The sequence below is a fragment of the Pectinophora gossypiella genome, chromosome 22 (assembly GCF_024362695.1).
Source record: "Pectinophora gossypiella chromosome 22, ilPecGoss1.1, whole genome shotgun sequence".
Lineage (NCBI taxonomy): Eukaryota > Metazoa > Arthropoda > Insecta > Lepidoptera > Gelechiidae > Pectinophora > Pectinophora gossypiella.
Window position 1 is genome coordinate 7,650,393 of NC_065425.1, and position 288,358 is coordinate 7,938,750.

General features: G+C 38.1%; 17 protein-coding genes and 1 non-coding gene across 20 annotated transcripts in view; 6 read left to right on the forward strand and 12 right to left on the reverse strand.

Annotated features, from left to right (window-relative positions):
* Window positions 1-19,292: 19,292 nt before the first annotated feature.
* On the reverse strand, window positions 19,293-21,686 carry LOC126377122 (insulin-like growth factor-binding protein complex acid labile subunit). The gene is made up of 2 exons (XM_050024797.1): window positions 21,614-21,686; window positions 19,293-20,582 (listed from the first exon to the last, which is right to left on the reverse strand). Exon 2 carries the CDS (start codon window positions 20,580-20,582, stop codon window positions 19,335-19,337), a length of 1,248 nt encoding a protein of 415 aa, XP_049880754.1. The 5' UTR covers window positions 21,614-21,686; the 3' UTR covers window positions 19,293-19,334.
* Window positions 21,687-33,219: 11,533 nt separating this feature from the next.
* Window positions 33,220-35,161, reverse strand: LOC126377192 (uncharacterized). The gene has a single exon (XM_050024887.1). It carries the CDS (start codon window positions 34,981-34,983, stop codon window positions 34,189-34,191), a length of 795 nt encoding a protein of 264 aa, XP_049880844.1. The 5' UTR covers window positions 34,984-35,161; the 3' UTR covers window positions 33,220-34,188.
* A 5,819-nt stretch (window positions 35,162-40,980) lies between these two features.
* Window positions 40,981-42,327, forward strand: LOC126377196 (uncharacterized). Its single transcript, XM_050024892.1, has 3 exons — window positions 40,981-41,196; window positions 41,327-41,737; window positions 41,984-42,327. Exons 1-3 carry the CDS (start codon window positions 40,981-40,983, stop codon window positions 42,116-42,118), a joined length of 762 nt encoding a protein of 253 aa, XP_049880849.1. The 3' UTR covers window positions 42,119-42,327.
* A 5,706-nt stretch (window positions 42,328-48,033) lies between these two features.
* On the forward strand, window positions 48,034-49,738 carry LOC126377173 (uncharacterized). Its single transcript, XM_050024865.1, has 3 exons — window positions 48,034-48,480; window positions 48,751-48,939; window positions 49,225-49,738. Exons 1-3 carry the CDS (start codon window positions 48,081-48,083, stop codon window positions 49,524-49,526), a joined length of 891 nt encoding a protein of 296 aa, XP_049880822.1. The 5' UTR covers window positions 48,034-48,080; the 3' UTR covers window positions 49,527-49,738.
* Window positions 49,739-50,220: 482 nt separating this feature from the next.
* On the reverse strand, window positions 50,221-58,894 carry LOC126376961 (equilibrative nucleoside transporter 3-like). The gene is made up of 8 exons (XM_050024514.1): window positions 58,879-58,894; window positions 57,051-57,288; window positions 55,297-55,442; window positions 53,512-53,744; window positions 52,585-52,762; window positions 52,152-52,264; window positions 51,810-52,012; window positions 50,221-50,350 (listed from the first exon to the last, which is right to left on the reverse strand). Exons 1-8 carry the CDS (start codon window positions 58,892-58,894, stop codon window positions 50,221-50,223), a joined length of 1,257 nt encoding a protein of 418 aa, XP_049880471.1.
* An 11,453-nt stretch (window positions 58,895-70,347) lies between these two features.
* LOC126377095 (equilibrative nucleoside transporter 1) lies at window positions 70,348-120,196 on the reverse strand. Its single transcript, XM_050024752.1, has 10 exons — window positions 120,037-120,196; window positions 113,604-113,758; window positions 84,456-84,563; window positions 79,558-79,795; window positions 78,813-78,958; window positions 78,347-78,579; window positions 77,792-77,981; window positions 75,809-75,921; window positions 74,945-75,147; window positions 70,348-74,786 (listed from the first exon to the last, which is right to left on the reverse strand). Exons 2-10 carry the CDS (start codon window positions 113,689-113,691, stop codon window positions 74,651-74,653), a joined length of 1,455 nt encoding a protein of 484 aa, XP_049880709.1. The 5' UTR covers window positions 113,692-113,758; window positions 120,037-120,196; the 3' UTR covers window positions 70,348-74,650.
* A 278-nt stretch (window positions 120,197-120,474) lies between these two features.
* Window positions 120,475-122,235, forward strand: LOC126377239 (uncharacterized). The gene is made up of 2 exons (XM_050024949.1): window positions 120,475-120,879; window positions 121,040-122,235. Exons 1-2 carry the CDS (start codon window positions 120,627-120,629, stop codon window positions 121,231-121,233), a joined length of 447 nt encoding a protein of 148 aa, XP_049880906.1. The 5' UTR covers window positions 120,475-120,626; the 3' UTR covers window positions 121,234-122,235.
* On the reverse strand, window positions 121,759-123,465 carry LOC126377142 (gastrula zinc finger protein XlCGF17.1-like). The gene has a single exon (XM_050024821.1). The coding sequence runs from the start codon at window positions 123,339-123,341 to the stop codon at window positions 122,265-122,267; it is 1,077 nt and encodes a 358-aa protein (XP_049880778.1). The 5' UTR covers window positions 123,342-123,465; the 3' UTR covers window positions 121,759-122,264.
* Window positions 123,466-123,630: 165 nt separating this feature from the next.
* On the forward strand, window positions 123,631-126,151 carry LOC126376962 (uncharacterized). Its single transcript, XM_050024515.1, has 7 exons — window positions 123,631-124,231; window positions 124,315-124,391; window positions 124,515-124,642; window positions 124,796-124,897; window positions 124,990-125,091; window positions 125,276-125,365; window positions 125,881-126,151. Exons 1-7 carry the CDS (start codon window positions 124,052-124,054, stop codon window positions 126,132-126,134), a joined length of 933 nt encoding a protein of 310 aa, XP_049880472.1. The 5' UTR covers window positions 123,631-124,051; the 3' UTR covers window positions 126,135-126,151.
* A 94-nt stretch (window positions 126,152-126,245) lies between these two features.
* LOC126377143 (putative nuclease HARBI1) lies at window positions 126,246-127,823 on the reverse strand. Its single transcript, XM_050024822.1, has 2 exons — window positions 127,275-127,823; window positions 126,246-127,192 (listed from the first exon to the last, which is right to left on the reverse strand). Exons 1-2 carry the CDS (start codon window positions 127,560-127,562, stop codon window positions 126,428-126,430), a joined length of 1,053 nt encoding a protein of 350 aa, XP_049880779.1. The 5' UTR covers window positions 127,563-127,823; the 3' UTR covers window positions 126,246-126,427.
* Window positions 127,824-128,165: 342 nt separating this feature from the next.
* LOC126377146 (zinc finger protein 728-like) lies at window positions 128,166-129,514 on the reverse strand. The gene has a single exon (XM_050024830.1). The coding sequence runs from the start codon at window positions 129,452-129,454 to the stop codon at window positions 128,429-128,431; it is 1,026 nt and encodes a 341-aa protein (XP_049880787.1). The 5' UTR covers window positions 129,455-129,514; the 3' UTR covers window positions 128,166-128,428.
* Window positions 129,515-130,148: 634 nt separating this feature from the next.
* LOC126377038 (PR domain zinc finger protein 5-like) lies at window positions 130,149-132,593 on the reverse strand. The gene has a single exon (XM_050024658.1). The coding sequence runs from the start codon at window positions 132,419-132,421 to the stop codon at window positions 130,397-130,399; it is 2,025 nt and encodes a 674-aa protein (XP_049880615.1). The 5' UTR covers window positions 132,422-132,593; the 3' UTR covers window positions 130,149-130,396.
* Window positions 132,594-133,434: 841 nt separating this feature from the next.
* Window positions 133,435-135,473, reverse strand: LOC126377089 (zinc finger protein 567-like). The gene has a single exon (XM_050024746.1). It carries the CDS (start codon window positions 135,295-135,297, stop codon window positions 133,816-133,818), a length of 1,482 nt encoding a protein of 493 aa, XP_049880703.1. The 5' UTR covers window positions 135,298-135,473; the 3' UTR covers window positions 133,435-133,815.
* An 8,816-nt stretch (window positions 135,474-144,289) lies between these two features.
* Window positions 144,290-166,207, reverse strand: LOC126376996 (phosphatidylinositide phosphatase SAC2). 2 transcript variants are annotated; one of them, XM_050024569.1, is made up of 18 exons: window positions 166,001-166,207; window positions 165,427-165,812; window positions 164,909-165,190; window positions 162,614-162,795; window positions 161,972-162,083; window positions 159,563-159,635; window positions 157,872-158,064; window positions 156,311-156,476; window positions 154,919-155,080; window positions 154,439-154,509; window positions 152,062-152,188; window positions 151,151-151,278; window positions 150,531-150,699; window positions 148,957-149,119; window positions 148,729-148,835; window positions 147,687-147,810; window positions 145,298-146,088; window positions 144,290-144,708 (listed from the first exon to the last, which is right to left on the reverse strand). In XM_050024569.1, the coding sequence occupies exons 1-18, from the start codon at window positions 166,095-166,097 to the stop codon at window positions 144,607-144,609; spliced, it is 3,435 nt and encodes a 1,144-aa protein (XP_049880526.1). In that variant the 5' UTR covers window positions 166,098-166,207; the 3' UTR covers window positions 144,290-144,606. The 2 variants fall into 2 exon arrangements, with proteins under 2 accessions (XP_049880526.1, XP_049880524.1); XM_050024567.1 differs by having other exon boundaries at window positions 152,038-152,188.
* A 427-nt stretch (window positions 166,208-166,634) lies between these two features.
* Window positions 166,635-186,701, forward strand: LOC126377073 (zinc finger protein 599-like). 2 transcript variants are annotated; one of them, XM_050024715.1, is made up of 12 exons: window positions 166,635-166,831; window positions 167,003-167,177; window positions 167,404-167,598; window positions 167,677-167,814; window positions 168,994-169,058; window positions 175,161-175,345; window positions 175,847-175,942; window positions 179,198-179,332; window positions 182,466-182,576; window positions 183,336-183,541; window positions 184,468-184,565; window positions 185,115-186,701. In XM_050024715.1, the coding sequence occupies exons 1-12, from the start codon at window positions 166,712-166,714 to the stop codon at window positions 185,157-185,159; spliced, it is 1,569 nt and encodes a 522-aa protein (XP_049880672.1). In that variant the 5' UTR covers window positions 166,635-166,711; the 3' UTR covers window positions 185,160-186,701. The 2 variants fall into 2 exon arrangements, with proteins under 2 accessions (XP_049880672.1, XP_049880671.1); XM_050024714.1 differs by lacking the exon at window positions 179,198-179,332 and adding an exon at window positions 181,229-181,363.
* Window positions 186,702-192,843: 6,142 nt separating this feature from the next.
* On the reverse strand, window positions 192,844-195,139 carry LOC126376963 (uncharacterized). Its single transcript, XM_050024516.1, has 4 exons — window positions 194,999-195,139; window positions 194,585-194,770; window positions 193,920-194,129; window positions 192,844-193,083 (listed from the first exon to the last, which is right to left on the reverse strand). Exons 1-4 carry the CDS (start codon window positions 195,137-195,139, stop codon window positions 192,844-192,846), a joined length of 777 nt encoding a protein of 258 aa, XP_049880473.1.
* Window positions 195,140-248,054: 52,915 nt separating this feature from the next.
* On the forward strand, window positions 248,055-248,172 carry LOC126377297 (U5 spliceosomal RNA). Its single transcript, XR_007567839.1, has one exon. It is a non-coding gene; the product is annotated as a U5 spliceosomal RNA (small nuclear RNA).
* A 36,711-nt stretch (window positions 248,173-284,883) lies between these two features.
* Window positions 284,884-288,358, reverse strand: part of LOC126377177 (homeobox protein slou) — a 24,995-nt gene continuing 21,520 nt past the window's right edge. Inside the window, exons 2-4 of the mRNA XM_050024870.1 lie at window positions 286,038-286,186; window positions 285,385-285,558; window positions 284,884-285,132 (exon numbers count right to left, since the gene is read on the reverse strand). Of these exons, the coding sequence (XP_049880827.1) occupies window positions 284,884-285,132; window positions 285,385-285,558; window positions 286,038-286,186 (572 nt within the window). The remainder of the gene's footprint in view (window positions 285,133-285,384; window positions 285,559-286,037; window positions 286,187-288,358) is intronic.

Genomic DNA, 288,358 nt, shown 5'->3' on the forward strand with positions numbered 1-288,358 from the left:
ATTAACCGGGCACAAATCCTGAAAATTACATGATATTAATTATCTAACAAAACATGAATTCAAATACCGAAAGTTGAGATCAATGGTTTCAAATCCGAGCTGGGATTCGAACCAGGAATACTATATAAGAAGTCATGCGTTCTTCAAACATGACTATCACGGATTTGTTGTAGATGATTGTATCTTTAAACTATACTAGTTAATACGGCTTCAAATTTGTTTGTTTTAGTACCTAACGTTTATTCGTTAACCCGCTCAGCAACCAGTTAATAAAATAAATAAACTGGTAACCCTTTGTCTACATAAACTTTGCAATACGTACAGTAATCAAACAAAAATCGTTTAGGGTATTTAGTTTCTGATGATGATGTATTAAAGATATACTCACGTATCATAAGTTTTTGTCATAGAATAAGGAATAATACTACGTACAGAACGGCAACTCTCCGCTCTCCACCAACGGCTGAGCTAGGTTTACCTCAACCCCCTCGGTCTTATTTATTTATTTATTTATTTATTTATTAGGTTTGCCAACAGACAAAAACTTTAGACTTCAATCGTATCGACGTCAGACGTCACAAACATAGATGCGCGTGTACGATAACGTCAATGTGCAGTGTCTGTGTAAAACTAGGTGTATTAAATGAAGTGTCCGGGTGTGTTTTTGTTTAGATTGGTTACTAACATTAAAAAAGAAACACGATTTTTACTAATGTCATGATTCAAATCATGATTTTTAATACTGAAGAATTTTCTTAGTCGAAGCCTGTTCTCCAGGGTCGATGGCACCCTTCCCGAAGTTTTACTTGGATAATCATTAACCCTATGTCTACAAGGGATCAGCCCAAAATAAACTGGACAAGTCCTAAAAAGTACATAAGTAACAAAAGTAATACAAGTAAAGACACCTACGATTTCAGCCGTCCAAAAACACCCCAGATGTAGTAAAAACTAGAAGCGTTAATGGATTGTTTCCTACAAGCGGCATCAGGTGGCCGGCACCTGTGGGGCGGGTCTGTTTTGACAGGTGGGCGGTGGAGAGCCGGCCCGCTGACCACTCGCTTCTTGCAAATATAGATCCTTGGTCTTGGCCACGGATAAATATAAGCAGGGTTGTAGGTTCGTAAATATTGTTCGGGATTTTTTATCGCGTATTTTTCGTGGCTTACGGAATTCATTGCTGCCCTGAGAATGAGGAATAAAAAAAATAATAAAAAAATCAAACCGACTTCAAAATCTGTCTAATAAAAAAGTAAAAAATAAACATGGCAGACGTAACGTTTGGCAGAAGCCCACATACACAAATATTGTGCAATTCCAACAACATTACATACATACCTATATGAGCCAAATTGATAAGGTCCTTCTTTTTGAAGTCAGTTTAAAATAAGTATATTATATAATGCGTTTAACTGTTTACCGTTTTGGATCCTATGTGTCGACTAAGGAATGCCATCTGCGGCAAAAAATAGATCATGTGTGTATGATCAAGAATTGGAAAACAACATCTGAAATCATTGGTTGGGGCCGAGCGGATTCGAACCTACGACCTCACAGTCTGCGTCAAGCGCTCTTACAATTGGACTAACCTTGCAGAAGTGTCATTCTTACATAATCCAGTTTTTTTCGACGTGAATTATTATACATGCGTCTCAGAGTGTGCACGCACTCGGAGTGTGATCCGTTCTTTAGAAGTTGCTTCACTGTTTATATATCAAAGCAGTGGTTTGGTCAAATGTATAGTAATTATTACCCACTGCTGAATGCTAAATTAGTGCTAAACTGCATCTAGACTTCAGGGCTCATATTTAGCTCATTTAGCAATTACTAATTATGCCAGAGGATGCTGTGCTGCATCTTTAAAATTTTTCGTTCGTTTTAATTGACGTGAAATATGACTTATTCGAGGAGCTCGGTGGCGCAGCGGTAAACGCGCTTGGTCTGCGATTGTTGAAGTTAAGCATTCGCAAAGGCCGGTCATAGGATGGGTGACCACAAAAAAAAGTTTTCATCTTGAGCTCCTCCGTGCTTCGGAAGGCACGTTAAGCCGTTGGTCCCGGCTGCATTAGCAGTCGTTAATAACCATCAATCCGCACTGGGCCCGCGTGATGGTTTAAGGCTCGATCTCCCTATCCATCCATAGGGAAGGCCCGTGCTCCAGCAGTGGGGACGTTAATGGGCTGATGATGATGATGACTTATTTTGCCGTATAGAATCCGTCACAGCGCAGTAGGGCTAACATGCGCAATGTGATAAAACTTTGTCACGGTCATTTTACGGGTACGTAGTTCATCTTGCAATGGATTTAACTCTGACTACCCCAATTGGGTTCCGGGTTCGATTCCCGATGGGGACATTGTCGAAATCACTTTGTGAGACTGTCCTTTGTTTGGTAAGGACTTTTCAGGCTTGAATCACCTGATTGTCCGAAAAAGTAACATGATTCCGTGCTTCGGAGGGCACGTTAAGCCGTTGGTCAAGGCTATTAAAACACCGTAAAAACACCTCCACCTACCCGCATTGGAGCAGCGTGGTGGAGTATGCTCCATACCCCCTCCGATTGATTGAGGGGAGGCCTGTGCACAACACTGGGACGTATATAGGCTGTTTATGTATGTATGTACCCCAATTTGGGTGTAGTCGTTAGTTTATGTTATGTTGTTGTTGTTGTTCTACACTGGCCTGCAAAAAAAGTATCTACACCTTCATAATTATAATAACTTTTTAAGTACACAAGATAAACTTTCGAAATAAAAAGAACTCGAAATCTGATAAAGGCTTATAAAATTGTCTTTAAAACTTTTGTTTTGTATATTTTTTTAAACTTTTTAATCTTTGCTTACCCCGGTTGGAAATAGGCGTGAGTTTATGTACTTTTGTGTTTTTTAGAGTGTTAAGCAATTGCTAGTTAAGCGTGATCCACAATAGACCACATCGTCACTTACCACCAGGTGAGATTGTGGAAAAAATCCGAGCATATATTATTTAAAAAAAGCTGATAAAGTTGCCTTTATATTTTTTTTATTTGAAATCTGTAACTTTTTATTTTCTAAAATATATATTTTTAAAACTGTAGCATTGAGTTCTGCAGGCCAGTGTAGTCCTTTTGAAAATAATACGTTTCCCGTTCTTATAAACACAAGACTTTTACTTTCAGCGGCGACACATAGGTATAACCACTACAACATAGTGAGTGGATTGTACCCAGATACCGGAGCAGGCATTCCACCGCTCGCTTCTTCGTCCCAAATTCCTTCAAAATGTGGAAGGTTCTCATCAATATCCTCGCAAAAACTGACACAAAAAGAGTTCCACCTGATTTTTATTTGATGGAATCCGTCCACATAAGTATGAGGACAGAGAGGGACTTGGAAGCTTTATGGACTAATACTATCCCTATTAACGGCCTCCGTAGTCCAGTGGTTGAGCGTTGGGCTCACGATCCGAAGGTCCTGGGTTCGATGCCCCATTGGGAACATATCACCAAAATCACTTTGTAATCCCTAGTTTGGTTAGGACATTACAGGCTGATCACCTGATTGTCCGAAAGTAAGACGATCTGTGCTTCGGAAGGCATGTTAAGCCGTTAGTCCCGGTTACTACTTACTGATGTATGTACGTTGTCGTTACATGAGTCGTGTCAGGGGTCTTTGGCGGCTCAGGCCCTGACATCGTTGTTGATAAGGTTGGTAATCAACCCCACAAGCCAGACGATAGAAGAAGAAGAATGCCCCTATTGTAGTTGTAGGGTGGTGGAGTAAAATTAAAATGACTTGTTATGTTCAACGTTTTCTAATATATTAATTTAAAAAAATACAGAGCAAATCCTCGCTTCAATGCCTCGTAAAGTTTGCGGACGAGTGAAATGCAAAGTTGAAGTATGAACTATTTGATTATACTTGAATGACGCGCGTTTCGCGCTCACTGGGCCCTGGGAAGAAACAAGTTGTTCTTCTGTTCCGTAGAAGATTCTCACCTGGTTCAATATTGAAGACAACTGACCTGTGAGTGCCCCTAGATCGGTCCCTGCCTGCGGACTCGCGACCAGCCGTCAAAGGGCCGCGTCGGCAAAAATGTGCATAATTGGCAACGATCGAGAAAAAACCCTTCAAAAACCGACCTCTAAACGCTACGAAAAAGTGCACTAATACAGGATGGAACCGGTATCCACTCGGATTAACCAGATTAATCTGGTAATTAATTATGAACTTATAGAAAATAATAACATAACATAGCATCAACCCGAGGAAAAATTAAAAAAATATCGTTAAAATTACCTACAATTTAAAATATACCTACCTATAAAATACATGGTCTATCTGAAGAAATTAATTAATAAAATAAAACTGTATCAATGTTTAAATAATTAGTTTTAACTAGAATAAAATAACGAAACTGTCTTTATATTATAAGCTGTTAAATAAAGAAGTCACTACCACAGATCATATTCACTACGGAGTTATAGGATCTCTTTGTTAAACATATAAAACTCCTTAAAAAAATAAAAAAGATTAAATTAAACAAATGACACCTGGGATGTTTTAATTAGAGATAAAATACCGATAAGTCAGGTAAGTTGAAACATCTCTTTCTCCCGCCACATCAACTGTTTCATACACGCGCGCCAATTCTAAGGACATTCCAAACCTTTTTAAGGACATTCCAAATTTAGCCAATTTACGTCCCTCTAGGTCTTTCTCTGCCTACCCTACCAACAACCTTCGCCTTATATCGCTTTCGTAATCATATTATCCTTCATCTGCGCTACGTATCACAACCAACTAAACATTCCCTTCTCAATCTTAGTCAATCTTCTTCTATCGTGTGGGTTGTGAGGTGAATTACCAACCTCATCAACCCTGTTGTCAGCATTACTATTGAGCCGCCAAAGGCCCCTGACATGGCTCATGTAACGACTAACTAACTTACTTCAGTAAGTAGTAACCGGGACCAACGGCTTAACGTGCCTTCCGAAGCACGGATCATCTTACTTTCGGACAATCAGGTGATCAGCCTGTAATGTCCTAGCCAAACCAGAGATCACAAAGTGATTTTTGTGATATGTCCTCTCCGGGATTCGAACCGGGGACCTCCGGATCGTGAACCCAACGCTCAACCACTGAACCACGGAGGTCGTTGGTCAATAATTTATCCACCTTAAAGCAAACAATATGAAAAACTCTCCACTAACCTCCCATAGTAAGCAATTCCATTGTAGACAACAATCACCCGTTTATCGTTTATGAACGCTTCATTTGATCACATTACACATGTAAATGCACTCATTGTCAGGTAAATAGAGCTGCAACTTGCTGTTCAATGCACTTCCTATTCGCTGCATACCTAAATAATGATATTAATGATAGTTTGTTTACTCGATGAGGAGTTCGGTAGCGCAGTGGTAAACGCGCTCGGTCTGCGATTGTTGAAGTTAAGCAACTTTCGCAAAGGCCGGTCATAGGATGGGTGACCACAAAAAAGAAGTTTTCAGCTCGAGCTCCTCCGTGCTTCAGAAGGCACGTTAAGCCGTTGGTCCCGGCTGCATTAGCAGTCGTTAATAATCATCAATCCGCACTGGGCCCGCGTGATGGTTTCAGACCCGATCTCCCTATCCACCCATAGGGAAGGCTCGTGCCCCAGCAGTGGGGACGTTAATGGGCTGATGATGTGATGTGTGTTTACTCGATATTTCATTTATGACTTGATTAAAAACAGAAGAGGACATCAAGGACAGAAGAGGCACGATGAATGGACACTTTAATAAGACACGATGAATTTATTTATTTAGGGAAGATAGAGTGAAAGAAAGGAAAGGGAAGACCAAGAAGATTTTTTACTTACATGGATCAAATTAAAAGGAAGACGATCGTCGTGTCTTGTAAGAAAGTAAAAGAATTGGCTAGGCCACTGGAACACGGTGGCTGTGTATTAGTAAGAAGTAAGTAAGTGTAATTTGATAAAAGAGAAACATTTGATATTTATTTTTTTATTTTATTTTGTCACAAACATTAGAAGAACTAAAAAAACGTAAAATAATTCGGTCGATCACTGAAACACGGTGGCTGTGTATTGGTTGGTGAGAATGAAGTGAAATTTAATAAAAGAGAAACATTTGATATTTATTTTTTTATTTTATTTTGCCACGAAAACATTTGAAGATCGAACAAGACGTCAAAGAATTGGCTCGACCACTAGAACACGGTGGTTGTGTATTCGTAGTAAATGGAATTTAATTAAAGATAATCATTTCATACTTATTTATTAGTATTTCTATTTTCACGAATTTATTTAGAGCTCTTATTAAAAACTTAATTATCTATTTACCCCTTAATTTAAAAAAGCAAACCACCTAATAATCAGCCTGTATACCGGTGCATTTCTATAAGGGATTGATTTATTCAAATCAAAATCCTTTTGATTGTAGCGAAGGCCGAGGGCGATCGAATTATTTGTTTTTGAATGGCAATTATATTTTATTTTATAGCAAGCACTCGCAAGCATCGGTTCCCGGAAATCCGTCTGGCGCCATTTTACCTTAATTTCGTACATAAATTCATCTTCTAATGATAAAAATGCAGGACGATCTTGAAACTAATCTTTCGGCCGAGAATTATTTTGGAAACACGACGATTTAGTTACATTTTAAGGGACCTTTGCAAAAAATTGCACTAAGCACCATCGGAAGAACGCATAAAAAAGTAAATTCAGAACTACTCTTAAGACATGGCTTGCATAAAAATGTTTTTATGACGTCAAAGAATTTTTTAAATTAAAACTAATAGTTAATTCATAGACCTACTTATCCATTGTTCTTTAATAGTTTATGTTTCTTTTATTGTTTTTCTCTCTCTTAATATGTTATTTCACTACCTGTGTGAAATGTGTATATGCCTGCAAAGGCAAAATTTTGTGAGACGTCATTTGCCACTATAACTGCAACTATTATTTACAACTGTACCTTTTATACACAACACAAATCTTTATCTTTATCTTTTTATAAACATAATGGTGCTAATTTCTGTAATACCATCTAATTTTATTTTAAGTTATATCTGTCATTTTCTTATCCGCCGAAAAGGAAAGGGACGGGTAATCGACAAGCATAAAAATTTTTGGAACACACGTCAATTTTAAGCACAAATCTAAAACAAGCCTATAAAATTTTTGCATTGGCTAATAACCCGACAGAATTAAGTTGACTGCACACGTCAAAAGGTTACTAGCGAGATACTAAGAGATTTCCTTCACCGCTGAGCACGTGATAATAATTTATGATCTAAACATGAATTCGAAAACAAATTCGACAATCACTGGTTTAGGCCTGTGCTGGATTCGAACCTGCGACCTCAGAGTGAGAGACAAGCGTTCTACCAACTGGGCTACCACGACTCTCAGTTGTTAATGTGAGTTCATGTGTGTAGGTATTTCCTTCTGCCATTGTACGAACTTAAATACCATAAGTCGCGACCCACGACATTTGTACCAATGACCAAGACCATTTAATATAATTCCCAAAACAGCACAGCCTACCACGGCTCTCCAATACTAAACCATTATGTTGCATATTCACTCACAGTTAACAAGTTAATAATCGTCTATAGCAATCGCGATGCAAAAATGTTGTATGCTAATAGCATGATTAGATTAATATAGGTATCTCGGTAATTCAGCCCACGACCACACCGACTCACACGGAATACACACTTTACTAATTAGATTACTGGAAATCTAAAACAATTCTTTAAATTGCCAATTTTTTTATTAAAGTTGCCAAACTCAAGAATATGAATGTAAAAGTAGACGTAAGTATACATACATACATAAACTCACACTTATATCCAAGCAGAGACTGTGGAATTCCATTTGCTTAGATCCTGACACACTTCTCTTGCTTCCTCCACATTCATCAATCGTTTCATACACGCACGCCGCGCCGGTTCAGAGTACCTAGATCGTACTGAGCCTTTTCTAAAGACATCTCCAATTTGGTCAATGTACGTCCTTCTAAATCTTCCTCTGCCAGCTGTAACACCCTTTGCTTTATATACGGCTTTCGTAATCCTATTATCGTTCATCCGCTTTACCTATCCAAACCAACTTAACAGTTCCTTCAAATACGTTTTTATTTAGGAGGCAGTCGTAGATAGAAAATAGTTCCTATTAAACTTCAAATATTTTCAAAAACTTCACTAAGTATTAAATATTATAAGTGCAACTTATCATATAACCAGCCGCTATTTGTTATGGCTAAAGCTGTATTATTTAGCGTCTTAATTAGTTAGATTAACACTTATACTAAAAACGTATCTATTAAGCGTTTTATAGATCAACAATTAAGCATAAAATAAACAGCTGCATTCAAAAAAGCCGCAAAGACGAGCCACTAAAAATCGCACTGGCATAAAAAAATGTCATCTGCATATGGCATCTGGGTGTCATAAAAACATTGCCTATGCTAATGCAAAAAACCTGTCAAGCGCAAGTCGGTTTCGCAGGTAAGGTTCTGTAGGTAGGTAGATAAAATAAAATGTATGTGTACCAACGAGGCCGCGTAGATAGCAGCTACGTAAATGAAAGAAAGTTTGTAATGACCTCATTCAAAATAGTTCGATTAGAATGACAGCGTGGCAGAAACACTACCTCTGACTTACCCAGTTGGTATAGTCGTGAGCTTACGTTTATGTTGTGTTATGCATGACTGACTGATTTTTGTGTTGAAAATGACATGAAGAAATGTAGTGTTCCGATGGCTGTCATTATTATCAGACTATTAATTATGAGGTATCAGAAAGTAGAATATTCTAAAGTCCTACCTTCCAGCATATAGACAATCCTTGTGTCCAGCGCTCGTAGCCGACATGGCCCGGACACGAGCTCCATTACGAACGTGAATGTTCCAAAGTTCCAACAATTATCACTATGCCACTTTTGTTCATTACATAAGTATGATAATCTATTATTTTATCACTCGCGCCATGTTCTCTTTACGTATTTTCACAAACACGAATTTTTCCGGGCAGTCCGTCGTGCCTCCAGAAAACCGGTGAAGGTACTCGACACCACCTAAGAGGCGCCACTGTCGCAGCAGCAAACTAATCTTGGCTTCTGATTGGACGGAACGTATGAGTACGTTGACAATCACGCTGCTATTGGTCGAGATTCCAACAATAAGACTAACTTAAACCGTTGCGTATAAACCCTAGGTACTAGAAAAAACAGCGCGAAAATGTAAAAATCATAATTAAAGCATATAATAACGGGTTCTTACCGCGTTTAAATGGCCCGTAAGAACCCGTTATTATGTGCTTTAATTATGATAATAACCGCGTAAACTTAAAACAAAATGTAAAAATCATATTATTCTATGTTGGCAATGTTATCAATTCTGGCGAATATTAACTTAATCTTTTTTTAGACTCACAGCTCTTAAACTAGTGCTGTCCATGACGTACTTTAAGTGCAAGACAGAGATAGGGCTACTTTTCTCCTGTCAAATTAAATTTAATTAAATTCTTGGTTTTTAAAATTAAGTGGGTGGTTGCCAAAATCGGCACCAAAGTAAATGTTAATTTCTGTTTGTTTTTTTAATAAGACTTTAGAAAATTGTATAAATAATGCGATTACCGAACGATTACTTTTTGTAGCTATTCTAAACCGTGACCCTTTCCCTGGGTTGAGGGGAGCCTAATGTTTACGATAAAAATTGGCAACTGTTTCTGAACAATGAGTAGAGTAATTATTTTTTACATGAAATTAATAGTCTGCTACTTTTTATTTAATGACATTCCTTTAATTTTTCTTTTTATTTTTTTCCCCACTCGAAAGTTAATGTTAATTTTCTTTCTAAAAATACATAAAATAAATAAAATTATCAAAGGTCGACTTGAATGAAATAAAAAAATATAGATAGGTAAACCACATATTGATGTATATGTACGATTGTACACGGCATAATACCCAATCTACGGATCTCTAAAAAGACTTGCTAAAAAGCTTGTCTTCTAAAAAATGATTGAATAAAAACTATGAGTTTTTTAAGTATAGAATTTTGATCATATCGACGGCATATGCCGACTTCCTCTGTTTGAGAGTAACAGACTATCAACATTTTGGCTATCGGCGTGGTGTTTGAATAGGTTGTCGTATTTACTGTTGTTTATAATACCACATTTGCGGAATGATTTTTTTTATTTTATATTTTTTGTATCTTTTCCTTGTAAGTATTTAGATTTGTCAAAGGAGATCGCAGCTTCAGCTTATTGATTGTAAATTATTAATAACTACTTCGATGCGACTAAATTATACCTAAACTTAAGTACTATTTTTAACGTTAATAAAAATAAAAACAAAATAATAAAAAAATAAAGAAAAAAACAAAAAAAATAGGTATATAAATTAGGTTTGCCTCAGATAACACTGGCAGTAACTTCTTGACCGGACAAATGGAGAGCGCTGAGGACTCTCATGCAGTAAAAAAAAATTAACACCACAGGCCTGAGGGTGCCCAGTTGGACGCGAACCTCGCTCAGGGCGTCGTCTGAGAGGATTATATTGGTACTACTATAAGGCGCCTTCATCGACATATCGAGGACTGCTGCTTTCTGATCACTTGTGTGGCTCTGTCAACCTACCCCCGTAGCATGCTGTACAGATATCTATAGTTGCGATAAATTAACCGATAATAATTGTATGAAAGCGTCCTACCAAAAATGATGAATCTATATGGGCGTTAGGCTGATATATCACCATACGGTTCATCATTATCCATCTTACGGCTATGTATCAAAAGTGGCTGCAAATAGTCTTCTGATTATTTGTGACTCTGCCACCCCCTCGGGGAACATGGGCGTGAGTTTATGTATGTAATTGTATGAACCGCTATACATTTGCCATGTTACGGCTGTAGGATGTGCCTGAAGGAATACGTAATATACGATCCCGACGACCTGATAACTCTAGCCATAGACACAAAATATCAACTCGCGACAACAAACACTTCAGAACCTCGATACCGACCCCGCCAGCGTGGGCGACGATTCCCTCATTCAGCGCTTATCGCTTTCGACCTACTAGGGTCGATTAATTCTTTCAAATATTATCCTCTCGGACGACGCCCTGATCCGAAGTTCGCGCCCAACTGGGCACCCTCAGGCCTGTTGTCTTTACTAAGATGTTGTTTTTTTATATAATAACTAATTAAATACATACATATATAGAGCGGACTAAAGATAATAGGATTACGAAAGCAGTATATAAAGCGAAGGTTGGTGGTAGAGCTGGCAGAGGAAGACCTAGAAGGACGTACATTGACCAAATTGGAGATGTCCTTAGAAAAGGTTCAGTAAGATCTACTCTGAACCGGCGTGCGTGTATGAAACGATTGATGAATGTGGAGGAAGCAAGAGAAGTGTGTCAGGATCGAAGCAAATGGAATTTCATAGTCTTTGGGAAATAGGCGTGAGTTTATGTATGTATGTAATTACAAACAAAGTCTCACCTTTACTTTTACATGACTCTTGATAGACCAGCTGAAACCTCGCATCATGTGGACCGCATCTGGTCCACCATTGCAATTCATCACGTCCCGCACATGCCAAACATTAATTTCACTAAATTTCACCCATACACAAAAGAAATAAATAATAAAAAAACTTATCAAATGGCACTGGTGTTTCCATAAAAAACGAGAGTTAAAAAAAAACAGGCTGTATGATGTGAGAGCACGAGCCATGTTTTTTTTTTAAATTTCTTTGTGGCAGAAGAGCATGTTGCATCGGAACAATTGCTTGATCAAATTAAGAAAAAAGTATTGGTCCTTGCTGATGTGAGGTTAGTATGGACATATCTATCTGTATTTTATTGTATACTTTATGTAGGAGCTAGGCATTGATGCAATTTCTTGCCATAGTAGATTTATAATTTTTCTGTATTATTTTATTTATTAGTTTTGGAACATTAACTTATATGTACTTAAATATCGAACAGTGCAAGACTTTATTAAATAAATAATTATATAAACTTAAGAGTGATAACAAGATATGGTTGGGTGATGAACTTTTTATGTAATATAATATTTAAGATCTTTTATACCATTCTAGAGCGAATAAATTTATTTCATTTCATTTCAGGGGGCATAGAGCATACTCCACCATGCTGCTCCACTGTGGGCAAGTGGAGTTTGGGCTAGTAGCCCGGGACCAACGGCTTAGCGTGCCTTCCGAAGCACGGAATCATCTTTAAAAAATATAATCATCTATTTATTTAGTATTAAGATTTATTAAATAAATAATAATGACATTTATTTAAATCTGTACAACAGCTAATTTCATAATAGGACCTTTGTATTGACACTTTTATATTTTAAATTTTATAAATTTTGCATGATTTATGTAATCTAAATGCACGGTAAACTATATTTTTTTGTAACATCTGTCACACTGCATTTATGGCAAATAAAGAATCTTATCTTAAAAAATAATAAAAAATCGCTGTACCTACTTGCAAAGGATAAACAAAACAACAATAAAAATAAAACAGTTCAAACCATGTCCTCGTTATGACACGAATGGCTTACCGCGGAAGTGGCCGCAGTACGCCTCTTCCTGTCTTTTTGCCTCCTTGCCAAATTGCGTTTTTTACGCGTTTTTTCTCCGCTAAAGCAGTTTTTTAGCCGCAACGACGTATGGCTCGTGCTATACAGCTGCCGTAGCTTGTGCTTTCCATTTCCACGCGATTTCGCGGCGCGTTTTGTTTTCTTACTTGAGTTTTTTTAGGCTAATTCGTAGATAAGATACGGTAGGCATTGACGGGATGTTTTACACGTTATAATGCCACACACTCACCCACACACATCACATTTACCCACACGTTAAACTCTTTTATTTGAAATATGCATGCATCTCAACTTTAATAAGTATTAAATTTTACTTTTGAATAGTTTTATGTCGAGCTTGAAAATCTTGTTGCTATTAAAATCTTGTGTAAAGCATAGAGGGAAGTTGCAAATCATTCCCAACACCATGTACTTTTGTTAAAAATATTTTTATTTTATTTCATCATCATCATTATCCCGTTTTTCACAGGGTCCGCTTACCTAACCTGACAATTTGACAGGTCCGGTTTTTTACAGAAGCGACTGCCTGTCTGACCTTCCATTCCGCGAAGGGAAAACCAGCCCAATACAGGTTAGGTCACACTTCGAAAAATGTATTTCTCAGCCATGTGGGTTTCCTCACGATGTTTTTCTTCACCGCTGAGCATGTGATAATCATTTTTATAATACAAACATGAATTCGAAAACGTTTTTTTATGGCTGTTACTGTCGATTTTTATAGCCGTATTCAACTTGGCTAATCCCTCAGAAAAATACTAACGGCATTTAGCAACATTACTTTTTCTAGACAAGCAAGTGGTAACTAGGGTACTCAGCTACTCAAAGTTGAAAGCCAAAAACGACTAATGCTTAAAAAGGATCTAGATATCTTGATTTTACAAAAGAGAAATAACATAATAACATAAGCTCACGACCATATCCCAATTGGGATAGCCAGAGGTACGTTCATCTCAAGATGAACTAAGTACCCACATCTCACCGAGCTTTCTGTTAGAGCAACGTGATAGGTGCGCAGCGATTATAGACGGCGGTCTATAATGGTCGAGCCAACTGTGTTAGTGTAAACTGCACTTAAGATAAATTAATAACTCGTTAGATAAAAGAGTAATACATAAAAACAAAATCTTCATTCCGCATTCGTTCACATGTATCTATAATTTATGATCCGCGTATAATTTCTAAACGATAACAAACGGGGAACAAAGATGTGCGTAGGCGCACGCGGGGAGGGTGAGGGGAGGGGGGTTGATTGGTAAAAAACAGTGCGATCTCGTGCCAGATAATTAAGGTACGGAATCATTTTATTGTGAAAAGGTTTCGCTTTACCTGAGCTATCAAAATTCTGCCGTGCTACAGGTGGAGCGGAAATCATCAAAATAGTTTCGTGTCTATATTTTATTATACGTGATTCTCCTGTAATTAATTTTCTTTTTTTTTTTACTGTACTTACTCATTATTTATCTTACATATACGTGTTAGGATATTTATTTGAACTCGTATATGAATTTGGGGTATTTTTTCCCTTAAAATACATGTGAGAAACAGTTAGGTCTTTTTGAAATAACTTCATTTTTGTTCAAATTAACAACGACACACGTGTACGCTTCGATTCCCGATAAGGTCAATTACCTATATTTATTTAATTATGACTCTCACTCGTTAATTTATCACAACTGGGGCCTTACCCAATAGAAAAAATGTTTCGAAGTCTCTAAACAGACTCCAGTCACAAGTCGGCCGGAGCAAAGAAAACCTGTCCAGGTGGGGTTTTATGGATGAGGCGGACCTTCAGTGTGAGTGTAGAGCAGCTCCGCAGACCATATCCTACCTAATCGCATGCACACTGTGCCCTGAAACCTGCAAACGAGAGAACTTGATGACGATGACGAGGACGTACTATTGCCGTGGCCTTCCTATATTATATTGGGCTGATAAATTAGAAGACCCAATACAAGCTAGGGTCCTTAGCCAAGTTGCACCGATTTTGGCAATTGACAGTGATAAAAATATATGGGTTATGACTGTCAATCCCATATATTTTTATCACTGTCACTTACAGTTTGTCCGGGAGGTCCCGGGTTCAAATCCCGGTGGGGACATATCACGAAAACCACTTTGTGATCCCTAGTTTGGTTAGAACATTACAGACTGATCACCTGATTGTCCGAAAGTAAGGTGATCCGTGCTTCGGAAGGCACGTTAAGCCGTTGGTCCCGGTTACTACTTACTGATGTAAGTAAGTAATAGTTACATGAGCCATGTTAGAGGCCTTAGGCGGCTCAATAGTAACCCTGACACTAGGGTTGACGAGGTTGGTACTCCACCGCACGAAAAGAGTATTAATTATTCTTAGAGTTGAGACTTCCTACTTCCGAAATCAAAATGCATATTGCATGTTTTCGATTGGATGCTTAAGATTTATTATAGATAAGTTATTAAGATATAGGTAATTGATTGTAGATGAACCAAAAACATTCTGTTCCAAGTTTTGGCTTTTATTTTAGACACATTTTGTAAGATTTTTTAGAACATTACAGACTGATCACCTGATTGTCCGAAAGTAAGGTGATCCGTGCTTCGGAAGGCACGTTAAGCCATTGGTACCGGTTACTTTTTACTGATGTAAGTGAGTAATCGTTACATGAGCCATGTCAGGGGCCTTTGGCGGCTTAATCATAGCCCTGATATCAGGGATGATGAGGCTGGTATTCCACCTCACAACCCACACGATAAGAAGAAGACCAAAATCGTTGCAACTTGACCAAGGCCCCTGGCCTGTAGGTGCCCAGCTGATGACTATTACAGTTATGAGCAATATAATGTACCCACTTTAGGACTCTGTCGCACTAACATATTTGACATTTAGTGAGACTTACAGTTCAATTTGTCAAAAAAGTTAATGTGACATGGTACCAAAGTGTATACATATTAATGCTCGTGACCGTACATACCTAATAAAAAATCACACTGTATTATAAAGTTCCTATCCACGGCAAGTTGCGTCGTGTGCCGAACCAACTGGATACAGGATTGGCCAAAAAACGCGCCCTTTTTTACCGCGCCAAAGAAATTTAGAAAAAAGCGCATTTCGCAGATGTTGGTTTTATAAACCTGCACGTGGTTTCTATGGTTTTTTATTTCTTTTTTTACTAAGGTCCCTTATGAAATTGTCTAAAATATTAGAAACAAGCTTAATTAGAAATAAATTGCGGTCAAAATTGCGAATAAGGAGCATCTGTCTATGGTAATTTACTAGTTAAAATGTGTTTCACTCGATGGAGATATTAAAATAGTAGATTAAGGGTAATATTAGTGTCGATTAATTTACTAAATGGACCATTGTGGTTTTATAGATGACGTTGTACAGCTTCAACGTGATAATTAAGTATCTATTTTCTTATTACTCGGGTATATAAATAAAAAAAAATGTAAGGGCAGAAGCATCATCATCAGCCGTACGACGCCCACTGCTGGGCATAGGCCTCCCCCAATGATCTCCACGACGATCGGTCCTGCGCTGCTCGCATCCAGCGAGGGCAGAAGCATATATAAAAATAATTGTTGTTTCATATTTGGATCACATTATGCATAAAATGGAGGAGTTCGGTAGCGCAGTGGTAAACGCGCTCGGTCTGCGATTGTTGAAGTTAAGCAACTTTCGCAAAGGTCGGTCATAGGATGGATGACCACAAAAAAAAATTTTCATCTCGAGCTCCTCCGTACTTCGGAAGGCACGTTAAGCCGTTGGTCCCGGCTGCATTAGCAGTCGTTAATAACCATCAATCCGCACTGGGCCCGCGTGATGGTTTAAGGCCCGTTGTCCCTTTCCATCTATAGGGAAGGCCCGTGTCCCAGCAGTGGGGACGTTAATGGGCTGATGATGATGACGTATAAAATGATGTTGCTAAGTACCTATAATGGGTGGAAGATGTAATTGTGCCTGGGTGTAATAGAAAGGGTCATCATTTATCCCCAAAACAAAGATAAAAGATACATATGTCTGTTATCCATGAAAAAGAAAAAGGTTAAACGAAGAAAAATATGTACAGCGCCATCTACACTTCTCATCAAAAAAATCGAAACACCTTGCAAGTTTACGTTTTGTCAGGATTATCAGAAAAATGTGTACATTTAGGAATAAATGTTAAATGTCGTTTAATAGTGAGTAATATGAGCTTATCAAATCTTAATGTTAATGTTCTAAATTTAAATGAATTTTTCATAGGTTTCGTATTTTGTTAAATGAGTCATTTTTATTCCGTATGGAGTATAAAGGAAATGGATAAAACAACACACGTAAATGAAAAAAAAAAGCTAAAAAACGTTTATTTAATAACTTGTATTCCCTCCCCGAGCTCTAATTACTGCTTCCATACGGTTCTTCATCGATCGGATGAGAGTCACGATCACATGCTGTGGTATATTGTCCCGTTCCTCTTGGATTGCATCTTGCAGCTGGCTAAGTGTTTCTGGGGCAGGATCTCTTGCTCGAATTCGTCTCTTTAATTCATCCCACAGATGTTCAATGGGATTCATGTCCGGGCTTCTTGCTGGCTATTCCATAATAGAGATATCGACTTCGTTAAGATAATCTCGTACGACGCCCGCGGTGTGAGCCCTAGCATTGTCGTGCATGAATATGAAGCCGTTGCCAATAAAATGTGCATAGGGCATCACATGAGGCTCGAGACACTCTTCGACGTACCGATGACAGTTTAGTGCAGGCAGACGTGGCCCAGACACGAAAGCAAGCTCTGTCTTACCGTCGGCGCTGATTCCTCCCCAAACCGTCCACGAACCGCCACCATAGCTGACCTTTTCTTCAATGCAGCATTGTGCATAGCGTTCTCCGTCTCTTCTGTAGACCTTGTTCCTTCCGTCGTTACCATACAGCATAATTTTACACTCATCAGAAAAGAGAACTTTGCTCCACTGTAGGTATGACCAATTTAGGTGCTCACGTGCAAAGTTAAGGCGCGCTCTTCGATGGTCTGCAGTTAATTTCGGCCCATTTGCTGGCTTATGCGGTACCAGTCCACGATCCTTCAACCTTCTTCTAATTGTAGAGTCACTTACAGCCACCCTTCGTACAACACGAAGCCGCTGCTGCAGTTGAAAAGCGTTAAGGCGTCGATTTCTTAAAGAAGTTGTTACAATAAATCGATCATCTCGCTCAGAAGTGAGAGAGAGAGAGAGAGAGAGAAAACGTTTATTCAAACAAACAGCACACAAAACAAAGTGACCCGATTCCTGCCAGATCCTGAACGGCGCGTGAACAAACCAGTCTCCCGATAACGTTTATAGACTCTATGAACAGATGACAGGCTTAGATGCAGTCTTGCAGCTACAACACGCTGACTAAGGCCAGAATCCAGCAATGCCACAACTTGGGCGGCTTCTGTGGGCGAAGTATCCATACGTTTTAGAAAAAAAACCTTTTTTCAGACGTCCCAAAGTCACAGTATTGAAATAAAAAACAAAAAGTTTAAGGATAGGCGCCAATTTTTAGTTTTTAAACGCTAAATGTACTCCAACCCTAAACACACATTTGTCTCAAAACAGTGATTCATTTCGTTTATAAGATAAACAAATGAAATTCTAATTTTGAATTTAGAATTTTCGCTTATTACTGTAATGGCCAAACTGCCAGCTATACATTTATGTATTTTTTTTCATCGTATGAATTCTTTTTTGTGTTAAATTCGGACAGAAACAATGAAAACGGAAGTGTTTCGATTTTTTTGATGAGAAGTGTATATAGTTTTTGAGGAACGTAGCCTGGAAAGTCCATCATTTAGAAAGAAAGAAAGAAACAAAGAAACGTTTATTATAAAGGTATTTACATAGTGTAAATGGTAAAAACATAAACTCAGGATATGTATAGATGAATAAAATAAGCACAATAAGCGGCCTTATTACTAAACAGCAATTTCTGCCAGGCAACCATAGTGTGAAAGAAGTTTATGCATCGGAGTGCGGAATGGTGAAATACAAAAAATAATAACCCCTCTCATGTGTCTCTCCTATTATATAACATAACATACATAACATAAACCATAAACTTCCTATATTCGTCAAAATGCTAGGCACAGGTTAATGGCAAATAGGCTCACCCCCTATTAAGTAGGACTTTTATTTAAATTTAAAAATTAATGTAAGAAATGTTTAAATATATGTGATGTGGTTGTACTTTATAAATAAATAAATAAGAAATGTTTTTTTTAAATAAAACGGCCGTCTTTTTCTATCTCCTGTCTTTTTTTATTAAAAACGTTCTTAGTAAAATAATTTATTTAATTAACTTATACGCTATGTAGTCTAAATAGTGCCATCTAGCGCACGAGGGCTGAACTTACTGCTCTGAAGATCGATTAAACGACGACAGTGTTCCGCTATCATTTATCGAACTTAGTTCATAAACTTTACACTAGAGGGCGTTGAAAAAATGAGTATCATTATCAAATGCCTTTTCGGGCACAAGTAGTTACAGTATACATACATTATTATAAGATTATAGCCTGTTTCACTAATTACTGATAAAATTCAGAGATTTTTTTTTAACAGATGATAAATACTACTATCAGACACTTAGCCGCCAGGTAGGGAATAGACACAATCTCACTGTTTTTAACCGACTTCAAAAAAGGAGGAGGTTCTCAATTCGGCTTAAACTATAGGCTTTCAGACTTAGCCACTGAAACAGGCTTTTATTAAAAATTAATTAACTTCTGTTATTATAGTACATATTTACGAACAGTCTATTGATATCCGGTTGTCTTTTGCACCGGAACTCCTTAGTAGTGACACACTCCTTATACTTGCCGTTGTATCTGTGACTGCTGTACTCAATCCTCATCGCTTTGGCTTCCTTCAGAATGTCTCTTAGACATGCGCACTGCCACGGGTTCCTATCAAAATTGAACCTATTCAACCCTGAATTTGATAGCTCCAAGATAAAGTTAACCGACAGGTAAGTAAACCTATTATTGCTAAGGTCCAAAGTCTTCAAAGCTGTTCCTCTGAAAGCCTTTACAGGTACGAATTCGATCTGGTTTTGTGACAAGTCCACCTCAGTTAATTTACGCAAGTCCTCGAATAGGGTGTCTGGTATTGACCTCAAGTTATTGCCTGATAAAACCACAGTCGTCAGCTTCGTTAGCGATCTAAAAACGTCTTTGTGAAGAAGTTCTATGGAATTTCCAGCGAAATTCAAAATTTCCAAGTTTATAAGGGCCTTGAACGTTGCCTGGTCTTCGATTTTCGAAATGTGATTATTTATAAGCATCAAATGTTTCATGGCTCGCAGGTTCGATGTGGTGGCAAACTTGGGTACTTCGTACAGGGAACATCCAGACAGATTTAGGAATCTCAGAATCCGGAAAGCGTGAAGAAGGTTATCAGCTGCCTCTGACATGTCACTTCCAGAAAAATCCATAAACGTTATAGCTGTGCTTCCGTCGAATATAAAAGGGTTTATATCTCTCCCTAAAAACGCATTACTGGATAGATCCAAATGTCCTAATCTGGTTAAGGCGTCGAATAACCCAAGTTGTATATCTACAAGTTTGTTTCCTTTCAAATCGAGCAGTTCTAACTTCTGTTTCTGATCGAATATACCCATAGGGAGTTCTGTAAGTAAATTGAATGCTAGGTTTAGATGTGTCACTTCAGGCGCGCCATCCAGGACGCCGAGCTTCAAATTTCTGAGTTTGTTGTTGGATAGATCCAAGTTTTTCAAGTGGAATAAGCCGTTGAAGGATTCCAGCTCGATTTTCGTGATCCTGCAGCTTTTTAGTATGACGGTTGTGGTCATATTATTGTCAGAAACGACTCCTCTCTTCAGGATGTTGTCCTGACCGCCGGCTGAACATGTTGTGGTGGCTGTCTCCTCCTCAAACTCGCATACTGGGAGGGCATCCACTCCTAGAATGATTGCTGTAACAACCGCTACTTGCCAGATGCGCTCCATCTGAAAATGACAGGACGTTTTTTAAATTTGAATGTGCCAAATATCGTGCTGAAGTGAAATACAATGTGTATTAATGATGTCACAGGCTATGCAGTCGCACGACATAATTTGTATGGATTTATCTTGAAGCGTGATAGTCGCGCGACAGCAGCGCCGCATCATCATCATCAGCCCATTAACGTCCCCACTGCTGGGGCACGGGCCTTCCCTATGGATGGATAGGGAGATCGGGCCTTAAACCATCACGCGGGCCCAGTGCGGATTGATGGTTATTAACGACTGCTAATGCAGCCGGGACCAACGGCTTAACGTGCCTTCCGAAGCACGGAGGAGCTCGAGATGAAAACTTTTTTTTTGTGGTCACCCATCCTATGACCGGCCTTTGCGAAAGTTGCTTTACTTCAACAATCGCAGGCCGAGCGCGTTAACCGCTGCGCCACCGAGCTCCTCATACCGCCGCATACAGCGCCGCATACACGCGACTAATTTAAAGGTGTTCTAACTGCTGTGTATATGCGATGTTGCCTGGAAGAAATTGTTGCATGAGCAATAAGGCCGCCAGTTGTGCATTTCGTATATTATTATTTATAATCAATAAAGCATATATTTATCTAATCTTTATCTGTAAGTATTTTGAATATACGACGAGTCATTAATACTACAAAATTACTATTTTTAAATGGCATGCCTGGTACAGTGGTTCTTTTCAATTTAATTTAATTTTAATAAATCAAATATATATTCAGTAGGGTCTGTAATGTCTACTATATTACTACTATTTCTGAATAAAACATAAAATAAAGAGTGAAAACAGAAAAGTAAAATTTAACAAAAATAAAATAATTAAACAAAACTATTAATAAAACAAATTATTTGCGGCGCATTGATTGGCATCTCCCCATTTGTCCGGACAAATAGTTAATGTCTATTTGCGGCAAATCTACAATAAGTCACGTCAAAAAAAAAGAAGGCGCTTTGTTTGTACCAGAATGTAGATGTGGATTATTATAATTATACTAAGCTATAAATACCTTGTGTAAATACCATGTATGTGATTCCTCTGAGTGTATTTTCTTCTTCTGTTTTAATGCGACGATTGGGTGTCGAGTCAAACATCAAACCATGTAGATACCTACTTAGATAACTACTTTAGGATTTGATGAATGTAAATTTAAAAAACAATACGATTATCAGAATGCGAAGATTTTCGGAATTATATCAACCTCTTATCACTAAACGGATCTGAATTATTGACGTTACAAAATTCATTTTTATAATTTGGAAACATGGCAACCTAACCTGTTTTGTTTGAGGAAATAATTTTCAAATACCTTTAAAGGATGAATTTATATATGGGTTACTAAGTCATTCACATTGTTCACTGGCAGAAAGATCTTTGAAGAAATAACATCATATACATCTAATATACATCAACACACGCCCATAACCCCTAATAACCGCCTCCGTGGTCCAGTGGTTGAGCGTTATGCTCATGATCCGGAGGTCTCGGGTTCGAATGCCGATGGGGAAATATCACAAAAAAATACTTTATGATCCCTAGTTTGGTTAGGAAATTACAGGCTGCTCACCTGATTGTCCGAAAGTAAGATGATCCGTGCTTCGGAAGGCACATTACGCCGTTCGTCCCATTTACTACTTACTGATGTAGGTAAGTAGTCGTTACACGAGTCATGTCAGGGGCCTTTGGCGGCTCAATAGTAACCCTGATGTGGTTGATGACCCACACGATAGAAGAAGTAACCCCTAATGGGGTGGGCAGAGCCACAAGTAATGAGAAGACGACTTGCAGCCAACATTGTTACGGAGTCCTAAGATGGATATGATAAACCATATCATTGCCACTGCAAGGGATCAGCCTATCGTCCATTAAAACAGTTCATCGTGCTAGAAAGGACACAATCCCCCCTGTCGGGTTTTACGACATGCCCGCAAAGACGAGCAACTGATCGTTTTATATATGTTTCTTTCTTTGTTTCTTTAATATTCCGAACACAATCCTGCTTGACAACCAGCAGTGATTATGCTATAATGTGCAAAACGGTAAAGTCATCATTAACACACTTTGGTAAGTCCTTGAACAACTTACATGCAGTATTATCAAAATATTTACCGAAGTGCAGAGTTACTGACCGGAGAAGATTTTCTCCGAATATTTTTTTCTCCTTATAGGGAAAACCGCGCAAGCGCAAGTGTTTTTTGCTAATAAAACCGCGCAATAGACGCACTAGTTTGATAAAACATAAGCTCACGACTATATCCTTATTGGGTAGACAGAGGTACTTCCATCACAAGATGAACTAAGTACCCACGTCTCACCGAGCTTTCTAGTCTCATTGTCACGCATGCAATAAACATACAAATATTACGGAGCGGTTGAGATGTAATAAGTGTTCAAAGTATTATCATTACGCATGTTTGAATATGACCAGGGAGTATTTCAATACTGAGAGACATAATCTGGATCGCAACTGGAACTGTCCCGACTGTACAATCCATATACGAAAACCAAGAAATGATGACACGCCGATTAGACAGCCTAACTCAGTACCATCAGTGCGTGAATCACCGGCGTTTCTAAGTGGCTACATAAACAATACGACAGTCACCATAACACCCTCTGGAAGCGATTTAGCTGTTGACTCTGCTTCTTGCCTAAATAGCTCTTGCTCTTTTAAGAATGTGACCATACGGGAAAGGTCTAGGACGCATCGACTGGATTTGTCTTTATCTCCAGAGCCTCAGTTCGGCGTGAACGCTTCAAAGAATACACTTCAAACCGACGAAGAGTGTACAAAAAATACCAATACGTGCGCCGGAGTCACCTCTATAAGCACCGGAGCCGCCTCTGTACACGCCGGAGTATCAGAAATCCTGAGTGAACTCACATCCTTTCGCAATCAGGTCATGAATATACTAGCCAGAAAAGAAGACCAACTGAATAGCCTCGAGAGCACAATAAAAACGTTGAGAAGTGAAGTATTGGCTATGCATGCTAAGTACGACCTACTTGCGAAAGGCCTTAAGAGCATTGACTCTAAGTCTAGCATAAATGATAGAAAATCTGAGCCCAAATCCTTCGTTACTTTACCACCTATAGTCTCCGAAAAAACGGACGAACGTACCTCCATTACAACTAAAGTTTTGTCAAACCAGCAGCCCACCTGCGCAGGTATTACCAAGGCGTCCGGTACGACCCCGCCGTTAAGCAAGGGGACAGGGAATAGAAATATTGGCCGTATCGAGCGAACTGAAACCTGTAACACTTCAAGTGACATCAGAAGCGCAAATTCACACAGACATGTCACAGTTACGAAGCAGACAGGAGCCAACCAACTTGCTGCCCCCACAACACCGTATGTCCCAAGCCCAACCTCACCTGCTACGACGGTGACCTTGACAACCAATCAATCCACTAGCGAACATATAACATCTGCGAAACGTCAACGGCAGTCAAGGCGCTCTGTAGTTATCAGAGCTACTGGTGAACCAGATTCCAACCTGCTGACTATGGAGCCTGTCAAATATATTCACGCATGGAACTTCCACCCATCTATGAATGAAGATAATATTCTTTCTTACATGAAGAAGAAGGCCCCCGACGCAGATTACACCGTAAGGAGGCCGGATCCAGTTCACGTTGCTCACAATTGCTTTATCTTATGCGTACCTATATGTAAATTTGAATATTTCCTATCGCCCACCAATTGGCCCAAAAATGTCACCATCCAGGAGTGGTATACATTCAAGCGGAAGCCCATCAATAATGGAAATAAAAAATTTTTTCGCAAGCAGAAAGAAGAAGCCAGCAGCGACAAAAACGGTCTGCATATACCACCAGAATGTCAGAGGCATTAAAGGAAAACTACCAATAATCAAGTATGGTATTGCAGCCCTGCCGCACCAGCTAATTGCCTTAACCGAAACTAAACTAAACGACTCAGTTTATGACACCGAGCTCATACCACCAGGTTTATCCGTCATCCGAAGCGAGCGTCGCGATCGTGGTGGTGGAGGCGTGCTAATTGCTGCGAAGCACGCATTCACACTCCGCCCTGTTAACTGCGGTATTGACTCCGATGAATTTCTTTGCGCTTATGTGACCAACGGTACTCTATCTTTGCTGTTTTGCGTGGTATATATCGCGCCTTCAGCCCCTGAAAGGAGCTATTATTCACTTTTCGATTGTATCGAAAATCTAACAAATTCTTCCAATACACCTATTATGATCGTGGGAGACTTCAATCTGTATTCCACCACTGTCCGTGTGCGTCGCGATTTTGAGGCATTTTTGTTTGCCTGTGATCTAACACAAAATAATACTATTAAAAACAGAAAGGATCGCTTGCTGGATTTGGTTCTGACCAGTCCTGAATTGTCGCAAATCGAGATCACGAAGATCCAAAGTGGGCTTGTTTCGAGCGAAGTTCACCACGAACCCTTGGAGATCACCGTTTGTCTCCAGACCTCTCGGGGCGAGTTCCGCTCTAATAATAGTCTAGGTAAGCCTTTTCATAACTATCGCAAGGCCAACTTCCCCCTTCTTTACAGCAAACTTTTGCACACTGACTGGTCACCGTTATACACCGTCACTGACCCTGAGGTAGCTGCAGATCTTCTTTATAATATTGTGAACAAAGCTATCGGAGAGACTGTCCCGCTAAAAACTAAAACCGGGGACAGTGCCCGGTACCCACCTTCGTTCACTCCTGAAATAATCAATCTCAACGAGCTTAAAAACTGGTATCATAAGCTGTTCAAAGAACGGGATTGCCAGCTCTCTTATGCCTTGTTTTCATACTACAGAAAACAAGTTTCGCATAAGATTGAAGATGAATATCGGAGGCATCTTAATAGAATTCAGACCCATATTATTGCTGATCCTGCAAGATTCTGGTCGTTTGTGAGGGGAAACAGGCGGTCTGCTGCTCCGGCCACTTTCGGTGATATGAGCGTACCAGAGATCGCAGAAGCCTTCGCTGAATTTTTCAAAAGTGTGTTTCTACCATCCTCCCCTTGTCTTAGCGTACCCGATGCATGTCTGGCTGCAGCCCGTCATCCTCATCCAAACCAGAACCATATTACTATGAATCGGATCAGCGAGGACGATGTGCGTCGCGCCATCAAAAAACTCAAGCCAAAACTTACTAAGGGCCCCGATGCAGTGCCACAACTTATAGTTAGAGACTGTTGCGAGATTTTTATCAGACCCTTGCAGCACATCTTTAATATCGCACTCAAGGAAGGTGTATTTCCTGCCAAATGGAAATCCTCCAAAGTCGTCCCTATACACAAGACTGGCTCGAAGTCTGATATAAAGAACTACCGGCCTATTGCTGTTTTGCCGGTATTCGGGAAAGTGTTCGAGACGGCTTTGTATAACGGTATCTACCACCAGCTTGGAGGATGGTTCTGCCCGGAGCAGCACGGTTTCTTGCCCAAGCGCTCCACCTCTTCTAATCTTGTCTGTGTTACCACGCTAGTGTCACACCATCTTGACCATGCCGGCCAGGTCGATATAGCCTACTTCGACTATAAAAAGGCTTTTGACCGAGTCAACAACGACACCTTGTTGGAGAAGTTGGCTGTCGCCGGATTCTCTACGGACCTATTGTATTTCTTTTCAAATTATCTCTCGGGCCGAATGCAATCTGTACTATATGATAACTACAACTCAGCACCCTATCCAGTGACTTCCGGCATTGGTCAGGGTAGTTCGCTTGGTCCGCTACTGTTTCTGATTCTCATCAATGACCTTCCCTCCTCTGTTCAACACGCAACATGTCTAATGTATGCGGACGACATAAAATTGGCTTTGCCCATTGAAGGCGCCTCTAGCGCTGCTCTCCTACAATCAGATATTGACGGCGTCGTGGAGTGGAGCAACCGCAACAACCTCGAACTTAATCTCGCTAAATGCGCTCTGATGACTTTCACTCGAAAACGCTGTCCTGTACATGCCCAATATAAAATTGGCAGCGAGGTATTGGGGAGAGTGAACCTAATGCGGGATCTGGGAACTTCGTTCGATCCAGAGTTAACATTCGCTCCACACGTTGATGAACTCTGTAAAGCGGCTAGAAGAAGTCTGGGCTTTATTATGCGGCAATGCAAGCATTTTACTAAGCGGCAAGCGATCTGCGCATTATATAACGCCTATGTGCGCAGCAAACTTGAGACGAACTGCATTGTATGGAATCCGCAATATGCTGATCGCGCCCTGACTGTGGAGCGAATACAAAAATCGTTTTTGCGTTTTCTGTATAAGAAAATGTATCACTATTACCCGCACCTATTTCCTACCTCGTTCATACTCGGCATGGTGGAGTACAAATCCCTAGCAGTAAGACGTGATCTCTTTCTATTGAAATTCTTTTTTCAACTTCTACGGGGTGTAATATGTCTTCCCAGTCAACTAAAACTGTTTGGTATTAGTGTTCCTACCATTTCTCATCAACGACTGCGGCCCCGTAAAAATCCACTGTTTGTTCTGCCTAGAACGCGAACAGAGGCGCAGGGACATTCACCACTATACCGAGCGGTCACCCTCTTGAACATTCTCGGTCTGGACCACTCAGTGGACGTGTTCTTTGACACAGAGTCGCATTTCCTGGCAGTTGCTAGCCGTTACTTGGAGTCTAAGGCGCTCCCTAGTTCTGCTCCTGTTTAAGGGCGCATAACATCTTTTGACCATTATATAAATTAGCATATTTTTAAATTAAGCATCTTAATGAAGTTGAAATTGTTTGCATGTTTGGTATATACTGTAAGTGTAAGCATTGACTGATAAATAAATAAATAAATAAATAAAAATAAATAAATCCAGATAAATATGGTCCTAATTTTTACCCGGATTAAACGAAATCTACATAAAATAACAAAAATAACCGAGCAAAAAACCTACCAGAATTTGATATAAAATACAATGGAAGCGTCTACATACGTCTACGGACATAATGGCCCCGATTCCTGCAGACACCGCCTAATTTTATTTTAAGTTATATCCGTCATTTTCATATCCGTCGAAAAGAAAAGGGACGGATGATTCACAGCTCTTAATTTTAGGAAGAATGAGTAAATGAATGAATAACCCGGGCGAATCAAAAGGTACGTCGCTGGTATGCAATCCGTTTGACGTGCTGTCTACTTAACTGTGTCGGTAATTGTCGGACGTAAAATTTTTAGACGGTTGGTTTAGATTTGTGCTTAAAATTGACGTGTGTTCCATAAATTTTATGCTTGTCGATTACCCGTCCCTTTCCTTTTCGGCGGATAAGAAAATGACAGATATAACTTAAAATAAAATTAGATGGTATTTACAGGAATTAGCACCATTAGTCCTGTTATAGTATACAATTATTGTCACCTGACCAAGCATTTGTTTCTACGTTACTTATTGTATATTTCCCGCAAATGGCATGAACATAACATAACATAAACGAACACTTTATTGCACACACAGGAAATACAAAATACAAAACAAAAGAGAAATAGAAAAGTCCAATAGGCGGCCTTATTGCTAAGTAGCAATCTCCAGGCAGCCTTTGAGTATAGGAGATATTTAACATTATGTAATATAGCGGTATAGTGCAGTATAGGAATGCACTAATGACCGGGCAAAACCGACCAAATAGTTATAATGCCATTTGAGGCAAACAAAAAAATACATCTTGTCATCGTAATCACAATACTTAATATTAAAATTGAAATAAACAATACATACCTTAGTTTTGCAAACAATTTATCATCGAAGCGTCCGAATAAAATCCACAAACACGTTTTCCTCCAAAAGTACCCTTTATACAATCAACATAAAATCACTATTAAAAAAGGACAATATTCGGCGAATTTATTTAAAAATTTGCACAAAACATCTTAACAGAAAACACGTCTGGTTTCTCGCGTATATGGTAGTAAAGGCAAAGATGTTCTTATGGTCAGCAAACCTACCCAACTGGTCGCTGATACCTTACTAAGATACTATAAGGAAACTCCGTCAATATATTTTTCATCTAAATATACATAATAATACGATTTAAGAACTATAAAAGTTGTCTGTGCCAAAATGTTGGCAGGTATTACTTGTGGAAATCGAATATTTCATGTTTGCAAAATAATAACGCTTAACGCAAATTAATTGCCTAAAACTTGTTTAGAACGACGCATATGTGCATTTTTGGTGCATTCATTTATTGTGATTTTATATGTATGTTGGGTTGAAAATATCCATAAATACACTTCTCATCAAAAAAATCGAAACACTTCCGTTTTCATTGTTTCTGTCCGAATTTAACACAAAAAAGAATTCATACGATGAAAAAAAATACATAAATGTATAGCTGGCAGTTTGGCCATTACAGTAATAAGCGAAAATTCTAAATTCAAAATTAGAATTTCATTTGTTTATCTTATAAACGAAATGAATCACTGTTTTGAGACAAATGTGTGTTTAGGGTTGGAGTACATTTAGCGTTTAAAAACTAAAAATTGGCGCCTATCCTTAAACTTTTTGTTTTTTATTTCAATACTGTGACTTTGGGACGTCTGAAAAAAGGTTTTTTTTCTAAAACGTATGGATACTTCGCCCACAGAAGCCGCCCAAATTGTGGCATTGCTGGATTCTGGCCTTAGTCAGCGTGTTGTGGCTGCAAGACTGCATCTAAGCCTGTCATCTGTTCATAGAGTCTATAAACGTTATCGGGAGACTGGTTTGTTCACGCGCCGTTCAGGATCTGGCAGGAATCGGGTCACTTCTGAGCGAGATGATCGATTTATTGTAACAACTTCTTTAATAAATCGACGCCTTAACGCTTTTCAACTGCAGCAGCGGCTTCGTGTTGTACGAAGGGTGGCTGTAAGTGACTCTACAATTAGAAGAAGGTTGAAGGATCGTGGACTGGTACCGCATAAGCCAGCAAATGGGCCGAAATTAACTGCAGACCATCGAAGAGCGCGCCTTAACTTTGCAACACCTAAATTGGTCATACCTACAGTGGAGCAAAGTTCTCTTTTCTGATGAGTGTAAAATTATGCTGTATGGTAACGACGGAAGGAACAAGGTCTACAGAAGAGACGGAGAACGCTATGCACAATGCTGCATTGAAGAAAAGGTCAGCTATGGTGGCGGTTCGTGGACGGTTTGGGGAGGAATCAGCGCCGACGGTAAGACAGAGCTTGCTTTCGTGTCTGGGCCACGTCTGCCTGCACTAAACTGTCATCGGTACGTCGAAGAGTGTCTCGAGCCTCATGTGATGCCCTATGCACATTTTATTGGCAACGGCTTCATATTCATGCACGACAATGCTAGGGCTCACACCGCGGGCGTCGTACGAGATTATCTTAACGAAGTCGATATCTCTATTATGGAATGGCCAGCAAGAAGCCCGGACATGAATCCCATTGAACATCTGTGGGATGAATTAAAGAGACGAATTCGAGCAAGAGATCCTGCCCCAGAAACACTTAGCCAGCTGCAAGATGCAATCCAAGAGGAATGGGACAATATACCACAGCATGTGATCGTGACTCTCATCCGATCGATGAAGAACCGTATGGAAGCAGTAATTAGAGCTCGGGGAGGGAATACAAGTTATTAAATAAACGTTTTTTAGCTTTTTTTTTTCATTTACGTGTGTTGTTTTATCCATTTCCTTTATACTCCATACGGAATAAAAATGACTCATTTAACAAAATACGAAACCTATGAAAAATTCATTTAAATTTAGAACATTAACATTAAGATTTGATAAGCTCATATTACTCACTATTAAACGACATTTAACATTTATTCCTAAATGTACACATTTTTCTGATAATCCTGACAAAACGTAAACTTGCAAGGTGTTTCGATTTTTTTGATGAGAAGTGTATATATTTAAATGACTTTTATTGGATTTGTGACTAACCCGAATGATGATATTATAAACTAACTCAAATGTAGGCCGCAGCACTGTTGAGTGTTTAATAAGGATGAATTTACGGAAAAAAAGCAATCAGTTGGAAAAAGGCGGTTTTTATTAAAAATAAGTTCGTCTCCTCATTAGGTTTCAAAATAAATTATGAAATATTAATTATTAAATTACTACAAGTTTAAAATAAGTACCATTTTTTTTTTCTATTTAATTTATTTATTAACTTTAATTAAGGAAAACGCAAAAATATGTTCGGTATTTGCTCCCGGTTTTCTATGATGTCACGGCGTACGTTTTCATAGAAATTCCATAGTAAGTACTTAAGTAATTTATTGTTTGGTCGTTTAGTATCGAAGGACGTAATATACGATTCCGACGACCCGATTACTCTATCCATAGAGGCAGCCAATCAGCTCACGACACCAAACACTTCAGGACCCCGATACCGACCCCGCCGGCGTGGTCGATGATTTCCCTCAATCAACGCTTATCGCTATCGAAAAAAAATAAGTCGTTTAGTAAAAAGTAAAATAAAAAAAATGTTTATTTGCTTTAAAGGTATCTTTTGCTTTAAAAGTTTTTTTTTTTTTTGAATACATAGAAACTACATAATAAAGGGAAACTTGTGTTCATAATAACATAACATAAGCTTACGACTAAATCCCAATTGGGGTAGTCACAGGTACACCCATCGCAAGGTGAACTAAGTAGTACAGTCATGAGCAATGTCATGTACCCACTTTAGAACCCTGTCGCATTATTATATTTGACATTTAATGAGACTTACGGTTTAATTTGTCAAAAAAGCTAATGTGACATGGTTTCAAAGTGTATACCATATTAGTACTCGTGACCGTACCCACACCTGACCGAGCTATTTCTTTTTCGTTTTTCTTGAACTTGTTCAATAGGTTAGGGATTATTTGTGTGTATAAGTAGAATTAGCGAAGAGTGTCGCGAGCAATTGCTTGTTAAATTATAACAGGAAAACAGACCAAGTTGGTACTTGTTGTAAATTCTTATCTGCGACGAATAGGTTCTAATTATTTGATAAACAAAAACAAATCAATCTTTGACATTTGTCTTTTGACTTTAGCTACTATAAACATTATACTGATCAGCACTAAACCGTTTCTAATTCTACAAACGTATTATTTATTATCCGTCAAATTAGTAAAGTCAATAAATTGGAACCTACTAACTTACTTGCAATATAAATAAATACTTCTCTTTGAGGTGTATTTCTCATCACACAACATAAACAGCCTACATACGTCCCACTGCTGGGCACAGGCCTCCTCTCAATCAACCGGAGGGGATATGGAGCATACTCCACCACGCTGCTCCACTGCGGATTGGTAAAGGTGTTTTTACGGCTAATAGCCGGGACCAACAGCTTGACGTGCCCTCCGAAGCACGGAATCATCTTACTTTGTCAAACAATCGGGTGATTCAAGCCTGAAAAGTCCTTACCAAACAATGGACAGTCTCACAAAGTGATTTCGACCATGTCCCCATCGGGAATCAAACCCGGACCTCCAGATCGTGAGCCTGACGCTCTAACCACTAGACCACGGAGGCTGTTAATTTTTCATCACATCACATCACTAATTTAAGAGACACGCTCAACATTACTCATTTAAAATCACATTCCCGATAAATGCGTTCCAGAGGTATGTGACCTAACCTGTATTGGACTGGTTTTCCCTTCGGGTTGGAAGGTCAGACAGGCAGTCGCTTCTTTAAAAAACCAGACCTGTCAAATCTTCAGGTTAGGTAAGCGAACCCTATGAAAACGGGATAACGCTAGGGAGATAATAAATCAAGTTTTTTAAGCACTATCCTGTCTTTGGAAAGTCGGAGAGAACATCATGATCAAGTGTTTCTATATAAAATATTAAAAATACAATTGATTTTCCAAAATTACAACTGATTTAAATTACTTTAAAACAATATTTACATGTATTCATTTTAAGTAGAAGCAATTCGCTACCTCTCTAGCTAAGTTAATGACCCATTAATGAATCATTAATTATTAACTTGATATCGCTCATAAACATTAACGGGTTTATGAGCCCTAAATTGACATATTATCATTTTTTACTTACATAATATATACATACATAAACTCACGCCTATTTCCCATGAGGGTAAGCAGAGACTGTGGAAATTCATTTGCTTCGATCCTGACACTCTTGCTTCCTTCTTTTGTTTTCGAGCTTTTTATTTTTTTACTTAACTTGTTGTAATTTTACTTCGAATAGTAGTTTTGCCTCCACCATCCCAATCGATCCCCTTCTGGTTGTTTAAGGGGTGAGCAGAGCCGAGCAACCACCATGCTGGTACATATCCGGTTAGTGGAACTGTTTGGGCGAATTAGCCCTAAAACTGCCCATTTGGCGAATTTTTAAAACAAGTAAAGAACATAATGAAAACCCAAATATACCATAAACACGACTATATCCCAACTGGGGTAGTCAGGGGTACATCTATCGCAAGATGAACTAAGTACTCACATACCGAGCTTTCTGTTAGACCGACGTGATAGGTGGTGAGCCGTATCAACGTCTATAATGGTCGAGCCAACTGTGTTAGTGAAAACTGTACTTAAGATAAAGTATAATAAAAAAAAACACAAAAGTAATCATTAAAACGTTACAATCTATTTATCTACCTTTGATTTGACTACTTACTAATGAAATTCCCTTACACCCACTTGCACCCACATTATAGTAACTTGTGCCTTGTTAAGTTCGTTTAACAAATTCTAAAACCTTGTGACTGATATTGGTCAATAGAGCAAGGTCTATTATTTATTATCTTCAAGCTATACTCCTACCGGGGTAGACCAAGAGATGGTGAACTCTACTTTTAAGATTGAAACTTTAGTATTATATTGTTTAATACTTAAGTATTTATTACACTTCATTTCAAGCACAAATCATTTACATTAATTTAAATAAGTTCCCACTAATAACTACTAAAAATAACATAACAAAGCATCACGCCTACATACCCGAAGGGGTAGGCCGACTTGTATGGTATTCACTACACACAATGCCCACGCACTCAATGCCCGTTATGTTTAAGTCGTATTTAATTGGACTAATCTTGGAAACCATAATAATCAAAATAAATATAAATAAAAAAGTAAATAAGGTGCGAAATAAGAATGAATTTATGTAGGTATGTCTTAGCGACTCAAAATAATAAGAAAAATATCTTAAGATGGAAGAGTCAAAAAACCTAAATCATTCTTCTTTTTAGGTTGTGAGGTGGATTACCAACCCCATCGACCCTGTTGTCAGGGTTACTATTGAGCCGCCAAAGGCCCCTGAGTTTTTTTTTTTTTGACGTGACTTATTGTAGATTTGCCGCAGATGGCATTAACTACTTGGCCGGAAGGCCCCTAAGAAAACCTAAATCACAATCATTAAAACACTGTTTTACACTTGTGTAAACATACAGCTGCAAACACTCAGACTAAAAACCTAATAATGATCATGGATACTAAAATGTAAGCAGTAAGTGAATGAATGATTTCCGACAATCATTAACATTATAAACATTGACAATCACAATTATTTCATAATACAATTATGTTCCCACAAATCATCTTCGTAGCGATATAGCTTAATAAAAAATTAACATAACACCATATTATTATAATAACATAGTCAATTGCTGACATCACTACGTTTATCCTCTTGTGTACCTGCGCTTACGTCATCTTCGACAACATCGTCTTGCGTATCATTTGAAGTATTAAAATCCACTGAACTGTCTGCACTATCTTTAGCAGTTAAATCATTTTCTTCAGAAACATTCCTTGTAATGTCAAGTTCGCTTTTCAACCTCTGTATCGCTTGCACCACTTCATTTTGGAAATTCATATTCAACTTGTACAGTTGTTCAGAATGCTCCCTTTCCCTTCGTGATTCGTTCCTCAAATGTGTATCTTTAAACTTTTCAAATTCAGTCATTATCCGAACTTTGGACTCATAAACATGTTGCACCATAGACACTAGAGTGAAAAGCTTTTCTATTACCTTTTCCTTAACTTCTTTGGAAATGTTCGGGTCCGATTCTAAGTCAGATTTTGCGTCGAGAGCCAAATCGTTTGCTGATGATGGAAAACCGAGCAAAGATTTCGATCCATTCGCGCCGTTGCTACCTCTAGGTGGCGTTGGACTTTTAGATTCAGTCGGTTTATTCTTATTTGCATTATTCTTCACTGTAAACGCACCATGACTCACGACTTCGGTAAACACTCCCGAACTTGGTTTATTCGCCTGGTACTCCGCTGTCTTCTTGTTCACCTTCTGCATCAGCTCACTTTGCTTCTCCTTCTGCTTTTCGTAATGTGTCTTCTCTAACTTCTCTTCGTGGACTACTTTTACTTCTTGCTGGTTCTGCGCTTTGAACGGGCTGCCGGCGCGGTTGGAGAAATTGGTCACTGTCAATTTCGACATGTCTGATTCCCTTCTCCTTATTTGGTTAAGACGATTATGGTATGGAAATTGAAAAATTATGTCACTGAACTAAATTTAGCGGGTACTGTCCACTCGGTCCGATGACGGTGTTAGAACTAAGTTGGTTGATGAAGTATTGAATGCCACCGAACCAAGTGTGGGCTCGAACCTTACTTTTGGCTCGGAGCTTCCTAGGCGTGGCAATGAATTTATTATGAGAACAGAGCGTAGGTTTGTGCAGTTTGCATTGAGCTTGTTGACTTTGGCATACCAAGTTATTTGATCAACTGGATTTTAATGATTACTGATTAGATAGCAAAGTGACGTAAGATTTTTCTGCAAGCGTTTCGTCGAATCATACTTTGGCAATTACTCAACACATATTTTTGATTCTACAATATTTTATTCTGCTTATGATGATGAACATATTGATCTCAGAATGTTAGGAACTTAGGATGCAGATTTAAGGGTGTTGGGACCCTCTATAATTACTTCACCATTTGGTGATCGAAATATTTTTTTTTGTCATAGATAAACTAAGCTAAATGAGCTTTACACCTTTTTGCCACTACCTACTTGAAGGTCTAGAGAACCTACAAGCAATAAAAAATATAAACCCTTCCTATTTTCTTCAGGTTTACTCTGGGTCCGAAGCTATTGACAACTTCCTATTTAAATGTTCTTATTAATAGAAACTACATATAAAAAAAGTTTTGTAAAATATTATTTACGCTTATTTGTAACATAAAATACAGAAATTTTGTAAATACTTTTGTATTGGAATGTGTATTTAAATAATAATTTAAAGAAAATACATTATAAAATGAAGCCTGAGAAATAATGATAAATGAGAAAAGGACTAATTTATTAAATTCAAAATTCAAAAATATTTATGTTTTTAAATTGGCTTACAAATTTAGCGCTTTTTGAACGTCAAAAATTAAATTACATATTATGTAACTAGCTGTAAATCTACTATCATATCGAAATCTGTAACGCTGAGGGAAATACGTGGCCAGAAAACCTCCCAGCACAGGGCCCTTTTTACCGACTTCAAAAAAGGAGGAGGTTCTCAATTCGACCGTATATTTTTTTTTTTTTTTTTTTTTTTTTTTTTTTTATGTTTGTTCGGGCATATCTTCGTCGTATATGAACCGATTTTGATAATTCTTTTTTTGTTTGAAAGGAGATATACCCAAGGGGGTCCCATGTCAAGGAAGTCAGGATCTGATGATGGAAGACCAGAGAAATCGAGGGGAATTTTTAAAAATCGTAGGAGCGACTAGTGCGTTTGTAAAGTCATATTGATCGAATCGATCTTTAGGCTTCGGGAAAACTTCCCGGCCTTCGAAAACTGGTCAGCATCAGGGAGATACCCTATGGCCTGGCAAAACTATACAACCTGGAGCAATTTTTCTTTCACGAAACGTATTTAAATCTTGATCAAATCCAATCGCCGGTGCAAAAAAACAAAATGGCGGAAAAAAAAGATGGCCGCCATACAAAATTTTGTCGATTTTGGAAGAAGCCCGTTTGGGTAAAACTAATGTATGGGGCGCTTACTCAAAACGTCATGTAGAGTACGGAAATACTTTCTGATCACCAAAAACTGCTCCGCATCAGAGAGATACTCTACGGCCTGGCAAAACTATCGCACGTGAACCAATATTTCTTTCAGAGCACTTATTTAAATCTTGGTCAAATTCCATAGCGCGTAAAAAAAAAACAAAATGGCGGAAAAACAAGATGGCCGCCATACACAATTTTGTTTTTTCAGAAAATGTCTCGGGATATAAAATATATATCGGGGTTGTGGTCGGATCGTCATGTTAAGTATGGAAATACTTTCCGATTTTCGAAAACTGCTCCGCATCAGGGTGACACCCTACGGCCTGGCGAAACTATCACACCTGAACCAATTTTTCTTTCACGAAACCTATTTAAATCTTGGTCGAATTTAATGGCCGGTGAAAAAAATACAAAATGGCGAAAAAACAAGATGGCCGCCATACAAAATTTTGTTTTTCCAGAAAATGTCTTGGGGGTAAAAATGATGTATAGGCGTGTGATCGGAACGTCATCTTTGAAAACTGCTCCCAATCAGGGAGACATCCTACGGCCTGGCAAACCTATTGCACCTGGATTTTGTTTGTTTCCACGACACCCATTTTAATCTTGGTCAAATTCTGTCGCCGGTGAAAAAGAACAAAGTGGCGGAAAAACAAGATGGCCGCCATACGAAGAGGGACAGTTTCGAATAAACAGGACACGCGAGCTGCTTTAGCAGCGAGCGAACCACGCGAAATCTACTGTATCTATATGTATGCGTGAGTGTGTATGATAGCAGCTTCCACTGACAACCACATGTGTGTATGTACACATACACATGTGTGTGTGTGTGTGTGTGCGTGTGTGTGCGCGTGTGTGTGTGTGTGTGTGCGTGTGTGTGTGTGTGTGTGCGTGTGTACGTGCGCGTGTGCTCCTGTGCGTTAGCGCGTGTGTGAGTGTGTGTGTGTGTGTAAACATGTTCATCAATAATAATTGTGATCACTACTAATAATATATTATATTATTATATATGGATATAAATCAGAAAATCTGTCTGTCTGCATCCTTGCTCGGTCTAACCATCACTTAAAATCGTAAAATAAAATAAAATTTTTAACAAAAAAAAACCGACTTCAAACGCAAAACTAAAAAGCAATAAATAAATTTACTTCGCACAAAGTAATTAGTACGTATTTTCAATTAGTTAATTATTTTATAATTCTGAAGTCGGTGCCAAGTAAATGCTACAACAACCCTACTACAATATCAAATTACTATGTACACACAATATTGTTTAATACCTATATCAAAGCAATTACAAAACAATGTCAAACAAAAAATTACAAAACAATCAGTATTGAAAAATATATGAATCGGTACTTCGTTGTAGCATTTCCTTGGCACCGGCTTCAGATTTATAAAATAATTAACTAATTGAAAATACGTACTAATTACTTTGTGCGAAGTAAATTTATTTATTGCTTTTTAGTTTTGCGTTTGAAGTCGGTTTTTTTTTGTTAAAAATTTTTACGTTTTACACTTGATCCGCTATACGTACGCCATCTAGGTAACGGATAGGAACTAGACTAGGGTCCCTATACCCTTAAGTACTTACTAATACTAACTACCTAATGACGCTGTAAGTATGCTCTGAGTGCCCTAAAGTTGTTTCGGGTAGTTGGTTTATTGTGTACATGTAAATTACTAAATCAATCATCATTAATCGTATTCCAAACTTAGGGTGGTATTAATAAACTAATCTCAGCTGAGACTACCCTCAAGATCATGCTCAAGTCTCTGTTTTTATATGAGAACTGATCTTAAGGGCAGTCTCGAAGCTGAGATTAGTTTATTAATATCACCCTCAGAAGCTTTAACTTCATTTTTTATTTCCTAGTTACATAAAAGAAAGCCGTCAAGCCCAACGGAGCTCTTTATAATTAAAAAATTCAAGCCCAAATAGGCAGTACTTTCCCTCTAGCGGAACTGTCACATATGGCGACAAGATTAGTATTCGATGCGTACGCGCACGACCAATAATAATAGAATGTGGACGCCGTTAACTAGGGCCACTGGGTGCGGATATTGCTGGGTACATTTTATTAATTGTCAATCTTTCAATCAATCAATCAATAATACTTTATTGCACAACGACATATTATACAAAGGACATAAACATACGAATAAAAACATAAGCACAATAGGCGGCCTTATTGCTAAACAGCAATTTATGCCAGGCAACCTTAGGGTGAAAGAAGTTTATGCATTGGAGCACGGAGAACATATTTGAAAGAAATAATCGACCCTAGTGCGTCGATATCAATAAGCGCCAAATGAGGTTTATTATTGCGCATAATTTGAATCGTCAGTTGCATGTCAAAGACGATTAGTAAAACACAAATATCATAAAAAGGCCACATACGTCCCACAACTGGGCGCAGGCCTCCCCTCAATCAACCACAGGGGGAGTAGAACACAACTACCTCTAAAGTTATCCGACTGAACACTACTTCGATGACCAAGCTAATGGAATGGCTACACTACACAAGTCATCGTTAAGTGCAAAGTAGTCAAGAGTACACATTACCTTGTACAGTCATGAGCAATATAATGTACCCACTTTAGGACTCTGTCGCACTAACATATTTGACATTTAGTGAGACTTACAGTTCAATTTGTCAAAAAAGTTAATGTGACATGGTACCAAAGTGTATACATATTAATGTTCGTGACCGTACTTAGGTAAGTACATCATTACACAAATAAAAAAAGAGCTAGGCACAACAAGGAAGAAAGAACAACAAGCCCTGAACTACTGCAATTCACAAAAGGTCGTTTCCCAAATTGATCCAACAGGGAGTATAACCTGGGACATTTGGTGTCTATGTCTAGTTGTTACACTATAGCAGACCTCATCTCTGTGTGCCTTCTCTTCTATCGTGTGGGTTGTGAGGTGGATTACCAACCCCATCAACCCTGGTGTCAGGGATACTATTGAGCCGCCAAAGGCCCCTGACATGGCTCATGTAACGACTACTAACTTACATCAGTAAGTAGTAGCCAGGATCAACGGCTTAACGTGCCTTCCGAAGCACGGATCATCTTACTTTCGGACAATCAGGTGATCAACCTGTGATGTCCTAAACAAACTAGGGATCACAAAGTGATTTTTGTGATATGTCACCACCGGGATTTCAACGCGGGACTTCCGGATCGTGAGGAACGCTCAAAGCATAGGACCACGGTGGCTGTTAAACGGAAGCGTCTTAACAAGTTTATATTTTTGTTCTATGGCGAATTTCTCGAAATACGCGGGGTTTAGCCGGAATTCGAGTTGTTAAGGTTGATTTTGGATACCTTCTGGTACATTATTGTTTCAACCAACAGAATCATGAGACATCTCAATCAAAGCGTCTTTGTGAGTTTATATTTTTGTTTAATGAAATTGAAGGTTTTCTTGGAGACAATTACATGGTGTAGAATGTGATTTTTCAAAAAAACGCTTGCGTGGGTTTTACTATAAGCCACAATATACGTAGTTTCTTCGTCTTTTTCGTTTCGTTTGCTAAAAAAACACAGGAACAACTATAAATAAAACATACAAAATTACAGAACAATAATAAATAGGATTGTGGCGGTTTCTGCACTAAGGACAGGTTATATATCGCAAGCGCCAGGATACGAGTTGTTATATACTTACGGATAAAATAATGAACACGCGGATCTTACCCATATAAAACATATTTTTTTGGTTCAACACATTTAATAACAACATCCACGATAATCATCTTAGCTAGCCAATTTAAAGCAAGTCATGCATCTTCTATCACAAAACACATCCATACACGCCATTGACATATTTACATCACTTAACAAAAAAACGCATAATGAATGAGACATTCTTCAAATAACTTGACATTGCTGATGTTATCTCGCGACGAGCAAGTTCAATGATAGCATTTAGAGGCGATTACGTATGCAAGGTGCGCAAACGCAACGCCCGCTCCTACATAACAAACACTCCGATGATTCTCACGTCGTACCTCTCTCTCGCACTTTGGTTAATCCACATCTGAGGGTAAGGGACAAAGGAACTGGATCAAGCGTCTTCAAATCAGGGTACGATGTCACAAACAACAGAAAAGGCTCTTGGAACGGCCCATTCTAAAACGTGCACTTCACTAATAAATCGCTCCAGACATACGTCGTTTCGACATTAGCATGCTGAAGAGGATTCGTATCAAATAGCTTTCCCTTACACTTCTAGCCACCTGGCACCAAAAGGTGGTAACTCCAAGCTTGGCTCGTACGATGAAAGACAATGCGTACCGGAACTACATACTTCGCTCTGAATTTGAAATAGCTGTATAAAAAGCGAAGAGTCCTTGTCGAAAGCATCACAACATTTGCAACCATCGTTCAGTGAACATCAGGAGGAGAGGAATCAAAATGGTGTCCAGTAAAGTGGTGTTTGTCGTGGCCCTGGCGATGTTCGGGAGCGCCGTGGCTCAACCTGCCAAAGCTGGGTTCTGGAAGGGAACCCCCATGGATGGTATGGTGGAAGAGATGAGGTCTGGCTGTGTCGAAGGATCTGACCCCACCGCCTGCATCAAATATAAGGTTATGTCTCTACTGGACTCCATTTTCAAGAAGGACACTTTCCAGGTTAGTGACAGTTCTTAAAAGTGATTTCGTTTTGGATTTCCTCGTTCAACATAAACATTAAAATCAAATTTTAATTCTAAATCTGGTAAAACTCCATCTTTTCCATTTTTCAAAATTTCGTTATCCTCAGATCTCCGAGGCCGTAGAAGTGACAAAGAACGGAGCCGGCAACGACGTCTCTGGCCGCTCTTCTGGTGACTTCTTCGACGCCGTCGAGAGCTACATCCAGTCCCATGACGTCACCTTCCAACTCCCCATTGCTGACACCAAGGTCACCGTCAGTCCCAGGAACTTGGATAGCGATGAACTCAGCCTGAACATCAAGTTTAACAAGGATGGTGCCCGTTCTGTTGGTGAAGCTCGCAAGGCCAAGCTTAAGAAAATCATCGTGCCTATTCTAGTGTTCGTGCTCCTCAAGGCCATGACCCTCATCCCCCTGGCTATCGGCGTCCTCGGATTGAAGGCCTGGAATGCCCTGCAGCTGTCATTCTTCTCCTTCGTGGTCTCTGTTGCGCTGGCTATCTTCCAGCTTTGCAAAAAGGTCAGTTGACTTCTTTTACTTTTTCAGTATTGATATCTCTGTCACAGTTTGTTAAGCTTTAAGATTTAAACACTTTATTTTCAACCTGCACTCGACTATTGCACACTGTTCACACAGCATAGTTAAATCATCTTTCGCACAGCACATTTAACTATTTCAACGATCAAAAACGGTAAATCTTTATGTTTATTGTGGACTAACCTTTCTTCACACCAACCCATGATCCTAACATTGTAGTTTACCCAGATCGCGGCCGACAACTCGCATCCGCAGATCGCTGCTCACGGCCCTTGGGACGCCGCGTACGCAGCCACCCGCCGCAGGAGAGAGGCTGAACCACAAGAAGCCGCCCAAGACTTGGCTTACAACGCTTACCAATAATTTCTCGCACTCGACCGAAAGACGTGACCACCACCGCCCGAAAAAAAGAAAATTTTAAAAACAAATATCTCCCACGCGAAAGTTCGAATTTGATTATTTTAAATTTCGAACGCGTGGAATGGACACAGACCAAATAGAAAATGGTTTCATTGAAACTAAACAAGTGTAAATACTATGTAATGCAACTTATTTATTAAAAAATAAAATGTGTGAGAGATCGTGTGATTGTGATGTGTGATTGTTAATTTATTTATTATTTTTGTTTTTAAATAAAATCATTCATAAAATTCGTTTCTGTTATTGCCTTCCTGTTAGAAATTATATCTACAACCAAAAAAGAAGACTAAAAAAAACAAAATAAAATAACATTTTATTTGTGTAAGTATGATTAAAGAACTACGCACCATAATAATAAAGACAATAATTTAATATAATAGTCGTGAGCTCGTATTATGTTATATTATTTATTTCAATAAATAGTCTAAAAAAATTTCAAGCAATCTTAATCAAAATCAATTATTATTTTATTTATTTAAAAAATATGATTTTAATTGAAAAAGAATACAAAATAAATAATGGAATAAATGGAATTCCTAACACGACAAATTTCATATCACGTATTTCTTATCTTGCATACCTAACCAACCATTTTCCTTTATGACCAAATTTCGAATAAACTTTCTATCAAAAGTATTCGGAATCAAATGCCTTTAGAATACAAAATCGTAAAAAAGAAATTGTCATACGGAAGTACGAGTATCCTTTTAAAACTGTGACGATATCCCTCCGTAATGGTCACACTTGTCCCAGCAGCATGCTACGTGAGACTCGATAATTGAGCCAATACCATATTTATCGCCTAGCCAATATAGTTCTCATTTATACAGTCACGCACAATATGTGGGATCCATGCTACTGTTATTGCTCACTTAATAATCCATGATGGGTAATCACATTGTAAAGCAAAATTGCTATTTAACATTAATTGACATTGCACACTTATTTTTAGTTTAGTTTTTAGATGAATTGCTTCGATGTGGCTTTTATAACCCCCTGGTCACTTTGAGGTAGGTACTTGATGTTAGTTTAATTAACATTCATTAACAACTTGCTTTAAAAAATAGAGGATGGATACGTACGGTCACGAGTACTAATATATATACACTTTGAAACCATGTCACATTAACTTTTTTGACAAATTAAACCGTAAGTCTCATTAAATGTCAAATATGATAGAACGACAAGGTTCTAAAGTGGGTACCTACATGATTTTGCTCATGACTCATGACTGTACGTGGTTAGGATGCGTTACGTACGTCGTCCACGACTACGCTCTCGCCTTCGATTTTCGCTGCTTGCTACGTGTACTCAGGCGCATCAGAAAGCTCTTTCTAGAAAAGGTTGATAATTGGGTCGTGTACTAGGTTCAAGATAAATTATGAAATTCTGATTAAGTACTAAATAAAGACAGATCTAAAACCAACGTTTTTTTTTTCTATTTAACTTATTTATGAATTTCAATCACGAAAAACGTAAAAATAACTCGGACTATTTATCACATTTCTCTATTGACGTCACAATGTGCCGTTTCATACAAATTCCATAGTAATTTGGTGTTTTGACGTTTAGTAAAAAGTAACTGATTTGACTAGTTGGAAACTAGCCTATTGACCACTACACTTTAAGAACACAAAGTTATTGAGTATAGAGAACAAATTCTGTGAGGAACCTATTAAAAATTTGACATACTTACATACCGTGGTAGAGACTATGGAATTCCGTTTACAATCGTTTCATACACGCGCGCCGGTTCAGGGTACTAACATATTTTAAATTGGTCTAAATAATGTACTCAGTACTTACCTATTTGTTTACGACTCAGATAAGGCGAAAGTTGAAAAACCTATGTTTTATTAGTTAGTTATAACTTCCAGTATAACGGAAAAAAACAACTCACATCCCATCAGGGTGAACAAAACCCAAGGTCACCAGAAGACAACCAGCAGACACAATTGGTGCTGTAGTTGTGAAGCTGGATATCCTTGCCTTAGTGAAAACTATGTAAGCGTCTTTTTAAAAAGCTCCTCCTGATATGTATAGACAATACGAACGAACTAAGGAGACTGGTACCGAGACAAACCGTATTGTGGTTTAACGGTATCAGTGGTTTACCTAACTATGTAATACTTTAATGATAATATATAAAAATAAAAAAAAAAATAAAAAATAGGACAAGCTAGTTTTAAATTGTGGTCTCAATTTATACTCGGATTGAAATGAATAAGTATTAGTGACAGGTCGTTGTCATCTAATTGCTTAAGTATATAAAAATATTATCTTAGAAACGAATTTACAAAATAAAATAAATAAGTACAGTTGATTTATAAAGTCAATATCCCGATCCCTTCAATGAGCATCGTCAATTTATTATAAAATGCAACTCTTTTGTTTGGTAAGATACATTTTAAGATATACCCAATAATATTAAGCACAATTTCCTTAAAGACAGTATTGTTTACTTTTTTTGTAAATATCGCGAATCGAATCGCGTGGTGGACTTTAAAAAATACACCTACTGTATTAAAAACTAAAACTTAATATAATAAGTACGACTAATTCGGCATTTTTTAAGGAATCAACGATGAACAAACACTCTCGTGTATACTTACATTATATTCTTATTATTAATTAAAATGTAGACCACAGCACAATCTTGGCAAATAGGCAAATAGGTTTTCACTTTTCCAAGCCCAATCAAGGAACCCTTAACTTCGCTAAAAAGTGAAAACAAAACAGTAGCTCTATTTTAAAAAAATCTATGTCACCTATCGACATCAATAAATTATACAAAGGGACCCAGTATCGCGCCCTGTGGCAGTCGCATTAAAATTCAACATGTCCGCTCAGGATGCATACGGTGGCTGCCTAGCGTGCCTTCCATACCCTCCTGACCCACAATCGTCACATTATCACGGATTGACACTCATACCGAACGATTATATGGCTCTTATGGCATGAAAGTGTCATTAGAATGCTTTCGACAAATCATTTTCGGCCGTCACTCCAGAATGTTTTGTTATACCTTCGTAACAAAGTTGACAATGCAACTCAATCTATGTCGAGAGCGATAAAGGTTAATCTGTCGATTTGTATTTATGCGTTCGGACATAATAGGCAAGTAATTCGGGTGATTGTTTTCGTATTACCGTCACGGATGTGCGGAATGTAAATAATCTCCTAGGTGTTACCTAATACGAAAGAAACCTGAAAACCGTAATAATGGAAACATTGAATGTATTCACAGTATGTGCAGATTTATGTAACAAGACTTATTTAAAAACTCAAAATTACTTCGAGTCGCATGGTAACATGTTATCAACCCATCGCCTAAATAAATAAATATGAATGCAATAAAATATTAATAAAACCGAGAGGCTTCAGCGTTCCCCATTTGTCCGACCAAGTAGTAAATGATGTCTGTGGCAAATCTACGAAATATCACGACAAAAACAGAAGACTAAATAATACAACACTTTACTTATAAACTACTACTAAAACTAAATAATTAGGTACCTAATTATAAAACATATTTAACAAAATGCATGCAGGGAGGGACATCAAGACAATTTTCGCGCCAAAACTCCATCCCGGCAGTTATCAAACGGAAGTGAAACAGCAATTTCACAGCCGGACACGATAGCGGATGCAAATGACGGACGCCGTGCGCATACAAAATGGCCGGGATGCAACCACCCTTATTGCATAATGTAGATTGGGTAAGTAGATACACTCGAGCTTTTTGCTAAAATCCGCACGTATGGCACTTTCTAGACGAAATAAGTGATACGCTTACGTAATGTCGGTAACGCTAAATGGGAAATAAAAACAAACAATACAAATGTTTTAGAACTTCGGCTTCTTTTGTGTGGATTGCAAGGTCGATGGGCGAATTGGGTCGTTTAAGTTCAAGATAAATTATGAAATTCTGATTACTAGACAGATCTAAAACTAACGAAAAACATTTTCTTCTTTCTATTTAACTTATTTATGAATTTTAATCAAAAAAAACGTAATAACATGTCCGAATTTTTTTTTCAATGACGTCACCGTGTGCTTTTTCTTACACATTCCATTGTAAGTTTAAGTAAGTTTTGACGTTTAGTAAAAAGTAACTGATTTGACTAGTTTGAAACTAGCCTATTTCCGAACACCGGAAGTCAAATGTCACTACTGGCACAGCAAAAATATCCTAGAATCTTTTAGGTTTACTTATTACTAATTGAGGGGAGGCCTGTGCCCAGCAGTGGGACGTATATAGGCTGTTTATGTTATGTATGTTATGTATATTACTAATTATTCCAGTAAATTAGTAATTCCAGTAAATTGAGTCAATTGGAGGCTGTAGGAATTGTTAAATCTAAATAATATAAAAATAATATGGGTAAAATCCAACAAAAACCACCGGTGCCTAGCAGTTGGTCGTATAATACAGACTGTTTATGTTATGTTATGAATAAAATTCATATAAGTAATCATTTGAAAATTCATGAAAGTCAACGACCTTTTTTATTACAAATGGCTCATTTTCGTAAATTATATACTTGAAAACTTTTACAAGACCTACATACATTCTCATCATAAAGTAAACAGGTCAAGCATACATTTACAGTGCCTTAGGTACGCCTTCGACATCATTGGAATATGTTCTTCCAATATTTAAATACAACTTTTCATCTCCACAATAATAATTAACATCATCACATCTCTTAATAGTTTACATTACAGTAACATCATCATCAGCCCATTAACGTACTGCTGGGGTACGGGCCTTCCCTATGGATGGATAGGGAGATCGGGCCTTAAACCATCACGCGGGCCCAGTGCGGATTGATGGTTATTAACAACTGCTAATACTGCCGGGACCAACGGCTTAACGTGCCTTCCGAAGCACGGAGGAGCTCGAGATGAAAACTTTTTTTTTGTGGTCACCCATCCTATGACCGGCCTTTGCGAAGGTTGCTTAACTTCAACAATCGCAGACCGAGCGCGTTAACCGCTGCGCCACCGAGCTCCTCATTACAGTAACAATATGCCTGAATATCAAAATTTGCCCAGGTAAATACGAGTATGATGTAAAAGCACGGAGCCACTCGCACATTTGGTATTAGTATGTATAGTGTAGTGGTGAGAGCTACCCGATCGTGCATAGTAATTACCTGACCTGATGATTTATTGATACATGTGGTAAGTACTTACCTGCTGGAAGGAAGGACATCAGCGACTGTTAGTCATTGTCTATATGGTTTAAAAGGATCTAAGTACCGTGGACGTCGGTTCAATTTAGCAACAATATTTTTATATTTTAATGCTGTTCAAATCTGTTATTACAAATAGACAAAATCCGCGACTTGATACATTTGAAAACAAATGAAAGCCTGTCCAGCAGATAATCGTACTGCCACCGTCAGCAAGTGCTGAATGAAACACACTCTTAGTGTTGTGTTCTTACATTTGAGCAGAAAGTATCAAAGTATGAATTATCGCAATAATAAAACGAGGCAATTCTAAATTTAAACTAATTTCAAGTTGTTCTAAGAATATAAAATATTATAAGTAAGTACCAGTAAAGTTAAATTTAAAATAATAAAAAAAAAATGTAGATCATAAAAAGACACAAAATATTTTTACATGCCAAAGTAATTAATACAACATATTTTACAGACTTATGATTTTATTTTAAGAACTCACTCTCACCACCGGGACTTTCTATGACAACAAACACTTTGGCCAAGTGCGAAAGCGATTCCTATGCAGAGCATGTTCCTGCGCCGCGTGCCTCGCCACTCAAAGGATTCCGTATAAAAACCAAGCCCATTCAAAAATTAAATCATTGTTACTCGATTAACCGGCGGGGCCGTACGTCTAATTAGAATTAACCTAATGACAGTGTGAAAAACTAACAATGAAGTGTATATATATACTCCTCCTGGCTTCTGCCGTCCTGGTACAAGGATATACCATTAAGGACAATGAGGTTGAAACGGCGAGGATCCAAACTAGTGATGATTTGCTGAACAGTGTTATTAGTGATTGTTTTGAAGCCGATTCTCCTATTTCATGTCTCAAAGTGAAGGTCCTATCATTCTTGGACACCAAGCTAGGAGTGACAGCGGAGTCTGCGAGGGCTTTGGACGAAAAGAACATTGATAAAGTGATCTTCGACCGCGTCGGGAGGGTTCTGAACACGAATGAATTCAGATTCCAACTGCCAGAGTTCCTGTTCCAAAGCGCTGAGGTGTCCTACAGGGCTGACAGAGGCTTCGATGTCGAATTCCCTGAAGCTGAGAACGAGAATGGAGAAGGTAGAAAGTTTTAGTTTGGCAAAAATTACGTTTTTTTTCTAATTAGGTTTTATTAAAAGACGAGATATTATAACACAGTTTGGTGATGCAAGCAAGGGGGTTTGCATGTGATGGTACAAAATATTTTATGCCAATTTTAAACCTTAATCAGGTCATCATGATGTTTTAAGTAAAGCATTTTAGTTTATTTAATTGACTACATCTACACTCTTCGAAAGGTATTTTATCTATTTATCTCTAACTTTTTCATCAATCCTTATTCTTTCACAGCTAGAGGAATTCTGAAGAAGAAACTGCTGCTGCCAGTTCTTCTGCTCCTCAAGTTGAAGATGAAGGCGATCATGCCGATCCTGGTCACCCTCATCGGTATCAAGGCCGTGAAGGCACTCATCCTCAGCAAACTGGCCATCACGCTGGTCCTTGGATTCCTCATCTACAATTTGTTGCTTAAGAAAGGAGGTAAGGATGGAAATAAGAACTACCCTCATCATCTATCATTATGTCCTTTAGGTCCATTTGCCAATAAAACCATTTGGAATCAAAACCCAAGTCACTTATAAACTGATAAAAATTTAACCCGAAGGTATATCACAAAAGACAACAACTTCTTTATTAATTACCCAGAAGAATAGTAACGAGATCCTAACACGAACATTCACACACGCCCTTAGAAAAAATCTTGTCTCGCAGTGACTGGTATTGGTTCATTAGCAACATCAATTAAAAAGTTTTAACATCTTCCAGGTATGCCAATGATGATGGCTCCAGCAGACGCATCACCAGCGCCTCAGTACGGACCTCCCGCCTCCCAGTACGGCCCCCCTTCTACCCCCGCTGCCCCCCAGGACTCATACGGAAGCCCTGCTTGGGAGCCCTCCAACTCCGGCCCCTACGCTCGAGTTTGGGACCCTTCTCAGATGGCCTACAACTCTTATTACCCCGGAGACTCAAGTTCTTCGGCAGCTAGCAACCAGTCTCCAAGCTATTCCAGTGTAGCGTCAATCTCGTCGACCCTTTCATCATCATCATCCTCACCCACCTATTAAACTCTGGCTACCCCATGTAAATAAACGGATAGCACCGTCCAGGGGGCCAGATCATGAAATTTTGAATGTTTCTCGAAAATTCTCTTTGGAAAATTCTCGAAAAATCTGGAAAGTTTTGGAAGTTTCTCAAGGCCTCCTGAGTACATGCCTGGCACTCAGTCCCTGTACATAGACGCACGCACGATTGGCTAGTGTTTAGGCCTAGTTATTTATTGACGATATTTATTATTATTTATTGTATATGCAATAAAGAACTGTTGTTTGCGATTTAAAAATTATTTATTCCTTCATTATCTACAATAATAAAGCTAATTATCATAAAAAATATGAATTTAAAATGAAAATAAAGAGTATGACAGGTTGTAAACTTACTTAGTGGAAAGTTGACTGTCGCTAATGTACAGATGCCTTCAATAAATTAGCAATGATCTAAATATGGGAGTGCATGACATGAGTCGAAGAAACAACATACTAATTAAAGTAAAAGCAACGGACAGAATAAATATTTATTTAAATAACAACAGCTATATACAACTATAGTTGAGGCAGTCTCTTTGAAGAGCGTTGCTTAAATGTAGAAAATTATTATGATGTTCTCTCTTAAAAATATTATCATTAATAACTATACCAGCTGTGATCGGTTTAACGTGTCTAATCTCTAATTTAACCTCTTTAAACTGTTCGTTTTGGTCAATCAGCCCCAAATGCTCATGGAGACGATGGTGGGGCCGAGCCCCGACAGTGCGATCCCCGAGAGGATGCCCGTGATCAGAATAGCGCCGCCGATCATGACCGCCTTGTGCACGTACTCAGGGTCTACTTTACTGCAATATGTATAAAAGGTGTAATTGATACCGTAACTACTATTGAGGGGTATGATTCAGCTCATGATTCTGAGTTAATATCAAGTTGAATTTATCAAAAGTATGGAACTGAAAATATTTTTTCATGACTTTTGCGATAAAAAATTCCACTCGATATTAACTCACAATCACTGTCTGAATCATCCTTCTCAGTTTTCGGCACGCTGTCACTAACACCCTTACATACCCGTACGGCTACCTGCACGCGCTTGTACGGGGTCTAATTAGGACCGTAACGAATACTGAGTGAGATAATTTGGCTCATGATTCTGACTTAATATCAAGTGGGTTCTCTGTATTAATAGAGAAGCACGATTTGAAACCTAACGAAAGGTAAAAAGCCTAATTTGACATACCTACAACCATATGATATATAATGTAGGTATCGATAATCACAATTCAATCCTCGGTAATAAAGGTGGTAATAGCAAAACATGATAATTAATAAATAATTTCGATAAAGAAACCCTACGTAATCTTTACCATATGGCAAATTCCCATAAACAACAAAAATCAGGGGGGTTAAAAAGGCCACATCAAAGCAATTCTCTAAAAAAGCAATATTGCCATTTGTAATTTCTTGACATATGTCCAATTACAATAGATGAATTGCCTCTATGTAGTCTGTTGATATTCTCATTAATAAAGTGACAAATAGCCAAGCATGAAAATAAGTAACTAATTTCGATAGGGAAACCCTATGTAATCTATAACATATATCTATCATAACATACATATCACAACATATCATAACATATTATATATCTTGGTTCTGCTCTATAATGTGCTGTATGACCCTCGTTCCCCTCCCTACTTAAAAGAACGTTTCCAGTTCCTAGGTAGCGACTGTTCTCGTGAACTTCGTTCGCGGACGGACAATGTGCTGAAGGCTCCTTTCTCAAGGTCTGGATACTACAAAGATTCCTTTACCGTAAAGTCCACGCACTTGTGGAATGATTTGCCTGCTGATATCAGGCATTCGAAGTCATTAGCTATATTCAAAACTAAACTTCACCATTTTTTCTTGGCTAAATCATCGTCTTGTAACTAATATTTTATTTTTACTTATATGTATCATTGTATGTATATATAGTATGTGTATAATATATATATTTAGTAGATAAGATTGTGTATATATATATAAAATGTGTCTATTGTTTTATTTTATGTATCTGCGCGCTACACTGCAGCTGTACAAAATGTACCATATCCTTTGCCGAAGGTTGTCTGGAAGAGATCGCTCTTAGCGATAAGGCCGCCTTTGCCCACCTTAGAATAAGTTTATCCTGTAAATGTTTTGTGAATTTGTGTGCAATAAAGTGTTTTATTATTATTATTATATCTATAACCTATATACCATTTGAAGTTTTTACGATACCAAATTCCCATAAGCAATAAAATTCACATCCTTCACACTTACCCGCCAACATACATCATAGCGAGCGAGCTGAAGTGGCCAGAGGTCCACCCCAAGAGCACACTGAGCACCCAGTAGACAGCGTCGGAGGTGATGACGACTCGCATGGTGCGCGTCACTCCGGAAGGCTGGTAGTTGCACATCAGGAACAGAGGGATGAACGCGATACGGGACGTTGTCGCCACCCACAACCATCTGCGGGTTGGCTGAGGAAAATTTTGGAGATTAGACACATCTGTCATATCGGAGATCGGATCGGATATCAAGGTCTGTCTGATCGAAATGGGAGCAATAATGCAAGTCAAACTCTATATGACAAGCCACGGATACGTAATATCAACTTACATATTGAAAATAGTTTGCCGTAATGTTCCCGATGAGCGCGGTGAAGTTGAATGTGAGAAAACATGTCACCCGCACGAAATTGTCACCGAGGAAGTCACCCATCGAACGAATATCTGCAACGATATAAAAGATAGGATGTATGTAGGTACTAAGATAGGCGTAGAAGGTGACAGCTACTAGAAAAGATTTGATATCTATAAACGTATGGTGAGGTATTAAAATTTCAGTTTATGTTATAATGTGCCTTTTCTCGTCAATCTGAAAGTGTAGCATGTAGCACCACTTATTACACTATGTAGCGGATTCGTGAGAACTTTGTAACAATTTCATCAGCCGTACGACGCCCACTGCTGGGCATAGGCCTACTGATTTGACTAGTTGGGAACTAGCCTCGTGAGTTACCTACTTGACTAACATGAATAAGAGTACAAACCAGAGTGAATAGCAGGGAATATCCCGATGGAAACAACAAACACGAGCCACACGTTGTAAAGCTGCACCCAGCACTGCTTCAGGATCATGAGGTAAGGGATCTTCTTGGGTGAGTTCTCGCCGAGCTCCTTCGCCGCTGAGCTCTTCTGCTGCAGCGAGTCGTAATAGCGGTAGAACCTCTGCAACACAATACAACGCTTCAAATGAGGGAATAACAAGAGCTTGATGCAAAAAAGGAAAAGAGCTCAAAGGTGTTTGGTTTCAAATCACGTTCGAAAATATATACCCATCTCATGTAGCACATCAGAACTATTCAGAACTTGTCATTAGCAAGCTGAGACAGGTATATGTTTTCGTAAGCGAGTAGAAAGCGATTAAAAAATAAGCCCCCTGGGATGCGGTGTCACCGCAACAGGCATTATGGAGGGAGACACCGTAGGCGCATATCAACTCAACGCATATGACCAGCGGTTCTGCATGTCTTCTATAAGTACATTGCCATATGCATTGAATTCATCGACAGTGACGCAACTCTTATTGCACCGCATTTATATCGAGGCACTGTTATGACTTTTTATCATCGTAGTAAGTGGAATTCCCTGGTGGCTCTGCCTACCCCAACAGGAACTAGGCCTGATCTTACGTATGTATATGTGCTTAACATAATTGGAGTATTGAGAGGTACATCTATGGCAACATGAACTAAGTACCCACACCGAACAGGAACAGGTGGTGAGCCGTATCGCCGTTTATAATGGTCGACCCAACTTTGTTAATAAAAACTGCACTTAATACTGATTAGTGTAACTCCCTTACCAGGGTACGAACCGGTGCTCCCCGATTGAGAAACAAGCCGGTGTACCATAGAACCACGGTGAGCGTAGGTTACTTTTTTTAAATTATTAAGGTGAATAACCATAAAACTTACATTCAGGGGCAAGGCAAAGTAGCTGTCAAGGCAGGCCAGAAAGACAACCATGCCTCCGATGAAGTAGTAGATGGCAGAGCTCTTGAGGGAGCCCCCGAAGGAGGCGGAGACCCAGTTGAGCAGCGTCACCAGGGTGCCACACAAGTTGTTACCGAGGACCACGGCGCCGGTGTACTTGGCCGGTAGACGACCAGCCACGCCGAACACGCAGTTCTGGTAGACTGCGTTCGATGCTGGCATGGTTGTACGATAATTATTAAATGGGTAACATAGGTACATACTACATAAACTCACGCCTATTTCCAACCGGGGCAAGCAGAGACTATGGAATTCCATTTGCTTCGATCCTGACGCTTCTCTTGCTTCCTCCACATTCATCAATCGTTTCGCACGCACGCCGGTTCAGAGTAGATCTACTGAACCTTTTCTAATGTACGTCATTCTAGGTCTTTCTCTGCCAGCCCAACCACCAACATTCGCTTTATATACTGCTTTCGTAATCCTATTATCCTTCATTTGCTCTTTGTGCCCAAACCTACTTAACATTATTAAAACACATAATAACGGGTTCTTACCGCGTTTAAATCAGGGATATGAGCCTCACGATATTTTGACACTGTTGCAAGTGCCATGATCATGGGATGACTGATGAGATTGGAGTGGAGTAGGTAGATCCATAAATTTCTACGGGTAGACATATCTGTCTACCCTCTTTCTTTGCCGCTTGTTTATGCATTCTACTAAACATTCCCTTCTCAATCTTGGTCACTATACCATATCTGTCTCTCATCACACTGTTCCTCTCTCTATCACTCAATTTAACTCCGCAGATGCTACGCAACGACTTCATTTGTACGGCATTAATCCTACTTTCATGCTACCTTAGTCACAGGTCACCGCAAGATGAATAGAATAGAATAACTTTATTCCCAAAACAGTGAAGGTTAAAAAAGCATGAACTAACCTTACCGAGCTTTCTGTTACACCAGCGTGGTATGTGGTAAGCTGTATCGCCATCGATAATATTCGAGGCAACTGTATTAGTGAAATCTGCACTTAAGATACCTAAATTAATAACTCATTGGTGCATGTCCCGTACCGGGGTTCGAACCGGCGCTTACCGTTTGAGAAGCAAGCGATGTACCACCTGTACCGATGACTTCTCCCAAACCAGCATAGAATAAAAGCGTGCGAGTCGGACTCGCCTATGAAGGGTTCCGTAACAGCAAGGAACATAATATAAAAGTTTTTTTTTTCGTTCCTATACTTGAGTTGATTGAATGAAAAGTAAATTACGGTTTACGATTTATGATGTATTAAAAAAAAACTACTTACTAGATCTGGTTCAAACCAATTTTCGTTGGTAGTTTGCATGCTAATCTACATCATATATTTTTTTTAGTTTTATCCTGCTCTTATTTTAGAAGTTACAGGGGGGGGACACACATTTTACCACTTTGGAAGAGTCTCTCGCGCAAACTATTTTTAGAAAAAAATGATATTAGAAACCTCAATACCATTTTGGAAGACCTATCCATAGATACCCCACACGTATGGGTTTGATGAAAACAATTTTTTTGAGTTTCAGTTCTATGTATGGGGACCCCCAAAATTTATTGTTTTTTTTTCTATCATTGCGTAAAAATCTTAATGCGGTTCACAGAATACACATATTTATCAAGTTTCAACAGTATAGCTATTATAGTTTTGGAGAAAAGTGGCTGTGACATACGGACGGACGCGTTTTTGCCATTAGGCTACGGAACCCTAATAAACCATACTAACCATGAAGAAAGAAGACCGAGACCATGGTAACCCAGAAGAATCCGTCTGCCCACCCTGAACTGTCCACCATGGCCAGGAAGATGGTCAGCACGAATATGAATACCTCCATTATTAGTGTTACTATGATGCGTATCATCAGGCTTCCACTGGAAAAATAATCGTCACTTCATTAAAGCCCAATGCACACAGAACTGGAAAAGCGGCCCGGCTTTTTTGACGTAACTTATTGTAGATTTGCCGCGAATTGCATTATATTAACTACTTGGTCGGACAAATGGGGAGCGTAAGGGCTCTCACCCGGTCAGTATCTACAAGACTATATCATAACATAAGCTCACAACTATATCCCAACTGGGGTAGTCAGAGATATATCCATCGCAAGATGAACTAAGTACCCACACCTCACCGAGCTTTCTATTAGACCAACATGGTAGTTTTATCGTTTTATATGTATTGTTTTGTAAGTATTATTGTATTTCTTTCATGTATTTGTAGATACACTGCACACACACACGCTTTTAATTATGTTTTTGTAAACTACTTTGTTTTCATAGTATAAGTAAATATTATTATGTATTCATTCAAGTTGTATTTGTGGGAGACACGACTTCCGTGCCTCACTTAGCAGGGTCCACAGAATACCAGCGTCGTGGCTCGCGCCGCGGCTTATGCTGAGTGAGGCCCTTTTATAAAGGACACCACCACCATCGTTGACCAGTCCATACACTCAATTATTTGTATTTCTCGTGTATGTTGTTTTTATTATGTGTTTTGTTTGATTGTAAGTTGTGTGTTACTCCGTGTTTTAAAGTATATATTTGTTTTGTATTTGTTACTGTGGTGTCCCTTTATAATAAACGTTTCTTTCTTTCTTTCTAGATGGTAAGCCGTATCGCTGTCTATAATGGTCGCGCCAACTATGTTAGTGAAAGATAACGGCCTACGTAATCCAGTGGTTGAGCGTTGGGCTCACGATCCGGAGGTCCCGGGTTCGAATCCCGGTGGAGACATATCACAAAAAATCGCTTTGTGAACCCCAGTATGATCACCCGAATGTCAGTAAGTAAGATGATCCGTGCTTCGGAAGGCATTTTAAGCCGTTGGTCCCGATTACTACTGACTGATGTAACTACGTCGTTACATGAGTCATGTCAGGGGCCATTGGGGCCTTGCACTTAACATAAATTATCATTAGTGCCAGTCCAGTTGGGACCGGGGTTTGAACCGACACTCCCCGTTTGAAAAGCAAGCCAGTGAACCACTGGACCACAGTGACTTGAGCAAATAGACAGTTAAGTACATTCGCTTTATCGTGAAAGAATCGTCAAGGAAATTAAGTACCTACTTAAAATAAACACTCTAAAGTTCACCCTCGACAAACGGCAAGAATATTAACGGCCTCTGCGGTCCAGTGGTTGTGGTTGAGCGTCCGGAGGCCCCGGGTTCGAATCCCAGTGGGGGCATATCACAAAAATCACTTTGTGATCCCTAGTTTAGTTAGGACACTACATGCTAATCACCCGATTGTCCGAAAGTAAGATGATCCGTGCTTCGGAAGGCACGTTAAGCCGTTGGTCCCGTAGTGAGTAATCGTTACATGAGCCATGTCAGGGGCCTTTGGTGGCTCAATCATAACCCTGACACCAGGGTTGATGCGGTTGGTATTCCACCTCACAGCCCACACAATAAGAAGACGAAGACCCTCGACAATACTACAAAAAAAAAAAAACAAAATAAGAAAAAAATACAATCACCGCAAAACAATAAAGACGTTGAACCAACTGAACAGAAAGTTGGGAGTGTGGCTCGCATAGCCAAGATACACGAGGAACCTGTCAGCATAGGTGGAGTCCTTCAGCTTATACTTCACGAAGTAGTCCTTCGCGGTGATGAACATATTCCACGCTATCATGGCGCCTAGGCCGTGGAGTACTAGGGTCATGTATAAGATGCCTCCCTTGTCCACTGGTACGGTTGGGTTGAAGTTTACACCTGCAATAAAAGTATACTAAGCTCAATGTTTTACTCAGCGCAGCGGACCCTCCCGGCAAAGTATATTAAGATTCCTATTTTTTTTTTTGACGTGACTTGTTGTAGATTTGCCGCAGATGGCATTAACTACTTGGCCGGACAAATGGGGAGCGCTGAAGGCTCTCACCCGGTACAAAGTTTAAGACAACAGGCCTGAGGGTGTCCAGTTAGGCGCGAACCTCGGCTCAGGGCGTCGTCTGAGAGGAAGAATTAAGATTCCCAATGGCCCCGATTCCTATAGACACGTCCTAAGTACCGACTTCAAAAAATGAGGAGGTTCTCAATTCGACCGCATTTTTTTTTAATTTGTTCGGGGATAACTTCTTCGTTGATGAACACAGGCACCGACTTCAGAATTATAAAATTAATTAACTAATTGAAAATACGTACTTATTACTTTGTGCGAAGTAAATTTATTTATTGCTTTTTAGTTTTGCGTTTGAAGTCGGTTTTTTTCTTTGTAATTTTTTTTATTTTTTTAAGTTATTATACTTACTTACCTGTATTTTTCTTATCCGCCGAAAAGGGAAGGGATGATTGACAACTGGTTAGCGTACCAGGTTCAAGATAAATTATGAAATTCTGATAACTACGAGTAACTAAAAACATTTTATTTTTCTATTAAATTTATTTATGAATTTTAATCAAGAAAAGCGTAATAAGTCCGACATTTTCACATCACGTTTTTCTATGACGTCAATCATACAAATTCCATAGTCATTTGGTGTTTTGACGTTTAGTAAATAGTAATTGATTTGACTAGTTCGAAACCAGCCTACTGTTAATTTCAAAATTTGAATAACCCTGGCGAATAAAATAGGCGTCTCGCTTATATGAAACCCGTTTGACGTGTGTTGTCAACTTAATCTGTCAGGTTAGATCAATATAAAATTTTGGAAAGGGTTCTTTTTCTACCTAAAATTGACGTAAGTTTAATAAATTTTATGCCTGTCGATTACCCGTCCTTTCCTTATTCAGCGGATAAGAAAATGATTCTCTCTAGCCATAGAATAACAACCACGTACTTTCATCGCTTGTCTATTTTTTACCGCAAGGCGGTAAGATTAGTGTTTGTGTAATATACGTATTATTATGACAAAATATTAAGTTGCCAAACCCTTTAGCCCAAAATCGCCTAACTACTAAATGTTCAAAAGTCTGGCCAATGTGTACATTAGTCACTGTTTTTCATTGTGTACTGTTCCTCACGATCCGGAAGTCCCGCGTTGAAATCCCGGTGGTGACATATCACAAAAATCACTTTGTGATCCCTAGTTTGTTTAGGACATCACAGGTTGATCACCTGATTGTCCGAAAGTAACATGATCCGAGCTTCGGAAGGCACGCTAAGCCGTTGGTCCCGGTTACTACTTAGTTATGTAAGTATGTAGTCGTTACATGAGCCATGGTAGGGGCCTTTGGCGGCTCAATAGTAACCCTGACACCAGGGTTGATGAGGTTGGTAATCCACCTCACAGCCCACACTATACAAGAAGAGACTATATTTCGAACTTGTGACCTTGTAGAAAAAGCCTGGGATGTCCAACCAACCTGTAGGAGTACTCATCTGGACTGTCTGGACTATAGACTAGTAGAAAGCTGTACAAGTCTTGCCTTCAGACGCTGTATTGGTAATGTAATCCATATAACAAATCCTATCCAGTTGTAACAATGGAATTCTTTCCATCGTATCTGATGATGAAAAAAGCTTCAATCCTGGAACAACACAAAATAATTAAAAAAACAAACTTCTTTCTTTTAAAGATCTTATCTTGTGTGGGTTGTGCGATGACCGAACTTATCAAACTATATTAGAGTTTGTCAGGATTACTACTGGCACCGAAAGCCCTTATAAAGCTCTTCTTCTATTGTGTGGATTTTCAGGTGGATTACCAACCCCATCAACCCTGGTGTCAGGGTTATTATTGAACCACCAAAGGCCCCCGACATAGCTCATGTAACGACTACTTATTTACATCGGCAAATAGGTACCGGGACCAACGGCTTAACGTGCTTCCCAAAATAGTAGTTACATGCATGCATTGCTGCGTTTCCATCGACGCTGAGCTGTGCGGAGAGGAGCGGAGATGTGTAGGAATCGACCAATCACCGCGAGGGAGAGAGTGACAGAGTGTCTTCGTTTTTCACTCTCTCGAACGCTGTGATTGGTCAAATCCGCACATCTCCGCTCTTCTCCGCCCATCTCCGCGTCAGTGGAAACGGCCTTACACACATGGACGATAGATACAGCATCAATCAAGAACAACAGCAACAATCTGGCCAAAACACCTCATCACATCATCTCATCTGGCTGTTTTTTTTTTTGACCTGACTTATTGTAGATTTGCCGCAGATAGCATTAACTACTTGGCCGGACAAATGGTTTAAGACAACAGGCCTGAGGGTGGCCAGTTGGGCGCGAACCTCGGCTCAGGGCGTCGTCCGAGAGGAAAAATATTTGAAAGAATTAATCAACCCTAGTGGGTCGATAGCGATAAGCGCTGATTGAGGGAAATCGTCGACCACACCGGCGGGGTCGGTATCGGGGTCCTGAAGTGTTTGGTGTCGCGAGCTGATTGGCTATCTGGGTTTTGGTTTATAAGTACGGAAGTGTTCTTCCCTTGTTGATCCCATTACTTACCCCTGTTTGATTTACGAAACTTATTCACTAGACGTTCCCTTTCAAAGAATGTACTTACCTAAGAATAAGTTTTTTAATTTTAATTTTATTTAGGTAACAATTTCAGTAAACAACTTACGTTGACAGCCACCACGCTTCTATGTTCTCTTTGGTAAACAGAACTAAGGAGTTTCTTTACTCGAAAAGTATCTGTGGTCTCTAAGTTGTTTTCGTTTTCGTGTAAGTATTTTGTGGCTTTTCTCTCAGAAGCTTTTCTATAATAAGGCATTTTCCCTGTTTATCAAAACATACAAGCCCTGTATATAGAGCAACACGGACCTCTGACGGAGCACTGTAAGTATTACAAAAAAATTTTCTTCTAAAAATTTACATTATTAAACTACACATGTAAATTACACGTTACATGTATCAATATTTATTTCACAAGTATATTTTATATTCCGTCTACTTTTTGATAAAGGTAATATACACGTACTTGTGAGTAACTTGTAGCTTTTGGACGTGTAAGTTTTGATAAACATGGCACTAAATCTGTGATAAGGCACATCACAATAGTGAAAGCTTACCCACATGTACTTATTACGATGGCTAAAAAGAGGCGTGACTGAGGAATAGACCTCTAAGGTAATATATATATATATATATATATATATATATATATATATCTCAATTAAATAGTAGGTAAGCCTTCTATAGTTATAGTTAGCCATCGTAAGAAGTACATAAGGGTAGGTATACGGTTCGGATAGAGTTATGTAATGAAAAACTTTATATATAATGTTCGCTTTATATATTTGTATTTAATAATTCGATTATTCTAATAAGTACACAAAGTGGAAGTGTTACAAGTGTTTTATAGTTCAAACTATTTGTTAAGCTAGATACATACAGAAAATGTGGAAAAGTGGAAAAATATTAGGTACAATTCATGTGATTTCATAAGGTTTCTATTATTGTCACCAGTGGATTTTATTTTCATAAATATCGTCATATTTTTATAAATATCTAAATACCTACTGCTTTAAATTGTATTTTATGTATTAAACTCGATGCACACAGAGCAGAGGACACGGGATAAGTAAGTATATCAAAAAATCCAAAATAATTCATAATAATTATACCTAAGAGTGGTGGAAAAAGTGGAATTCCATAGTCTCTGCTTACCCCGGTGGGAAATACGCGTGAGTTTATGTATGTACTGGAATTATCATAATTTATTATACCGTCTCCAATCGCCATACAATTTTTCTCGAAAAAAAATCTCAACGCTTTTTACTATTATAAACCTGAAAGTTCATTATACAAGGTTAGTGACATCGTAACGAATACTGAGGGGGATGATTCGACCAAGATTCAGAGTTAATATCAAATGGAATTTTCGGTCCAAAAATTAATGAATTTATTGTGTTTTTTTTTTTAAATTATTTTCAATTCTATACTTATGCGATGGAAAATTCCACTTGATATTAACTCAAAACAATGAGCTGAATCATCCCCCTCAGTATTCGTTACGATGTCACTTACACCTAGTGATGGGCAGGGAAAGAAAAAATTGGGTGGGAAAGAAAAAATATCGGGAAAATATGGGAAAATAAAATAAACACCCGAAAAATTCCCGAATTATGGGAAAATATTTTTTATTTAATTATTTTTAATCTTATTATTATTTGTATGTCGTTTCCATGTCTCGGGTCGGGTCTGTCATGGAGTCCCGGACTTTTGGAAGGCGTGAGTGGGGCCGAAGCCAACACGTAGAGGCCCCTTAAGACAATTTACTCTAAATGTGTTGTGACACCAACCGGCAATTATCCCTGTATGCACTATGGGAGTGCACCCAAAGACAATCCCTGGTTCGTGTAAGACTATTGCAGATTATGGGAACAAAAGGAACTGGGCTATTGGTTTGGGGGTTAGTGAACCGGGATACTGGGGCTATGGGGGACTATGGCGCCTGCTCGACCAATGTTAATAACAGAGATACATTGGGCAGGCGGTGACTCGTCACTCACTGGTTGGGCCACCTACTCGTATCTAGCCGACGCGACTGGACGGCAAGGCAGCAACATGGTTGTGAGCATCTCAGGGTGTCAAGAGGTGTACACCGCTTTCTGCGAGGCGGTTTATGTGGGGAGGTGTATGCATCTTTCACTTCCACCCTGCGAGCGTATAGCTCTAACGCCCCACTCTGGCTGGCCAATGAAGGCAAGCTAGAGGTGAGAGTCCTGCGGCCCCCGCTAAGGTCCATTCCGGCCAGCCAGTACTGTCACTATCTTTGTTGTTCTTCTTTGGACTCTCTCTAGTAGTGCAATGTCCTTCCAATAGTAAAGTCTCCATATTTGAAACCCATGTTCTAACAGCGGTCTGACGTAAGTAAGTTTTGTAAAGCCTAAGAAACAATTCCGTATCTATATGATAAAAAGCTTTTCTAATTATGTATAAGAGGGAGTTATCCTTCTTAGTGATTCCAATAATGTGTTCGTCCCACTTTAGATTATGTGTTATCGTTATGCCAAGGTCCTTCTGTTTTTTAACACATTCGAGAGGTTTTGAGTCAATGGTGTAACTCAACGTGGGGTGGTTACTGCCAACATGCAACGCAGTGCATTTGTGTACGTTTAATGTGATTAGCCAATCTCGGGTCCAAGCAATTAATCTAGTAAGATCATCTTGGATTATATTATGGCTAATAAGTGGATTCCCCGTTATTTTCGTGTCATCTGCAAAGAGTGATATATCAGACATGATACCATGTTTAAGATCCGTAAGGTAGATACTGAATAAAATAGGTCCTAACACCGATCCCTGCGGCACACCGCTGAGGACTTTTCTGGGAACAGAGTATGATTCTCCGATGCGCACAGAGAATGTGCGATTTGACAGGAAGTCGTCAATCCACTTCACGATATTGCCTCTGATTCCAAAGGGCTCTAATTTAGCAATCAATCGTGTGACAGGAACTCGATCAAAAGCTTTTTCATAGTCCAAGTAAATAATATCTGTAGGTATTCGTGCCTCCCAATTTCTTGCACAAAACCATGTTGCTCCTCGATGATGACATTCTCTCGTTCCAAAAGCATCCTATATATCCTATAATATGTAGATATCTTTGCATGGAATTATTAAAATCGAACATTCCATTCAAAATATATTACAAAGGAGATCATCGGCTTTCCATACTTTGGCCGGCCCAAATTTGAAAGTGCCGGTCAGAGAAAAAAAATGTGTCAAACCTTTCGAGTAGATTGTTCTGAACACTTTTTACTATGACACCAGACGTGTATGACCATTAGTTTGGCTTTAATTGGATTTTCAAAATCTCGATTTTCCATACATTTTGTAAAAAATAATATTATGTCCGTTGGGAAAAAGAGGTATACAGGCGTATTATAAAGGACCGTTAGAACATTTATTTGTATGGCGCCAAACTTCTATGACCATTATTTGGACTTTTATTGGACTTTCAGTTTTGGTTAATATGTTAAAATGCCGGCCATCGAAAAAAATACGTTGAATCTGTCTAATAGTTGCTTCTCAATATTTTTTAATAACACCAAACATCTATGACCATTATTTTGACTTTTATTGGAATTTACGTTTTAGTTCAAATGTGAAAAATGCCGACCAGCAAAAATATCATGTTGAGAGTATCGAGTAGATGCCTGTTAACATTTTTTTCTATAGCGCCAAACTTGTATGACCATTAGTTTGGCTTTTAGTGTATTTTAAAAATCTTGATTTCTTATTTATTTTGTATGAAAATAAAGTGCTTTGGGTAAAAAATGCGGTACGGCGGATTACAAAGGACCTTTAGAACATTTAATAATCTGGCGCAAAACATTTTTGACCGTTATCTTGACTTTTTATTCGTCTCTCTTTCCGTTTTGGTTCAAATGGGAAAATGTCAGCCAGTGAAACAAAATAAGTCAAATCTTTTGGTAAACGACTTGAAATGTATTTTTACTATACTACCAAATGTCGACTTTGGCTTTAATTGGTCTTTTTAAAAAACTTTTTTTTATACATTTTAACAATGACAACAAGCAGAGCTTTCCCAATGACTAGTTATTAGTCAGATAAATACTTTGTGTTTTTGTTTTGTGTGTTGTTAGGTGAACTTCTATATTAATACTATACTATACACGTTTTTGTCATAGTTTATAATGTTTACAGGTATCTTCTCGATAGCTTTGACATGTGTTTTTTGCTGACCGGCACTTTTAACACAGAAACTATAACGTAAAGTCCAACAAAAGTCAAAATAATGGTCATAGACGTTTGGTGTCCTAATAATAAATGGTCAAATGGATAAGTTCTAACGGGATATAAAAATATTGTTTCATGGCCGGCACTTCACATTTTCACCAAAAATGTATGAAAATTCAGTTTTTTTTAATTCGAATAAAAGCGAAAATATTGACCCTACAGCTTTGGTGCCATAGTAATAAATGCTCAGACGGATAAGTTCTAAGGATAATATCATTATTGTTACTTGGCCGGCACTTTACATTTTCACCAAAAATGTATGAAAAATACAGTTTTTTTAAAATCGAATAAAACCGAAGATATTGACCCTACAGCTTTGGCGCCATAGTAATAAATGCTCATACGGATAAGATCTAACGGAATATAGCAAAATTATTTTTTTGCCGGCACTTTGACTTCTGGGCCGAAATTCGATGATCTTTAAGTTTTTTAAGAGTTCATACGACACTACGACAGAAAATAAATTGGGCATAAGTAGGCATACATTATATTTAAATGGTCCTTGTTGGAAATCCTTACTTTTAATACAAATATATGCGATAAAAAATATTTTCCCTTGAAATGGGAATTTTTCGGGTTTTTTCCCTCAGAATTGGGAAAATTCCCAAAACGCGGGAATTTTCCGGGTAAGAACCCAACACTACTTACACCCCGTACGTGTGGGTGTTAGTGACACCGTAACAAATACTGAGGAGTATGATTCAGACCATGATTCTGAGTTGATATCTAACGGTTACCATAGACGTATGTAAGGTAACTTTATTGACTGTTCATTACCATTCTGTTACATAGTTCTTGTAGTAACGAATCGGGCAAGCCCCATATTTCTCCTAACGTGTAGAGTTTGGGAACTTAGGGTTTGTATAAATAGGGCGTGTAGAGTTACAAGCTTAGCTCTACATGAGATCTGGGGGGTTAAAATGGCCACATTTTGTTATTGCGATCTGTTACATGGATTTTGAAATTTCGGTTTTAAAAAATAACTATTTTGAATTAAACTAAAAATTATATTTTACTTTGAATTTGGAATTGAAATACAGATTTGGAAAAAAACATAAATAGAGTTGTGTACCGCGTGGTGGATGGGATCAGACTAACTAGATTGCGTGGGAAGAGGAGGCTAGGAGAATAAAGTGCTGACTATTACAATTTAGATGAAATACAGAATTAGTGGTTTTTGGGTAAAGGTAAGCATTTCTACTAGCAATTGCATTCTATAACAGATCGATATGATTTCGTTTTGGCATCATTTACATGTAAATGTTTTTTGTTGGTTCTATTTAAGCCGTAAGCTATTAAGGAGGAAGAGAGCGCGCGTTTGTCTCGCTCGCGCACGAGGTAAGGCAGTACATTATTCACTGCATCTGTGTTGTGTTTGTATAGAAACTAGATTTTTGTATGAAGTGTCCGAGCTGTTTCACATAAAATCTCTAGCCCACCTGTCCCGTGTTCTCGACTCTGTGTACAACAAGCAAATGTTATAAGGGTTTCTCCTTTCAGATACATTTCCAATACATTTTTGTTTGCAGTAGGTTATATTATGGCTAAAAACCAATGTCGATACAATTTGGCCAGCTAATGCTAAAAGCAACCATGTCTTTTTGTAGTTTGTATTAGACTATCTAGGTACCTACTTGATTAGTTAGGTCCTACTTCATAATGGCTATAGGCAGTGATGCGCCAATACCGGGAATGTTCCCAAAGTGGGAATTTTCCCGTTGTAAAAGCTCTTTAACACTAAAGACATTGCACTGCTTTTCTTTCTAGAACGCCACATCACTGAGTATAGATACCAGACCACAGTACCTACCTACTTATTTGTCATTTTTTATGCTTTTCGTTTCAAATTTTATAGGTATGTTTAAGTACTTACAATAAGTAATACCCCTTATTATGTAGGTTAATTACATCTGATTTTAAGTAGGTAAGTGACGGTACGGCAACCTATTGGAAACATTTCAATCAAACCTTGAAGATTCCAACATTCGAAAAAATATTTTAATCTTCATGGAAAAATCGATGGTATTTGTACCGGGTTATATCTTTTTAGACTTGGCGACTCTTAGAATTAGCTGGGTTAACTGAGGGACAGTCACATTTCGACTTTTAGCCATAACACATAGGTACACGTTTGGTATATATATTTTTAAGAAGATGTTTTAAGGAAGAAATAGTCGTTTTCTCAAGCAATGCAATTTAAGATTTTACAAAGAACATGATATGATAGAAAGTGCAACAATAAATACAACATAGTTACAAATACTGTATAAATGCAATATTTACAAGGATAATTATAATATACTAGGATCTAGTCCCGTACAAATCTTAGGAAAGTACAAAAATTACCTATAAATCTAAAAATGAACTTTGTACTTGAAAGGTGAATGAATGGGGTTTGAATAATGGGTTCCGCATATGCAAATATCTGGTTTTAATGTAATATTATTCTATTACGTAGCAACAGCCTTTGTCTAGTGGTTAGAGCGTTAGACTCACGATCTGAAGGTCCGGGTTCGATTCCCGATAGGGACATTGTCGAAATCACTTTGTAAGACTGTCCTTTGTTTGGTAAGGACTTTTCAAGCTTGAATCACCTGATTGTCCGAAAAAGTAAGATGATTCCGTGCTTCGAAGGGCACGTTAAGCCGTTTGTGCCGGCCATTAGCCGTAAAAAACACCTCCATCAACCCGCATTGGAGCAGCGTGGCGTTGATTGAAGGGAGGCCTGTGCCCAGCAGTGGGACGTATATAGGCTGTTTATGTTATGTTATGTGTACCTACCCTCCCAGGGTTAAGTCAGCCATCGACATCGAAAAGGAGAAGGTTCCTATACTTAAAAAAAGCCGGTCAAGTGAGAGTCCTACTCAAGCATCGATGGTTCCGTGCAAACTGCTGTCGACTTTGCTGTTGAAAAACTGTTGACTCCGTACGAGGGTTCCGTTTTCCCTTTTTTATTTGGTTTTGAAACCCTAAAAATCATCACTAATTTAAGAGCCACGCTCTTGTCGGTGTAGCATTCTCCATGCTACTTTTTTTACTAAAAATAGCGACCCAAAATAAATAAATAGGTAAGCGGACCCTGAAAACGGGATAACGCTAGGAAGATGATGATGAATCCTTAAAAATAGCTACATAGCAGTAGGAATATCTAATTATTTGTACCGGGTCATCAGCGCTCCACAATCACGAAATAACAATCTAATAATGAAGTCAGATATTTGCATATGCGAGAAGGTGATAAGTACGAGGGTTTGGGAGTGTGGTTATTACAGTGGAAAGGTTAAAGCTAATACTCACAGCCTTCGTCTAAGGGTGCTCAAGGTACTCCATAGCAATAATGATAGTATAGTAGATAAGTATCGTTTTAAATGTAGAATATTATTTAGATTTTTAGACAACATGCTTCGAGAAACAGACGAGACTGATACGAGACTGCTTTGGCCTAAGATGAGGCAGAAGAGCTGATTGAGGCAAATCGTCGACCACGCCGGTGGGGTCGGTATCAGGGAATGACGTCATCCACTCAACTCTGGAGTTCCAGATAAGAGTGAGACGACGTCGGAGAATGCCGGCTTTGAGCTGAGGTGGAGGTATTCCTTGAAGTCGCTATAGATACTGAAATGGGGGGGGCTACTACTGATACTGCTGAAAGGGGATTATCAACTCTGTTAAGTTGTTAATCCTTTATCTAACTCGGACAAAAGCTTTTTCTTCACGTTCCCTAATGTGTGTTTCAATAATCAACTGAATAGGTGATTTTTTCAAATCTTGAGTCCGGTGATAAGTACCTACTTGAGGTAGGTACCTACCTACCTACTCATCTTTTATCTATCACACTATTTCTCGAAACATATCTATTATGAAAAAGGGAAATCGTAAGTATTAGTAGTAATATAATAAGATGAAGTTTTATATTATATTTTTAAGCTTATTTCACCACCTTTAGACCATTAGGTATACTAGTGTACCTATAAATAGGTATCTGTTACAAATAGTAAATACCTACTACTAAGAGATAAAGATAAAAAATAATATTTTTATTGTGTATAGGTAGTTATAAATAAATGTTGCAGTTATACCTAGTTGCAAATTACGTCTCACAAAATTTTTCCTTTTTTTTTATTATAAACAAATTATTGCAAAGTACATTTTTATATTTAATACAGTACATCATAAACTTAAAAGTTACTGTGCACTGTACAGTGCGGTTTGCTGGCATATGTATGTACACATTTCCCACAGGCAATGAAATAACAAAAAAGAGAGTGAAAACGAAAAAAAAACTATTAAAAAATGTATACTTACAATGGGTAAGTAGGTCTATGAAATAATTATTAGTTTTCATTAAAAAAAAACAATAATCCAGTAACGTAACGGTCTAAAGGTGACGACATTAGCCTGTTATAAAATACTCTATTTCGAAATATGTTTAAATATGGCAGAATGTATAAATTCTATACCAATACTCCCTTATTGTCGACAGTTTTATACTGATTTATAACGCATCGAAACACCTACGTCTTTCGTGGCGTTACGCGCGCTTCTAAGTCATAGTCATAGTCATAGTCATTTATTGATAATAATAATTACACGTCACAGATATTACAAAATTCAATTAAATTAAATATTACTTCGGAATTCAAGTATTGTAACCTTTACCATGATATTAAATCTATTGGAACATGAATAATTTATGGACTTTTTATCGCATTATATTTACCTACTTACTATATAAGTTCGAATACAACATATCCAATCAAATTTGTGTACGAAAACGTTCTTACTTTTATATACTTTTGTGTTGTTAAAAAAAGCCAAATATTCTACGTTGCCGTAACATTTTTTTATCTTCGATTTCTCTTTCCTATTTTTCGCCTTCTTTGGTAATTATACAAACTGAATGAATATTCTGTATTCAAACGCTATTTAACTTACTTTGTAGCAAAACAAAACGCCTATTACTAAACTGATAGCAAAACATTTGGAAGATGATATTGATATGATAAGGCACGAGGGTATAATCAAGACAATCTAAGCGCATCCAGTTACTTTTATAAGGAAACAGATAGGGACTGTCCACGCTACGTTCCCCAAAAATAATATAGATGGCGTTGTTGAGGTGTGACGTGATAAATACATACTTTCTCATTACTTAGGTACATAATTATTCAAAAATACAATGTAATGGCAGAAGCATAATGTATAAAAATAATTGATGCTTGATATATGGATCACATGTATAGAATTATGTTGCTACCTATATTGTTTCCCTTTATTTTGATCAGAATAAAAATGGGTGGAAGGTGTGTTGTATCTGAGTAATAAAAAGGGTCATCGCTTTCATTTAAAATACCGAAAAACAAATAAAAAATGCATATTTCTGTTTTCCATGGGAAAATCTTTACAGTGCCACCTACACTGTTTTTGAAGAACGTAGCTACGAAAGTTCCTTATTGCACTATCTACAGAGGCAAAATATAAAAAGCAATATTTTACAAAGTACTCACTTATTACAAATCTCGACGTAAACAAATAAATTAAAATATCCTAGCTATCGTTAATCTTTGTAATAAAAATCCTTTTTTTATCGCACTCTCTCGTTCTAGCAAATAACGGTTCTAAGTAACAGAAAAGGGCTGAAACATAGGAAAGTGCGATGAGTTACGGCGTGTACGGAGTTTAACCCTTATACATCAATAAAAACCAATCTGTGACGACATTGAAAACCGTGTGACAAAATGTCGCACCTATTATTATTACATTATTCATTATTAAAATTCATAAATAAGTTAAATAGAAAAGGTAACGATTTTTGTCACCTTTAGATCTGTCTTTATTTGGTAATCAGAATTTCAAAATTTGTCTTTGACCTACGAAACTACCCAATTCGTTAACGACATCGCCAGAATAAAAAAAAGACGATGGTTGTACGGCTTTGCTTTTGCCATTCCCCAAGGGGATAAACAAAAAAAAACTATCCCGCGGTTAATATAATCGATTATTTGTACTTTTAATCTGCCTCACGAATATTATCACAATATACTTATCTATTTTCTTAACATGGCAGTGATTTCCAAGGACAGCTGAAATGAAACGAAAAAATAAAAAGCGCAAAATAAATGGAAAACATTTTACTACAAAATAAATAAACTAACAAACTCTAACGTATTGGTTTGTTCGAGCACAGGTTTAGGCAATGTATTGGTCTTGACGTGAACACACGATACTTTCAACGTTGGTAAACTACTTTGGAACTTGCGGCCGAGAGATTTTTGTTTAAACTTATGTAAGAAAAGAACAAAAAGGAACCTCACTAAACAAACTTATTAACCACAGTCAAATAAGGATTTATTTTATGATAGCTAAGGAGCTATCTGTACAAAGGCCCCGATTTCTCCTAATTTTAAGTTATACCCGTCATTTTCTTATCCACTGAAAAGGAAAGGGACGGCTGATTGACAACTGTTAATTTTAAATTGAATGTATAACCCGGGTGACTAAAATAGGCATTTCGCTGATATGCCACCCGTTTGACGTGTGCTGTCAACTTACTTCTGTCGGGTTATTAGCCAATGTAAAATTTTAGGAGGGTTTTTAAATGTCTGCCTAAAATTGACGTGTGTTCCATAAATGTTATGCCTGTCAATTACCCGTCCTTTTCGGCGGATAACAAAATGACAGGTATAACTTAAAATAAAATTTCTTACTATTATGCTTTAACTGTAAGCTGAATATTTCCTGACAACTGTAATATTGTATGTACGGTCACGAGGACTAATATGTATACACTTTGATACCATGTCACATTAACTTTTTTGACAAATTAAACCGTAAGTCTTAATGAAGTGTCAAATATGATATTGTAACAGGGTTCTAAAGTGGGTATATGATATTACTCATGACTGTACGACTGTTTACGACCGATATGGACAAAACGACCTTGAACTTTACACAGTTTCACAATAAATGATTCTTTTTCTAAATATAATAGAGAATATTTACAACCGTAACTTGAAATTGACCTCCATACTCCAAATATTTATCCATCCAAAGTAGTTTTCCAACATATAGTGCAATAAGCATCAATATTACCAAACTTAACACTACAGATCCATAGCCAAAGTTAAGCTTAACAACAATATTAGTTTCTCAGTCTGTCAATAAATCATAACTTGTTAGTGTACATTTAATTAGTGAATGATCCTTTGAGTATTTCTAGTTCGAGCGTGCTGAAGTTCAACGTAAATCTAAGTCGACACGCCGCCGTTAGATTGGAGCTAACTCTATACAAGTTTGAGTGAAAATTCATGTACAAAAGAACCATTCACAATATTACATTACAACATGTCTTTGCTCACAAACTCCAATTGATTATCTACTGAAAAACATACCGTGCATACAAAATGAAAACATTTCACACTATTGCTTGTTTTAAAATGTTTTTTTTACATATATTCAACATAGTATTACTTATTTTAGTAACTATATTTTAACATTATAACATAGTAGCACTTTGGATTAGTATTTTATGTGTATTGAATCATACATGTATTGTCAAATATTACAATATCAAATAGAAGACAGAATTAGAAATGCCATTGTAATATTTGCACGGAAGAAACTAACTAAATAGTAAAAAGTCAAAGATTCATAAAAACTATAACACGCCTACATAAAACGAAATGCAAAGAATAGAATATTATAGTTGATAAATAAAATTATTTATACATAATTATATTGCAAAATGATCACTTCACAACAAAACCTGATACTAAAAATTAAAAGTACCCACACCATTACTTAGTTAACTTTAGTATCAGATAATTATGTGGTTTATAGTTTTAACAATTGTAATGAAAAATGGGCTACTTCTCTTATTGGCACATATCACCCTTTAGTTTGAAATCCTAACCGTCATTATGACTTCAAAACTAATAGGGAGTAAAAACCAATCGAGTCATACATTCCCATAAAACATCAAATTAATATCAATTTTATTCAACTGTTTTGTACTAGCTACAATATAAATATATCTATATATATATGGACTTACAAACTTTAACAGTATGTATAACTATACATAGGCATATTATATAACTTTCGAGTAGCACAAGATTGGATATATAACCATAACTGTTGTACCACACAGCCTATTTATTTATATTTTCACAACTCTAAAAATTAGCGTGGTATCACACTTGTCGACGCAGAGTCGGCGTGATTCCAAATCGACAATCTAAATACGTCCTTATTATTTATATAGGAATTCTATTACATCTTGTGCTACCCTATTTCTTGTTTATTTAATTCCAATAACATAGTCATACAAGCACAAGCGGGTATATCATATTCGTCCCTCCACTCGGGTCTGCATGACTATCGCGCCGCGCGCGGCACGAATTATATTGAGCGCTTCGACCAATAGCCGTTTGACGTCCATCTACATAGATAGCATTCGTATCGTTTATTGGTCCAAGCGCTCCATATAAATCACGCCGCGCGCCGCGCGTTTGTCATGCAGACCCGGCAGGAGATCGTGTTATTGTTCTGAATGTCAAATGTTCATTATAGATCCACTTGGCCGAAATAGGGGCGTACGAAATGAACAACGCGTGGGTACAAATTGCTCCCAAATCAACCCAGAAAAAATCTTCCCTTTTTTAAGTTATTTTAAGTTATACCCCACAACAGCCTCTGTGGTCTAGTGGTTAGAGCGTTAGGCTCACGATCTGGAGGTCCGGGTTCGATTCCCGATGGGGACATTGTCGAAATCACTTTGTGAGACTGTCCTTTGTTTGGTAAGGACTTTTCAGGCTTGAATCACCTGATTGTCCGAAAAAGTAAGATGATTCCGTGCTTCGGAGGGCACGTTAAGCCGTTGGTCCCGGCTATTAGCCGTAAAAACACCTCCACCAATCCGCATTGGAGCAGCGTGGTGGAGTATGCTCCATACCCCCTCCGGTTGATTGAGGGGAGGCCTGTGCCCAGCAGTGGGACGTATATAGGCTGTTGATGATTGATTGATGAAGTTATACCCGTCATTTTCTAATCCGCTAAAAAAGAAAGGGACGGATGATCGACAACTGTTCGTTTTAAAATGAATCACTAACCCGGGCGAATAAAATAGGCATCCCGCTGATATTGAAGCTGTTTGACGTGTGCTGTCAACTAAATTCTGTTTGGTTATTTGCCAATGTAAAATTTTGGGAGGGTTTTTCTTTTTAATTTCTGCTTGAAATTCACGTGTGTTCCATACATTTTATGCCTATTTCCCGTCCCTTTCCTTTTCGGTGGATAGGAAAATGACAGGTATAACTTAAAATAAAAATAGATTGTGTGTACTGGAATCAGCAACATTGTAAATATAGACAAATAAAATTAACTAAAAAACGGAAGTCAGGGTGGGAATAATAAAGTCTTAGAGAAATTTTGTGTCAATTACAACAGAAATACTACTGGCGTACGGATCTGACATTCAGAACTTAACACACTTAACAATACAAAAAAAAACATATTTGACAAGTTGTCAATTGTTTCCTGTTAAAAACCAACAAATTGGATCATGTACCCATACTCATTACATGACAAAACATTGCATGTAATGTAGTGGTAATGCTACAATTACATACAAACTCGAAGGCTTCTTTTACACGCGCGTTTTTTTTACAGCGGTGAGCACGCGGCGGGGCAAAACGCTAGTGTGAAAGCAGCCTTGAGGAAAGAACTGTCATAAGTTGCTGGTTTTGTCCGCTAGGCGCAATTTGTATGAACTGTTGTCGCTACTAGCTCACATACCATGTCTTATCATCTGTAGGCAGTTATTTTTTGTAAAAATGTGTCTGATTTTTAGATAGAAACAACTGCATTTACTCTATTTGAGTAACTATATACAATTATTCCAGTCTACCCAATTCGCGTTTGCCTAGTCAATATGTTATATATATTCATTAATAAATTCTCCTACCCTCTTTACAATATTTTCGTTATCATACTTAGTTAATCCTAAATGTCACTTTAATAAATCACGTATTTTAGTCAAAATTCTTTCAATTCAATGGTCATTTGCAGTTCAAGCCTCAATCCATTTGTAAAAGATTTCACTTTGTGGCTTGTTTTTCGTCTTGCATATTTAAGTATTTATGGGAGAGCGCCGTAGTATTACGGATATGTTTTTTAATTCATGCTCGAAGCATTATTTACGCGCAAAACAGTCGTAACAACAAGCAAGCCACAAAGCCACTTTACACTTTTTCACTTGTCAACAGCTGTTTTCACTTGTCAATGACTGTTTTCACTTGTCAACGATTGTTTTTACTTGTCATCGACTGTTTTCACTTGTCAACGACTGTTTTCACGTCCACCTCACAAGTCGATCTTCCGGAGCAGGTTGAGCAACTCGTGTAGGTAGTTGGCTATGCGCTAGGCGGAGCGCCACATTTCTAGCGAGACGAGCCGCGGGCCGAGCCCTGAGAAGGCGATCCCTGTGAGGATGCCAGTTATCAGCATTGCGCCGCCTATCATGCCGGCCTTGGATGCGTGTTCCGGGGCCACGTTACTGGAATGGTAAAAGATAACATAAACAAGTAGTCAATTGGTCGACTAGTCGGCTTTCAGAGGCCGACTATTGATATGGCTTTTGAATTGGTTATTGAATTGGAATTGGCCAGTCGGCCAAAATCGTAGTTGGCACATTTCAAGTATAAAGACACTTACCCACTAACATACATCATGGCCAGCGAGCTACAGTGGCCCGAGGTCCAACCGAGCAGGATGGCCAAGAACCAGTACGCCCAGTCCGAGGTGATGACCACGTCGAGGGTTCGTTTCACGCCCGTTGGCTGATAGTTGCACAGTAAGAAGAGAGGGATGAACACTATACGCGCTGTCGTTGCCACCCACAGCCAGCGGCGGGTGGGCTGGAAAATAAACGTAATGTTAACACAAATTCAAAGCCTACTAAATGTTCCCCATAGTTCTTCTTCTTTGCGAGTCGATGGCGATCCCCATAGTTTACACTCTAATTAAAAATCTTCTTATATCCAAAATGAGGATAAAAACTAGAAGCTCAAATGGAGGCGGCAACATGGTTGAGTGTTTCTAAATGTTAACAGTTCTCCGTACTGTCCGGCTAAAATTCGTAATAAATTTCTATAAAGGAGAGAAGGGGAAAGGGAGGGAGGAAGGGGGGGAAGGGGAGGAGGTTATTTCTGTCAGAGAATTAGTCTGGCGATTCAGAGGGGTAATGCTGCCAGCTTGTTGGGCACCTTGCCTCGATGTGACGCATTGGAGGAGGTGTTTTATTTATAAGATGTGTTTGTTTTGTTTTTAATTGTTGGAATAAATGGATGTACCTATAAAGGATGAGTTACGAAAAAAAGGCAGCCAGTTGGAAAAAGGCAGTTTTGATTGAAAATAAGCTTTCTTTCGCATCTAGAGGTTTTGTTAGCAAAAAACATATCCGAATGTGATTTTTGAAAAAGCAGCTTAAGCGATTTTCACTGTAATGCGACGATATGCTGTACGACGCGTAGTTGCCAAAGAAAAAAATACCTTTTTCAACATAAAACGGATACTTACGTAAGGAAAGAATGAAGCGGTGATATTGCCAATCATGGCAGTAAGGTTGAACGTCAGGAAACATGTGATCCTCACGAAGTTTGAACCGAATAGACCGCTCAGAGAATTCACGTCTGTGATGAGAAAATATCATAATTAAAAAAATATATCATCATCATCATCAGCCCATTAACGTCCCCACTGCTGGGGCACGGGCCTTCCCTATGGATGGATAGGGAGATCAGGCCTTAAACCGTCACGCGGGCCCAGTGCGGATTGATGGTTATTAACGACTGCTAATGCAGCCGGGACCAACGGCTTAACGTGCCTTCCGAAGCACGGAGGAGCTCGAGATGAATTTTTTTTGTTTTTTTTTTGTGGTCACCCATCCTATGACCGGCCTTTCCGAAAGTTGCTTAACTTCAACAATTGCAGACCGAGCGCGTTTACTGCTGCGCCAACGAGCTCCTCCTTCAAAAAAAATATAAGTAATTTTATTTCCCACCGGGACATAGAATAAGGAATAACACTATATATAGCTCGGTAACTATCCGCTCCCCACCAGCAGCACCAGCTAGGTTTACCTCACCCCTCGGTCTTACTTTAGTCTTCTATCGTATGGGTGTCAGACGTCACACACACACAGATACGGGTGTACGATAAAATTTTCTATTTTTATTTGATGACGTCACACGACATTATTTCCATACAAACTCAAAAAAACTTTCGGTTTGATGTTTGATAAAAAGTATGTCAGATGACTAAGTACGTTGTCAAGTATAGCCTATTATAGAAGCATACGATCCCCTTGAAGGACATGAACGACTGGAAACTGTTTTTTTTTTTTTTATATATTGGCTCAGGTTTGACCACAATCTCACCTTATGGTAAGTGACGTGGTCTAGGGTGGATCACGCTTATCTAGCAAACCCTAGCCGTTTTATTTTGAGACTTTGATTTTTATGCGACGGAAAATTCCACTTGATATCAACTCAGAATCATGGTCTGAATCATCCCCTTCAGTATTCGTTACAGTGTCACTAACACCCATACCTACTTGTATGGCTACTGTATGTACTAGTATGGAGTGTAAGTGACATCGTAACGAATACTGAGAGGGATGATTCAGCTGATTATTCTGAGTTAATATCAAGTGGAATTTTCCATCGCAAAAGTATAGAATTGAAAATAATTTAAAAAAACAAAAAAAATAACATGGTTTCCGTCGAAAAGTATGACACGAAAAATAATTAAAAAAAAAAAACAAAAAACATGAATTTTCTTACAGGAAATTCCACTTGATATCAACTCAGAATCATGGTCTGAATCATCCGGGTTGAGAGCCTTCAGCGCTCCCCATTTGTACGGCTCAAATTCAAAAATATCTTTATTCAATAGGTAACATAATTACACTTTGAATCGTCAATTTTACATAACGAACGTCTCATCCGCCTAAAACTACTGCAGCTTCTCACAACCTGTATAGCCAGGGAAAAGAAGCTGCAAGAAAAACCTCGGCACAGGGCCCTAGACGTTCATTAAAAAAAAAAAAAAGTAGTAGTTAAGTAAGTAGTTAATGTCATCTGCGGCAAATCTACAAGAAGTAAAAAAAAAAAGATCTGAATCATCCCCCAAAGTTTTCGTTACGGTGTCGCTAACACCCTGTATACTTCTTCTATCGTGTGGATTGTGAGGTGGATAACCAACCCCACCAACCCTGGTGTGAGGATTATTACTGACCCGCCATAGGCTCCTGACATGACTCATGTAACGACTACGTACTTACATCACTAAGTAATAACCGGGACCAACGGCTTAACGTGCCTTCCGAAGCACGGATCTTTTTACATTTTGGACAATCATGTGATCAGCCTGTAATGTCCTAAGCAAACTAGGGATCACAAAGTGTTTTTTGTGATTTGTCCCCACTGGGATTCGAACCCGGGACCTCCGGATCGTGAGCACAACGTTCAATTACTGGACCACGGAGGCCGTTATACTGACCGGAGTGCACAGCGGGGAAGACAGCGAGAGACACGAAGAACACGAGCCACACGTTGTACAGCTGCACCCAGCACTGCGCCAGTATCTGTCCGTAGGGCGTGCGCTTGGGCGCCGGCGGGCTGGTGGCCGCCAGCGCTGGGTTCACCTGCATCGTGCGCTGCTGCAGCGTGTCGTGGTAGCGGTAGAACCTCTGTAACGATATATAAAATTGTATTTTAATTTAATTGTGTTAAATAATAATAATAAGTTTTTTTTTTAATGACTTTTTTTAACTGGTGACTAATCAGGAAGGTACTTACACTTTTTTTTTGACGTGACTTATTGTATATTTGCCGCGGATGGCATGTAAGAACTACTGGAGGCCAAAAATTGTGAGATAGGGCATGAAGGAAACGATTATTATTTCTATACCTTTGTTTATTTACGTTTTATAATTTTCTACGTTTTCCTCTTTAAAGACAACCGTCCGCCATTTCCCTGTCATTCCGCAATCCTCTGTATGGAAATACTGTTCTATGACGTCTTAAAATAAACTACTTGGGTGGAGGTACTTACATTGAGCGGCAGAGCAAAGTAGGTATCGAAGCAGACAAGGAGCACGAACATCCCCCCGATGAAGTAGTAGATGGCGGAGGTGCGCAGCGAGCCACTGAAGCTTGCAGACAGCCAGTTGAGCAGCACCACCATAGTGCCGCAGACGTTGTTGCCGAGCACCACGGCCCCCGTGTAGCTAGGGGGCAGGCGTGCCGCCACGCCGAACACCGAGTTTTGGAAGACCGCGTTGCATGCTGGAATTGGATACATACAGAGTGTTAGTGACATCGTAACGAAAACTTTGAGGAACGATTCAGGCCATGATTCTGAGTTGATATCTAGTGGAATTTTCCGTCGCAAAATACATGATTTTTTAGTTTTTTTTTTTAATTATCTTCAATTCTATACTTTTGCGATTGACAATTCCACTATGTAATGAATAATTTATTTATGTGAATAAATGAGTCCGATAAAGGCAGTGACATACCATTTAGCAGGAAGACGGTGACCATGGTGACCCAGAAGAAGGCAGCGGGCCAGTCGTGGGTGTCCATCATGGCCAACACGATGGTGATCACGAAGATGAACACCTCGATGATCAGCGACCACACTATGCGTGTCGTCAGGTTACCGCTGAAATGTAGATAAGTTAGTCGATCTGGGAGTTCGATTCCCGATAGGGGTATTGTCGAAATCACTTTGTAAGACTGTCGTTTGTTTGGTAATTACATTGCAGCCTGTTTGTCCGCAAAAGGATGATGATTCCGTGCTTCGGAGGTCACGTTAAACCGTTGGTCCCGGCTATTAGCCGTAAAATACCTCCACCAGCCCGCAATGGAGCAGCGTAGTGGAGTATGCTGTTATCACGTCTAAACAAAAATCTGGGTACTTAGTCCATCGAAGGCTGTAAGTACATCTCACTAGCCCATTTGGGTATATAGCCATGAGCTTATGATGTATATTAGACTGGTTTACTCCTTCGCGGCCGGCGAAATATTTGTACTAAATTCATTCTTGTAAGTATTGTTGGACTGTTTCTGTAATACTGTAATTTATTAATGTGTAATAAAGACTTTTGAAATCAAATCAAAATCACTCCTTCGCGGGTTGGAAGGTCAGACAGGCAATCGCGTCTGTAAAAAACCGGACCTGTCAAATCAGGTTAGATAAGCGGACCCTGTGAAAACGGGGTAACGCAAGAGAGTTATGACCCTTTAAAAAAAACCACTCACCCAAGCACAACAAAGACGTTAAACCAGCTGAACAGAAAGTTGGGCAGCTGACTCGCGTATCCTATGTACACGAGGAAGCTGTCTCCGTATGAGGAATCCTTGAGCTTGTATTGGACGAAGTAATCCTTAGCTGTGATAAACATGTTCCATGCAGTCAGCGTGCCCACCCCGTGTAGGATCAAGGTCAGGTAGATGATGTACCATTTGTCCTTAGGCGGCGCCAGGTCCATAGCAATTCCTGGAATGAAGGGGTTTGGATGTTACTTTTTGGCAGTTATTATTATTGGCATAAAACTGAAAAGACACATAATACACTTATCTGTATCAAAATAAAATATCTATTAAAAAAAAACAAAGGAACTTCCGATAAATGAACTTAAAAGAAACGTAACTTCGTCACATCACATCTAATTTGGGTGCTCAAAAGGTCTTAGATCTAACACTAAAATTATAAGTAATACTATCTAAATCATCTACAGTCTACCTACACTTTTACAATTGTAAATTCAAATATGTTTATTTCTGACTCCTTTTTTATATCAAAATAATTCTGTTTTATAAAAAGTAAAGTGACCAGTCCAAAAACACTTTTAAACTGTCATTAACTATTCTTCTTCTTCTTATCGTGTGGGTTGTGAGGTGGAATACCAGCCTCATCAACCCTGGTGTCAGTCAGGGTTATGATTGAGCCGCCAAAGGCCGCTGACATGGCTCATGTAACGATTATTCACTATTAACTATTCAAGCTCACAGTTTGTTTTTACATTTCGTATATATGAATATTTCGCTTTATAACAAAAAAAAATAAACAACGCTTTTACCAGTATATTCAATCCTAGTAACTTTGAACTTGAACTACTAATTTTAAACACACACACAGACCGCACTAATAACAATGACTGACAGAGTTCTCTCGTGCGAATTGACTGGCTCTTGTTACATCGCATCGTCCCAAGTTACAAGTATTTATAACTGTAAAATCATTACTCATATTTCGAACATGCTAAAGAGCAGATACATTTACAGCCAGGGACCACATTATAACGCTAACGACCAGTGTACACTAAACTACAAATCGTTTACTTTTTTGTGAACATGCAAGATAAGACTAAGAATAGAGACTATGGAATTCCATTTGCTTCGATCCTGACACACTTCTCTTGCTTCCTCCACGTTCATAAATTGATTCGTACAAACATGGCGAAAAAAGAACTGAAAATTTAAAAAATAAAATTCAAATAAGAAAAGGCTTAATTGCCGTGTCCACACTGCCCGAAAACTATAGATGTTATTTAAAAAAATACAGCAATATTTAAATACCACTTTGAAAGCGTTTTCGCAGCAGTCGGATTTTTAGTAAACCCGAAACCGAGAAACAGAAATCTTACCCTAAAAATTTGAACAATTTCTAGGTTCCATTTCCAATATAAAAAAATCGGTTATGTATCAGATACGTACCTCTGAATAAATGTATAATTCTTTTACACTAGAAACTCACACATCAATGATAATTATAATTATTACAAAAAACACCGTTGCGCCGTTATGTGCTAATTATTATGGTCGAAGACCAGTACTACAGCAATCGATCATCGATCCACTATAGTATAGTAAACTTAAATGAAACCCACGCATTGCATTATGATTAAAAATGAGCTAGGTATTCAGTTTAATAATTTTATATAACCGCCATTTACACTTCCATTTCGTATTATTACAGAAAAAAAAAACAATAGACCGGAAGCAAATTACAGATAAGAAAAACATAGAACCGAAAATAAATATACCTAGATAAATGAGCTATAGCTATTTTGAAACTCATTATTACGTCCCACTTAAGATGAATTGTGTGAATTTGTATGAAAAAGCACACCGTGACGTCATAGAAAAACGTGAAAAAATGTCGGACTTATTATTACGTTTTTCTTGATTAAAATTCATAAATCAGTTAAATAGAAAAAAGAAAATTCATTATTCATTATTTTTAGACCTGTCTTTATTGAGTAATTAGAATTTCATAATTTATCTTGAACCTAGTACACGACCCAATTGTTGTAAAAATATCAAGTCTCACCAACCACCCACGATGTAATCTATAAGTAATATCAAAACACTAATTTATTTATTTCACCAACAACTTACATTATAAAACATATAATAATAATCTAATTAATAAAAATAATAATTCCATTATTATAGATAATAAATACCAACATTTAAAAATAATCTGTAGCGATATTTAGGTGCACACAAATCTATTGAATGAGACTTGCGTGTGTTTTAATAAAGCTATACTGTACCCACTTTGAAAATGTGACTTCAGTATAAACTGAGACACTGCGTTGGGAGTGGGAAAATTTTTATTTATAAAATAATTCTACTCAAAACGACCATACGCTGCGCTGGGATTCGATCCCAGGACCCGAGAGACAATCCAGTCCGCTGACTGAACGCGCCGTTTTGTCCACCAAAGATAAGCGTGAATTTTACAGTGTCTTTATACGCGCGGTACTAACGCCATCTATCGGAATATAGGTGTATCATCGAATCGATCGGCTGTCCTCCTTTTTTTTACTAATATTTCATTATTATACTTACCATGAAAGTACATTTGCAAGGAAATCATTAGATTCAGCTAACTGTTCATAGTAACGCCTACATACGCCTTGTGTGGTAAATTGTATTTCAAAGTCATTATTATAGCATAGCTCTTAATGAATATCGAAGTATCGAAGGACAATAGTTTAATTATGGGTACACAATTCATCTTATTTGTATTTCACTTATGTTTTCCATTTCATTGTTAATGTCAAGAATTTCGAGAATGACCTACTTCAGACTTAGATCCTTTTGTTATAATAAGTTAATTAACTATTAAGTAAAAATGAGTTCAATAGTTGACAGGTTTTATATATGACGTCACACGGACAGTATTTCCATAACAATTCAATAGAAAATTGACTAAGTTGTAAAATAATATATATATGAATAAGAATACCAATAAAATTTTATTGCCAGTAACAGTTTACATTTTTCTTTAAGAACTAGGTAATTGGGTAGTTTCCTAGGTCAAAGATAAATTAAGAAATTGTGATTACTAAAAGACAGATGTAAAGGTGACAAAAAACGTTTTCTTTTTCTATTTATTTTTATATGTAAATAAATAAATAAAATAAATAAATATTTACCTAATTTATGAATTTTAATAAAGACAAATTTTATAAGCGACATTTTGTCACGGTTTTCTATGGCGTCAAAGTTGCTTTTTCATACAAATTCCATAGTAATTTCGTTTTTTCGTTTAGTAAAAAGTTACTGATTTGACTAGTTAAAAAACTATTATAAATATTACGAATACGGGCAAAAGGAAAAGGCTCAGCTTGTGCTGTGATGGAGCCATGCTATAGCACCATCCAGCTCTGGTTTATTTCTGTATGATCAACCCCAGACTGGTTTTCTATAAATAGTACCACAGCTAAACCTCTACCAGTTGAGTGACATTCGATTTCTACCCACGCCGCACCTCGCCCACAGCGATCGTTAATTGGTTTTCAGTCAGTAGACATTTTTCGATTTCATCATTTGGGTGAATCTCAAAATTTCAAGTTTGGTGGCGAAATTTCATATTATTTTTTCGTGAAAAATTGGGTTCCCACATGAAAAAGATCCAAAAGGATCCTAGGGATCCAATTTCTCACGAAAAAATTATATGACAGTTCGCCACCAAACTTTGCACATTTTGATATTCACCCATTTAGAGGGATGTTTTCTGCCTAAAATTGACGTGTGTTCCATAAAAAGCCTGTCGATTACCTGTCCCTTTCCTTTTCGGCAGATAAGAAACAGACAGGTGTAACTTTAAAATAAAATTAGACGTTGTGTACTGGAATCAGCATCTATATTACTCTATTTTTTAAATCTTAATAACCTTGACCGACATCTATAGCGAATTTTGTCTTTATCCACGTCACACCCCGGACACTTCATACAAACATCCTCGTTTTACACAGACAGCATACATTGACGTTATCGTACACGCGCATCTGTGTGTGTGACGTCTGACGCCATACGATACAAGTCTAAACTATGTTCGAGGGGGGGTGAGGTAAACCTAGCTCAGCCGCTGGTGGGGAGCGGAGAGTTGCCGTTCTATACGTAGATTATTCCTTATTCTATGTCCACGTGAAGTCACGTATGGATGTATTATATTTAGCATTGTTCAGCTAGACCCTCGAAGCTAGACAGTAATAGCTACAACTAATCCATGGCTCAGACTTCATAGTTATAATCAGAATAACTAATAAGTCCCGCGAGTGTTATTACAAATGAATCGTTTGCGTTGGGCTGACGATCTGGAGGTCCGGGTTCGTTTCCTAATGGGGACATTATCGAAATCACTTTGTGAGACTGTCCTTCGTTTGGGAGGCAGAATCATATGAATAAGGCACGTTAAGCCAACGTGTTGGTCTCCAAGCCGAAATGCCTCTACTAACCTGGAGCATCGTGGTGATGCTCCATACCCCCTCCGATTGATTGAGGGGAGGCCTGTGCCCAACAGTGGGACATTAGGCTTTTTACGTTGTTTTTTTTTTCATATTTGTTTATGTGAACGTCGATCGTAAGATATTCAAACGTAGGCCAAATCATTAATATTAAGGTTTTCTGTAACCTAAGTTCGAATGTCAGTAGTTCGATGAATGCTTCGGTCCAGCTTTCATCGGGCAAGGAGGGGTTCGATACAAAGTTGACTCGCATTCGTTAAAAATATAAATCGAAAAAAAAATTGAGTCGAATAAGGATTCATCGAACTATTGACATTCGCACTTAAGTTTCGGACTCGTGGATAGTGAAGCGACCGATGCGACGGCAATGCAAGTGGTAAAGAAAATAAGGTGTACCTTTTAAGTTGAGCGTATCATTCGGCAAGTTGGAACCCTCCCACGCCGGGGTCAGTTTGACCGGCTCGTTGCGGAGGAACGGCGCCTTCTCGCCCTCCGCCTCCCATCCTGAAGACAAACAGAACACAGCAGTTAGACACCTTGTCTGTAACTTAAAATGCAAGTTGTGAGTTGAAGAGTTTCTCTTGTAAAATTGCAAAAATGCTATAAAAACCTGTACAACCGCCGATGCAATATACGTCTTAGCGAAAAGATTGGGAACTTACAACTGTATACGTAGAATCGACAATAGTAACGTTAACACAATAGTGATTTGGCTTATTAACAATCTTTGATAATGTAGTACTAAAAATCGTGAACTACGGATTCAATGCTATTGTTTTGTTACCGGTTGTTAGCGAAAGCAATGGTATCGATCGTCATAAAACCTCACATCACATCTACTACCTACTTGACAACCTAGTCAAATGAGATACTTTTTACGAAACGTCAAAACGAAACTTTGGAGTTTGTATGGAAATACTGTCCTGTGACGTCATCAATAAAAGCGGCTACTCGTAAACGTCGTACTCATTAGCCCCGATTCCTGCAGACACATCCTAATTTTATTTTAAGTTATACCTGTCATTTTCTTATTCGCCGAAAAGGAAAGAGACGGATGATGGACAACTGTTCATTTTAAAATGGATGAATAACCCGGGCGAATAAAATAGGCAATCTGGAATCAACACCAGTGTTACTTCATTCATAAATAAAATTAGAAAATAGTCGAAAAATAAAATTAGATTGATTTTTGATCAACTTAGACTGGCTTCTATTTCTAGATTAGAATTTCATAATTTATCTAATGACCCAGTCAAATACCCTACCTCAACTGTTGAAAGAAAGACACATTTCTTTTTTAACACGTTACAAAACAAAAATAATTATTAAAAACGCTGATTACAAAAGGAATATTCCTTTTTCTATATTTGGTTTTGGTTTGAACAAACCAGGACGAGCGTGTTAGCTTAAACGCGGTAGTTAGTTAGTTAGTTAGTGGGCACTGGTTTCCGCATTTAGAGTCTAAGATGTCCCATTATGCGTGCTATTGTTGACTACGTAAGCCAACCTAACTCCTTCCAGAAGCTCAGAAGCCTCCTGGGGTTTTCACAGGCTTCGCGGAGCGACCCCATTCCTTTGAGGATTTGTACCCGTTGTGCTGACACTCCCGTGCATTCCAGGATTACATGGGGGGCCGTTTCTTCTGCATAAGCTTAAACGCAGAAACTAATTTCTATATTTGTAAAACCACTGACGGTCAGAGTCCAAAAATCTACACTCAGTTATCTACCGCTAAAGGAAAATGGCGTGAAGGTACATTAGTCTTATCAAATAAATTAACCAGGAGTCCCCTACAAGATTCGCGAACAAAAGGTTTAATTACCCGTCATCCGTAATTGCTCGAATAATTCAAGCAGGGAAATTCAGGTTGACAAGCTTTTGACAATAATTACTGTAGTACTCAACTCGGCATGTAAAGAAAAAACTAAGGATTAAGAGAATTTCGCCTTAATTAGCCTTATTTTTCTAGTTTTAGCTCTCAAATAGGGTTGTGTGTATTTTAGCAAAAATCGTGTATTTATTTGAAATCTAAATGACCTCAAAAAGTAGCCTGTTTATGAAACGTTGTTGCGAAATGCCTTTTAGAATCACCATCCCCCTAACATTATCCCGTTTTTCACAGGGTCCGCTTACCCAACCTCAAGATGTGACAGGTCCGGTTTTTTTACAGAAGCGACTGCCTGTCTGACCTTCCAACCCGCGAAGGGAAAACCAGCCCAATACAGGTTAGGTCACATACCTCCGAAAATGCTTTTCTCGGAAATGTGGGTTTCCTCACGATGTTTTCCTTCACCGCTGAGCACGTGACAATCATTTAAATGCCTTTTATACAATCTGTGGTCATATCACTAGGGTAAAGCGTTCTAAGAGTACATGTTAACAAACTTAATCAAACAATTCAAATAGGTAACAGTCACCATCACTAACCCCCATCAAGTTCATTTATTTCCTGAAGTTTTTTTGTATTTTTTAAAATTATTGTCAATTCTATACTTTTACGTTGGTAAATTCCACTTCACCAATCGGAATCATAGTCTGAATCATCCCTCCAAGTTTTCTATTATATATTTCTACGGTGTAGCTAACACCCTGTATGTATAGCGGTCCTTGGGATATGCCTTCCCTGGATATTTCCTCACCTAAGTGCCTCGCAGCTTATTCGATTAATATTCCTCATTTCGCGGTGCAGACTAGGTTTCTACTAGAATGGATTTAAAATTTCTACCTCGATTTTAAATTCGCTCAATCTGATCTGATTATACGTTGAGGTGGACAGATTGGGTGGTATAACTGTAAGTCTCACTAAATGTCAATATGTTAGTGCGACAGAGTCCTAAAGTGGGTACATTATATTGCTCATGACTGTACATCTCTGTATGTGATGTCATGTGTTATAAAAAAGCGAATAATTCTAAAATCAAACATTAGCACACGTTATAAAACCAGATACATTACGAACACGTGCTGGTGTAATATATATCATACGCATATACATATACGTACTGCCCCCGGGACAGATTTAACCGTGACACAGCAAACCGGTTATCATGAGTCGCGTAATCGTTAAAAACGTTGATGGGTTTACGTTTAACGAGCACGAAATTCTTTAATTAAATTTAAAAAAATATATCTTTTTCAGTAGTAGGTAATATTTTCCACTTCCGTCCAAATCGGACTCTGTTAATTTTCTTTTCTTTTATGTAGCTTTGTGTTGTAAAATTAAGAGCGCTGTTGACCCTAGATCAGCAGATTTATAAACGACCTCCGGAGGTCCTGGGTTCGGTTCCCGGTGGAGACATATCACAAAAATTACTTTGTGGTCCCTAGTTTGGTCAGAACATTACAGGCTGATCACCTGATTGTCCGAAAGTAAGATGATCCGTGCATAGTAGTGTTTGCTTACTCTAACGGGAAAAGAATCTCTCTCTGAATATGCTTCTTCTTTTTCTATCTTGTGAGGTGGAGTACCAACCTCATCAACTCTGGTGTCAGGGTCATTATTGAGCCGCCAAAGGCCCCTGACATGGCTCATGTAACGACTACTTACTTACATCAGGAAGTAGTAACCGGGACCGGGCTTATCATGCCTTCCGAAGCACGGATCGTCAGGTGATCAGCCTGTAATGTCCTAACCAAACTAGGGATCACAAAGTAAAAGTTATCTTCAAAGTTTGGGCCTTTTTTTGGCGCGTCTTATTTGTAACTTTGGCGCAAATGGCGTTAACTACTTGGCCGGACGAATGAGGAGCGCTGAGCTCTCACCTGGTAAAAAAGTTAAGCTATATACAACGGAATCTTCCACACAATCGCGTCACAATCCCCCATGCTTCTTGTGAATCCATCGCATGATAAATAAAGCACTTTTTAACTTAATTATAAACTTTCTTACAACGGAAATTTATTGCTCGCTTAGTGAACATTAAGGCAGGTTAAGAAATAGAGGTTAAAATGAATGCATAGAACCATTACCGACTGCGGTAGTACTGAACCATTAGCACTGGAAAACCGTTGAAAAATTGCTATAATTAAAGCATAATTGGGTAATGTCGCGCATACGTTATGTGATCGGTTTTTGACATGGTGTATTTTAAAACACGTTAGGCGGTTAGCATTTTTTAAGGGTGACTTATTGCAATTTTTCCGCATATGGATGTGAAAGGTGGACCTGACTCAGAAAGACAGAGAGAGACTCGAGGCCTTTGATATGTGGTGTTGGAGGAGGATAGAAACAATAAGTTGGGACTGAAAGAGTTACTAATGAGGAAGTGCCAATAAGAGTAAGGGAAAAGGGGCAAATATTGATAGTTATTGAGGACAGAAGAGATTTATTGAAGACACGACGAATTTATTAAAAACATCATAGAAAGGAAGCTACAAGGAAAGAGAGGAAGGGGAAGACCAAGAAGAGCTTACATGGAACAGATTAAAAAGAAGGCGTACATAATTGGTTGTCTTATAAGAAGGTGAAGGAATTGGTCTTTGATAGACAAGGATGGAGAATGCTTCACCGACAAGAGCGTGGCTGTTAAATTAGTGATGATGACATTAACTACTTGGGCAAACAAATAAAAAACACAGCTTACATGCAATATAATTAAATGAAAAAAAAAGAAAAACAAACTCGACCTGTCTCGGACAGAAATACAGAATACGGAATGAAGTTATGCATATTAAAAACTTACTTAACAGTTAGTTACGTACAATACAAACTATAAATCAATATGTAGGTAAGAGTATAGAAGTACTTATTTAAAGGTGCATAGGTACCAAACGTCATCGGAAAACATCGTGAGGAAACCTACATTCCCGAGACATGCATTTTCAGATGTATGTGACCAAGGTCGCAGGTTCACAGGCCTAAACCAATGATTGTTGAATTTGTTTTCGAATTCATGTTTGGATCATAAATGATTATCACGTGCTCAGCGGTGAAGGAAAACATCGTGAGGAAACCCACATTCCCGAGAAATGCATTTTCGGAGGTATGTGACCCAACCTGTATTGGGTTGGTTTTCCCTTCGCGGGTTGGAAGGTCAGACAGGCAGTCGCTTATGTAAAAAACTAGACTTGACAAATCTTCAGGTTAATTAAGCGGACCCTGTGAAAAACGGGATAACGCAAAGGAGATGATAGGTACCTATATCGTCGTATAATGAAAACCGTGCAGGAGCTCGGTGGCGCAGCGGTTAACGCGCTCAGTCTGCGATTGTTGAAATTAAGCAACTTTCGCAAAGGCCGGTCATAGGATGGGTGACCACAAAAAAAGAAGTTTTCATCTCGAGCTCCTCCGTGCTTCGGAAGGCACGTTAAGCCGTTGGTCCCGGCTGCATTAGCAGTCGCTAATAACCATCAATCCGCACTGGGCCCGCGTGGTGGTTTAAGGCCCGATCTCCCTACCCATCCATAGGGAAGGCCCGTGCCCCAGTAGCGGGGACGTTAATGGGCTGATGATGATGATGAATAAAAACCACGTAAGCGCCATTTTGAATAATCACATTCAGACGTGATTTGCGTCAACAAAACCTCAATGAGAGACTTTCCAGGCTACATTCTTCAAAAATAATACAGATGGCGCTGTAGATTTTCCGTCGTTTAACTTTCTAATTTCATGGATAACAGACGTATCCTATTCTTTGTTTTTGGGTATAAAGGACCTTTTTTATAACAACCAGGCACAAGTTTTTACGTAGTTTTCACTTTAAGGCGACGATATGAACAGAGGGGATAAAGTGGCCACATCGAAGCAATTCATTAAAAAAGCATTTTGTTCTATATGCGCAAATGTCAAATTGCAATATTGCTTTTTTTAGATGAATCGCTTCGATGTGGCCATTTTAACCTCTCAGATGGCCATAACAAAGAATTGAGGTCAAACCTACAACAGTTCATCATTAGTTTGTTGCATTATATTACTTATTACACGCGGAAAAAACTCGATAGACTGATGAGGAAATAGATTTAAAACCGTTACGCAACTTTCTGTCCTAATATTTCTTTTTTTTTTCTCTCTTTTATCCAACATGGCCGGTGTCCGTTTAGTCCAACAATAGGTTTGGATTGCCAATAAAAGTTTTACATGCCATTTGATATTGGTATTGGTATATTCGCGTCCGAAATCGAATTCAGATTTAGAATATATTTCTTTCATAAATAATGTCGCGTGGTTTTGCGAAATAGTAGAGGAACAAACAAACACCTGAAGTCCCTAATGGAGTAGAGCCAAAGGTAATCTGAAGATACTTTGCAGACACTTTTGATGCGAAGTCCTTGGAGAGGTATAATATCACGCGTATATCCTCGAAGGGGTAGGCAGAATATAATAATAAATTCATGTATTCCAGATTAACATATCCATATCTAATAAATTAAATTAATACAATCAGCATTCAAAATTATGATTATCAATTTAAAAAAAATAAAGTTATTTTATCCCAACTGGGGTGTGGGTATAGTATACACACTCAGTCTTAGCCAGCTATGTTTGAGTCCCATGTAATAGCAGACGAGCCTATTGCCAGTGACCGTTCACGAATGGCGGAAACCACGTGATATGAATCATCTACGACCCGAACATGAAATCAAACTCATAAGTCGAATTCAGTGGTTTGGAGCCCGAGTCGCGTTTCGAACCCGTGACTAGGGAATGCAATCCTGATCAATCCCGAAGTATAATATGACGAGATCCCATTAGACATTGACGAGATTGGACGAATCTCCTTGAGTTACACTTTTTGTTTTGAATTATGCTGATTTCCAAAGAAAACTTAATTGTTTAGTTAGTAATATTGAAGTAAGTAAGTAAGTAAAATGTTTATTTTTCATGAGAAATACAGAAAATATGGGTACTATAAAAACCCCACAAAACCAATTCCTCGGTTTGTCTGTGGGAGTGGAGTTCGCTTAATGTTATTATGGTTAAGATACTTAAAGTTAATTTACAGCTAAGAGATCTTTTGCATGAGATGTTTAAATAAAGATTTTCTAAATTTATTTATATTGCACTATGTCGACCTAATATGAAGAATAAAGGTATTTGTTTTTATTTTTTCAATAAATATTTCGTTTTAATTAACCTCACTATCTTTTAATTTTTGACGTGACTTAATGTAGATGTGCCGCGGATGGCATTAACTACTTGGCCGGACAAATGGGGAACGCTGAAGGCTCTCACTCGGTACAACGTTTAAGACAAGACCTGAGGATGCCCAATTGGGCGCGAACTTCGGCTCAGGGCGTCGTCTGAGAGGAAATGAAATGAAATGAAATGAAATTTATTGTCATAAATGTGGTAAGTATATCGATGGAAGTAAAGCTTATAGCGCTCAGCACATTTAGTCATGTTGTGACATACAATAATAACTACTAAAAAATATTACAAAAACACTTATCTATATAAAAAAAGAAAGAAAAAAAAACCTATTTATAAACTGAAAAACTTACTTACGCTATAAAACTGCTTCCCCTTTAACCACTTTTTGAGTTGGGATCTAAACTTTAGATGGGGTAGCTCTTTAATATAGGACGGAATGGCGTTATATGTTCTCACACACATAGAATGTCAATTTTTATAATAAACTGTAGTTCTAGGAGTAAATTCCTGTCTTAGATTATTAAAAATGTTTGAAAGAATTAATCGACCCTAGTGGGTCGATAGCGATAAACGCTGATTGAGGGAAGTCGTCGACCACACCGGCGGGGACTACCTCACTATCACAAACAAGCAGTTTCCATCGTTTTCAGCCATCCTAACTATTCATTTTTTTATGAACTAGACGAGATCCCGAAATGTTTGGGATCTCGCGGTATTGATATTTCCAATCCCGCGGAATCTCGAATTTGCGATCTCGAGTCGAGATTGAATCCCCTACCCGTGACACTGTGATGCAAGTCACGCATTCTCTGATCAGGGCTATCAATGATTTCTCATGAACCTTAATAATGATCCATCACATTGGAAGGAAGAATCCCTCTGTGACTGTTGGTAGAAGCAAGAAACCATTTATGGTCATCTGACGGGTTTCCAATGTTAGAAAGATACCGTAGAAGTTGCTAATTGTAATTGGCAAGTTTGAGAAAACTGTTAAGTAACTGATTTCCAGGAATCAGTTCAGTTTTGAGAAATATAAAAGAAATACAATTAAAAATATACTGTAATAGAAAATATAACAATGAAAATCGGAACATAACACATATTTCAAATGGAAAAAATATTATGTTTTCTAGATCAATTCATTATTCTAGATGAATGAAAAAAGAGTATTATTAGCGGGAGTTTAAATATAATTTTCAGACCAAAATAGAGAGCCAATTTTCATAAATCGAAGATAGAGTTAATAGAGCAATGAAGAATTTTACAAAAAAAAAGCAATTATAGAGTATGAAACGGATATTATCAAACTAATGTTCCATATGGTTGAATCTGAAATATCCAATGTTTCCGATTTAAAATTAGCAATTGTAAAAACTTACGTTTCTCTTCGAACGTTCCGTAATCCATCTTGATTAAAGCACAGAGTAGATAGCGTGATACAAGTTTTAACTTCACACTTTTATAAAAAATGTAAAAAAAAAACCAGAAAAAGTTGTGTGTAAAATCGAAATAAATAAAAAATACTTCGGTGATGTTTATAACTTCAATTTAACTTTAATTTGTATATGCCATTTTTCTTAATTTTATTTTATTTATAAATAAAATGTTATTCAAAATTAAACAATTTTTTAATGAGAAGTTTATGAACGAGCAAATATAAACAAAGATAAGGTTATTTAAAAAGACTGGTCATTATGCGAAACACAACACAGTCCTACTTAATTTGATAAGGGTCGTATTACGGTCACTTCACAAATTGGATTCGAATTTAAAAACTACTTTTTTAAGATTTCATAATATTATTATTTAAAACACATAAGTAACTTTTAATGTTTGCACACTTTAAAACCACTTTTAGAACTGGTTTCCATTGCACAATATTATTGTTTATGTTTTTTTTCAACGTAACATCAATGTCGACACCAAACCTACGTCCACTAGACTCAAGTTAACCTTACAACTGGTTTGAACGAGTATCTTTCCGAAAAGAAATCCAATAAGAACAAATTAAACTAAGAACTTAATCCACGATAAAAGGCCCTATAACTACATCATTAAGTATCAAAGCTATGACAGCATCAATTTTAGACACTGACACAGTCCGTTTTGGGGTGGGCAGAAAAACAAGTCATCAGAAAGCAACTTGCAGCCATCCTTGGTATTGAATTCCTGAGATGCATGTGACTATACAGTGCTTCTATTTTCTTAAATGACCCTTGGCAATCATCGCAATTCCAAATACTAACGAATGATAATTTACATGTTCATCAATTATTCGATTTATTGTATATCAGAATTTGAATATAGAATTAAGTACTTTATTGTTGTGTTTTTTGTGAACAAAAGTTCAGAGTAATTAATTCTAAATTCAAAGGAGAATGGGCGAATCTGGTCCAAGAACCTCCACTGATGAGACTTATATGTAATGAAAGCTTATGCTTTCCCTATGAATCTGGCAAAGTACTATCAGATTCTGTCCCGGGGTTCTTTTTTTACGGCCATGTTTGTCCTGGCTAAAAATGTGATAAAATACAGTGGGAGCTAAAATCGGCTCAAGATTTGTTGCTGGATAACAAAGTCTACATAAATAATTATGTATCATATTGTATATCATTTTAAAGAGGATCTTTTCCAGAATCCGAAACATAAAAAAAAAACAAAAAAAAATCTTTTTGTAAGCGAATTACAGTCAATTTATATCTGCAGCGCCATTGTTTCTCGGTAGCTAAGTTCAAGTTTCATGCCTTTTACCCCTTCCAAAAGTATCTTACCGATTTTTTTATATTGCTTCCGGAATTTGATCTGAGTGATAATAACAAGAAAAATAAATAAACACCTCTCCGATAGAGACCGGCTAAGCTATTGCCTATTGCAAGAAATCGTCATCATTAGCAAGTCATTACGGTATTGCATATTATAAGCTTATCAGCAACTTGGAACTTGGTCCAAGAACCTCCACTGGTGAGACTTGCATGTAATGATAGCTTATACTTGTCCTATGATTCTGGCAAAGTTCTATCAAACTCTGTCCTAGGGTTTTTTTACGGCCATGTTTGTCCTGAGTGTACAGTAGTGGACTGCAAAATCACCTCAGGATTTGTTGTCGAAAAACTATTTAACTAAGTCTATATACATAATTATATATCATAATGTATATCAATTTTAAAGGGAAAGGTTATCAGAATCAGAAACACAAATAAAAAAAAATGCATTATGTAAACGACTTTTAGCCAACTCACGTCCGTAGCACCATTTTTCTCAGCAGCTACGTACGAGTTTCGCGCCTTCCAACCTTTCCAAAGAAGCCCAATAATTTTTTCCTTCTTCTGATATTACATTCTTAACCTGACAAGTGACAACAAAGAAAAAAAAAAATAGATACCATTCCGATAGAGGCCGCGTAAGCTATGGACCTATTGCAAGATAACGTACTCAAAGGCTAGTCATTATAATCCAACAGACGTAACATGATTAGAATGCGGCGGGACGGAAATGTAGTACATCGCCTTATGCGAAAGAGACGAAATATGTGTCTCTTTAACACTAACAGCAATACAACTATACAACTATACAGCTTAGTACGAGAGAAACAAGAAATAAGTCATTCTAATCAAGATGCAATACAATGACTCTATTGTATACAAAAGAAACACATTAAACAAGTTCAGGCAATAACTGGTGCAAAAGGCGGCTTTATTGCCAAGGTAGCAATTACTACCAGGCAACCTTACGTTTACGATACGTTTGTTGTACCATTCGGCATTGTTTATAAGACAAGATATAAGCCTGGATTAATAAAACAAGATTGTGGTGAAAGAAAACATACTACATTTGCGTCCTCCCGCATTCTAATCATGTTACGTCTGTTGGATTATAATGACTAGCCTTTGAGTACGTTATCTTGCAATAGGTCCATAGCTTACGCGGCCTCTATCGGAATGGTATCTATTTTATTTCTTGTTGTTGTCACTTAGTCTTGTCAGGTTAAGAATGCAATATCAGAAGAAGGAAAAAATGATTGGGCTTCTTTGGAAAGGTTGGAAGGCGCGAAACTCGTACGTAGCTGCTGAGAAAAATGGTGCTACGGACGTGAGTTGGCTAAAAGTCGTTTACATACTTACTTAATGCATTTTTTTATTTGTGTTTCAGATTCTGATAACCTTCCCCTTTAAAATTGATATACATTATGATATATAATTATGTATATAGCCTTAGTTAAATAGTTTATCGACAACAAATCCTGAGGTGATTTTGCAGTCCACTACTGTACACTCAGGACAAACATGGCCGTAAAAAAACCCTAGGACAGTGTTTGATAGAACTTTGCCAGAATCATAGGACAAGTATAAGCTATCATTACATGCAAGTCTCACCAGTGGAGGTTCTTGGACCAAGTTCCAAGTTCCTGATAAGCTTATAATATGCAATACCGTAATGACTTGCTAATGATGACGATTTCTTGCAATAGGCAATAGCTTAGCCGGTCTCTATCGGAGAGGTGTTTATTTATTTTTCTTGTTATTATCACTCAGATCAAATTCCGGAAGCAATATAAAAAAAATCGGTAAGATACTTTTGGAAGGGGTAAAAGGCATGAAACTTGAACTTAGCTACCGAGAAACAATGGCGCTGCAGATATAAATTGACTATAATTCGCTTACAAAAAGATTTTTTTTTGTTTTTTTTTATGTTTCGGATTCTGGAAAAGATCCTCTTTAAAATGATATACAATATGATACATAATTATTTATGTAGACTTAGTTATCCAGCAACACATCTTGAGTCGATTTTAGCTCCCACTGTATTTTATCACATTTTTAGCCAGGACAAACATGGCCGTAAAAAAAGAACCCCGGGACAGAATCTGATAGGACTTTGCCAGAATCATAGGGAAAGCATAAGCTTTCATTACATATAAGTCTCATCAGTGGAGGTTCTTGGACCAAGTTTCATACAAAAGTGCCCATTGTCATTTTGATACACGATAAATCTAATAATTGATGAACATGGAAATTTGCTATCGTTTGTATTTCAAAATGCGATAACTGCCGAGAGAGAGACATTATGAAAATAGAAGCACTGTTAAGTGTACTAGATGACCATGTTCTTCGCGTCTCCGATATACATAGCCTATTTACGTTGGTTGGAAGATAATAAAGAATCATTATCAAGTATATATATTGAACTATTATATCTTATGTTTGACTTGTGCAAAGGCACGGATACTAATGAGATGGACTCTTGTTTTCGTAACTCGATCGCCCTGATACCCTTCAAGGCTCTAACAACATAATATGTATGCGTATACTAAACATAATATAAACAACCTATTTACGACATTGTGTCTATGATAGAAGCGAAATAAGAACAATAGGACACGTTCAGCCGTTTACCTTCCAGGGTATGTCGTTAAAATCGACTGTGAACTGGTGGCATATTCAATATAATAGGATTCCTACTATTCTAACCACAGAGTTCTTATTATAGAGAGATGTCACGGGAGCATAGACTAAGAAATAATACTACGTATAGAACGGCAACTCGCCGCTCTTCACCAGCGGCTGAGGTAGGTTTACCTCACCCCCCTCGGACTTACTTTAGTCTTCAATTTGTATGGGCGTCAGACGTCACACACACAGATGCGCGTGTACGATAACTTCAATGTGTAATGTTGGTGTTTTGTATGAAGTGTCCGGGGTGTGGCGGGAACATAGCCGAAGGGACCGAAATATGCACGAAACGAGCATATTGTACGAGGCAAAGATTGTATTAAAAACTTTACATGACATTCATTGCTTCTTTGGTAACGCGCAAACATAACTAGCGCTTTTATTACTACGCAATTAACGGCTGGTAAAACGATGTAGCGGTCCGGAATGTCTTGGTGCGGCCGCGTCACACGAAGACGTGAATTGACAGGCGACATGCGAACTCATGTAATTTAGTGCTGAGGAGTGTAATTTAGTGTATATCTCACTTGTTTCTATGACCTATGGTTCTTACCCACTTTACAGTCCCTCATTATCATGTTAGGATAGGATTTCTTATGAAAAATGGCTGCAAGTAGTCTCCTAAATACATACGGCACTGCCCACCCCGCCAGGGATTACGGGCGTGACTTTCTGTATGTATAACATACACTTGCGTAAACATTATACATTATACCTACAGTTAATATGTGGCACAGGACACGTAATAGCAATCTAATAGAGAGAATACTGAATATTCCAAGCATAATCTTACTTCTTACATATAAATTGAAGTGTTTTGTATATTGTTCTGTAATAACTCTACTTATATATATATTTTTTTAAAGAACGTTTCTTTGCGGAGGCTTTTCTTGCAGAATTTTTTTTCGGCTTTACCAGAACTCAGAAGCTGCAATAGTAGAATAAAGAAAATTTGAGTTTGAGTAACGTGTTTTATTTTATAATAAAAAAGTATAGAACTTAGACACGTGGCAAAATTAATCCTATTACCATAAAAACTTAAATTATGACATGATCAATTTGACAGCTGCCAGAAGAATACATTACAATAGTGTCCAACTAGTCAAATCAGTTACCTTTAACTAAACGTCAAAACACGAAATTACTATGGAATTTGTATGAAAAAAACACACTGAAAAATGTGATAAAATTATTACGTTTTTCTTGATTAAAATTCATAAATAAGTTAAATAGAAAAAAGAAAAAGTTTTCGTCAGTTTTAAATATGTCTTTATTTAGTAATCAGAATTTCATAATTTATCTTTGACCTAGGAAACTATCCAATTGTCTCTTTCGTCCTACTACACACGAGCTATAATACAGAAGTAGGTACTTGTCTGTTCAAACCTACCCCGTTATTTTCGAAGGTACTACCTACTCGAAGTGGACGATCGATAAATCGTGTTAGCATCATTCATTAGTTACGCGTTGTGCCCAGCGATGTGGCGTTTCCCGGGATGTTCCCATAGGAATGTTCCCCTTGTAAAAACAATAGTAAGGACGGTGGCCCCGATTCCTGCAGACACCTCCTAATTTTATTTTAAGTTATACCCGTCATTTTCTCATCCGCCGAAAAGGAAAGTGACGGGTGGTTGACAAATCATCACTAATTTAAGAACCACGCTCTTGTCGGTGTAGTTTTCTTCATACTACTAAGGGAAAAATAGGGCAGTGGCTTCGCTCTTGCCTTCCGTCCCGCAGTACTCTGTCTAACGCGATTGGGATGGCGCCCAGAGTAGTCTATTGATAAAATACTAATATTAAAATCAATGAATAACCCGGGCGAATAAAATAGGCTTCTCGATGATATGCAACCCTGTGTTTGACGTGTACTGTCAACTTAATTGTGTCGGGTAATTGACCAATGTAAAATTTGTAAAGGGTTGTTTTACATTTCTCCCTAAAATTGACGTGTGTTCCTTAAATTTTATGCCTGTCAATTACTCGTCCCTTTCCTTTTCGACGGATAAGAAAATGACACGTGTCTGCAGGAATAAGTACCATTGTCTGCTTTTCTTTTTCAAATTGTCTAAAGGTTAGGAAATAAAGCTCTTTTTACATAAGTTATGCGCGTCTTTACTGCGGGGAACTTTCCCAAAGTGGGAATATTATCAGGAACGGCACAACATTGGTCGTGCCGGCTAGCTGTTCAGATAAATACACGCTTAGTTAAGTATGTTATACGTAAATAATGTATACCAACCGTTACTGGAATGTTAAGTAGGTATTTGTGATAATAATAATATTACTTTGTATACGGTGTCTACCTGTTATAAATTCTATGGGTTAATCTCCAGCATAGAATAACACAGAATCCTGGGCAGAAAACTAGTCGTAATTAAAACCATACACCAACTCAACAACTATCCCTTATCATACAAATAAGCAGTTTCGTTTGATTTGACCACAATAAAAGCGACTAATCATCCTCCTAGCATTATCCCGTTTTTCACAGGGTCCGCTTACCTCACCTGTCGATTTGACAGCTCCGGTTTTTTACCGAAGCAACTGCCTGCCTGACCTTCCAACCCGCGAAGGGAAAACCAGCCCAATACAGGTTAGGTCACATACCTCCGAAAATGCATTGCTTGGGAATGTGGGTTTCTTCACGATGTTTTCCATGCAAACACGAATTCGAAAACAAATTCGACAATCATTGGTTCAGGACTGTGCTGGATTGGAACCTGCGACCTCAAAGTGAGAGGCAAGAGTTTTACCAACTGGGCTACCACGGCTCTCAATAAAAGGAAGGAGTGATATGAATAGTTGATAAATGCAGCGCATCCTAATGAATGGACGAACAGAGAACGTTTCGTATCCACTCGCTAAATGAGTTTCCTTAATGATTCTATTACATGAACATGTGTTTGGAACACGCTGTAGATAACAACAACATAACATAAAACAACAATAACAACAACATAACATAAGCTCACGACTATATTCCAATCGGGGTAGTCAAAAGCACATCCGTTGCAAGATGAACTAAGTACCGGGCTTCACCGAGCTTTCTGTTACACCAACGTGATCGGTGGTGGGCCGAATCGCCGTCTATAATGGTTGAACTGTGTTAGTAAAAACTGCACTTATGATAAATTAATAACTCATTGGTGCAAGTTCGGTACTGAGGTTCGAACCGGTTCTCCCCGATTGAGAAGCAAGCCGGTGTACCACTGGGCCACAGTAACTTACTTTAGATAAAATCTCTATCTATAAGAATATTACAAGGAAGGTTTCTTTGTGAAGTAATCTCGGAGAATTATTCATTCAAATTCAAATTGTTTATTGCTCCCTTGTGGATAAAGTTATTATAATTTTTTTCGCTGTTAATCCCGCTGGAACAGGATTAAAAAGAAAAAATGCTCAGTTGCTTTTCATCCCACGGCAGGCATGTCGTCTAAAGATCCTCTTCAACATGATGGACTAATCCACAGGACCATGGGCTGGTAATAAGATGATGAGAGATGTGCCCGCAGATTAGTCAGAGATCTTCCACGTTAGATGAGTTAAATGAAAGAAATCAATGAAAGTAGACTTAAGAAAAAGAGTCATGATGCGGGTGTAAGAGATAGAGTTGGAAGAGCGCGACCAGACCTAGGTTTAAAAAAAAGGCCAGGTCAGGAGTATTCTAAATCAGCGAGCATGTATAAAGTCTTTGATGGGAGAGGAAGAACCGAAAATAGAGTGTCAGGATCGTAGTAAGTAGAACTCCTTGATGTCTGCCTACCCCAGCGGGAAATATGAGTAATATCATCTGAATCCATACTTCCATAGGCACATCCCGGATACTTCATACAAAAACTTCGTTTTACACAGACACTACACATTGACGTTATCGTACACGCGCATCTGTGTGTCGTCTGACGCCCATACGATTGAAAACTAAAGTAAGTCCGACGGGGGGTGAGGTAAACCTAGCTCAGGCGCTGGTGGGGATCGGAGAGTTGCCGTTCTATTAGTATTATTCGTTATTCTATGCCACAGGTAAAACTAGTCCGAAATACAGGTCATTTGTATAGTCGGGTCGGAGCTATTTATAGACTATACTTGCTCTGAACGGACAGGCGTAAAGGGCGTACCTATTATGTACCTATAAGTATGACACCTACACAAAATCCATTATATAACGTAGATGCCAAAGCATATTTTTAGATATATTTTATCTTCTACTTCATCATCCAGCCCATTAACGTCTCCACTGCTGGGGCACGGGCCTTCCCTATGGATGGATAGGGAGATCGGGCCATAAACCACCACGCGGTCACCCATCCTATGACCGGCCTTTGCGAAAGTTGCTTAACTTCAACAATCGCAGACCGAGCGCGTTTACCGCTGCGCCACCGAGCTCCTACGTACCTTACGCTCCTACGTATCTTCTACTTCTACTTAACATTATCTAATCATTATTGTTGCATATACTTACTGCCAATACCCGACAGTAAAAAGGCGCAAAGTTATGTAAAAAGAGCTTTATTATCCACGCTTTAGGCAGATACGATCAGAGTACAAGAAAGAACAATTTGAAAAAAAACAGCCAGTGTCCTTACTAACCAAACTAGGGACCACAAAGTAGGTAATTTTTGTGACATGTCCCCACCGGAAATCAATCAATCAATCAATAATACTTTATTGCACAAGAACAGAACATATATAAAGGACATAAACATACGAATAAAACATAAGCACAAAAGGCGGCCCGAAATCGAACCCGGGACCTCCGGATCGTGAACAGAACGAACCACTAGACCACGGAGAACGTTTGGTTAGGTTAGGTTAGACATAATCATCTCCATTATCATTATCCCGTTTTTCACCTTTAATCCCGTTGAGTAACACCATTTTGTGTAATACTGTTACCCATTGGTAAAAAAAATTACCGACACTGTTACTCAATGCCACATTTTTATTTCCTTTAAAGTGACAGTGTAACCTCATCAAAACACTGTCACAGTCCGCTTACCTATCCTGACAATTTGATAGGTCCGGTTTTTTACAGAAACGACTGCCTGACTAACCTTGCAACCCGCGAAGGGAAAACCAGCCCAACACTGGGTAGCTCACATACCTCCGAAAAACCATTTCTCGGGAATGTGGGTTTCCTCACGATATTTTCCTTCACCGCTGAGCACGTGATAATCATTTATGATCTAAACATGAATTCGAAAACAAATTCGACAATCATTGGTTTAGGCCTGTGCTGGATTCGAACCTGCGACCTCAGTGAGAGGCAAGCGTTCTACCACCTGGGCTACCACGGCTCGTGTAGACTCTGTAGACATATACAAGAAAAAATATGATTCTATAATATTGGGAAAAACAAATAAGGTTAAAAAATGGCCACTTCACCGGGCACAAATTGCGAATAATGGGTGGTTATCATGAATCGTGTTGAGTGAACTTTAACACGACTCCGATAATAATAATCGCTGCGATGCTGTGTATTAATAACAATACAACGAAGCAAACGCGATAACATTCAGATATTTTATATGTACTTACTTAATTAATAATGCATAAACATGCGTCCGTCAACCTTTCAGGGGTAGGTAGAGACACAAATCATCGAGAAAGACGCTAAACCGCGATTATTATGAAGATTTAAGAAGCGAAATGTTGTGTTGGGATCGTAGTAAGTGTAATTCCGCGATCTCTGCCTAGTGCAATGGGAAACAGACGTGATCTTATTATGTATGTATGTAATAATTATCTATAAGTAAAATGTATGTGTGTACGTACAGGGTGTTAGTGACATCGTAACTAATAATGAGGGGGATGATTCAGACCATGATTCTGCATTAATATCAAGTGAAATTTTTAGATATCAACTCAGAATCATGGCTCGAATCATCCATCTAAGTTTTGGTTACGATGTCACTAGCACCCTGTCTAAAAGCGAAAGATGACTGACTCATTCATAACGAAGATGTCACTAATAGGTTCCCTGTGTGACTCACTCATAACGACATATCAAAAACTACAAGTGCCAAGAGTCCCATATTTTGCATGGGGGTTCCTTGCAAGAAGTAGGTGCTCACTAAGACGGAATTTTGCGAAAATTCATCCCCTAAGGGGGTAAAAAGGTTTATATGAAACTTCTATAATTTTAATAAAAGGATTTCCGAATATATCAAAATAGGTAGGTACTCATTATTTAAAGAGATTAAAATGTATTAAGTATTTTTTTAAACAACCCTTACAAGGAGGTCGAATGGAGGTGTAAGTATGTAAGGAAAATTTAATTTTACAGCCACTTGAAAGTCACTTAATACACTATCCGTGCGAAGCAGGGGCGGGTCGCTAGTAATGCCTAGAATAAATCGTAAATTATGATGATAAATTGTCATAAGAATTAGCCACCACCTAGGAAAACATGCAAATCGATCTATCAACCGCAGTGTAACATATCAAACTCATGCTAATCAATATGACACTTCATAATATAATCACCAAACGATAATTGTTATATGAGGGGTGTTCAATAACAAGTGAGAATAAGATAGATACATACTCATTGGAAGTAAAAAACTAAATACTGGCAAGTAAAGATAGGGCATGTGTACAAGGAAATAGGTCACTAGCATTATCCCGTTTTTCACGGGGTCCGCTTACCTAACCTGAAGATTTGACAAGTCCGGTTTTTTACAGAAGCGACTGCTTGTCTGACCTTCTAACCCGCGAAGGAAAATCCGTCCCAATACAGTCTTCTTGTGATATGTCCCTACCGGGATTCGAACACGGGACCGTTCGTGCGCCTAACGCTCAACCGTAAAGTAGTTACAGGATCACTAAACATCGTAACTAATACTGAGGAGGATGATTCAACTCATTATTCTGAGTTAATATCAAGTGGAATTTTCCGTCGCAAAATTAATGTTACTTTTATTAAATTTGTTTTTTAATTATTTTCAATGCTATAGTTTTACGACGGAAAATTCCCCCTGATAGCCACTCAGAATCATCGTTAAAGTTTTTGGCTACGACGGCTTCGAACACTCTGTATACATTATAATTATAAGTAACTCGCGGTAGTATGTGAAGTATACATTTATTACATTTGCAAAATACTGTATGCGATTGTACGCAAAGGTAATAAAACTACTATAAAGATTCCTGTGAGTAAATTTATAGCAATAGCTCATAGACGGAACGCACGTTTACGTTAGTATAGTTATTATTTATATGCAATACATAACAGGCATCATGGAGATAGTTTTTTTACAATAAAGTAAGTGTTTGTGTACTGTTGAATAATTCGTCGCTGACGTCGCTAACTGACGTATCTGAAATTTTCGGCGAATCTGATTTGCACCTTTAGCTGTTGTCAATAAGACACAAATTATTTACGCAAAAAATTACAGATACGTCAGTTTGCAAAGACAACCACGAATTGTTGTCTTTTTGTTATATGTTACTATAGCCATTTGTCGTGTCATAGAATAAGGAATAATAGAACGGCAACTCTCCGCTCCCCACCAGCCGCGGCTGGGTTTACCTCACCGCCTCGGTCTTACACACACAGATGCGCGTGTACGATAACGCCAATGTATAGTGTGTGTAAAACGAGGTGTTTTGTATGAAGTGTCCGGGGTGTGATTGTGTTTAAGTTTGTATCATTATTCTTATTATTTTTTCAATAGCTACTGATTACAACAACAGAATAAATACCTTATTCTTCATTCACTACTGGCTGAACAAAGGGGGGGTGCTGAGGGCTCTCACTTGGTAACAAAAACTGACACGACATGCATGAGAGTGCTCAAGAGAGTGCGAACTTCGGCTATTGGGGTAGTCAGAGGTACAAACACCACAAGATGAAGTAAATACCCACATCTCACCGAGCTTCCTGTTAGACCAACATGATAGGTGATGAGCTGTATCGCCGTATTTAATGGTCGAACCAACTGTGTTAGTGAAAACTGCACTTAAGATGAATTAATAACTCACTGGTGCAAGGGTTCGAACCGACGTGGACCACGGTGACTTTGTGAGTTAGTCATCTCCTTAGCATTATCCCGTTTTTCACAGGGTCCGCTTATCTAACCTGACGATTTGACAGGTCCGGTTTTTTTACAGAAGCGACGCCTGTCTGACTTTCCAACCCGCGAAGGGAAAACCATCCCAATACAAATTAGATCACATATCTCCGAAAATGCATTTCTCGGAAATGTTTTTTCTTCACGATGTTTTCCTTCATCGCTGAGCGCGTGAATTTAGATCATAAATCATTTATGATCTAAATTCGAAAACAAATTCGACAATCATTGGTTTAGGCCTGTGCTGGATTCGAACCAGCGACCTCAAAGTGAGAGGCAAGCGTTCTACCAACTGGGCTACCAGGGCAAGACTTTGTGAGTGAGTGAGAGGGTTAATATTATCAAATATTAAGTAATTAATAATAGAAGTATATACATACTGCACTGAACTACAGTTATGTAGTGTAGTCACGTTCCACTGTAGTCTCGTCTCACGTCCCAAAACATTCCACCAGAATGTATATAATTATAAATCTTTATAGTTTTAATTATGTACTTTCAAAATTAATGACATTTCAGCGAAGTAACGCGTCATTGAAATAACCAAAGATAATAATGAGATTTTAATATAATACAGAATAAATAAAAAAGGTAAAAATAAATCCGAAAACCACAGAAATTTACTTTAAATATCACTTAATGCGATCATTAACCGCAAAAAAACTTCGTATTAATTATTCAATGAAGAAAGCAACCATACCGTTTAGGTTCCCGCCAAAAAGAGAAGTAAAAATGCATTCCACTGTAACTCTCTGCGAGTTGTTGTTTTTTTTTCCTAGTAGGACGACCTAGTAGCCGATCTATTCGCCAGTTTTCAAAACGACCGAAGACCACCGGCTTAGCAACTATTAACAAATGTCAACAACCAGGACTAACGAATAGGAGAAAGGTTAACAAAGCAAAGGCAAGCCGCCTATCATGTTACGAAGCAAATTAAATCAGTTTAACCTTCGTTTAGCGCGTCCTGACTAATGCAATTGCTTATGCTATTGCTATTTCTATATCATAGTATTGATCTTCTTCTATCGTGTGGGTTGTGAGGTGTAGTACCAACCTTATCAACCCTAGTGTCAGGGTTACTATTGAGCCGCTAAAGGCCCCGGACATGGCTCATGTAACGACTACTTACTTACATCCGTAAGTAGTAACCGGGACCAACGGCTTAACGTGCCTTCCGAAGCACGGATCATATTCATCACCAGCCCATTAACGTCCCCACTGCTGGGGCACGGGCCTTCCCTATGGATGGATAGGGAGATCGGGCCTTAAACCACCACGCGGGCCATATTACTTTCGGACAATCAGGTGATCAGCCTGTAATGTCCTAACCCAACTAGGGACCACAAAGTATTTTTTGAACCAGCGCTCCCCGATTGAGAAGTAAGTCGCTGGCAACAGAGGATCTCTACTACATGAATCACAAAATGTTCTAAGAAAGGGAATATGGGATTGTACCAAGCGCGTGTACGAATCCTATACGTCAATCTGTCAATCAGTGAAACGACGGCGCCTTAGCCATTGACATAAAGTCGCTTCTGAAAAAGCTTACGGCGCGGTGTTTGTTCACACCCTTACATTTATTTAACAGTTTGTTGTACACAAGACAGGTACAAACAGTACAGTACAGTTGGCTCGACAATCTTCTTCTATCGTGTGGGTTGTGAGGTGGAGTACCAACCTCGACAATTGTAGACGGCGATACGCCAACTGTCACGTTGGTCGTTGTCTGGTTGGTTGGTCACGTTGTTGGTTGGTTGGTTGGGGCTCGGTGAGGCGTGGGTACTTAGTTGATCTTGTGATAGATGTATTCCTGACTCCCCGAATTAAAATATAGTCGTGATATATAGTAGAGATCCTACCCGAATACGTCAAACGGGCTTGACAAATAAGATGGGAGTTCCTAGAACATCTGTATACGTATTTAACACTTTCAAGGACAGAACGTCTAATGACGTTCCGATTCCAAGGTGTCGTACTATCATCTATTATGAACCATCAATGATCCATAGTCTCTGCCCGTGAAAGGGATAACTTAGATATCTTACTGCATCACCGTTTGAGATTAATTGGAGCAGGATTTACGCGATGCTATGAATGTAATGGGGTGAGTTGTGAGTCGGGAGTTTAAAACTTTGATTGTCAGAATACCTACACAATCCTTTCCCCGTACTGCCCTTGAAATCTGTTTATTCTCACCGACTGAATACCGTTATAAAGGGACCACACCCTTTTTCGAGTTTTTAGGTCGAGGGGCGCTAAGTGAATTGCCTATCCAATGTCATAGAATAAGGAATAATACTACGTACAGAACGGCAACTCTTCGCTCCCCACCAGCGGCTGAGCTTGGTTTACCTCACCCTCCCTCTGTCTTACTTTAGTCTTCAATCGTCAGAGGTCACACACACAGGTGCGCGTGTACGATAACGTCAATGTGTAGTGTCTGTGTAAAACGAGGTGTTTTGTATGAAGTGTCCGAGGTGTGCCGACGTCCTTCATAAGTGAATTATTATTGAAACCTCTTTGTTAAGCAATATCTAAAGAAAAGTGACTACTTAATCTCTCGCCCGGAAATCCTAATGAGGAGGGCAGAGCCGCATGTAATCAGGGGATTTGCAGTCACTTTTGGTACAAATTGTTAGGATAAGATGAAGCGTATGATAAGAGGGGATCAATCCATCGCCCATATCGTCGCGAAAACCAAGGAAGCGCCTTTTTGAAAAATCTTCAAATTCAAAAAATCAAAGATTTTTTATTCACAAAGGTAAACAAAACAAAAACATAAGAGACAGAAGGGGTACAATCGCCGGCCATATTGTTTTTTAATCTTCTTCCTCTTCTTCAACATAACCTCAAGTTCTTTAATAAATTTGACGAAGAATGAACTGTAAAAACAGCCAATGTTCCGCCAAGTGCCAACACAAGATTCAAATGCCAAATGAGAATCATATTACTCGTTGGTGTGTTGGTAAGACTTGTAATGTTCTATTGTTATCAAGATACCTCAGGCTTCATAGGTAGAACAATAACATAATATAAGCTCACGACTATTTCCCAATTGGGGTAAGGCAGAGGTACGTAATCATTTTAAAGAATTACGTATTATGACCTTGTCAAGTATCTTGATCCTACAAGTCGCCTTGTTCACTTATACTAATACTGATGCGTTTAAACGTAAGGGTGATATAGACACTCACAACCTTTGCAGCAACGCCCACCCCGACCGGCTGGTGGCTCCTGCCCACAAGCTGGCTAGGTCGGAGCAGTCAGTGTACGTACTAAGCCCATCAATATACAACCGCCTACCCGAATCTATACGAAATGCACCATCAATGCAATGTTTTAAATACAAAATGAGAACCTGGCTACTAAACCATAACTTTTATTGTTTTACCGAACTCCTAGACTTGCCTCTATCGAGTTAATTTTAATGAACTAGTATTTAAAACCGAATTACACAATTTGTAATTTTAGACAGATTTATTAATGTAACTACTTATACAATTTATTTTAGTTGGAATAAGTAATAGAATGGAATAATTGTAATAAATACCTACAATCTACATATGATAGGTTGCGAACTAATATGACCTGTAACGAATGTTATCAAATAAATTATCATTATCATTTTTTTTATACATTTATTGTTAAAAAACATTGTTACAAACATTATTAATATTATGTCGTTAAACCCCAAGAAGGTTTGTCCCGACACCATGGCTACAACACGTATTAACGTTGTATTGTATTGTGACATACAACGAAAGGGCCCACCCGATATAGACCGCCTGGTTTTATAAGACGGTTCCAAGAAGGTAGAACAAAGTCAACAATATACACCGAACTACACTTCCGCTGGATATCACTCACACATTAAATAGTACATAGTACAAGTAGCCAAGTCACATCCATTACAAGAGGAAGTAAGTACCCACACCTCACCGATATTTTTGTAAGACCAACGTGATAGGTGAGTCGTATCGCCGTCTATAATGGTCGAGCCAACTGTGTTAGTGAAAACTGCTCTTGAGATAAATTAATACCTCATTGGTACAAGTTTGGTACCGGGGTTCGAACGGGCGACGACGCTTCCAGTGACACCTTATTTGTTAAATTCTGATTAGAGGTTTAAGACATACATAGCGGTCAAAAACATAACCCTCTTTTTTGCTTCGCCAGAGTTTTTAAAAAAACATATCATCCTTTGAGTTTAGTCAAGCTTTTTTATATAGACTGGAGGGAAATAAGAATGAATTCTCAAAGTTGTATCTTTCACTTTGATTACATATTTTGAACAATTCTTGGCGCGTCTACAAACAAGAATGTTTAAGTTTATATTATTGTTAAGGAAAATGTATTATTTTCCTTTTGGGAAATACTTCTGACTTATACCTATAGGCACTGTGGTTCTGTGGTTCACCGGCTTGCTTCTCAAACGGGGAGCGTCGGTTCGAGTCCCAATACCGAACTTGCACCAATGAATTATTAATTTATAAGTACAGATTTCACTAACACAGTTGCCACGAACATTACAGACGGCGATACAGCTCACCACCTATCACGTTAGTCTAACTGAATATTAAAAAGTGGACTGTATTGGGAAAATTGCGATATACTAAATTCGGGTAAAAATTTATACGAAAGTGCAATATACGAAACACGACAATAGACGAGAAAAAATGCCTTTAAAAGAGAAAGACTCACCTAGGTGACCTGCTGAGACATACGTAGGCTCGAGACCAACAGCCAGGGAGGCTCCTGCAGTACCTTCAGCTCGCCGACTTACCTCAGATTACCGAGTTACCTATAACTGTGGCAAAAACACTCGAGCGATGGATTGTCTTCCCAGTCTAAAGGCACTGTTGCACTAGAAGTGACTTTCGGCAAATACGACAATGGTTCGAAAGGATTCAAAATTATTCGAGGGTCACACGTCTGACCTCTATAACGACACGAAAGCAAGAGAGTGAGAGAGACGTTCCAAAACTAAATTTTCAAAAAGTTATTTATTTTTTAAGTTATGTTTGTGATGTTGCCAGGCGAAATATAGTACAATTCTGAACACTAACATAAAGCTAGTTCATCTTGCGATGGATGTACCTCTGACTACCCCAATTGGCATACAGTCGTGAGCTTACGTTATGTTCTATAGACTGAAGGAATACCGCCATGGTTTGAAACGAGTCAATACATCCGTCCCTTTTCATTTCGGCAGATAAGAAAATGCTAGGTATAAATTATAAGAAAATTAGTTGGTGTATAGTGGAATCAGCACATTGTTAGTTTAATTTTGAATTTTTCATCAGTAAACCTGTAACCTGGAACCTGACAGAGGGCAGCAGTAACTGTCAGTACTAAACAGAGGCGGAGGACAGGAGTCCTAGTACGGCTTCGTAATAGACTACTCTGGGCGCCATCCCACATGTGTCAGACATAGTACTGCGGGGCGGAAGGCAAGAGGGAAACCACTACCCTATTTTTCCCTAAAAAAGTAGCATGGAAAATGCTGCACCGACAAGAGCGAGGTTCTTAAATTGATGTTGATGAAACATATAACCACTGCATATGACTTTACCAACCCGCAGTGGAGCAGCGTGATGGAGTATGCTCCATTGGAAAGGGAGGGAGGCCTGTGCCCAGCAGTGGGACGTATATAGGCTATTTATGTTATATGACTTTACGAGTTTGAATTATAAAATTGATATCGCCTTGGTTTGCAGATATGAAAATCCCTAGAAAGTTATTGGTTATAAGTATGCGTGTCCGCTCTGGGCACATTCCTCTAAAAATCTCCAGACTGCACAGTATGTAACACCAGAGAAAATAACTACCATGCTCTGGCGGAGTGAGTCCGGGTCGGAGCAAAACAAAATAGATAACTGATATTATGTAGTTTCCAGGAGAATAGGCTCTTTATTCCATGGGACTTAAACATAGCTGGCGAGGAATGTGTGTGCCATGAGCAATATCATGTAACCACTTTAGAACCCTGTCGCACTATCATATTTGACATTTAGTAAGACTTACGGTTTAATTTGTTAAAAAAGTTAATGTGACATGGTATCAAAGAGTATAATAATAATAATAAATTGATTTATTTTATAAAATTGATTTGTACAATTTGGGTTTACAAGTTGGGGTTTACAATACATATTAAATAAATAAATTTATTATTTATTATTAATTATTTATTTATTTAATAAATTGATTTGATTTGATTTAATGCTCGTGACCGTACTAAACATCTCTGCCTACATACAAGGGTGATGCTCTATGTAACGCCATTGTAGTACTAGATGTGCGACATGTATGACTCGTGTATGACAATGACACAGTACGTAATTTCCTGAGACGCTGTTGTCCAGTCTTGATAGACCACATGACACATGTGGCGAGAATCAATGTTTACATAACATGCTACACACACTTTGCAGCACACGTTTCATTCATGTGACTGTGATATTCAAATTCCAAATAGATTAGTTAGTTTTATTCGTAGACGTTCTTTGTTCATTTCTTTTTCAGTATATTTATATATATATATATATATATATGTACCGGTATATCGGGAGTCTCATATCCGTACTTTAGACGCGGTAAGAACCCGATATTATGTGTTATAATTATGTATAATATATGTACCTACTAGACGCTCATAGTCTCTGTTTACCCCGGTGGGAAATAGGCGTGAGTTTATGTATGTATGTAGACGCTCATCTACGTGTATATTCTGCCCATCCCAACCTAGAATATAATACTTAAAACGGCAACTCTCCGTCCCCCACCAGCGGCTGAGCTAGGCTTACCTCACCCCCTCGGTCTTACTTTAGTCTTCAATCGTATAGGAGTCAGACGTCGCACACACAGATGCGCGTGTACGATAACGACAATGTGTACTGTCAAAACGAGGTGTTTTGTATGAAGTGTCCGGGGTGAGACTACGGTTACCAGGTGGTCATTGACTGAACGTCAATAATCCATACGTATCTTTACATTAGTGAGACACAGATTTTTGCATTCCGGGTTTTGTGCTCAGTGAGAAGATTTTACTATGGTTCTAGATATCTAGGTGCCTTGCGAAAGAACAATGAGCGTCTTTACAGAAATATCCGGATTGCGGGAATGTTCTTTTTCATTATATTCAGCGTAGGTATAACAAGTGGTTCTCAAAGTCTTATTTTGTTACTGTGCAACCCATCATCAACAGTATTAAATGCCCTCTTTCATCATGATCGTACTTTTAAGAATATCATTAAAATAATGTTAGCACCGCTGGTGCTAATATGCGTTTTCTGGAGTGGAGACCGCGTCTAGGGAAACCCAGTGAGGGTCGACCCCTGACAAGATGGCGGGACGACTTGCAGTAGGTGGCTGGAAGCGCTTGGATACGTAAGGATAGGGCTTTGTGACGCGCCTTGGGAGAGGCCTATGTCCAGCAGTGAACTGCAATGGGCTGGTGATGATGAACTCAACACGTAATTAAATATTATATATTAAATCAAAGAGCAACACGGGGGGAGTAGACATACGCAGGCGTTCCCCTCTGCAAGAAGATGTTTGAGCCACTTGTTCTATTTTTTATATATTTCCGGCGTAGGTCCGTGTTTGCTCCATGGCCTAGCTACCCAAGGGCAACACCAAAAAGACTGCATTTTTAAAAGTATATAATTAAAAACTTTTTACTCGCTCTATTGTGTGTACCCCGAACGGTGGTCGACTTTTGTTTTTTATTTGTGCTTTTCCGCAAATATACAATGATAGTTTTTTTAAATACTTTTAAATAATCTACCTGCTGAAACTATATGTACCCAGGACAGGTAGTCCTATAAAAAATAAATCTAGGTGCGTTAATGAAACGACCTTGAAAAATGCCTAATTATGTTCGGTGTTTTGTAGCTAATCTAAACCATTTGTCCGTCGAACCTATACCAAAATGGGTTCCATTTAATTCGTTTAGCGAAGATAAGTGAATCCGGAGTGGATAGGTACGTAGAATACCGCACTCCATTGGTTTTACGCTACCGAGACGCAGATTTATTATGCAAAGAACAGAGCACTAGAGGGTTTAAAACGCCACATGGAAGCAATTCATCTAATAAAAGCAATATTGCTATTTGACATTTGCGCATATAAAAAAATAAGTGCGCTATGTGAACAAATGTCAAATAGCAATATTGCTTTTTTATATGAATTGCTTCCATGCCTCTTAGTTCCCCATTTAATTCGGAAACTTTTTAAATAGGTAACATTTCAAATAGAGAACTTTGTGTGTAAAGAAAACTTGTTCTAAAATTGTTACGAATAGAATTTGCGTTTTGTTTACAATATAGCTATTTGCGTTGCGTGGGTAGTATTTGTAGCAAAACGTATTTACTTATACTTACTTTGCTATAAATATTCCTTGAGTCACCGTAATGAGGGACTTCTCAGGCCACGTTCCGGAAAAATATACAGATGGCGCTGTACACCGTTCTTTTAACCTTCTAATTTAATAGTAACAGACATATAAATTATAGCAAATAGCTATCATCATCATCAGCCCATTAGCGTCCCCACTGCTGGGGCACGGGCCATCCCTATGGATGGATAGGGAGATCGGGCCTTAAACCACCACGCGGCGCGGGCCCAGCGCGGATTGGTGGTTATTAACGACTGCTAATGCAGCCGGGACCAACGGCTTAACGTGCCTTCCGAAGCACGGAGGAGCTCGAGATGAAAACTTTTTTTTTGTGGTCACCCATCCTATGACCGGCCTTTGCGAAAGTTGCTTAACTTCGATAATCGCAGACCGAGCGCGTTAACCGCTGCGCCACCGAGCTCCTCAAATAATAGCTATATTGCTTTTTAAGTGAAAAGCTTGTGGCCTTTTTAACCCGTCAGTTTTGATACGGTCGGTCATCGACCTTACAACCCTCGGAAAAAAGGAGTGACTTACCTCCCTGCCTGCCGTGCATGACGACGGCGTTGCGCTCCGGCCGTAACAGGCTCTCGGCCTCCGCCCCACCCTGGTGCGACATCTCCATCTCACACGAACACCACTATCATAACCCTGATACAGGCATGTGTGAAGGCACGGTGTCGATGTGTTATCTGTGGACAAAATCACTACATAGTACAAAACAAAGTCGCTTTTTCTGTCCCTCTATCCCTATGTACGCTTAAATATTTAAAACTACGCAACGGATTTTGATGTGTGCGTCAAGCTAGCGGCCTCAAAAAAAAAATGGGCACGAAAAAATAATTTGACCATACCAAAAAATAGTACTCTTATTGAAAAAAATAGTACCTGTTGTAAAAAAATTAGTACCATCACGGTTCTGGATTTATAGCCATGTTTTATTGCACTTGCTAGCTTGACGGTGAGCGAAATTTGGCGAGAGTTAACGACAAGGTCTTTCGCTTTGATTTAAACACCAAAAAATAGTATCGAAATAGTACTCACCCCCTGCAAAATACCGAAAGTAGTACTTCAACGGTTCCAAAGTTATAAAGGTAGTTCTTTGATCCCGCTAGCTTGACGTTTTGAAAATACCTATTATCTGGGGAATGCTTGCATACTTCAGTTTGTAACTAATGTCAATAAACTCGTATGAAATAGTACTCTCTACCATCATAATTTGGACCTGATTCTCTTTGTAGAAATATGTCAAAAAGTCATTATAACCTATGTCATACATTTATCAAGACGAGTACAGTCGCGAACAAAATTATTACACATGGTCAAGAATGTTGTCAGATTTCAGTATTTTTCCCCATTTTTGGGTAAAAATTGGTGAAGTGCCAGGGTTGTTAGATGAAAGTAATATCATTGTTGAAACTCTTTGAGTTATTCTACAAATACTGCAAATTGTTTATTAACAAACACTTCGATCCGTAACAAATTCAACATGAAGGTATAAATTATAAAATAAAACAGCAGATTAAAAATGTATTATGATGTATTAAAATCACAGATTGTTTTCGATAAGAACTAGACCCATGCAGCCATTTTCTATTAAAATTAGTGCATATGGGTGTATGCAATAGGAATTTTTTGTAATAGCAGCACTGAAGTGCAAAGAAATGGTAGGGTAGACCTCCAAAATGGCAATACTTACGAATAAATTGTGAGGTTATGTAATTGTCTACGTGACTGTATCAACAACAAATGTATGGCATAGGTTATGATGATTGTTTAACATTTCTACAAAGAGAATCGGATCAAAATTATGATGGTAGGGAGTACTATTTCATACGAGTTTATTGACATTAGTTACATACTGAAGTATGCAAGCGTTCCCCAGATAATAGGTATTTTCAAAACGTCAAGCTAGCGGGATCAAAGAACTGCCTTTATAACTTTGGAACCGTTGAAGTACTACTTTCGGTATTTTGCAGGGGGTGAGTACTATTTCGATACTATTTTTTGGCGTTTAAATCAAAGCGAAAGACCTTGTCGTTAACTCTCGCCAAATTTCGCTCACCGTCAAGCTAGCAAGTGCAATAAAACATGGCTATAAATCCAGAACCGTGATGGTACTAATTTTTTTACAACAGGTACTATTTTTTTCAATAAGAGTACTATTTTTTGGTATGGTCAAATTATTTTTTCGTGCCCATTTTTTTTTTGAGGCCGCTAGCTTGACGCACACATTTTGATGCGGTTTTTTTAAATAGATAGAGTGATTCAAGAGGAAGGTTTATATGTATAATATAACATCCATTAAATAGTGGAGAAATGCTGTCATTTTTGATGTGATGTCGTAAATAATTTCATTTTTTCCTCAGCATTGCACCCGAGCGAAGCCGGGGCGGGTCGCTAGTAATCTATAAAAGGGAAGTCCTTCAAACACCAGAACTCAATAACATTACTGTTAATCACTGACATTCTATAAGCAAATAGACTCACATTCGTTAGAGCTTTTCTAAAAAACCGTCCGAACCGTGTTATAAATAGGAACACATTAAGTTATGTACATACATACACTAACTCACGCCTATTCCCCACCGGAGTAAGCAGTGACTATGGAATTCCATTTGCTTCGATCCTGACACACTTCTCTTGCTTCCTCCACATTCATCAATCGTTTCATACACGCTCGCCGGTTCAGAGTAGATCGTATTAAACCTTTTCTAAGTAAGTTATGTATGTAGTATAAATTCTTTCCCTCGAATTAAGATGTTATGGCTGGTCAAACAAAACGTTTTTCGCCAATTATAAATCTGCCTCTATTTAGTAATCAGAATTTCATAATTTATCTTTGGCCTAGAAAACTACCCAATTATCAAAATCTACTAGACACGCTCCGAAACTCCCCTTTTCTTCTATCGTGTGGGTTGTGAGGCGGAGTACCAACCTCATCAACCCTGGTGTCAGGGTTACTACTATTGAGCCGCCAAAGGCCCCTGACATGTATCGACTACCTACTCACTTACATTAGTAAGTAGTAACCGGGACCAACGGCTTAACGTGCCTTCCGAAGCACGGATCATACTTTCGGACGATCAGGTGATCAGTCTGTAGTGTCCTAACCAAACTAGGGACCATAAAGTAATTTTTGTGATATGTCCCCACCGGGAATCGAACCCAGGACCTCCGGATCATCCACTGGACCACGGAGGTCGTTACTCCCCTTTTAATGAATACGGATTAGGAAATGATTATCTCATCTACCCTACTTGCATCTACTATCAACTCTATCTATCTGATACTAGTTTTGTCATATGGGAATCCAAACAGGATGTCAGATAGGCATTACAGATACGAGATAGTAGGTAATATTAGCATAATTTATGCTGAATTTAAGGTGTTGTAACATACGGAATGTAAACTATGAAACCAGAATTGGAACATTTGCTTAAAAATAATTATTGTAAAACAAAAACCCGACTGCACACTAAAAAGAGGAATACAAGCCCCAAAAGAATACTGTTTAATCAAATGCCAAATCCAAGCTATGGAATGTCGTTGCCAACCCTCTAAGGCCGTGTTCGCTCTATGGTCGTTGCCGACAAATACAGGTTAATGGATGATGATGACGATTGTCAATGATTTTGTTGTCGGACGATAAACGTGTCATCAAGGTTATCCTAATGACACCGGCATGGAGGCCTCGTAAGGATAGCTATCCTAGAGCGATCTGAGCAATTGCTAGCTGAGAATTGATAAGTACTTTTTACGTAGAACCTATGGTATTGCTACATTAATGTATATTTTACTAATATTAACAGCCTCCGTGGTCAAGTGGTTAGAGCGTTACTCACGATCTGGAGGTCCGGGTTCGATTCCCGATGGAGACATTATCGAAATCACTTTGTAAGACTGTCCTTTGTTTGGTAAGGACTTTACAGGCTTGAATCACCTGATTGTCCGAAAAAAAGGTTCCGTGCTTCGGAGGGCACGTTAAGCCGTTGGTCCCGGCTATTAGCCGTAAAAATACCTCCACCAACCCGCAGTGAAGTAGATTAGTGGAGTATGCTAAATACCCCCTCCGGTTGATTGAGGGGAGGCCTGTGCCCAGCAGTGTCTCATGGTCTACTCAGAAATTAGTACTGCTGTCAGATACTTATCCGGCAGATATGCCATCAGATAGCTTATCAGCGTCATCATGCAGATATTGGAAATGAAAATATGTCTAAATGTTTACGGAAAAGAGGCTTTTATTATAGATAATACGCATAGGAGTAACGTCTCGTATACGTAGTATAGGAGTGGTATACTTAGGAGACGTTAACTCTCCGCCCCGCGCCAATTCGTATCGGGCGCCGACCTCACCCCCTCTGGATCTTACGTCTTGGTAAGGAGTAAGGGGAAGTGCGGACTGAGTCTCGCCCGCACTTATACATTAGGCGGCGCACGATAAAACTTTGATTTTTGTATAGTGTTCAGCAGGCTGCACCAATAAACCCAGCTAATGCTATCTTTCTTTTTTTTATATGTAAATAGATGTCCTACTACATCTGACTATGTGTCGTACGTACGTAACTATTGGTCCTAGCTGTAGAGTACACCTTTTATATACTGCCATGATTTGGCTCGCCAACACACCATCACTCTGTACAGGCAGACCGTCCTGCATCGACTGACTGTTTGTCTTGCTCTGTATTCAGATGACGTATGCGCCCGAGACAAGGATAGCAATATCAATACACTACATTAGCCCTCGATAAAATTCGCGCCGCGCGCGGTGTGGTTGCTGTGCCGCGAAGACAAGGTGTGCTTAAGGTAATAGACGATTTCTCAGGTTCGAGCCAGAAGAAATAACCCTCCTTTTTCTTCGCCGCAGTCGGGTAATGACCCGACTGCGGCGATGCTTAACTATGTAAGCGTAAGTGTGTTTTGTTAAGTTGTATCTCCTATTTGTAATCTATTTCTTAATTAGATAAATAAATTCATTGAACTGTATACTACTAAGCAACTATAATCGGGAGCTTTGTCATTGACTATATCTTATCGTAATATCTATTTTTTATCATTTGCGTACCGTATCAAGTTGCTACTTGACATTATCTAAGAAGTTTTAAGATGTGGAAGAAAAGATAATCCAGTTGGAAATTCAGATATGTAATCTTACATCTAGAATGTATATAATCATTATCTCATAATATGCATATATGTATTATCTAGAGCTTAAAAAACAAATATGTTTATTTTACGAAAATGCTGCAGTTACAAATTACAATGGATAGTAATAGATGTATTAGCTCATCAAATAATGTCAACTCGTCTCTCCTCTAAGGCCAGGCGCGCACTACGAGTTCGCCGCGCGGCAGAAAAAAGCAGCGGCATAATGTCGCACTGTAATACAGTGTTAAATTGTATAGTTTTAAATTGTATTGCGCGCACTTGACGGCAGATCCTCCGCAGCGGCGCAGTATTACAGTACGACATTATGCCGCCGAAAAACTCGTAGTGCGCGCCTGGCCTAAACAAATAATATAATAATATGAAATTATATTCAGTCATTCATTTTAATAAATTCGAACTTTTCTTCCTAATAAAGGGTGTGCTTATTGCTCATAAAGGAAATTAGGCACCTAAATGTGTCTTAATTCTTCGACTCTACATGAGGAACCTATGATCTCACTAGCTATTTGTATCGATACAATACAATAGCATATTTTATTGCACCTAATTGTTCAATGCAGTATGCTTTTCATTGTTTGTTTTTATTATCTTAATATCCAAATGAGAAACTTGCTCTTATTAAAGATGACTTTTTCAACAAAAATATATTTTTCCTCAAAATTTCAGTTTTTTTTTTTATGTCCAAGAATAGTTTCGGCAATTCCCTTTGATTCACTGTGTGTCTATTAAAACACACACGATTTATCTAATGATGAAGTTTAAAAAACAAACTGTGCTCAATTTACAAAGCATGGCTCCACTTTTACTCAATATGCATGGGACTGTGGTGTAACTTGATTTAAAAAAAAAAATCTTTTGAAAAGGTATTTTACAAGGGACTGTTTTAATCTACTAATACCACAGACAGACATATTTTTTATTAAGCACTCTCTCTGAAAGATATTATTATGTTCCATTGAACCATTCAACAAAACACAAAAGAAAGTCATTAACATTATAACATGAGTCATTTAAACTCTTTGTTTGCCTGTATGTTAATGGGCAGGATGTCTGGCTATGACTGGGCATAAAGTTTCATTCATTAAATATATTTACTTTAAACTTTTGATTAGCCGTCATCTAAAGGATGTTGATATCTGACTGATAGCTATAACACTACTGTAGACCTAAAAAAATGATTCAATGAGGTTGTTCAAATACAAGTTATCTGTGTTTATTGAGACAATAAGAATGAAATGAATCTACAAATAGGGCTTGAAAATTGTTTTGTTTTATCTGCCTATTTTCTAATTAGAATATTTGTACTGTAAAGACTAAAAATAAAAAATGGTAGGCAATAAACTTCTTTATTTATTTTTCAATAAGGAAAACCTGGAAGATCCAATTAGACCCAAAGTTTTGATAATCCAAAAAATTGCAAAATTTAAAGTGCTCATATGAATTTCAATGAAAGTGACAGATGTTTACTACTAAAGAATTAGTGTCAACGCACTTTTTGGGCTGCGTCTATTGACCTCTTTATCGAATGGTCCCTTCACTTCCACAGTAACTTGTACGAAACAGGTCACTGCAGCTGCATTCCTCACATTTGATAAGGGCAAGAAACTAGGTAGCAACTAGTAACTCTAACTACTATATCCTCCATTTTTCCACGAAGTTCTTTACAGTACCAACTTTCACTTACAATTCTAATTTAAAAATAAAATATTTGCATAGCTAAACAAAATAAAACATCGACGATAAAATACCGAACGTGCCCATTGAGCGCGTGGTCGTCTCCCTGCCACCTGACGCAACTTACCGAATCATAATCCAATAACACGGCAACAACACACTTTTATTAGTCTTAACTCGTTGATTGTGCAAACTAAACTTTTCTAGTCATAATAATTTAACTGCATTGAAGTAAAAATTACGAACACGTGCCGCACAACCACCCCGCTCGCGTCGTTCGTTGCACTTAATTTGGTGTTGCCTAATGCAACGCATGATACACACAAATTAATACAATTTATTTTATAAAAAAAAAACCACTTCGTCCTCTGCTCTACCTCGTCATAAAACTGTTTAATTTTCATTTAAATACTAAGACATAGTGAATGGAAAAGAGCAGCTCCTTGGCGTTTTACGAATATGATATAGGAGCTAACGACGGTTAACTAACGTTATTTATGTGTTGTATTTGTATGGTAGTTAACTTTTTACTATGCTGGCAACATTCTTTAGAAACTTCCTTCCTTTTTGTCATCTGTCATTTGTTTGATCTATTTCCTCGTATTCTATTTTTAAATTTTATTTGATTTTTTAGTGATTTATTTAATGATAGTGCTTCTTTTCTTTCAATAATTTCTTAAAATCGTGTTTTATATTTATTTAAGATAACGTTGCACAATGGTTAATGCTAGTTTGGCGTATGAAATTCTTCTCTACATAAATTCATTTTATTTCGGTCTATTTGCAATGTGTGAACTGGGGACTCTCATTCTCAAGTCTGTAGTGATTATAGATAAATACAACGATGATACGGATCCTACTAAACTAGATCCACTGAAATTGGGCCAAGACTACGGTATGCTGGTTGGTCTGTTCGTCATAGAGGCCGCAAGACTTCTGTTGGGGCGCAAAGGCAGTCTCAAAGAAAGAGGTAAGCTTTTGATAAATGTTAATGATTTTTCTCTTTGAAGTCTGTTGTTTCTTTTTGCTTGGTGCGAGGCTAACATAACAGCTACATAAAGCAAATCACTTAACTATCAATATTCTTTCTCTTTTATCACAATATAAAAAAATGTGATTTATGTTGCCAGATATTCCAGTAATGTTCTCGGTGCTGTTGACTATACCATCCATCATTGGTGTGCTGTATCTTCTCATCTGGCAAGTAGTGGTGCTGCGAATAGAGTACATTTGGTGCACTCTCATGTTGTGCATCCAACTACTGGAGTTCGTATTTGCAGTCATGTTTGTTGTCACCATGTGTAAAGGACCTTCATATGACTAATAAGGCAAAGAAACAAAGTGAAGGCACAACATATGATTAATAGTTTATTTATAAATTGTGAATTATGCAAGTGTGGATTTTCACATGCCAGTGTCAAGCCATGCACAACAAATGAGTAATGAGTGTTTATTAAAAAATGGAATGAGTATGGGAATGCACCTACAGGAATGTTCCTACTTTTTGTAAGTACTTTTTGACAGCTCTAAATTTTATAAAATTCTTATTGGTACTACCTACATTCATGTATTACAACAAATTATTTAAAAATATATTTTATCTTGTTAAACGATAAATGTTGTTATCCTATATTTATTCATTTATAAGCACAAGTGTGTATTTAATGTACTTAATTGTAAGACAAGTTTTTGAGTGCAGTTATTCTGCTATTTTCTCCATTTTAAAAATGAACACCAAAGTATTTTCATATTTAAATAAGATGTGTAAACTATTTATCCATGTTGTCATTTTAAAATTAGCTTTTTAATATTTCTATGTTTGTGTAATTGTGAAATGAAATCAAGTCCGTAAGGAACAAAAAGTGATAATGTGGCCTTTATTTATAAAATATACAACTCATTGTTGATAAATCTTCCATTGTGCAGTAGAGAATTATTGTGAACACCAAAGAGTTTAGATGTATAATAATGGTGCCTATTGGGGGAACTGAGAGCTCTTAATCTAGTGCTCTCCTTCACTTACAATAAGTGAAACAAAGTGATAGCACTAGTTTTAGTCCTGTCAAAGTTGGTGGTTGCCCGAATTGGCACCATTCTCATACCTGTATAGAGTTTATAATCCTCATGTGTACCAAACTAAAATACATACCTCATTGTCTTAATACCTTTTTATACAATCTCAACGCACATGACAAATTGTATTAGCCAAATAAATCTATTCTAGTCCAATATAACTTATAAAACAGCTATTTATTTATAAGGCATTTTAAGAATTTAATGGTACTTTATATTGTACTTTCAGTGTTAAATTAAATGAAAAATTATATATGTGGCTATTTAATTCAAATGTTCTAACTAAGATTCAATAACATCTCTTTGGTACTCGGCTTGTAAGTATAAAGGCATTCTTCCTTTGACCATTTTATCTCTCTTATGTACTCTTAATTCATGCCGCATTAAAGCTTTTCTGGTGCCATATTTATTGCCACATAGGTGGCATCCAAACTCCTTAATACCAGCATGATCAGATTTGAAATGTGCGTCTAGATCTCTTTTTGTGTAGAACCCTCGTCCACATTCATTACACTTGAAAGGTCTATCTTTTCTATGCGTTAGGAGGTGCCTGTTAAGATTGCTTCGGGTCAGGAAACGTAACTGGCACTTGTCACAACAAAATGGCTTATCACCTGTGTGACTTCGCATGTGAATCTTCAGAGAATCAATGTATCTTCCTCTGTATGGGCACACTTGACATTCATAAGGCAACTCAAAGCTGTGTAATTGGAGATGCCGTAACAGATTATCTTTTCTGTACATTTTTCCACATACTTCACAAATAAGATGTGAAGCAGATTCATGTCTCGCCAAATGCCTTTTATACAACTGTGGTGTGAGCAAACCATAACATATTGGGCACTGTATGCGGACATTCTTATGCCGTTTTGAATTTTTATGTGCAATATATTCATTATTACTTTGAAAACTTAATGTGCAAAGCTTGCACGTGTAAGACTTGGAAGTTCCAATCTCGTATGATTCATCATCATTACTGTTATCATTTTCGCTAAATTCAACATTGTTTACATACTCATTTGAAAGTTCTACATTCTGCTGATTCTCACGAAGAAAGATATCAGATTTCTTGGCGGTGTGTCTGAATAATACAGCATTTTGTAGCAGAGAATTGCAAGCTTGACATAAATATTTAGGATAGTCGTCGTCTACGTCGATATCGATTTCGCCAAATATTCTGATGGATTCCGATATGTCTGGAGCGCTATCGCCACCGTAAATAGATATCGTACCTTCATTTAAACATATTCTACAAATCCTGGGTAGTTGAGGGGTTTTATTCAACTTTTCAGCTTCTTTCTTCTGTCGACGGAGACGATTGCGTCTTATTATTTTTAACCCAAAATAAGCAGTTGCCATCACGCAGTAAATATGTTACTTTTCTCCATTTAATACTTATGACAAGTATTCCAATTCCAAAGAGAATATAATAGATTTCTCTGAATGAAATGAAAATAAACATTACAAAATAGACATTGGACGTCAGAAGGTCTTTGTCAGATAAGGGATCCAGGATTAAAAAAATGAATATGTCAAATAGTAAATGATGTTTTAGTTTTATTAGTTTATTTGTTATGGATGTAATAAGATGAAATGGAAAACTATTCAACGTCATGTTCACCTTTTCCATTCTTAATTATCCATGAATACTTACACCCGTATTCTAAGATGTTTACTCAAAACTGCCTTCACTCGGTCCTCAGCCAAGGCCACCTTAAGGGATTCTCAAAATCTCCTTGAAATCGGTATTCTTAGTTGGCACCTCAACCTTAACGGAGGTTTCCTCCAGCGAGGAAGAGTGGAGGTATGACGTCATTGTTTTCGTATTATTTTGTTGGCAGCATGATAGAATTCTGTTGGCTGTGGTCACGTTTGTAGTTTATGGGAACATTTAAACGTCAAACAAATTGTCAAATCGACTTTGACAGTTGATTTCGCGGTACCGGCTTTGTTTATTTCAAACACAAATTTCAGACTACTTTGCACTGAGCAAGTTATCATCCGTCCCAAACTACTTTGTGGAGTGTGAAAGTGTTTATTAGATTTGTAAAAGTGTTTATCAAGTCAAAATGTCGAGCGGATCAACAAGACAAACTTTCACTGAACACGAAAAAGTGTGTCTGCAGGAATTAGTTTTGAAATATAAATTAAATTCTGCTGCAACTATTGGGGCTGGAAATGCAAATGTAAAAAAAATGGCTTGGGTACGCCTTACACAAGAATTTAACTCCATTGCGACCAATAGTAAAGTAAGTACCTAATTGTAGCACATAATATTAATATCATTCCTGATTTTGATTAAACTTACAAACAAACCTTTGATTTCTTTTAGCGAACAGAGGCACAATTAAAAAAATGTTGGGACAATTTAAAAACCAGAAGAAAACAATTTCTAGCACAAGAAAAAAGGTAAAATATCATATACTTTCTTAAAAGTAAATATTTAATTATTTACTATTGTTACAAAACAGAGTGCAATGCTGTAAGTAATGTTATTTTTAAGCTTCTCTTTTTTTCATTTGAATTTGGAAGGGAACGCATGAGGACCGGAGGTGGGTTGTATGCAGCTAGTACCTCTCAAGGCTCCCAGGAGGCTATTGATGCTGCTCTTTTGGATGCCACAAATATAGAGCTACAAGGCGTGTTTGATAGTGATAGTGGTGAGTTATCAGGATATACATACATACCTTATTCCACTTACTAAAGGTATGTTTTTTATATCTCTTTTCTATGTTCAGTTGAAAGTTAATAGAATTTCGCCGAGTGGCTCTTGCAAGTAAAAATTATAGCAATTGATAACATTTTCATTCCAGATATGGTGTTGGACCACAACATGTTAGCCCCAGTACCCGATCTCCCTGCACCTGCAGCCCCTGCTAATACCTCACCTGGCGAAGGACCATCCCAAATACAAAGTATAATAGTTAAGCTATATTTTTTGCCATTTCTAACACAATAAACAACATATTTTTTTTGCAGAATACATTATGTTTTGCCTTTTTTGCAGAAGCTATTCCTGTGGAAGTTGATATTGAAATAATGGATAATCAATATCGTCCATCAGCCGGGTCTCGTCTCTCCGATTATGAGCCACCTTCTCTAATTCAAGGTATTTTCTTAGATATTTTCTTAAGTTGATTATCTAGTACATTTAAACAAAACTATAGGCTTGATTATTATTACAAGTAATCTAAACCAGTGTGAAGATTTTAAAGATTTTAAGAAAGAGGTGTGTTTAATGAACACTTATGTAACCTTATTTAAGTAACATATTTGGAATTTTTTATTTGTAGAGTCTGTTCCTGTGGCACAAGTAGAGCTACCTCGTCGACCATCAACTGGATTGAGAGAACATGATTATGGAGCACCTTCTCAAACTCAAGGTATTCTTATTATAGCAATATTGTTGAACAAAATCTGCTTTATAAGTAACTAAAATAATTTCTAATGTATTTTTGGTAACAAATTCCTAGAAACCCCATGCTGATCTTGCGCGACCCAACTCCGTCCACAAAAGTTTTTAGAGCTTTCTTATCTTTTGTTTACATTCACATCTGTGAATGTGATGGCCATCTGTCAGCACTTGTGGTGACCTTTTTTTATATTAGCCAGTTAAACGTATTCACTTCGGAGTAAAAAGGATCGGTTAAAAAATATTTTTATTATAAGTACATACACATACATAAACTCACGCCCGTAAGCCCTAATGGGGTGGGCAGAGCCACAAGTAATCAAAGACAACTTGCAGCCACTGTTGATACGATGTCGTTTATTATAAGTAACTGTGTTTATTAAGCCTGTGAACTTTCAAATCAAATCAAATCAAATCAAATATACTTTATTGCACAGAACTACAGAACTTTCGTGCGTTTTAACATATCTTCTTGTTACGTTTCAGCTTCAAAGAACATTCGGGCTCATGTAATTAATCAGGAGTTCACCTTGCGAAAGGATAGATATCAGGTGATAGTGGACAGGGAGGAGGAGCTACACAAATTGAGGGTAGCAGAGCGGGAGTGGCTCGTAAAGGCAGCTGAGGAGACATATCATAAAGCTCGCCTTGAAAAGGAAAGTGCGCAGGAGTTGCTGCTATGCAGCCGGGCTAAGCGAGAGCTAGCAGAGCTGCATCTTTCTAGGGAAAGAAAGAAATAAATTGATAGTTTTTATAACATTTTTTTTATTGAGCATATCCCTTGTATTTGGAGCAATAACTAATTTTAACTATGATACAAATAATGGAATCTTAAAGAATATTTCTAAGAACTTTTTCTATATGAATTATAACATAATATTATAGGTATTTAATACATATCTAACAACTAGATAGAAACTAAACTAGTACATAACACAATACAGTAACTCTTTATTATTTAAATACAAGAAGCAAGTGGTACAAAAGGCGTTCTTTTTGCTGAGGAAACATAACTAACATAACAAAATTATACTTAACTAAAATGTCTTGCGATAAAACTAGCTCTTATAATACTACCTCGTTCATTGTCTGGAACAGGTGTTGGTGGGTCTATCCTTGACCTCAAGGGTTCTGGCATTTCTTGGTTAGTGTTAACACTGATATTGTGCAATACAGCACATGCCACGATGATGTTAGGGACATTTTTTATTTTGTTCTGAAGCTTCCTGCTTAAACAAGCAAATCTTCTTTTCAGGACACCATTCAGCCTTTCTATAATATTTCTAGTACTGATATGGGATCTGTTGTAGCGCTCCTGAGCTGGTGTTTGTGGATTTAGCACGGGAGTATACGTGTAAGACGACTGTGCATATCCACTGTCCCCTAAAAGTATGCCAGCACCTACTAAATCCCCTTCTTCAAAGCGCATACTACAACGGCTGTTGCTGAATATGCGGGAATCATGGGCAGATCCTGGCCACCTTGCCACAATGTCGTAAATCAACATTTGTGGCCCGCATATTAGTTGTACATTTATAGAGAACTCACCTTTTCTATTTCTGAAAAGTTCTCCATTTTCCCGACTCGGATTTTTAATTGGTACGTGAGTGCAGTCAATGCACCCGATTACCCCTGGGAATTGAGCACGTTGGTAAAATGCTCTCTTCACGTTGGCTCTCTCGTGTGCTCCAGGGAACTTGATAAACTCAACTACTTTCATTGCTAATATTTTCGATAGCTTAGCCACGATTTTAGATACAACTGGCTGACTGATCTTATGCAGGTCTCCGCAAACAATCTGTTGAAACAGAAATAGTTTGGTAAATATTTTTTATAACTGTAGATAAGTAATTATATAAATGCTTGAATGGCTAACTTACCTGGAAGTTTCCTGTAGCATAAAATCTTAACGCTATGAGTAGTTGCAATATGGGTGGTAAAGGTAACCCTTTGTTGGTTACATTTGATTGCAATCCAATCAGTGGCAATATCATATGAACAACGGTATCTTTCCTAAATCGAAAGCGTTTTTGAAATTGTTCTTCGTCGTAACATTCCAAAGGGTTTTGAGCGTCTCTGATATATTTCCGCGCCGGATAATCGTAAGGATTATCATAAACATAATCCATAAACTCTTCAAAGTCACTATATAAGTCACTATCACTCATTTTAATAACAAAAATCGAAGTTTGTAATATAAAAAGTATCGTCACAACAAGCGTTCGCACGGATTTCAAGCGTTGAGTAGTCCTTAAGGTAGGTCACGAGGTACCTTACATTTGACAGTTCATTCCTCAATTTTTACTCACCTCCAGTGAGGAAGAACCATAAGTCGAGGACGTAAATGTCAACTATGAATACCAAAAATCCTCAACCAAGGTTGAGTCGAGTGGAGGAAATCTTGAGTGACATCTGAGAATACGGGTGTTAAACTAGGAATAACAAACGCATCACGAGTTTCTTTTTTGTTTTTATGGCTGGAATCTACAGTAGCATGGATTTTTATTCTAGCGGGCGGGCTTTTTGAACGTAAAACATTGATTCATGGTTGCGCTTATCAGGCTTTGTTATCAGGTATTTGGATCTTAGGACTTCTTATTAAATGTGGCTACAAGTTTTGTAGCTCTGCACCACCCTAGGTGACCCTAGGGTTCACTTAGGAATAAAGGGTGTGCACGAGTTTATATATGTTTTTTTTTTTTTTTGCTTAATGCGATGTTATTTATCGCTTTGATAAACCATATTGAATAAATAAAATAAAAATGACCCAGTAGGTATAATAACAAATTGGTCACATTAATACACAATTTCTATAATTTATCATTCTACAGACATGAAAAAATGTTAAATACAGAATATGACTTAGGTACATTGGACATGTTAAAGGTATACAGCTTAACTAGGTACACACATACATACATAAACTCACGCCTATTTCCCACCGGGGTAAGCAGAGACTATAGAATTCCATTTGCTTCATTTGCTTTGCTTATTTTCATTTGCTTTTGCTTAACTAGGTAATTCCCATAAATTATTACATGGCAGTTTGCTGTTTATTTTGGGCTTCCAAATAAGATGGCATTCTACCAAATAGAGATTTTTCTCTTTTATGTACATGCCTCTGATGCTTCATCATAGCATTTCTGTAGCCGAAAGCCTTCCCACAAATAGAACACACATGGTTCTTGATACCTAAATGATCTGCTTCATAATGTCTTTGCAGCATTAGCTTAGTATGGAAAGCTCTTTTACAAGCCTCACACTTAAATTGAGGTTCTTTATGTTTCAACATGTGGCTGTTCAAATTACTTTTGAATAAGAATCTTGCTGGACACTCGGTACACATATATCTATAGTCCCCAGTGTGGGTACGCATGTGAGTTTTCAATAGCTCTGAATAACGTCCACGGTAAGGACAGAATTGACACTTGTATGGAAAATCTGTCCTGTGTCTCAAACGGTGATTGTAGTATGCACAACGTAGCCTAAAGAATTTGCCACATATTTCACAAACATATTTATGGTGGTCAGGATCGTGCATAGTTACATGTTCTTTAATATACGACCGGTTTATAACTTTCTTGCATATATGACAGGTGACTTTTTGTGCATATTTAACTTTATCTTTCTTCTCTGTTTTGATATTACTGAAGTCATCATCCCATTTGACGGTTGTGTCAACTTCAGTACCTCCGTCGTCGTAATCGTGGTCGTTAAATGTGTCTACTTCTTCCTTCATTGGTTGCCGTAAAGTTTCTTCAGATAGTTTTGCAGTCTTTCGGAACAGAATTGCATTTTTTACGAACTTGAAACAGACATCACATAGGTATTTCGGATAGTTGTCCTCTTCGCTTATCTGGATGTCTGCAAAGAAGGCCAACGTTTTGGGAATCTCTTCATCATCTCCGTAAATTGGTACTGTACCTTCTTTGAGGCAAACTCTGCATTTGGTTTTCTTTTTCTTGTATGAAACAGTGTTCAACAAGTTACTGTAATAATCCTCATTATAAATTTTATTCTTTTGTTGGGACATTTTCATTATGTAATAAGACGTAACCATAGTTATATATTTAATTTTTTACAATATTATTCTAATCTAATTAAAACAGCTGAATCCTGATTGATTTTTTTTTTTTTTTTGTTTTGGTTTTCCCCGAAGGGTAAGGCAAAGGGAACTATGCCCATACAGCCATGTCTGACGTATTTTTTTCTTGATGATTAATGAAATGATGAAAGGTGATGATGATGAAACCTAAGCCCCCACCCTCGGAGTAGACTCCTACTCCGAACCCCAAACGAATTAACTCAAAAGTCCGCATAAACTTTTGAGTTATGAAGCGGCTTCCTGACACGAAGCGAAAATAGGCAGATACACTTTGTTTATTGAATACTCCAATATAATAACACTCGCGAATGTCTTCCGACTAACTTAATGCGATCATTAACCACAAAACACCACTTCGTATTAATTATTTAGATCATTCAATGAAGAAAGCAACTGTCCCGTTCCCGTTTCCCGCCAAAAAGCCCGAATCCTGATTGAATTTATATTTGTTTTGCCTTTTGCCTGTCAATTGTCAAACTGACTTGTTTTTTTTACGTTAGGGTTGTACCTTCAGTAACGTAAATCGATCGACAAATACGTGTATAATGTACTTCCGGTGCGGCGTTTCTGCTGATTATTGGGATAAAAATAGTATATTGTTCGCTCGAATGTTACCAGAACAATATTATTCGGGCAAAAGAGATGAAGCAAAATTCAAATAGTTTTTATTCACATTGAATTACAATAGTACATCAATATAATCAATAAAATAGATTAAATACTATAAATTATATAATTATTAGTCTTAAGGCAGACGGGTTTTTTGATCAGCACTCGCTTTTTAAACAGATGCTTAATGAATTATAATAATAAATTTTAAAAATGTTGACACTTAGTGGAGTTCATTGGAAGAGAGGAGGTACAAGAAGGATTACTTATATATGTATACATCATAATTTAAGTTGTCTGTTCCGGAGGGTTGACTGTAACATTTACATTTTCTTGTTCTGACTGTTGTGACAGTTTCAACCCTTGCTCCTCAAGTCTCAAATACACAGCTCTTGCTTTACCAACTCCCTTAGCCCGTTTGTGAACATTTAGTTGGTGACTCATAAGCCCATGTCGATATCCAAATGCCAAGCCACACAAGTTGCAGATATGGTTTTTGATGCCTAGGTGAATGACCAAAATGTGTCTCTCTAGCTGAATTTTGGTGTAAAACCCTCTGTTACAGGTATCGCAGATGAAGTCAATTGGGCCTCTATGACGTTGTAAATGTGCATTGAGATTGCTTTTAGTGAGACAGCGGGTATCACACTGTGTACACTGGTACGGGTAGTCTCCAGTATGAGTGCGTACATGAGTCTTGAGGAGCCCTTTGGTACGTCCCTTGTATGGACAGTAGTCACACTTGTGTGGTAGCTCATTTGAATGAACCAAACGATGAGTGTAAAATGTGGATTTGTAAAAGAATTTCTTGCCACATTGATCACAAATGAAATTCTTGGTTTCATCTTCATGTTTTTGCATGTGCAATGGGTAGAAGTCTTTAGAAAACATTTTGTGACATACTGGACATTCTATTTTAACTTTAGGTATTGGGCCTGGGTCAGTGTTATGTTTTGATTTGATGTGGCGGTTCAATGCTAATGGATGGAGGAACTGTTTACATATTGGACATTCCTTTTTAGTTCCTGACCGCGCTGTATCTATCTTGATTTTGTGTTGAGTAAACATATGTCTAGGATAATGCAATTTGGTGAAGACTCTGTTGCATATGTCACATTTCCTGTCTTTAGGATATACTGTTTCTTTTTTCTCTGCAGACTTTGGCTTCTTTGGCAGGAAGCTCATGATGTAATTCCTCTTGTGATCAATTGTTAAACGGTGTTCTTCATATTCTTCTGAACTTGGAAAAATCAAGTTGCATAGTTTGCAGCTGTAACTGTCTGGCTTACTTTTATCATCAGACACAATCAGCATCATTGCATCACTGTCATTATCATCAATTCCAGTGCTTTCAAGTACTTCTATGCAATCACCACTAAGTATTCCTTTGTCTTCACTCACAGTTATTGCTTTCTCATTACTCCCAAGCACCTCTTTGTCAATATCTTTAAGTACTTCTACATCTTCATGTTCTACAACCTGATCATTTGCTTTTTTGCTTAGTGTCTCATTATTTTCAGAATCATGTTGAAGAGCTTGGTTGTTAGGATTATCAATATGATATATTACATCACTTTGGACATCAATGTGATAGGCTACATTATTAACCTCGGTCTCATTTTTAAAGTCCACATAATTTTCAAATTCATTTATATAGGCTATATTGCTTTGGCCTTCATTGTTATAAGCTGTATCGTCTTGTACTTCAGTTACATAAAAATTATTTATTTGAGCTTTTTTGACATGTGCTTCATCATTATCATAAGTTGTACCACTGAATGTGGCTTTATCAAATGTTACACTCTCAACATACATAGTGTTGCTGTTGGGTACTAAATGGCTTAATGGGATGGAATCATCTTCACCATAAGACTCCTCTGCATTGGCATTTTCAGGAAGGGCCACAAAGTTTATGTTTTGAGAATTTATTTCTCGAATATCTCCATCATCAGACTTCATTTTAAATGCTTTGCTTTTGTCTGTTTTATCACCAGATTTCTTTCGCTTCCTCCTCCATTTTTGACGTTTTAGTATTCTATCGGATCGTTTAGCTAGTTTTCGGAAAGATATCGCACTTTCTAACAACCTGAAACAGTCTTCACACATAAACTTTGGAAATGGATCGAGAGGATCCACCTGTATTACTCCAAAAGTCATCACTTCCAGGGAGACATCTGGGCTGATTTCGTCTCCGTAAATAGGTAAATCTCCGAAATTGCTTAAACAAATTCGACATTCTTCTGCTTCGTTAGGACGAAAATTATTTTTTTCTTCGATAACTATATTCGACCCTTGATTGGAAGATTCTGCCATGGGATTGATCAATTATAAATAGGTTGTAAACTCGTGATGTCCAATGGGCAGATTACGATGTAGTCATATATGGTACTTGAAACATGTGTTTGTCTAAGGTTTGTCCTCGAAAATAAAACAAATCACAATATAAAAGAAAACTCCATGTTTGACATAACAAAAAATTGACATTTTTATTTTGTTTTGGTTTTCTCCGAAGGGTAAGGCAAAGGGAATAAGCCCATACAGCCATGTCTTATGTATTTTTTTTCTTGATGATTAATGAAATGATGAAAGGTGATGATGATGAAACCTAACCCCCCCCCCCCTCGGAGTAGACTCCTACTCCGAACCCCAAACGAATTAACTCAAAAGTCCGCATAAACTTTCGAGTTATGAAGCGGCTTCTTGACACGAAGCGAAAATAGGCAGATACACTTTGTTTATTTATTTATTTTTGAATACTCCGATATAATAACACTGTCACGATGTCTTCCGACTAACTTAATGCGATCATTAACCACAAAACACCACTCCGTATTAATTATTTAGATTATTCAATGAAGAAAGCAACTGTCCCGTTCACGTTCCCGCCAAAAAGCCCAAATTGACATAATAAAATTATAATAATAGCTTTTTTATTGATTCCGGATGTAAAGATTACGTACACATTCAGCCTCTCAATGAGAAACGTTATTTTCCGAGATTCTCTCTTTCTGCCAAAGAGCAAGAAGTCCGTGTTGCTCTATGTTGTGTACACTTGATTTTTGCTCTTGATGTTTTTGTTTATTCGTTTTCCAAAAGTATAACATTAAATTAAACTCAACAAAATAGAACGATAATCTAGATTTCGCCAAACTTTTTACTGTTTCCGTTTCGTTGACGCATCTGGAATTTTATTTATAACATCAATTTTATACAGCCAGCCTAGTTGATCGTTCGTTTCGCCAAATGGTTAGCGGATTTCCTTACTCGCTAAAAGCTTGCATTTTTATGTAAGCAAAACTGTGCAAGAATGTAATGAAATACATAAATTATTTTCGTCTTTAATTGGCAGCGCTTAAAATACATTACAACGTAAATATGATTTCAAAGATATTACACATAATTTAATTTATTATGTACATAAACATTATTTAGGCGGGTCATATAAACTAATTAAATTTTAGTGTTCCATCAAACATTGGCTGCAATCTCTAAACGATTTTTTTTAAGTTTGGTTGCTTCCTAGCAATGTTATATACATTCTATAAATAGGACTATAATATGATAATTGTTGCATATTTAATAATCTTAAAAATAAAAATAATGTAAAGTACTTATTTCGCCTACCCCTTCGAGGATACATGCATGATGTTGGTTACTAGTACTCATTTGATTTTTAACAAACTAATATAATAAAAACTAAGTTTCTTTTATACTTCTTGTTGTGGTTGCAACAACCCTTCTTCTTCCAACCTTAAATATACAGCTTTCGGTTTTCCCAGACCTTTAGGGCGCTTGTGGACCTTTCTTTGATGGCTCATCAATCCATGACGGTAGCCAAATGTCGCCCCACAAGTAGAACATACATGATTTTTAACTCCATAATGTATTACCGATATGTGCCTCTCGAGCTGAATCTTACTATAAAACCCTCTGTTGCATGAGTCACAAATGAAGTCAATAGGTCCTCTATGTCTTCTCATGTGAGAGTTCAAGTTGCTCTTAGTAAGGCATCTAGTATCGCATTGTGTACATTTGTAGGGATAGTCACCTGTATGGGTACGTACATGAATCTTCAACAGTTCCTTAGTACGGCCTCGGTAAGGGCAGTATTCACATTTGTGGGGCAAATCATTGGTATGAATCAAACGATGAGTACAGAAAGAAGATTTGAAAAAAAACTTCTTGCCACATTGGTCACAAATGTAGTTTCTTGAATCCCCTTGCTTATGTCTTTGCATGTGTAGAGGATAAAAATGTTTAGAAAAGTATTTTTTGCACAATGGGCATTCAAGTTTAAGCTTTGGTTTTTCTTCTTTCTCACCACTATGAAACTTTTTCATGTGGCGAATCAGAGATACTGGATTAAACATTTTCTTGCAGATAGGACATTCCTTTTTCGTTGTTGAGCGTGATGTCTCCATTTTAATTTTATGTTGAGTCTGCATGTGTCTTGGGTAATGAAGCTTAGTGAAAAATCTGTTGCAGATTTCACATTTCTGGTCTTTCGGATTCACTGTTTCTCGTGATTTAACTTCACATTTACTTGATTTCTTTGGTAAGAAACTTATGACATAATTCCTTTTATGCTCTACAGTTGTTCTGTGCTCTTCATATTCCTCTGATGAATCAAAAGTTAAACTGCAATATTTACAAGTAAATGTTTCAGTTTTTATCTTTTTATCTTCATCTGTCACAATTAACATCACCATTTCAGGATCATTTTGTCTCTCATCTTCATCGTCTACAGTATTTTCAACATAAACCTCGTCATCTTCAACCATTAGTGTCGGTTCATTTTTAATATAGGACATATCTGAAACTTTAACAGAGACGAAATCAATTTTAGGAGCAGCATATTGTTCCAAGACTTCATGGTGTTCTATCGATGTACTGGCTTTTGTTTCAGTTATAACTTTAGTAGAAGACCTCCCGTAAAGATTCAATTTCTTCTTTCTACGTTTGAGAAATATTTCGGTACGTTTGGCGGAATTTCGGAACGAGATTGCGCCTTCTAATTGTTTAAAGCAATCTTCACATATAAACTTGGGGAAGTCATCGTCTTTGTTTAGATGTATACTACCGAATATTGTAACCTCCATAGATATGTCTGGATTCGAATCATCACCGAATATGGGAAGGATTCCTTCGTTTTTGAGACATACGCGACAAGCATCTTCATCAGAAGACATATTTCGATAACATATACGTTTGCTGATTATCGTATGAGTCGAAGGTTGTGTGCACTACAATGAATAATAATTCGTCACTGTTTGAAATTAAGATTCGAGCGCAAGGCGGTGCAAAAATTACATTTAATAACACAAAGTACATAAACAGCCAGCATTCGTTTTGCAAACCGGAAATATCAAAATGTCATTTTTATGACAGTCGCTTTAGTGGTGTACTGTTTTTGTTTTGTCGATATAATCGATCGATTAAAACTTAAATAGGGCTATGCAAAATTATTACAGATCATTGTTCTTTTTCTTTAGTACTTAAAGATGTAACTCTAATATTATCACCCGTTCACTGGTAACTTTACAATAATTAAGATAAGTAGGTTACTTTCAAAGATTGCACTTACACACAATACACTCTTTATAAAAAAAAAACACCTCGAAAAAATACAAGATATATTTAATTCATAATGTTCCAAATTTTTTTTTATGATAATTATATTATTGCAAACGGGTCGATGCGTGATTAAAACATATTTACCTATTTGAGACTCTTCTAACGATGCTGTAGCGACCGCGACGACACGAGCAAAGAGTTGTAAAAGAGTCAAATCAAAGAGTAAATGCCAAGGGAGAACTGGCGACGTGAGCCATTCCATAGAGCAACTCGGACCTCCGGCAATTCTTACTTATTATCATGGTACAAATCATGGTATAAGAAAACCAGGTATGCTCAAAAATGACCGCTGACATTTCAAGGTCATCATCCCACCCTACGTAAAAAATAAATTACCCACGACCAATGTTTATAATTTACTTTGCAAGGAAATTTCAAACTTATAGTAAAAAGTTTATTTACAGTTTTAATGATTTTTATATACTTATGTGACAAGTGATAGTTATTAAATACATTAGTCAGTAATATTCTTAATTTTCAATAATAACATTTACGTCCTTGGAATGTTGGAGATACTAATTTAATGGTAACACTTACGTCAAAAAAAGAGTGTTCCATTTTTCTTATACCATGCTTATTATGAAGATGTTGTGGTTTTATGTAACTACCCTCACTATTATTAGTCAGGTCGAATATCGACACTACACTCAGTTTCGAAGGATATATCCGGCGATAAATCACCTAATCATGGTCTGTATTTATTACATGGGAATAGTAGTTTAGCATATAGGAGGAGGAATATGCTATACACCCTTCTCTCCAACTATATTTAAGTCCCAAATGCAGATCATGATTTGGTCTTTTATCGCCGGATATATTATCCGTTATACACTGCCTGGGAGTGATGATATGGTATAATTATGCTGTTTTTGAGAAGTGTTGGTAACATGAAAATATATGAAAGAAACACGATTCATCCAAGCAATTTATTGATCAAAAATAAATAAAGTAATACATTATATACACAAACAATATGTATTCAAATCACAGACAAAATTCTACAACAGAAACGTTTTGTGCTCTCATTCAAAACGAAACGCTATTTACATTCGGATAAATCAAATCAATCAATCGAATAAATAAAACAATTGTATTGTCAATACGAAATTACTAAACTAGCGCAATTATTCTAAACTAATAATTAAACATTCTACAATAACAATTTGTACGTACTTCAGAATTTAATTTAAAAAATGGAAACATCGTAGACTCTAAAATTAATCGATGTCCAGCATTGCTTACTGTTGCGTTGATTACAATTGAAGCTTTCGCAAATATTGTAAACATGCAAACTACGTATAGGGCATCGTCCTTATAAGAACCGTTTCACACGAGGTGAACGTCGAAGGATAGGGTGTCAGTGACATCGTAACGAAAACTTAGATGATTGAGCCCATGATTCTGAGTTGATATGAAGTGGAATTTTCCATCGCAAAAGTATGGAACTGAAAATAATTAAAAAAAAAATCATGAATTTTCCGAGAGGAAATTCCACTTAATATCAACTCAGAATCGTAGTCTGAATCACCCCTATAGTATTCGTTACGGTGTCACTAACCACCATGCCTACTTGTATGGCTACCTGTATGTACTTGTACGGGGTGTAAGTGATACCGTAACGAACACTACGAGGGATGCTTCAGCTGATTATTCTCAGTTAATACCAAGTGGAATTTTCCATCACAAAAGTATAGAATTGAAAATAATTTTAAAAGCTGAAAAAAGTCTTGAATCATCCCTCCAAGTTTTCGTTACGATGTCACTATCGCCCTGTATATTGTAGACTTTGATTTTACGTTATAATAACGTAATATAAGCTCACGACTATTGGAGTAGTCAGAGGTACATCCATCCATCGCAAGATGAACTAGGTATCCACGTGTCACCGAGGTTTCTGTTAGACCAACGTGGTGAGCCGTATTACCGCTTATAATGGTCGAGTCAACTGTGTGTGAAAACTGCACTTCAGATAAATTAATTATCAAATCTGTTTTATTTCTAAATGCCGAATGATGATTACAGTTTTTGTCACTTTACTTCAGACAGTTTCTGATGTACAGGACGTGCCCAAGTTATCTATTGTACATTGAACATTTGAGTAACCAGTTTACATACTAACACTAAAACAATATGAATCTAATACAAAACGTTATTTACTATGCTCGTCCCGAGAATGTAAAACAGATAGTAAACTAAATTCACCAACGAAGTAATCACCATCATCCGAAAACATGTCTCTACTCATGGTATAGGAAGACCAGGTATGCTCAATCCTACAAGGCGCCATTGCTTGCCATTGCATTGCATTGCCATTGCACGGTGGGATGACGTCAGCTGGGCTAACCTTGAAATGTTAGCTGTCACTTTTGAGCATACCTGGTTTTCTTATACCATGGATAGATCTAATTCTTACCGCGCATTGAGGCTATTGTAAAATGTTATCTTATTGAAATATAATCAATAATTGTACTGAACTGGTCGTACTGTTTAATATTACTTACATGAGTAAGTAGTGACCGGGACCAACGGCTTGGGTTGGCACTGTTCAGGCGTATTCGAAAGTCTGCGCACGAAATGAATTCGTATGAAAACGCATCCAAAATACTTCGTAATTGTTGAATTGACGACAGCGCTCTTTTTATCATTCCCCTATATAGCCCCCTCACAAAAAAAAAATCAAAAAAAAGTATAAAATCAGCGTATTTTTGTATTAATACAATTTTGTACGGTCACGAGCATTAATATGTATACACTTTAGTACCATGTCACATTAACTTTTTTGACAAATTGAACTGTAAGTCTCACTAAATGTCAAATATGTTAGTGCGACAGAGTCCTAAAGTGGGTACGTTATATTGCTCATGACTGTACACATGTTAAGTAAGATGGTACAGTGATATTAAATAATACAATAAATAATTCTAATTTGAGATATATTAAGGAGTATTAAGTATTTCAATTAAACTAATGACAATTTAGCCTAATGAATGAGCAAGAGAGCCAACAATGTACACTAGTGATCTTTTAATACGTGCTTAATACCGAAAGGAAGCACTGTTTAGCTTGTGAAGATGAAGAATAATTGCGTGTGGCGTCACTAGATGGCGTTACTGTGACGTGAGGTCTCTAAAGGGCCCCATATACGGTACGGTTTGTCTGTACGATCCGTCGCTTCAGACCGATCGAAACGACGAATCGATAGTGTATATCAAGATCGTTACAAAAACCCACGCAATCATGAATATCGTAACGATGAATCAAGAATTCGATTTTGTCTCACTCTGACGTCGGTCTATATGCGAACACTGGTTTCGCTTTAATAGCCATTTCTTAACCCACATTTTTCTAGGCTTTCTTTTTTTGTTTTGGAGCCGAATCAAAGTTACCGCCACATAGGTAAGGAAAAGAAGTTAATTTTCCATTGCATTAGGCACGTATTGAATTATTAGAACCCTGTTTATACTTCAGTTTTAAATAAATAAATGATCGATCGTTACGACCAATCGTTTCGTGTATGAGCGTCATTTGCGATGCGATCAATCATCACGATTTTTATCAGATCGATCGTACAGACGAATCGTACCGCCCTTAAAGGCAACTGACAAGTTGCATTTGGCAAAAAAAAACGAATTTAGGATACGTTTTGCCTAATTAGATAAATGTCATATTTAGAATTACTAAGATTTAAAAATATATCACTACATTAACAATAGATTTTGTCATTGTAAAAATTTTAAGCATTCCAAAGACAAGCTCAAATGCTTCATGAGTGTTTATATAGAAAAATAATAACATGGAGCATTATAGAAATGTGAAGTTTCCTGTCTATTATAGTGACTCTTTTACCGTCATTTCGATAATATACATAAATAATACAAGATTTCCAAGAGTAGTACGTCATTATAGTACTTTCTATACTAGTCAGCCTGAGGTTACCTGCTTTTATTAAGCCATTATATTGTAGGCTTCACTCTTGGTACAATAAAACTAGAATAAGTTACTTTGATATTCCGCTCTGCTGTCTTTAAGCAAAGATGGAGACGAGACTTTACTCTTACATGGCCGTAAGCTGTTAAGGAGTGAGGGGGACAACGCCGGACTTTCTGTCTCGCTCGCACTTAAGCGGCGCACGGTAAGTCAGTTTTTTTTTGAGTTTGAATTTTGTATGGAATGTCTGGGGTGTGCCGCAATGATGCAGCTAGGGAATGCAATCCCGAGTCGAGATCGCAAATTCAAGATCCCGCAGGATTGGAAATATCAATACCTCGAGAAAATTTCGGGATCTCGTCCAGTACATAAAAAAAATGTAAAGTTAGGATGGCTGAAAACGATGAAAACTGCTTGTTTGTGATAGTAAAGATAATTAAAACCAAATATCTTTAGAAAGAAAACAGAAACCTTTATTCTTCAATATTACTAACTATACTTTCTTTGGAAATCAGCATAATCAAAACACAAAGTATAACTCAAGGAGATTCGCCCAATCCAGTCAATCTCGAATGGGATCTCGTCATATTATGCTTCGGGATTGATCCCGAAAAATTAAGACGAAATCTCGCGAGATCGGGATTGCATTCTCGATGCAGCGTGGTATGTTGAGTATGTTGCATACTGGTTGACTTTGGTCTATGCCTGGCAGGGGGAAGTATATATATTGTTTTAAGTAAAAGCAGGAGGTTACCATCGACTTAAGCGGTTGAATAACTTTGCTCAAAAGATGACAAATGCAAAATTATTTACGTTCATATTTTGCGTTCACGACGGAACGGAATAAGAGTTTTGGTATTCATCGATACTGTATTATGAATTGCTCGATCACAATATTGTAATTGATATAATATATAATTAAAATAAGCTAATTGGGGTAGTTAGAAGTACAACCATCGCATGATAAACTAAGTACGATCACGAGCATTGATATAGATACACTTTGGTACCATGTCACATTAACTTTTTTGACAAATTGAACTGTAAGTCTCACTAAATGTCAAATATGTTAGTGCGACAGAGTCCTAAAGTGGGTACATTATATTGCTCATGACTGTACTCGCGTTTCACCGAGCTTTATTAGACCGATATTAGGTCGCCACGTAGCCATCATATTATCTACTTGGCCGGAACCAGCCATATCGCCCCCTATATTGGTAGATAGCTGTTTCTAATTGGTTACCAGTTTTATTGCACCACAAGTGTCACTAAACTACCGTAACAATCTAAAGCCCCAATTTCACTAAACACCTCATCTAAATTATACAATTTAAACTACACACTTATTGGCTCTGATTCCTGCAAACACCTAATTTTACTTTAAGTTATACCCGTCATTTTCTTATCCGCCGAAAAGGATAAGGACGGATGATTGACAACTGTTAATTTTAAAATGAATGAATAACCCGGGCGAATATAATAGGCATCTCGTTCATATGCAATCCGTTGGACGTGTGCTGTCAACTTAATTCTGTCGGGTTATTAAAATTGACGTGTATTCCATAAATTTTATGCCTGTGGATTACCCGTCCCTTTCCTTTTCGGCGGATAAGAAAAAGACAGATATGTCTCAAAATAAAATCAGATGCTGTCTACAGGAATTAACACCATTATTGAATTTCCACACTAAATTTTGCTAAACAAATTATTGGTGCCAGTTACAATCACATAATAATTATTTTTTATAATAAATTATATTCTAAAACGAACTATACTAAATATAATATATGGTGCCGGTCCTGGCGAAAAAAGTACGGGGTTCGAAGTTTAACTTTATAGGCAAAATGCGCCATCTACCAGATTTTGGAAAAGAACCGACTTAACAAAACATAAGCGCATACCTATATCTGCTGAAAACAGTAATAATGACACCGATTCCTGCAGACACCTCCTAATTTTACTTTCCTTTCCTTTTCGGCGGATTAGAAAATGACAGTTATAACTATAACTTAAAATAAAATTAGATGGTGTTTACAGGAATTAGCACCATTGTCAAACTAAAAAAGGTCCCAACGAATTGAGAACCTCCTCCTTTTTGAAGTCGGTTAAAAATTAAATCGATCGAATGTATCTGTTATACAGGATCGACACCATTATATCCCTACGTCCGATATTTAAACGGACACAACCATTAAATATAATTAATTATTCACATGAATATATATTTCATATTAACAATTTATATTAAGTGCTTGATATAACTATTGTCAGAGTTAGCATAACATATTGATTATATTATGAAAATTATAATAACCTGCAGTGGAGCAGCGTGGTGGAATATGCTCCATGCGCCTTCCGGTTGGTAAAAGGAAGCCTGTACCCACTAGTGGGATGCATATAAATTGCATCAAACTATGTGAATGAAATATTATAATATATCAAATATCAATTCAAAAGTGCATGTGAAATATTCTTAGCTTTTTTAGATATTTGATTAATCATTTTAATGTAACTAACGACATATACGAGGTCTAAAAGCTTAAACCCGTATTCTAAGATAAATCGAAGTGTTCTCCACTCGATTCGGCCTCAGGTGAGCATTTTGGTATTTTAAGTTGTCATTTGCGTCCTCGAGGACTTTACTCACTGGCGTCGAGCATATCATACTGCCAACATAATAATACGAAAATAATGACGTCATGCCTTACTGGAGTAAAATCGAGGTAAGGTTGAGGCGCCGTCTAAGGATACCGACTTAAAGAAGATCTCGAACTTTGAGCTAAGTTCGAGATCTTCTTTAAAGGTCGGCATCGAGGAAGGTTCGAGCCATCTTAGAATATGGGTTCTATTTTTTTGAGTATTTTGTTAAGTTATATACGTATAAGTCATATTATAAAAGACGTTTGTGTCCAGCACTTATTAATGATGTTACATTACATATTATATTACTTTTATTTAAAGTATAATTTGGTAAAAAAGAATATAAATTAAATGGTCTTTTTGACCACCGATGTCTCCGAAAACGACACGTCTGATAGAGCGAAGTGGAAGAGAAGTACGAAGAAGGCAGACCCCACCATCAGATGGGAATAATAAATGCCAAGGGGAGAGAGAGAGAGAGAGAGAGGTCTTTTTGACCACCCACAGCTGAGGACTCAGGTGTGACTCCTGGTCAAAAAAACGAATTCTTCGCGGTGGAGGAGACTGGTTGTTGGGTCGCTGAAGGAAGGTAGTTTGTTGAAGACATTGGAAGCTGGCTGAGGGTGAGGTGTTGTGATCCTCTTTCCAGATCCTACCTCGTGCAAATGTTGTTTCTACCAATCCAGCGCGGCAACGCTGCACGTTATGGTTATGGAGCGTTAGAATTTATAAGACAACATAAGTTTAAATTTTAATTATGAAATAAATGAATGAATTCAAAACCTAGGCGCGAGGCACAGCTTGAGCAATATTTTAATTAGATAATGGTGCTAATTCCTGTAAATACCATCTAATTTTATTTTAAGTTATATCTGTCATTTTCTTATCCGCCGAAAAGGAAAGGGACGGGTAATTGACAAGCATAAAATTTATGGAACACACGTCAATTTTAAGCACAAATCTAAACCAACCGTCTAAAAATTTTACATCAGTCAATAACCCGACACATTAATTTACTCATTCTTCCTAAAATTAAGAGCTGTGAATCATCCGTCCCATTCCTTTTTGACGGATATGAAAATGACGGATATAACTTAAAATAAAATTAGGCGGTGTTTGCAGGAATCGGGGCCACTTTTTAGTTATTTTAATGTAGGTTATTTTACATCGAATTCTTTTTTTTAAAGAAAGGAACTCTCTCGAATTGACTCGAGTCTTGGAGCCTCAACCAGTAGCGGCGCCACTCCTAAATAAATATATTTTTTACTCTATTTTACCATATACTAGAAATAAAAGTAATGACATTTAAATAGACCTTTTGGTATAAATCACTTGTACTTTGCATTACACGAAATACTGCTAAAATATTCGTATGTTTTAAGCTAAAAATTGACAGCCATTACTTTACGACCTGCGCACTAAGCGGCACTAACATAATACTTTACATTTACTATTTATTTAATTTAAATACTCAAAAAGTACGTATTTGCCGCGTATGGCGGACACCAACGTGACGGCTCTCAAACTAGCTCTGTCCCTTTCATTCATATATCGTAAGTGAAGGACAGCATTAGTTTCAGAGCTGTCAAACTGTTTCTGTCTATGAAATCGGCGCCATTGTCATTTGGTGTCAAAACCTGCAGCTAAATTTAGCCTGATTATATTCAAGTAATACAATGGCCCCGATTCCTGCAGACATCTCTTAATTTTACTTTAAGTTATACCTGTCATTTTCTTATCCGCCGAAAAGGAAAGGGACGGATGATTGACAGCTCTTAATTTTAGGACGAATGAGTAAATAAATGAATAACCCGGGCGAATTTTTAGACGGTTGTTTTAGATTTGTGCTTAAAATTGACGTGTGTTCCATAAATTTTATGCTTGTCGATTACCCGTCCCTTTCCTTTTCGGCGGATAAGAAAATGACAGATATAACTTAAAATAAAATTAGATGGTGTTTACAGGAATTAGCACCATTATAATTTTAAAAATCTTGCTAGATTATCGATTACTTTATAATATTTTTAAGTAGATATTTATTTTAATATAATACTGTTAAGTTATTCGAAGGTATTATGTTGATATAAACTGGGTTTTTGTGATGCCGTATATAAATATATCACAAATAGGATAGGTATTTAAAGAAGGAATGTTAGAATATAAAATTAGGTATCGATTACAATTTATAACAATGTAGGAATCAATATTCGTAATTTTTTCTATTTAATTCTAATGGAAAGTGGGATTTTTTCACCTGGTAACACTCGGGTGGAATTTCGAGGTTGGCAACACTAGCCTTAGAGTGCGACGAGTCTGGTGTTGCAATCGCGCCATTTCTCCTGCAGTTTACGATGTTCTTCGTATTGAACCTCGGATATATGCTTGACACCTGGCGCGTTCTGAAAAAAATTTTTTTTTTAGATTTACCTCAGGTGACATTTTTACTTGGGTGGACTTACGACGCCAGTATCTCACGAAGGGAGAGGTGTACGGTATATGCTTTGAAACAATGGCACATTAACTTTTTTGTCAAATTAAACCGTAAGTCTCAATAAATGTCAAATATGATAGTGCGACAGGGTTCTAAAGTGGGTACATGATATTGCTCATGACTGTACAGTCATATCCACTCCTCGCCACTTAAGTTACACCTGTCATTTTCTTATGTGCCGCTAAGGACAGGGAGTGTGTTCCGTTTCACTTTTAGGCATACATCTAAAACAACCCTCTCTAAAAAATTTATATTAGCTAATCACCCGACAGAATTAAGTTGATAGCCGACGTCGAACGGGTTGCATACTAGCGAGATACCAGTATGATTCGCCCGATTTATTCATCATTTTAAAATTAACAATTGTCAATCATCCGGTTTAAAAAATTTCCACACCTGTCTTAAATAAAATTAGGAGGTGTCTGCAGGAATCGGTCGCATTATTATGCTAGTCAAAGGCAAGAAAACTTACTTTGGTTTCGACAAAGCAAACTTACCTTCATTTTCCTCGGATCCAAGTTGGCGCCAAGCGTCTGGACGCCTTTAGCCAACTTGGACAGCGGGGACAACACCATGTCTCGTGTAGCACTCGAGACGGGACTAGCGATGTTTTTGAACTGTCGCAACGCTGACTCGCTGTGAGACTGAGCTATATTCAGCGTGATCTCATGCTGAGAGTTCGAACGCACGTGAAAGTTCACATCCGACTGATCCTTCTCGTCATAGTTAATATCGCTCGAACTATGCGACAGCTTCTGCGTCAGAACCAAAGAGTTAGGCGGTAAAGGTTTCGAATCCACTTGAATTTCTGGAGTTTTCGACTCCACGTCGAACGGGTTTGTCTTCCTGACATTCGAAGGGGTTTTCAACGTCTGCTTCTCAGATGTCGAGACCAATTCTGTCGCGACTAACTCTTGATTCACTTGGTTTTCTTGCGGTTCTATTTTGGAGGAGTAAAGGGGATTTTCTATGAGTTCGCAGTCATTTTCTGTGTCAGTTTTGGTGTTGGATTTCCCGATGTAATGTTGGGTGTTTTCGAAGTTGTCCAATGTGGGTTCGAAGATATTGGTTCTGTTGTCGTCGTCTGATGAGTAGTCTGAGCTCATGCCGTCGGACAGGCTTCCCTTCTTCTTGTCGGTTTTGTTGCCGAGGGTGAATATCTTCTTGGTGCGGGAGGCGCCCTGGTCGAAGCGTAGTTGTAGGGAGGGGCGCGCGCGGGCGTTGAGTGAATGACTCAACTTGTTAAGTTTAGAGAACTGTTCCGTCATGTTGTTGAGGGCTTTGGATCCTGTAATATCAGAGGATTTTAATGATTTTACAAATGAACTGATTATGTTTTTTCATGAGTAAGAACCGCCCGACCTAACCTACCTCTATATACAGCTCTACACTATTAAAATGAAAATAAATAAGAAAAAAAAAAACAAAATGAACCTATCAAAACTAAATAATAAAAGTAACTAATCTTCACTTGAAAGTTTAATCTAATGTAATAGCAATATGAGAGATGTAGTGTGTGGTACAGAGAGAAATCACTTGACACCTCCGTTCCTTACTTCGGTTAGGTACTAGTGAAAGTATATCTGGGGTGTATTCCTTAAGGATTTCTCGGTAACCATAACCATCCAACTTTTTTGCATCAAAGTAGCTTAACTGGGTAGATCTTCGAACGTTGATGGTCAATATTATTACCGTTAAGAGAAAAATATCCTGGAATCTTTTGTATTTTTGCAAATATCCTGTTAAAACTTACTTAATTTAGCGACATACAAAAGTCTGGATATTTGTAAAAATATAAAAGTATCCATGATATTTTTAATATTATAAGAAAATCAGGTATGCTCAATCCTATGACAACTAGCAATGGCGGCTTGTCATAGGATTGATGACGTAATTGTTACCATTAAATTGGTATCTCCAACATTCGAAGGGCGTGAATTTTATTATTGAAAATTAAGTGAATTGTTGACTAATGAATTTAATTACTATTACTTGTCACATATATAAAAGTCATTAAAACTGTAAGTAAATCTTTTACTAAAAATTCATAATGTCCTTGCAAAGTAAATTAAAAACATTGATCGTGGGTAATTTATTTTTTGCGAAATGGCAACGCAGGGTGGGATGACGTCAGCTGGGCTAACCTTGAAATGTTAGCTGTCACTATTGAGCATACCTTGTTTTCTTATATGATTCATGACGGTAATGTTGGATTCCAGTGTTTGTAGAACCAACTAACAAAGAGACGGGTAGAATCCAAAACGAAAACAAAAAATTAAACAAACTAACAGTCTGGGAGGACGCATGCATGGATCCGATGGGAATGATCCGTGTGTGCGTGTACGGGGTCTTGGGCTTGGGCATGATGCGCAGGATCTGCTCCAGAACCGTGCCTGTCACCGTTTGGTGCTTGCTGTCTACGATCGCTGCACCATACCATTATATGCGTTAAAACGGCCATCATCATTTAGGCCTCAAACGTCTTCTAAAGACGATCCAAGATAACGATGCTTTATTCAGCACAACGGACACAAAATACAGTAATAAGGACAACAGGTACAGAAAGGAACAACAGGCGGTCTTATTGCTCGTGCAGCAATTACTTTCAGTCTACCTTTGGATAAAGAAATATTTGAAAGCAGTATTTTATAGGTTTAAAGTATTGCGCCTTACTACAAAACGAAAACTAGATAATACTAGGTTTAAAATGGGTTTAAAATATAGCCCGCGACACGAAAGAAGTCCACGAATTTTAAATGAACTAATTGACAAGTCATAATAATCCTATACAGGATCTGCGACGTCAGCGTCACAAGAGTTTCGGGGCAAAATTACATTAAGGAGTATGCAAACATTTTTAAATATATCTATCTCATTCTAACTTACCAACGCTCCGTATGTCAGCAACTAGTTGCGTCTCGCTCACGTTCTTCGTCAATGTAGGCAGTCGTGACAGGTCTAAGTATAGAGACGATTTGCCAGCACTGCTCTGTCCTTGGATTGGATGCACCTGAAATAATGGTTAGGTATGGTTATTATTAGGTTAACGTCGTGTCTTATAGGGAAGTCAAGGAATTGGCCTTTGATAGACTGGAATGGAAAATGCTACACCGACAAGAGCGTGGCTCTTAAATTGATGATGATGATGGTTATTATTAGTGATGAGCCGTTCCAATGTTCGAACGTTGGGAACATTCCCGCTTTGGGAACGTTAGTAAAACGGCAGTAAAAAGGCGCAAAACTTATGTAAAAAGTGCTTTACAACCTAACCTTTAGTTAGGCAGATAGGATCAAGGAACAACAAATAACAATTGGACAAAGAAAATCAGTCGGTGTTCTTACTATTCTTCTATCGTGTGGGTTGTGAGGTGAATTACCAACTTCATCAACCCTGGCGGCTCTATAATAACCCTGACACCAGGGTTGAGGAAGTTGGTCCTTATTATTAAAGAACATTCCCTGATTATGATGCTAAAATATTTGTATCTTTAGACAAACATACTACTGACAGTCTCAAACTATAGTTGAGTCACATTTCGCACTCCTCATTTCTCGTGCCCAATAGAGTCCGGAATCATAATCATTTACTTCCTTAAAACATGGTATTTTAACATCTCTGTACGTAAAAGGTTAAAATCTACATTTACACTCCAAAATCTACACTCAATCATGTAGAAAATGTGGTACTTCAGTTAAGACACACGTAAAGTAACAATTACCCTGCAGAGCCTACTGAACTAAACCGTCAGATAAATAAAACACGAACAGATCGTTCATGTTCTTCGGTAGAACGCGTGCGCTTGGCAACTCCCGTCTATAATTTCTCTGAGAATATACATCTAGAAATATAGAGCGTCGGTGGAGAGAATTGCTCCTCAATTTTAAATCTACAGATAGAACCAGACAATCCAGACATGATATGACATACTTTGGACTTCTTCCGTTCAAGTTTGACGCCATCATGGAAAGCTATCGTCGGCAGTTTGGCCACGTCGCGAGCCACTATGATCGTCTCGCAGATGGAATGCAGGGATTCTGGAATAAATATTCAGTTTTAATAAATGTCTCGCACATTTACCCTGGAAGATCAAAGTTGCACCTTAGAGACGAAATGGGGAGAATAGAGCACACTCCCAATAAAATTAAGATATCATACCGATCATCTCATCGCGCGTGTTGATAGCGACGGCCATGTTGTTGAAGAACCGCAGCGACGTGGAGCGGAACATGTGGAAGTACCCCGGCTCCCCGCCGTATGTGTAGTTGATACGGATGCACACCACCGGGTCACCGCTGTTCTTCCGACCCACGTTGAAGATCTGATAGCAATGAACAGTTAGTTACGGCGAACGGCAGTAAACATGGAAGAATTCTTGTGGCTTAACAATGACGCAACGAAAATCGTACCGCAGGGGGTCGGGCTTCAAAACCATACCGTCATACCTGACCTTTATTACTGTGGTATAAAGGTAGAAATAAGCGCGCGCGAATTTTGTCACTTACTGGGGGGTTAAAAAGGCCACATCGAAACAATTCATCTAGAAAAGCAATTTATTTATTTATTTATTAATATTTCTACGACATAGTTTGGATGATAAGCACGAACTCTTGCCACAAATCCTAGATGAATAATAAATTACGAAATTTTGATTTCTAAATAAAGACAGATCTAAAACTGACTTTTTCTATTTAATTTATTTACACTAACGAAACGAAACCGAAACGGTGTGCTCACGTGCCCTTAGTGTACGCGGGAGTTCACTGTGAAGATAGGCTACATAAGTCATCTTCGGGCGCATCAGCGTCGTGCCGACTTGGTGTCGAAGTGGTCGCCATGGCCGAAATCGGTCGGAGATCATCATCATCATTATTTACTATTTATCACGTTTTTCTATGACATCACAGCTTTGACGTTTAGTAACTAATGGAGTGGCCTATCCAAAGGAATGTGAAAAAAAAAATCTTTATAAGGACTATATAGAGGAACTCTTACTAATTTCTTCCGAAAATTTGTTTCACATCGGCACTGCCCGTATACCAACTGCAAGGAATCAGAAAGGTTTGTGTTGACGGCTACGCGGAGCAACAAGGAAGAGAAGTGAAACATAAAAGGCGTATGAATGTAACCCCGTTAAGAACAGCCCACTGTGGTTCTGTGAACCCCGGTGCTGGATATGCACCAACTTCTATTTGTTATTGCTTCGAGGAATCCACCCTAGATATTTTCTTTTTGTCGTTTGGATGGCATTAGGGAAAGCAATCCCGACTGGAGAGCGCAAATTCGAGATCCCGATCCCTTTAATTGGAAATATCAATCCCGCAAGATCCCGAAATTTTTGGGATCTCGTCTAGTTCATAAAAAAAATATTAGGATGGCTGAAAACGATGAAACTTACTTGTTTGTGATAGTGAGGTTAATTAAAAACTTTTTTTAAAGGAACACAAAAACCTTCATTCTTCAATATTACTAACTAAATAATTAAGTTCTCTTTGGAAATCAGCATAATAAAAACAAAAAGTATAAAACTCAAGGAGATTCGCCCAATCCCGTCAATCTCGAATATCATCTCATCTTATTATGTTTCAGGATTAATCCCGAAAAATCAGACGAATCCCGCGAGATCGGGATTGCATTCCCTAGGCATGACAGATGTCATTTCAGTGTTTTGACAGAATTTATCAGGTCCTGTCGTGTTCTTATCCTAAGAAATTTGTTAAAGGTTTACTCACGTTGGTGCCAGTGTCGACGGTGCCGAGTTCGATGGCGGTGACGTCACGCAGCGGCACCCGCTGCACGGATAGAATGCGGTCGGAAGTCTCGTCGTAATCAGCCGCGTAGTAAGCCTCGTTTGTCAACAGGAGCACTGTGTCCATCTCCGTCTCTTGAGGGTCGCCCGTGCTACGAGATACAATGTCATCGAACGCAAATCTAAAATACGCGCCACGAAAGTCCCGCGGATTTTAATGGAACTAAATGACAAGTCGTAACAATGAGGGATTTCCCAAGCTACGTTCCCCAAAAATAATATAGATGTCTCTGTCCAGATTTAACGTGATAACTACTTATTTTTTCATTACAGACATATCATAAAAATCACTTTGTGATCCCTAATTTGGTTAGGACAAAGATGATCCATGCTTCGGAAGGCACGTCAAGCCGTTGGTCCCGGTTACTACTTACTGATATATGTAAGTAGTCGTTACATGAGCCATGTCAGGGGCCTTTTAATGCAGAGCCCTGACACCAGGGTTGATGAGGTTGGTAATTCTCCTCACAACCCACATGATAGAAGAATCTAGAATCACGAGTGGCGCGGGTAATAGCCAGTGTATTCTAAAAGCAAACTCACTGCGGGTCTGCGTCGATGAGTCCCCAGGAGCCGAGCACGGGCTCTGTGTCCACGATGAGCTTCTTGCAGTCATCTATGAGCGACTTCACATGCTGCGCCATGGCTTCCGTGTCCAGCTGTTGATCGTCCTGCAACGTCTTACTGTTACAGCGAGTGTACGTTGACACCATGGAATGGAAGAAAGAAGCTGGAAGGGCCAGGTAAGCGCGAAACGTGCGCCATACAAGTATGAGCAAATAGTTCATACTTCAACTTTGCACTCCGCAAAGTTTACGACACACAGACCTCTGCGATGGTATATTTAAAGATCAAAGGTCGTCTTGTGTGTTATAACCTGCAGGACAAAAAAATATCGACTATCAAGCTATCCCTCCTTATCAGAAGTTAAAAACCTTAGTATGATCGGCTATTTATAAAAAAAAATACTTTTAAATGCAGTATCTTACGAAAAGATATTATAAAATTGCAGTGGCTATGGAAACTGCGAAGCGGTACAGCAGGAGTAGTAAAAGAGAGTGCGGTTGAAGCGGTGACAGCGGTTCTCGTACAAAATGCGCGTTAGGGCATTTCCAACCTCTTTCTTCTATTCTGTGGTTGACACAAACCCTTTTGTATGGTGTAAAACGTAATTATATAATTAGCATACACAAACTTGTAGCATAAACAGTGCTGTAACACTCGCTTTGCATTTGAGCGGCATTGCAGTTAATTGTAGATATGTGTATTCCAGTCTTTCTCGACTGGATGACTCCAGTGAGTAGTCCTCAAGTCGAGGACGTAATTGTCAAGTTAAAATACCAAAATACTCATCTGAGGCACAGTCGAGTAAGTTTCGAGTTAACATATTAGAATACGGGTGGAAGCGTATAAGCACTGTAAGCACGCACTTGGCAGTCATGGTAAGTGAGGACCTTGACAGAGAGGCAGGGTGAGCACTCGGGCGCCGACATCAGCTGCTGCGGCAGAGCGGCCGCCGAGCCAGTCATGGCGTCGATGGCCACTTGGCGGATGGCGTCTTTGAACGTCGATAAGTAGTACCTGGAACAATTTTCGAACGTTATATTCTTTGTAAACCCTGTATATTGCCATTATATTGCCAAAAGCACGGCCTCTTCGGTTCAGTGGTTTCGTGTTGTGCTCACGGTCCGTCAGTCTTGAGTTCGAATCCCGATGGGGACATATGACATTACAGACTGATCGCCTGATTGTCCGAAAGTAAGATGATCCGTGATTCGAAAGGCACGTTAAGCCGTTGGTGTCGGTTACTACTTACTGATTTTAAGTAAGTAATCAATAATAACCATGACAACAGGGTTGATAAGGTTGGTAATACAGCTCACAACCCACACAAAAGAAGACATAAAACAAAGAAAAATGGTTTTGATTATTTTAGAGATAGGTTTCTTGTATTCATTTACGTATCAAAGTAGAAAAATACAGCAAAGATGCTATCGTCTTGTAGTTATAAAATAAAAGAGTAATTTAATATAACAGTAATGTGCAGTAAACACGCGAAATGCCAAAAATTGGCAGAGATCGTGAGAAAACGTAAAGTTTCGGACAAAGCTTAATTCATGCTTTTGAAATTTATGTATGATGAGAGCCTCTGTAGGAGCATGTGAAGGACAAAAGCAAGGAACTCCTTTCAGTGTCTTTATGTAGATATCATAGTTTTCTGCGTGCCGTTGCGAGGAAATACTATATTCAGTATAAGAAAAAGTGCAAAATCGCAGCGCATTGCAAAGAATTTTGTTTCTACAATAAAAAAACACATTTTATCATCGTCAAAGTATGAATTCAGTATTGGGAATATTTTGCGAAAGGTCAGTATTTACAGTCTACTTAATGCTTTTTTAGAGTATGAAAAAAAAAACGCAGAAACAACACAAGAATGCAACAAAATGTAGTTAATAAGTATAAGTCGGAAATTCGGTGGCATATTCACCTAAAAGAAGGTCTTTAATAATAAAAGAACAAAGAATAATACTACGTATAGAGCTGTAACTCTCTGCCCCGCACCAATTCGTATCACGCGCCGACCTCACCCCTCTGGGTCTCAGCTTTAAAGGGCCGTAAGCCGCTAAGGAGTAAGAGAGAACGCGCGGACTGTTTATCTCGCTCGCACTTAGGCGGCACACGGTAAATGAGATTTTAATATGGAGTGTCCGAATTGTGGCCATGGCTAGACTCCTTGACCACCAAACCAGAGGTTCCAGGTTCGATTTCCAATAAGGTCAAGGTGCACGATAACAATGAGATTTTTGTGTAGTGTTCAGGGTGCGCCGTAACCAAACAATAAAACCTCCTTCTTTTTTGAAGTCGGTTATAAATCAAGTAAGGCGGTAAGTAAGGCGGCGGACGTCGTGTCTTATAGGGAAGTCAAGGAATAGGCCTTTGATAGACTGGAATGGAAAATGCTACACCGGCAAGAGCGTGGCTCTTAAATTGATGATGATGAAGGCGATAAACGGTAATATAAACTCTATATTATACGTACACTGCCGGTAAACATGCCACCGAATTTTCGACCTATATTAATAAGCGAAACATTCTAGAAATCTTCGTTAGGGTCCTTAGTACAATTCCCGATGATTCACTAACCTCCCTAATCCATACGCGATTTCCAAAGAGACCAGCTCATTCGTCAAAGGTTGCCCAAAATACGAAGGCATCAGCTCTAGTTTAGGTTTATCTTCGTCCAAATTCTCCTTGACCATCATGTAGGTAGTTTTTAAGTCTTGCCATATGTCATCATGGCACCTTATGGCCTCCAAGTTGAGTTCTTGGCCCAATGCTATGTCTATGGCGCATTGTGTCATGGCGTCGCTAAAATGGTGCAGGAGATATCTGTTGGGAAAAGAACCCTGTAATGGGTTTTCCTAGGTTCGGCTAAAGCCCTCCCCCTCCGGATTCTGAGCAGTTCTCTTTTTAAGAAATGTTTTATGATTTAGTCTGTGTTTAATTCAAGTTAACATTTTCAAATTTCTTTTTTTTTATATTTTGTTATTTTTTCTTGACCATGACTTTCTGGGGGTGAAGGCCTGGAGTCCTTGCTTACTTACTTAAAGACTAATTAATAAAGAATAATACACCGTATAGAACGGCTTCTCTTCGCTCCCCACCAGCGTCTGAGCTAGGTTTCACCCCCTTCTCGTACATAGTTTAGACTTGTATGGTATCAGACGTCACACACACAGATGCGCGTGTACGATAATATTAATGTGTAGTGTCTGTGTAAAACGAGGTTGTTCGAATGAAGAGTCCGGGGTGTAGTTTAGGGTAAGTTACCTGTTAGCTGAATTCACGCCATCTTTCATCATGCCTGAGAATTTGCGTTCGCCGGTTCTTGTGTAGTCACCCTAAAATAGATTATTGGTTAGTGTTGCTTTATGAGCATTTGAGGTCTTATTTATGAGAAATTTGGGGTCAAGGAAACGAATTGCACTACGAAAGTTATTTTTTGGTTGTTTTATTTTATTGGGATTGAATTTACAACATTTGTACAAGTTGACGCAGTTGGAATTGCACTCGGTTCAGATAAGTAATTTAATATAAGCAACATTGGAGAAGTCAAGAGACTTCACGGTACAGTCAGTAGTTCTATCACGTTGATCTGACAGAAAGCTTGGTGAGGTATGGGTGTTAAGTTCATTTTACGATGAATGTACCTCTGACTACTCCGGGAGCTTTTGTTAACAGAACAGCATGTCTCCTACTCGATCTAAGAAGGTACTTAATAGATCATATTTGATGGTCTAGTAGACATACCTTGAGTGCCTTAGTGCCGGCATACTGCCGCGAGATGATGTCTCCGTTGTCGGCCCACATGGTGAGGAAGGCGGCTCGCAGGCGGCCCGCCAGCCCCGCGCCCGGCGTGCCCAGCCCCAAACGGCACAGCTGCAGCTCTAGCACGTATTTTGCTATAGCCGTCTGGAGAAAAGATCATTATTTTGATAATTGCGTAGTTTCCTAGGTCAAAAAAATTATATACATACAGACGAATTGAGAACCGGTTAAAGACAGTTCTAAAGGTGACAAAAATACGTTTTCTCTATTCAAGTTATTTGTGAATTTTAATAAAGAAAAATGTAATAATAAGTGCGTCATTTTGTCACAGTTTTCTACGACGCGACGTTACAGGTTGTTTTTTCATACAAATTCCATAGTAATTTCGTGTTTTGACGTTTAGTAGAAAAGTGACTGATTTGTGACTGACTAGTTGGAAACTAGCCTATTTTAAAACTCGGGTGGGTTAGTCTTTTACAAAGAAATAATGACCTCACCTCACCATATTTACCTGTCACCTCATACATTACAAATCACAGGTCATCCTACTTTTAGAAAAATCTGGTAATGACCAGATCAGCTAGCCTAGAGAGTTTCTTTCAAAAGTGTTTTTTTTCCTCTACCCTCTAGATCTTGCACAAAACGCACTGACCTCTAAACATGACGTTGAAGATATGCAGCTGTGTTTTTTTTTATTTATTTAAGTATCGGAATAGAAGCCAAGACAGTTGGCGAAACTTTTTCAAGCCGTTCGAACATCTCTGATTTTGGTTGTTTTCTCTAAGATAAGCCGCTTTTTAAAGCAGCCTAAGAGATTTTTTTTTATTACCGACTTCAAAAAAGGAGGAGGTTCTCAATCAACCGTATATATATAAATATAATAAGCATTGCGTCGTATGTGGTGGGGCTTTCGAGGGTTGCAAGGTCCGACAGGCCATCGCTTCTGCAAAAAACTGGACCTGTCAAATCTTCAGGTAAGGTAGGTGGACTCTGTGAGAAACCGGAAAACACTAGGGGGAACGTCCTCAGTGATCCAGTGGTTGAGCATTAGGCTCACGATCCGGAGGTCACGGGTTCGAATCCCGGTGGGGACATATCACAAAAATCACTTTGTGATCTCTAGTTTGGTTAGGACATTACAGGCTGATCACCTGATTGTCCGAAAGTAACATGATCCGTGCTTCGGAAGGCACGTCAAGCCGTTGGTCCCGGTTACTACTTACTGATGTAAGTGAGTAATCGTTACATGAGCCATGTCAGGGGCCTTTGGCGGCTCAGTAATAACCCTGACACCAGGTTTGATGAGACTGGTATCCCACCTCGCAAGCCACACGATGAGAAGTAGGTAGGGGGATGATGACGATTGCGGTGTACCTGGACGACGTTGGTGCGGTCGAGGCAGTCGATGCAGTTGACCCTGAACACGCCGGCCTGGCTGCAGATGAGGCCGCGGTCGTCGCGCCAGCAGAACCGCATCTCGCCGATGATGTCTGCGATCGCGTTGATCAGGATGCTCACGTTCTCATAGTGCATCCCGCGGCTGACGAACACATCACAAGCTCACGACTATATCCCAATAGGCGTAGTCAGAGGACATCAAGATGAACGAAACACCCACACCTCACCGAGCCTTCTGTTAGACCAACGTGATAGGTGGTGAGCCGTATCGCCGTCTATAATGATCGAGCCAACTGTGTTAGTGAAAACTGCACTTAAGGTAAATTAATAACTCATTCGTGCAAGTCCGGTACCGGCGCTCCTCGCCGGAAGCAAGCTAACACAAATTGGTATCAAATAATGACACTGAAGTTGAGACAATCAGCTATCTAGTTTGAAAAACATATTCTAAAACGGTGCTACGACTTGTGTCAATAAATTGTCTTGGAGTTATGAGTTCCACAACTTCTATATCTATACAGGGTGTTAGTGACATCGTAACGAAAACTTTGAGGGATGATTGAGACCATGATTATGAGATGATATCAAGTGGAATTTTCCGTCGCAAAATTATGGAACAGAAAATAACTTAAAAAAAACAAAAATTTTCATGAATTTTCCGACTGAAAATTCCACTTGATTTCAACTCAGAATCATGGTCTAAATCATCCCCCTCAGTATTCGTTACGGTGTCACTAACACCCATACCTACTTGTATGGCTACAGTTGTACTTGTAAAAGTATAGAATTGAAAATAATTTAAAAAAACTAAAAAAAAATCATGATTTTTGCGACGGAAAATTCCACTTGATATGAACTCAGAATCATGGTCTGAATCATCCCCCTCAGTATTCGTTACGATGTCACTAACACCCTGTATATTTACTCAATTCAATAATAACAACAACTTAGTTTTGATCTATCTATAGTGATTTGCATAGATTTACTACTACCTTAGATTAGACATCAGCGCTCAAAAAGTGGGACGCAAAGTTACTGTTAATATAGCGACGTTCACAGTACTTTACCTCAGTGCGCGATAAGGCGCCGAACTGGCAACACAGGGAAGTGCGTTGTAAAATCTTGGAACATTAACTAATAAGTAATGACATTGGTGCTAAGTCCCGCAGACGCCATCTAATATTATTTTAAGTTATACCTGTCATTTTCTTATCCGTTGAAAAAGAAAGGGACGGGTAATCGACAGGCATAAAATTTATGGAATACACGTCAATTTTAAGCAGAAATGTAAAATAACCGTCTGAACATTAAATCGGCCAATAACCCGACAGAATTAAGTAGACAACACATCAAACGGATTGCATACCAGCGAGATGCCTATTTTGATTCGCACGGGTTATTCATTCATTTTAAAATTAATTTGTTGGCAATCATCCGTCCCTTTCCTTTTCGGTGGATAAGAAAATGACAGGTAGAACTTAGGAGGTTAACACTAATCGGTCTTCTCGGTAATATAAGACAGTTCTTTCCTACTCACCAGTATTCATGGAAGTCGAAGGTAGCGTATATGATGTCAGGACTGTTGTACTTGAGTACATGGGTGCCGTAAGCCTCCCATATGATCCTCTCCCTCCCCTGCTGCTCCACCAAGTTCACGATACACACTTGCTTGTACAAGCCCAGTTCTTCTGCGAAGTGCTTCTTGAACGCATCGTGGGATTCGTCTTCGGCTGTAAAAGAACATTTTTTTCCAATAATATAGGATTACAAGTCCAACACCTCCACCAACCCACAGTGGAGCAGTGGAGTATGCTCCATATCCCCTCCGGTTGATTGAGGGCAAGTCTGTGCCTGTGAGTAGTGGGACTTACTGACTGTTCATTTTTATGTATAGAATTACAAATCATAACGGAATCGTTTACAATTCAAGTTTTTTTTTATTCTGTATAAAAAATCCTATAGCTTACTAGTTTTGGAACATTTATTTATTTAGATAGGTATACCAACAGTATAATTGGGACAATGTACGTAGCGGACCCAACTACTTGATCAGCTAGTTCCGTCCATACTCAACAGATCCTGTCCTGTGTGGTCCTGAAACGCGCCAAAGAAGTTTACACAGCGCGACGCGTATTACAACATCCAACATAACACAGTTGGACCGTCGAATTTGTGACTAGTGGGGTACTATGCTCTGTTTGACGGCAGCGCATCTACCCCGCCAAATATTTTTATTTGTCTGGATTGAATAAAAAAGGTTAGGTTACTTATTTGGGTTTTCAGTTGACACTACTCATAATACTGACTCATAATTTCATAATAATGTTTTTGTTGGAGGCTGCATGAGTTGGAGACTTGTCATTTAGTTCCATAAAATCCGCGGGACTGCTTTCGTGTCGCGCACCATAATATCTAAATGTTGGCAACATCCAACAAATAATATATATTTTTTTAATGTATAAAATGACAATACCTTTTCTTCTTCTTGTACAATCGACTATAAGCAGTCATATGACGGCCCTAACAAAATATTTAGGTGATGTGAGACGTCACAGTGGCGTTCCTCAAAATACAGTTTTTTCGATTAGTTTACGGCTTTTACGGCTACCTAATTAAATCTTTTAAAACTGTCGTTTACGGCCACACAATAAATGTACGAGTTTTATGTGGCCGCTAAGAGGTTCAATTCAAAGGGCAGGTGTGCCCAATCCAGTGTTGTAAAACGCCACCTATAGTGATTTATGTCAATTAATCCTAAAGATGCTCGATAGATGGCGTTGCTAGCTAACTTGATTTTTACTATTGAACCGACTACGCTCAAGACGGATGCTGTAAATTGGCTTTCATTATACTAGAACATTCTACGACCGAGTTTTATCATAATTCCATTGCTGGACATCCAGTTACTCCCCTGTAGATCCGGGGATGCCAGTGTGGTCCCGTATTGGCTGATTTTGGCGCCCCCCTAAAACGGCACCCGGTGCGATCGCACCGTTCGCACTGCCCTAGGGCTGCCACTGACTGCAAGTAATATGTAATATGTAATTTGTGTTCCTTTACTTGAAAATAAGTAATATCGTGATGAACTCTAAATCGCCGTAATCCTTACCGTCCTCTACACACCAGCCAGAGCACAACACCAGCGCGCGCCACAAAACGTATTTTTGTCCCAATCGTAGACCATAATGTATTATTAACTAAATAGTGTGATTCCAAAATTTTACGTACTCTTATCAAGCCGAGGCGGTGGTCTAAACTTGTAGTCAGGTTGGCTCCAGAATATCGGCACAGAACCTCGGACCTGGAACAAAATGTCGGGAAGTGGTGTTCAACTGATTTTAATATCTTCCACCTTAAAATGTTGTTCGTGTGCGTCCACTTGAGCAAGTTCAAAGGGTTAATTATGAAAATAAAAAGAAAGTATTTATTATTAAAGAAAGAAATACAATTACATAAATAATTATCACGTGCTCAGCGGTGAAGGAAAACATCGTGAGGAAACCCACATTCCCGAGAGATTTTCGCAGGTATGTGACCTAACCTGTATTGGGCTGATTTTGCATTCGCGGGTTGGAAAGTCAGATAGGCAGTCGCTTCTGTAAAAAACCGGACCTGTCAAATCTTCAGGTTAGGTAAGCGGACCCTGTGAAAAACGGAATAATGCTAGGGAGATGATGATGATGATGACCGGGGCGGTAAGCAAACAGAAGGATGGCGTAGAGTACGAATTGCATAAAAAACTAGGTTTCCTTTAGCTATATGATCTTTCACGTCAGTAGTACGAGGCACCACCAGCGCGTGACAGCATTTTTTTTTTAAGTTTTATTACAACACGGACCGCTGTACTCTTACTTTTACTTTCACTTGCAAATTGCATCGAAACTAAAACCGCACTTGTTATATTTATTTAAATTAAAAAGAAACCTTGAAATAGCATGATTGGAGTGACATATATTTTGTCTCTTTCGTATTAAGCTGTATACTTTTAGTGCGAAAGAAACATTTCACGTCTCTTTTTTACTTACACGTACATTTCTGTTCTGCTGTCATTCTAACAATGCAACGCGGCGGAAATGTGAATGTAAGAGAGAAAAGATACAAAATTCAAAATATTCGAACGATTTTGAAAAAAAAATATCTTCTTATAATTAACCCGTAACTTGGTAAGTAAGCTTCATACTAGGGCTTGAAAGCAACTAAGGTATACAAACGGTTAAGGTCACGTTGCCAGCATTTATTACGATATGATAACAGTTTTTTTTTTAAGAACGTCAGGACCCTGTACCGAGGTTTTTCTTGGAGTAGTTTTATGCGGATGAGATGTTAGTTATGTAAAAATTTACGATTCAAAGTGTAACTATGTTACCTACTGAATAAAGATATTTTTGAATTTGAATTGACCTAGTTGGACGTCCATTGAACAAATTAGAGATGTCCTTACAAATGGTTCAGTACGATCTTCTCTGAACTGGCGTGCGAGTATGAAACAATTGCTGAATGTGGAGGAAGCAACACAAGTATGTCAGGATCGAAGCAAATGGAACTCCAGTCTCTGCTTACCCCGGTGGGAAATAGGAGTGAGTTTATGTATGTATGTACCTATGTGAATTGAATACCAATTTCCTTCCGTAAAATGGGTATCGTAATTTTGTACCGGTATTATAATAGAATTATTTTTTTTATATTCGTTCGAATGAACAGGCTGTACGCAGCTAATCTCAAATGGCCAAGGTTTTTAGCCATGATGCAATGTTGCTAATTGGTTTAGTTGGCGGATACGGTCAATTACAGGATAGCGTATTGTTATGTAACGAAACTGGGGTATTTATTACGAGAATATTTATTGATACTCAATAAAATGGATAAACGCAAAAAAGAAGATTGATTTCATAATTTCCCTGCTAATTGGGCGTAAATTTAATGACAACAGCCTGGCAAATGGGGAGCGTTTCTTTTCCATGATCCGCTGAATATATATATATGAGAAAAATTCTAGATTATTTAAAGCTCAACAGATGTTAATTAGTTATTTATATTTACTTATACTTATATTTTTCTAATTTTTAAGTTTGATGTGTAATTTTAATTTTACTTTATTTTTAAATACTTAAGTACTCTTAATTGAATAAGTTATGTACGCCGTAATTGTCATATACGTATATTAGTCACAATACCGTAACCTTATAAATGTAAAAATGTTTTAATGTGTGTGATGTGGTTGTACTTTATAAATAAATAAGCGCTGGGGGCTCACACCCGGTACAAAATCTAAGACAATAAGATTGAGGGTGCCCAGTTGGGCGCGAACTTTGTCCCAGGGCGTCTTCCTCTATTCTTATCGTGTGGGTTGTGAGGTGGAATACCAGCCTCATCAACCCTGGTGTCAGGGTTATTATTGAACCGCCAAAAGCCCCTGACATGGCTCGTGTAACGATTACTCATTTACGTCAGTAAGTAGTAACCGGGACCGACGGGTTAACGTGCCTTCTGAAGCACAGATCGTCTTAGTTTCGGACAATCAGCGTTGTTTCAGCGTCGTGTGAGAGGTAAGCGCTAAAGCGATCGTCGACGGCATCAGGGTTCTAATAGGAGCATCAAGCACCTTCTAAGGACCTTTAAAACGTTACAAAGACATACCTGAACGAAGGAAGCCCTGTGGACGCAATCTGAGCAGATGATGGACACAATCTGCTCCGTCTCCACGTAGTTGGCCACCTTGCCGCTCGAGTCTATCCCACGACGATTGTACCTGGCATGGGGTAATGGGGCAAATAACAGTTAAATGGTTACTTACTTCATAACATAAACAGCCTTTATGTATAATATTGTATAAGAATAAAATAAATTTATTGCCAGTAACAATTTACATTTGCTATAAGAACTAGGTAATTATGAATATTACCAATACGGGCAAAAGGAAATGGCTCAGCTTGTGCTGTGATGGAGCCATGCTATATACGTCCCATTGCTGGTCAAGGCTTCCCCTCAATCAACTGGAGGTTTATGGAGCATACTATGATACTACACCACGCTGCTCCAGTGCGGGTTGGTGGAGGTTTTTACGGCTAATAGCCGGGACCTACGGCTTAACGTGCATTCCGAAGCTTGAGCAAGAGTTGAGTAATTACACCAATTTTAATTTACTATTACAAAAGCGGAAGCGCTGCGTAGCCTTGACATTCTTAATTGACTATCCTAATACACAAGAATAACAATTTGAGCGATGTTACAAATGTTTGGCAATATTTCATCATGGCTTGTAAGATTCGTTGTACTCACCTAGTCCCAGCCTGATATCTGGACCTCCTAGAGATGATCCCGACGGTGAAGGTCTCATCACAGCTGTTGGTACTGGACAGGGACTCGGTATTGAGGGGGTTCTCGGCTGTCTCCACAGGGATCTGAGCCAGCTGGACGTAGCCCTGGATGATTGGGAGCACCCATTGGTCGCAATCGGGACTCTGGAAGAGACATGCAATTCACGACTTGTTCGGAAAAAGGGACTTGAAAAACCAATAGAGTAAGGGTGGGTTTCCATTCCAAGAGATGTGCAGAAATAGACCAATCACCGCGATACTTCGCTTGTCTTCCTTCTCGTTCTTTCGCGCTCTGATAAGTCGATTCCGCTCACCTAGGCTTCTTCTCTGTTCTCTCCTTTGGTGGAAACCCACCCCAAGTCTTGTTATACGGAGCATTGACTGATGAGTTGCGCGATAAATTCAAACATATGGCAATATATAAGAGTGTTCATGCAGAAGCGTTGTTATGCGATTTGATTGAAATGCACCACGCAGCGCGGTCGAATCCTTATTCATGAGACCGCGGGGGCGGGAGTAGCGCTTGGATTAATCGTTTTATTCGTTGGTCTAACAGAAACCTTGGTGAGGTGTGGGTACTTAGGTCGTCTTGCGATGGATGTACCTCTGACTAAACCACTAAAATGACTAACATTATTGTATTCGCGAGATTAAATCCTTGCCCTGACGCTCTTCCGTTCGTTTTAATGGATGGATGGACACATCTTGTACAAAAGACGCCCTTTAGGAGCATATTGTCGCTAATGTCGCCAACTGACCTATCTCCAATTTTTGGCGAAACTAATTTGCACCTTTTTACAATAAGGGACTTTCCAATCGACGTTCCCCAAACACATGATAATTACCTATTTTCTCATTGCTGGGGTACATAATTATCAAAAATGTAATGTAATGGCAGAAGCCTATATAAAACTAATTGGTGCTTGATATTTGGATCACATTGTGTATAGAATGATGATGCTATTTATATAGATACAAGTTAAAAGTTAAGAGAAGTAATATTGCTTCTGTTTTCATCAGAATAATAATGGGTGGAAGTTGTAATTGTGCATGGGTGTAATAAAAAGGGTCATTATTTATACCCAAAAACAAATATAAAAGATACATAGATTCATAGGTTGCCTGGCAGCAATTGCTGTTTAGCAATAAGGCCGCCTATTGTGCTTATGTTTTATTCGTATGTTTATGTCCTTTGTTTTGTTGTTGTGCAATAAAGTATTATTGATTGATTGATACATATGTCTGTTATCCATGAAATGAGATAAATATTTTTTTATTATTATTATTTTAAAACATAATAATTTTAAGCGAACTTCAGTCCCACAGACAAATCGAGGAATTTGTTTTGAAGGGTTTATATTGTACCAATATTTTTTGTATCCTTGTGAACATTTTACTTACTTACAAGCAGCTTTACATTACCACTTACTTTTTAAAAGTAATGTTATCTACAGTATTTAGTACAGACTACCTAATAATTGTTTTATATTTTTGTTTACAGTAGTGTCTTCTTTCCTTCCTGGTATGACATCATCAGTGCAAGAATATAATAATTCACATGAATAGTAAGATAATATTCATGAGTATTTTAGGCCACGAGTAATCAGGAAAACAAACTTGCATTTATTCATTATGTTATAGATAAAGCACATAATGTTAGATATAAATAGACTGAATAATAATGTAAGTATTAAAGCTATAAGTGTATGTTAGTGACATTGTAACGAAAACTCAGGGGGATGACTCAGACCAGGATTCTGAGTTAATATCAAGTGGAATTTTCTGTCGCAAAGTTCATGTTATTTTTTAGTTGTTTTTAAATTATTTTCGATTCTATACTTTTGCAATGGATTCTACTTGATATTAACTCAGAATAATGAGCTGAATCATCCCTCTCAGTATTTGTTATGATGTCACTAACATGTATGTCTCTTTATATATTTTAGAGTTATTGTTTTATAGATGTATTTATTTCTTTCTAAATATTTATGTATTTGTTAATTGTATTTATAGAGAAATATCTTAATGTAGCCTATATAAGAATAAGAAATGTTTTATTACTATTATTATTGTTATTAAAAAATCATTACTCTTTCTTTCTTATAAAGAAAAAGTTTGTGTTAAATAAAAAATAAGGTTGAAAGTGATAGGTTTTCTAGATGTTATACTTTTATCATGACTTGTAGACTATTTTTATGCTTTTGCAAGTATTACAAAAAGCTTATGCTACATTGGAAATTACTGTGAAATAACTTACCCCTAAAGATATAATATCTTTGAGCATATGCTTATTCCAGAAAAACCTGTCGTCCACATGTTTCCACCACCTGGTTATATCAGACACAGGCTTTTTCTCTTCTTCAGCTTCTAGAAGCTTCTCTACCTCATACTGACGCTGCAAGCTGTTCGTCAAGTCTAGTGTACGGGAATAGTAAAAGCTATCGGAGTCTTCGAAGATCTTGTACAATTCATCTGTGATCCGCTTTTCTAGACGTTCTGCTACTTTTGGGTCTCTCTGTTTTTGTACGGATTGTTTTACCTGGTCGTGAAATAAGTTTTAGATTAATATGTTATTATGATAATAAAAATTTGAGGATTGAAGTAGTGTTAGGAAAAGTGACTTTAGTTTATAAACATGTGTGTCATGTGTAAATTTAAAACATGCAAATTATTTTTGAAATACCAAAGGTGATAGAATCAGGCTGAGATCTATTTTTAAGCCAAACACATTTTAAAAGCTTTTAAACTGAAACAAATTCAAGGTCTAGAATTTACCTGTGTAGCAGCCTGCTGTGTGGTCGTTTTGATAGTGTTACTAACTTTTGTGACAGCACCTACGGTTTTGTTCAAGAAAGCTGATTTCTCAAAGAGACGTCCGCCCATTTTTTTATTCATCAATTTATTGCTACTTGCCACTGAGCTGGAGGAGTTGTGCTTGGTGCAAGCACTGAGTTCCACCTCCTGGTTCGCCGCGCCCATGTTTAGAAAACATACCGACTTGATCTTATATATTGTATGGTGGAAGTAGATTTGCCCAACTGGAACACTCTCTTTTATTATCATCAGACGAGGTTCGTAAACGTTCGAGTGGTCCACCTTCCCGATTATTCCTTCTGTAATACCTAAGCATTCTATATCTTCGATGTCTGAGAGATCCCATGCTGGAATAAAGAAATAAAGTAAATAGGGAATCGCAATATTAAAACTAAATTCTAATTGGTATAAAAAGTTTTGACTACTAATATTTATCAGTCAGTAAAAGAGTAATAATTTAAAAAATACGGCAATGCAGTAACTCAACGTAAAGCTACACGTATTTACGAGTAAAACAGTGAATTATATAAATTACCTGATCGGACTGAAAATGCCCCAGTTAGTCGATTCCACCACAAACTCGACTCTTTCCTAACAAATATATAATAAAGTTCTGATCTAAACAATTCCATTTTTAGTGCTTTATTTCACGTCCGTATCGTTTCTAATTATTTTCATTGTGTTTATTATTATTGTAATTCATGAGAATTTGACGTTTTACAAAGGGGTGGGTGGAAGGGGCAGCGATTGACTTTTCGCAAAGTTGGCAATAATTCATTGCGAATTTTTAGATCCTCTCAACTGTCAATCAATAACAAACTTGAGAATTTTGCCTAATAACATTTTATATTTGCCTCTCGGTTTATAGTTTTGTACGCGTTTTATTAGTACTACGCAACCGCAACACTCATTTAACCGGAAGTGCATTTAATGTTTATTGTGAAACGGAACGTGTAAGAAAAATGTTGCATAAATTAACATAATCTTCTGGTAAATGTTTGATTGAATCGTGATATGATTTAATTTTATTAATAATTATTATAAAAATTAGAACAACTAAGTAGTATTATAGTAATTATGAACCATAAATAAGTTTTAAAAATAAATACACTGAGTGAAACGGAACGCTCGTGACGCATAAATTATTTCATGATGTTGGCCGAATCAAACATCCGGTTTGATTAAATGCAGTGTTTTATAGGGTTTTAGCGTGCTATTCTCGTTTTTACCCTATTATTTGAATAAAATGGATTGGCAATTAACGTGTCGAGTATGCCTGGAGACCGGCGACATGGTTTCGCTCTTTGATTGGGACGAAAACAATGAACAACTAGGCGACAAGTACACTTATTGCTGTGGCGTTGAGGTATGGAAAAATTACCACACAAAATGGTTGCGATGGCCACCCTATAATTTTTCCTCGTATAATGTTGCTATATTGTTCTATTTGTGTTTTTGGTGATTTTGGCTGACATCCCAGAAAATAATCAAAAAGTGTTATTTTGCGATATCACTGTCAATTTGGTTATAATTTTAGGTATCGAAAAATGATTCTCTGCCGACGCTAATATGTTTGAACTGCGTGGATCGACTTACATTTGCTTATCAGTTCAAGCAGCAGTGTTTGTCTTCCAACGAGACATTGAAGGAATGTTTGGAAGAGTTCGAGAGGAGTGCTAATGCAATCTCTGCAGCACCCACCACATCCAAAGGTGCGCCAATTTATTTTGCTATCATCAATAAAGCTCTTACTGTAAAGTCTATTTACCAAATAAAAATACGTATGTAGTAGATATCTTAATATTCGCCATCCTATTTTCCTGCAATAAATGGTAACTCAGTCAGGCCCTTTAATTGTCATATTTATTCTCATTTATTTGTCATATATATCAATATATTTATCATACTTAAAAAATACCACAACCACTTTATTTCCAGCTACGGAGACAGAAACAATTACAATAAAACAGGAGAATGGATTGTTATTGCAATATGAGCTACCGGTGGAGCATGATCCCTCATCACAGTGGTCACTGTCTGATAAGTCACCACTTGCGGCCGTTGTCACTAAGGCACCAGGACCGAGGAAGAGAGGGCGGCCTAGGAAGTATCCAAATGAGCAAGGGCAAATTGGTAAGTTTCATAATTATCTTGTCACTCATAAACATAAAAAGAACTATCATATATCTAATTTTAATTTTGAACTTTTAGATATTTCCCCTTACAACCGCAAGAAGCCAAAGGCAGCCCAGAAAGAGCCAGAGTCGCTTACGTCACTGCTGGCGTCCGGGTCCCTGGAGTTAAAACAGGAGATTGATGCTGAGGAGGATGATGAACCATTTGGTGGAGGTACTTTATTCTACAGGATTCTTTTGCTTTATAAAAACATATATTTAAATTCTCGAAACAAAATTTAATCTGCTCATGGTAGGCACAGGAGACAGGCATAGTAGTGTAGTATATATACTCCCATACTCACTCCTAGCCAGTGATGGCTCCCCAAGCCACATAAAAAGTTTTAAGACAAAATTATCATTTCTCTATCCTCTTCTTCCAAAGTGGATAAGATTGGGGGAGTCCTTTGCCAATAGGCACATAGATGTTTTAATGTTACTGCTAACTAATGGAAGTTATTCTTGGAATTTATTGCCAGTAACAATTTACATTTCCTATATAAACTAAGTAATTATGAATATTGCGAATACAGGCAAAAGGAAATGTCTCAGCTTGTGCTGCCATGGAGCCATGTTATGGCGCCATCCAGCGCTGGTTTTCAGTCATTTCCTCTTCCTGAGATATTGTAGGAAGTAATTGTCAACGAGGGCTAGAGGATATTAAATAGAATTATACAGTAGCTTTAGGTAGAAAAAAAAAAATCAAATGAAAACAAATTCTATATTTGTGAACACAGGTCTACAAAAAGACGTTATATAAAAAATATATCCTCTTCTTCATATAATTATTGAATATCATCAGAGGCAAATGTACAAGTCATGTCAAAAAGAAAATGGTCCTTTGACTTGTTTTTGAAATACATACCTACTAGCTAAATGGAGATTGGCTTCTTGTACTTTATTTTTTGAAAGGGTTTATGTATTTATTTATTTTAACATTTATATGTTTAGTGTTTATTTTAGTTTAACGGCTCTTGCTTATTAGCCTTTTACGCCTGTTAGATTTTTTGTACAGATTGCCTTTTTTGTACAGAGCCCTTGCCATATTTGACTTTTTTAATTTTGATTTTTGACATTACAGTACACAGTTTTACCATTGCCATATTGAAAAAAGACACATTTATTATTTGCCATTATCATCCATCGTCATCTTCCTAGTGCTATAGGTATATTCCGTTTTTCACATGGTCCACACTTACCTAACCTGAAAATTGCAATTATCATCCAAAAAATAGTATCTGTAGGATCTTCACGACAATGATTGTCATGGCTTGTATGAAACATACTTGTGAGGATGATGTCATAAGTCACAAATGATACAGTAAGTTTGATTATGTATGTTTCTGATTTGCAGATTATCAAGATGATGACCCTGATTTCAACCCTCAAGAGTCTGAGCCTGAACCCGAGGAAAAAAAGGTTTGTATGTTAAAATAACATGATATATTTTTTTATTATAATTTATAAAGTGTGTCAGGATCGAAGCAAATGGAATTCTATAGTCTCTGCTTACCCCGGTGGGAAATAGGCGTGAGTTTATGTATGTATGTATGTATAAACTTGCAGTCAGTCCTTGGACTTTCAGCAGTTCTTTTGTATGGTATTATATGTCGAGTGAGGCTTGACCTTTCATTGTTGAACAGCCTTTATTGTGATAGGTTATCCCATATACACTTCTCATCAAAAAAATCGAAACACTTCCGTTTTCATTGTTTCTGTCCGAATTTAACACAAAAAAGAATTCATACGATGAAAAAAAATACATAAATGTATAGCTGGCAGTTTGGCCATTACAGTAATAAGCGAAAATTCTAAATTCAAAATTAGAATTTCATTTGTTTATCTTATAAACGAAATGAATCACTGTTTTGAGACAAATGTGTGTTTAGGGTTGGAGTACATTTAGCGTTTAAAAACTAAAAATTGGCGCCTATCCTTAAACTTTTTGTTTTTTATTTCAATACTGTGACTTTGGGACGTCTGAAAAAAGGTTTTTTTTCTAAAACGTATGGATACTTCGCCCACAGAAGCCGCCCAAGTTGTGGCATTGCTGGATTCTGGCCTTAGTCAGCGTGTTGTGGCTGCAAGACTGCATCTAAGCCTGTCATCTGTTCATAGAGTCTATAAACGTTATCGGGAGACTGGTTTGTTCACGCGCCGTTCAGGATCTGGCAGGAATCGGGTCACTTCTGAGCGAGATGATCGATTTATTGTAACAACTTCTTTAAGAAATCGACGCCTTAACGCTTTTCAACTGCAGCAGCGGCTTCGTGTTGTACGAAGGGTGGCTGTAAGTGACTCTACAATTAGAAAAAGGTTGAAGGATCGTGGACTGGTACCGCATAAGCCAGCAAATGGGCCGAAATTAACTGCAGACCATCGAAGAGCGCGCCTTAACTTTGCACGTGAGCACCTAAATTGGTCACACCTACAGTGGAGCAAAGTTCTCTTTTCTGATGAGTGTAAAATTATGCTGTATGGTAACGACGGAAGGAACAAGGTCTACAGAAGAGACGGAGAATGCTATGCACAATGCTGCATTGAAGAAAAGGTCAGCTATGGTGGCGGTTCGTGGACGGTTTGGGGAGGAATCAGCGCCGACGGTAAGACAGAGCTTGCTTTCGTGTCTGGGCCACGTCTGCCTGCACTAAACTGTCATCGGTACGTCGAAGAGTGTCTCGAGCCTCATGTGATGCCCTATGCACATTTTATTGGCAACGGCTTCATATTCATGCACGACAATGCTAGGGCTCACACCGCGGGCGTCGTACGAGATTATCTTAACGAAGTCGATATCTCTATTATGGAATGGCCAGCAAGAAGCCCGGACATGAATCCCATTGAACATCTGTGGGATGAATTAAAGAGACGAATTCGAGCAAGATATCCTGCCCCAGAAACACTTAGCCAGCTGCAAGATGCAATCCAAGAGGAATGGGACAATATACCACAGCATGTGATCGTGACTCTCATCCGATCGATGAAGAACCGTATGGAAACAGTAATTAGAGCTCGGGGAGGGAATACAAGTTATTAAATAAACGTTTTTTGGCTTTTTTTTTCATTTACGTGTGTTGTTTTATCCATTTCCTTTATACTCCATACGGAATAAAAATGACTCATTTAACAAAATACGAAACCTATGAAAAATTCATTTAAATTTAGAACATTAACACTAAGATTTGATAAGCTCATATTACTCACTATTAAACGACATTTAACATTTATTCCTAAATGTACACATTTTTCTGATAATCCTGACAAAACGTAAACTTGCAAGGCGTTTCGATTTTTTTGATGAGAAGTGTATGTAGCCGTTTAAGGCGTCTCGTATCGAGCGGTTCGCTAAGGTTCTGGGCATAGTGGTTTACATCGTGTGCGATTCTATCTTTGTATCTCTTTGTCATGTTAGATATTTCATCCATTCTCGTGAACCATGGGGCATTAACAATTTTCTTGAGCACATTATTCTGAAACCTCTGTAGTATCTCTATATTTGACATCCTCGCAGGTCCCCAGAGTTGTATTCCATAAGTCCATATAGGCTTTAGGATCGCCTTGTAACAGTAGTCAAGTAGTAGGTTGTGTAGTAGTGTGTGTTGTCATAAGTTCATAACTTTGTTGTTCAATGAGAGTTACTTAGAGTTTTTTTCGTTTCAAGAATTTTGACTTTGCGGTTGACCCTCAGAACAATAACTAAAGCATAGAAGGAAGGCTAAAATAGCAACAGAACTCTATAATTCTGCTCTACTTTATCTTACGGAACCGGCGTAATGTTAGACAAAGACGCATATACAAAAATTGTTTCGTAATTTCGTAGGTTGTCACAAGTTTTTCATTGCCTAGTGTTGGGTTTCACTTTAGTAATATGTCGATAAAATTAAATTTACTTACAATTAATGTCGATAATTTTTTTTTACAAGATTTCTTTTTGTAGGATGCAATTATCTTCTTCTTGATGAAAGGAGACTCTGTCTCTGATAGGTAAGTATCTAACCATTTTTGGATTATATTGTCTGGTTTATATTAGTTTGGAGCTGCAGCTCACATTCAGGAAGGAAAGAAAATAGCCAACTGTTATCGTTTCATCGGTAAGTATTTTGTAATATTCGAATTTATTTATGATGTCATCCGCCGTGCACTGGTGTCGATCGACGTGCCGTGCAAATTGGAACCGCCGCCGCCGGGTCTAAGCCGCACAGACGGTAAGAGGCCCGATGGGGTCACGCCATAGATATAGAAAAGAGTATGGACTGGAAATACCTACAGAAAAAACGTGCCACTCTGTAAACATAAAATGGCGGTCTTTACTAGGGCTACAAGCTGTTTCAATACTAGGATTACCATACTCGTACCTACTAGATATAGCATTATACTTAAAAAAATACGGCATACAAGTATTCATAAGAGAACAGAAAGGGAAAGTAAAAGGTAGGTAGGTGGTGTACTGTATCTTTCGTGTAAAACTTGTAAGTATTGTATGTTGTGTGCAATAAAGTATATTTGTATTTGTAAAGGAAGGTTTAGTCAAGATTTATCTAAGTCGCTTACACAAATCTATAACATTCATTACATTCTTTATTGGGCGCAGTTCGTATCAACCTGGAGTGTTGGAGTAGGAGTAAATAAGAACAGGAGGTAAAATGAAATATAAATTAGATCGTAAATCTGTTCATTAGCAAGTATTTATTTCACACGTTATTAATTATGTACATTATATTTACAATAAATACAAATTTATTAATTTCTAAACAGTGTCAATTTGCTTAGAAACTGTCTTTGTGACACCCTGTCACATTGTTTTTTTTTTTTCATTAAATCGTTTGATCTTGAGGCGGGACTTGTTCAGCTTTTCTTTTAAATTTTTCATCTCGTCTTCTTGAACTGACTGAAATAAAGTTTAATAATAATGTTAAAATAGTATATGTACAAAATAATCTATAAAAATAAAAGTAAAATATATCTGATTTAAGTGCATTGTGCAGCTGGTTGAATTATACACTCTATATATGTATATCATGTTAAAAATATAAAAAAAGAAAATTATTTGATATACCTTTTCATGTAAATCCAGTCGACACTTTTGGATTTAATATCTGAAATCAAAGATAATAATAATTTACTTATATAAAACGTGTACAACTCATAATTGTTTAGACATAAAACAACTACAGACTTAGTATATACTAAGTTTATTAAGTACATAATAATATGTAGTTGAATGATAGATAGTATAAACGTGTTGTGATAACATGATACAAATATCTTATCTATCTATCCAGCAGTGAGATGATGCAGGCTAGGCTGAAATTTAAATTTAAACACCATTTCATCTGTCTGATCTATAATGTTCAATGTAGGAATAGCATCGTCTCGAAGACGCCTCCACTTTGAATTAGGAACACACATAAATGAATCCGCAGTAAAATGTTTCGAGCAAATACGGCTGTACTTATTTGGAATCCAATTTCGTCTATTAATGCGAATTATCCATTCTTTCTCTTTGTTATCGTCTACAGGAAATCTAAAAATTAAAAGTATCGATAATTTTAGTACATCACTATGGACAATCAACATAACCTCAAATCAATTCCGTATTCATCGATGAAACGTATAATATAATGGATATCTCAAATATTTTATGCTACAAATCTATTCAGCAAAACATATTACTTTCCTAAAATTGTTCAGCAGTTCACATTTCACTAGAAAATTACAAAAAACTTACCGATGAAACGACAGAAGTTGTTGGCTATTTTCTTTTCTTCCTGAATGTGAGCTGCAGCCCCATACCACACAAGACATAATGTCACACAGTCGAGACACTCAATTATTTGATATAAATAAAAGTTTCTTTCCATTTATTTGGAAAAATATTGTTAAATTATCACTTAAAACAATCTGAACACAAGACACTCGTAAACACAGTTGACGCGACCGTGTCAAATAGTTCGGTAAATATAAGTAAAATCTTCTTATGTATGTTACTATGTATTTGGCCGTGTTAAAATGAGTCCAATAGGTCCAAATGACATTTCATGTTGTGACAACCTCGGAAAAAATGAAGCAAAGAGCGAATCATTTGTCCTTTTCTCACTCATAGTTTGTGTCGTAAGCTAGAAGAGAGCCGGTTTATAGTTTCTGAATTCTTATTTTAGCCTTCCTTCTATGCTTTAGTTATTGTTCTGAGGGTTGACCATTGTTCTTCATTACCAGGTGAGCGTGTTCATTTCTGCATTTGTTCAGGCATTCTTTGCCATGGAATCATAGGATTAACTTGAGATCCCGATTGGGTGTCGTGTCAGCAATTGACGTACTTTTGCTTGTGGTGGTATTGTTGTACTTGGATGGAATGTTTTGCTGGAAGAGTTTCTTGGGTGTTGAATTTTTCATTTTCGTTGTTAGTGTTTTGGTTTCAGAACGAACTCTTAGTAGAAATTTATTTTCTAATTCTGGCAACACTATTTAGCAGTCAATATTGACATATTTATTTTCCCAAATTGGAGGGTAGAATTAACTATTGAAATGTCACTTGTGGATTTCACTTGCACACTTTTTTGTTACGAAAAACACTGATTTTCACTGGACTAACGATATCACTTAGATGTTAAATGTTAAATTTTAACTTGTTTTTACTTGTTTTCACAACTAATCAGCAATTTAATCAGCACCAAGCTTGCGCTCGTGTGGTGACAATTGACATCAAAAAACTTGGGTTGACCATTTATAGTCGGCGATCTGGAAATAGGTGTGATCATTTGTATGTACATGACACTTTGAATTGGTTTGTTCCCCTGTTGTATTGATATTTTCGTATTTATGAAAATATGTTAGCAAAAAACCGATTGATAGCCGTGCATTCGTAGCAGGATGCGTAACGCGTTATGACGCTTCCAGAGCGTAGCGTTTCTCTGAAACCTGCTACGTGTTTTGTTATTGTGGAATTTATCTCCTATTGTTCTTATGAAAGATACGTGCTTCAGTACAGTCATGAGTAATATCATTACCCATTTTAGAACCCTGTCGCAGTATCATATTTGACATTTAATGGGACTTACGGTTTGTTCTGTCAAAAAAGTTAATGTGACATGGTATCAAATTGTATACATATTAGTACTCGTGACCGTACATTTACGTATCATCATGCACGCGCGACGCAGATTTCGATCAATAGACTTACTACGTTTATAATTTATGTAGCAGCAATGTTGTTGGTGCTGGTCCCATCAGACACCTCCTAATTTTATTTTAAGTTATCCCCTTACCCGCTCATCTTCTTACCCGCGGAAAAGAAAAGGGACGGATGATTAAGGTGCGTGCACCAATGAGTTATTAATTTTTCACTAACGCATTTGGCTCGACCATTATAAACGGCGATACGGCTCACCGCCTATCATGTTGGTCTAACAGAAAGCTCTAGTAAGCTGTGGGAGTGCCCACATCGTCACCCAAGAAGAACTGTAGTGGTGTACCTCTGACTACTTCATTTGGAATATAGTTGTGGGCTTATATTATCAACAGACACCAAGGAAACGCGGGCGTCCCCGCAAGTCGGAGGCCAAGGAGAAGCACACAGACGAGGGCGATGGTGAAGATGTGCTGTTGAAGGAAACCATCATGGCGTTCTCTGAGCCCATCCCGGACCACATCCTCAACCCCAGGCCTAAGAAGAAGTATCCCAAGAAGCGATACAACTATGAGAAAACGTGAGTATGACAATATTGGCTAAAAAGGGAACATCCTCAGGCCACATCGAAGCAATAAGGGACTTTCCAGGCTTCGTTCACCAGCCAGAAGCAGTGTAGATGGCGTTGTACAGCTTTCTAATGATACATATACATAGCGTTTATTTTTTTTAATTGCTTGAATAAACTTTTCAGGCTTGAATCACCTGATTGTCCGAAAAAGTAAGATGATTCCGTGCTTCGGAGGGCACGTTAAGCCGTTGGTCCCGGCTATTAGCCGTAAAAACACCTCCACCAACCCGCATTGGAGCAGCGTGGTGGAGTATGCTCCATACCCCCTCCGGTTGATTGAGGGAAGGCCTGTGCCCAGCAGTGGGACGTATATAGGCTGTTTATGTTATGTTATGAATAAACTTCCAAAAGTGATATGAGCGCCATCTCTTTTTATTGAAAGTACTCATTTTTACCTCATTTTATCTAATACCAGTGTTGCCATACTACAAGTGACACAATCTCTTTCAGGCACACGTGTGAGACGTGTGGTGCGTCGTTCACATCTAATGCGTCGCTGCAGGCTCATATACGTCGGCATTTAGGCATCAAGCCGTTTGTATGCAGGTATGTAGCACCATTTGCCAAAAATATTAGCTAAATAGGAAAAAACATAAATATGGTGGAACTTGTACAGTCATGAGAAATATAATATACCCATTTTAGGACTCTGTCGCACTAACATATTTGAGTGAGTGAGACTTACAGTGGTATTCTTCTAAAATATTCATGTGACATGGTACCAAAATGTATGCATATTGATGCTCGTGACCGTACATACATACATTCACAAACTCACGCCCGTAATCCATAAAGGGGGGGGGGGGGGGGGGTGTCGGGGGTGTCAGAGCCATAAGTAAACGAAGATAATTTGCAGTCACTGTTAAACGTCCTAAGATGGATACAATGAACCAATGGTGGCAGCGGATCAGCCTATGGCACATAACAATTGACAACATTTCAAATTTTTAAGCCGTGGTTTTTTTGTGCTATTTCAAAAGTACTTATTTAAATAGAAGACACGTATTTTTTCTTTTCAAGATTTTTCCACTAGAAGTTACAAAAAATATTTTTTGAAAATTGGATTCTGCCATTGATAGAATGAAGGCAGTATAATGTAATGTACCTTTGCATGCGTATTTAAAACAAGTCGCAAACAAAGTGTCATGGTATGTATGACATTTACTTTTTTTATAATTTTTATGTAAAGGTCTGAACTTATTATGCCTTCCTCTTCTGACCTCGTGGATTTTTCAATATATTTCTATTATTACTGAATTAAAAAATCTGAAAAAATGTGTTTTGTGTAAATCATAGAAATATCTCGAAATGGTTTTCGATTTAAGACACCTTAGTAAAAATGAAATGTTGTCAATTGTCCACCATGTTATAAAAATACACAATCCCTCTGTCGGATTTTACGACATGCCCGAGAATACGAGACGCTGCACGCGTGCGTGCGTGTTTGTAGAACTTGTAAAAGGAACGTAAAAAAATAAGGAATATAAGGAATGTTCGTAGGCTTGATAAAAGTACAGAACGCCTGACTTTTTATTGGTAATCAAAAAAATAAAGTCTAGCCTCTGTATATGACGTAGCCAAGTGGAGTACGGTCAGCACTAATATGTATACACTTTGGTACCATGTCACATTAACTTTTTGACAAATTGAACTGTAAGTCTCACTAAATGTCAAATATGTTAGTGCGACAGAGTCCTAAAGTGGGTACATTATATTGCTCATGACTGTACATATCGTCGTCATATAGTGAAGCCTCGCGAGCGCATTTTTTAACAATCACATTTGGTTGTGATTTTTGTGAACAAAACTTCGCAATGGACGAGCAAGTTTCAGTCCAAGTAAAAAATTGCCATCTAAATTTTTACTCCGAATGAAACTTAACGTGTGTATTTCGAGATATTGTCGAATAAAATCACGTTAGAATGTAATATTTCACTGGACAATCTTAGGCCTAGTCTTCAATTTTGCACCAGGGGCCTGTTTAATAAAACTTACAATTGTAAATTACAATGACAATTTGATGTATATTGCGGAGTTAGTGATCACAAATATTTTGCAGTTTCATATTAGCTACGTAATGAACACCAAATTGTCGTAATTTACAATTGTAAGTTTTGTGAAACAGGCCCCAGGTGACAGCCCTCAGCACTGGGGAGTGCCACGGAGATTTGTTTGGCCATTAAATGTCATTACATATACGTCCCACTGCTGGGCACAGGCCTCCCCTCAATCAACCGGAGGGGGTAATAACTGTTAATGTCATTAGCGGCAACAAAACTAGTGTTTTTTCAAAAATGCGCTTACGAGGTTTTCCCTATAAGACAATAAGCCTGTATTTATTTTTATTACAAAAGTGGGATGCATATCTAATTAGCAAATTACACTAATCATTTGCTTCGAAATTTTGTTTGCATTTATTCGTTTAAGACGTAATGTTTTTTATACAAACGGTTCAGCACCTTATACGTAATTAGCCAATATATGAACACACGCCTCCTGTCCATCTAGATGTGGTATGGATCATACTTCACCATGCTGCTCCACTGCAGGTCGGTAGACAGCACAGCTAGTAACGCGGGACCAAAGTCTTCACGTGCCTTCCGAAGCACGGAATTATATTATTTTTTTCGGATAATTAAGTGATTCAGCCTGCAATGTCTTAGCTAAACCACAAATTTCGACAATGTCACAATCAGGAATCGAACCCGGTCCTCGTGATCGTGAGCCTAAAACTCTACTACTAGACCAAAGAGGCTGTTATAAAATAATGAATGACTAGTAATTTATTTATTTTCCTAAAAAGGTGCATAAACCGTGTGTATGATAAATAGTTGACTTTTTATCACTTTTTGTTTTGACTTTTGTTGGGGCAAGGGTGTGAAGTGAAGAGTTCTAAATGTGCTATTTCAGCATTACTATTATATATTATTATAGTTTCTGTATAAGTGTGGTGCCATAACCAGAATGTTCAACTCAACACTAGAATGATTATTGTTTGTAAATCTTCTCTAATTTTATACATTTCATACTAAGTTTCTTATCATACGGTGTTCTCGTAATTATTCAGAGCTCTTGCATGTTTTTCGTTTGTGTGGGTTGTAAGATAAACAACCTAACACGTAAACCCTGATGTCAGTCACTATTCACCCGCCAAAGGTAAAGTAACTGTTAATTGGCTACTTCATAGTTTTTCGATAAATATTAAAAAAAAAACACAAATGCTTTTTTTATACCTCTTAAATTATTTTATTTTCTCGAAAAATCTTTATATAATAGAAGAAAACGTATTTTTATGATCATTAATTTCAAATTTGCCGCGAAAACGGTTGGTCAAGTGACATTTCGCCAAGTGACGTCACATTTCAATAAACAAAGAAACTGTCAAAACAGTGTAACTTGAAACCTTGTGAAATGTGACGTCACACGAAGCTCAATCATGGCCGCCCGTGTTTCGAGTCTTGTAATAATATAATAATTAACATAGATAAAAAATCGCATTCTTATTTTGTACAAATAAAATATTTAAAAATTATCTTAATAAAAAACTTGGATAATTATCATTAAATGATACAACTGTCAAGTAACCAATTAACGTGATTTTAGAGTTCCTCATATAATTTAGGTATTATTTTTTCAAGTTTGACGCGGTCTGCATAACCTTTTTATACCTATATATAATAATACATATAGTTATTTTTCTGGCTACAGATTGGACTTACTATTTACCAAGCTCAAACCCTTGCCTTACCATAAGTCGCATAAAAAAAGCAAAAAAAAAAACAAATTTAATATCACCAACAGTGTCTGCGGGTACTCTAGTGTGATAGGCGAGGCATTAAAACGACACATGCTGAAGCATACAGGGGAGAGGCCTTATAAATGCCGCATCTGCGAACGACGCTTCGGCGACTACGGGACTAGACAGAAGCACGAAAGGTGACTATTTGATCCATATGAAGTCGCCTTATAGCGAAAATCTCATAAGCGTATTTTTGAACACATTCTATATTCTTCAATTTAACCTCTCTCGCGCTTGTTCAATGTAGACTACAAACTTTACCCGGATTAGATACAGTTGGCTCGACTAATATAGACAATACGGCTCACCACCTATAACTAGGTCTAACAGAAAGCTCGGTGAGGTGTCGGTCTTCAGTTCATGTTGAGATGGATGTTCTGACTACCCCATTTGGGATATAGTCGTGAGCTTATATTATGTTAAACTAGAGTGTCTATTGCGTAGTTTTGCGTATAAAAATTGCAAAAATGCGCTTTCACGGACAAGCGCCATCTAGCGTAGTTTTTAGGAAGCAATTAGTTCGCCTCGTTCGTTCGTTTTTATTTCGAATGTCAAGATATTTGAAAATGTAACGTAGTAACAAAAAAGTCCAACAGATGTCGCTAATAAAAAAAGATTACCAAGATAGAATGACGGCGAAGCAGGGCGTTTATTTTCCGATTTAATAATCAAACAACAAACCAATTTATAGCAATTCGCATACCTATCTTCTGCGCTTATGAGGTTTTCACTGTAAGACTATGGTAAAACTGAAAATAGTCTTAAGGCGTGCTCGGCGGTCGAATCTTCGAAGTACGGTAACATGGTCTTATGGTAGAGGCAAGGGCTGGTAGCGCGACTTATATTATCATATTTTTGTGGCGAATTTCTTTTTCGGTGAAATTTAATTTATGGTGTAATCTTCTTTTGTCGAGTCTCGAAACTACGAGTTTGGGTAGTGTCAAGAACAAAAGTAGGTCAACCTTTCAGCCCTATGAGCTAACCCCGCCGACCGGGACCCACACAACAGAAGTAGCTCCGTGAGATTAACTTATGGAATTAAAGTGTTTCATCATCATCATCATCAATTTAAGAGCCACGCTCTTGTTGGTGTAGCATTTTACATTATTGTCTATGAAAAGCCCAATACTTTGGGTAAAAGTGTCTAGCAACTTTAAAACCCTGTCGCATTTACATACTTGATGTTTAGTGAGACATTAGTGCTGATCCCTACTACATTCCGAGATCCCCAAACACCGATTGCATTATTGGAATATGCAATGTTTGCAAGTTATACTTGTCTTTTTCTTATCCGCAGAAAAGGAAAGGGACAAAAATCGACAGGCATTTAAAATTTAAAAAAAAGCACGTCAATTTTAGCTTGAAATTTAATAGAACCCACTCAATTTTTACATTGACCAATACCCGACAGAATTTAGTTGGCAGCACACGTTAAGCGGGTTGGATACCAGCGAGATACCTATTTGTTTCGCCCGGGCTATTCACTCATTCATTTTATAATCATCCGTCCCTTTCCTTTTCGGCGGATAAGAAGATGACAGGAATAACTTTAAACAAAATCAGGGCTATTGGACTCTATCTTTGTCAAATAAGTTAACGTGACATAATACTAAAGTGACTGTATATTTACGCTTCGTGCTTCGGAAGACACGATAACCGTTGGTCCCGGTTACTACTTACTGATTTAAGTACGTAGTCGTTATATCAGTCATGATAGGGGCTTTTGGCGGCTCAGTAATAGCCATGACACCAGGATAGAAGATAAAAAAAAACAAAGAAACGGTGTAATCAAAGGTGGTGGTGGTGGGGTGACTTTGATTAGGTGCATTTCCCAACGTAAAAATAATATATTTTATTGTTATAATAGTCAAGTAGGCAATAGTGTAGTTTAACAGTAATGTGCAGCAATCCACCTCATAACCCACTCGTTATAAGAAGTTTACGCGACCACGTAACCACGGAACATTCTGCGTATGGCACTGCATTCTAGCCCTTGTGTCACCATAAACTTACATTCAATATCCGTACATTAGTGTCTGCGGATACTCGTGCGTGATGAACGAAGAGCTCAAACGTCATATGTTACGGCATACTGGTGAAAGGCCTTACAAGTGCCGCATCTGCGACCGACGCTTCGGTGACTACGGGACTAGGCAGAAACATGAGAGGTAAGATTAGTAATAATAGTGCCGATTCTGCTAATCGTCACCTTATAGCGATAACGTAAGACTATACATAATACTAAGGGGGATGATCCAGACCATCGATGACCTCCGTGGTCCAGTGGTTCTGGTCCTGGGTTCGATTCCCGGGTGGGGACATATCACAAAAATTACTTTGCGGTCCCTAGTTTGGTTAGGACACTACAGGTTGATCACCTGATTGTCCGAAAGTAAGATGATCCGTGCTTCGGAAGGCACGGTAAGCCGTTAGTCCCGGTTACTACTTACTGACGTAAGTAAGTAGTCGTTACATGAGCCATGTCAGTCAGAGTAAATGAAGATGAAACCTTTGTGTTAAATGGTCAAATAATTTCACACCTCAATTCACTGATTCTCCTATTTTTCAAAAATACAGACTTTTACTGACCTCAGTCGAATATACTGACCTAACTGACTTTACCAACCATTTTCCGCCTCTGCAGTTCTCAAAATAGGTCTACTTTCTTGCACTTGTTCAGCACTAGTTTTAGACATATCAAAGTTAAATTAAATAAAGGTGTCTGCCTGAATCGGCACTCAAGAGTTAAATGAATCCAGCTTTTTACTTATAAATCTGACATAACAGACTACAGGTGAGATTTGAATAAAAGTATTTTATGTATTTAATCTCCCATTGGTATGTTTACAAGTAACTACTTTTTAATATTTGGTAAGAAATATAAAAGTGTCAAACTTAGAAGGCCAAACTTAGAAAAAAAGTAGGAAAACAAGAATCGATGATAAATAAAGGCCAGTTTTATAGCCACAAAAGAGATGGACTTTTGATAAGGTGTTTGTAGTACTCAATCAATCAATAATACTTTATTGCACAACGACATATACAAAGGACATAATCAAACATACGAATAAATATATAATAATAAATACAGCAATTTCTGCCAGGCAACCTTAAGGTGTAGGAATGTAATACACTGTTTTCCGGTAAGCGTGAGAGGCCCTCAGAGCCACCCACTTGTTCGCCAAATGGTTTATGTCACCTGAGGCAACACCTACACACAGTAAAAAAGAATGTTTTCCGGTAAGGTTAATATTAAGCTTATGTTTTCAGGTTGCACATGGGCCTGCGGCCGTACCAATGCAAGTTATGCAGCAAATCTTTTACGTATTCCTACGTGTTGTCCAACCATATGCTGACACACACTGGCGAGAAGAAATATTCGTAAGTATACATAGAATTGTTTATAGATATACCTTTGTTTCTGTTTTTGGTTCACTTGTTATCGACTCTGGTTCACTTGTTATCGACTCTATATCTCCACGCCTCTAAAACAATCTTTTTTGATTGATGATGTGTTGGAATATCCTAATTTCTAACTAGTCAAATCAGTTACTTTTTACTAAACGTCAAAACAAGAATTTACCATGGAATTTGTATGAAAAAGCACATTGTGACGTCATAGAAAAACGTGATAACTTCAGTTTTCACTAACTCAGTTCGCTATAGATGGCGACACGGCTTACCTATCACGTTGGTCTAACAGAAAGCTCGCTGAGGTATGGGTACTTAGTCCATCTTGCGATTGATGTACATCTGACTACCCCAATTTGGATATAGTCGTGAGTTTATGTTATGTCCTATGTTATGTGTCTTTACAAGTCCAGAATAAACAAAATATTTATTTGCCATTCAAAGGGTACATTACAAATTGCTCATAATAAAACAAGTCATAATCATAAAATAAGGAATAATACTACGTATAGAACGGTAACTCTCTGCTCCCCCACCAGCGGCTGAGCTTAGTTTACCTCACCTCCCCTCGTTCTTTATGTATGGCCGTCTGACGTCACACACACAGTTGCGCGTGTACGATAACGTCAATGTTTGGTGTCTGTGTAAAACGAGGTATATTGTATGAAGTCTCCGGGGTGTGCCATAATATGAACCCGTTAAAAACACTTGCGAAATGTCTTCCCCCAGCTGCACCCCATGCAACAAGAAGTTCACCAAGGCCCACCACCTCAAGTACCACAATAAGGTGCACCACAAGGACCTGTACCTCCAACAGCAGGTGGCCGCTGAAGCCAAGAAGCTTCGGCAGCATATGACCAACACCGGCTTCACCGGAGTCATAGCGGGGGAGATCGTCGACGGCACGCTGCAGCTCATACACGCCACTGAAGAAGGTAATTCATGATGCTAATATTATAAATAGACGACTGTAAGCTCTAACGGGGTGGGCAGAACCACGAGTAATCAGAGGCCAAGATGTTGCGGCAGATGAGCAATACAGGATTCACAGGGAATCAGATGGTCGATGGCACTGAAGAAGGTAAGTTTTCGTGAGAGCCCTCACAATGTTAGCTAGCACTGGCAATCGCTCGCCGCTGTTTCCCGACGACCCTATTACTCTAGCCATAGAGGCAGCCAATCAGCTCGCGACACCAAATACTTCAGGACCCCGATACCGATACCGCCGGCGTGGTCGACGATTTCCCTCAATCAGCGCTTATCGCTATCGACCCACTAGGGTTGATTAATTCTTTCAAGAGCCTTCAGCGCTCCCCATTTGTCCGGCCAAGTAGTTAATGCCATCTGCAGCAAATCTACAATAAGTCACGTGAAAAAAAAAGCTCGCCTTGCGCGCAATACGGGGGCAACTTTTCTAGTATGGCGAGAGACTTTGTTTTACGTAGTATACAGGTGTTAGTGACATCGTAACGAGTATGGAGCATGATTCTGACTTGATATCATGTAGAATCATCAGGTGCAAAATTCACGTTTCTTTTTTGTTTATTTAAATTATATTCAATTCTATAACTTTTGCGATGGAAAATTCCACTTGATATCAATTCAGAATCATAGTCTGAATCATCTCATATTTTCGATACGGTGTCACTACCATCCTGTATTATTTCTTCTATAATAATATTTTAGCCGTTGGTCCCGGCTATTAGCCGTAAAAACACTTCCACCAACCCGCATTGGAGCAGCGTGGTGATGTATGCTCTATACCCCCTCCGGTTGTTTGAGGGGAGGCCTGTGCCCAGCAGTGGGACGTATATAGGCTGTTTATGTATGTATGTATGTATAATATTTAATTTTGTTACAGATGGCGAACATGACACACAGATGCAAGTGGTAGAGGAGCAAGATGAAGGGGACAACGGAGACAAGGAGACGCATCGCGCCGTCGCAGACATGCAGGCGGTCAGTACAGTATTTACATCTAATACAGTCCCAACACTTAGCCGTCCCCACGGAATAGTAAAAAGAGGTTGAAAGGGCCAAGTGAGCACTAAATGCGCGCTCTATAAATACATAACAGTACATAACATAAAGACTGTCCTTTGTTTGGTAAGGAATTTACAGGCTTGAATCACCTGTCTGAAAAAATAAGTTGATTCCGTGCTTCGGAGGGCACGTTAAGCCGTGGGTTCCGGCTATTAGCCGTAAAAACATCTCCACCAACCCGCAATGGAGCAGCGTGGTGGGGTATGCTCCATACCACCTCCGGTTGATCGAGGAGAGGCCTGTGCCCAGCAGGTTTATGTTTATGAATTAACACTATCTAACACACGCTGGACACGGTACAACAATCTCATTCTTAACGTTTGCGTTGCGAGCGAGACAGACAGTCCACGCGCTCTCTCTTACTCCTTAGCGGCTTACGGTCTTTTAGACTAAAGTTAGGACCCAGTGGGGGTGAGGTAAGTCTAGTTCGCGCCCAATGTTAACTTAATACTTCTAATTTTTCAGGTGGTTCTCGATTCGGAGTTTTTGGATGACGACAAAACCAACTGACATACGAGGTCTAGTGGTGTGAAGAAAGTACCACTATCTTTGGATCCTATAGAATAAATCAGCTTGATTATATGACCTGCGGGCTTAGCACCGTAAGCGCGCGACTCTTTCTCGCCTAGATATCAGCCGCAGCGTGGCATACGCGACGCGACATATATCGCGAGCTTTGACGTACATAACGTACTAGGAGGTACCACGTTTATCTACGTAGATAGCATTCGCTGTTTTTATGTATTAACGTATTATCCAACATTTTTTTTAGTTACTTTTTCACGTACAGACATAAACACACGTCTGTAATCCCTAACGGGGTAGGCAGAGTCACAAGTGATCAAAGACATCTTGCAGCCACTATTGATACTATGTCCTAAGAGCTTGTACTTTTTCACGTGAGTCGTGATAAAATGTGCGTACAGCATTTATGTATGTCGTATATGTTAAGGATGTACATAAGACTTATTTCAAACTGATTATTCGTATGCATTCGTAGGAATATATTGATAGTTAACTTAAAATCGTGATAATAATTCTTACATTATGTAACATGAGAAGTTACACGAAGATTGCTTTGATATATATGCGTTTTTGTCGCGCAACTGTAGCGCTGTCACGTATACATACATATTTAAGTAGTGCGACAGAAGCGCTCCGAGCTAGCGGTCGCAGATACGCCGCATAGCGATGGGTTTGCTACAAAAACGCCCATATGTGAAAGCGCTCTAAAGTCGTTTCGCCTCGACTGTATTTTAAAAACAACTCGTTATCCTTTTTAGTATAAGTTATAAGCACATTAGGTAATAGTTATTATATAAAATTAAAACAAAATATTTTTAAAAACACAGTCCTTTATTCTTCAATATTGCTAACTAAATAATTAAGTTTTGTTTGGAAATCAGCATAATCAAAAGTAAAACTCGAGGAGATTCGTCCAATCCCGTCAATCTCGAATGGGATCTCGTCATATTATGCTGTGGATTGATCCCGAAAAATTAGGCGAGTTCTCGCGAGAAAGGGATTGCATTCTCCAGTGTTGGTATTCTTATTATAACGTCCTTCACTGGCAGTTTGTCAAAATATGTCAAAAACTAAAAATAGAACTCCATGTAAACTGAAATGAACTTAACACGTTGAACGCCGTGACAGACACCATATGCCTGGCGATGGACTTACCCCCGGGTCCACGCCAAAAATGTGAGAATTGTCCAAAAATCGTAGAGACTTTTTTGTAAATATTGTCTGGAAATAACTAAAAAATAATAGGCCGCTTAAGGAAAACACGACCTACTCATTCTTTTCCGAGATGTCAAACGCCAGTGTCTACCATTCGACATCTGTCTCGCAACTCACTCGGCTAGACCATGAATTTTAGTCTGGCGTTCAACGTGTTAATGAAATTAAGTACTCACTTATTTTGAAGTATTTACCTTTATCGTAATTATGTAAATATCACTAAATAGTTAACACTATGATGTAAAAGGATGTATGGAAAAATATATGTTATCTCATTTGATGTTACTGTATGTTATGGATAGTACTCGTACTAGTTACTTTGCAATTAAATATTATCATGGAATTGATTTTTTCTTTTTATTCACTACTCAAACCCTAGCAGAGTAACATTAAAGTTGTGACAACTTGCATCCGAAAAGGTTGTTGATATTTCAGGTGAAATCAGTTACTTTTTACTAAACGTCAAAACACGAATTACTATGGAATCTGTATGTATGCACACTGACACAAAACGTGATAAAGTGTCGGACTTATTCTGTTTTTCTTCTTGATTAAAATTTATAAATAGAAAAAAAGAAAATGTTTTTCGCTAGTTTTAGATCTGTATTTAGTAATCAGAATTTCATAATTTATCTTGAACCTTGTACACGATCCAATTGCTAACATAACACACAGTTACAGTTAATGGCATTACTTTACTGACAGATAAGCAGCAAACAGAATACAGAACAATATTGCTTTCACAACGCAAATCCTTTAAACTGATAGGTACTTTGGATTTTACAATGTTTTATGTGAGAAAATGTAATTAAATGTTATTCCAATATATTTTGTCTTTACGTTTATTAACTATCTGTTAAAGCCAGTCTGACTGAATTTATCATGCTGTTGCTGAAGCCATAATGCTACCTGGTTCGCCTGACAACATATTATTGTAATGATATTTTGCCTCTGCTGCAGAGGATTCTCTTATCCCGGGTTGGGCAGAGCTTCAAGTCAACAAGACAACCCATAGTCACGGTTGGTGACAGTACTTATTCGTAATCTCCAATAGTGTAGTTATTATAAATCATTACAAGAATAGTAACGCAGAAAAAGTTAAGTGCAAAATTCTCAGCCGTACGAATAGCAACAAATTCGCGCTCCCCTCGCGACGACCGTCCCATCAGTTTTTAAATTCGCTAAGCGCCTCACATATACACCGTATTTATACTTTAAATTCACCAACTTACATTACTACATTTAAAAACATTTGCTTCACGAATTCGCTCTCTACTGCTTTAGACACAACGATTTTGTCTCTTTGAGAGGGTGGAAAATAAATCAGGCTGGATATTTAAAGTTGCGCCACCCTTCTAAGTAGACGGCAGTTTTCCTTTTTTGTCCTTAATGTAAAAAGAAAACTCGCAAAGTTTTGGGACGCAGAGTTTAAATTTTTTCACCCTTAATGCGCTTATTACGAGTGGGGGAAATTTAAGGGTTCTCAAAGTTTCTGGCAGTCTTGCTTATTGCTAATTCCGGTGACCGAGTATACGAGTTATAAACACGAGTTTTTTGTTTATATGTTGCGTTCGTTCATGTTGCTCTGTGTTTTACTAATGTACATACATACATACATAAACTCACGCCTATTTCCCACCGGGGTAAGCAGAGACTATAGAATTCCATTTGCTTCGATCCTGACACTTCTCTTCTCTTTTACTAATGTAATGTTAAAGAAATATTCAATACGCAGTAATTAAACCCTAGAGAAAAAATACCTACAAATTCACTCAAATATAAATATTATAACAAGAAGCACGTCGTATTTTTACGGTGCACGTACGTAAACCCCATTTTTTTCCACAGTCATTGTTAACTAGACACTAAAGTTTGACAAGCGTAATTTCATAGCAGGAAAGTGAAAAGAACTGAGTCGCATAGTATCAGGCGGAGGCGGCGTACAAAATTTACATTTTTATTTTATTTACATCCACTGCACTCAAAATTCTACGCGAAGGATCCTGGATTACATTTCCATTTCACTTTACAGTTATTTTAAAATACCTTCCTGTTTTACTTGTTGATTTATGCAAGCTTTATCTTGTGACTGCACAAGCAAAATTCTCCTCTTATTATTCATTCCTCTTCAATTATAAGTATGTTTTTGGAAGAAAAATATTTATAGGTAGTAAATAGCTGATAACCTTGCCCAGGATGGAAGGGGCAAGTCACAGGGACTGTAACCTGGAACCTGACAGAGGGCAGTAGTAACTGTCAGTACTATTCAGAGGCGGAGGATAGGAGTCCTAGTACGGCTTTGAAATAGACTACTCAGGACGGCATGCCATCCCACTCGCGGACTAAACTAACTTGTTATACCTTCGCCATGCAATCGGTCTGGGGTATATGTAGGCTACCAAACCAACCTACAACCTAGTCAAATGAGATATTTTTTACGAAACTTCAAAAAATGAGTCTTTTTTGGAGTTTGTATGAAAATACAGCCCTGTGACGTCATCAATAAAAGTGGTCAACCGTCATACTCATTGTTACTTAATTCATAAATAAAATTCGAAAGTAAGTCGAAAAGTAAAATTAGCTTGATTTTGCATGATCTTGAACTGGCTTCTATTTCTAGATTAGCATTTTATAATTTATCTTTGACCCCCCATCCAAATACACTATTAGAAGTGTTGTAAGATAGGCTTATGTTAAGGCATATAAATATCTCATTCTTACACATACAGACTGAGAGTCCCTGAGTAGAGATTATGTATTCTGTCTGTGGTTAGGGGCAGGGAAATAAAAAAAATTGGACATATCACATATTCAATTTTATCTTTGGCATTCATTTCACTATCAAATGAGATCAAAACTTAATACTACATAAACTATATAATATGAATATTTTCTAACATTAAATAATAAATATCTCGCTAGTCTATAAAGCATAATGATCTAATATTTTCTTTTTTCTTTGAGAATTTGTCTTCCGATATAGGAGGTAACAAAATCTTTGCTATGCATTGTAACATTTAAGTACATAATTAATGTTGCTATTTATTTATTTAAGAACCAGGCGGTCTAGCTTGACGTAGTTCATGATTGTATGCTATCTTTACGGCAACATCAAATGTAAGCATATCATCATAGGTGAACATCTTCTCTCTTGCGCTGTCACAGATTATACCTATAACCATCTTGTCTCTCAAAATCGTCTCATATGTGTCACCAAAGTTACAAGGCTCTGCTAAAAACTTTACAGCTTTTACAAATTCTGTAACAGTCTCCCCACGAAACTGCATTCTACTGTGGAAGTTCAATCTTACGTAAATGGTGTTTGTTCCGTCCTCTGCTCTTTGAACAAGTTGAAAATGCTCGTTCAGTTTAAACATAACTTCTTGCAAAGGCATCTCATAGTACCACCCAGTTCTTTGTAGGATGAGAAAGATTTCCTGTGCGTGATCGCCAAGTAGATACATGAGGATATGAATTTTATCTAGCTCTTGTAGTTTTGGGTATACATCCTCCAATGAATGGATAAACCAATGGAATTTTCTCTTCCATCTTTTCCAATTCTTCGTTTGGTAGTTTAAAAACGACGGTGGTCTGTCCTTGCACGGTATGCTTAGCAATTTAAGAACTCTGTGCTTTTCATCATCGTTTAAAATTAAAACCATGCTTTTCAGTGAATGTTTATTGTTGTTAGTTTATTTACGTTTCATATCGGAAAATCAATAAACAAACACGGCAAAAGTCGTCCGGGGCATCCGGCTACTTGACATTGACATTAGAGATGGCGATCTGAGATCGATTAATCGAAAAATCGATTTTTCGAGCCAAGAAAATCGATTTTTTGAATCGATATGTAGTACTGGATCGATTCATTGGATCGATACATCACCCTTTAAAATCGACATTCGATTTTTTTTGTTTTTGTATTAACCATACAATTAGTTGTAGGTGCCCGTATTACAAGAGTGCTGCCGGTTAATTACTCAAAAACTTACGAGATGGCTGTGTGTTTAGTTTCCTTCGCCTCACTTCTCTTCAATAGAAAAAAGTTACGTTTATAATCTGTGACTTTTTTTATCTGTTCTGTGATTGCGTCATCACATCATTCGATTAATTTGTTTGTTGACAACAAATTATAGCTTGTTCACGAGCAATAAATAGAATCAACACTTCAATTTTAGATAATACTCGGCAACAACTTCCACAAAATAATATTTAGGAAGTCGACGCAATAGAAGGGACAGATAATGATATGAAAAAAGGAATTTGGGATTTTCATAAGTTGCTTGTAAAAAAGCAACTTTCTATGTACAATGCACTTGCACAGGAAAGTCAAGGCTTAAATGAAGAATTCAAACATTATTTATCGCAAGCAGTTGTGCACTTGAAGTATGACCCTATACTTTACTGGCAAGAACAAAAAAACTCTATTTATCACCACGTTCACTCAATAGCCATGATGTATATGAGTATTGTGGGATCACCTGTTCCTTGTGAGCGCCTTTTTTCAATTGCCGGAAACATCGCAAGTGATGAGCGGAACCGCTTGGATCCCAGTAGACTGTTGTTTTTAAAAAGTTTAAATATTAAGCATTGGGAACTATAAGCTAAATTATTTATTTGCTTTGTAACCTAAAACTTGTCAATTTTGAAAATAAACGTCTCGTTCTATCGGATCTGATACTTTGATATGGTAATAAAAATAATTGTTATTATCGAAGTCCCTGACTTTACTAATTAAAGATCGTTAATTATAACATTCGTCTTATTTTGAATAAAATTGATTAATACTTATATTGTAATAGAAAATTGGAAAAAAGATCGATTTTTTGGAAATCGATATTTTAGATTTCGATTTTTTTGTGGATCGATTCATCAGGTCACGATTCGAATCGATTTAAAAATCGATCTTTTTTGGAATGAATCGCCATCCCTAATTGACATGACAACTGCTGTCATTGAAACATTGATTTCTGAACTGAAAAAAGTGGGGTTGCAAAGGGTTTTCTGTAGTCTGCCTTGTACAGAGCAGACGTAATATAAAAAGTGTTTTTTTTCGTCTCTGAGACGTGGATTAGTACTTTATGTTGTAAATCGTATTCATGTCGATCGACTCGTTAAAGATTTTATAGACACACTAAATAAAATTGTATTTGTGTTTGTATCATAGAAAATTGGTATAACGCGTAACGTGGTTTCTAGGATTTGTACTATAGGCTGTCGTTTACATGAGGCGCAGGCGAGAATATACCTCTGTCTACCCCTCCGGGGATACAGCCGTGCGATGTGTGTTATGTTATGTGTTGTTATTGTTAGTAGAGAAAAGCTAAGTTATACATTTTGCATCCCTTAACCGAATTGTTACCCTATTGACACACTACCTATTAGTTGAGTGCGTTGAATAATCCTCGTTGAGTATTTGTCAATCCAATCAGCAAACGGGCGCGCCCTCGGCAAAACAAATGCGTTTCGGAAAAACAAACAAACTGACAAACGATGGACGATTTATTTAAAAAGCACAGATGTGTGGTTAGCGGTGTTTTTAATTAAATTGGATTTTTAGGTATAAACAAATTGGTGGTAAAGTATCTAAAAACAAATTTAAAGTAGGCAAAAGTGGCAATAGAAACGTTCATTTCCTACTTATACGCCTTCTACTAAGTCCATAGCGTCACCTGGATCCCAGAAGAGGTAGACAGAGGTGCGTACATCCACTCGTCGCCAGCCTTTAACTAACTAAAGCATACGTTTTAATAAATAACTAGGTACTTTTGGGTAACTAAAACTAAAGATTTGGGTAGGGGGTAGAAGTCACTAACTTGTATTCTTGATTTCCAAGTAGGTAAAATCTAAAATCAAGCAATTATGATATTATACAAATCCTACTCAAATGCGAGCAGATTGCCGCGAAATTATTCACAAAGCACCCCAGGCACGGACTTGATGATATTGTATTAGGTGATCACATACGAATGCGATTTTAATGGATACGCTCAACTCACCCCTCATAAAAGACCTGGCCGTCTTTTGCAACCTAACCGCTTTGTAAAAAGACCTAAAGTTCCCGCCAATTCTAGCGGCTGTTACGCCATTTTGGATTGTATAACGTTGCAACCCCAATCTAAATTAAAATCTAAAACCTTGTAAACAAGGCAAGTGCTCACTTTTTCGGGGATTTTAACCCTCGGAATTAACGAGAGTTATAAAAGGGGGTCGGGACAGTGTGCAGTGGTTTTGTCTCCACACGAGATGGACGGACGAGAATTGGATACATTTTTCATTGTTTGATTCCTGATAAATTAATTGAATGTTTTCTAACTACGTGAAATAAAACGAGAGGTACGTTGTGAATTGTAGATTTACAAATCAAAATAATAAACAATAAATTACTTCGAAACTAAATAAATAAAAAGTGACGCTACAATTTTTGGGATGATGGTGTAAGTGAGGTTAGGTTTCATAGGTGTTCTAAGTGGGAATGAATCCTCTCAGCAGAGTCTGGGGGTGATTTTATGACGATGGAGCCGACGGGGGTGGCTCGTGGTAGTAGGGGCTCCTTGCGGTGGCGCAGGGAGGTGGAGGAGTACTGGGCTGGAGGCTTGTCCGTCACGAGCGTGCCTCGGCCCCGCTGCAGCTCCGCCAAGTTACTTGCTAATTCTGCGGCTGCTTCGCCGTAAAGGCGCTGGCCGCGTCGTACCTTGGTTAAATGAAACAACTTAAGATGGTATATTTATGTTTGCCATTTGATACCTAGGTTGTTGGTTGAAGAGCTCGGTGGCGCAGCGGTTAATGCGCTCGGTCTGCGATTGTTGAAGTTAAGCAACTTTCGCAAAGGCCGGTCATAGGATGGGTGACCACAAAAAAAAAGTTTTCATCTCGAGCTTCTCCGTGCTTCGGAAGGCACGTTAAACCGTTGGTCCCAGCTGCATTAGCACTCGTTAATAACTATCAATCCGCACTGGGCCCGCGTGATGATGGCCCGATCTCTCTATCCATCCATAGGCCGTGCCCCAGCAGTGGGGACGTTAATGGGCTGATGATGACCTAGGTTGTTGAGGTCTTCGAAGTCACTATAGATTACTTACCCGCGTTTTCCAGTAGAAAGAATATTTCGTCTCAAACAAGTAGGTACCTACGTACATTGCAATGACCTGCTAATCTGTTTCCTAACCCAACCTTGGTTGACTTCGATAGTAGTAAAGTGTGGATGAAAGTTATTTTCTGGTGACTTGTGATTCCATCTATAGTTTACGGGCGTGAGCGTTTACTGTCTACCAGCCAAGGGTCGTACTTGATGACTTTGCCCCTGACCTGGCTTATGCAACGACTACTTACTTACATCACCAACGGCTTAACGTGGATCATATCAATTTCGGAGTAACAAGTGCCTGTAATGTCGTAACCAAACTAGTGATCACAAAAACCCATTGGGATTCGAACCCGGGACCTCCGGATAGTGAGCCCAACGCTCAACCTCTGGTCAACAGAGGGCGTTACAGGAAGCTAGGAACGTAGTGGATAGAGACCCCATACCTCTTCCCGCAACTCGGCGCGGCGATGCGACACCCATTCGATCTGGTCCTGCAGTTTCTTGCACTCTTTCTCGTTGCTCATCAGGTCCGTCCGCAGCGAGTCCATGATCTCCCGGTACCGGACCCTCACGTCGTTGTCGATCGCGTGCAGGTTGTCAATCTCGTGCTGCGTTTCGCGAATCTTGGACTTTGACAGGCGCAAGCGGCCTTCCTGCATGATGATTGTGGATGTTTGATAAAATTCTATATTTAGTCTGTTGGGGTGCTTGAAAGGAGCTACCCCGATTAATGAACTATGTATATAGACATTCTGTAACACACTGGGCAATCTGAGAAAAGACCCACGCCACGTAGATTGGCAGACTACATCTTCTCATATCGTGTGGGTTGTGAGGTGGATTATCAAATACGGTGAAAATTAACATGAAAACATTATGACGAATATGAAGGATTCGTACCTACCTACCAACATTGGTTTAGTAAGAAGCACAGTAGTTCAAATTACCTATAGCTTGCACCACAAAACGCTTAGACTACTCTTTAAAATCAAATTTTTAATCGTCCCACAACTGCGCAAAACCTTTGCCCTGTAGGACTGTACTCGACAAGGGGCCAAATTATAGACAGACTTGTATTCAAAAGTCATTCATCCAGTCCTTATCTTACTTTCTCAGCAAGTTTCTTAGTAAGTACATCGAGGTGTTCGTCGAGGCTGTCTTTCTGCTCGACCTCGTAGCTCTGCACCACGTTGTGGTGCGGGCACAGGCGGTGGATGATCTGCGATTGCTGCTGCTGCTCCAACTCTAGTTCGTGCTGTTGTTTGTGCTCGCAGGGAGGGCATTCCGGCTCCACCTGACATTTTAATTAATCGTTTATTGCGAACTGGGGGGGGGGGGGGGGGGGGTTAAAAGAGGCCACATCGAAGCAATTCATCTAAGAAAGCAATATTGCTATTTGACATTTTTGCTTGCATTGCGCACTTACTTTTATAGGGACACATATAGGCTGTTTATGTGTATGTATATAAGGGCTCAGATTATAAAGTAAGGTTCTAAAGGTCTAACAGTGACTAGACCTTACCTCCTCTTGAACTTTAGACCCCTTCCATTTCCACCTAATCACTAGGAGTAGCAGCACGACGGCGACACCGCATATCGCGGCCACCGTCGTGTAGCTCAGCGTGGCTTCCGATTCCGGTTCCGGCGCATCCCATTCTTCCATTCGTTTCCGCGCAATTTAAATAAATACCATTTTATTTTATTTTTGCAAAACTGATCAAAAGTGACAGCGTCAAACTAGCGTTCAGCGTTTTGGATTTGGAACTGATTGACGTTGTCTTTGGAATATTGTTTTTGATATATAATAATCTCTTTTAGTGGCCTCTTTGGTCTTGATTCGTTAGTTCCACAGATATTATTTCTGTTCCGAGGTTAGTCCCATAGTAACATTAACAGATATTAGAATTCTATTTTGAGGTAATATTATAATAATATGTCGTGGCCAGATCTTAGAATTGATCATTTGATGATGTGCTCGATCATTTCATGAAATAGAATATCATTCGTTGGCCACATCATGAGTTTGGCCAGATCAATGAACACAAAACGTTTAACATTTATTATAAATCAATGATCACCGTTATTTTGAAAATCGATGAAATTATTCAATTATGATTGCACTTTTTTACCCTCCTGGATTTTCTGACGATATCTGATTCTTACCTTACATCCCGTATGTTATATCCTGTCCCTACTAGTAAAGAATATGATAAAAGGCACACCAATGTATAAGTTGGATAAAATAATAAAAAAGCGAAATCAAATAAGTAACTAACAAACAAGGAAGAAGCTCTGAAGCCCTGCTCAACCCAAACGTCGAAACGGCCATCATAGCGTGCCGCTAGTTTAGCGTGGTGTCCGTTAATCTCGTTTCTGTGGACATCAGAAGCTCCTGGTATCCCCATAAATTGCCCTGGCGAGGGACTGTCCAATGACGACGGGTCGGCCATCCATCAGATCTGTCGCCGGCTCAGGTGTCGACGTCCACCCCTCCTCTTCTGACGTCACTGCAATGTGCACAGAAGTGGGAGTAATTCGGAATAATTTCAGCAGTTTTGAACTCTATCGAAGAGTAATTATTTTATTAATTTATTTATTCACAAAGAGGTTGAGCTGCGGGTTCAAGTCCCGTAAGAGTCAGATTTTTTTCGATTTAAATTTTCTCTTTGTAGATTTCCCTAAGCTCGAGTGCGTGCTATAAAAACAAAAATCATTTAAATCTATTAATAGTTCATCTACTAGTACTGTGAATGAATTCTGCTCGAAATGGTTCTTGCTTTTACGCGGCGCGAAAATGTTAGTGGGCCGTGTCGGTGGGTTACGAGATGCATTCCTGGTGTAGGTACCTATACTGGGCCGGAATAAGAGCACAGCATAATATTTCCATAAACGGTCCCCGTGCTGGGTTCGAATCTAGGTGGGGACATAGCATAAACAGTCTATACAGGGTGTTAGTGACATCGTAACGAATACTGATGGGGATGATTCAGACCATGATTCTGAGTTGATATCAAGTGGAGTTTCCTGTTGGAAAATTCATGAAAATTTTAGTGTTTATTTAAATTATTTTCAGTTCCATTCTTTTGCGACGGAAAATTCCACTTGATATCAACTCAGAGTCATGGTCTCAAACATCCCCCTCTGTATTCGTTGTGATGTCACTAACACTGTATTCCGTCACACAGCTGGGAACAAGTCTCAATCAGCCGGAGAGGGTGTGAAACATACTCCTGGAGCCCGGATTATTCCCGGTGGGGACATAGGTATCACAAAAAACGGCTTTGTGATGACGAAAAGTGGAATAATGAAAACTGACAGCTAATTTCGTTCTTATTTCAAATGTTTATTCGCGCATTGTTCACGGCAGTTCGACTCTACGGACTCTCTCGGACGACAAGACTACAGTGACGTTAGTACGAGTGTCGGTAACTAATAGGCTCCTTTCCAACTAGTCAAATCAGGTAATTTTTACTAAACATCAAAACACGAAATAACTACTTATGGTATTTGTATGAAAAAGCATACTGTGACGTCATAGAAGAACGTGACAAAATGTCGGACTTTATTACGTTTTTCTTGATTAAATTCGTACTTAAATAAGTAAAATAGAAAAAAGAAAATGATTTTTGTCAGTTTTAGATTTGTCTTTATAATTTTGTAATCAGAATTTCATAATTTATCTTGAACCTAGTACGGTCATGAGCAATGTCATGTACCCACTTTAGAACCCTGTCGCACTATCATATTTGACATTTAATGAGACTTACGGTTTAATTTGTCAAAAAAGTTAATGTGACATAGTTTCAAAGTGTATACATATTAGTACACGTGACCGTACACGACCCAATTATGGTTTATTATCCGTCTGTAAGTAATTCTTATAATCTAACTCCCTCCCTGTTCTACTTATAGACACCTAGCTAATTATCTTCCGGCAGTAAATCCCCCACGTCCGCCTCGTCACCTCGTCCCTGCTTTGAACGTGACCGACGATGCGCAAGCGCACATGTATTAGCGTTCTAGGTACTTATGTTAGATTTTTTTTTAGTTTAAAGTAGTACAATGTGCAGGATTTTTCTGGTTTTTGGATGACACTGTGGTAACCGTGGTGTTTGGGTGAGTCACTGTGGTCCTGTGCGTCGCCAGCTTGCTTCTCAAACGGTGAGCGTCGGTTCAAGCCCCGGTACGGCCATGAGTCATCATCACCAGCCCATTAATGTTCCCACTGCTGGGGCACGGGCCTTCCCTATGGATGGATAGGGAGATCGGACCTTAAACCACCACGCGGGCCCAATGCGGATTGATGGTTATTAACGACTGCTAATGCAGCCGGGACCAATGGCTTAACGTGCCTTCTGAAGCACGGAGGAGCTCGAAATGAAAACTTTTTTTTGTGGTCACCCATCCTATGACCGACCTTTGCGAAAGTTGCTTAACTTCAACAATCGCAGACCTAGCGCGTTTACCGCTGCGCCACCGAGCTCCTCTATCAAGTGGTCCAAATATCAAGCAACAATTAAATTTTATTTTTGAAATTATGTACCCGAGTAATGAGAAAGTATGTAATTATTTTAGGTTAAATCTCGGCAACGCCATCTATATTATTTTTGGGGAAAGTAGCTTGGAAAGTCGCTCGTTAAGGGGCGTCGCATACATCACGGGGCGACTAATCGTTCTGTCATATCACCGTGGACCGAAGCAATCAATTAGGTTCCCCTTTCAATTATATTTCGTATCGGCGAATAATTGCTCGCCGCTCCGCCCTGGATTACGCCCGGGGTAATCAATTGATGTAAGAAAGGGACGGGATTTTGTAACTGTTAATGCTTTATATTAGTTTTGGATTGGTTGGTGGTGACTGTGTCTTATCATTGAAAGTCACCGACATAGCTCGGAGAATTGCCAAGCTGAAGAGGCAGTGGGCAGGACACATAGCGAGGAGAACCGATGGCCGCTGGGGAGGAAAGGTTTTTGAATGGCGACCACGTGGCGGACGACGCTCAGTGGGTAGACCCGTTACAAGGTGGACCGACGATCTGGTGAAGGTCGTAGCGCAGGACCGATCGTCGTGGAGATCCTTGAGGGAGGCCTATGCCCAGCAGTGGGCGTTATACGGCTTATAATGATGATTGATGATGAACTGTATCTTATCATCATCCCCCTAGCATTATCCCGTCAAAGGATCCGCTTACCTAACTTGAAGATTTGACAGGTCCAGTTTTTTACAGTAGCAACTGCCTGTCTGACCTTCCAACCCGCGAAGGGAAAACTAGCCTAATACCTGTAACTGTGTCTTATAAATGAGATTCAATATAAAAATAAAAAAACTAATTTATATATTATTGTAAGATATTAACTTCAACCTTCTTCAACTCCGTCGTCAGTTGAAGCTCAAAGTCTTCCTCGAACTCAGCACAAAATCGGTATTCTTAAACGGCGCTTCAACCTAATCTCGAGTTTACTCCAGTAAGGCATGACGTCTTCTTCTTCTTCTTCTATCGTGTGGGTTGTGAGGTGGAATACCAACCTCATCAACCCTGGTGTCAGGGTTTTTATTGAGCCGCCAAAAGCCCCTGACATGACTCTTGTAACGACTACTTACTTACATCAGTAAGTAGTAACCGGGACCAACGGCTTAACGTGCCTTCCGAAGCACGAATCATCTTACTTTTTGGACAATCAGGTGATCAGCCTGACGTCATTATTTTTGTATTATTATGTTGGCAGTATGATATGCTCGACTGTAGTGAGTAAAGTCCTCGAGGACGTAAATGTCAGATTAAAATACCGAAATGCTCAGCTGATACCGAGTCGAATGGTGGAAGGGTCGAGTGAACATCTTAGAATACTTACTGGTGTTAGATTTAATAAAGTAGGTAAGCGCGTTTTCACTAACTGATACTAAAAGGAACAACTTAAAAAAAACTTAATACTGTAGTAAAAGTTTATAAGTTTCAGGCGGGTATGCGGGTGCGTTCCGCTAAGCCGGCCGTGACAATGCGCGCCATTGCGCAGGAGTCGATCGGGGCGGCGTTTTTGTCACATAATTTGTAACTAATTATGTCACAAACACCAAGCCGCTGCTTTGATCGCCGCGACACACATGGCTACTGGTTTTAGGGTTCTCAGGTTAGTCGAAGCATAAAAAAATAAAAGCTTTTTATTTTCCAAATCAACATAACAATTTGTGAATAAGTCTTCCCATTTATCTTTACTTGTGTCGGGAATGACGATCAATCATCTTAACGGATCAAAAGTGCTGGCTCTGTCCAGTCCGTTAGAGACCATCTACGCGAGCAAACATGAATTCGAAAACAAATTCGACAATCATTGGTTTAAGCCTGCGCTGGATTCGAAGCTGCGACCTCAAAGTGAGAGGCAAGCGTTCTACCAACTGGGCTACCATGGCTCCTTAATGATAATGTTTAACTTAAGCTAACAAATCTTGGTTTACATAGACACAGAATCCCGCTCCTGGTTCGTCTGTCCCGGTTTCCAGGATGTACGGAACGCGTGAAAATATCTTAATTTATTTGTAACAGCCCTTCCTTTTTGTAACTTGACATCGCTAGCATACTTTCCTAATTAATTGTCGCTTGAAAGTCATTAATAACTTTAAAGACACTCGACATTGTCTCTGAAATATCTCACGGATGTTTCGAAAGTGTTTAGTATTTCTTGTTCATGTTATGAATAATGAAGTTTTGTATGCCACCTTCTTACTTAATGAGTGTTGTTGTAAAGGTCCTTAATTATGGAGTTCCCTACTTAACCTTACCTATAGTATTTTTTTTTTTGACGTGACTTATTGTAGATTTGCCGCAGATGGCATTAACTACTTGGCCGGACAAAGGGGGAGCGCTGAAGGCTCTCACCCGGTACAGTCATGAGCAATATAACAACGACAACGTACAACGACAACAGGCCTGAGGGTGTCCAGTTGGGTGCAAACCTCGGCTCAGGGCGTCGTCTGGAGGAAGAATATTTGAAAGAATTAATCGACCCTAGTGGGTCGATAGCGATAAGCACTGAATGAGGGAAATCGTCGACCACGCCCCGGCGGGGTCGGTATCGGGGAATACCTATAGTAAGACGTGTAAAAAGAAGTAGGTAAGTATAAATGATTATATTTTGTGCTTACAATATTAAACTATTATGCATAGCAATCGCATTACCATTTTTCTACGGCGATACTACTCACGACTTTATCACGTTGGTCTAACAGAAAGCTGGGTGAGGTGTGGGTACTAATACAACATGCAATTTTCTTCTATCGTGTGGGTTGTGAGGAACACGCAATGAATGCTAGTACTTCTAACTACCCCAATTTGGGACTTCTCAGGCTACGTTCACCAAAAACAATATAGATGGCGTTGTACAGCTTTAACGTGATAATTACCTATTTTCTCATTGCCTTATAACTCCCGTACATAATTATTCTAAAATACAATGTAAAGGCAGAAACATTCTTCTTCTTCTTCTTCCTAAGCCTTGTCCCGCTTATACAGGGTCGGCTCTCCTTATCCTATTTCTATAGGTTGGTCGGTTTTGGGCCAGTTTGGCGTCCAGGTCTAATTGTTTCAGGTCCTTTTGGACCGTCGTTAACCATGTGGCGGGGGGTCTTCCACGCCCTCTTTTTGACGTCGGGATATTTAGGGCTGTTCTGACTATATGGTCTTCTGGGCGTCTCATGACGTGGCCGTACCAGCGCATTCTTGTAACTACCTCGGATGTACTCATTTCGAATTTTGTCGAGTAAGGTGACTCCCGCTGACCAGCGTAACATGCGCATTTCGGTTGTGTGCAGTTTGTTTAGATGTTGTTTATTGGTGGCCCAACATTCTGCACCGTGAAGTATAGCAGGTCTTATTGCTGTTTTATACAATTTGCCTTTCACTTTAATCGGCATTTTTCTGACGCACATTACGCCTGTGAGTTGTCTCCATTTCATCCATCCAGTTGTAGTTCTGTGAGTTACATCAGGGTCGATCTTACCATCCCGGCTGATAATGGATCCCAAGTATTTGAACTGATTAACTGTGGGAATAGGAGTATCGTTTATGTGTACATTTATAGTAGTCGGGTTAGTCACTCCATCAAACAGGCACGACATGTGTTCTGTTTTCTTTCGACTAATTCTGAGCCCATTCTCTTCCAGTGCTTTTATCCACAGATTGAAGTTGTTCTGCAGGTCTTCCACATTTTCAGACATAAGGACCACATCATCCGCATAAAGGATATTCCAGGGGATCGGCTGTTGGCACTCTCTTGTCAAATAGTCAATTGTGATGTTAAACAGTAGCGGACTAAGTGCAGAACCTTGATGGACTCCGACTTTTAGTTTGAATCTCTCACTTGTTCCTGCTGGGCTGACAACCTGGGTGGTAACATTGTCATACATGTCCTGTATCAATGATATGTACTTTTCAGGCACCAATTGTTTTCTAAGCCCTTCCCAGATCAGATCACGGGGTACATGGTCGAAAGCCTTCTCTAAGTCTATAAATATCATGTGTAGGTTTTTGTTGTTGGTCTTTGCCTTTTCCAGCAGTATTCGAACTGTTTGAGTAGCGTCAGAGGTTCCTTTACCCGCAACGAAGCCACATTGGTTTGGAGTAACATTTATGATGGCATTTATTCTGTTGTTTAGTATTCGCTCCCAGATCTTTAGGGTATGCGACATAAGTTTAATTGCTCGGTAGTTGTTACAGTCTCGCACGTCTCCCTTTCCTTTGTAGAATGGTATAAGGAAACTATTTCGCCAAGAGTCCGGGATGGGTTGACCTTCCATTAATCCATTAAAGAATTCATACAGCCAAACCCCAAAATTTGGTTTTGAAAGTCCTGTTCCAAGAAGCACAATAGAGAGAGAGTCCCATACATAACATAATTGCAACATAACATACGTGAATAACCTATATACGTCCCAGTGCTGGACACACGCCTCCCCTCAATCAACCGGAGGAGGTATGGAGCATACTTCACCACGCTGCTCCAATGCGGATTATATATGCGGATAATAGCCGGGACCAACGGCTTAATGTGCCCCCCGAAGCACGGAACCATCTTACTTTTTCGGACAATCAGGTGATAAAGAGTGCCACTTGAGTTATAAGTGTGGTGGTAAGAGGGCTTGAGACGAGTTTTTCGGATCTGGCGTTTGGCGTCAAACATAACAAGTAATCAGAAGACATCTTGCAATAACTTCATACGAAGTTTTAAGATGCACATAGAAGGTGTACTTCGGTTCTGAAGGGAACATAAATATTCGATCGAAATAAATCAACCAATCTAAATGCAACTGTACAATTTGCAGATCACTCATCTGGTTACCAGCTCGGCGATCGAAGCAATCCAAGATGGCGCGCGGTTTCTTCCCGCGTATTAGTAACATTACCATACTTCAGCCGACGAAGCTTATTTAAATGCTCCACCGACTCCATTTAGAGCTTGGAAAAATAAAACCCGGCACGGATCCACCGATCTTTCTCTGAGCCGATTTTGCGGTAAATATGTATAAACCCACCATTTTTTCCTAACCTCTATCTTTTCCCGCTATCTCCGATTTTCAACTGTATTTCAACAAGTGTCAAAGGTTACGGGAACATCGCAGGGGTCGAGATAAACTGGTCGATCTATAAGCATCTACGTTGTCGCGGCATCTTTTTATTTTATCGCATTTTATTTGGAGCTCAGCTGCGCGACGTGTTGTTTGCGGCCACAGAGTTCTAAAGTACTTTTCTCTCTGCTTACGATTAAATTTTTTATTACCATCGAGGGAACGTGTCACGGTTTGTTTAAATTATCTCCACATTAAAATGACTGTTTAATGCTGTAATTAACCAAAACTAAAACGCCAGCATATCTACAACGATAAAAGAGGCAAATTTCCTAAAAAAATAAAGTCGATTTACTAAAGCCGGTATAATTTTACAAAAAGAACAAAGCAGGAATTAAGCTAAACGATTAAAAAGGAGTCCCGGGAGCGCTCACAGTTTGAACAACGCTTCCATTATCTCGGAGGCTCTACTTAGACGAGATAAAACTGAATAGCCGCCAATTTTGTTCCATTACTCTCCGCCGCCGCAGAATACATATTATCCGTGAAACGGAACGCAAACAAAGTGAGCGTCGTTTCCGAGCCAACGATAACTTAATTTCAGTCCGCCATAAGTACGTAATTAGCGAGCCGCTGTCTTATCGGCCGGCGGGTAATTAACCTCTGTGGTGGCCCCCGGACCCCCTCCCTTCGGTCCCTCCTCAGTAATATTTCCGCCATATTATCCGGAGTCCGCCCACCTCCTCCGCCAATGGCGGAGGTTCCCGCGCTTTTGTTTCGCGCCGTCGCCGGCTTCGTTCTGAAACGTTCTATGTTGGTCTGTTTTCTTTGGGAAATTTGGCTGTACGCGAACAGAGTGCGGTTTGTTTTCGTTGGCGCTCGTTTATTATGCCAACGGTGCTATCGACTTGAAAATATCTTAAGTTGCAGTTCGGGGTGAGATATTTTGGGTTTTATTTGGGGATGATAGGGTTTATATTTGGGTTTTGTTGTGTTTTTCGGCGGTGGGGTGTCGTCAGTTCGTATTTCATGTGTTATCATCTTTTATTGAGTGCGAGGTCGGGCATTGTTGTCGGTTTACGGTGTTATCTCCCGCCGCCTCAGTTTAGGGCTGATGAATGGAATATTGGTATGGCGCATAGCAAGCGGAGTGCGGAGGACCCTCCTTTGTTGCACTTTAGATAGGAATATAGATTAGGTAATGTTTTTATTTTTGAAAAAGATTGATGCTATTGGTTAATAACACTCTTGTCTTTCTTATCTGAATGCATATCTGAACGTATGAAAGCTCCATAAAGAAACTAACAGGTAGAGTCATTACAGGGAAAAACCAATTGTAGCTCAATTATGACCCGAAATCAATATCCAATACGCTACTTGACAGCCCAGTCAAATGAGATACTTTTTATGAAACGTCAAAACGAAAGTTTTCTTTGGACTTTGTACGGAAATACTGATGACGTCATCAATAAAACAGTCAAACGTCGTACTCATTGTTACTTAATTCATAAATAAAATTCGAAAATAAGTAGACTGGCTTCTATTTCTAGATTAGCATTTTATAATTTATTTTTGACCCCCTATTAATGCAATAAAATAAATGAGAATAAAATCAAAAAATGGCAACTAAAATAATCGTTGAACTATTACGCGCACTACAATTCGAAAATGGAATTGTCAATAAAATAAGAGGCGGAATGAGCGCGAAATCAAAATGGAGGTTGACAATAAAAACATGGCGTAATGGGGTAATCGATCAACGTCCAGTGGACCGTGGACGCGGTGGTCGTTTGTCAAAATTACTCGGAGCCGTTAAGCCGCATAATTTTTGGCGCGAAACGCTGGTTGAATTGTGGAGGTAATATCCCTCTAGAGGATACAACTTTAGCTGCCGGATTTTGTGTCAAAATTGTATGCTTCCATCCTCCATGGTCCAATGGTTGAGCGTTGTGCTCACGATCCGGAGGTCCCGGGTTCGAATCCCGGTGGGGACAAATCACAAAAATCTCTGTGTGATCCCTAGTTTGGTTAGGACATTACAGGCTGATTACCATCAGGTTCTCCGAAAGTAAGATGATCCGTGCTTCGGAAGGCACGTTAAGCCGTTGGTCCCGGTTATTACTAACTGATGTAAGCACGTAGTCGTTACATGAGTCATGTCAGGGGACTTTGGCGGCTCAATAATAACCCTGACACCAGGGTTGATGGGGTTGGCAATCCACCTCACAACCCACACGATAGAAGAAGAAGAAGCCTCGAAGAGTCTGATATTAATGACGAATGAGTATAACTGAAGTAACAAACGTTCTGTAATTCAAACTCAGTGCACCTCGCTGGTAAACGCTCGGTGAAGTGTGGGTACTTAGTTCATCATTCGAAATGTACCTCTGACTATCCTATATACATATACGTTTATTAGCATTTACGTTCATTGCAGATTCTATCTATGCATACATACACCTACCTTCAAACATTGACTACTGTTTGAAAAACTAACTTAGCTATGAAGCGTCGATGAGAAGCTTCTCTAAAGCTCTACAATTAAATATTTATTTAGTTAGGTGCACATACTGCAATACATGGTTGTCTTATGGTTGTCTGGAAGAAATAGCTTTTAGCGATAAGGCCGCCATTTTCCATGTACTTAGTTAAGGCTTTTTACCCCCCAGTTATTACATAGAAGACGACTATTTTCTATAAGCTTGAATATAAAAAGAAGTTGGATCGAAAATCAAGGAGATTTCATAGACAATGTAATTTGAAAATATAGTTAAAAAATCGTGCCCAACTCACCTAACAACTGGATAACAATAGAAAATTACCAAAATCAGTCAGATTCCATTAAAAAAAAAACAATCGGATTGCACGCATGCTCCATCCTTTTGTTGCGAGTCCCTCCGTCGGTTCTAATTGGGTGCCGCCGCGGCCGCCGATAGGACGCGGTTTACAGACCAGTTTAATTAATAGAGGTCGTCAAACGCAGGGTTGACACCTCCGTATTGTGAATATTCGCGGAAAATAAGCGGAATTTTCGCCGAAAACAAGCGGAGTAGTCGCGGAAAATATGCGGAATATTCGCGGAACATAACCGCCTGTTCGATGATTTCGGCGTAATAATTGGCTGGAAATAATGTTATAAATATTAAATTATGATTTGAAAATGATTATTGAAATTGGCTGGTTTGTAATATTTTGAACAGAGAAGCTGTAATCAATCATGCAATTAATTACTTATGGTCCACAAAAAATACTAAGTTGGTTATGAATAAAATAAAATCATTTTTTGATATTTGAATGATACTTACATCGATCGGCCGTTCCAAAGATTATACCATCACAAAAGATAGTACTGAATAAAAGCATACGGTCGAACATAATCCTCCTTTTCTAAAATTTGGTTAAACATGAAAGAGAAGCAAATCTACATTAGGTACCACGGCAAAAAACTCAATAAAAAACTCATAACGTCAACCGCGCTCGAATGTTCCAAACTTAAAATTGAGCAAACGCAAGTCCGCGCCAAGATTTTATTAAAACAATTGAACGTACCTACTTAGTTATAAACAACCTCGTGACAATTCTGGGACTAAAGTTGTTAACAATGGTACCAAGTTGGTACAAGAGTTATCAAAGAGGGCCTGACTCAAGTAACGAATTCGCAATTTAATGTAATCAAACCGAGAAATTCTCCAGTGTCATGTTTACCTAGAGAAGCGGAGATTATGGAAGCGCAGATAGGACACCCGATGATATTTTACCTCAGGTCTGAGCCTAACTAAAAATAATACCGTGACGTTCTTAATAATATTGTAATCAAAAGGAACAGGATATGTTTTACAACCAAGACCTTGAGAATTTGCATTAGTTTTGCAACTAATTCACCATAAGGTTCATCATATCCAACTTACGACATCGTATCAACAGTGGCTGCAAGTTGTCTTTGATTACTTGTGGCTCTGCCCACCCCATTAGGGATTACGGGCGTGAGTTTATGTATGTATGTATGCAGCTAATTCTCACTCGCACACAAAACATAACTTTCCTCCCTTGTTGAACAAAGAACCATTACCCGTGTCTATATTAACATAATGAATAAGAAGACACCTTTAACCTTTAACGGTGGGTATCAAGTCTATATTGGACTGACAGAGATTACTAGTCTCCATATTAATAACCTTATGAATAGAATAGAATAGAATAGAAATAGTTTATTACAAAAGGACGCCACACAAAAAAAAAACAACATCATATCAAATTACCACTAAAACAATTACAAAAAAAGCAAGACGGATGTTAGTCGAAATGATCATAAGGTGGTGGTGGACGTCCTGAGATAAAAGGGCCTTATGTAAGTAAGCCTCTGAAAGATTTTATACCTAAAGCAATCCAGCGTGCTCTGTTCAGTTTGTACTCTTTGTCGTCCCGCGTAGTAAAGTAAAATTAACTTTTGGGTCGCAAAGGACGTGCCGTTTTCATTTTCCGCCAAATTTGTTTCTCCCTGAAGTCCTATAAAAAAAAACAATCTTTTACTTATAATAAATATAGTGTTCTTAAAGCCATCAGATCATCAGATCTATTGGTGGCCAGTCATTGACCTAATGAATCCAGTGTGTGATTCTATATTCAGGGGGGGGGGAAAAGGCCATATTGAAGCAATTAATTTAAAAAGCAATATTGCTATTTGACATTTATTGACAATGTGCTTTTAAGTGCGCAATTATCAAATAGCAATATTACTTTTTAAATGAATTGTTTCAATGTGGCGTTTTTAAAGGGGTATGATTCTCTAGCGGGAAACGTGGATTGATAGATTGATGAAAACGACCGTAAAGTAATGCAGGTACGTATGGCAAATCTGCAGTCGATCTTGACAAAGTTTTCATAACTTATAGAAAACCATAACTATGTTGCCGAACAAAATGTAACAGAGATAACTCTAAGCTATCTCTATCTACTAACTCTACGACGAACAAAATATAACAAAAAGTAACAGAAAGCGGGGTGACTGTCAAACCGCGCGAAGTTCGGCCGCAGCGCAATAAAAACCTTATAAAATTTCTAATGGAAAAACGTAGCTAGAGTTTTCCCGTTGAATTATGAATGGTAACGAGCTCGCTCCCCTTTGTGCTGGATGCTGGTGGGACTGGGAGTGATGGCGAGGAGGGAGTAGACTTGGTGCAAAATTTGTCTTGTCTCGTGTAACATGTGGGTAGGTAGTTTAGCCACTTTATCACATGTCAATAGTCGTTATGTCTTGTTGGAGATCGTAACGGCCTCTGTGGTCCAGTGGTTGAGCGTTTGGGCTTATGATACGAAGGTTCCAGGTTCGAATCGTGATCCGTAGTTTGGTTAGGACATTACAGGCTGATCACCTGATTCTCCGAAAGTAAGATGATCCGTGATTCGAAAGACACGTTAAGCCGTTGGTCCCGGTTAATAGTTACTGATGTAAGTGAGTACTTAATCGTTACGAATACATGCACGCCGGTTCAGAGTAGATCGTATTAAACCTTTTCTAAGGACATCTCCAATTGAACAATCTCATTACGCCTTATCCTCAGTCTTCACAGATCTATCCCAGCTCCCTGCCTACCGCCCAAGTAACTTGTTTCCACTTGTTTCTTTTGTAGATTGCGGATGCGGGTGCGGCGCGAAAAATAACATCCTCGCCAATTTGGAACTTCCGTCGTCAGTTCCGGGAGTTCCGGGTAGTTTTTAATTGCGTCACCTCGTGAATCCAGCAGGGCTAATATGCGCAACGTGATACAATTATCGATCGATTCAAGGAATTTTGTCGAAACCGACAAGTTTGTGATTTCCCTAACATGCGTGTCATCGTTTGTCGGGTGCATTCCCGACGACCCGAGCCATACAGGCAGCCAATCAAGCCAACCAAGTTCAGGACCTCGATACCGACCCCGCCAGCGTGGTCGACTACTTCCCTCATTCAGCGCTTATCGCTATCGACCCACTAGGGTCGATTAATTCTTTCAAATATTTTTCCTCTCAGACGACGCCCTGAGCCGAGGTTCGCGCCCTACTGGGCACCCTCAGGCCTGTTGTCTTAAACGTTGTATCGGGTGAGAGCCTTCAGCGCTCCCCATTTGTCCGGCCAAGTAGTTAATGCCATCTGCGGCAAATCTACACTAAGACACGTCAAAAAAAAAATGTCGCATGCATCCGGAGTGATGGGCACGCACGGGTCGTTACTCACTGGATACCTCAGGGCGGGCATAGAAGTCGAGGAAGACCGCGTAAAAGATGGTGTGACGACCTCAATGCTTATCGGAGGGATTGGCCGGAGATCGCGCAAAGTCAAGGGGAGGCCTTTCCCCAGCAGTGGGATCGAATAGGTTAAATAAGATAAGATGCGTGTCATGTGATTTTGGAAAATGGCCACATCGAAGCAATTCATCTAAAAAAAAGCAATATTGCAATTTGATATTTGCGCATATAAAAGTAAGTGTGCAATGCTAACAAATGTCAAATAGCAATATTGCTTTCTTAGATGGATTGCTTCGATGTGGGCATTTTAACCCCCAGGTACACAGGTTTACAGGTTTTACAGGTTAGGTTAGGTCACATACCTCCGGAAATAACAACATAACAACAACATAGCCTAAGAACATCTAATCTAATCTAATCTAGCCTACAAGATCCCACTGCTGGGCAAAGGCCTCCCCTTCCTCTTTCCATTTTTCGCGGTCCTGTGCGTACTCCGTGCGTGGTCCTAATAACATAATATATCGCATATAAATTAACAAACAATTAATTAATCGCCGTCACAGCTTTTAATTCGATTATTTCACTCCATCCTGGACGGTCCGAATCCTCGGTAAATCATTTAAAAGGTATCCGAAAAGGACCCTGCCTAAAATAATTCTGTTTTGTTCTCATCTCTGTTTTACGACTGATGAAAAAACGAGATAGGTGTAGTGGTATATTCGTTTGTAATTGTAGGGGACACACATGTATTACCTGAAGGTTATAAAGATTATAATAAGTACATTAGTAAACTGTAATTTGGTAACAAATCTAGACACGCGGTAGTGCGTCGAGCCAAGTTTATGTGACAGAACTGGCGAATAGCACTGTGTGTAATATTACATAATATTATTTTATAGAATTTTCTTGTTAATTGCTTTCTTACTATTTTTTTTTCTTTTTTGCTATGTTGGAACTAAAAATACCAGTTGAAATATAATAGACATACCTATGTAAGCGGTGGATACTCCAGACACCCCAAATTACTTGGCCTACTAAGAGATCCCAATTATTATACTCTCCGGCCAAGTAGTTAATGCCACCTGCGGCATATCTACAATAAGTAACGTCAAAAAAAAAACAATATTTATAATTTTGTTTATCTGGTTTAAGCAATAAAATATTTTTAATTTTTTCACATTTAATTCTGGCGTGATTTTGATGGTAAAGAAAAATATAGTGATAAGTTTTTTTAATAGTATTATTTTATTCAGAAAAAACATTAAGTACTTATAACTATTTACAAACAATTATCTTCAGACAAAATATTGGTACTTACATATTTTAACTGTTATTAGACATTCTTATAAGATCAGTTGTAACTCCTGCATTAGGCTAAAGCCCGTTTCGCAGAAGTCACGTTCAAACGTTACCATATTAGAACTGTATAAATTAAGGAACTTATGTGTTTTTATACTTCGTATAGATAGTGGTTGCAAGTTGTATTCCGATTACTAATGGCTTTTGGTCACCCCATGAGGTATCAGGCTAGGTAAGCGGACATTTTGAAAACGGAATAACACCACAGATTAGGAAATAGTTATTGCGATAACGTTAGGCAGATAGATGGTCACTCCATTAGGAACTATAAGGCCACTCCCCGTAAAGAGACTCGCCGTAGCGCGGGTCGCCGTTCGGAAAGTCGCTGTCAACGCTACAATTCACATTAACGGACGGAAAAATGTGTACGGTATTGTATTATCTGTGATATGATGTCGTTGATTATCTTAGATGTAAGTCATGTTTGACAAGAAGTAACTACTTAATATACCTCTTTTTCTTCTAATCCTTTTATCCCCTGTTGGGATGTAGGGCTCGAATAACAGGTTTCCACTCCTGGCATTCTTTTGCAGCCTCTGTAGCTTGCTTCCATGACATGCTGAGAGTCTTTAATTTCCGGTCAACTGAGGGTCGCCAGGTCTTTATGGATCGCCGCTTTTGCGTTTTCCACGCGCACTCCAGGTCAGAGCGCGTCAGGTCGAGTGTTGCCAATCTTTTGCAGTCTATGACATGCCGTCATGGAAGCAAGCTACAAGAATTTCCGGTCAACTGAGGGTCGCCAGGTCTTTATGAGTCGCCCCTTTTGTGTTTTCCACGCGCACACCAGAGCCAGAGCCAGAGCGAGTCAGAGCTCGTCGGGTCGGGTGTTCCACGGGTGTTTTAAGGACATGACATGTGTGCGGATAGCAGCCTTCACAGTATTTTGCCCAGTCGACGTACCTACTAAAGTGTAATAGTGGCTAGCTAAAGTAATTAAGCCGAATTGCCCCTCACGTATTATACGAGCATCCCCTCTGTTTGGACCGTGTGAAATCGCGCAGTTTTTCGCGACTTACTACAGTCCCTTTTTTCGTAGCCTCCAGCGAAAGCGCATTAAAACTTATATGGGATTAGACTAAATTACTAAGTGCCGAGTAAGAGGGTTTGCGAATCTGAGCGGTTGAATTAAACATTCACATACCCGAGATCGGCGCATGAGTTCTTTAATTTATTTTTTAAGCTGTGGTACTGATGACTACGTAGGTATAAACAGCTAGGTTACTTTGGTATTATTAAGGAATGTGTAACTGCATAAAAACCAGTTTGAAATATTACTTAATACATTTATCCGAAGGTGTGTAAGTTTTCGTATTAAGTACATATAATTAATCTCTTTTATTTTTGCAGATAAGTATCTATTATTCCGAAAAAACAGTTCAAATTCGTTAAAAACTTTACGACAAACTTTCATTTCCGTGAAAATGCCCAAAAAGAGCTATATATTTCTGAAAAACTACACGAAAAGTAAACTACGCGTAAAAAATCATCACCAAAACCAAGATGGCGCCGAAACGATCTCCCGACTTCCCGAATGTTCCGGAGTTATCATAACGCGCTGAGGGATGTAATAATTGATGAGTGCATTACGGGACACGTGTCCTCTATGTTTTATTCAGCACTACCCCGCCGCGATTCCAGACGTGAGGATCTTTAGTTATACAACCTACATAATGTGTTACATAGTTACCCTGTATATTTGATGACTCGCAACTTTGAAGCGTCTCGGGGTAAAATTGGTCAATTTGGCGCCTTCTGGCGAATGTAGTGCAATGGGAAGTAAGTATGAGTTTTGTTTAGTAGAATTTCCCGTCGCAAAACAGATGATTATTTTTGTGTCTTGTAAAATAATTTTCAATTTTATACCTTTTCTATGGAAAATTCACTCAGAATCGTGAGCCAAATCGTCCCCTTCAGTATTCGTTACGATGTCACTTACACCCCTTACAAGTACATACAAGCATCCATACCGGTACGTATGGGTGTTAGTGACATCGTAGTAATAAATAGATGATTTTTTTGGGATATGTTATGAAAATTATTATTATTGCCTAACTGAATACAAAATAGCGAGCAAAAATAGGGTTTATTTTCATTTTATTTTCATTATGTACTTGTTTTCAATTTAGAGTGGTATTAAAAAACTAATCTCAGCTTCGAGACTGCACTCAAGATCATGCCAATGTGACAGTTCTTATATAAAAACAAGGACTTGAGCATGATCTTGAGGGCAGTCTCAGCTGAGATTATTAATACCACCCTTAGAATCAATCTGCATATTAATTTGTGGCCCTTCCATTTAGCGCCCCGAGGCCACAAATACAGAGCTATAATCACAGATCATATAATACCTGTAATGTAGTTTGTCGCCCCGGTATTACCCGCGGATATCCACACCACATACAAATTGGATTCTATGTTTGTTGGTTTTTTGTAGTGGACGTGAGGATTTCCTTCCTAGTGCCGTTAGGGCGACTTTGATTACGTTTAAGCTGCTGAAGTACATCTAGGTACGGGTTTTGAGTTGTGTTCGGTTACTCTTATTAATTCTACGGTACTGTGACATCATAGAACTGTTAAAACTATCTTATCCCTTGATAGGTAGTTGAGACATTCATTCATGATAAATTTTAGTATGCAACCTTCTTGATGAATCGTACTCTCGTTCTCACTTTGGGAACACCACTGATCCTGTCTCTTGTTCATTTTGTCGCATTGTCTTAAAAATGTCTTTCTATGATAAAATAGGCTAGTTTCCAAGTAAGTAGTCAAATCAGTTACTTTTTACTAAACGTCAATACACAAAATTGCTATGGATTTTGTTTGAAAAAGCACTCTGTGACGTCATAGAAAAACGTGATAAAATTTCGTAGGTAGGTAGGTACTTGCTCATTATTCTGTTTTCTTGATTAAAATTCATAAATAAATTAAATAGAAAAATCAAATCAAATATACTTTATTGCACAAAACTAAAATTTCAACAATCAGACATACATAACACATGAATACAGTAGAAAAAGAAAAAAGTTTTCGTTAGTTTTACATGTGTCTTTATCTAGCCTTTATTTAGTAATCAGAATTTCCGATTTATCATGGTTCGATAAAGATCAAATCAAATCAAATCAATTTATTTGCGAGAACACATAAAATACAAAAAGGTGGTAAAATAATTAATTAATGATTTTGCAATGTTTCCGTTTAGTAGCGACCCCAATCAGCAGTATTCAACCAACTCTGATTTAAGGGTCTAATCCGAAGCATCTTTGTTTACCCCAAAACCGGTATCAAATGCCGTCTCCAATCTTATCAACACTGACTAATGCCTCTAATTCCGAGACCCGCAGATCTGGATGAGTCGATCCATCGCGTTCAGTATTAATAGGCCCAAACCTTGCCCAAACATACCTAACAAATAAGATGAACCGTGCTACTTATCAACCTTCGCCCTTTTGGTAACAGCATAAGTTTAGGCCGTGTTACGTGTTGCCATAGCAAGTTTAATCCTTGCTATGAACTGAAATCCCACTTGAGAATACCTATAGCAACTTCTTGAGCATTACTTTTTGAATTGAAGGATTTTTATTTAAGTGGTGTTGGCGATCTTTATAATTAGTAGAGTTAATGAAGGATTTAGAGTCAAGATTTTAAATAGGTACATACATACATACATAAACTCACGCCCGTAATCCCTAATGGCATGGGGTGGGCAGAGCCACAAGTAATCAAAGACAACTTGCAGCCACTGTTGATACGAAGTCCAAAGATGGATATGATGAACTAAATAAAAAAAAACTAAACACTAACTAACACACAAACACACACTAAACAACACTAACACTAACTAAATAGGTAATATGAAATAATACACATCAAAAAGAAAAAAAAAAATCAAAATCCGGCATCAAACCTACTCCTGCCAAATAAGAAGTTAGTTAGGAAGCTTCTACTTTATATCTCTATAGTAAGTACTTGGAAGATTTTAAAATACCGGACCTGTCATATCTTTATTCTTCAGGTTAGGTACCTAAGTGGACTCTGTGAAAAACGGGATAACGCTAGAGAGATGATGATGATGATGACTTGCAAGATTGTATAAAAAAAAAACAGGTGGATTAAAAACAGGGATTGGGGTTTGTAATGGTTAAACTTACAAGAGTTGAGTTCTTAAATGCTCGAGGTCGCGGGTACTATGTTACCTACTAGTAATTGGGATACTTTTCCCAGCGGGTTTGAAGGCGATACTGATAGAAACCTGACCTGTCAAAGTTGAAAGAACAGGTTAACGCTAGGGAGATGGTGAATTTTTAAGAAACTACAACACGTAATAAATTCCTCCCGTATTCGTTCCCGGACTTAATCACGGGTTGGCGACCGCTGCTCACTATTCTCTAATTACCACATTTGTACCCCCGAGACAATCTTCTTCACTTCAAGTACGGGTGGGAGAGAAAGTTTAACAGCTTTAAAGTAGGTAATATCAGGGCGGAATCTTAACTTGCGCCGTACATTGTACTGGAAGTGGATTTTGAAGATGTTTACATACATACATAAGTTCACAACTATATTCCAATTGGCTAGTCAGAGGTACATCCATCGCAAGATGCACTAAGTACCCACACCTCACCGAGTTTTCTGTTAGACCGACGTGATAGGTGGTAACCGTATCACCGTCTATAATGGTCGAGTCAACTGTTTTAGTGAAGACTGCACTTAAGATAAATTAAGATAAAGAGATCGTCGTTGTCTATCGTGTGGGTTGTGAGGTGAATTACCAACCCCATCAACCCTGGTGTCAGGGTTATTACTGAGCCGCCAAAGGCCCCTGACATGGCTCATATAACGGCTACATACTTACATGACTAGTAGTAACCGGGACCAACGGCTTAACGTGCCTTCCGAAGCACGGATCATCTTACTTTCGGACATCAGCTTTTAATGTCCTAACCAAACTAGGGATTACAAAGTGATTTTTGTGATATATGACCACACCGAGATTCGAACCCGGGGCCTCCGGATCGTGAGCCCAATGCTCAACCACTGAACCACGGAGGCCGTTACAATTACCTGTAACAACGAAACAAACACAAATAACCAACAAAGGTATCTATTTTAAAACCCCAGCAAATAATAAGTGGAGCACATTACCAGCCTGTAAAGTAGAGGTGGTAACACCAGCCGCCGAGATTGGCTCATTAATTTAACAGAGCAACACTTAAGCTGGCAACATTCCCCAAATGAAGTGCCCGAGTCGTCTTGTAGGGTTACCATGCGGTGGAGTGTTGTTGGGACTTTTAGTGATTCTGTTACGAGGCGCGCGGGTTCGGTACAGATTATAAGTACAGGATGTTAGTAACATCGTAACGAATACTAAGGGGGAAGATTCAGAACATGATTCTGAGTTAATATCAAGTGGAATTTCATGTAGGAAAATTCATGATTTTTTTGTCTTTTTTTAATTATTTTCAGTTCCATATCAACTCAGAATCATGGTCTGAATCATCCCTCAAAGTTTTCGTTACGGTGTCACTAACACTCTGTAAGTATAATTATATTTTTGATCAATAAATTGATGTCTTGTTTCTAAATCTTTGTGAGATTTGATAGTGCCATATCAGCAAGTGTATGGGACCCTCTCCATGAGCTCCCTTTTTTTAAAGTTTTGGATGATAATTATTTGAATTGGTACCTATTCTGTATCACGCAAATTCTGTCCCGCACTCTCTTCTATCGTGAGGGTTGTGAGGTGAATTACCAAACTCACCACCCCATCAGGGTTATTATTGAGCCGCCAAAGGCCCCTGACAACGACCACTGACTTCTTACATCAGTAAGTAGTAACCGGGACCAATGGCTTAACTTGTGCCGCACTTCACATCACTAATTTAAGAGCCACGCTCTTGTCGGTGTAGCATGATTGCTACTTTTTTTAGGGAAAAATACGGCAGTCGTTTCCCTCTTGCCTGTGGTTGTCCCGCACTTACTTCCCATTAATTTCTCACTAGATAAAAATATGTAATGATCCTGATTTTAATGACTTTCGTTCATTAAATTGCCATCGATTTATCAACTAATATAAAGGAACACAAAAAGTAAAAAATATATTTTGTCTACTGCGCTCCGAAATCATATTTCACCTACTCGTGCCAAATGATGTGCGAGTTACTAACCCTCTATTTCTAAACCTACCTGCTCGCAATAAAGTTCAAAATAGCCTGGCAAAGATTTCGCCAACTGTATGGAATTAGTTTGTTTTTGTTAGAGTAAATCTGAGTTAAGGCTAGGGGATTGTCGCCCTTGTGAATTCAGGTAGGACATTTGTTTCATCCCTTGGTTTGGGGTAATTTGTGCCAAGTAATATTTTACACTGTTTTGTTCATTTGTCAATAGCGTTACTAAAGGGAAAATAATTAAGTATGATTTAAGAAGTTATAGAATTAATTAACTGAAGTGGGACTGGGCCGGACACGTTTGTCGGATGCATCCGGAGCGGTGGGCACGAGTCGTTACTCACTGGATACCTCAGGGCGGGCTTAGAAGTCGAGGCAGACCGCGTAAAAGATGGTGTGACGACCTCAATGCTTATCGCAAGGATTGGCCGGAGATCGCGCAAAGTCGAGAGGAGTGGAAAAATCAAGGGGAGGCCTTTGCCCAGCAGTGGGATCGTATAGGCTAAATAAGATAAGATAAGATAAGAAGAATTAATTAAAAATATTTCAAGCTTTTTGGTTTGTATTGTTGAGTTTTTTCCAAAATCATAACACGAGCGTAAAGCTCAGTCATACGTCAAACGGTTTGCATATGAGCGAGATGCGTATTATATTCGCCCGGGTTATTCTTTAATTTTAAAATTAACACTTGTCAATCATCCGTCTCTTTCCTTTTCGGCGGATAAGAAAATGACAGCGATTACTTAAAATAAAGTTAGGAGGTGTCTGCAGGGACCGGGGCCATTATGATACATACAATATAAAGACGTCTAAGAAAAGTATATAAAAACTTTTTGATTCTTTTTATACAAACTTTATGAATAAATTCGAACTTTGATTCGAACATTTCGTTGTTTGCTGTCAACAGTCATGGCACGTCACTTTATTTTTGAGAAAATATGAGGGAAATATTGTTTCTGTAATTTATCTTATTATATTGTTTGAAACTAAATTAAATTCGGTTTTAGCTGAGAAATTGTTGTAAGGTAACATTTATTTAATTATTTTTTAAATATAAACTGCTTAATGATAAGTTGCCGGTCCCTTGATTATGTTATCTAATGATCTATCATGTAGAGTTCGTGATGCTTAAGAGGGCGTATGTGATATATTATAATAATATATATAATTATCATGGAATAACCAATAATACTAGGTACATAATGATATGACCACCAACAAGCAGTAGAGAAGCGTGGTGGAGTATGCTTCGTACCCCCTCCGGTTGCTTGAGGGGAGGCCTGTGCCCAGTAGTGGTAGGTATATAAGCTGTTTATGTATTTTAACAATATGACCTTGAAGAAAAACATGAATGCAATGTTTTTCTTCACCAGTTTTTTTTTGACGTGACTTGTACATTTGCCGCATATGGCATTTATTACTTGGCCGGACAAATGGGGAGCGCTGAAGCTCTCATCCGGTGCAAAAAAATTAAGACAACAGGCCTGAGGGTGCCCAGTTGGACACGAAACTTGGACCAGGGCCTGGTCAAAAAGGGGATTAAAAAGGCCACATCAAAGCAATTCATCTAAAAAAGCAATATTGCTATTTGACATTTCTTGACATTGTGCACTTATTTTTATATGCGCAAATATCAAATTGCAATATTGAATGTTAACACCCAAGTTCATCATAATACTCGAAACTTAACATAAACAGCCTATATACGTCCCACTGTTGGCCACAAGCCTCCCCTAAATCAACGGGAGAGGGTATGGAGTATACTCTACCACGCTGCTCCACTACGGGTTGGTGGAGATATTTGGGCTAGTATCCCGGGACCAATGGCTTAGTGTGCCTTCCAAAGCACGGAAGTCTTACTTTTTCGGACAATCAGGTGATTTAAGCCTGCAATGTCATGGCAACAAAGGACATGTCCCCATGGGGAATCGAACCCAGACCTGCAGATCGTGAGCCGAACGCTCCAACCTATTTCATTTTAACAATTAGCTATCTCTTCAGGTAGACACGCACACAATATCTTCAAACATGGACAAGAAAACAGAAGAAAATAAAGACCCTGAAGATTCATACGATGCGAAAGATAGCCAGGTACGTACGATAAGCTGCAAAAGTGTCATCAGTTTCTTGCAAAGTAATAAATTAACTGGTTGCACTTAAGACCCCCTGTAGGCTCTGCACGGTAAACGCGCCGCGCGGCGCGAATTATATCGAAGCCTTTGACCAATAGCCGTTTGACGTCCATCTACGTAGATAGCATTGTTATCGTTTATTGGTCGAAACGCTCAATATAAATCGCGCCGCGCGCGGCGCGGTTGTTATGCAGACCCGGCTGGTTATCCGTCGTATCTGTCATAGACCAAAAACACCTACAAAAACAAAAAGCTAGCTCATAAGCTAGTAGCCCGGGAGCATTGACTTAACGTGCCTTCAGAAACACCACTTACTACTATTATTTAAACACGTTTTTTGTTGCAGAACGTAGGAATCCGTAGACAAATGATAAGGTTCTATGAACGCCATGAAGAAGGCTTCACAACAATGTTGATTATACTAAAAATTATATTCCTATCGTTTGTCATATCGATAGTGTACAAGGTATTCACATCTGTGGACAAAATACGGATGCCACGGAAACAAAAATTGAAGTTTAATACGATGTAAATGGCAATAGTTTACAAATAGTAATAAATCTTTATTAAGTTTTTTTAAGGTAATGTTATTTTTAAGGATTAATTAGTGTAGTCATTCATTATAAAAGTAGATACTGTAATTCGTGCAGAATGTGCGGGATGACAAGTTAAACATGACATAGATAAACTTATCCAAATGTAACTTTCATAATTGTATTGAAGAATGATAAAGTTTGCACGCTTTATCGCGCAGCTGTGTGTTTCTTTAGGGTACTTAATTATAATAACACCAGCAGGCTCTACACTGCAGCCGCGCGAATTATATCGAGGGTTTCGACCAATAGACGCAGCGAATGCTATCTACGTGGATAAACGTCATACGGTTATTGGTCAAAGCCCTCGATATATTTCGCGTCGCGCGCGGCGCTGTTGCCGTGCCGAGAAGGCTGCGTTTTTAACTTTCATTCATGTAGTCCGTACATTTCACGTTTTTTTTTGTTTCAAATAGTTTTTAGTAAATGACGTTTCATTAAATGTGTTGTTTCGGTACAATTCTCAAATATTTAGGATTAAGTTTGTTTTAGAATAGTAAGCATTATCTTAGTTTAAGTTTAAAAAAAATAGTTAAGCTACTTATTTTTTACTTTATAGTAATTAAGCAAAATGTTTTTGTTTTTAAATAAGGGTTTGTGATAATCTGGTTACTGGAACGGTCTTTATTTGAAGAGAAACCGAGTACATTTTTTAATCAATAATAAACACAATTTAGGGTGACAGATATCTATCCTGATAAATGAATATAACACTATTATTACACGTGTAAAGTGATATAATTTGATTGTTATAATACTGTTTCATTAATCAGGATATTTTTATTATAAGTTGATCCAAATAAATCTGTTAACGATTTGAATTGTTTACTTTGTTAGCTCCTATTGTGAGTTTGACTAATTGTTTTATTGACAGCAGTTTAATACCCTAGGTACGTACATTGACATTCTGTCACCTACCTACATGACATTGCTATCTATATATTAGAATAGAATAGAAATTGTTTATTATAAAAGGACGCCACACACAAAGACAAGACATAACATTACTTACAATTGTTCACAAAACAATTACAAAAAACATAGGAGGATGTTCATTAGAATGATCATAAGGTGGTGGTGGACGTCCTGAGATAAAAGGGCCTCACTCAGCACAAGTCCCCCGAATTTAACGCAAGCGAAGCCGCGGGCATAAGTAAATAAAAAAAGTCAATAAAAAAAGACAGTTGTGGTTCAATTCTCTTGGCGAATTCAAAAGAATAGGGCGTGATAAACTGACCAAGTACAGTCATGACTCATGAGCAATATAATGTACCCACTTTAGGACTCTGTCGCACTAACATATTTGACATCATCATCATCATCATATTTGACATTTAGTGAGACTTACAGTTCAATTTGTCAAAAAAGTTAATGTGATATGGTACCAAAGTGTATACATATTAATGCTCGTGACCGTACCTACCAAGTTTTTTAAAAACAAAACAGAAGCCCATTACAAAATCAATATTATTAGCTATTAAAAAATAAACAAACGGTGTCAAATAAACACGCAATTAACTTTGTCATAGACGATAACAAACAGAATTCGACCCCAATGAAATAAAGGACAAAAGTTGCCATATGCGCGGGTTGTAAACGCCTGTCATTACGAGGGTGCCAGTTCGATTCCCCGGTTGGGCAAATCTCCGAGGAATACACACAGTTCCATTATTGCGAGTCGTTTATTTTAAATGCCACTAAATTATGATAAAGCGGGTTGATTCGAAGTTTGCGGTGTTGTACAGCTGTGTGTTTTAAGCTGTTCGCTTAGATAGCTATTCGTTTTTTTAATGTGTTTGCGTCTGCTATTTGCTGTTTTTTTTACGCAACTTTTGTGACTTGAACATAGCTGGCGAGGAGTAGGTGTAGTCATGAGCAATATAATGTACCCACTTTAGGACTCTGTCGCACTAACACATTTGACATTTAGTGAGACTTACAAGTTTAATTTGTCAAAAAAGTTAATGAGACATGGTACCAAAGTGTATACATATTAATGCTCGTGACCGTACTATACGCTATATACACCTCTGCCTTCTCCATTGGGATACAGGTTTATTATTTATTATAATTAAGGCCTTAAATAACATTGATATAAATGCAATGTTCTGCAAAATTGCACAAGCAATTTCACTAAGACATGGTTTAATTACAAAAATTAAGAAATAGAGGTACTTACCTGCTAGATTAAATCTAATAAATATTTTTTTAACTTATTTAAAAAAAAATTTGGCTAATTTTTAATGTTCTCATGCAAACTGTTGATGAGGTGTGATAATATGTTATGTTGTAACTTTGAGCTTCTTTGACGTCCTTTATTGTAGGTTTCCTCGGATGGCGTTAAATTTGATAAATAAATAAAAACTAAGTACTGGTCGGATACTCAGGGCGGATATACTGTTGATATACTCGTCGCTGACGTCGCAAACTGACGTATCTCAATTTTTTGGCGGATCTGATTTGCACCTTATGCAATAAGACACAAATTATTTTAGCAGAAAATTGCAGATACGTCTGTTTGCGACGTAAATGACGTACTGTTGAAACAAGAGAACTAATTATCTTTACCACACCCCGGACACTTCATACAAAACACCTCGATTTACACAGCTTTTTTTTGACGTTACTTATTGTAGATTTGCCGCAGATGCATTAACTACTTGGCCGGACAAATGGGGAGCGCTGAGGGCTCTCACCCGATACAATATTTATGATAACAGGCCTGAGGGTGCCCAGTTGCGTCGTCTGAGAGGAAGAATATTTGAAAGAATTAATCGACCCAAGTGGGTCGATAGCGATAAGCGCCGAATGAGTTCTGAAGTGTTTGGTGTCGCGAGCTGATTGGCCGCCTCTATGGCTAGAGTAGTCGGGTCTGATTTGTGTACGATAATGACATTATCGTACACGCGCATCTGTGTGTGTGACGTCTGACGCTATACGATTGAAGACTAAAGTAAGACCGACGGGGGTGAGGTAAACCTAGCTCAGCCGCTGGTGGGGGACGGAGAGTTGCCGTTCTATACGTAAGTAGTTATTATTCCTTATTCTATGCCTATCTACAAAACTGTGTCTCTACATACCCCGGTGGGAAATCGGCGTGGGTGCCTGTAGGTTTGTATGTTAATTAAGTATGCAAGCGCATAAACGTAGCGATCGCTTTACAATGTGCAATGAACAATGGCGGGTTAGGCTGGAGCTTGATACAACAATGCGGCGCGCTATCGCAGCAATTATAACTCACCGCGATGATGGCGTCATTAACAGGCTGACACCCGGTACTGGCTGCACAAACGTCGGCAGTGTGGTACAAAACTGCACCTCTGACTAACCCAACAAGGTACTTTCCAGGCAACGTTCACCAAAAACAAGATAGATGTAGTGTTCAGTTTAAACGTGATAATTAGGTACCTAGTTTCTCATTACTCGGGTATAAGATTATACCAAAATACATTGTAATGGCAGAAGGATATATAAAAATGATTATTGCTTATCTATTATGTAGGTATAGAATTATGTTGCTACCTATATTGCTTCTCTTTATTTTGATCAGAATAATAATGGGTTATCATTTGTACCCAAAAAAACAAAGATGAAAAATACATAATATGTATGTTATCCATGAAATTAAAAGAGTAAATGAAGAACAAAACTGTACAGAGCCATCTATATCGATTTTGAGGAACGTACCGTCGAATCTATAGGGAATGCTATAGGGAGAACCGCGGCCTTCGACGCGCTATTTATAGGCATGCTGACACTCTGTACTGTACTGCCTGCACAAACGTTAGCAGTGTACAAAACGTAGATTAAAAGATGAACGAGGTTTAAAATATACCTAGTTCGTGTCACGAAGTCCCGTGGCCGCCGGCCCAATGGCTCACCACTAGGGAATGCAATCCCGACTTGAGATCGCAAATTCGAGATCAATCTCGAATGGGATCTCGTCATATTATGCTTCGGGATTGATCCCGAAAAATTACACGAGATCTCGCGAGAACGGGATGCTCACCAGCTATCATGATGACGGGATGCAATCCGCGTGATCCCGAGATTATCGGGATCTTTGTAAAGTGATTTTTGTGTTATATCCCCACCGAGATTCGAACCCGGGACATCCATCGGCCTCTGTGGTCCAGCGGTTGAGCGTTAGACTCACTCCCCGCAATGATGACGTCATTAACATGAGCTGATAGCTGCACCAATACTGGCTGCAATTGTTTTTTTTTTTGTCAAACGTGTTGAGAGCGTTTATCTATGCAACTGTACATACACAATACTCGTCATTTCTATCCGCCATTTTGGATCCTCATCACACTTACTATCAAAAGATAAATAAACTTGTAACTAGGGTCAGGATTCGTCTGCGAACGCTGCCTGGGCGCATCCCCCCACTTAGGGCTGCCTCCTTTTATTAATAGAAATATAGTGTAGTTTTCTACACATAGCAAAACATAGCTACATTTATAGTAGGTATGTATAATATGTCCTATCTTTCAAAAATGCAGGATAATTTAAACAAGTCACTCACCCACATTACATAACATATATAAGCTCACAACTTTATAATTTAAGAGCCACGCTCTTGTCGGTGTAGCATTTTCCATGCCACTTTTTTAAGGAAAAATAGAACAGTGGTTTCCCTCTTGTTTTCCACCCCGCAGCACTCTGTCTGACGCGAGTGGGATGGAGTCCAAAGCCGTACTAAGACTCCTGTCCTCCGGCTCTGAATAGTACTGACAGTTACTGCTGCCTTCTGTCAGGTTCCAGGCTACAATCCCTGTGACTTGCCCATATCGTCCTGCATTGCCGTACCGATGGCTCCCATCTCCACCTCTGCAACCGTTGCGGTCGCAAAAGTATGGAATTTAAAATAGTTAAAAAAAAACACAAAAAAAATCATGAATTTTGCGACAGAAAATTCCATTTGATATTAATTCAGAATCATGACCTGCAGGCTTAGCACCGTAAGCGCGCGACTCTTTCTCACCTCGACATACGTCACCCGTCACTCTCTCACAGTACTGCACAGAAAGAGACAGACGATCTCAGTCGCGGCGAGAAAGAGTCGCGTGCTTACGGTGCTAGGCCCGCTGAATCAACCCACTTACTATTCGCTTCGATGTCACTAACTACCTGTATATATACGTATATAAGACAATCTACTCCAATATACTATACTATAGCGCGTACGGATGGCAACCCTACCACCCCGCCCGCCCCCCTTTAAACAAAGCCAGCCAATTATTATTAAATATTCGCAAGGCAATTTATGGCCGCTCCGCCAGTAATTGCCTACAAGACAATACAGCTTCGTAATCGGCTGCCGCACCTCATTTGTGTAATCGATGCCTTTTATGCTGGGGTTGTGATGACGAGTGGGTCTATTTAGTATCTATGTACTTACTCTATGTAGAGTTCAGTTCCGTAATGGTGAAAGAAAATGTCGTGAAGAAACCTACTTACCCGAAAAATTAGTTTAATGTGCAGTTGAAAATTGTTTTTGAGTCATAATTAATTGATGCCACATACCTCCCAACCGATGCGGTGAAGTTGTGGTGACGGAAAACGTTCGGAGGTATGTACCCTGAACTATAATTAACCTAGATTTTCAATCGGGGTGGTCTTGGAAGGTCACCTGACCAACTTTCCTCCAACCCTCCAACCCAATGATTGAAACGACTGCCTAGGTAGGTGTAAAAACTAAAGCTTTTAAAGAAAAGTAATATAGTTACCCATGTACTTATAGATTTTCTATATCAATATTGATATCAATACGACACGTCCTTTAATATTAAACACGTGTCTAATCCCGAGGACACGTGTCTAAAAATGACTAAAATTATTTCAGGTGGCAACATTGAATTACCTGTCATTCTCCGGAGGGTAACGGTAATTGGCAACACCGAATGGAGTCATTTTTCGGAAGGGGCCCCACACAATGAACACCTGTAAGGGATTATAATTATTTTGGGGAAGTCACGTGGTTAAAATGGATTTTAAAGTGATGCTCTTTTCAATGGGGCAGACTTAGGATTTTTTCGCACTTATGCGGAGGTCCCCAACTGGAACCCAAATGTCCGTATGCAGCCGTGGCAGAGAATTGGTGCTCGCAAATGTTTACCAGTTCACCAGTTCGATGAAGAAGACATTCAGTGACGGATAGATTATATACTTAATGTCGTTTAGTAATAGAAAATAATTGATCAGCCTAATCGCGACTAATACACCACTATGCTTATGAACGTCACAACTTACAACATTAGCTTAAGTACTTTGACAGATCTATCTGATTCTTACCACACATTAAAGTTATTGTACAATGTTATTCTTATTGAAATATAATCACAGATTGTAGTAAACTAGTCGTTATGATTAATAATACCTAATAATACTAATAAATACTAATAAGCTTCATTCAATAAAGTGGAAAGCTATAAAGGTGGGAAGGGTGGGGGCTTTGAATTGATAACATTGGAAAAGTTTGCAAACCGAGGCTGTAAGGGTAGCGTAGTCTTTGCTTGCCGAATATGAAATAACAGAAAAAGAAGTAAACAGTTTGAAATATTAGCTTACAGTATTTTAAACATAAACGCGGTAGTAATAATGTAAATATACAAAGCTATTTGCTAAAGTGAATACTAAGTAAATATACCTAAGCTATTCCACCATTTCCATAACGTAAGTGGAATTCATTCTCTCGTACAATTTCGCGCATCGCTCGCACATACATAATCCGTTGAGCGATTTCCCGCCAATTAGCTGCGTTGCTAGGCAACCGACGAAACTGTCATGGCGCACGACAAAGGAAACTCTGCACATACAGTCAAGTAGGGTATAGTTTGTGGAAATATTTGTTTTATTTTCCCAAAACTGTGTGCAGTTTCGTGGTAGTTATAATTAAATAGTTTTGGATATGAAAATGTTTTGTTTTAGTGACTCTAAATATAGGCAGATCATTGCGATAAACCTTCCTGTCTCGTATCGGACTCTGCAGTTACGAACGAAAGTACTTCGCAGACACTGCCTAAATCGTCTTCAGTAGATGGATAAGGTCTATCATTATCAGAATGATCATGTGGTCCTTCACATAAAAGCCTTGAAGTATCTATCATGGCATTATTTTTATGAATCGCTTTCCACTTCTTTCGACTTTCGACTCACGTTCAAAAATATATACCGATTTCAAGTCGCACATCAGACACTTGTCATTTGCAAGATGAGACAGGTACTTACTTATTTTTGCGCGTGAGTTGAAGGCGAGCGATTAAAAAATAAGACCCTTTCATACTTACATCTTTTCCAGATGAGTACTTACACAAGTCAAAATATACTATAGAAAATGGGTTCACTCGCGCAATGTTTTGAGCTCGTTAAGCACATGGTACTTATTAACTTACTATGATCCATGTGTTAAGTTCCTTTATGTTTATTTTATTATTTACCTAATTATTATTAGATTATAATATATACCTAACTTAAATAACAGACGAAATAAAATCGTGAATCTGTGTCACGACTATATTATTTTTAATTAAACCTACCTACCAGTTATTAAAATGATTGAATAACTAAAAAAAATAACTAATAAAAATAAAAAAAATTATACCGGATTTGAAACTGGAATAATAATATAATTTCTTTTGTTTTTACTTTTGATTTCTTCTTTTTTGAACGGGAACGTTTTCCCGCCTTTTTGAAAGGCGGTGGCGGGAATTTTGTCCGGTTGCGGGAATCTGATAAGAAGTGTTGGAGAGTTAACATTTTTTTACTAAAATATAAAATTATTCAAGAGAATTGCTGAATTGTTTGATTACGACGAGCACTTCAATCACACATTCGGAAACGAATTTAATTCACCAGATTACGAACCTACATCTTTTCTGACCGGTAGATCATTTCTAAGTTTGTATCATCGGCTCAATCTGATAATATTGTACTGTACGTTAGTACTTTGAATTTATTTAATAAAATAAATCAACAATCAATTAACTCCGATGCCCAAAACCCGTCCAAAACCGATCGTTAGCAAGGAAAACAGTTTGTTTTTTTTTTTATAACATGGCGGATTCGGTCGCGCCGCATTTTGTTAATAGTTTAATCTGTCGGCGATCGCGTTCAGCGTGCGGAATAACTAAACGTGAATATTTTACTATTTTTCAGCGGCTGTTTGATGGAAAACTGTTGCTTATTCTAGCCGATGTAATCGTAGCCAACCGTTTACCAATAGGATTTGGTAATCGAAATATTACGGTAGGTAAACTTTATTTTTTTAAGTAATACCTCTAGCATTATCCCGTTTTTCACAGGGTCCCCTTACCTAACCTGAAGATTTGACAGGTCCGGTTTTTTACAGAAGCGACTGTCTGTCTGACCTTCCAACCCGCGAAGGGAAAGCCAGCCCAATCCAGGTTAGGTCACATACCTCCAAAAATGCATTTCTCGGGAATATGGGTTTCCTACCTCTTAGGGATATAAGCGTGATGTTAATATGTTACAATAAAAGTTTTAAGTGTAATGAGATTACATACATACTCGTATATCTGGTTGTAAACGTCGGTAACTGAACTTTATACTTATTTCATAATTATGTTATACACATCTACTTGTCATATATTGTTTATGAATCTCTCTCGTTATCTGTTTATCTGTGGCTTTTATTTTACACATCTGTTTATTTGTCGTATCTATTATGTATACTTTAACCCCTTGGCATACTATCTACCTTTGTCTAATACTTTCATATTTTTCGTAATCCCTTAATTCATATATTTTCTTCTTTTTTCTTTTTCTTATTTATTGTAAGTAAATCCCGACACTTTTTGTTGGCACGATAGTTCAAAGTATTTATAAGCGTAACTTAGGTACTGGCAGAATATCAGTGTTGCGAAGAGTGGTATTTCTACTATCCTCCGCAACAACATGCTGAGTCAGTCCCTTTTCCCTGGCAGTGTATTTTTGATTTGTATACTTATCTTTATCTTCTCTACTATTGTACTGCACTGTTTTGGGAATAAAGTTATTCTATTCTATTCTATTCTAAAGCTCTTAAGCTCTCCTAGCTAACTATACTGATGAACGAAACCAGTCTATTGCGTATCGGATTGCCAAGGAAAGGGATAGAGGGATCCGATGTGTTGTACGGACCGAGCGAATAAAAAACTTAAGTCTGCAATACACATGTAAGGTCCTGATCCGACGAGCGAGAATGCAACGGTACGATAAAACGATGTCGGGTTAAGCACGTATGTTTACGTAGTGGCAATGTAAGTGAAATTGTGGTATTTGTTGAAGTTTTGTAATTTGAGATTGTAACTAGATAATTTGAAAGAAAGCCATGGATAATTGGTTATTATTGGTTATAAGTGATCCTGAAGATGATCGCGGACAGGATGTACGCGGCCGTTTTCAGGCGCTTCACGGACCTACATATTTATTGTGCGAGCCGGTGAGCTGCCGGTGAGTGGCTTCTCGTTTTCCCGGTGTCTAACTGGGGTGTACTCACATTTTATTTTATTTTAAGTATTTTATTTTTTTCAATATTATTCTTACCTCCTATTATCATATATCTAACATAGTGTGTAAGATTTTCTTTTGTACTAACCATCTATGGACTTTTTTGTCTGCAAATAAATGATTTTTATTTTTTTTTAATTTTTTTTATTTATTATGGTCTTCTATCTATCTACTATCTACTCATCCTGTATCCACCCACTGCTGGGTATAGGCCTCCTCTCTTTCACGCCATCCTTTCCGGTCCTGTGCAAGTCTCATCCATTGCTTTTCTGTATACCTCACAATGTCATCCGACCACCGGGCTGGTGGTCTCCCTCGATATCGCATACCATCCCTTGGCCACCATTCAGTAACAATCTTAGTCCATCTGTTGTCTTCCCGTCTTGCCAAGTGTTCTAGCGATTCGCATTATGGTCTTAAACTTAATACATAAATAGCCTATGTACGTCCTACTGCTGGGCACAGGCCTCCCCTCAATCAACCGGAGGGGGCATGGAGCATACTCCACCACCCTGTTCCATTGCGGGTTGGTGGAGGTATTTTTACGGCTAACAGCTGGGACATATGGCTTAACGTGCCCTCCGAAGCACGAAATCAACTTATTTTTTAGACAATCAGGTGATTAAAACCTGTAAAGTCCTTACCAAACAAAGGACAGTCTCACAAAGTGATTTCGACAATGTCCCCATCGGGAATCGAACCCGGACCTCCAGATCGTGAGCCTAACGCTCTAACCACTAGACCACGAAGGCTGTTATTATGGTATTAGTTAAATAAAAATATATGTATAGCCTATTAAACTGCTGTGTACAAGCCGCGCCTCAATCAACTGGAGGGTTTATGGAGCATACTCCACTTCGGTGCTCCAGTGCTGATGGCTTCCGAAGCACGAAAACGTCATACTTAATTTTACAGACAATGAAGTGATTCAGGGAAGGCCTGTAACGATCAGTGGGGCGTATACAGAGTGTCCATGTATAAAGGTTTTTGATTGGTAATTATGTTCCATGGATTAAAGATTAGATGGATTAAAAGGAACGCATTGTAAAAATAAATTCATTCAAATCCGCTCACCGAAGAGCGAAGGAATGTAAGATGTATTGCGACAAAATCGTCTGGCGCAATCCCACATGCGGTGACTCCCACATACATTACTGTGACACAAACAAACTCGGGATTAGACCCGATACAGGGTGCACACGATGCAACAACGATACCCACTTTTTGGGAAAACGACATGTCACATTGTAAAGGTCTCTTTTTGAAACGGGAGAGAGATGTCACGGGGTGTTTTTTGATGAAATCTGATACAATTTTGTTCCGTGTATAGCGTAGGTGCACTTCCGCTATTTTAAAATAGACTATTCCTGACATTTTATTGGACAAAATGGCATCGAATTATACGTAAATTGAATGCTATAACAAGTGAAAGTCGCCTTAAAAAACATGATTAAAACAAGGGACCCAAGATCGCACCCTGTAGCAGCCTCGTTTAAATTGATATAAATTAATCCTTTACCGCGCCCTCGAAGAAAGAAATCCCATCACGAGGGGATTCGATTAACGCTTTCCCCTCCTGCAGCTAAGAGATGGACCCTCCCCGCTTTGCAGTGATAAGATAGCCACTTGTACTTCTCAATTGCATTGCAAAGGATTTTCTATACGAGGTAGTAGATTTGTCATACGCTTAGCTCCGGGCTATTGATATTATGGATGTTGAAAATGTTTTGATTGAAGCTTTATATTATGAGAGAGAGAGTCGTTACCGGAATGTGAGTATTTTTATTTTTAATCGTATTGGACTCAATTGTATAATCATCATCATAATGGAATATGTAATATGTGGTGTGACGGTTTTGACTGAGACACCTCATCATAACAACAAATATAAATAAACAACAACATAACTACTCTTGTTACTTTTGTAATTGTGTTACAATGTTGTGTCAATCGTTGTGCAATAAAGCGTTTTTGTATTGCATCGAATTTATTTGACTACTTAGCAGTTTGTGTTACAGAACTCATCCAATATGGTATCTTATTCAAATATTCCAATATTAATTTGACTCAGAGTCGATTCGAAATAAAAATGTTCAAAAATATTTAACTCTATCGAACCAGCAAACAAATTTTGGGTGTCTGTTGACACGGTTCCCGCTAGCCGGGTCCCTGTTACCCTAACTGGGTACTATCCAAATAAAACCTGGCGTCTTCAATTACGCTCCTTTGGTGGATCCACAAACACTCGATACGGACCCGATTCGATCGGTCAAACAGACACGGGGGTGGACTTTGAATGTTTTATGGACTTTCATTTGGTTAACCACCATTCGAGCATTAATTATCACAGTCATGTTATACATAATACCTACAGGCGTTAGGTGATAGGTCAGCTATCGATCTAACTACCCACGCCAGAAGTTCGCAGTCGACGTTATCATGAGAGTTTTTTGACGTGAGTTATTGTAGAGTTACTGCAAATGGCATTAATTACTTTGGCTCAGGGCTTCGGAACCTCGGCTCAGAGCTTCGGTTGAGAAGATTATATTGGAAAAACTTAATCGGCCCTTAGTTCCCCACGAGATTTGCTATCTTTTTTTTCTAGAAAAATAGTTCAGGGTTATCTAGACCTGAATTCCTGAGTCCAGCCCTGTGTTGAAGGCAATCGATTTAGTCTCCGGTTCTCTGGGGGACCGCATAATGTGATTCTATTATTGCACCGCCTGACCAAATGGAGTCGCCGAGTGGGTGCCGCCGACTACAGAAGACATTTGTATTGGTGTTGAGATGGTTGTCATCGAGGTTGGATTTCATATAGATACCTAATCTTGCCCCATTTTTGTTTTATTCGGGTAATACTTATATTACCTACACATAACATCTGAATCAGACCTCTCAGTGCTCATCGTTCATTAGTTGTAACTACTTGATACCTATACAAGGACAAACCTATCACTACATTATTTAATTGCATACATACTTACCTACTCACAGCTGGCTCGACCATTATCGTAGTATTATTCCTTATTCTATGATTATAAACAGCGATACGTTAGTCTAACAGAAAGCTCGGTATGGTGTGGGTAATTAGGCCATCTTGCGATGGATGTACCTACTGATAGTCGATATAACAGCGAAAGTCACTGACTGACTCACTCATCATGCCATCTCACAAACTACAACGTGCGTGTATAGGTACAGGGTGTCTAGTGACACCTTACCGAATATAGAGCGGGAAAATTTTGTTATTCGTTACGGTGTCACTAACACCCTATGTTTATTTCTTTTGGACAAATTATTTACTATTTTTATTATAATATTGTAATTTTTTCGTTTTGGGCTAAGTGTCTGTAGCCGCATATATTTTTAATAAATACATAATTACATTGACCAAATTGGAGATGTCTTTACTGCGCCTTTCTCAGTACGATCTACTCTGAACGTTATGAAACGATTGATGATAATATCATTGTACGTATATTATACAAATATAGATTAATTAAATTCGAAAAATACTCCTCGGCCAAGAAATCCAAATCCAAGTAGCAATCCCCGTAACAAATAAATAGGGTATTAATAATTGAATAGGGCTGTCGTTGCATTATTGAGGCCCTTAGCGCTAACAGGTGGGCCCTGCAGTAAATCAGTGTCGCGGCCCGGGGCCCTGCGAGCCCTAGTGGTCACCAGGGCAGTCGCGGTAATGCTGGTAGATTTGACACTGTAGTAACTATACTGTAGTTCATAAATCACCAATAGGGTATCGCTGGGTCGAAGATAAATTATAAAAACAGAAGCCCGTCTAAGCGCGATCAAAAATAAAATATTCTTGACTTATATTCGAGTTTTAATTGCGAAATAAATGACAACGTGTACGATGGTTGACTGTTCGTCGGTGAACTACTACACGGAGGGTGTTAGCATAGACATGGGTTCTCATCGCGAACATTAGGAAACATTGTTCAAAAAAATTTCAATAGATGACGCTAATAGTACCGATTTGTAATTAAAGTTTCTTTAAAAGCCTATAATCGATAAATAGGCACTAAAATTATGTTTTATAATGTAAAAGTTTTACTCCAACCAAAAGTTAATCAAAGATATTGGCATTTAATGGAGATTTTTATATTTTTAAATTTAGTGGTTACTCTAGCGGATTTACGTCGGAACTACGTCGAGTATGGAGCTTGTTGAGGGGTTGAACGGTCTCGTTTTTATTAACGCCATCTATAATTGTGTGTAAGAAGCTCGCTTAAAGTTGCGCCATCTATCGTTAATTATTGCAACATCGATCTAGCTTTGCCACAGATAATAAAATATTACGTTTTTAAAAGTTTGTGTTTATTTGCAAAATACATTTTTATTGAATTTATTAAATGTTTAGTTGTAATTCCGTTGTAATAATTATGGGAGATACAATATCAAATTTTAAAAATAATATAACCACCTACAGATATCATTAGAAACTAAATTTGAGAACAAAAAAAACGCAACTTTCAAATAACCTACCTATGTTTGAAAATGTTTGTTTTCGTTCGTTTGAATTCCGAGTCGAACGCGCCTTCTACGTTTTGTGTATTGTGATTTACAAACTGACCCTGGACTGAAATCGGACTTTGATTTGGCTTCATGAAACCTGCTTTCACGTAGCGACACAGGAACAGTGGTTATAAAAAATGCCTGCAGACAATTGTTCTTATTATAATTGTACAAATTCTTCGGAACAGAAGTCAATGTTCCGTTTTCCGTGGAATGACGTCAACCGCCTAAAAGTATGGCTTGAGAATTGCGGTAAGTAGTTAAATGTTTACTTTTATTTATTTTTAATATTAAACAAACAATTTGAAAGAATCAATGACAATCAAGACTGGAATAAAATAAAAAGAAATACCTACTTAACATGGTGGTAAAGTTATTGCCACTCCCCCTATTTGCTAGACTATTATTTCGATAATCGGTTTATCATTTGTCACCATTTAGTTTACCATAATTAATGTAATACTTAAAATCAAGCTGAGATCAACAGTTTAGAGCAGTAGAACAGTTTTTTTCTGTCTGAAGAACATAATATAATTAGGTATTGTGCTCAATGTCAATTTGGAATTATTAAATTAACTTTTGTACAATTGGGTAATTTAGCATGGCATATAGATATACTAATCAAACTTGAAAATCTTAATTAGTGATTTTTAACATATTCTTACTGGGAACTCAGGGCCTCCAGATTCTGAACCAATTGCTATAACTACTAAAGCACTGGAATAGTCAAAAACTTGTAAAGTAGGTACCTACTATATGCCAATACTGTATGCGATGCATTATTATTTCCAAGTTACACATACATAATTACACATATTTCCAAGTGAACTGTGGAATAAAAGGGACAAAAGTTAAAAAAAGTCAATCAAGTACATAATTATTTCTGAATTTTGGACTGTTTTATTGAACAGTTTATAGACCAGGGCGGTTAAAATACCCACATTGAAGCAATTCATCTAAGTAAGCAATATTGCAGTTTCACATTTGTGCATATAAAAGTAAGTGTTCGATGCAAACAAATGTCAAATAGCAATATTGCTTTCTTAGATGAATTGCTTTGATGTAGCCATTTTGACCCCCCAGATATCTACTTACACATTTACTTTTAATTTAAGTTGGAAATAAATAAAAATAAAACATTAATTTATTTCTTCTTATACAGTCTTAAAAGATACCTAAGATAAATTACTATCTACCAAACCTACAGTTTTATACCAATTTCACACATCGGGACTGTGTACATTAGCCAGGAACCCAAATGAGGTATACCTAGTATCTTGGTCTCGCTCACGCCTGACCACCTTTCAGCAGGTACCAATCTATACATACATTATGTATAGGTAGGTAACTACAAGAACTTAATAAGACATGTCAAAAGTTGCTGTTTTAGTGGATTCTGCCTCTGTGTATTATTGATTAGAACATTAGGCTTATGATCTGGAGGTCCGGATACTGTTCCTGATATTATCAAAATTACTTTGTGAGATTATTCATCACAAATCAAATATTTTTAATGATCACAAACAGTTAGAACATACAAAAATTTATGCAACATACCTACTACAGTACAAATGGGAGGCCTGTTTAAGCAATTTCTTCCAGGCAACCACTACCAAGATCCAACCATTAATCTTTGTTTAGTTATGACATTGCGGACTAAGTCACTTATTTGTCCGAAAAAGTAAGAGTAAGCTTTGCTTCAGAAATTATATAGTTGGTCCGGGCTACCACCAAAACGATTACCTCCTGTTATTTGAGGGTAGAGGGTAGAGACGATCCAGCAGTGGAACATCTATAGGCTATTTATGTTTTATTGAACATTATATTCTTTTCTTGTAGGTAATATGAACATTGCCCACTTGCCTGCAGAAAATTTGCGGTCAAGGTATTTATGCATTGACCATTTCAATATCAAGTATGTACGAAATGAAAAAATGAATGGTCATAGAAAAAGACTCCAGAGAAGTGCAGTTCCAGAACCATATCAGACTCAAGACCTTCAAAATCGCTCAAGCACTTCCTCACCAGGTAAGCACAATTAATTTGTCAAGTTATTACCTACAATTGGGTAGGTAGGTACTTAACTACCACCGAATTAATACAAATACAATCAAATTTTTATTGTAGGTTAGGTACCTACCTATTGCTTGAATATCTACATAATATTGGGTTTTAGTATAGTGATAGTGAGTTATTACGTGAATGATACCTACCGACCTTGAGTTTTTTGAAATGTTAGGTACCTAGCTAATTACAACTTACCTACTACTTAGATGTAGACAAGTTAATGTAGGTACCTACCTACCTAGTTAAATGTTTAAAGTAGAGGATAGGTTGTTTGTATGAAGTGTCCGGGCTGTGATGATAGTTAGGTTCGATAGGTGCCTATAGACGTCTCGATTCCGAACCATTTTCAGTAACTAAACTATAATAAAGCCGTATTAACATAAATTGTAGGGTTTAAAATAATTAAAGACGTAAAATATTATGAAAACAGAAATTTACGACTTTATTGTACCTATACCAAGATACCTACCTACTATCTATAATACCTACTTAATACCCTAATAGGTAAGTTAGGTAGCTATAGGTAGAAAAAGTAGCTTTTCGCTTTCAACTTTACGCAGACGGCGATTGTCGTAGATGCGTAGGTAATGTAACCTACCATAACGTAACCATTTGTTTAAGTCTGAAGAGGTAACAAACATATAGGCAGATTTACCTACATACCTACTACGCATCGCATCGCATCGGACCTATCATTTGCGTTTGCGCGACTCAGCCAGTAGGTAGGTACCTGCCTACCTACAATCGTAATAACACGTGACCTCGCGCAACGCAACAAGCCAGAATGGATCTTATCTTTATAATGACATAAAGTCTATAGTTGCTCGACACACGTAATTGAGACGTAGTTGTTTACAATCTTGTACAAAACAGTGCACCGCGCTTACAGGGCTTATACGTATAGGTATATATTATAGCGGTTATTAAACTACCCAAACGCGATGCGTCGAGATTACTCGCGATCGCGGGATCGGGCATCGGGATCGGGCAGTGTTATAATAAATAGTTCATTGGTGGGCGACCCACGATTTCGTCATACATTTTATAGGTAGGTAGGTAGGTTACATTGGTACACACGATTCGAAACGAAAGCGAGATTCAACACGATTCGAGACGAGACGAAAGCGCATCGTGTGTGGCAGATGAATCGAGTTAATGTAGGTAATAAAGCCTTATCATTCCACTTACTTAAGTAAGTAGGTACCGACTATGTTTGTGGCTCTTTAACGCAAAACCTATACCGCAGCGTAGCCAGACGAGATAAAAAACTAAACAAACGGACCATTACTGAGTTACATTGCGATAACCAGGGATTATCATCTCTGTCCTTATCACTCGTACGCGCAGTTATGGCGTCAGTTAATCAACGACAGCTGTCGTTGTGTTTCGTGGTAGGTACAGGAAAGCAGTCGGTACCGCAGCTGTCAACATTTGGACCGCCATTTTATGAACAAGTTCATTTCTGTTTGGATTGCGTTCGAAGTGATACATATTTTTTCGTCCCCGTATTTACCTACTTAGATTTTTGTTCTTATTATTCCGTTTCTGTTACTTTTATTTTTGCTTTTTGCTAGTATTGTGAGTAGTTGTTGATTTAAACACAGTATTGACAACATGATTGATAATACGATAGATAGTTTTATCATAAACACAGCTGACTCGGACTCTTCCGACGAATCATCTTTGTCTAGTACAGACGACAGCGATTAAAATTCGAACTCTATGATAATTTATTCAAATATAAATGTTTTGAACCTCTGAAACTTTGTTTACATTCTATATCTCGTCTGGTTGCCTTTAACACGTCAGTAATCTAATCATTATTTTTATTTAATTTTATTTTAAGTTATATCTGTCATTATTATTTTTTTATTCTATCTGTCATTGGCCCCGATTCCTGCAGACATCTCTTAATTTTACTTTAAGTTATACCTGTCATTTTCTTATCCGCCGAAAAGGAAAGGGACGGATGATTGACAGCTCTTAATTTTAGGAAGAATGAGTAAATAAATGAATAACCCGGGCGAATTTTTAGACGGTTGTTTTAGATTTGTGCTTAAAATTGACGTGTGTTCCATAAATTTTATGCTTGTCGATTACCCGTCCCTTTCCTTTTCGGCGGATAAGAAAATGACAGATATAACCTAAAATAAAATTAGATGGTATTTACAGGAATTAGCACCATTATAATAATATTATAAAACAAAGCTCCCACGCCATTCGCTCGTCTGTTTGTTGGCGGCTAACTCAAAAGAAAAAAAATAATAATGACAGATATAACTTAAAATAAAGTTAGATGTGTTTACAGGAATTAGCACCAATGTCATGACTTATAAGAAGTGTTATATATTTTTTTCTTTGAGCTTCTATATTTGCAACTTTTTACCACGCACTTCGCATGTTGCCAGTTCGGCGCCTAATCGCGCACCGCGGAGAAATACTGTCACTCACGTCGCTATATTAACAGTAACTTTGCGTCCCACTTTTTGAGCGCTGATGTTCAATCTATGTCCGAAAAAAATCAAGACTAGTGGGAGCTTTCATCGAAAAAGCTGCCTAAGGCTGCCCCCACATTGGGCGTTGGCCGAGCGTACGCGTTTCCTGAGCGTGCTGCCGGCGTCGGCGCGGCGCGGACGTCGCGTCAGCGCACCGTCTGCGGGGCGCGGGCTTCGCGTTGTCCAGCGCCGCACAAGCGCTGCGTGAACGCCGCGCAGACGTCGCGCTTACGTCGCGTTCCACGGGCGTTCGGCCGCCCGTGCCCCCCGCACACATTCCCCCCCGCGCCCGCTAGCATCTCAGTCAGTCAGTCCCCCGTGGAACGCGACGTAAGCGCGGCGTCTGCGCGGCGTTCACGCAGCGCTTGTGCGGCGCTGGACAACGCGAAGCCCGCGCCCCACAGACGGCGCGCTGACGCGACGCCCGCGCCGCGCCGACGCCGGCAGCACGCTCAGGAAACGCGTACGCTTGGCCAACGCCCAATGTGGGGGCAGCCTAATGGTTTTGAGATATAACAAAATAATGTATTGTGGAATTTTATAAGTACCTACCTATGTCTATCTTTTAGGAATCACTTATCATACACATTTTATTTAATATTTATAAAATGGCTACGTTAATACGTTAGTTACCTACCTACTTTAATGAATGTTATAATTGCCCTTTTCTTCCTTTATGTTAGGTATGTTACCTCCAACAACTTTGCTTTACATTCACCTTTTGGGGCCTTTGGCGACTCAATCATAACCCTGACACTAGGGTTGATTAGGCTGGTATTCCACCCACGACAAGAAAATAAGATTCACCACATTATTTATTAATACATACTATTTTTCTTTTTAGGTTCATCAGGTACTTTTAAAGTACTAACACCGAAAAAGGTGTACAAAAATAATCGGCTTCGCGACTGCGAACTTGAAGAGCTCGTGGAGCCGCCAGCAGTAGCATACCAGTGTAACACGCCGAAGAGAAGACGGTTGTCAATTACTGAAGACACGCCAAAATGCAAAGTATTAAAAAAGAAATTAGTATTGTATCTAACAAAAACAAAATGTAATACCTTTTGAATTAAAGAAGTAGTTTAATTGAATATTTATTGTATTTTCATTCTAGTCATTAAAAAAAATCCAACTTCATTAAATTTGTTAATTTTAATAATCAAGTAGGTATCTTAATTATCATAAACTAATACTATTTGTATATAAATTGTAATGAACAATTAATTATTTATAGTTACTTTAAATGATACCTATCTATGTAATGGAAAGGGGATAGTAAAATAAAAAAGACACATTTCTATTGTTTAGTTATTTATTCAAAACCATACAAAAACTCAGTTGAATCAGAAAGGCTGGATCAGTGTTTTTCCCAGGAAAACCTAGGTAACTATTTGGTACTCAACTAAAACTCATTTAAACAGGCACATTATTACCAGATTCACATTCGGCTGTTTGCACATCATCACATATTTGGGCCACATTATCTTTCCACTTATTTTATATTATCTTGACTCAACTAGGGTACTCGCTACATTATGTTACCTACAAATGAAAATATAATAGTTATTAAAAGAGCACATTAATTTTGATCGACAATGATATTCAGAACAAAACATTTCTACCACCCATCAGGTATTATAGGCATTAGTTTATCTATGTATCACAGATAATATAATAACATAACATAAGCAAGATCTTGCATCCCATTGAGGTAGTCAAAGTAACATTCATCACAAGATGAACTAAGCACACGCACCTCACAAGCTTTCTGTTAGGCTAACGATAGGCCGTATTGCTACCTATAATGGTCGAGCCAACTGTGCTAGATGTGAACTGTTTAAAATAAATTAATGCAAGTCCGGTACCAGGGTTTGAACTGGTGTTCATCGTTTGAGATGCAAACAAGTGTACCATTATGACCTATTTTATATTAGAGTAAGTGACTATATAATAATAGTAGGTATATTGCAATGTATATACACCTTGTGTGCCAAAACTCTGCTCTGCCCGCCCTGAGAAGGAGACTTAAGGAGAGTAAGTGTGAGTTAATACTCTCTTATACCAATGAGTAGATTGGTGGAATGGAGTAGTAATAGTAGGTTCTATTTTTTACATTTAGACACATGGATGACCTATTACGCATGTAATCCGATGAGTTTGAAATTTATCTACTTTATTGAACATTTAGATATTCGGGCTCAAAGAAATGGGTTAATGGGATAATAATTTAAGCATACATACCTGGCATAGTGCGATTCTCATTTATGCAGAACAGAAGTCAAGATTAAGTTTTCACTATAATACCTACAACTCCAAAGAAAATATTTTTCTTTGAAAAGTAGTGTGGCTTTCATGAGGTAGACTTTTATCATATTCATCACTTGGTCATGGTCAGAAAATTGTTGATATGTGGTTCTAATAGCCTTTGCATGTCATTCTTCACAATGGTTATCATCATCTTTAGATGTTGTTGAGATCTGAAATAAGTTACAGGCTTAAATTCACAACACGCTCACTGCCTAACTAGACTTATTTAACTTTTTTCAACAAACAGTATATTATGATTTGTACCATAGATAGGTGACAGCTACACAAAAAAAGTATCTACTACATACATACTTATACTCACGCCTGTAATCCCGATTAGGCTGGGCAGAGCCACGAGTAAGCAGAGACCAATTTGGAAGCACTTTATACAAAGTCCTCAGGTGCTTAACCGGTGGTCCAATGTAATGATTCATCATGCTAGAAAAGACTTGTCTTTTATAAAGGTTCTCCTCAGTCGGTTTTACGAAACGCCCGGGATGATAAGGGACGATTGCGTTCTAGGTAGGACCTTAGCTATGTTTTTAATTATCTTCCAGTTTTAGTAACTAATTAGATACTTACAGGAGTTGGAGATATATTTTTGCCAATCTTCTTCTTATCGTGTGGGTTGTGAGGTGACGTACCAACCTCATCAACCCTGGTGTCAGGGTTACTATTGAGCCGCCAAAGGTTACTACTTACTGATGTAAGTAAGTAGTCGTTACATGAGTCATATTTTTGCCAATACAAAATGAAGACCACCAAACATCAGAAATAATCGTATGTCAACTAACAACTGTCACCTTGACAATGTCACAGATCATTGTCACAGATTATAATACTAACATGTCAACGTTGAGAAAAAAAAATCCGTTTGCGCCATCTATTATCTTAATTTTACTCTAACTCTAAGTAATATATTGTGCTTGCAATAACTTGCACTCAGTAAGCTGAAATTTCACTAGATGTCGCTCGATTATTTACGCTTGAGCGCTAGGGCGTTTTAGCGGCATCTAGTGGTCATTTATTAGAACTAAAAATAGCCCGAAGAATTGCCCGAGTTAGAACGGCACAGTTTCGTTGTATGACGTGAGGCATCTGTACGTTAGTATTATATGATCTGTGGCATAGAATATATACTACGTATAGAAGGGCAACTGTCCTCTAGGTTTACCTCACCCCCCGTCGAACACAGTTTAGACTTGAATCATATAGCGTCAGACGTCACACACACAGACGCGCGTGTACGATAACGTCAATGTGTAGTGTCTGTATAAAACGAAGTTGTTTGTATGAAGTGCCCAGGGTGTGGTGTTAGTTAGACACTAAACACCCTAAAAATAATGCAGAAAGAGTGCTCGCGAAAATAAAAAAGAAAATATTATTACTTATTCCTATTTTTTGCAGAAAACTCGGTGAGGTGTGGGTACCTACTTAGTTCATCTTGATGTAGATGTACCTCTGACAACTATACTATAATGCCAACATAATTGTATACATAATGTGATCCAAATATCAAGAAACAATTATTTTTAATGCTTCTGGCATTTACATTGTATTTTGGAATAATTATGTACCCGAGTAATGAGAAAATAGGTACTTAATTTTCACGTTTAAACTGAACAACGCCATCTATATTGTTTTTGATGAACGTTGTCTGGAAAGTTCCTCGTTCCCGTCTTTAATTTCTAGTAGTGCATAAATAACAAATTGGGAAGCAGCGAGAAAATAAGGCCTTTTTTTTCATGACTTATTGTAGATTTGCCGCAGGTGGCATTAACTACTTGGCCGGACAATTGGGGAACGCTGAAGGCCCACCCGGTACAACGTTTAAGACAACAGAGATTATGCCCAACATAAGCATCTGTGATTGCTTTCTGGGCAGATCTCATTATAACATTGTTAAATTAGTGTGAATAAAGTTTTTTTTTTTTAATTTTTCGGAGGGTGTCAAACACGGCGTCATTACCCGACCTTCCAAATCAGTAGTAGGGGAATGACAACTGGCGAACAGCGAAGTCGACCACCTCATTGATTCTGCTAATCCCCGGGGACATTAATGGGAATGCTCAGCCGGGAGGAAATTACTGAAGCACGTGCTGTGGTACAGGTTCTTATCCCGGTTGGGGCTTTTATTGGTAATTAGAAAGTAATTTTGAAAACCCAATATACATAAAAAATATCTTAGTGGCTGCGGGTTGTCTTTCTGATAACTTGTTGCTCTGCCCACCCGGGTAGGGATATGGGTGTGACTACGAGAGTATTATCGTATGTAAAACTGGCTTCGCTCGGGTGCAATGCTGAGGAAAAAATTTAATTATTTACGACATCACATTAAAAACCTCAAAAATAACAGCATCTCTCCACTATTTAATGGATGTTATTATACATATAAACCTTCCTCTCGAATCACTTTATCTATTAAAAAAACCGCATCAAAATCCGTTGCGAAGTTTTAAAGATTTAAGCGTACATAGGGATATAGGGACAGAAAAAGCGACTTTGTTTTATACTATGTAGGTTACATTAGGTAGGTAGTTCGGGCGCCTTCAGGCGGTCTCAAAACTCGGGCGAATGGGTTGGCTACTAGTCCAAACACCTCTACCAACACACAGGCACAGCGCGATTGGTTATACTGTATATTGTAATTTGCGAAAGATGTACCAAATATCTTACTTATAATATACTTATACTTTGAGAGTGCCTACCCTAGGCATAGCCACAGCAAACACATCAGCCATAGAATAAAGAATGATATTACGAGTAGAATGGTAACGCGGAAAGTTACCAGCACCAATTCGCATCGGGCGCAAGTTTACCTCACCCCCTCTGGGTTTTACTTTAGTCTAAGGCCGGGTTTCCACTGACGCGGAGATGGGCGGAGAAGAACGGAGATGTGCGGATTTGACCAATCACAGCGTTCAAGAGAGCAAAAAACGAAGACGCTCTGTCACTCTCTCCCTCACGGTGATTGGTCGATTCCTGCACATCTCCGCACAGCTCCGTGTCAATGGAAACGCAGCCTAAAATGGCCGTAAGTCGCTAAGGAGTAAGAGAGAGCGCGTGGACTGTCTGTCTTGCTTACACTTACGCTGTAAAGCGGAATCAGCATCAGAATCATTTCTTCAACGTAATTATCATGGATAAACTTGTTGAAGGTCAATGTAACATTAACATTTTTGAATCTACGTCATTTCGCAAGGTGTTATAGCTGAGGAGAAGAAAAGACAATTAAACTGCAACAGCAACACATCTTTTAAATCAATGTACATTGCAAGTTATTTAATAACTAGAGGAACACATTTAATACCAGACATTTTTATCATTTAGGTAATCATTAATCTTATAATAAGCTTTTTTACATAAAGCTTCACATGAGCTTTAAATTTATTGACCTGACAAAAAACGTATTCTTTTTTTCTATTTAACTTACTTGTAAATTTTAATAAAGAAAAATGTAATTATAAGTGCGACATTTTGACACGTTTTTCTGTGACGTCACAGGTTGCTTTTTCATACAAATTCCATAGTAATTACGTGTTCTGACGTTTAGTAAAAAGTAACTGATTTGACTAGTTGGAAACTACCCTATTTCACCCTAAAATGACGTGTCGCGACATAATGGCCAAACGGGCGATGCGTCGCTCGTTATATCCGCGATAAGGCCCTATTACTACACGACACTCTTCTCCCAAGAGGGTATTATTTCAAGTGTCGCCATGATTTATCGATACGGGACCGTATTTTCGCCAGTTCCTACGTAATTAGTGAGGAAAGTGTTTAGACGCCATTTTGGTTGGAGCTTTTGTTGGCTGGGTTTGGATAGTTCTCGACAGATCATTTATTTTTTAAGCGTTAGGTTCCATTCTTGACAACTTTTATATTTAGACAAACGAAATTTTGTTATAACAATCACGAGGATTACGAACCTACGTACATAATAAAGTCATGTCATGACATATGTATGAATAAAACGTTTGCGCAATCCTATTATCAAATAACAAATTAAAACTAAATATATCACAATCAGTGACGGGACATTAGTAAAATTAATTGTGCCCGACAATTGAAACATTTGCTTCCAATTTTGAATATGAAAGCGTTCGCTGGTGCGCGGCTAATTTCACATTATTCCAAATTTGAATGAAGACGTCAAAACCGCGTTTCAAAATGCGAATTATTTAAATTTCGAATGATATTAGCGTCGAATCGTTAATTTGAATTTTACACGCATTTGACTGTGAATGACCGCTGTGTTTATTTTGCAAGAGTTTCGAAAAGTATTCGTAATACTTCTAAGCAACAAACACTACGGCATATCTAAGCACGTTCTATGTGTACTAACATTATAAGCACGCAATGAACGTGAATACAAGTCATTGTAACACAAAGTCTATACAATTGGCCCAAAAGCAACTGTCCATTGAAATTATTGAATTATTCTTATTTGTCTAAAGCACAAAGGAAGGACAATTTACCACGCTATTTAACACAACATTGTACGGTAGTAAAATGTCACCATATTTGCATAATCAGCATTGTGCTGTAAAATACGATGTTCTGAGTAATTTGATTATAACTTGCCTAGCATGCAAGATTTATTATTATAATAAGCTAATACTGGTTTTGCATAGCGACATATTTGCATTCGGTTTATTTGGCGAATTGCGAATTGAAAAACATGTTGTTCGGTGATCGAAAAAGACATTAAAATATATATTTTTCAATTATTTTTCTAAAGAACGTTAAAATTGCTCTTGTTGATATTGACCCACTTAAGGTTTTGATGTTTTCTGCTAATTTATATAAAGTTTTGATAGATATTTAAACTGTTTACTAAAGCAACTTGAGCCGAGGTTCGCGCCCAACTGGGCACCCTCAGGCCTGTTGTCTTAAACGTTCTCCCGGGTGAGTACCTTAAGCGCTCCTCATTTGTCCGGCCAAGTAGTTAATGCCATCTGCGGCAAATCTACAATAAGTCATGTCAAAAAAAAATAAGCTAATTTATATAAGTTTGTTTTAATAGATAGGTATTTAGACTGTTTATTAAAGCAACATAAAATCACAATATGTAAAGTCCTACCTATTATTAAATATTGTTTTATATAAAAAAACACTACGCTCATCTCTTTCTAATATCCAACGGATTTATCACCAAAGCAGCATTTCCTATGAGAACGCAATTCCCCTAAAAAAAAGGCACTAATGATAAAAAAATGTCTGCCGACCGCCTCCTGTCACTGTCCAACCACAATTAACCGATCAATCAAGCGAACACGCGGTATCTGACATGTCAAGTTACATGTTATGAGAAAGTTGGGCTGGAGAGGAGTTTTGGTGCACACATACACATCTACATAAAGTCACGAATATAATTCCTAATAGGGTAATCGACAAGTAATCAAAGACAACTTGTACTTTCACTTGCACTGTTGATACGGAGTGGATATGATGAACCTATGGCGACAAGGGACCAGCCTATCGCCTATGACACAATCAAGAGCCTCGAGCTAAGTTCATTGATAACTCAAGTTCGCGGAGGAAGCAGAGAAGTGTGTCAGGATCGAAGCAAATGGAATTCTATAGTCTTTATGTATGTATGTATGTTCATTGATAACTGGCTTTGCCTGCCATGATTTGGATTTGTCACGTCATTCAGATTTTTTATACGTTCAATCTTATACAACAACAGTTCACCTCTACGCGTTATTATCGAAATGATACGAAGTGTTCTGGGTTTTCTTTTTTTTGGTATTGTTATTTTGTTATCATTTCGTTTTTTTGTGTTTTAAGTAAAGTGGCGTCTAACAGATCAAGCAAAAAAAATTAAATAAAAAAAGCAAATAAAAAAAATCTATGTTTTTTATTAAATCTTTTTTTCTTTATTTATTTCTAAATAGCAACACAAATTTGTTCTCGAATTAAGATATATACTATAATTGACTATGAATGACGTGCTCTGTGGTGAAGGAAAACATCGTGTACTTATAAACAGCGTGCAAATTAGTTTCGGAGGTATGTGACCTAACCTGTATTGGGCTGGTTTTCCCTTCGTGTTGGAAGGTCAGACAGGCAGTCGTTCTGTAAAAAACCGGCCCTGTCAAATCTTCAGGTTAGATAAGCGGTCACTGTGAGAAACGGGATAACACTAGGGAGATGATGATGATTTTTAAATAGCAACACAAAAATTCGCGCCAAAATGTCAAACATGGCGGCCCCAGGAGACATGATTAGCGCGGCAAACGCAACTTTATACATTTTTAAACCGTAGCCATATAAATTAATGCCAATACCACCCTCGAGTAATATCAATCTCCTTGTTCGCGGATTATGTTGCAAATAATATCATTTTGTACGGTGATTCGTTCTGAATGGTGGCACCCACGGCAAAAACGCGACGGTCTGGTTTTGATACTTGTATTAAATTGTCATAAATATGATAAACGACAAAGACCTCGGAATTCCATTTGCAATGATCCGGACACACTATTTTTGCCTCATCTATCCTAATTAACATAGCATAAGCTCACGAGTATATCCCAATAGGGGTAGTCAGACGTAGATGAACTAAGTACCTACACCTCACTGAGCTTTCTGTTAGACCAACGTCATAGGTGGTGAGTCGTATCGCCGCCGTCTAGAATCGTCCAGCCAACTCTTATAAGTCTTTAAAATATGCTCGGTCGTGTTAAGCACTCCAGACTTGGCATTTATTTGGAAAACACTTTCTTCTTTCTTGAAACATGTTCGCCATGCATAATGTAAACTCGTTTTACTTATTTTATATAAGTAAGTATCAAATCTGTTCTATCCTAGTGAGTCCCTCTAACGAAGCGCTCCCCTAGCTAAGGGCCAAGTTTACTGTTTCTTTATTCCATTATAATATACGATTTAAACGTAATGTCAATGCTATCCGGTCGAAGTCGAACTGCCGTGAACAATGCGCGAATGAACATTTGAAATAAGAACGCAATTAGCACTTAATTGCTTTTGACCTGTCAGTTTTTATTATTACTTACAACACAAAACGTAGTAAAACTGTATGGATCAGCATTACTCTATTAGGTATTAAAATTATAATGAGTCACTGTGGTCCTGTGTTACACCGGTTTGCTTTCAAAACGGGGAGCGCCGGTTCGAATCCCGGTACCTGACTTGCACCAATGAGTTATTGATTTATCTCAAATGCAGTGCAATAACACAGTGTGCTTTTGATTTTGATTTTGATTTTGTGCTCGACCATTATAGACGGCCATACGGCTTAACACCTATCACGTTGGTCTAACAGAAAGCTCGGTGAGGTATGAGTACTTAGTTCATCTTGCATCTACCCCAATTGGGATATAGTCATGAACTTATGTTATGATGATGATGATGATGTTATGTTTGTAAAATTATAATGACTGACAGACAACTTAGCGCTTTATATTTCGGTCAACAAAGGGTTAAGATTAGAGTACTACTGCACAATGCTCTAAAGAAATACTGAAGGGGTCAGAACAAATTATTATTTCAAGATATTTGTTAAAAACCGCTAGATGTCGCTGTCGCGAATTTTACAATTTCTACAACGCGGTGTTAAGATTGTCTCGCGTTTCAACATAAGAGGCCCGAATTAAAAATGTTAGTAACTCTGGTTTCCCTTCAAAACGTATAAATCTTTCGCCTTTTACTAAAGATTTCCTTGGAGGGGAACACTCAAATGAGTCTAATGATACTTTTTGAAATCCTCCTAATGGGGAGGACTAATATAAAACTGAACATATTTAATTCGCCCGAGTTATTCATTCATTTTAAAATTGTCAGTTGTCAATCATCCGTCCCATTCCTTTTTGACGGATAAGAGAATGACGGGTATAACTCAAAATAAAATTAAGAAGTGTTTGCAGGAATCGAGACCATAGCTTATTTATGCTATGGCCATAGCCTCTTGAAGACAATATTATCTAAGTACCTATGAAAAAGGTGTATTTATACGCATAGTGTATTTATTTAAAGCTGTATTTTACTGATAAAGCAAGTGCAGGTTTTCTTTTATACCTAATGTTATAATATAAAAGTATATTATTATGTAGAGAATGCAGAAATCGTTTTATGATAATAATATCATACAGCTTTTTCATACGTACTTAGATAATATTCTCTTCAAGAGGCTATGGCCATATAATTAATAAGCTATGGTCTCGATTCCTGCAGACACTTCTTAATTTTATTTTGAGTTATACACAGGCGCAAAACTCTTTTTTCGAATAAAATGGAAATCTGTCTATCAATAACATGTTGCGAAAACCAACACCTCAGATTATTATAATATAATAATCAGCAGTGGGGCACGCCCAGATATCACGTATCAAATCACAATTTGGATGTAGACAGATCGCTTCCCGATAAGTTGATGGATGATTCACATAACCTGTTATAATACTTAATATACTTACAAATAATAAGTCAATGTTTTTATTTTTAAATTGTTGAAGGAGGTATGTAAATATGCTTTGTTATTGTAAAATGTAAATGACAGACTTTTCGTGATTTTCTAGAATGAATCATGTAAATAATCCATAGGTAAATAAAACTACGATAATTTAAAATAGGTCCAATGTCATAAATCAGAAATCAGAAATCAGAATCATTTATTCAACGTAATTATCATGGATAAACTTGTTGAAGGTCAATGTAACATTTTTGAATTTACGTCATTTCGCAAGGTGTTATGGCTGAGGAGAAGAAATGACAAGAAACTGCAACAGCAACACATCTTTTAATAAAATACTAGCTATGAGGAACATACTTTTATTTCTATTTTTTTTATTATTATTTATTTCTTCCGTAAGTAAGTAGTTGTTATCTTCTGAACTCACGTAGGTCCTCTGGATGTACTTAATTACAAAATAAAATGTAATTTGGATCGCCGCCGGTTCGAACCCTGGTGCAGGACTTGCACCAGTGAGTTATTAATTTATTTTAAGTGCAGTTTACACTAACACAGTTGGGTTGACCATTATAAACGGCAATACGACTCACCAGCTTTTACTTTATTTTGGTCTAACAGAAAGGTCGGTGAAGTGTGGGTACTTAGATCATCTTGCGGTGGATCTACCTCTGACTACCCCAACTGGAGTATAGTTGTGGCGTTCTGGGGGGTTAAAATGGCCACATCGAAGCAATTCATCTAAGAAGACATGTTTGCATTGCGCACTTACTTTTATTTGCGCAAATTGCAATATTGCTTTCTTAGATGAATTGCTTCGATGTGGCCATTTTAACCCCCCTGTTATGTAATTTGGTGGAGATTATTAAAAAAAGTTTATTGGCAACAGACTTCAAATCTAATTAATGAATAAATAATCTACTTATCTCTTTCATTGTCATCTCACTATTCCCACCCAACAAAATCAATTTGCAGCAGTTACGAGAATCACCTAGTTAGCTCCCTTGTTTTCATTATGTTGTCGAATCTCGCTCGTGTCACCCGACCTCCCCTAAACAATTTTTGTTTCGTTTGTTTATTGGAAATTATTTCTTCAGGCCACCGCCTCCATAGATAGTTATCTTTATGGATAAATGTTAATAGATAGACGTCAACTAAGTTTTTATAGACTTATTGTAGATTTATAAAAGATTTGTAGGAGCATTGAGAGCTATCGCTATCGACCCACTAGGGTCGATTAATTGTTTCAAATATTTTGTCCTCTCAGACGACGCCCTGACCCGAGGTTCGCGCCCAACAGGGCACCCTCAGGCCTGTTGTCTTAAATGTTGTACCGGGTGAGAGCTTTCAGCGCTCCCCATTTGTCCGGCCAAGTAGTTAATGCCACCTGCGACAAATCTACAATAAGTCACGTTAAGAAAAAAAGGTCATGATTATTTTAAGACAACGGAAGTTGGTACAATCCATGATTTGCTGTTTTGCCCATCGTGATGAAGGCTCTATTACACTACACAATTTCTCGAGGCCGATGCGTCGGATATGTAGGCATATTTCAGTACGGCGAAATCGGCTCCATTTCTCCTGTCCTTGCCCTTACACCGCCTCATACCGAGAACACGAATTTCTTGTTTACTTTTTAGAGCGCGATTATTCTTTTTTTTGAGTTTTTTCTGACTGCTCACCGTGAGAACGTTATCATCAAAAACCGCTAAAGTGTTTATAATAAGGAAAAACTTCAGTGAGCTGTTTTTTATCCCCCTTGGCATAATAGCGAGTAATCAGTGCCCTATTAGATTAAAACGTTATTTTCTGAAAGTGGCGCGTGGCTTGCATGCGTTCCCGCCAAAATTTGACAGCTAAATAAACATGGCTACCGATAGCAAATCTTTATTAATATTATATCAGTAAGTAAATACATTGTTCTTTCGTTGATTGCGTAAATATAATTTTTGTAATTGGTCTGTTTCCTTCCCTATTATTTTATAGGGTGCTTTGCTGTGCAATCACTAGCTTGCGTTTAACTTTAGGGGAGTTTATCTTGTGCAAACATGAGTTGGAAGCTTTGATTTTAGTAATAGGGTATTTGAGTGGGTCAAAGATAAGTTATGAAATGCTAATCTAGAAATAGAAGCCCGTCTAAGATGATTAAAAAAGAATCTAATTTAACTTTTCGACTTATTTTCGAATTTTATTTATGAATTGAGTATGAAGTGTACGACGTTTGACCGCTTTTGTTCTAGCTTTTATTGATGACGTCACAGGACAGTATTTCCATGCAAACTCCAAAGATAATTTTCGTTTGACGTTTCGTTAAAAGTATCTCATTTGACTAGGTTGTCAAGTAGCCTATTAAGTAAATTACCCTTATAAAGTGAACAAAGCTTAGATTGACTAAATAAAAGTATGATGAGTTTCTGATAAGCGATATGAATTTATAAGATTATATAAAACGAAATGATATTCGGTTAATTTAGTACCTAATTGGGTAAAAAAACTCACTAATAATAATATTCAGCTTACATGGATTCCTATACACCCCATCTAATTTTATTTTAAGTTATACCTGTAATTTTCTCACCCGCTGAAAAAGGAAGGAACGGGTAATCAACGGGTATAAAATTTATGGAACACATAAATTTTAGGCAGAAATTTAAATAACGCATCTAAAATTTTATATTGGTTAATAACCTGGCATAATTAAGTTGACAACACACGTTAAACGGGTTGCATATGAGCGAGATGTATATTTTATTCGCCCGGGTTATTCATTCATTTTAAAATTAACAGTTGTCAATCAATCGTCCCTTTCCTTTTCGGCGGATAAGAAAACGACGAAGGATGTGTCTGCAGGAATCGGAGACGTGGGACTCTATTTGAACTCTACAATTTTCGAAATTAAATACATTCCGTTTTTCACAATACCTTACATTATTTTGTATGGTTTGATAAATTAAACTGATAGTGAAATTGCAAGATCACATAACGATTAAATGGGTAATTAAACAATAAATTAGGTAATAAATGGTAACACTGATAACGGTTCAGTACTTAAAGCTCTATTGATTTTGTAGATCCTCAGTTTAATATTATAGTTAATCGATTATATTAGTGGTAGTAAAAATGATAGGGAAATTATTTTTATTCTGTGTCGTTATAGTTGGGGTACGTATTCAAATACATTATTTAGGTTATGTAATATCCCCTTAGGACATCCCTTCTTGGTAGATATTAAATAAACATCATCATCTTTGCTAATTGAAGAGCCACGTTCTTGGGGGTCAAAAAGGCCACACCAAAGCACCACCAGGGGGGTTAAAATGGCCACAACGAAGCAATTCATCTAAGAAAGCAATATTGCAATTTGACATTTGCGCAGATAAAAGTAAGTGCGCAATGCAAACAAATGTCAAATAGCAATATTGCTTTCTTAGATAAATTGCTTCGATGTGGCTATATTAACCCCCCTGAAAGCAATATTGCAATTTGATATTTGCGCATATAAAAGTAAGTGCGCAATGCAAACAAATGTCAAATAGCAATATTTTTTTTTAAAGAATTGCTTTGATATGGCCTTTTTAACCCCCCTTGTCGGTGTAGAATTTTCAATGCTACTTTTTAGGGAAAAATAGGGCAGTGGTTTCCCTCTAGCGGAAGCAGAAAATTAGTAATAAGTACAGCTGACCAAATTTAAATTAAGTATATTTTTAAAACTACCGATATTTGTGCACGGTTTTTGTTATGTATCTTCTAAATTATGTTTCTATTTATACATAGGCACATATATAAACTTCCCCTTCCCCATTGGCGGGGACTGCTGCTCCAATGTATCGTCTTAATTACATTTTTTATTTTCAAATAAAATAACTGATTTTCTCCCTTTATTTACAGGTGAACAGCCAATATATACTATCAGGATCTCCAGCTTGCGGTTGCAGCCCTCCCCCCTGTTCCTGTGGTGCCCCCATGTTAGCCCCTCCGTGCGCCTGCAATGCCCCAGCATTATCCTTCCCTTGTTCCTGCAATGCCCCACTTTTGGCTCCACAGTGTCCTACAGCTGTAGCACCAACCTGCCCCTGCAATGCGTCCCCATGCGGATGCAATAAAGTTCTGGAATCTTTACTTGCTTTGATGGCACCTGCTGCGGCCCCAGTATTATCAGCTCCTTGTGCTAGTCAGGTTTCAGCCCCAGCATTGCCAAGTGCTTTGGCTTCGTTAATTTTGTCTAGAGGTGCTTGTGGTGCGCCGAAAGCATCCTGTGGTTGTGCTAAAGCACCGGTGCTGAGCACTCAGGTGCTGAGCACTCCGGTGCTGAGCACTCCGGTGCTTAGCGCCCCGATGCCGCCCCCTAGATGCGCTTGCGTTCAAGAGTTGTCAATCCCAGCATTGCCCATAGGATGTACTAACCCGTTCCTCCCGGCGGCGTCCCCAGTTTCGGCCCTAGCGCCACAAGTGGTATCGCCGCTTCTGCCACCAGTATGTCCTTGTGAAAACAGATGCTTGTACTTAAGAAAGATACCTATTCCTCCTCCTTGTTTGTAGGTAATAGTTGATTTAGTTGTGTTTCTGATATTAAGTATTGACTAGAGTATCCAAAATTCCACGAAATCCCAGCATTAACCGGAATTTTGAGCACTCTAGTGCTGTGTTTGTTTTAAATAAAATAATCATGTGATATATTTTTGTGTTTTTGTTCTCAACATTTTAACATAAAACGATTGTTATAGCACATAATAACGGGTTCTTACCGCGTTTAAATGGGGATATGAGACTCCCGATATTTCGACACTGTTGCAAGTGCCATGATCACGGGATGACTGATGAGATTGGAGTGGAGTAAGTAGATCCATAATTTTCTACGGGCAGACATATCTGTCTACCCTCTTTCTTTGCCGCTTGTTTATGTTTTTGATATCGGAATGTTCGGAACCATCTGAACTCGCACTAAACTCACTACGACTTCTTAAACATTATCTAAAACATTCTTAAGTCTTTACGAATCGAACCAACTACCTGCGTTAATCTACGAATTACAACCGACCTATCTCCGCTTATTGCCTAACTATAACATTCTTACTTCTTGTAATAATTAATAGTTATTAAATTATTGCGTAATTAATGCTTATATATAATGAAAGAGTTTGTAGATAAATAGTAGGTAAGTTCATTATATACGACATTTTTGTAATAGACATGTAATATGATAACTAAAAATATTGTTACGAGAGAATGGTGAAAAAATTCCTAGTAAGTATATATATTCCATGTTTCATAGGTCTGTGTCACTATAAAATTAATATTTCAAGTAGTGATAGCTTGCTGAAGTTTTACAAAAAAGTAGTCACACCAAAAAATAATTTAAAAAATGTGGTTCCACGCCTTGTTTTTCCTTGTGCTACATATTCTTTATGTAGAGGTATGTGTGTTTTATTTACTTACATAAAAAATAACAAAAACAGCCTACATACGTTCCACTGCTGGGCACAGGCCTCCCCTCAATCAACCGGAGGGGGTATGGAGCATACTTCACCACGCTGCTCCACTGCTGGTTGGCTCCGAAGCACGGAATCATCTTCCTTTTGCGGACGATCAGGTGATTCAAGCCTGCAATGTCTTTATCAAACACAAGACATTCTTACAGTGATTTCAACAATATCCCCATCGGGAATCGAATCTGGACCTCCAGATCGGGAGCTTAACGCTCTAACCACTAGACTACGGAGGCTATGTGTGTGTGTATATGTTTATGTGTGTGTGTGTTTATGTGTGTGTGTGTATGTGTGTGTGTATGAGTGTGTATGTGTGTGTGTGTGTGTGTGTGTGTGTGTGTGTGTGTGTGTGTGTGTGTGTGTGTGTGTGTGTGTGTGGGTATGTGTGTGTGTGTGTGTGTGTGTGTGTGTGTGTGTGTGTGTGTGTGTGTTTGTGTGTGTGTTTATTTACTTAGCGATGCAAAAAGTTACCTCAGCAACTAATGGTGCAATCAGTTTATGGATGGTGTCTGTTCATATCTGTTATATATCTTTCAAATTCAAATATGTAGGTATTTTTCTTTTTCTTATCTATGTTTATTAAATCTCTTCTAATAGGGCGCGAGCCTACTACTATTTACCGGACACTAATCGTAGAAACCACGTGATATTAATTATCTATGATTCGGCTTTTTGGCGGGAAACGGGAACGGGACAGTTGCTTTCTTCATTGAATAATCTAAATAATTAATACGAAGTGGTGTTTTGTGGTTGATGATCGCATTAAGTTAGTCGGAAGACATTCGCGAGTGTTATTATATTGGAGTATTCAATAAACAAAGTGTATCTGCCTATTTTCGCTTCGTGTCAAGAAGCCGCTTCATAACTCGAAAGTTTATGCGGACTTTCGAGTTAATTCGTTTGAGGTTCGGAGTAGGAGTCTACTCCGAGGGTGGGGGCTTAGGTTTCATCATCATCACCTTTCATCATTTCATTAATCATCAAGAAAAAAAATACGTAAGACATGGCTGTATGGGCATAGTTCCCTTTGCCTTACCCTTCGGGGAAAACCAAAACAAAAAAAAATATCTATGATTCAAACAACAACAAGAAAACATAGCTGGCGAGAAGTGGGCGTATATACCTCCTCTGTCTACTCTTTTGGGGATACAGGCGTGATGCTCTTGTTTTTGTCTTCCGTTAAATTTAATGGCATTAATTACGATTTTTTTTTTATTTAAAGTTAAGGCTCGCGTTTGCGCACAATCTCACATGATTGATAGTAAGTGACGATGATGCAGGTTTGATCACACTTACCCAGCAAATGTCTATTCACTCTAGCCTTGAAGACTCCCAGATTATAACGAATTGGAAAAACAGAAGACATTTATTTATTTCTGTGTACTTAATAAAGTTTATTTGATTTGATTTAACAACAATGGATTCAAATCTGCAACCTTCGTAATTAAATGCTACAGACCACTACTCTATCACTGTTTATTTACTATATCTATACACTGTAAATTATCTGCAAAATAAAACTGGTGAAAGGATGACAAGCTCCCATAACGCCATCATCATAATGTTATTTTTCTCTATTTTCCAGTACGTGTCATCGCAATGCATCTACGCGGCCAGCTCCTACCTGACGGAGTCCTGTCAAGCCCCCCCTCAATGCCAGCCCACACCCCCAGTGGCCTGCAACCCTACTCCCAATTGCCTATCAACATCCCCACCCCCAGTACCCAGCACTGTTACTGCAAAATGTCTGACAACGGCTGCATTACCCTACAGTACCGCACCTACTTACCTACCAACACTCCCACCCCCAGTAGCCAGCACTGTAACTCCTAAATGCCTGACAACGGCCTCAATACCCTACGGTACCGCTCCTACGTACCTACCAACAGCTTCTACCCCAGTAACATGTACCCCCACTCCTAATTACCTATCAGTCCCACCAGTGGTATATAGCCCCCCAGTGCCATATAGCCCCCCAGTTTACCCCGCACCAGCTGCTAGTCCTTGTGCCTGTGATGGACTAAAGTGCTTAATGTTTAAAGAAAAGATAAGCTGCATACCACCTCCGTTTATATAATTTACAATACTTTGAAGAAAATTAAATTAAATTGTTCAGGGCGATAGGAATGGGCATCCATCTTGAGTCGTATCAACAGGGGCTGCAAATTGTATTTGATTACTTATAGCTCTGTTCATTACTTAGTATGTATGTGAAAATTAAAAAAAATGTTTTGAGAAAACGATGTTTATTTTTTTTGTAAGCATTTTAGTTTCAACACCCTATGTAGTGTAATACATAGTTAGTTTAATAAATTAAACCAGGTTTCCAGGGTTCGAGTTCCATCGGAACATCTATTTAAGAAACTACCTTTCATAATTCAAGTTATTTTGACAACAGGTAGAGCATTAAAAGGACTCTACAAAGACAATTTTGATTCAAACAAATTCATTTTATTAAATCGCCAATAATAATTTAACTTAATTAATTTTAATTTAATTTCATGCGCATATTAATTTTACGCTATCGACCCACTATTTTCACTATTGACGCTCTTATCGTAATCGACCCGCTAGAGTCGATTAATTCTCTCAAATGTAATCCTCTCAGACGACGCCCTGAGCCGAGGTTCTCGCCCAAATGAGCACTCAGGCCTGTTATCTTTTTTATTCCGGGTGAGAGCCCTCAGCGCTCCCTTAATCCCACTTGCGACAAATCTACAATAAGTCACGTGAAAAAAATAATTAGCTATTGTAGCGCAAAACCAATGAATACTAAGTCGTAAGAAATACGAAGAAAAATAAAATTAAGGCAAAACATGCCCTTATCAGAAGCGTGATGATAAAAATCAAATCTATCTAAAGTAAGATTCCCTAAATAAAACGGTTATAAGATCACGTTTAATACCAGATACTGACACTCTATCTTGATTAAAAACGTTTCACAGATAAAATAAATATTATAAATGTTGTGATTAAACACTTCCTCTAGTTATTTCCTCTTAGATATCACACACATATAGCACACGCACACACACATAGGTATATAAGATAACATCTTTGGAGTAGGCAGAGACTACGGAATTCTACATAGTTACGTTCCTGACACGACACAGATGTGATTCAAACACAATGGATTGGAAAAACGGTTTTTTTTTGTGTTTTACAACATATTTATTGGTTGCTCAGGTAAGATCGTATTTCAAACTACTTTGTTTATTTACCATAATAATATACTTACATTGCCTTAAATAAGAGCTGGCGGGTTAGCCAAGTTGCAAACGATTTGACAATCGACAGTGGATATGTATGGAATTGAGATGTCACCTTATGTCAGTCCCATACATTTTTACCACTGTCATTGTGTAGTTAATGCCATGTGCGGCAAATCTACGATAAGTCACGTAAACAAAAAAAAAACTGTAGATTGTCATAATCTTTTGCAACTTGGCTAAGGCCTCTGGTGGAATATTGTGGTCCATCATATCCGTTTTCGGATTGGAATTTATCATTATCGAGTGAGTTGGCAACTTACCAGACCTCTATTCCACATAAAACTTTATGTTAAATAGTGTTTTTTGTTTGTGCATTTCAGACAAGTGCCCAGTATATCGTTTTAAAAACACCAAATAACTATGGTTATCAAAATCTGCCAACAAATACGTATCTGCCACAATTTAATAACTTACAAATTGGTGGTCCGAATCTACCCATATCAAACGTACTGGCTAATCAGCCATTAGACAAGCTGCTGTTAATAACCAACGCTATAAACGAGGCTCGATGTGGATGTAATCAGATACGTAATATTCTACAGAATGTGCCAATAAATAACTTGGCTTTAGCTTTGGCGAATAATGTAGCTGGATGCCAATGTAAAAGGAACAACATACAGATAACAAATATCCCACAAGCTAATATGCCAGTAGCTTACTCTTTGCCTAGAGTAGCTAATAACATTCAAGGACTTCAAAATCTACAGGTTCAAAGACTTAATCTGCCAATTGGCAATAATGTCCTGGGTGGAGTATTGCAAGTTACCACAAATCCACCCATAGCCAACTTGCCTGTAAGAGGATTCCAAACTTGTTTAAATCCAAATGCCGTTCAAATCCTGGGGAATAAACCCCTAAATTATCAGAACTCAGCTGGTGTCCAATATGTGAATAATATTTTACGGCAGCCCTACAATAATTTGGCTAACGTGCCAATCCAAAATTTAGCAAATGTACCAACGCAAAATATAAAAATTGTGCCAAAACAAAATTTAGTAAATGTGCCAAATAGCTTTGGCATAAATCAACAATTTAATAGCATAGCTACTCTACCAATCAATAATCAAAATATTTTAATTAGAAATACAGGAAGTCCGTCTATCAATAACTTTGCTACCTTGCCAGTTAATTACATACAAAGCCTACCAAACTACAACGTAATAAAAATACAAGGAAATAATTTAGGAAACTTTCCTTTAACTGATGTTAGGAAACTACGAATCAACCAACCCTTGAATAACGTTGCTAATCTCTTAAACAATAATGTACCGAATTTTGCATCAAATAATTTAGTTATACCAACAAATACTATAACAAACTCTCCATTGGCTAACGTAATCAATATGCGAATCAACCAGCCTCTCAATGATTTTGCTACTCGTTTAATTAGTAGTGTACCTAAGGCATCAAATAATTTAGTATTGCCAATGAATACTATAGCTGGACTTGCAATAAACAATAGAGGAATCACATCGAATGTTGTGGCTAATTCGCCAGTGAGATATGTGGCGACGCAGCCAAATGGTAACGGACGCTGTGGTTATGAGCAAGTGGCGTTGGCGTCGTCAGGAGTAAACAAAGTGGTGGCTAATGTGCCAGTGGTGCCTTTAAACAGTCTTGCCAACCTACCAGTTTACAATGGCATGCCAGTGATCAAAATGTCAGAAGCAGTCTACAAGTTGACCCCTGTAAAACAATGATAATTACAATTAATTCATTTGGTATCAAGCTAAAATACCTAAGTATACCTTATAGTCATAAAAATACTTTATCTTTGTAAATACATATACTTAACTATAATGATTTTTTTATTTTTTTTAAATATAAAATATAAATATCAAGGCAGTTGTTTCATTCATTACATAAATATATTGTATGTAATCAGATAGTGCAACTTTGCAGAAAGCACGTTCATTTGATAAGTCTTTGACTGTGCAATCATTTCGAATGATTAAAACAAGTTTTTGGTTGTAATTCAAGAAATAATGACGTGTGCTGTAAAAACAATATTTTTCTTGTGTTTATTATATTTATTGGTAAGTAAATACCTCCAGTGTATAACATCTTGTCTTCTATCGCGGTGGTAGTGCGATCGAAGACCAACCTCGGCAAACCTAGTGACAGGGTTATTATTGATGGCTTTGTATTCAGTAAGTATGTATTGAATAACTAGGGGGGGTTAAAAAGGCCACATCGAAGCAATTCATCTAAAAAAGCAATATTGCAATTTGACATTTGCGCATAGAAAACCAAAACTGCGCAATGCAAACAAATGTCAAATAGCAATATTGCTTTCATGTGACTTTTTAAACCCCGCAGATGGCTAGAAGTCAAAAGTAAAGTAAAAAAAAATAGCAAATTTTGCAGCTTAGTACATAAAATTGAGCAATAAATCCTTCTTTCAGGTGATACTAGCAAGAGCCACAGAAGATATTAATCTAAATGAAGAAAATGTAAATGCTGAAGATATAAAGAATATAGCTCAACTGAAATCTTTCATGGATTCTGCTAACTTGCCAAACGAGAAGGCTTCTATGCCATTGCGAAGTAGGTCCGTGAAGAGTTTAGTTAAGTTGTCGAAACGATTTAATTTAGGTAGATCAACTTAACAATTAATAATTATAATAAAGTAATGGAATAAATAGTGTTGCATTATTGTATGGTTTATTATAATTTACGATAAGTAATAATGTTAATTAAGAAAGTATGTAAGTATAATAGGTTTAGTACTAATAATAATAAAACGCTTTATTGCACAAAAAACAAGAAGTTTACAAGAGAAACTTGTTCTAAGGTGAGCAAAGGCGGCCTTATCGCTAAAAGCGATCCCTTCCAGACAACCTTTGGCAGAGGATATATTACACTTATACAGCTGCAGTGTAAAACGCAAAAAAGCAAAAAAAAATAACAACACATAAAACATAAACAGCCTATATACGTCCTTCTGCTGGGCTTGAAAAAAGATATATCTAAGTACTTATTACAGGTATGAAGTTCTGTATGTAAGTACAGAAAGTATTTTAGATCAAAATTACACGATTATAAAAATTTAAGATTAGAAATTACATAAGAACAAAAAGTTATTTGTTTCTCATAAAATGCATCCAAAAATAAAACCAACAATACGTTTTAGCGCTGTTCTTTAATTATTATTTTTTATATTTTTGAAATTTTATTATAGTTTTGATTCATCATCCTTTTACAAGTCAGTATTTAAAGTCATAATACTGAATGTCCTTTTAAAATCCAAATCCCATTATTTAATTATTGTGTCTGGAAATCTCAACCTGGGAAGATTAAGGCAACTCCACCTGGGCACCTACACGGGTGCCCTGCTGCTGGCGGACTGCTGTTGTTGCTGTTGAACGTTGGCGTAGTTTGCCATGACCTGGGCAATCTGCATCCAGGTACCAGGGTTCGACATCAGTTGCTGAACCTGTTGCTGATTCAAGTTACCACCCGCAGAACCGCCTCCAAACCCGGGACATGCATTCACCCCCGGAACATTCGAAAAGTTACCCACGTTACCGGAATTGGGGATGAAGTTTGTGAAGTTTGAAGGGATATAGTTGAACCCGGGAATGTTGTTCATCCCGGGAATGCTCGTGATCCCGGGGATGTTGTTAGTGACGTTACCCATGTTGCCAGGGCTGGGAATGTAGTTGGTCCAGTTGCCAATGTTAGCCATGGATTGCAAGTTGCTGAGGTTGAACTGGTTGCCATTATTGCCAGAGTTGGCTGAGGAATCTTCTGCTTCAGAGATGGACTATGGAAAAATAAACATTTCGATTTTTTCACGAATTTCTTTCAGTTTCATTGGTTATTAGGAAGGAAGCATTACAAGTAATGTAGGTAAGGTACGCTAGTATGTGACCTGTAATAAATTATTTAATTTTATCAAAATTTACATCTTTATATATATATATTGGTGCTAATTCCTGTAAATACCATCTAATTTTATTTTAAGTCTGTCATTTTCTTATCTGCCGAAAAGGAAAGGGACGGGTAATCGACAAGCATAAAATTTATGAAACACGTCAATTTTAAGCACAAATCTAAAACAACCGTCTAAAAATTTTACATTGGCCAATAACCCGACAGAATTAAGTTGACAGCACACGTCAAACGGTTTGCATACCAGCGAGATACCTTTTGATTCGCCCGGGTTATTCATTTATTTACTCATTCTTCCTAAAATTAAGAGCTGTCAATCATCCTTTCCTTTTCGGCGGATAAGAAAATGACAGGTATAACTTAAAGTAAAATTAGGAGGTGTCTGCAGGAATCGGGGCCATTTTATACATTAATATAGACTACTTAGATAAAGATATAGAATAGAAGTGCACAGATGTCTACCCAACAAATTATTTCGCTGTTTCGCGAAACATAATTTTGTAAAACCACCGTGTACTTACCTATGTTTTTGAATAAATAAAACTCTGACACTCTGGTTCACGAAAGATGAATCAATATACATAATTAAAAACTTACCAAAAACCCCACGAAGAACAGTAAAGCGAGAACTTTCATCATCGTATTGGAGGTTTACTTAATAACTTAACAGAATGAAAAGTAGTATTTGAACTGACTTGTCTCGATCCTAAAATTGTTCAGTTTTATACTAAATGTTATCTAGATAAAGTATTTTTACGACTCAATTTGATAGTTTTCTCTTACCCTTGATCTAAGTATTATCTACTTTATCAATTAAACATAATTATGCTAAACATTTCGAAACGAAATTAGCCTAAAACAATGAAGGAACCGGAAAATCTACATTTTCTACTTAAAATTAACATATCAAAGCAGTTAAATTAAATCAAGCGAATCGTAGTAAAACTATTTAGTGATAACACTTAGTACTTATAAATGTGTTTTTGGGTGAGCGCTCTAGTCTATCGAACCGACTATAATCAAGTACTAGAGTGGTTATTAATTTAAAAACTTTTTTTTATAAAATGAGACCATCAGCTATGTATTTTATTTTCTTCTTTGCTTTATTGGTAAGTAAATACCCCGACTAAATACCGACCTTTAAGTACTTTTTATCTTCTATGATTCGTGGTGGATTACCAACTTCATCAATCCTAGTACTTTTCACAATCGGAAATGATAGGAATTCTTTAGTCGTCCAAATCATTTACCATTTAGGAACGTTTTGTGTAACATGTTGAACGGGTAGGCTTTTTCGCCGTAACTCATTGTAGTTTTGCCTCAGATGACATTAATTACTTGGCCGGACAAATAGGGAGCGCTGTGGAATTTCACCAGGTACAAATATTTAAAACAACAGACCTGAGACTGCCTTAGCGATAAGACTTTAGACGGCAATAGTGGAACTTTCAAGATTTTCACAATACAATATACTAGATGTAAATGTATGTGTATGTATCTGTGTAGTCTAAAACATACATACTAACATAGATACATATAAACTCACGCCTATTTCCCACCTAGGTGAGCAGAGACTATGGATTTCCATTATATGGAATTCCATTCGCTTCGATCCACCCTTCTCTTGTTTCCTCCATATTCATTGACAGTAGTAATTAAAAAAGAACCCAATTGTGTTTTACAGGTAGTAGTTCTATCTCAAACCCAACAAGGGAGCTTCAACCCAGGTCAACTTCCGGGCATGTCTTCAATACCAACGCCCGGATCGTTCCCATCTTTCCCTGGACAAAACTTCATGGGTCAAAGTGGCCAGGAAGATATGATCAAGTTTTTGAGTGACTCTTGTACTATTAGAACCATGTTGAACTTGGCACAACTGATGGCAAGTCAGCAGGCGCAAGGGCAGAGGGCCTGACTAGATGATGGTGAAGAAAAAGTAGAAGTTGCAGAAGATGAAGAAGAGAGAAGAAGAAAGAAGAGATGTGCTGAGTGTCATAAATGCGAACATCACCTGATACATGACCTAAAAGAACATAAGAGCGAACATTTAAGCCATGATCATGAAGAAACCAAAAAGAGAGGGCAAAATAAAAATGATTCGAATGAAAGTAAAAATGATGATAATGAGAAACACGACCATGAGAAAATAAAAAAGATCCCTAAAGTAAATATACATCATTAATTCAGTTATTAATTAAGTATTTTGAAAAGAATAGAATAAATAAATATGTAGTTGTCTTTTTTTGTGTGACATTTCCTAAGTTATTTATTAATATTTTGTTTATTTATTAATTTAATTTAGAAAATTATTTATTATTTTTTTTTATTATTTTGTTTATTTTTAGTAAGAGAAAAGTATCTCATAGTTTTAACAATAAGTGACATCAAAATGAAAGGATCGAACCTAGGATCTCCGAGTCGTAAGCCCAACGCTGAACCACTAGACCACATTTTTTTTGACGTGACTTATTGTAGATTTGACGCAAATGGCTTTAACTACTTGGCCAGACAAATGCAGCTGAGGGCTATCACCGGGCACGAATCTCGGCTCAGAGCGTAGTCTGAGAAGATAATATATGATTGAATTAATCGACCCTAGTGAGTCGATAGCGATAAGCACAGCATGAGAGAAATCCTCGACCACTCCGGCGGGGTCGGTATCGGGGTTACTGGACCACAGGGGCCGTTAGTATAATATCGCTTAACTCTCACTTTGAGACTCTCATCTTGAAACCCACACACCCGAGAAATACGGCTGGTTTTCCCTTCGGATTGGAAGGTGAGACAGGCAGTCGCTTCTGTAAAAAACCGAATCCGTCAAATCTTCAGGTTAAGTAAGCGGACCCTGTGAATAAAACAGGATAACGCTAGGAAGAAGATGATAACTCACACACACATGATCTTTCAAACGTATACATACTCCCATATCGCCCAAAATGTTCTCCATTTAATAAGATGGCTCTCATAAAACCAGTGAGGCGTTGGGTGGAGCAGCGGAGCGGTGGGACGTTTGCTGGAGCGACTGAGTGGGCTATTAATTTACATACTAATTTATCTTGTAATTAAGTGTGCCGCAAATTGCTATCTCAGCCCTTCATAATCCTTTCGCTGATGCGAGCGCGGCGGGCGTTGGTTTAACGAGGATATGACTTTTATTTGATAGGAAAATATTTTATTTTATTTTTATTATTTTTTTTCGTTCTTACTTTATAATAATATTTTAAAACATCAATTATTGCTTGAAGAACGCATTGAAGCGAGGTTCGCTTCCCTCAGGAGCTGTGTCTAAAATTTTGTACTAGGTGAGAGCCCTCAGCGCTCCTCATTTGTCCGGCCAAGTAGTTAATGCCATCTACGGTAAATCTATTATTTGCTGTTCATGGCATCCATTAATCAGTGCAGTTCAAACCATAAAAGAAAAGATGCAGTATTTATCTTCTCATTGATGTACAAGTATTACTGATATAGTTGTTACTATTATCCTGTAAATATTTACACCAAAACATGTATTTTAAAAATAGAACCAAATTACGTAAAATACTAACCCCAAAAAAAAAACCAATAATTAATAATAATTAATTATAAATAATACCTTCCAAAATTCCGGGAGTTTGGTAATTATTTTGAATATTATATTTGTCTTAAATAAAAAAAATACAGTCGTATCCACTGCATGCAACCGTGTGCGCTGGTGTTGACGCGGCGACAGACACGGATTAAGGTTATCTGCATCACAAAGCTGTGAGTCGACACCGACACTCGAAGCCGGCTACCGACGGTATTGCCACGCTGCTAAGGGCCTGTTCACATCACCACGGCACGACATCGTCGCCGTGGAACGGTGCGGTGCCGTGGCGCGGCACGTTGCCGTAACGTGGGAATTTACGTTGCCGTACCGTAAAAATGTACCTCACGACACCGCAAAGTTACACACACAACAGAAGCAGAATACGTTTTGTGCGGTCCATATCTACAACGAGACTGTTATTTATTTGGTGAAGAATGTACCGAAAGTTTACAAGGCACGGCAACGTGTAACTTTGCGGTGTCGTGAGGTACATTTTTACGGTACGGCAACGTAAATTCCCACGTTACGGCAACGTGCCGCGCCACGGCACCGCACCGTTCCACGGCGACGACGTCGTGCCGTGGTGATGTGGACAGGCCCTAACAAGTACTGGCTAGTTTAGTTATAATATTATTTTATCTTCATCCCTACCACGTTGGTTTAACACAAAATGAGGTGTGGGTGCTTAGATCATCTCACGGTGGACTCTGACTTCTCTAATGAGGGACTATCCAGGCTACGTTCATGAAAAACAATTATAGATGGCACTGTACAGCCTCCGTGGTCTAGTGGTTAGCGCGTTAGGCTCACGATCTGGAGGTCCGGGTTCGATTCCCGATGGGGACATTGTCGAAATCACTTTGTGAGACTGTCCTTTGTTTGGTAAGGACTTTTCAGGCTTGAATCACCTGATTGTCCGAAAAAGTAAGATGATTCCGTGCTTCGGAGGGCACGTTAAGCCGTTGGTCCCGGCTATTAGCCGTAAAAACACCTCCACCAACCCGCAGTGGAGCAGCGTGGTGGAGTATGCTCCATACCCCCTCCGGTTGATTGAGGGGAGGCCTGTGCCCAGCAGTGGAACGTGTATAGGCAGTTTATGTTTATGTTAGATGGCACTATACAGGTTGTGAGAAGCTGCAGTAGTTTTAGGCGGATGAGACGTTCGTTATGTAAAATTGACGATTCAAAGTGTAACTATGTTACCTATTGAATAAAGATATTTTTGAATTTGAATTTGTACAGATTTTCCTTCGTTTAACCTTCTAATTTCCTAGATAACAGACATATATGCATGTGAGCGCCCTGTTTCTCGGGGCATCATTTTTGTAACTCGCACGATATATGCTAAGAAGATTATTTATTTAATTTATTTAATGGAACACTTACAGCTATGCACATTATAACATTTAATTAGGACATAATTAAACAAAGTAAAACAGTACTAATGTGTAAGCCAATTTCTCAGCAGCTAAATGAAGTCATAACCTTTCGTCTTGTGAGATGCATACAATCTTGCTGACAGCTGTCGTTTGAGCTCAAACGACAATTCTTTTTTTTTGATCTACAATAAGTCATGTCAAAAAAAATGTCGTATATGTTGTACTGTGTAAAAAATATATATTGAATGGTTGATTCTTCTCCTACTATATAAAATATTAGAAATAACTTAAGCTTGATGCGTATAATAGCGACATATAGATAGGTTTCTTAGATCGGTTCTCCTGTGGGTGTAATGTATCTATAGAATTACGTTCGAAACTTGATTAAGTTACCCAATCATGCTGTTTCAAGTAAAGACAGACAAGTTATTGATATCGGGACAATAAGTCGTCGTCTGTGGAAGTCGAGCCAACTAGTCTGCTGGGCTATTGTCCCGACTTCGCCGCTTCATCTTAATTGGATTGTTTTGTCGATGGCGGCGATGTGACGTCACTTGATTGGTGCGTCTTTGGGTGTCGCATACAACTGGGTATGACAAAGAGCCGCGAACAGGGAGGCATCTTTAACTTGGTCGACTATTGTTTGTATTGTTTCTCCCTAAATAGTAGCATGGAAAATGCTGCACCGACAAGAACGTGGCTCTTAAATTGATGACGATGATTGTTTGTCCGGTTAAATAGACAATCTCAAGACAAGAACTAACCGAACCGAAGGTTCTGAACGAGAATCAGAATCATTCGGAATCAGAATCAACGTAATTATCATGGATACGCTTGTTGATGGTTAATGATCAGAGAAAAGAGTCGATGAGCTTTAAAGAGGCAACTTACTTCGGGAGTATTTTTTCTTTTTTATTTCCTCACTTACATTTACCATTAATACAGGTTTATACCAATGCTATAGAATTTGAACTAGGCATTAATTATTGTATACTTTTATCGCTACTATTATGGGCAAGGGACTGGAAATCATACAGCCTACTGGTGCTGTCTTCAATCTTCATCTTCAGATTTCTGAAGAAAAAAAAAAGGGGAAAAAAGGGTGAGGTACCCTTTTGTTGGTTTGTTACCTTTTTAAGACTAAATCGTTGAATGACTTAGATACAAATTGTCAAGCAGCTTATAGACGTAAATAGGTTATTTACCAGTGATGGATTTGAGAAGTTTATGCGGACGAAGTCGCGAGCTGCAGGCCTAGCACCGTAAGCACGCGACTCTTTCTCGCCGCGACAGAGATCGTCTGTCTCTTTCTGTGCAGTACTGTGAGAGAGTGACGGGTGACGTATGTCGAGGCGAGAAAGAGTCACGAGCTTACGGTGCTAAGCCCGCTGAAAACTAGTGAGAGACAAATATAATGTTCCGCGAAAATAGATAAAATTCCCCACATAACAAACGAGACGCGACAAAGGCAACTTGCTAAACGCGCTCTACACAGAATCTGCAAGTCGGGGCATCTATCCCGGAGTCTATTAATTCCTTTCAGGGTACAAACCCCCAAATCGATATACGGTAAGGATCCATTTCACGGATGAACACCCCCAGCGCTGGGGGTAGAGGGGCCATGCTCCGGTGGATTTGAAGACTCTGGCAATGAGGGATTTTTTAAGCTACGTTCCTCCAGAACAATACAGATGGCGCTGGCTAGATTTCACGTGTTCATCATCATCATCTCCCTAGCATTAGATTAGATTTAACTCTCTCTCCTCTTGGCATTTATTATTCCCATCTGATGGTGGGGTCTGCCTTCTTCGTACTTCTCTTCCACTTCGCTCTATCGGACGTGTCGTTCTCGGAGACATTGCACATACACAGGTCCTTTTTGGCCACATCCGCCCATCTTGTTTTTGGTCGTCCTCTTGGTCTAAGCCCTAGATTAGATTAGATTTAACGTGTTACTTATATTTTCATTACTGGGGTAGTATATAATTAATCAAAAATACAATGTAACGGCAGAAACATATATAAAAATATTTTAATTTGTAGATTTGATTTGGACGGAATTCACTACTTAGGTCGGTATTTTTATGGAGAATATAATGTGTTCCAAATAACTGACCAAGGTTATGATCGAGGTGACTGTGAGTCTATTGTAGTCACTATTGTATTATCTACAATATATTGATGATATATCAAAAAATATATCTTTATTCAGTAGGTAACATAGTTATACTACAATATTCGATACTAGACAGAACCTGAACCAACCACTAATTATCTTGAGTAAAATAATATAGCATAATGGCGGTAATTATCATAAGTCCAATAATAAAATAATTTCTGTTGTTACGACTAAATATTTCCCAAAGTATCAAAAGTCATGGTCTCCCTAATCAAGGTTTTAATACGCATGGTAATGCGACGGGCGACTTTTTGAAGTATTCTTTACGGGTTCTGAAAATGGGGGAAATATGGTAATGTTCCATTTTTATGGAGTTTCTGGCGTGTAAAATCCTTATTTAGAAATACTTATGACTGAATATTATTCCATTTAAAAAGTATCTATTGACAAGTATAATATTATAACGATTATTGTAAGTTACTTAACTCACATCATATTTTTATCTTTTACACAAAAAGTTACAGCTTTCACAAATCCCAAAGCCAGAAACTACAAGTTATCATACAAAGACGTGTTTACAAATCCAGTTATCTCCCCTCTCCGCTCCTCTAATCCCACTTGAAAACAATTAAAAACCGCTATACAGCTCTCTTGACCCATTATTATCGTTTTAAAACGCTTCTAAAGCAATAAAAGGCGTGCACGTGGACGGCACACGTCCGCGTCGCTCGGCGGCCGCACCGCGAATGATCGCATAATTTTTAATCACACGACCGAGTAAGCAGCTAATACGGTAGAACGCGAGATATCGAGGGTAGTTATAACTTAATAGGCGCGCTTCGATTTTGAAGGCGTAAGCGGAACGAAACGATTTTACGCTGACGCTACCATTGTTTGCGAAATGGACTTTAGTTTTCGTTTTACGATGATATGTTACCGTAGCAGTTGTATTTAGTATTTTTTTATGTTATTTTTTGTTATTGTAGCTCATAAAAGTATAATGTTATCAATACTTAACTTTAATATTTTTGAGAGGCATTTGATAAACTTCATTCCTACCGATTCCTGTTATTATTAATAAAGCGTAGTTAGATTCTTATCGGAATGAGCTTTTGAATATTATATATAAAACATAGAGATTTTTTGTAACAAACTGAGGTACTTATAATTATACTAAGTTTTGCCTTAATAGACGATGGATGCCGCAAGGTGCGGTATTATGCACCGTCTTGTATACTTTAGTTACGTAATGAATAAAAGTTCAGTTTCAAAGAACTATAGGAACATTTACCTTTAATAACAGCCTAACATAAAAAGTCCGATGATGATCGCTTAAAACTCTACGGTATTATTAATATCTCAGTCAAAAGTATAACAAAAGTTAAAATGGACTATTAATCCGCGCCATTGTCATGCTAAGTAGTTGCCAACTGATCTGTTTTTTAATCACACGCCTCGATTCCCAACTAATAAGGGTGAAAATTGCATTTAGGGATGATGTCATTCCGAGATATATCTTTCTGCCGTCCGTTCGCAATTCGGGAGGAGAAAATGAACTTTGAACGATGAAAGTATAGTGAAATAAAGGCCGTCTATTAGAAAACAAAACATAAAGTCATTTTTTTTAACGTGACTTATTGTAGATTTGCCGCAGATGGCATTAACTACTTGGCCGGACAAATGGGGAGCGCTGAAGGCTCTCACCCGGTACAACGTTTAAGACAACAGGCCTGAGCGTGCCCAGTTGGGCCTCGGTTCAGGGCGTCATCTAAGAGGAAAAATATCTAAATAATTAATCGACCCTAGTGGGTCGATAGCGATAAGCGCTGAATGAGGGAAATCGTCGACCACGCCGGCGGGGTCGGTATCGGGGTCCTGAATAAAGTTATGACTATATTCCATCGCAAGATGAAAAAAAATCTTTTTAAAGCCGGGACGAGCGTATTAACTATTACACCATTGGGTCCTCGTCCTGTCCATGCGATAACAACAAAACCTATAAAAACAAAAATCATTTAATGTAAGTATTAGTAATAGTTACTTACAAAGAATGCTGAAAAAAATATCCGTAAAACTTTTAAAACTCAAAATTCTATAGTTTAGAAAAAAAATGGACTTTTAAAAGTGTTAGTAAGTAGTACTTAATTTTGCAGGCCAGTGTATTTTAACGGATATTATCTAAAGACTGGCCTAAAGTTTAATTTCCTTAAAGCAATTCTCCATTCTATAATGCAAGAGTGGAGTGGAGTCGGTCTGACAAAACAAATCGGTGCAGACAATTTTCTCATACGGATTTAATGCGCGCCTCCCGAGCTAGGCGGTTGTACACGCGCTGGTAATAGCGGAATTGGAATGGAAAAAAGTATAGGTAAGTGATCTAAAGCCTCAATGGTCTAGTGATATTTCGTGTGTGCGTTGACTTTTGATATATAATGTAATCCGTGTCTGTGGTGTCCTAAATAATAAATGTTTCTTTCTTTCTTTTTGATCTTCTTCATATCGTGTGGATTGAGAGGTGGATGACCAACCAACTGCATATGCGCCTGCGACATTGTCAATGGCATGCGATCCTCACCAATAACCGTGCCTGAGGAATTGAAATTGCAAACACAACGAAGTTTGTAATTACTTGTCAATAGATGTATAACTAGTTTGTAGTTATATTAGTTTATATTATACTAGCTTTTGACCGCGATTTCGTCCGCGTGGCGTGTTATAAAAGAGACATTTTTGTGTGTGTGGGAGTGCATATCAAATTTCAAGCATCTAACTTATGCAGTTTAGATTTTTTCATACAATTTTTTTTACCCGCTAACTCCCATTTTTCAAAATACAGCCATAACTAAACTTTATATTTACTAAGGTATGCATGCATGCTAGATTGAAAACATCTATCTTACGCGGTTTCGATTTTTTCATACAAATGTTTCTTCCCGCTAACTCCCGTTTCCGTGGGAATTTTGCAATATTCTGTTGCAACTAAGCTTTAAGTTAACTAAGGTACCTGCATGCCAAATTTCAAGCGTCTAACTTAAGCGGGTTAGATTTTTCATACAAAAGGATTTTCCCGCTAATTCCTGTTCCCGTGGGAATTCCCGGAATTCCTTTCTTAGTGCACCTCTACGGTACCTAAGCTACGTCCCTTCCAAATTTCAAGTGCCTACGTTTAGCCGTTTAGGCTGTGCGTTGATATGTCAGTCAGTCAGTTTCTCCTTTTATATAAATTTAGATTTATAACAAGAACTAGTTTGCCTATTTTTCGTGGGTTTTTAAACTATACTTACATAAAATAAGATAAATATATTTTAATTAATTAAAACTATAGATAAAATTCTTATTTTAAATTCTTATTTTTTTTTTCTTATTTTATTCTTATTCTTATTTTTCTTTTTTTAGATAGATAAATATACAGAAAGATACAACAGATGACGTTATTGTTCTTGCAGCAATTTATAGTTACGAAATTAAACCAATACTCCCTATGGGTGTACTCCGGCGTCGCTATGATTCTTTTTAAAAGCTTAAAGCGCGTCCCGAGCGCCTAAATATGCAGCTTTTAAATGAAGTCTTACACAGGATACAAGTCCATTGTCTTACGACTGTTTTTAACTCAGATATATTTAAAAGAAATTCGAATTAATTGAAGAAAATTATGTCTGAAATTCCTATAGATAATATGCAATCAAACATAATATACCAATTATGTATAATTTTATAATAATAAACCAATTATGGTTACAAATTGGCGAGTCCTGTAGATACCAGGTAATTTTATTTTAAGTTATACCTGTCATTTTCTTATTCGACAGGCATAATATTTATGGAACATAAGTCCATTTTAGGCAGAAATTTATAAAACCCTTGTTAAAAATTTATATTGGCTAATAATCCACAGAATTAAGTCGACAGCACACTTCAAACGGGTTGCATACGAGCGAGATGCCTATTTGATTCGCCCGAGTTATTCTTCTAAAATTAACTGTTGTCAATCATTCGTCTCTTTTCTTTTCGGCGGTTAAGAAAATGACAGGTTTAACTTATAATAAAATTAGGATGTGTCTGCACGAATCGGGGCCATTATGAGGTTACAAGCCCATCGCAACATACCAATATGTAATAAGTAATACTTAAATACCTAAATATAGCGACATATGTGATATAATCGACTCTTTACGGTTGATACTGAATTAAACATAATGTACTTAAATGTTTTTTCTTTCATTTCCATAATCGCCTCCTTGTCGCATAAAATATTTATTATTCTTGTGTCAAATCTTGTACAGGTGGCGGAAAATCATCCCTCAAAAAAAAGAAAAATTATGCTAAAAAACAACGTCCCGTCAGAGCAATGGAAACGTGTCCTCCAAAGACTTCTATATCCTGAAGCAATTTATTAAAGAATTGAATTCTCTATTAGCTCTGTGACGTTTAAGTGTCGATTCCCGGATAAGTCCGGAGTCCGGATGAAACCCCGGATTGCCCGGACTTGTGTCTTTTATTGACGGTTATTTTAATTGGAGAAGCTTTTTATGGGGGATTCTGAAGATATATGGAAAAGGTTGGCGTTATATTATTGTATAATAAGATATCTAAGTAATTATGTGTAATAAGTTGTAGTTAGCAATAAGGCCGTATTGTGTTAATAAACTTCTCAATAAAACGTAAATATTATAGGTCTACCAGAATCTGATGGCATAAAAAAAGTAAAAAAATATTGATTTTCCTATGGTAATGTTAAACTGTCAAGTCAAAGTACAAGTTTTGTCAACAATACTGAGATTTTCCAAAGATTCCTTGAAATTATTCTAAATTTCGTAAGAATATCGAAAATACCTTCCTTCACAAGCAAGAAAGATTGTTTACACTGTTTATTGTAAAATTGGTGAAGAAGCAGTTGGAGATCAACCGCAATCTTCGATTCTGGTACACCTATAGTAACGTACCCAGCTTTAATCAGTAAATATTGCCATAAATGTCACTCTGACTACGTATACCAATTATTATTACTACGAATTATAATAAGTAATATTAATAAAATCCAATACAGGAACTAGTTTTTGAGTTTTCGCTTCTCACGCCAAACGTTTTTTTCCTAAAAAGAGACGTAGCGTTCCTTTTTTGAAATTGCCAATATAAGTACTTACCATTTATTTTTTGTGTTATTTGTGTTGTGTTTTCTGTTCCTTTTGTGTAATAGAGTGTTATATCGTTTCCATATCTCAGCCCACGGAGTCCCGTACTTTTGGAAGGCGTACGTGGGGCCGAAGTCAACACGTAGAGGCCTTAAGACAGTAGAGTGTTTTATTATTATTATGCTTGTACTCATGGAGTCCCGGACTTTATTATTATTATTATAAGTATGTGTGACTGTATAAAAGGTTCTTTACGTACATGCATAAGTACTTAAATTCAATTGGGTCGTGTTCTAAGTTCAAGATAAATTACGAAATTCTGATTACTAAATAAAGACAGATCTAAAACTAACGAAAAACTTTTTCTTTTTTCTATTTAACTTATTTATGAATTTTAATCAAGAAAACTTAATTATAAGTCCGACATTCAGTTCAGACAGTCCGACAACTCTATTGGGTCAATAAGTATTTTACAAGGGTCTGTTTTTGAAGCGAAGTACCTATTACATAAGTACAATCAACATAAAAACCTATATACTTCTAACCGCTGGCCAAACTACGTATTTGTCTCGTTGTCTGAAGATATATATATTTTTTCCTTATGATATTTTTACTATCAAACCCAATTCTCAAACTTTCCTCGTAACATAGGCACAAGATGGCGCCTCACATCGGGACATACCGGAACCGGATATCGAGCGTTTGTTACATTATTGATGAGAGCACTGCCGACTGGGTTCTTACGAGCGAGTATGAAGTAAGGCACGCCCCGAAACGAAAATGTCCGAATTTTAGAAGTTATTATGCTAGTAGAAACTCGTAAAAAGTTAAAATACTTGCAGTGGAAATCAGGGAGGTTAAAATATTTGCGCATAATTGCGAAAAAGTGACATCGCGCTATCAAAATAGTAATACAAAATTTATTATTTATAAAGTATCTGCGCCCGAAGGACGTAATATACGATCCTGACCACTCGATTACTCTAGCCATAGAGGCGGCTAATCAGCTCGCGACATCAAACACTTCAGAACCTTGACATCGACCACGCCGGTTTGGTCGACGATTTCCTGTATTCAGCACTTAGTATCATATTCACTTCGTTTATGATATTTCATGAACAGACTCCGTAACTTTACGATAGTTTCTCTTTGAAAAATCTAAAAATTTTACGAGTACACATCTGGCCTTTCCGGGCACTTTACTGCAAATTTATACACCCTGAGTTTTCGTAGCTTTTGAGTTACAAAAGTGACTCTCAGGCGTTGACTTAAAGAGTATTTTCGCGTGGAAATTGTTGTGGAAATCAGGTAATTTGTTGCTGGGGGCGTGCAGTAAATAAACTGTAGTTTTATATTGCGTTTTATCTGCAGATTGGACGAATTTGTTGGGAGCTGCAACAGTCCTGATATCGCAGGACATGCGATTGGTGTTGGATGATTTTGTGTATTGCAAAGATTTTTCTTTACTTGGAAGGAGTCTCCGTTCACTTCAAGGCACATTATGAAACGTGTGTGTTTATATAAACAGTATAACTATATACCTACACTGTGTAATATACTTACTGAAAAGTATCGGCGCCCGTAGGACGAATATTACAAATTCAAATTCAAATTCAAAATTCAAATTCTAATTCAAACGCAAGCACCGCGCACGCTCGCCGTTCGGCAGCCGGCCAGCGCCGGAGTCGCGTCACCGCGGCGTCAACGTTGCGTCGACGTTACGCGGACGCTGGCACGACGACGACGCTCGAAAGATGCTAGTGTGGGGGGGGGGGGGGGGTTGGGGCTGTTCTTTCGTTTCGTTTGTTTTCGTTATATTATTAATAAAATCTTATAAGTAAGTACCTACCCCCGCTTTGACCCCGGGTCTTACTTGGATCAGAGGTTGTCCGTGGCAATCCAGCGCGGTAACGCTGCTAGTGTCATGGGCACTTTAGGGCCAAGTTTGACACGGAGTGGGTTCTAGGTTAAGTACCTAATTTTAAGTTACCGTTATTTGACGACTTTTTTGTAATAAATAAATTTGTACTGTTATAAACTTTTACTAAATGAAAGTTATTATATTACATTTTTGAGTACCTACTATTATTTTATAAAGCACACAATGTATCACTAATATGAATAATTAACTATCTCATTCACGCTTCAGATACAACTCTTTGATGCAAGTCTTGTCACCATCACAGCTGAAACGTTATCATATTTCACACAACGTGTGTCAGATGCATGCAAATCAATGCGTGCGACTAACTTACCTAACGCGTGATGTCAAATTAAACGTGAATCGCGTGCATTAGTGACTGCACGCATCAGATACAACGCTTTGATCATACAAATCGTGTCACGCCAGGGAAGTGTGTGTACTGCGCGATATACATATTACTGTGTATTAGAATAAGATAGTCAAATTGTACTATGTGTACGTACTAACTACTTCTTTAGCTCATTTAATGCATCAAATAATAATAAAATTAATTGACGCCGTCATTATTACTTACTCTACTCGTGTGAATGCGATTAAGCATTTACTTACTGTGACTGATCTGTTAAAAAAAAAGAGTAAGAAATTTTAAACACATCTTCCAAATAGCAACACGGAAATACTTAAGACTAAATTTTAAAAAAATAATTAAATGATGCAGAGAAAGTCGAAGTACCTACGCCCCATACTTCTAACTATTTATAGATCAATTTGTTATTCATTACTTAGAAGGTAATTTAATTCTGTAAAATAAAAAATAAAAGACTGTAATTTTAAGATAATATGCGTTGCATTTACACGTAGATGCGTGCGAAATCAATGCGTGACGCTGACTGGGCGAACGATGTCGCTCATCTGAAACGCGTTTAAAACGCGTGCTGTTTAATTAAACGCGTGATATCCATTACCGAGTTTACGCATCGCCTGCGCCGCTTTGAACGCGAATCGCGTCAATTCGCGTTAGAGCGGTTTAACGCCAAGAATATCGTGTGACTAACTTTATGAGATGGGCGTTGAAAGGACAAAGGGCATCCTTGACCAACTTGGCGGGCTTGCTAATTAGACAGCTATTTTAAGTGCTTACAAGGAAAGGTGTACCTAGAGTATGAAAATATTTAAAATATGTACCTAGGTACCTAGTAAGTAGTTGCCTTTCTAGCACGTACGCTCTATCAACTGTAAAGAGCATACTAATACCTATATTAGATTAGATATATAGAATAGAAAATTATTTAAAAAAGAAACACAAAAAGTCATGAATTATGCGACGGAAATTTCTACTTATCAATTTCCATTCCTACCTAATTCAGAATCATGAGCTAAATCATCCCCTTCCTTCAGTATTCGGTACGGTGTCACTAGCACCCTGTAAATAGCTACTATATTAGCTTTTGAAAAGGTAGAAATCGTTTTGTACCCCAAGGGCCTAGCAATATAGATAGATAGATAGAATCTTTATTTAGGTTTAAGACGTTACATAATCTTCTTAATATTAATATTGCAAACGATTGCGAAAAACAAGTCAATTTCATGTATTTTTAAAACTGTCCCTGTCGCCTTTCGAAATCTTTTACATTTGCCAAATAACTACTTACCTAGCAGGTTCCTATTTACGTGGAATATCTGTGGAAAATAAAAAATATTTATAAACAATCCGTGATTATTTTCGAAGTCTTTTAAAATGCTATTTACTGTTATAAAAAACATAATATTTCACATTGACGAATGATATTATTATAATAATTTACAAAATTGCGTTGTTCTAACCGCGCTCTTTCCGCAACCACAGATTAAACAGAGGCATATTCATGACATTTATTGCTTTTTAATGTACTAGACGACAAGGCGTTTTGCTGTACAGCCAACCGTCACGCGTCATAACACAAGAACGTTCGCTTTTATCTTTTTTTAAAAACTCACATCCGTCAAAAATATAACGACTGAACATCGTTCGCGTTTTGGCGCCAACTTCATAACCTCTACAAAGTAACCTGTTCTAAATTGCATGTGCGACTTATTTTTTGGGATCCTTATCTGAAATACCTACTGATGGCAAAACCAAATCAAGTGCGATTCCACAGACTGCGTCTCTAGGAATTGTCAAGTACTCTTGCCCTAAGCGCTCCCTACTTGTCCGGCCAAACAAGTATGAGATGGGCTGGTATCCCTTCTCTCGTCTATCGAGCCGTGCTTCGGGAGGCACGTTAAGCCGTTGGTCCCGGTTACTACTTACTGATGTAAGTACGTAGTCGTTACATGAGTCATGTCAGGGGCCTATGGCGGCTCAATAATAACCCTGACACCAGGGTTGATGGGGTTGGTAATCCACCTCACAACCCACTCGATAGAAGAAGAAGGTATCCCGTTAATACCTACATTATCAAATTAAATAATATCTAATAGGGACTTGTGTGTGAGAGACCTGCCCCGAGCGGACTGATAGCGATAAGTGCTGCAAGAGGGAAAACTTCGAACACGCCGGCGAGGTTGGTGTCTAGGTCCTGAAGTGTTTGATATCGCGAGCTGATTGACCGTCTTTATGGCTAGTGTAATCGAATCAGGATTGTATATTACGTCTTAGTATAACGTAAGTTCTAATTGGATATTTGCAAAAAGATTCTAGGATATCCATTGTAGTGCTTTAGGTGCTACCGAATAGGAAAGATAACATTTTTTTAAGATATATGTATATTTAATATTGAATTTAGTTACAAGTTCTCAGGGTATGTGGGTTTATGCTGTGTAGAATACTTTTATAGGTAAGTAAGAATATTACTTCCCTGTCCCGCTGCACTGGAGAGTGGTCAAGCCGTCAGCCTCGGTCCAGGAAGTATAGGTAGTTCTCCACACCCGTAGTCACCCGTCACGCCTACAGTGTGTAGGCGTTAGACTTAGGGTGGTATTAACAAACGAATCTCAGCTGAGACTGCCCTCAAGATCATGCTCAAGTCTCTGTTTTTATATGAGAACTGTCACATTGACATGATCTTGAGGGCAGTCACGAAGCTGAGATTAGTTTATTAATACCACCCTTAGATTGACTTCCGGTGTTCGAAAATCTACCCATTTTGCGACCGTACTGAATGTTTATTTATTTGCCTAGAAATACAAAATCCTACGGATCCTTTCTCCCAATATCTCCTCCCCCTTGCCCAACCATCATATTTTTATAGTTCATTGTCGATGTCAGTTGTTCCACGGCGTGCGAAGATCACAAGAGCTTTGAACACTGTCGCATTCTACACCACGCCGACACGAAAACTTACCATTTGTCACTTTTAATTGCTGTTCTGTCCGACGTCGAAAACGTCTCGAGAGCGATATATTTAGTTTATTGTGAAATAAACGGGTTCTATACAAAATTGAGACGTTACATCGAGTGGCGGGGGTGTAGAGATCTGTTTGTCGTCGGTGATAGGAACTTTTGATGTTACGTTTATCTGGTCGAGGTGGTGATGTTATAAAAAATAAATTCTGTCCGTTCCGGTGGTGTAGCGATAGTTTGGAATATCCTGGGGTTTTTAAATAAGTTCTCGATTGATTTCTAAAAAGTTTGGTATTTTATATTTAAATATAGTTTCTGTGTCAGCAAAGGGTGAAAGCCATCAGCGGCCCATTTGTCAGGTGAAGCAGTTAATGGCGTATGCGGCAAATCTACGATATTACTCATCAAAAAAAAATTTACTGGGTATTAACTTTTTCCTAACTGTGGTAGTTACCGGAAGTTGCTGTTAAAATTGCGAATTTATTATAAGGCTAATAGGTTAAGAGCCATGTTCTTGGCGACTCAGTAATAACCCTGGCTGGCTGCTGAGGATGGTCATCCACCTCACAACCCACATGATAGAAGAAGAAGGCTCCTGATGTGCTGTCAGTTAAAATGCGCTTTAGCAAGTTCGCAATCTTTAGGCAGATAGGATCGGAGTACAAGAAAGAACAATTTGAAAAAAGAAAAGCAACCAATCTCCTTACTATTAAAGAGTTTTTACAAAAGGAACGTTCCCGCTTTACGAACATTATCGGGAACGGGACTTGCCATACATTTATCAGGAGGAGCATTAAACAAAAAAGCCCTTTGCGTCATCATCATCAATTGTAAAGAATGAAATAAAGTGTTTACCGTAAACAAATAACAACAGGTCCCCCAATGTTCAGATAAAGCCCAGCGCCAGAAGTTCAAACAGACCGCATAGCTCTTTCAAAATTCCCTGTCCAATTTTCTTATACAAACAGAAGCGGATATCAATGCGAATCTAATGAGCACCCTCCCCAATATTAACCGCGTTTATAACGCAATAAACTAATGCCCGACCAGTGTAGGTTGACCTTAGACAGATACCTTTATACAATAGGTAAAATATAAAACCAAAATACTTGTTTTATGAGACAAGCATCATAGTGAACATAGTTGAAGAATGTGGAGGAAGAGAAGTGTGTCAGGATGGGAGGAAATAGATGTGAATTTATGTAGTATGCACATCATAGTCAGAAAAGTATTATTCTCCCCAAGGCATTTTTTATTGTGTTATGAATTTTATTTTTTTTGATTTGGCCACTAATTTTCGTGTTAACTTTCGCAAACTTCATCAATCATTTTCTCGCCAAGTTATCATAAATCTATTCGGCTAATGATCGACCTGTCTTTAATTTCGTATTATTTTTATGACGAGAATAAGTACTAATTTATTTTTAATGTGATTTAAGTACAATAAAGAGTTTTTGTATTTTATTGTATTGTATTGTAAGTAGGTACCTTTTGGGTCATTTACCTTTTAAAGTAAGTACGATAAACTGAACTTTAATTCAACCGTTTAGCCTTTAGATAATGCTGAAACCGATAATTACCTGCCTACCTAACATTAAACTCAATTAGGTAGGTACTTAGGTAAATAGGCAGATATAAGTATGAAATAATCACGACCACAAATCCATTTGTGTATTTTATTCAGACGCAAAACAGCATCAAACAGCTTCGATACTTATTATAAATAGTTCACAGTTCTAAATAAAATGGTCGCGTTAAATATAATTTCACCGGCGCGTGAAGCCACCTCGTTTCAGAACGGTTTGACAGACAATTAAAAATGACAGATGACGTGTCGCCATCTTGGAAGCGCGATCAAAGCGCGCCGCTACTGGAACCGCGCTGAAAAAAAAGAAAATAAAAACACTCAACACATTTCAGCTAGTTATCTGTTACGAGTTACAAAGTACGTGTCAATCAAAGTTTTGACCGCGTAATCTGGTGATATTTTTGGGTTTTTTCGTAAATTAGTAACGCTATGTGAAAAATAATAAGCTAATAATCTTCTTGAAGGTTCTCAATAATTTCTACATTCATTTTAGTTTTTGTTAGGTTGAAATTTATTTTTTCATTCAGGAAAATACTTAAATTGCCGTAAACTCTATATATCCATCCCTAGGATTCGATCTATGTCTATATACAATATACAATTTTCATCAAAATCGGTCCAGCAATTTAGACGTGAAATGATGAATACAGAGACAGATAGAGTTACTTTTGATTTTATTTTTACTATAGAGCTATGAATCAACGTTTTACTTACTTGCATGCATATTGAGTATAAAGCCTAGATGGTAGAACGTTCAACCCTCACTTTGAGGTCGCAGGTTCGAATCCAGCACAGGCCTAAACCAATGATTTTCGAATTTGTTTTCCAATTCATGTTTGGATCATAAATGATAATCACGTGTTCAGAGGTGAAGGAAAACATCGGGAGGAAACCCACATTCCCGAGAAATGTATTTCGGAGGTTTGTGACCTAACCTGTATTGGGTTGGTTTTCCCTTCGCCTCCTGAGAATTATATTGACGAGTATTTGACTTAAAAGAGTGGCTGCAAATTATCTTCTGATTACTGCCCACGTCATTAAGGACTACGGGTGGCACTTCTTAAATTCCTAAGTATATTACTAATAAATTGTGTAAAGCAATCAAATGCCCACGCGTTGAAGCAATCAGGCAAGTGAGAACACCAGTCGTTTCGATGTAAACTCGTTTTACATTTATAAGTTCAACTCGTTTTTATTTGTAATTTGTAAATTAGATCAGGGTTGATGGGGTTGGTAATCCACCTCACAATCCACACGATAGAAGAAGTAGAATATTAGAACGGCTATGTTAACGGCCTCAGTGGTCCAGTGAGCATTGGGCTCACAATCCGGAGGTCCCGGGTTCAAATCCCAGTAGGGACACATGACAAAAATCACTTTGTTATCCCTAGTTTGGTCATAGGACACTACAGGCTGATCACCTGATTGTCCGAAAGAAAGATGATCCGTGCTACGGAAGGCACTTTAAGCCGTTGGTCCCGATTACTACTTCCAACCATGTCAACCAACAACCATGTCAAGGGCCTATGGCCATTATAAAGATATTATTTCGGAATAAACTTTGATTTGAATTTTTGCTCCCATTGCCTACCCTATTTACTAATCGTTACGTTTACATTTTCGCTAGGCATTGCCTGCGTGCGACTTTTGTAGTTATTTTTATCTTCTTAGGCAATAAATTTTCAAAAAATTAAAGCAAGTTTTAGATGGAAGTTTCAAGAAGGTTCTCCCCAGCAGATATATCGGGCAGTTCTCTGTATCCCTATACTTATTTATAATATATGAGTATCCGCAACATGGAACCCGCATATCGCTCGCAATGCTCTATACAGACGACACAAGCGTAGTTAGAGGTACACCCATCGCAAGATGAATTAAGTACCCACGCCTCACCTAGCTTTCTGTTAGACGAACGAGATAGGTGGTGAGCCTTATCGCCGTCTATAATAGTCGAGCAAACTGTCTTAATAAAAACTGCACTTAATATATATTAATAATTATTTATTCTTATTTATTATTTATTTTTATTATTTATTCTATTTCTCTTTTGTTTTGTATTTTGTTTTTTTTTCCTGTTTGTGCAATAAAGTATTTGTTATGTTATGTTATAGTAATAACTAATTGGTGCAAGTCCGGTAATGGTGTACGAACCAGCATTCCCCGATTGAGAAGCAAGCCGGTGTTTCCCAAGATCACACTTCCAATAGAATATAATTGTTTTTTTTGTCGCGTAGCCAATAGCCTTCGTTCATAAGTCGCGCGACACGCGATATGCGTCCCCCGTGCTACGGTTACGGAAGACATTTAAATATTTAATATAACATTTTAGATCAAATATGAAACTTGGATAAGATAGAGATATGGTGTAAAATATGATATAGCTAAGTTAGCTAAGAAGAATAATAGGATAACAGGGTGTTAGTGACATCGTAATGAAAACTTTGAGGGATGATTCTGACCATGATTCTGAGTTGATATCAAGTGAAATTTACCGTCGCAATAGTATGGAACTGTAAGTACTCAATAAACACTAAAATTGACATGCATTTTCCGACAGGAAACTCCACTTGATATCAACCCAGAATCAGGAAGAGGTAAGTAATATAAATGAAACAACTGTATATAACTTGAAACTATTTTATGTCAACATCAAGTTTATACGATTCCATCGGCGTCTATACAGCTTGAGCGGTTAGCAAAACTAAGCTTAACATACATTGTGGTGACAAAAAAAAGGTGACGCGAGTGAAAAGTGACAAAGTGAATGGTCACTTTGTCGCTTTTCACTTTAATATTTATATTATTTAATAAGTGCAAAATGTTTGCCGTTTTACAATTTATTCATTAATAAAGTAATTTTCTTATTTCTGGCTTTTAACTGCTACGCACTATGTCGCCGGGTGAGATCCTTCAGCCCTCCACATTTGTCTGGACAAGTAGTCAGTGCAACAATAAGTCACAGCCAAAAAGAAACCCATTATACCCATAGATGAAAGTATGTAAGATAAGTTTCTTTTAAGTGAAATTCGACAAACATTTCGCACTTGAATTGTGAGTATGAAGTAACTTGCAGTGTAATTAATATACCTGAAAAACAATTCCAAATTCAAAATGGTCTTTGTAAAAATTTAAAAAAAATACTTTGTAGATTGATGTTGCGAACGTTCCAAATGTTCAAATGTTTCAACTGTAAAAAAGAATGAACCTCAAAACAATAAAATTTGAATCTAACCTGTTGAAAAGTAACATAAGTACTTACAAATAAAATAAATCAAAGTAAGGTTGGTTGCCACATCGAAGCAATTCATCTACAAAATCAATATTGCAAGTGTCAAATAGCAATATTGCTTCTTTAGATGAATTGCTTTGTTGTAGCTATTTTAACCCCCTGGTAATTTTACATCGATAGAACTTATAAATGTAAAAATGAGTATTTAATTCAATGGTGAAGATTTTTGGCACATTAGCAATAAATAAAAAATACTTAAGAAGCTTATAATTAAACCTTATTTACTCCTTACTACTAAAGATTAATATTTACAATAGCTTATTATTAATTATATTTACAACTAATAATGTACTGAATGAGTATGTATTAGAAAATTGATATTTATAGAGAATTTTATGTAAAAAATATATAAATCGATGTAATACTGTAAACAACGCATAAAAAAACTTAGAAATGTTTGTTGTTTTTATGTTTCTTTAAACTAAAAAAGTAATATTCTAAAATGAAATTTATGAAGTTATTACATTTAGTGTTAGATAATTTAACTTAATTTACATTTTATAATATTTACAATTATTCGATGTCGTCCAACGGAAAATATTATTATTATTGCACTTAATGTTATTTTCATGTAATATTACATTTAAGTATGTCTTCATACATTTAAATGAAAAAAAAAAACACTAATGACAGTGCATTAAAAATACGTCTTACCGAATATATATCACAATTGATTCATAATTTTACCACAATTGCACTAGGTTCCTTTTGACTATATTCTGTTCACTTTTAACCGATGACGGTCCCAATTAGGAACGTATTGTTTTATAATAAGTATTGACTTATTACAAAGAAATAAAAAAGAATCTCCTTCCGTTACAAAACATTTTATCCGCATATTTTGTCGATTTGGACTTATGCCATTTTGCACTAATTAGCCATCTCACTCGTTCCTAAATATAGTTCAAGATACATTAGTCAACTTTTCGTGAACAGACTACAGACCCAACCGTAAACTTTTTTTTTTTTTCACTGATCTGAAACACTTCACTGGTTCGGTATACCATCGTCTTTGTCAACCCTAGGATCCTGAGACCCAGGGCGTTGGAATAATCACGTATGAGAGTGGCCTAGACTGCCATGTGTATGATGATGGTTTGCTGCCAAATGGTGGAAGTAAGGGGCGTAGGGTCCAGGCCCCGTAAAGGGGTAGGGGACCCCATGGGAGTACAGAAGACCCCCAGGATATGGGCCTGAGGAAAAGGCCCCGGCAGGCGGTGGAGGCACCGTCGGACTGTTCACGTCCATCCCTGGATTTTGCTTTTTCCACTTCGTGCGGCGATTTTGGAACCAGATTTTGACCTGCAAAAGAAATGCAATCACCTAAAACAGTGAGGAAAAGCGCGTTTTATTATCTTGTGAGACGAAATAGCTTTTTAATTTTCTAATACTCGGATTTTTTTGAGAAAGCAATGGGTCGGAAGGCAAGAGGGAAACCCTTTCTCCCTAAAAAAGTAGAATGGAGAATGATACACCGACAAGAGCGTGGCTCTTAAATTAGTGATGTGAATGGGTCATCATAGCCAGACACATTTGTTGTTACGTTATACCAACCTGCGTCTCAGTGAGGCTCAAACTGAGCGCGAGATTGAGTCTCTCGCAGACGGAGAGATACCGCGTTGTCTTGAACTTGTTTTCCAAAGAGACCAGCTGCTCGTAGGTGAACGCGGTGCGCGCGCGCCGAGGCTTCGTGCCGCCCTTGCTGTCGCGGGACGAACCGTTCTTGCCCTTCAAAAGATAATTTGAAATCAGTACCAAAATTGGCGTTAAGCTGAAAGCAGATCGGGGTTCTTGCAAATCATACGAGCGGTTAGTATATTCAGTTTTGTGTGAAATTACGAACTGTGCTGTACGCTTCGGAAGAATCCTGATTAGCTTTCACCATATAAAACGGAACTTTTTCTACGGCAGGTCGATTCTGAAACTGCAAATTTCTACCGCACATCCTGCATGAGAATTTTCAGATCGGTGGAATGGTGTTGGCTTGGTGACGTTTCATGAATTACCCAAATGGTATTGATAAATAATAATCCATTTAACTATCTAACGTATTAACTTAATTCTTAGTTAGTAATTGGCTCGAATGCGACTTTAACAGTTGGCTAGGCGCTCTGAAGAATATGCTGTCCCTCTTTTGCCTGACCAAGCAGATAATGCTCTTTCTCTATCTAAGGAAAACCAAGTCAAAATAAAACCTTCAAACCTACCTTCTTCGAGCTAGAGCTGGTGGGACTCTTAGGGTCTCCATTCTCGTCGAGGTCTGACTGTGTGAGAATGTCGTCATCGAGGTTGGACGTCTGGTCGTCCGTCTCCACCTCATCCGTCTCCAGGTCTGAATGTTGCAGGTGGTCTTTTACTGAAACAAGAGAAGTTGTTTTAACTTAAAGACGCAAATAGAGGACAAAGAGGCATTGTAATATCGATATAAGAAGTTGACTATCATTTAACAAGCCTCCGTGGTTCAGTTGTTGAGCATTGAGGTCACGATCAGGAGGTCCCGGGCATAACACAAAACTTAGGTTGAGATCTCCTGTTTGTACGAAAGGAATATTGATTCGTTTATTGTTTTGCGTGCTTAATTATATTATATATAGCTACAAACCCACTGACTGACTGACTCACTGACTGACTCACTGACAGGGTTGTTCTCCCAGAAGGAGCGTCGGGGGGTAAAAATGATGTATGGGGGGTGTGATCAGGACCTCCCGTTGAGTATGGGAAAAATCCCAGATCTTGGAAAACTGCTCCGCATCAGGGAGACACCCTACGGTCTGGCGCAACTATTATACCTGGATCAATTTTTTTTTCGCAAAACCTATTTAAATCTTGGTCAAATTCTATCGTGAGTGAAAAAAAATCAAAATGGCCGAAAAACAAGATGGCCGCCATACAAAAAATTGTTTTTCCAGAAAATGTCTCGTTGGTAAAAACTGTGTATGGGGTTGTAATCGGAACATCACGTTTTATATGGAAATTTTTCTTGATCTTGAAAAACTGCTCCGCATCAGGGAGACACCCTACGGCCTGGCAAAACTATAAAACCTGGAACAATTTTTCTTTCGCGAAACAAATTTAAATCTTGGTCAAATCCAATACCCGCTGAAAAAAAACCAAAATGGCGGAAAAACAAGATGGCCGCCATACAAAATTTTCGTTTTTCCCGAAAATGCCTCAGGGGTAAAAATGATGTATGAGGAATGTGATCGAAACATCATGTTGAGTATGGAAATACTTTTCGATCTTCGAAAGCTGCTCCGCATCAGGGAGACACCCTACAGCCTGGCGAAACTATCGCACCTGGAACTTTTTTGTTTTCACGAAGCCTATTAAAGTCTTGGTCAAATTTTATCGCCAGTGAAAAAAAAACAAAATGGCTGAAAAACAAGATGGCCGCCATACAAAATTTTCGGATTTCTCGAAAATGCCTCGGGGGTAAATATGATGTATGAGGGATGTGGTCAAAATGTCATGTTGAGTATGGAAATACCTCCCGACCTTCAAAAACTGCTCCGCATCAGGGAGACACCCTACGGCCTGGCAAAACTATAAAACCTGGAGCAATAAATTTTTCACGAAACCTATTTAAATCTTGGTCAAATCCAATCGCCGGTAAAAAAAAACAAAATGGCGGAAAAACAAGATGGCCGCCATACAAATATTTGTTTTATCCGAAAATGCTTCAGGAGTAAAATGATGTCTGAGGGTTTTGATCGGAACGTCATCTTGGAAAACTGCTCCGCATCAGGGAGTCCCCCTACGGCCTGGCAAAAGACCTATTTAAGTATTGGTCAAATTCTATCGCGGTAAAACAATGGCGAAAAAACAAGATGGCCGCCATACATAGCATCGAACTAATACAGGACACGCGAGCAGCTTGCTGCGAGCGAACCACGCGAAATCTAGTTATATTATATAAAGCTACAAACCCATGTACTGACTGACTGACTGACTGACTGACTGACTGACTGACTGACTCACTGACAGGGTTGTTCTCCCAGAAGGAGCGCCGGGGGGTAAATATGATGTATGGGAGATGTGATCAAGATGTTCCGATGAGTATGGGAAAACTTCCAGATCTTGGAAAACTGCTCCGCATCAGGGAGACACCCTACCGTCTGGCGAAACTATCGCACCTGGAACGATTCTTTTTTCACGAAACCTATTAAAATCTTGGTCAAATTCTATCGTGAGTGAAAAAAAATCAAAATGGCGGATAAACAAGATGGCCGCCATACAAATTTTTGTTTTTCAAGAAAATGTCTTGGGGGTAAAAACTGTGTACGGAGGTGTAATCGGAACGTCTTGTTGAGTATGGAAATACTGCTAGATCTTCGAAAACTGCTCCGCATCAGGGAGACACCCTACGGCCTGGCAAAACTATAGCACCTAGAACTTTTTGGTTTTCACAAGACATATTTAAACCTTGGTCAAATTCAATTGGCAGTGAAAAAAAATCAAAATGGCGGAAAAACAAGATGGCCGCCATACAAAATTTTCGTTTTTCTCGAAAATGCCTCGGGATGAATGT

Bases quoted from the DNA above. Each gene is read 5' to 3' on its own strand.
- LOC126377122 (XM_050024797.1), bottom strand. From the start codon at position 20,582: ATGGAGCGCATCTGGCAAGTAGCGGTTGTTACAGCAATCATTCTAGGA.
- LOC126377192 (XM_050024887.1), bottom strand. From the start codon at position 34,983: ATGTCGAAATTGACAGTGACCAATTTCTCCAACCGCGCCGGCAGCCCG.
- LOC126377196 (XM_050024892.1), top strand. From the start codon at position 40,981: ATGGTGTCCAGTAAAGTGGTGTTTGTCGTGGCCCTGGCGATGTTCGGG. The intron at 41,197-41,326 runs GTTAGTGACAGT...CGTTATCCTCAG, and splicing joins TCAAGAAGGACACTTTCCAG to ATCTCCGAGGCCGTAGAAGT. The intron at 41,738-41,983 runs GTCAGTTGACTT...TAGTTTACCCAG, and splicing joins TCTTCCAGCTTTGCAAAAAG to ATCGCGGCCGACAACTCGCA.
- LOC126377173 (XM_050024865.1), top strand. From the start codon at position 48,081: ATGAAGTGTATATATATACTCCTCCTGGCTTCTGCCGTCCTGGTACAA. The intron at 48,481-48,750 runs GTAGAAAGTTTT...ATTCTTTCACAG, and splicing joins TGAGAACGAGAATGGAGAAG to CTAGAGGAATTCTGAAGAAG. The intron at 48,940-49,224 runs GTAAGGATGGAA...AACATCTTCCAG, and splicing joins TTTGTTGCTTAAGAAAGGAG to GTATGCCAATGATGATGGCT.
- LOC126376961 (XM_050024514.1), bottom strand. The intron at 52,763-53,511 runs GTAAGTTTTATG...ATTGTGTTGCAG, and splicing joins ACTTTGCCTTGCCCCTGAAT to AGGTTCTACCGCTATTACGA. The intron at 52,265-52,584 runs GTTTGTACTCTT...ATATCGTTGCAG, and splicing joins ATTCCCTGCTATTCACTCTG to ATATTCGTTCGATGGGTGAC.
- LOC126377095 (XM_050024752.1), bottom strand. From the start codon at position 113,691: ATGGAGATGTCGCACCAGGGTGGGGCGGAGGCCGAGAGCCTGTTACGG. The intron at 78,959-79,557 runs GTGAGTGGTTTT...TCTACATTTCAG, and splicing joins AACGTCTTTGTTGTGCTTGG to CGGTAACCTGACGACACGCA. The intron at 75,922-77,791 runs GTCAGTATAACG...TTCTCATCACAG, and splicing joins CTTCCCCGCTGTGCACTCCG to ACGTGAATTCTCTGAGCGGT.
- LOC126377239 (XM_050024949.1), top strand. From the start codon at position 120,627: ATGGTTAATGCTAGTTTGGCGTATGAAATTCTTCTCTACATAAATTCA. The intron at 120,880-121,039 runs GTAAGCTTTTGA...TTATGTTGCCAG, and splicing joins AGGCAGTCTCAAAGAAAGAG to ATATTCCAGTAATGTTCTCG.
- LOC126377142 (XM_050024821.1), bottom strand. From the start codon at position 123,341: ATGGCAACTGCTTATTTTGGGTTAAAAATAATAAGACGCAATCGTCTC.
- LOC126376962 (XM_050024515.1), top strand. From the start codon at position 124,052: ATGTCGAGCGGATCAACAAGACAAACTTTCACTGAACACGAAAAAGTG. The intron at 124,392-124,514 runs GTAAAATATCAT...TGAATTTGGAAG, and splicing joins TTTCTAGCACAAGAAAAAAG to GGAACGCATGAGGACCGGAG. The intron at 125,092-125,275 runs GTATTTTCTTAG...TTTTATTTGTAG, and splicing joins GCCACCTTCTCTAATTCAAG to AGTCTGTTCCTGTGGCACAA.
- LOC126377143 (XM_050024822.1), bottom strand. From the start codon at position 127,562: ATGAGTGATAGTGACTTATATAGTGACTTTGAAGAGTTTATGGATTAT. The intron at 127,193-127,274 runs GTAAGTTAGCCA...CTGTTTCAACAG, and splicing joins ATGCTACAGGAAACTTCCAG to ATTGTTTGCGGAGACCTGCA.
- LOC126377146 (XM_050024830.1), bottom strand. From the start codon at position 129,454: ATGGTTACGTCTTATTACATAATGAAAATGTCCCAACAAAAGAATAAA.
- LOC126377038 (XM_050024658.1), bottom strand. From the start codon at position 132,421: ATGGCAGAATCTTCCAATCAAGGGTCGAATATAGTTATCGAAGAAAAA.
- LOC126377089 (XM_050024746.1), bottom strand. From the start codon at position 135,297: ATGTCTTCTGATGAAGATGCTTGTCGCGTATGTCTCAAAAACGAAGGA.
- LOC126376996 (XM_050024567.1), bottom strand. From the start codon at position 166,097: ATGGAATTGTTTAGATCAGAACTTTATTATATATTTGTTAGGAAAGAG. The intron at 165,191-165,426 runs GTAAATTCTAGA...TTTCACGACCAG, and splicing joins CACAGCAGGCTGCTACACAG to GTAAAACAATCCGTACAAAA. The intron at 151,279-152,037 runs GTGCGTGCTTAC...AAGACGTTGCAG, and splicing joins TCACTTACCATGACTGCCAA to GACGATCAACAGCTGGACAC.
- LOC126377073 (XM_050024715.1), top strand. From the start codon at position 166,712: ATGGATTGGCAATTAACGTGTCGAGTATGCCTGGAGACCGGCGACATG. The intron at 166,832-167,002 runs GTATGGAAAAAT...TTATAATTTTAG, and splicing joins CTTATTGCTGTGGCGTTGAG to GTATCGAAAAATGATTCTCT. The intron at 167,178-167,403 runs GTGCGCCAATTT...CTTTATTTCCAG, and splicing joins AGCACCCACCACATCCAAAG to CTACGGAGACAGAAACAATT.
- LOC126376963 (XM_050024516.1), bottom strand. From the start codon at position 195,139: ATGGAAGAATGGGATGCGCCGGAACCGGAATCGGAAGCCACGCTGAGC. The intron at 194,771-194,998 runs GTAAGGTCTAGT...TTAAAATGTCAG, and splicing joins GGTCTAAAGTTCAAGAGGAG to GTGGAGCCGGAATGCCCTCC. The intron at 193,084-193,919 runs GTATGGGGTCTC...CATTTAACCAAG, and splicing joins GCGCCGAGTTGCGGGAAGAG to GTACGACGCGGCCAGCGCCT.